The sequence below is a fragment of the Schistocerca gregaria genome, chromosome 4 (genome assembly GCF_023897955.1).
Source record: "Schistocerca gregaria isolate iqSchGreg1 chromosome 4, iqSchGreg1.2, whole genome shotgun sequence".
NCBI classification, from domain to species: domain Eukaryota; kingdom Metazoa; phylum Arthropoda; class Insecta; order Orthoptera; family Acrididae; genus Schistocerca; species Schistocerca gregaria.
In genome coordinates, this window is record NC_064923.1 from 78,035,396 (window position 1) to 78,323,753 (window position 288,358).

Below are 288,358 nucleotides of genomic sequence, written 5' to 3' on the forward strand. Positions count from 1 at the left end.
TTCCAACATTTCGACGGAATCCAAACTGATCCTCCCCGAGGTCTGCATCTACCAGTTTTTCCATTCGTCTGTAAATAATTCGCGTTAGTATTTTGCAGCCGTGGCTTATTAAACTGATAGTTCGGTAATTTTCACATCTGTCAGCACCTGCTTTCTTTGGGATTGGAATTATTATATTCTTCTTGAAGTCTGAGGGTATTTCGCCTGTCTCATACATCTTCCTTATGCATTATATTTTTTAAACCAATACCTGTTGGTGATTAATGTAGTGTCTTTATTTGGTTGTTTATTAGGGGGTATATTGTTTTCTGTCACCATGAAGACGGCATCATTGAATTTGGTGGCAAACGACTCAACCTGAGCTATCTCCTAGGAAGCTGGATTTCATTTGGATGACTAATGTTGTTTGTTTGATAATTTTCCAAATGGTTTTTGCTTGTTGTTTTGGAATGCTTTATTTTTTGAGCAAGTTACACCAGTTTTGCTTTTTTAATGACAGCTTAAATGTTTTCTCAATTATGGGCTACAGCTTGTTCTCTGAATTTGGTTGGCTCTCTTCCTATCACCAGATACTTCAATGCAAAGAATTACCCATCTCTTATCCTTTCTTCTGTTTGACTATGATCTTATTTGTTTTGGGGGAACACTTGACTCAAAGTGGTGTAGTAATGTGTTCAAGAAATAGAAATGTTCTTACATTAACACTGTCTGTTTGATAAATTTCTGTCCTTCATTCTTCACTTAATTTCTCCCTAAACACCGTAATGAAATCATTATTTATAATTCTGTGATATAATACTCCTGTTCTATTAGCTAAATCATTGGCTATTCATTTTACAGCTAAATCACTCCAGGCTGTTGGGTTTATAAACAAATTGTCAATAACTGTTGCATGATGTCCAACAATCCTTGCAGGGAAAAAATATGAATTTACCCTAAAGAAGGTCTAGTGATCACACTGGAAACCACTGGGATTAAACAGATACTGATGCATTCATAGAAAGTGCTTCTGGCATTTAGCTAAGTGAGTAGCCTATTATGAGTAGGATTCCGATGCAAACCAAGATGTGTATGAGACAAGAAGTTGGGCTGATTTATCAGCCACACTCACATGTGACCATCTTTCTCCCCTTACTGGTTTTCCAAGCTCTGAATTAATATGTCACACAGAATGCTTTGTCTAAGGTTTACTGTATCACTTAAAGAGTGACATGATCTTCACACTATTCTGAGGAGCATTCTAATCAATGTACCTGATGCCCTCCTCAGTTGTGTAACTTAGGTTACAGCCCAATCTGTTACCTGCAATTATTATATGATCATCCTTTCTAGGACATGTCCCCAAAAAGCTTAAATCACAGGTGACACCACCGAGCCCTGCACTTGGCTTAAAATAGTAGTTATCTGGTAATCACATTACAGAAATAAGGACCAGTTCTGAGATTCCTCTCCCATGACTACTACCAAGCAAAAATACCATTTTGGTCTTCTAATCTTTTCCTACACATAACTTGCCCTTGCACACAGCACTGCTTCCCAATTCTTTTGGTTGTCTGAATTCTTTTTGATCTCTGTATCCAGAGCATTTGAAGCTATTGGACATAACTAGACTGGAGCTATCAGACTTGCAATATCTTCTGGATCTTTTCACTGATTTGCAAAGTGTGACTGTAATCCAGTCTTCTGATATAGCCATACTACTAATGCAGCTGACAAAACTGCTAACTCTTCTTCCATTACAGCCAAATTGTCTTTAAGCTTAAAGATAAGCTGCTCCTGTTCCAGTATTGTATAGTGATAGTGACAATCATTGTATCTCTAGAAGTAAACAGCATCCTTTCCTCATGTAAGTCACATTACAGCATCCTAACTTCAATATAAGTGACATTTCTCACACTAATTCCTGATGATTTTGTAGCAATTTCACACTTGTCCATTACAATAATCGAAGTTTTCAGTTACAAAGGTTTTTCCAAAGACAGATAACATGTAAGTCATAAAATGGTTTGAAAAACAGTTTAAATGCAGCCTTTAAGCTACAGACTGTGTGTAATGAAAGAAACTTTACAACACTGAATTAAAATTGTTTATAAAAGGTTATTTGTTTTTTTTGTGTCAACGAATGAAATTTGTAACAATATTATGAGAAGGGAAGTTGCTACTCACCATATACCAAAGATGCTGAGTCGCAGATAGGCAAAACAAAAATATTTTCACACTTAAAGCTTTAGGCCAATGAGAGAGAGAGAGAGAGAGAGAGAGAGAGAGAGAGAGAGAGAGAGAGAGAGAGAGAGAGAGAGAGTGTGTGTGTGTGTGTGTGTGTGTGTGTGTGTGTGTGTGTGTGTGTGTGTGTGTGTGTCTATTTCATTGACAAAGGCCATTGGCCGAAAGATTTAAGTGTGAAAATCTTTTTGTTGTGCCTATCTGCGACTCGGCATGTCCGCTATATGGTGAGTAGCAACTTTCCTTCTCACAATATTGTTATATTCCACCCTGGAGTTTCCATTGTTTAATTAATGAAGATTGTATGATAGACATAAATGTTTACTGCTACAGACATGGAGGTTAGGTTTGTTCATAACAGTGGGACACCGGCCAAAATGAGCAGCAACACCACAGTATGAGAAACAGCAGTCTTCAGAGACCAAGATTCTCAACTGTTGAATTCCAACACATTCTGGTAGAATGCTGCTAGGTAGTTCTCATGATAGAGGTGTGGGCCAGCAGTGCAGGAAGTGTTAGGGAGTGAGTACCAGGTCACCAGCATTGTGAGGCCTAGTGGAGGGATGGATCAAGTGACTGACAGCATAAGGGAGTTAAGTAGGAATTTTACGAAGGAGGATCAGGTAGTGATAGTGGGTGGAGCAGGGAACAGTGTTGATAGGGATAGGGAATATGATGTAGGTGGTGACCTGGTAAAGATAGCTGCTGAAACTGGTGGCACTACTGTGCATTTCGTGCAACTGTTTCAGCGTCATGATCGGCCTCACCTTAATGCTGCTGTTAGGCGTGTTAACATGGGGTTGGGGAGGGCGCTGATGGTTGAGGGCACAGGTCACATCTCAGTGGTGCCAGTTCGGTCTATCAGTAGATCGGTATTCACTAGTATGGCCTGCACCTCAATAGGTATGGGAAGGGGAGGCTGGCAAAGCTTATAGGTGACAGTGTAGTGGGTGGTGGTGGGATCACTCATGGAAAAATTCCTGTAGTAGTTGCACCTTTTTTAGATTGAAATCAGTTGATAGGTATACCTGCTTAAAGGAAGTCCCTCTAAATAAGGGCTCACCTTCTGAGGATGTAATGTTTCCAAGTAGAGCATATTTCATCAGAATATAAGAGGTATTAGAGATAAAGTTTATGAACTGCTTATAAATGTTGACTCTAAAATTATTGGTATACCAGAGCACCACTTAAATAAGTTGACAGTTTAGAGTCTTCCTTTACCAGGATACAGATTAGCTGGCTGTTTTTCAAGTAGTTCCTCACGGGTTGGGGGAGTGGCTACATATGTAAAAAACAGTATTCCATTTGAGTCCATAGATGTCTCATGATACTGCACTGAGCAGATATTTGAATGTTGCGCAGGGGCTGTTAAATATAGTAAAACTAAACTTCTAATTGTTGTTGTCTATAGGCCCCCTAACTCGGACTTCAAAGCATTTCTTCTCAAGCTAGAGAGTGTTCTTGATTCACTTTGTAGGAAGTACCAGAAATTAGTTACATGTGGTGACTTCAATATTAATTTTGTATATGGTGGTGCAAGAAAAAGGACGTTGGTAGAACTCATAAATGCATACGATCTGATGCAGACTGTGTTTTTTTGCAACTAGGGTGCAGGGGAAAGTAGCACAGCCATAGACAATACTTTTATTCATTCTTCAGTACTAGATGGGCATTCTGTCAGTAAAAGGGTTGAATGGCCTTTCAGACCATGATGCACAAATCTTAACACTAAAAGGCTTTATTACTCAAACAAATGTCATATTTAATTACAAACTATGTAGGAAAATTAATTCAACAACAATAGAGAGATTTTTAAACCTTGTCAAAGAACAAGAGTGACAGGACGTTTATAGCATAGATGATAAATATAATGCTTTCCTTAACACATTTCTCATGCTCTTTGAGAGTTGCTTTCCATTAGAACATTCTAAACAGGGTACTAGCAGTTATAGGCAGCACAGGTGGCTGACTAGTGGGATAAGAGTATCTTGTAGAACAAAGCGGGAATTATATCAGAATGTTAGAAGTAGTCACAATCAAGCTACAGTAGCCCACTACAAACAGTATTGTAAGGTGCTTAAAATGTTATTAGGAAGGCAAAGAGTATGTAGTATGCAAATAGAATAGCTAATTCACAGGATAAAATTAAAACCATATGGTCAGTTGTGAAGGAAGTGTCTGGTCAGCATCACAAGGCCGACGATATAAAGTCAGTAAAAATATTTCTGTTACTGTTAAATCAGATATATGTTCAGTATTTAATAATCATTTTATGAGCATTGCCGGTGAATTAAATAAAAATTTGGTTTCTACAGGGAATCATATAACTTTCTTGGCAAATGCCTTTCCGAGATTGATGTCTGCAATATTGCTCTGTGATACAGACAAAAGGGAGATTGAGTCAATAATTAAATCACTGAAGAATAAGGACTCTCATGGTTATGAGAATATTAAAGTACTGTGCTGCACATGTTAGCCCTGTATTTAGCTATATTTGTAATTTTTCCTTTAGGAATGGTCAGTTTCGTGAATGATTAAAGAACTCAGTAGTAAAGCCACTTTATAAAAAGGGAGAAAGGGTTAATGTAGATAATTTTAGACCTATTTCTATGCCATCACTGTTTGCAAAAGTTATTGAAAAGGTTGTGTATGTAAGGATAATCGATAATTTTATATCACACAATTTGTTATCAAAGGTACTGTTCAGCTTTAGAAGTTGTTTAACAACTGAAAATAAAACGAAACTTCCTGGCAGATTAAAACTGTGTGCCAGACCGAGACTCGAACTTGGGACCTTTGCCTTTCACGGGCAAGTGCTCTACCAACTGAGCTACCCAAGAAGGACTCACGCCCCGCCCTCACAGCAAAGGTCTCGAGTTCGAGTCTCGGTCCGGCACACAGTTTTAATCTGCCAGGAAGTTTCATATCAGCACACACTCCGCTGCAGAGTGAAAATCTCATTCTGGAAACATCCCCCAGGCTGTGGCTAAGCCACGTCTCCGCAATATCCTTTCTTTCAGGAGTGCTGGTTCTGCAGGATTCGCAGGAGAGCTTCTGTAAAGTTTGGAAGGTAGGAGACGAGATACTGGCAGAAGTAAAGCTGTGAGGACAGGGCGTGAGTCATGCTTGGGTAGCTCAGTTGGTAGAGCACTTGCCCGCGAAAGTCAAAGGTCCCGAGTTCGAGTCTCGGTCCGGCACACAGTTTTAATCTGCCAGGAAGTTTCATATCAGCGCACACTCTGCTGCAGAGTGGAAATCTCATTCTGGGAACTGAAAATACTATATTCTCTGTGAGGTACTGGATGGGTTAAACAAAAGGTTTATAATGATTGGCATATTTTTTGATTTAACCAAGGCATTTGATTGTGTTGATCACAAAATATTGCTCCAGAAGTTGGACCATTACGGAATTCGGGGAGTAGCTCACAACTGGTTCACCTCTTACTTTAGCAACAGGCAGCAAAAGGTCATTATTCACAATGTTGATAATGGCTGTGATGTGGGGTCTGAGTGGGGTACAGTCAAGTGGGGGTGCCCCAGGGATCAGTGTTGGGGCCACTCCTGTTCCTTATTTATATAACTGATATGCCCTCTAGTATTACGGATAACTCCAAAATATTTCTCTTTGCTGATGACACTAGCTTGGTAGTAAAGGATGTTGTGTGCAACATTGGCTTGGTTTCAAATAGTACAGTACATGACCTAAGTTCATGGCTTGTAGAAAATAAACTAATGCTAAATCACAGTAAGGCTCAGTTTTTACAGTTTCTAACACACAACTCAATGAAACCTGACGTTTTGATTTCACAGAATGGGCATATGATTAGCGAAACTGAACAGTTCAAATTTCTAGGAGTCCTGATGGATAGTAAGCTGTTGTGGAAAGCCCACATTCAGGATCTTGTTCAAAGACTTAATACTGCTAGTTTTACTATTTGAATGGTATCTGGAGTGAGTGGTTGTTCAACACAAAAATTAGTCTTCTTTGTTTATTTTCATTCTTCTTAAGTGATATGGTGTTATATTTTGGGGTAACTCTTCCCATTCTAAAAGGATACCTCTGGCTCAGAAATGGGTGTTTCAGACAGTAAGACGTGCAAGTTCACAAACCTCTTGTTGACCCCTGTTCACGAGCCTGGGTATTTTGACAAAAGAAACATTCCACATGGGAAAAATATGTTAAAAACAAAGATTCCATGACTTACCAAGTGGGAAAGCGCTGGTAGATAGGCACAATAAAAAAACACACAGACACCCACACACAAAATTTCGAGCTTTCGCAACCCACGGTTGCTTTGTCAGGAAAGAGGGAAGGAGAGGAAAAGATGAAAGGATGTGGGTTTTAAGGGAGAGGGTAAGGAGTCATTCCAACGCACGCACGCACGCACACACACACACACACACACACAATGTCTGCTTTTGTGTGTGTGTGGGTTTTTTTTTTTTCGCCCCTAAGGTAAGTCTTTCCGCTCCCGGGATTGGAATGACTCCTTACCCTCCCTTTAAAACCCACATCCTTTCGTCTTTCCCTCTCCTTCCCTCTTTCCTGAAGAAGCAACTGTTGGTTGCGAAAGCTATAAAATTTGTGTGTGTATATATATATATACATACACACACACACACACACACACACACACACACACACAACACACACAACACACACACACACACACACACACACATATATATCGCTTACTGTCATTTCTTGTTAACAATATTAGCTTATTCCCAAGAATAAACAGCTTTCACTCGGTTAATACTCGGCAGAAATCAAACCTGCATTTGGATTGGACTTCCTTAACTCTTGTGCAGAAAGATGTGAAGTATTCTGCTACATCCATTTTCAATAAGCTACTACTCCAATTCAAAAATCTTAGCAGTAATCCAAGCGCTTTCAAATCAAAACCGAAGAGTTTCCTCATGGGGTCACTCCTATTCTGTAGAGGAGTTCCTTGAAAAATTAAGCTGATTCTTGTTGTATTGTTGATTGCATTTACTTAAAACTAATGGACTCACTTTTTTGGGGTTCATAAACATTTATTTTTATCTGTTATTAGTTTTATGTTGTAATTTCGTGTACTGACACATTCCATGACCTTGGGGATTTGCTCCTCAGTTTGGTCCTACTGAACTTGACGTGTAAATAAATAAATTTTTCTCAGTTCTCACATGAACTTCTCATTAACAACCAAAATCCAAGTAAGAAATGTAGATGGAGTTATTGTTACCTGTTTTGCGTGGTTGTGCTGAAATACCAACCGTTTGCATATCCAAGAGGAAGTACACTTTATGCCAGTTCCATGTTTTTCCCATACTGTCTTAATGGTATTGCTCTTTAAATGGCCAGCAGTGTGCAAATTCAATAAAACCCTTATCTGCTGAATCCCAGTTGCGCTACAGACCAGGATCTTCCTAAAAAAAAACAGGCCAGTAACAGAGTTATACTAGAAAAATTAAGTTACTGACAATAGTACTATGGCACAATGGTGATGCAGAAAGCTTAATCACCATGATTCAGTATCTGTTTGTTAATGCAGAAAATCAAGGAAGTGATAGAATGCTTTCTGTGCTCCAACAGTGATAATATTGTTCTGCTATTTAAATTCAAGTGATTTCTGTGCTGATCAAGCAAATGCCAAACCATATTTAATGAATGAAATGACAAGGAGTTTGTCTTTTAGGGGGAAGTATGGATTAGTCCACATTGTGTTCATTCACATGGGCCAAGGTAGGTATTGGTAAAATTAAGGACTTTCTTCTGAAATGAGGAGTATGTGCTACTGGTACCAAGCAGTTATGTAAATAATGCATTTGCAGTTCCCCAGTTCTACGTGGAGGATGTCTAATGCCTCAGCCATTCAACAAGTGCACATTGCCAATCCAAAATACAAATTACAGAAACAAATCAAATTTAATGTTCTTCCAGCAACATGTTTTGGACAATTATACCTCCATCATCAAGACTTATGTCAGTTGACAGACACACCATTTGAATGTCCAATTTTTCGCCGTCTTTCAATTGCCACAGACCATTTCTTCAGTTACATTCACATAACATATAATTTCTATAAGCTGAACAGCAGAAATCCAAGTACACTTTACTCTCCCTTAATTTTCATGAAACTGTTGGACACTAAGTCTTCATTGTTTTCTGCTTCTTGTGTCCTGCAATATTGTAGATATGTCAACATTTTGCACCTGAACTGCTTTAAATAGATTTGTTCACCATGACTGCTGATTCAGTCTATTATGTTACTTTCAAGTGACATCTCACTATTAAGTGTTTCAATTGATCCTTTTCAGAAGACACTGTCCTCATAATGGGTGAGGTAAATGACTTGCTTTCTGGAGCACAACGGAACCACATCTGGCCATCCAGATTTACGTCTTCCACAATTTCCATCAGTCACTTAAATGTCAGGATGGATCCTTTGAAAGGGCACAGCCGATTTCCTTTCCCAACCTTTCTTAATACAACTTTCTGCTCCATCTCTAATGACCTTTATGTTGAAAGGATGTTGAACACTAATCTTCTTCCTTTACTGTCCTCGTGTCAGCCGTGTTCAAATGTTCCATTGACATGAAGACAGTATCACCTTAAGAGGAACATCTGGCATTGTCACTTAAAAAATGACGCAATAGGCTGAAATAACAATCACAGTGAACTAAATGAAAGTCCAGGCAGAAAATGTCTTTTCTTAAATAAAGTCTCTACATGTGCATCTACCTACCATATCAACATAGAGACAGTTAATGCTAGAAAGAGTAAAAGGAACACTAATGCTTTAATTTTTTGATAAATAAAATAAATAACGGATGGCTGCTTATAAGAACAAATCACACTTGCACTACGTTTACAATACCTGTAGAAAAAATACATGCTAGGGAAATACGGAATCATTCAGTTACTTTCCCTACAGTAGAGCAATTTAGTGGAAAGATCAGAATACACGGAAAATATAATCCCCACTGCATATAAACCCTTCCAACAAAACTGAAGACTGCTACTGCTGTTGTGATCTTGTCTGAAGATGGGTTTGAGGCAAATCTTCACACTATCCAGTCCTCTCCAAGTTCCTTCATGTATGCGTAACTACTGAAATCAATATCCAGAGGAACTTTTTTTCTGTAGTCAAGCCTTGGTATGTTTCTGCAATTTTTACACTCACAATTAGCTACACGATCTATCCAAGGCAAGCTGTTACCGTTACCACTAAGTTATTTACATGTGTTGGTTTTTGTATTCATAACTTGTTTAAACTGATGGTTTGATGTTTCTTTCACTTGCCTGCTTTAGGATCGGTCTTACGGCATTAAATTTGTCACAAAGAGTAAGGATGTTTCACCCATCTCACGTATCTTGCCTACCAAGTACAACAGTTTTATCAAAATATCTTAATACTTCTGAGAGTTGTGGCCTAGTCCGAGAGCTTACAAGTTAGGTCTTTCAGTGCCTTGGCAAATTCTTCTCACAGGCACACATACACACAACAATAACAGACACAAACCTGTCTACTGTCTGGGCGATAAGCCACACTTCACAGGACCACAGCTTCATCTCATTTTCACAGCTTCCTCTTCCCTTTCCACAATATTGCCTTCAAGTTTCTTTACCTTCAGCTTCCCCCTCCCTCGCCCCTATTTATTTTGAGAAAAAAAGGGGGGGGGGGGGTAGAATATAGCCTGGCCACAGTTTGACTGAATTCCAAACAACAAATGACCATGATCTTTTCTTGGGACCTGAGTATGTCTGCTACAGAAGCAGTCAAAACCATGAACAAAAAAATTAACAAACCCCGCCCTTGTGATTCATCAAATACAGTGAGGAATTTTTTTTTTTTTTTTTTAGAAAAAATGGAAAACTACACTAACAACTTGGCTGCAAACTATGAAATCTAGTACATTCGTGGCTTATTTTCACATACCTTCCAGCATTCTCTTGACAATCAATTCAGACTGTTACTTCACAGTGGGTTCTTCCACCCTTGGATCACTTTCCTAGTTCTTTTGCTACGTCTGTCACCTTTTCATCCCAGTAGACAAAATGGTGCAATTATAAGAGTCAACCTCAGTCATGGTGGTGTTGTTTTTTTCAGTTATTTATAAGTGATAACATTATTGTGTGAAACAGTGTGACCATGTAAAGTAATAACAAAAGAGCATAACTTCTATATTCCACATTATTTTCTTAGCCAAGAGGGTATACAGAATAATTAGGAACAAAAGATGAACTTCACTTACCGCACCTGAAGTAGTTTCAGTAGCCACCACCCAAACACTTCCTGGGTGCATTACACAATAATTTGTCAGCTGATGTAATATCACTTGATTCAAAGACTACTTCATATTTACCCTAAACACTGTTACTATTTTTTTCAGAAATTGACAGTATGGTTTCCCATTATCACACTTTTTATAATGAAGTGCACTATCCTGACAAATCCCTAAATTTTCATTGGGAATTGGAGCTTACAATTTTACACACTTTTTATAATGAAATACTAAGTCACCAAGAAGTATGTTGAAGCAAACTAAGTACTGAATTCATTACCTTACCTCTTCACTCTAACAAATTTAAACGTTAATAGTTTTCAACTTGTCCTGTCTTCCTCAGTTGTGTGTAATATTATGGTATATTGATAATTTTTATTTATGGACCATAACAGCAACTGAATAAAACACAATTTTTTGTGTCATACACGTTTTGCCTTCATTTTCTGCAAGGCATCATCAGTGGCAGGTTGTGTGGACAATTTCTTACATATTACACTCCTGTTGCATTTCATAAGAAGACCACCACCAAAAATGCAATAGGAGCATATGTAAGAAATTGTCCATGCAACCTGCCACTGATAATGCCTTGCAGAAAATGAAGGAAGCGTGTATGGCACAAAAATTGAGTTTTTTCCAGTTGCTGTCAGACAGTCCATAAGTACAAATTATCAATATACTGTTAATAGTTTTCCTTCAGAGGTGGTCAGACTTCAGTGACATAACATTAAAGCAATACCATCTCTGTGAGGTACAGTATAGGGTAAGACGGGTCCAATTGCCTTTTTCAGATTATCAAAACACAAAGCTCTACAATGTACATGCTTATATCTAAACAATTCTTGGCATTCAATTGGATAGAATTAATAACTGAACTTTTCTCTTCATTGTTAAGAATTTGCCAGAAAGCACACAGGCAATATTTATCGTTGCATCTCCAGCTCAATAGTGCTTTGGACACCTATAGCCTACATTACTGTCAGCTCTAAACCACAAGAGCTTGTACACACCTTGTGAAAATACACAGTGCATTCTGTGAACTAAATACAATGTTTCTAAGCAATCTTTCTTACAAATTAATTTTTATTTGGAACCTCTGTACAAGCTATGAAACTACCACACAAACTTCCAGCTGAGGAACATTAATTATTCTGTATAACATGACTGCAGAAGCTGCTTTCACTCAAATTTGTATCACTGCATTCTGACCATGTTCATTTTATTCAACAGGGAAAGAAGTCATTGTATAAGATTTTAAGTGTCTGCATGTACCTACCATCTAGTACACATTTCAGTGGCTTTTTTACCTTGCTACTGTCAGTTATTTTAACACTATTGGTACAATCATACAATCACATTTGAAATAAAACTTATTCAGTTTATATTCCATAAATAACATGTACCAAGACCACCATCAACATCTGCAAACTAGCTCAATCATGCATCTCATCTTCCAACAATACTACATAATCAACATTTTCATGAACTACAAATACACTTTTGGGGCCTAACATTGAAGGTTTTATATTCAGTATCCTTGAGCATATGTCAATGGAACTATTTCTTAACAATAATGATACTTTTTTTTTCCAACAGCTAAACACAATGAAAAGTATACATTAATGTGTAATACCCCCCCACTGGACAGTGCTGAAACTTCTGACAATCCCACTGTAGTCAGTATTTCTAGTAACAAATTACACAGTAAGGTACAATTATGTCATTATTACACCAATCTTCACTTTGTGAGGCATGTGATGACAATAAAGCTGTAACACTACTTAAGCCATTATAGCATTCTAATTTAGTGGACACTTTTTCACTCTTCCATGTCTTTAAAATATTTACTACTTCTTGTAGTAGTAAATATTCAAATTACAGGTCCTTTTTGATAAGTGCATGTTTACACACTATGTTATTCAACATTTTGTAACAAATGCAAAGGAAAATGAGAACATACAAATGAAATTACTCCATTAATAAATTTATTGAAACAATTCAAATGTTACATACCATACTTATGGTCATTTTCTAATGCTTTAGATCATTAATTTTTAATGAAAAGTGGGGATACAATGTCAATATATTTTAAGTAATCTAAAGGCTCCCTTCACATTTGTTAATAAAAAGTGTACTATAAAAATTTGCAAGCTACAATTTCTGTATCGTATGATTGCCCCCACAAAAGGCACTGATGGAGTAAGAGGTTGCAATCACACATGCCATCTTGTGACAGTTAAAAAACAAATAAGGCATTCTGCACAAAGAAATGTTAAGCACAGTTAATTTTTCCTATACAAAAATACATATAATTGTTAAAGCAAAATTGCCCATTAGATTTTTCCATTCAATCACACACTCTTCCTAAACAGATGATACATTCTCGAAAGTCATCAATGGTGCCAAGATACATACTACCTCATAAAGGCAAAACACATTATTTCCTTTCCTTGAATGTTCAATATGAAAGATAATTTCCTATACAGAGGGAACCTTACCTAAAGAGCATAAGGAAAGAATTGAAGCTAAGAAAGTTAACGTCTGCTACAGGTTGATAAAGAGTAATGAAGTCGTGCCAAAATTAGCAACTACTGACTATGATTTCACAGGTGATCCCCACTCCTGAGATTCCCAAACCAATTAAAATTTTTATAGGAGGATCATTTGGATTACAGTTTTTAATTTCCTTTTGTTTAAAACCCGTGAACTTTAAGCTGCTCAGGCTTGGCAAGCCCTGCTTTTGTCAACCACTGGCAAATATTTTCTCGCTGGTCACCCTGAAGCTGAAGTACTTCGCCGTACTCCGGATGTTCAATTACTGTGCCATTACAGGCAAACTCCTGCAACAAGAATTATTGCTGTTAATTCAAAATCTCAATTGACAAGTTGGTAGGCAACAAAACACATCACAACTAGGTCACAGCATTGACCTACTTTCAAACAAGGACACGTGAAGCAATCTGTCAGTATTCCCTGCAGCTTTCATTATAAAATGAAAGTTTCGCAGGCATTACTTTTATTTTTGCACTGTTCCGACACCTGATAATACAAAATTCGTATAATCGGGCTCTAATGAGTGCATTTTCGTCGTTGTATTTTTAAGGTGCATACATGTGCTACCGACAATACCATTATTGAACAGCACAAAACACACTTTACAGAGCATTTAATAATGTTACTAACCTTTTTACATGCTCGGACAATCTTCTTCAAGTCATACTCCGATGAAAGTCCTTGGACAGTAGTTAACGTCTTACGACCATTCCTTTGCTGAATTCTTATATGCACGAGACCGTCTTGGACATCATCATCTGAACCCTTGATTGCATCAGCAAAGGGGTCTGAAAGGAATTTAAAAAAAATTCCATTTTTAACGATTATAATTATGCGTATATACTGCTGATAAAGGAGTGAAATCATCAAATAATGTTACACAACCATGCGACCTATAATACTGTTCAGTATCTCTTTTAGAATTTTATTATCTAAATACGAGCTTTACTTAAAAATCAACGCTAAAGTCAGCAGAATCTTCTCACGAATTTCGCTGCATTGCACAACTTAATAGCGATCTCACGATCTGCCATTTTGTTGTAGAAAATTCTATCATTTACACCACAATTAAAATTGAACGCTGGATTTATATACTTACCGAATGTGTTAAGATTCTGGATGGACATACGACAAACAAAGTATGCAACTGTGAAATATACACCTGCAAACTGCAAAATACTACGTCTGATATGCAAGCACGACAATTTCTACGACGCACAAAACCTTCTAAGCTCAATTCTTTACCGGAAACGTATATACGGATATGAATTGGTATGACGTCATGGTACGTCATCGCCTGTTCTGACATCAGCGCTCTCTCTGCAATGCAGGCAGAACTAGTCAGCCGCGGGCGTTTCGAAGCTTGAACATTTAAAGCAAATTAAAATACTTTCTGAATGACAACTACTTATACTCAATAGATGAATTTCTAGATATGAAGTAGTAACTGAAAAAACTGTATAATGAAAACTTACGTTAAACTGGCACTTCCATATAATTACGAAATGTCGTATTCGTGATCTATGGAACAAGTATTAGTGTAATGTACTGTAAAGTAATGATCCAAGATTCAAAGTGCTAAGAGATCTTGCACAATAACTTAGATAACTATTACAGACATTTTATGTCAAGTTTATTTTTATACCTCCCATCATGAAAATACCTCCTCTAAAAAATTAATGGAAGTAGTTACCGAGAAATCTTGCTGGCTCCTCTATGCTGTTTTGTTCCACATCATTATGATTTATCATGTGAATGAAAATGATCCATGGAACATGAAACTAATTAACTTCATATAAAACTACTTCAACACCATATACAATTTTAAGTATGTAACACAGTGCAATATAATACATTACAAGAAAAATACAATCTGATATACAGTACAATATATGACAAAATCAATTTTAGATACATGAAAAGAAAGTAGAAAATAATTTAATTTTAGCATATATTCGCATATTATATAGTTACATCTAACTTGAAAATCAATTTTCAGAACTATTTGTAATTTTTGTTACTTTTATGATCATGATGTGATAGGGAAGTTTATTGTACTGTTTATTCCCAAGTTGCAGTGGTCCATTTTGTGTGAAAAATGTATTTGTGTATTCACTGTAAAAATAAAATTTTTCCCATGTGTCATATACATGGACTGCTTGATTTGTATAAACTAAGTTGTTTAGTTTCTGAAATTTTTCTTTATGTAAGTAGCTACCACAAGTATGTACAGCTATGCCCATTGTAGTAACTGGGAAGTTTTAAATAGGGGTTTCCAAGAGTTTCTGGGTGGCTACATTGTCAATTGTCCTTGTGATCCTTTTTTGTGCTCTAAAGCAACTTTTGGTAATTGGCAAACTGTTACAAAAACTTATCCTCCATAGCAGCAGAGACTCTGCTTGGCCATAGTATACACATTCTAATTTTTTCCTTGTAGTACACATAGTGCATTATTAGGCCAAAGCATGTTTTGCTTAGCTTCTTGTTAATGTACTTGTAGCTGATGTATGTGTCCCATTTCAGGTTTTTCTGAACCAATATTCCATTAAATTTTGTGGAGTTTCCATTTTCTAATTTTCGGATCTCCGGGCGGGGACTACTCAAGAGGATGTCGTTATCAGGAGAAAGAAAACTGGCGTTCTACGGATCGGAGCGTGGAATGTCAGATCCCTTAATCGGGCAGGTAAGTTAGAAAATTTAAAAAGTGGAATGGATAGGGTAAAGTTAGATATAATGGGAATTAGTGAAGTTCGGTGGCAGGAGGAACAAGACTTCTGGTCAGATGACTACAGGGTTATAAACACAAAATCAAATAGGGGTAATGCAGGAGTAGGTTTAATAATGAATAGGAAAATAGGAATGCGGGTAAGCTACTACAAACAGCATAGTGAACGCATTATTGTGGCCAAGATAGATACAAAGCCCACACCTACTACAGTAGTACAAGTTTATATGCCAGCTAGCTCTGCAGATGATGAAGAAATTGAAGAAATGTATGATGAAATAAAAGAAATTATTCAGATAGTGAAGGGTGATGAAAATTTAATAGTCATGGGTGACTGGAATTCGGTAGTAGGAAAAGGGAGAGAAGGAAACATAGTAGGTGAATATGGATTGGAGATACGAAATGAAAGAGGAAGCCGCCTGGTAGAATTTTGCACAGAGCACAACTTAATCATAGCTAACACTTGGTTCAAGAATCATAAAAGAAGGATGTATACATGGAAGAAGCCTGGAGTCACTGACAGGTTTCAGATAGACTATATAATGGTAAGACAGAGATTTAGGAACCAGGTTTTAAATTGTAAGACATTTCCAGGGGCAGATGTGGACTCTGACCACAATCTATTGGTTATGACCTGTATATTAAATCTGAAGAAACTGCAAAAAGGTGGGAATTTAAGGAGATGGGACCTGGATAAACTAAAAGAATCAGAGGTTGTACAGAGTTTCAGGGAGAGCATATGGGAGCAATTAACAGGAATGGGGGAAAGAAATACAGTAGAAGAAGAATGGGTAGCTTTGAGGCATGAAGTAGTGAAGGCAGCAAAGGATCAAGTAGGTAAAAAAGACGAGTGCTGGTAGAAATCCTTGGGTAACAGAAGAAATATTGAATTAAATTGATGAAAGGAGAAAATATAAAAATGCAGTAAATGAAGCAGGCAAAAAGGAATACAGACGTCTCAAAAATGAGATCGACAGGAAGTGCAAAATGGCTAAGCAGGCATGGCTAGAGGACAAATGTAAGGATGTAGAGGCTTATCTCACTAGGGGTAAGATAGATACTGCCTACAGGAAAATTGAAGAGATCTTTGGAGATAAGAGAACCACTTGCATGAACATCAAGAGCTCAGATGGAAACCCAGTTCTAAGCAAAGAAGGGAAAGCAGAAAGGTGGAAGGAGTATATAGAGGGTCTATACAAGGGCGATGTACTTGTGGACAATATTATGGAAATGGAAGAGGATGTAGATGAAGATGAAATGGGAGATACGATACTGCGTGAAAAGTTTGACAGAGCACTGACAGACCTGTGTCGAAACAAGGCCCCTGGAGTAGACAACATTCCATTGGAACTACTGACGGCCTTGGGAGAGCCAGTCCTGACAAAACTCTGCCATCTGGTGAGCAAGATGTATGAGACAGGCGAAATACCCTCAGACTTCAAGAAGAATATAATAATTCCAATCCCAAAGAAAGCAGGTGTTGACAGATGTGAAAATTACCGAACTATCAGTTTAATAAGTCACAGCTGCAAAATACTAACACGAGTTAGTTACAGACGAATTGAGAAACTGGTAGAAGCCGACCTCGGGGAAGATTAGTTTGGATTCCGTAGAAATGTTGGAACACTTGAGGCAATACTGACCCTACGACTTAGAAGCTAGATTAAGGAAGGGCAAACCTACGTTATTAGCATTTGTAGACTTAGAGAAAGCTTTTGACAATGTTGACTGGAATACTCTCTTTCAAATTCTGAAGGTGGCAGGGGTAAAATACAGGGAGCGAAAGGCTATTTACAATTTGTATAGAAACCAGATGGCAGTTATTAGAATCGAGGGACATGAAAGGGAGGCAGTGCTTGGGAAGGGAGTGAGACAGGGTCGTAGTCTCTCCCCGATGTTATTCAATCTGTATATTGAGCAAGCAGTAAACGAAACAAAAGAAAAATTCGGAGTAGGTATTAAAATCCATGGAGAAGAAATAAAAACTTTGAGGTTCGCCGATGACATCGTAATTCTGTCAGAGACAGCAAAGGACTTGGAAGAGCAGTTGAATGGAATGGATAGTGTCTTGAAAGGAGGATATAAGATCAACATCAACAAAAGCAAAACGAGGATAATGGAATGTAGTCGAATTAAGTTGGGTGATGCTGAGGGAATTAGATTAGAAAATGAGACACTTAAAGTAGTAAAGGAGTTTTGCTATTTGGGGAGCAAAATAACTGATGATGGTCGAAGTAGAGAGGATATAAAATGTAGACTGGCAATGGCAAGGAAAGAATTTCTGAAGAAGAGAAATTTGTTAACATCGAGTATAGATTTAAGCGTCAGGAAGTCATTTCTGAAAGTATTTGTATGGAGTGTAGCCATGCATGGAAGCGAAACATGGACGATAAATAGTTTAGACAAGAAGAGAATAGAAGCTTTCAAAATGTGGTGCTACAGAAGAATGCTGAAGATTAGATGGGTAGATCACATAACTAACGAGGAAGTATTGAATCGGATTGGGGAGAAGAGAAGTTTGTGGCACAACTTGACCAGAAGAAGGGATCGGTTGGTAGGACATGTTCTGAGGCATCAAGGGATCACCAATTTAGTATTGGAGGGCAGCGTGGAGGGTAAAAATCGTAGAGGGAGACCAAGAGATGACTACACTAAGCAGCTTCAGAAGGATGTAGGTTGTAGTAGGTACTGGGAGATGAAGAAGCTTGCACAGGATAGAGTAGCATGGAGAGCTGCATCAAACCAGTCTCAGGGCTGAAGACCAAAACAAACAAAAATTAAATAAATCTATAGTGGGATTGATTGATGTTTGTTTTGTGTGGTTTGAAGATGTGTTGCAACAGTTTTCTCTGTTTTAAAAAGAAGGCTTTAGTGCTTAACAATTCTGTAATGTGTGAGGCACAATTTCATGTTTGATATTGTAGTTCTGCAGCAGTTTTGCCTTTATCTGAGCATTTGTGTCAAAATTTTATGTGTGTGTTGGAACTGCTAAATTACTCTAGATCATTAATAAATATGTAAAAAAAAGTATGCATAATGTTCTCTTCCTGGGGTTGGATTTCTATTAATTGTTCTCTCTCTCTCTCTCTCTCTCTCTCTCTCTCTCTTTTATTATTCTTTTGTCAGGTATGATTTCTCTGTTTATTTATCAACCCCCTCAATTCCTACATATTCCAATTTTACAAGCAATAAATTGTGATCCATCATATCAAAGGCTTTTGTGAGGGCCGAAAATATTGCGGATACATGTTCCTTGTGGTCTGCTGCAGTCAAGACTTCAATCCCAAAATCAAAATTTGCAGTTCTATTGACTTGTGTTTTCTGAACCCCGGTTGGACACTAGACAAAAAAAATATTTCTCTATGAATGTAATGCGTCTTCTGCAATAAAATACTTTTCCCAATACAGTGTTTTAATAAAACCTGACAGCAGAGCTATTGATCTGTACTTTTTCTCATTTGTCTTGTCTTCCCTACATTCACCATTTACAGTTTTTCTGGAAATACTCCACTATACAGTGAGGAGTTTCAAAGACGATTATGGGTCTTAAATAGTACTGCTGTTTATTTTCTTAATAACCATGAAGACTGTCTATGCAGTGGCATGGGATGTATATGACTTCTAAAGCCATTTTTTTTACTTTTCATAGCATTTTTTACATTTTTCTAGGTTCTAGAGGACAAACTGAGCCACAGCAACATTATTTGGAACAAGTCAGTAGATACATTTGAAGAGTTATTCATATCTTTAAAGTAGTAATGCAAATTGCAGGTGACTCATGTGTACATCAAGCTCATGCAGAATAGCATGTGGCAATCAAGAGATTTCCATGCAGAATAAACAAATGAACACAATATTACGTAATAAGGTTACATGTTACTTCGACAAACTCTAATTCCTACGAAAAATCTTTCTGTGAATAAAACACATAGCAAAAATTCCATACTCAGAAGATATAGTTTGTCAGTGAAGACATCAGCATAATGTTAAACATTTCTGGTTCAATGTAAACACTTTAGGAGTAAAGGAGACCACCCACCAGAAAGCAGAAGCATTGTGTTGTCAGAAGGTACACACACACACACACACACACACACACACACACACACACACACACACAAAAGAAAGAAAACTTGAATCCTTTCTCAAGCTAGAGTACAAATACACACAGAAAACATATATGTGCATAGACATGCCTATGCACCTGCATGGTGCTAGCTGGATGCACAATGTCATTTCTGCATTTCAGCAGGTGGACTATGTCAGAGTGAGGGTTGTGTTAGGTGGATAGAGAGGGAGGAAGGCAAGAGGCAGGAAGATGGATTGTGGGTGGGTGGCCAGCATCTCAGAGCGAGGCAGCGAGTTCACTTACTAGGAGTGCGGGATGGAGGACTGGCAGGTGCACGGGCTTGGCATGTGATGCTATGGTGTTGAAGCCAGGGAGGGACAATGCATGCTGAAAGTGATGTGGGGACATGAACCAGGCGGGGGTGATAGGATGGAGGAAATGGAAATTGTTGTGTGAAAGGCATGGGGACAGTGAGTAAGTGGAGATTGGGATTGAGATGGTTGCAACACTAAACCTGGCCTCTCCTGGTTCATAGCATCATTCAATTGTGACCTTCCCTCACCCCGCCTAACCACAGCCTGGTCACTTTCTGTGTATTCCTTACCTCCAACTCCTCCTCAGAATCCTTCCCAGAACATTAACAAGGAATGGCACCCATACACAACCTCAAAACAGATCAGATCCTGATGTAATCAACCTCCCTGCAAGCAAAGGATCCACCACTGTCATGATGTACACTCCTGGAAATTGAAATAAGAACACCGTGAATTCATTGTCCCAGGAAGGGGAAACTTTATTGACACATTCCTGGGGTCAGATACATCACATGATCACACTGACAGAACCACAGGCACATAGACACAGGCAACAGAGCATGCACAATGTCGGCACTAGTACAGTGTATATCCACCTTTCGCAGCAATGCAGGCTGCTATTCTCCCATGGAGACGATTGTAGAGATGCTGGATGTAGTCCTGTGGAATGGCTTGCCATGCCATTTCCACCTGGCACCTCAGTTGGACCAGCGTTCGTGCTGGATGTGCAGACCGCGTGAGATGACACTTCCTCCCATTCACTGCACCTAGTCCTTTTAAGACCAACGTGCCTCATTCCTGGATGTTAAGCTCCACCTCTCTGAAAGCTCCATCCACACCTCTGTCTACACTGAACCCACTAACAACAAAAAGTACCTGCGTTTTGACAGCTGCATCCCTTCCACACCAAAAAATCCCTCCTTCCCACAAATCTAGGCCAACCATGGATAACATATCTGCAGTGGTGAGAACTCCCTTGCCCAGTATGCTGAAGGTCTTATGAAGGCCTTCAATGACAAGCACTAGCCTTCAAACTAGTCTGCAAACACATTTCCCATACCATATCCTCACACAACCCCAGTCCTCCCACCAAGCCAAAGAAACAACTACAATGGAATGTCCCCCTCTTCACCATTATAGCTCCCAGACTGGAACAATAGAACCGCATCCGCTTTATCCAGTACTGTATCACAGTAATTATTTGTAATCAGTTTATTAATTTTGGTCAGTAATAACCATTTTCAGACCTAGAAAACATATGTACATACAGGTAGATCTGAAGATGGTCATTAACAACTGAAATGAATACCGTGATTACAAATAAACATTGTGATCGACAACTGGAATTATAATACAGCCAATATTTTCCTCCATCCATGGAAATTTTTCCGTAACTATGTCACAACTTGTGAACCATATTCTTTGTCATGGCCTTGCTTATATATCACCATGTCCTGAAACGAGGGACAATCCTACCTAAGGTCCTTCCCACCCCTCCTAAAGTGGTGTTCCATCACCCATCCCACCTATACAACATCCTAGTCCATCTCTATGCCAGCACTTTCTGTTCACACATATATGCAGCTTAACACAACATTCTCAGTCCACACACACACACACACACACACACACACACACACACACACATATATATGCAGCTTAACACAACATTCTCAGTTTCAATGACTGCTTCACAATGTAATGTACCCTCTTTCGTCCGGGGTGAAAATCTAATATCAAGCGACAAACTTTCAATTCATTTAAATGCTATTTCAAACCCTGAGATTATGATGATCAATTGACGACACCCTGCCAGCTTGGGTGGTCTGTATCTACAACAGACGATGTTAAGCTTAATATTTAGACAAAAGAATGATACATCACAGAATACTAAAACTAATTAAAATACCTTACCTTTAGATGCTGAATTTGGTCTCATTGTCTTGATTCTCGCCATGGTGCGTTCCATCCATCTAACATTGTTAATATTAGGTCCGGGTCTTTGTGTGCTAATGAAAAATGGTACTCGCTTTTTGTTTTACTATTGATTCTTCATTTTTATTAATTTAACTTTTTCACAATAATTTCCATCTTCATATCACAAACTATTTACAGATACTCTCTATATAAGACGACAGACTTCCTTCCGTACTCCCATCAACAGTAGACCTCACAAAAAAACATGCTCTCCCCACAACAGTCCAACTAACTTACTCCAACAGTCACCTTAACAATGTCCGACTCTCTACCTTTCACACACGAATGACTTTGGCTCACACTGGTGCCAACATATTCTCGAGAAATAAACAAATTAAGTTCACATTATAGAATAATATAATAAAAAAGATTTGGGCAAAATTAAATACTACATACAATAATATTAAATAAAAAAATCATAGAAATGAAATTGGAGCACTGACCCTGCAAGGGCAGATGCGACTATAAGGGTGGTATCGCACTCTTCAGTAGTCTGTTACATTACAACAACTAGGCTACATCAATCCTTTCCTCCACCATCAGCTTCTCTACACTATGCAGATGGGCACTATCTTTGCATCACATCCTTAACTCCCATAATCATTGTGGCCTCAATCTCCACTACTACAGTACCCCCACACTGTCCATCCAACAGTTTTCCATTCCTCCATCCTATCACCCTCTTCCAATTCATGGCACCATACCAACTTCATCATGTGTTGCTCTTCACAAGCTCTGATTCCCATGCCTGCAAACCCGCTGCCTCCCTCTGAGCAGTTAACCACTCACTCCCAACCCCTCTCCCTCTACTCAACCCACCCGACACAATCCCCACCCTGACCTAGTCCACCTTCCGAAATGCAACCTTTGCAAGTTTCAGACCCTGCAAAAAGTTAAATTTTTTTGAACAGTGTTTCTTCAGTTTATTAGCAAACAGTATATGTATGGATATTAAAGAATTTACCTGTGTTAATTGTGTGCACATTTGAAAGTACTTGTTAGATATTTATATTTTTATTCTACATTATCTGAAATATATATGGGGTACATGAGTATGTACTTTAGGTAATAGAATTCAAAAATTGAAAATTTAGCTGAAACTGAAATTAAGTTATTCATTTGTATTTATTCAAAAATCATTTGATGTATTACAATTAATACATCCTACATCATTACATAGAGCCCTTATCACTGTGACTGTATTATTTCATTTACTTAGAGTTTTGCAGCTTCATTAGTTTGTCTGTATCACAGAGCACAGCATAGTTTATTTTACTCTACAACTAATTCCCTTTTGTGTGAGTGTCATGCACTAAAACTGTTTTATGAAATTTAATGAAATAAATATTTCTTTATTTCTTTTCACATATATCGTGCGTGGAATATATCACTCAGGTTGCCATTTTATGGAATATGAATTTGATAAAGTAAACACTCTTGAATTTGGTACCCTAGAGTATAATAAAATGAAGATTAGTGAACTAAACATACATGTGTGTTTGGAATTCATTGTCATGTTGTGTTTCATGAATCCCATTATGAAGAAGAGACTTCAGGGTTATATTAACATTAAGACAAAGTCACTGTGGACACTTTCTCTGTACAGTGTATTAACATTATACCAAATAGCTATACTGATTAATGGTAGTAAAAAAATGACATCTAAGTTTAATAGAGTGAATCAGTAAAGAAGCTTCTACTCTGAAAAAAGCCTCCTCAGTTATACAATATACATGTTGTGTATCTGATATTAATTGATTAATATTTACTTGATTACAGTGCTTTATTTTAAATAAAACATGTACCTACTTATGTAGATATTAAGACTTATGTACAGTACATCACTACTTGTCGTGCATCATTACAATGAATGTGTGATGTGTAGCTATCACAACTTTTCACTGTTCTGCACTAGAGAGGGTGGTTAGTGAGGTACATTTTAAATTATATTTTGAACTGGAAGACATTCCAATTTTTCTCTCTGTTGAATAAATAATTTTTCCACCTTAGCTGCAATGCCCCACAACATTACTCCTACTTCTATGTCTATGCTCTGCAAACCACTGTGAAGTGCTTGACAGAGGATACATCCCATTATACCAATTATGAGGGCTTTCTCCCATTGCATTCACTTTTGAATTATGGGAAGAATGACTGCTTAAATGCCTCTGTGCATGGTGTAATTAGTCTATTCTTGTCTTCTTGGTCCCTACAGCAGTGACATGTAGGGTATTTTCATATATTCCTAGATTTGTTACTTAAAGTTTGCTGGAGAAACTTTCTAAGTAGATTTCACACGACAGTTGGCATTTTTCTTCAAGTGTCTCCCAGTTCTGTTCTTTGAGCAACTTCATGATACCCTCCCATTGGTCGAACAAGCTTGAGACAATTTGTACTGCCCATCTTTGTTTTCACTCAGTATCTCCTGTTAGTTCTGTTTGGTACAGGTCCCACACACTTGAGCAATTCCAATGTGAGTCATATGAGAATTTTGTGCGCTATCTCCTTTGTGGACTGAATGCATCCACTTAAAATCTACCACTGAATTGCTGTCTGCCACCTGCTAAATGTGTGACTGAAATCATTACACTCATGTATTTGTATGACTGAAAGTACCGAAATTATTCTAGCAATCCTGTCTGCAGGTCAATGCAATGAAAGGGATTTCAGAATGCAAAGCAACCAGAACTTAATTTGCCCACTTGCTGGTGTCACCTTATTTATTATCCGTTTTGGTGCCTACGAACATCTCACATGGAACCTCATCCTATCTATGCATCGACATTGTGCTGACTAGACACACACTGCAGTTCAGCAAGTGGACTGTGGTGCGGGTTGCATCAGGTGGGGTGGGTAGAAGTAAAAAGAGTTGAGAAGTAGGGGAAGGGGTTGGGGATGAGTAGCTAGAGGCCCAGAGGGAGGCAGCAGCTGTGCAGGATAGGAATTTTGGGAGAGAGGGGTGGCAAGTGCATGGTCTAGGCATCTGATGCACAGGTATCAGAGCCACTGAGGTGTGGCTCAGGATGAAGATGATGTGAAGATGTGGATTGGGATGGGGTGACAGGACAAAGGGAGGCGAAACTGTTGTGTAGAGGGACATGAGGAGAGTGGATTAGTGGAGATTGAGGCTAGGAGGTTTGTGGGATCATAGGATGTGCTACAAGGATACTTCCCACCTATATAGTTCAGAAACCTAGTGATGGAGGGAGAGACTTTGTTTCTGGCCACATTTTACTGGTGGTCTCTCATATAAAACACTGTGCAGAAATTGCAGCGGAGCTGGTATATAACACAGCTGCTTTCATAGGAGGACCAGCCTCTGTGTGTGTATTTGTAGTCTAGGTCATTAAAGGGTTTCTTCTGAAAGCTAGCAAAGATTTTGTTCTGTTTTGTGTGTGTCTGTCAGTACTCAATGCTTCCGCTATTTGGTGAGTGGTCTCCTCTACTCCTATAAGTAATTTTTATTTGTTTTGATTTGCATGATATGAGTTATTTATTTATCTTTAATCATCCAAGGATCATCTCATAATGGTAGAGGATTTGTCAGGTCAATACAGTGTCAATCAATAGGCCAAAATAAAACACACAGCATAAATAATATGTTTAACAGGATAGGACAGGTAGCCTGTGGGGATAGGAGAGATGGTCATCTGTGGCCTTGATTAAGAAACCATCCTGGAATTTGCTTTAATGATCCAGGAAAACCAAGGAAAACACAAATCAGAATGGCTGGACAGAGCAGCTCCATCCTTCCAAATATGAGGTCAGTGTCTTAACAGCTGCACTGCCTCTGTCGGTAAGTATCTATTGCATAAAGTTCCTTCATTTACATACAAAATATTTCAGGTAACTTGCAATACAAAACATAGTTTCCTTTTTCATTGCCCACACACTGAGGACACACTACTGATAATTCATGGACTGTTTCCTGTCACTTGCTATCATAGGTCTACTCTTCATTGCCATTCACACTAAGACACCCAGCAACAACTCCTAGACTGACAACATGCTGCTGTGCTTCTTGCTTCAATTCCAGACCCCATATTCAACAATGTGCTAGTGTCAACCTGAAAAACTAAGCCAACAGACATTACTATCATGCATTATACACCTTGACACACAATCCTTGTGAAAGAAGTAAACCATAATCAATTACTGAAATGTGATGAGGTGCTGATTGTAGTTATTTCCTTTCGTTACTATCCACTACTCTGAGTCCTCTAAGTAGTCTTTGACTGTGTAATATGCATTACTTGTGAATAAAACATTTAGTTGCTTTTTTTAATACTGATAATTTGTTGTATTTTTTATCCCCAATATGAAATGCTGTTTTGTTATTTAGTTTGTTTTTCCCCAGTAAATGTAGTTCCAAACTGGCTCTCATTCCAACATTATGTGTACAACTGTTAGTGCACACTTTAGTAATATTTTTCTGTGATATATATCACAGATATGTACTCATTCGGTACAATAATTATGCCCAATTTTATAAATAGTTCTTTACAATGAGCCCAACTAATACACACAGTTATTACTTTTATGGACCTTTTCTGCACTTGAAAAACTGAGTCCTTCAGTCCTCAGAAAAGAGCTATGAATCGGGAGTATGTAGGCATGGTATGTCACCACTAGATATTGGCTGTTACAGACTGGTGTAACATCCTGAGCACAGCATGCTGATGACATTAGTTTTGCTAGTATCTTTGTATATTCATTCCGCATTAGCTCACAATCACTGTTCAGCACTAAAAACTTTGTGTTTTCTACGCAACCTATAGAGTTAACATTTAGGCTTAAAGTGCAGAGTTGCTTCCTTCCCTTATGCTGAAGTGCATATTGCTTGTGTTCTTTATGTTCAACATTCATTTATTACATACTACCCAATCATAAACATCCTTGGGGGTTTCATTTGCTTTCTCTGTAATAGGAGTTGTGAAGTTTTATCAGTGACTATGATGTCATCGGCAAAGAGATTTTTTTCTCCATGTCTCTCACTGTCTGGGAAGTATCTGATATATATTAAGAACAGAACTGGACCCAATACACTACCCAGAAAAAATGCCTATGTTTATATATTTTTTGTCTGACAACTGTTTTAGTAAAAATTTATCATCAGTAAACATGAGACGAATATCCACCTTTTGCATACTTTTTCCAAGTAAGACTGAAATCACTCATTTGCTGTTTCTCTTGTACATAGCACTTGTAGCTTTCTCTCCCTTTCAAGAGCTTCAAGCACCACTTTTGTGAACTCTGCAGTGGCCAATATTGTATTTCTTCCACTTCTGAAACCAAATTGTGCTTAGTTAAAGCAGCTGAATTTACTTGTGTATCCACCAGTCTCTCCTTAATAATTGCTTCAATTATTTTTTAGAATGAAGACAGCAATGAAACTGATCTCTAGTTTTCAGTATTTCTGCATTGCCTTCCTTTAGTAAGGGCATTACTCATGCTTCAGAGGCCTGCCAAATCAACTTAATGCCTGTCACAAGAGACTGGCAAATCATGTCATTCGTGTGGACAAATACTCCACTTGGACATGCATATGCAGACGTTCTGAGAGTCTGTTGTTCATGCATTAAAATTAGGAGATGTTCCTCAGTGCCTCCAGTTTTGTCAGTGTCTGTTCACTGATATAATAGTGATTGCCTTGAACATGGATCTGTTCTTTATGTCTCATGAAGCCTTGTTTCAACTGAATGGTTACGTCAACTCACAAAATCACAGTTTCAGAGCAGTGGATTATTTGTGTAACTTCCACGATACACCACTGCATGTTCAGAAGGTTGGGGTTTGGTATGCAGCATCTGCACACTGCATTATTTGTCCCACTTCTTTCATCAGATGCTGACTTCTGTGTATTACATTGCCACCATTTTGATACCATTTGTGGCAGCATTAACAGAGGAGCAGAGGATCTACAGTTACTTTAAATATGATGGAGCAACTGCCCATACAGCCGGTCAAACCTTGGAACACGTTTATAAAATTTTCATACCCGACAGAGTTGGTAGTGGTGGTCAGTCTGGTCATGACCCTAGCTTGCTAACCAGGTCACTTGATCTGTGAGAATGCAATTACTTGGTGTGGGGAGCCCTCAGGTAGAGTATATGACAACAACCCTTGTATCTTCAAGACCTGGAGCAGAACATTTTGGATGACACTGCACTAATTTCAGCAGACCAGCTTTCATCTGCCTTCAGCAACTTGCTGACCAGGACCCAAAAGGAGTCACTTTCAGCATCTGCTATAGTCAGGTTAATACTGTTGGGATTCTTTGTATCCAGGAACTCTGTTCTCTGGGCCACTTTTATTTGCCCCACTCTCTATACCACCCCACACCACTTTGCTTTTATTTTCTGCACTATATATTGCCATTGAATGACTTTTTACCACAAGCTGTACCCTCCTGTATTTTGTTTATACCTGTGACAGTACTCAATAATCTGTGGATTAGTGCAGCACTTTTGCAAAGAACTGATGACTTTCTAATACCTGCAGTTATCCATCATTTTCCTTAGCTGCTGCTATAGAAATGGCTATTTTTGAAAATGTCACCTCAATAATTTATTTAAACAACGTGCAAAATTTAGAGAACTTAGCATCTAAATTGCTTTCCATACATACTTCATCCCAGAAAAGGTTTGTATCTTGTTGTTGTGGTGGTCTGCAGTCCAGAGACTGGTTTGATACAGCTCTCCAAACTACTCTATCCTGTGCAAGCTTCTTCATTCCCCAGTACCTACTGCAACCTGCATCCTTCTGATCTGTTTAGTGTATTCATCTTTTGGTCTCCCTTTACGATTTTTACCCCCCCCCCCCCCCCCCCCCCCGCCCCACACTGCCCTCCAGTACTACATTCGTGATCCCTTGATGCCTCAGAATATGTCCTACCAACCGATCCCTTCTTCTAGTCAAGTTGTGCCACAAACTCCTCTTCTCCCCAATTCTATCAAATACCTCCTCATTAGTTATGTGATCTACCCATCTAATCTTCAGCATTCTTCTGTAGCATCACATTTTCAAAGCTTCTATTCTCTTCTTGTCCAAACTATTTATCGTCCATGTTTCACTTCCATTTAAGTATCAGAAATGACTGCCTGACACTTAAATCTATACTCGATGTTAAGAAATTTCTCTTCTTCAGAAACACTTTCCTTGCCATTACCAGTCTACATTTTATATCCTCTCTACTTTGACCATCATCAGTTATTTTGTTCCCGAAATAGCAAAACTCATCTACTACTCTAATTGTCCCATTTCCTAATCTAATTCTCGCAGCATCACCCGACTTAATTTGACTACATTCCATTATCCTCATTATGCTTTTGTTGATGTTCATCTTATATCCTCCTTTCAAGACACTGTCCATTCCTTACAGCTGCTCTTCCAGGTCCTTTGCTGTCTCTGACAGAATTACAATGTCATCGGCGAACCTCAAAGTTCTTATTTCTTCTCCATGGATTTTAATTCCGACTCCAAATTTTTCTTTTGTTTCCTTTACTGCTAGCTCAATATACAGACTGAATAACATTGGGGATAGGCTACAACCCTCTCTCACTCCCTTCCCAACCACTGCTTCCCTTTCATGCCCCTCGACTCTTATAACTGCCATCTGGTTTCTGTACAAATTGTAAATAGCCTTTCACTCCCTGTATTTTACCCCTGCCACCTTCAGAATTTGAAAGAGAGTATTCCAGTCAACATTGTCAAAAGCTTTCTCTAAGTCTACTAATGCTAGAAACGTTGATTTTCCTTTCCTTAATCTATTTTCTAAGATATGTCGTAGGGTCAATATTGCCTCAGATGTTCCAACATTTCTATGGAATCCAAGCTGATCTTCCTGAGGTCGGCTTCTACCAGTTTTTCCATTCATATGTAAAGAATTCGTGTTAGTATTTTGCAGCTGTGTCTTATTAAACTGATAGTTTGGTAATTTTCATGTCTATCAACACCTGCTTTCTTTGGGATTGGAATTATTATATTCTTCTTGAAGGCTGAGGGTATTTTGCCTGTCTCATACATCTTCCTCACCATATGGTATAGTTTTGTCAGGGCTAGCTCTCCCAAGGCCATCAGTAGTTCTAATGGAAAGTTGTCCACCCACGCGGCCTTTTTTCAACTTAGGTCTTTCAGTGCTCTGTCAAACTCTTTATGCAGTATCATATCTCCCATTTCATCTTCATCTACATCCTCTTCCACTTCCATGATATTGTCCTCAAGAATATTGCCCTTGTATAGACCCTCTATATTCTCCTACCACCTTTCTTCTTTCCCTTCTTTGCTTAGAACTGGGTTTCCATCTGAGCTCTTGATATTCATGCAAGTGGTTCTCTTTTCTCCAAAGGTCTCTTTAATTTTCTTGTAGGCAGCATCTATCTTACCCCTAGTGATATACACCTCTACATCCTTACATTTGTCCTCTAGTCGTTTTGCACTTCCTGTCAATTTCATTTTTTGATACGTTTGTATTCCTTTTTGCCTGCTTCATTTACTGCATTTTTGTGTTTTCTTTTTTCATCAATTACATCCAGTATCTCTTCTGTTACCCAAGGATTTCTATTAGCCCTTCCTTGTCTTTTTACCTACTTGATCCTCTGCTGCCTTCACTATTTCATTCCTCAAAGCTACCCCCTGCTTAGCCATTTTGCACTTCCTGTCGATCTCATTTTTGAGACGTTAGTATTCCTATTGTCTGCTTCATTTACTGTATTTTTATATTTTCTCCTTTCATCAATTAAATTCTATATTTCTTCTGTTATCCAAGGATTTCTACCAGCACTCGTCTGTTTACCTACTTGATCCTCTGCTGCCTTCACTACTTCATCCCTCAGAGCTACCCATTCTTCTTCTACTGTATTTCTTTCCCCCATTCCTGTCAATTGTTCCCTTATGCTCTCCCTGAAACTCTGTACAACCTCTGGTTTAGTCAGTTTATCCAGGTCTCATCTCCTTAAATTCCCACCTTTTTGCAGTTTCTTCAGTTTTAATCTACACTTCATAACCAATAGATTGTGGTCTGAGTCCACATCTGCCCCTGGAAATGTCTTACAATTTAAAACATGGTTCCTAAATCTCTGTCTTACCTTTATATAATCTATCTCATACCTCTTAGTATCTCCAAGATTCTTCCATGTATACAGCCTTCTTTTATGATTCTTGAAACAAGTGTTAGCTATGATTAAGTTATGCTCTGTGCAAAATTCTACCAGGCTGCTTTCTCTTTCATTCCTTATCATCATTCCATATTCAGCTACTACGTTTCCTTCTCTTCCTTTTCCTACTATCAAATTCCAGTCACCCATGACTATTAAATTTTTGTCTCCCTTCACTATCGTAATAATTTCTTTTTTCTCATCATACATTTCATCAATCTCTTCGTCATCTGTGGAGCTAGTTGGCATATAAACTTGTACTACTGTAGTTTCTCCTTGCTTTCAGCTGTTCGCAGTACCAGCACAGCAAGGCCAGATCAGTCAATCATCCAGACTGTTGCCCCTGCAACTACTGAAAAGGCTGCTTCCCTTCTTCAGGAACCACACGTTTGTCTGCCCTCTCAACAGATACCCCTCCGTCATGGTTGCACCTATGGTACGGCTATCTGTATTGCTGAGGCACGCAAGCCTCCCCACCAACCGCAAGGTCCATGGTTCATGGGGTGGGTTTGTATCTTATGATCTGAGAAATTCCTGTTGTAGACATGCAGTTTTGCAGGTTTTAGTGACCTGTTTTTAGCTTTATTATCTGACAGCAATGTTCCAGAATACCAAGTTCCCCTACAAATACTTTACAATTTTCCCTGTCAATGTCTGTAGGTACATGATCTAAGGTTGAAGATGAACGTTTCAAAACTCTCATAGCAGTGTTTGCCATTTTTAATGCAAACTACTATGCTGCTCAAAGACTGTAATTCAGATCCAAGCTGGTGTACTTTATTTTTAATGGCTGGCATGTTCTGATTAATAATACATACTTGTGAGCAAATTTCCATGGTGCTGTATGCTCCAGTGTTGTACATTCTGTTTCCCAGATACATAGTGCAGAAGTCTTTAAGGTGGTTGAGACACTTTTAAGAGGCAGGAGCCTATTATCATGGTTTATCCTAAGAAAGGCCTAGTTCTCAACGAATCAACTCCTCCAACCTCCCTTTCCCAAACCAGCTGAGATACACACCATGCCTAGTGTAGCCCCATCTCCCAGTAGTCCCCAACAGCACCACCATTTATGTGCACCTGGTCAGCAGCCATCAGCACCACCTCCAGCTCTGTACTGACACACCTTGCAGTACTGCTAAGATGAGGCCAATCAAGCTTCTGGAACAGCCCTACAATGCTCCCACTGGTGCCACCAGCTGGGGAAGCTATACTATTCAGGTCACCACCTATTTTGTATGTCCTGTCCCTGTCCAGGCTGTTCCCTGCCCCATCCACTATCACCACCTGATCATCTTTCATGAAATCCTTACATGAAGGCCCTAAACCCTCAATCACCTGATCCAGCTCAGCATTCGGCCGGAAAATACTGGTGTCCTGACAATCCTCCCTTAACTTTTCCTGTAACAAAGGGCTACACCTCTGTCATGACTGCTACCTAGCAACAGTACTCTCTTCTTCCTAACATTAGTGTTATTCCTAACTTTCCTAATAACAGGTATGATCTTTTTCATATATTATGCTCCTACATCCTCTTGAGGCTCCTCTTCCCTCAAGTGTGGCAGCTGACAGCTGTTGCTGGTAGCCACAACAAAACTGTTGGATCGTGCCCTCCCATTAATAGCCCTCCTACAAACTGCCAGTTCCTTGCCATCCCCCTTAAGATAAGATTAAGGGTTGCACTGTTGGCAGGCATAAGGCTGTTCCATTATTCTCCATTGTATGACATGAGTATGTTTGGTCCCTTTATCAATACGCTTACATCATCAGCAAACATTAAGTTTCTGAAAATTCCTCCAGTGCCCTGGGTAAATCATTTATGCAGACAGAACAGGACTCCTACCAAGCAAGGAGAAAAACCTTTATGGTGAAGGATAGTTTATTATGCAGTTTCTGTGAAATATCTTGAAAATGAGTTTACCAAGAGACATTCCTGTTTGTCTTCAATTGTAGAAATTGTAAAGGTTTTGAACTCACCAGTCATCTGAACAATGCATTATAATAAAACACTGCCTTGACATGAACTGCATGAAATTGTTTGCACCGTATTTTGTCACAGTTAAGCGATGTGTCAGTGTTGTCCACAGAATACCATTCAATCCTTTCACTGGAGACAAGTTATGAAGAAAGTTTAACTCTGCTAGCCTTTCTTAAATTTTGTGTGGTAAGGTATGGCCTATGATATCTTCAGACAGGTTCTTGATGCTTTATCTTCCAGAAATTGGTGGAGTGAACAATAAATTCCTCTGTGAAATACCTTCATAGGGGTTTGAGAAGCTAAACTTACTTAGACAGCAACTAGATGTGAAAACAATGGTGACATATGAGATTAAGCACTGCCAAAATCATGATATGAACACATCAAAAGAATACCACCTGAGTGCCTACCTTAGCAAGCATTACATTTTAACCAAACTGGTAGACAGTACATAGGACAAGCAGTGAAGAGATAAAGGCAACAATTCTCTTAAATTCTTTTGGTTTCGGAATAGGCCAATACCATTCCTTGAAACCAAAAAAGAAGAAGAACTACATGATTGGATTTGTGGAAGATGATGTGTGAATGAATGAATGTTATAGAAGCCATCAATATATTTACTTGATATAGAGTGTAATAACATTAACAGAATTTCCCGTCAGCACTTGGCAAGAGCATGCTAACAATATAATAAAAAAAGTAATTCCTAATGCTCTGCAAAATTATATTTACTTGATCACAAACTGGCTTTTGGCTTCTTAGACTGATGATGGCTGAAGAAGCTTGAGGCACAGCAAGTTGGAATTACTTCATATGTTATGATTACAGCTCCTGATAATAACTATTTTTTCTGATCTTCATTTTACCTTCATAAAATTACCTATGTAATTTATATGTGGCATGTACATAAATATTTCAAAATGTCATCTAGAGTTAATTCATTGTTCCGTTTATAATTATTGGTGTGCTGATTCTTCTAGTGTATGTAGTTTTCTTTAAAGTTATTCTAATCAAAAGATATAGATAACTGAACTTCTTAATGCAACATACAAGAGTAAATTTATAGTGAGCTAATAAGAATATCTGATGATACTTGAAAACATCCATTAGAAGTACTGGATTCTAATTTTTCAGTAACATATTTCATTTTCTGAAAAACCAGTTAATTTACTGAGTGATTAAGAATAAAGTTCAGAAATAGCCACATTTTCCATTGCAAATTTTGCCTCTGTGCTTGTTAGATTCTGACCTTTGCCATTATACTTCTGTTGACCTGAATTTTATGCACAATGTGGCATATTTTACTGATTGATTAAGCCATTAATTAAGATTTTTGCAAAATTCATCATAATTGTCAATAAGGTTCTTGTATCTGTAAGTAAGGTACTCCCAAAACAGACGCATAAAATGGTTTCATAAACTTTTCTAATTTCTGTTAATTATTGTTCATACTTATACTCCATCTGGAGAAGCAAAAGCTAACCTGGCTGTTTTACAGAGGATTTATGTAGTTTCCAAAATAACAATTCTTTCATACGCCACTCTTTAAATAGTTGGACACACCTAACATCCTGAGTACATTCCCACTAATCACTCATGTAACATCTATGTGCAACCTAGCCGTAAAAGTCTGAGGGAGTAATTCAGTATGCTAACAGCTCTATGAAAGCATATTGACCAGCATCCACAAAAACTTTTTAGCAGTGCCTAGAACCCACTAGTGAAGTCTCTAATTCAAGTTTGCAAATGTTTTGATCAAATTGTACCTTAAAAAATTGGCTCAGAAAAATGGACCACCATTTTCATTGGAATGATTGATGGTTGTGCATTGTGACTGAACCAATTGAAATAGCTATGCGTAATTTTGTTGGATGAATTTCTACAAGATGCTGTGTTTACTGTGATGAATGTGAACTGTGTTCTGTGTCACACTCAATAATTTTATTCTGGTAACTTTTTCAGCAACTACTGATTCCTGTACAGTGTTTTTAAAAATTGTTTTTCAACTATAATTAATCTGATAAATCCTGCCTTTGGACTATTGTTGGGTGTAAGAGCTAACCTGATTCAAGCACTACTTGTGTTAAGAAAACTGGTCATCATCCCAACAACAAGACATAAAGTCTAATAAATATGTAAAAAAGTGAATCCAAAATTGTGATGTGATATACATTATTAAATAAATACCATCCACTATTCATTAGGTTCTCAGTTTTATGGTTACAGATTGAGGGGCTACTGAAGAGGCAAAGAAGCAGCATGACAAAAATCAGATTGGTTATCAAGCTGAAAGTCAGTTTGTGACAAAATAAATATAATTTTGAAGAGCATTAGGAAGCAATTCCTACTTAATATTCTAGTACAATAAAAAGTGCTCATAATTGGTTTGTATCGTGTTAATATGCTGCCATGGATAAGCAACACTGCCCAGTTCATATTCTGCTGCGGGCATGATCCGTAGCCTGGAGACCATGTGAAAAACTGTTGGGCCGTTTTTGTTGCATTCACCTTGTGCAGATAGTAATGTTAGAATTGAACCTGTTGTTATGTTTGGAGAATTCCAGAACCAAGCTCCATATTTATGTCTAATGGCCACAAACATGTCTTTAAAAAGCCTTTATGTTACTTTATAAAGAACTATCAGCTGTTCATATACTGGATCTGCCTAGTACAAATATCAGAGTTGTGTGGAATTGTGTTCGTGAGTACAAGTATTCTGATAAATTGTAGAAACCCCTACTTATCATGCAACTTTATTATGAACTTCATTAGCTATCATGCAGCTAAGAAGTTTTTGAAGTCTTTGAAACTTCATAATTTGTGGAAACAGTCACTAATGAGGCATGAATTCAGTTTTCTTGTGATTTTTTAGATGGGAGCTTGTTGAAGGTTTTCGCACAAGGTACATCAGGCCACTCTCTAAGGATGGAATTTACAGGACATGATGTGTGAATGAATGAACTCTAGACAAGGAGGCAATTTTTATTTCTTTTGTATGACCGTAGACTTCACAGAATGGCTGAAGATGCTTTTTATTATAGGCAACAAGTATCACTAAGAAGTATTTTTTGGGAAGTGGTTGTAAAAACTCCAAGACCCTTAAAGAGCAATCTGCTTTACGCAGTATTCCGACTGCTTGTTTCTGCTGCATAATACATAATTTACTTCGGGTACGCTGTCCCATAAAGTAGTGGTGAGAGAAAATAAGCAGAACAAGCCAACACACTTCAAACTACCAAAACAAAGTCAGTAAGTCCACTCATTGTTTAGGTGAAACACTGTGTTTTAATTAATCCTTTATATAATGTAAAATGGTAAATGTAATCAGTGCACGGATGTTACGTTTGTTTATCATCTACTGATAAAAGTGTATGAGAAATTCTTAGCAGGACTCCACTGGCAAAGAATAAATAAATAATACATGTAATAATGCCAAATTGAGTTTCTTGATTAGTTATTCTGTATGTTGACTCTATTTTAAGTTGTTATTCACATGTTTCATATTGTGTATGGCCATTGGTGTCTACTTCTGATACTAGCAAGTTATTTGTGTTTTGTTCGTGGGATTAGTTATGAAATTAACTTCAGTTAGGGTAGTGCACATATCATTTCAGTGGTGTTGAGTTTAGTTTAAAGTCTGTCAACCATCCTTGAAAGTCACTGGAAGATCATTGATCAAGGTTAAGAAAAGGAGTGGACTCAGTACGCATCCTTGTGGGATCCTAATATAATGTCACTTCCATTCTGAGTTTATATTAAAAACAAAGATTCCAAGACTTACCAAGCGGGAAAGCGCCGGCAGACAGGCACATGAACAAAACACACAAACACACACACAGAATTACTAGCTTTCGCAACCGATGGTTGCTTCTTCAGGAAGGAGAGGGAAAGACGAAAGGATGTGGGTTTTAAGGGAGAGGGTAAGGAGTCATTCCAATCCCGGGAGCGGAAAGACTTCCCTTAGGGGAAAAAAAGGACAAGTGTACACTCGCGCGCGCACACACACACACACACACACACACACACACACACACACACACACACACACATCCATCAGCACATACACAGACACTTTAAATATGTCTGCTTGTGTCTGTGTATGTGCAGATGGATGTGTGTGTGTGTGTGTGTGTGTGTGTGTGTGTGTGTGTGGTGTGTGTGTGTGTGTGTGTGTGTGCGCGCGCGAGTGTACACCTGTCCTTTTTTTCCCCTACGGGAAGTCTTTCTGCTCCCGGGATTGGAATGACTCCTTACCCTCTCCCTTAAAACCCACATCCTTTCGTCTTTCCCTCTCCTTCCTGAAGAAGCAACCATCGGTTGCGAAAGCTAGTAATTCTGTGTGTGTGTGTGTTTTGTTCATGTGCCTGTCTGCCGGCGCTTTCCCGCTTGGTAAGTCTTGGAATCTTTGTTTTTAATATATTTTTCCCATGTGGAAGTTTCTTTCTATTTTATTTACATCATCATTAATTTGAACCCATTCTGAGTTTAGTTATATTTCTCTGGCAAAGTCTCTGTTTTGTGTCCTGAAGGTCTGATGTCATGATATCTTAATTTGTCCAGCAGAATTTTGTGATCAATACAATCAAGGGCCTTGATTAAGTAACAGAATAATATACCAACAGGATACTTTTCCATTTATATAAGAAATTATCAGCCTCGATGGAGGTAATGAAACCAACCTTTACTTAGGTTTAGGCCCAAATAATTGAGCCTTCCTCAGAAGATATACCTGAATCTGTAATTTGTCTAAGAGGGTACAGTCTAGAAATAAAACTAGTACAGCCTGAAGAGTCATTGTTGTTGCTGTTGTGGTCTTCAGTCCTGAGACTGGTTTGATGCACCTCTCCATGCTACTCTATCCTGTGCAAGCTTCTTCATCTCCCAGTACCTACTGCAACCTACATCCTTCTGAATATGCTTAGTGTATTCATCTCTTGGTCTCCCTCTACTATTTTCACTCTCCACACTGCCCTCCAATGCAAAATTTGTGATCCCTTGATGCCTCAGAACATGTCCTACCAACTGGTCCCTTCTTCTTGTCAAGTTGTGCCACAAACTCCTCTTCTCCCCAATCCTGTTCAATACCAATATGTGATCAACCCATCTAATCTTCAGCATTCTTCTGTAGCACCACATTTCAAAAAGCTTCTATTCTCTTCTTGTCTAAACTATTTATTGTTTCACTTCCATACGTGGCTACACTCCATACAAATACTTTCAGAACCGACTTCCAGACACTTACATCTATACTCGATGTTAACAAATTTCTCTTCTTCAGAAATTCTTTCCTTGCCATTGTCAGTCTACATTTTATATCGTCTCTACTTTGACCATCATCAGTTATTTTGTTCCCCTAATAGCAAAACTCATTTCCTACTTTAAGTATCTCATTTCCTAATCTTATTCCCTCAGCATCACCCAATTTAATTCGACTACATTCCATTATCCTCGTTTTGCTTTTTTTTATGTTCATGTTATATCCTCCTTTCAAGACACTGTCCATTCCATTCAACTGCTCTTCCAGCTCCTTTGCTGTCTCTGACAGAATTACAATATCACTGGCGAACCTCAAAGTTTTTATTTCTTCTCCATGGACTTTAATACCTACTCCGAACTTTTCTTTTGTTTCCTTTATTGCTTGCTCAATATACAGATTGAATAACATTGGGCAAGAGGCTGCAACCCTGTCTCACTCCCTTTCCAACCACTGCTTCCCTTTCATGCCCTCGACTCTTATAACTGACATCTGGTTTCTGTACAAATTGTAAATTGCCTTTCGATCACTGTATTTTACCCCTGCCACCTTTAGAATTTGAAAAAGAGTATTCCAGTCAACATTGTCAAATGCCTTCTCTAAGTCCACAAATGCTAGAAACATAGGTTTGCCTCAAGTACATCGCCCTTGTATAGACCATCTATATACTCCTTCCACTTTTCTGCTTTCCCTTCTTTGCTTAGAACTGAGCTCTTGATATTCATACAAGTGGTTCTCTTTTCTCAAAAGGTCTCTTTAATTTTCTTGTAGACAGTATCTATCTTACTCCTCGTGAGATAAGCCTCTAAAGCCCTTACATTTGTCCTCTAGCCACCCCTGCTTAGCCATTTTGCACTTCCTCTCGATCGCATTTTTGAGACGTTCGTATTCCTATTGTCTGCTTCATTTACTGTATTTTTATATTTTCTCCTTTCATCAATTAAATTCTATATTTCTTCTGTTATCCAAGGATTTCTACCAGCACTCGTCTTTTTACCTACTTGATCCTCTGCTGCCTTCACTACTTCATCCCTCAGAGCTACCCATTCTTCTTCTACTGTATTTCTTTCCCCCATTCCTGTCAATTGTTCCCTTATGCTCTCCCTGAATCTCTGTACAACCTCTGGTTTAGTCAGTTTATCCAGGTCTCATCTCCTTAAATTCCCACCTTTTTGCAGTTTCTTCAGTTTTAATCTACACTTCATAACCAGTAGATTGTGGTCCGAGTCCACATCTGCCCCTGGAAATGTCTTACAATTTAAAACCTGGTTCCTAAATCTCTGTCTTACCATTATGTAATCTATCTGATACCTTTTAGCATCTCCAAGATTCTTCCGTGTATACAGCCTTCTTTTATGATTCTTGAACCAAGTGTCAGCTATGATTAAGTTATGCTCTGTGCAAAATTCTATCAGATGGCCAATCCATATCCACCTACTATGTTTCCTTCTCTCCCTTTTCCTGCTCTCGAATTCCAGTCACTCATGACTATTAAATTTTCGTCTCCCTTCACTACCTGAATAATTTCTTTTATCTCATCATCCATTTCATCAATTTCTTCATCATCTGCAGAGCTAGTTGGAATAGGCGTAGTCACATTTTAAAAATGCGGTACATACGTATTGAGTTAACACCAAGACTTGACTTAAGCTCTGGCATGCGCCTTGTCTCCATGGACGCCGTCCGGTGGGCTCGAGAGCTCATGTGAAACTAATTAGGACTAGATAACGTGCTGCAAATCAACATGGCGGGGAACATTGCGCATGTCTAACTGAGACCACGACTGCTGAAGATAAAAGACCAATGTAGTTTTATCTTAAAACAAGTAACTTGTAGAAAGGTTGAGAATCTTAAACATAAAGCCTCTGCACCAGGTTATGACTAAAATGTAACAAACTATGCATCTCTTTACATAAGTTCAAACACATTACCCCGACTTACACTATTAGAATGTATCGACCCTTTCACAAAGAATGCTGCACAGTGCACCCTTGGCATCAGTAAATAAAAGTCCTTATTTCATGATATGCCAGTTTCTCAAAAGCTTGTGTAAAGATAGGAAGGTATGAAATCTGTCTGCAATTAGAGGTGGTGTCATTATGTCCTGTTTTATAGATGGGTATCATAATGGGATATTTAATTGAGAATACATGTTCTGGGTCATTAATTGATTACAAAGATATCAAACTGTTTGATGTGTCAAGGTAGCACAAGATTAACACCACCTTAATCGGAAGAATTGCACTTTTTACTGACCTTCTGAATTTTGTGATCTCTGTAATGACTTGTTTTGAAATTAATATCTGCTCATGTTTCATGCAGTACTCGCCAAAGTAAATCCAAGAAGAAGTAATAATTTAATTTGGTTGTCAATAATTTTTGTGTGTTATCATTTCTGACAATGCTAATTTCAGGTTATTCAGTCACAGTTGTATAACTGGTTATATATTCTTTAATTATGTTCCAAATTATGCTCTATTGTGGAAGTGTTTTAATTTTTGTACATAGTAAATGGTATTACAGCACATAGCATGTGAGTAAATTTCAAATTTGTAATTTCATAGATGTGAAATGATCATTTTGCCTTAGGCACACATACAAATTTATTTTATTTTCTTTCTCTTTTTATTTTTTAAACACGAATCAATAAGCCTTTGTTATTATAACATACTTAAATATTTAATTCTGTTTAAGAAACAACGAGGTGCAGCTACTGCAGGCGATTAGGCTATGGGGGCAGAGTGTACCCTATTGCACTGTCAGTCACAATCCACTAGGGCACTGTGGCCTCGAAGAAAATGCTGCACACAAGTGTACTATGGCCCCGAAGAAAATGATGCAATTTAAAGGGATGTAAAACTCAAGATATTGTTGTCATTTTATGAAATAACTGTGTGATTTGTTTTAAACCTCAGTTTCAGTTTAGAATGTTCACAACCCTTGTAACTCAGACACTGTGTTTATGATGTGGATAAAAGTATCGGAAGTTTAACTAATTGGCTTCTTATTGAGAAAAAAGTTATTAGCAAATGTATGAACTTATATATTTTGGTGGTAATATGCCTACACACATAAAAAATAATATAGAAGTCATTCCTATAATTACCAGTGTGCTTTCATTAGCACTAATCGGAATTTGTTGGTAGTGTACTTTACAGAAGTTGCCCATAGTGGTTGCTTGTGCTTGTTAACATATAACTTGACTCGTCCATATCTCTGGAGGCTCATCTTCACCTTCACAATTAGATTTGAGGAGCAGAAAAGTCAGAAGTCGCCAGTGATAAGAAAACTAAAAGGCAAAAATGAAACAATGGAAAATCCAGGATGGAATGTAACAATATTATGAAAAGAATAGGTTTCTCACTATATAGCGTAGATGCTAAGTCACAGATACGCACAACAAAATGACTATCAGAAAGTGAGATTTCAGCTAACAAGGCCATTGTTGGAAATAGACAAACACACACACACACACACACACACACACACACACACACACACACACACACACACACACACTCGAGTAAATGCAACTCAGACACAAACACAAACACAACTTACACACGCATGAGCAAGACTGAAGATAGAATGCGAGCAGTAGCTTGTGATGGGAAAGGCAACTGTGTGGTGGGGGTAAGGATTAGGCTGGAGTAGGGAGGGGGAGGGTAAGAGGGTAGGGGTGGGGCATGGTAGTTCTGCTAGTTGGATTGAGCAAGGACGAGGTAGAGAGTGGGTAGGCGGCTAGGTGAAGTCGCAACGTTAGATGGAGGGCAGGGAAAGGGGGGGTAAAGAAATAGGAGAGAAGTAAAAAGACTGGGTGCATTCGCAGAATAGAAGGCTGTGTAATGCTGGACTAGGAACATGAAAGAGACTAGATGGGTAAGGCCGTTGGCTAACAAAGGTTGAGGCCAGAAGGGGGAAGGGGGGGAGAAATGTGAGATATATATCAGGGAGAGTTCACACCTGCACAATTCAGAAAAGCTGGTGTTGGTGGGAAGGATGCACATCGCACAGGCTGTGAAACTGTCATTGAAATGAGGAACATCTTGTTGGGTGGTGTGCTCAGTAATGGGGTGGTCCTGCTGTTTCTTGGCCAGTTTGTCAGTGGCCATTCATGTGGACAGATAGCTTGTTCACTGTCATGCCCACATAGAATGCGGCACTGTCATGGCAGCTTAGCTTGTATCACATGACTGGTTTCACAGGTAGCCCTGTCTTTGATGGGATAGGTTATGCTCGTAGCTGGATTGGAGGAGGGTGGATGTATGGGGCAGGTCTTGCACTTCATCTATTACAGGAATATGAGCCATGAGGCAAGGGGTTGGGACCAAGGGTTGTATAGGTATGAAAGAGGATATTGTATAGGTTCAGTGAGCAGCAGAATACCACTGTGAGAGGAGTGGGGGAGGATAGTAAGTAGGGCATTCCTCATTTCAGGGCACTATGAGTAGTCCAAACCCTGGTGGGAGCAGCAATATATCCTTTCCATTGTCTGATTTTACTTTTTAGTTAGATAATCACTGATCAGGGGGATTTGATTAATTTAATTTGAATATATGTAACAAAAAGTTTACATTTTAAGTGAGTCAAGTATTGTGCAAAAGACAACTACCTGAAATGTCATAAAAGAATTAGGATGCAGAAGGGATGTTGTAATTGGTACAACAACACTTGAAAAAAAGTTGGATGATGACTGCAGATTGGTGGAAAAAGTACCAAAAAGTGGCCAAAGGTGAGTCTGTACAGAATCTTGCTCCATCACAATATTATGTTTACTTACACGGTGACCTGGTCAGAATTTTTATGAAAGATTTTATGTTGTGGTTGGCAGGAGAGCCAACACCGTGTTACTAGAGGAGGCCGAAAGGCACGCATTTTAGCTCACGCAGGCTGGCGTGAGGTCTGGGACAGGACAAGGAAATTAGAATTTAGAAACAACGGACATAGCTGGTGGAATACTTAATGATGAACGTCACTCTTGACGGTACATAGTTCACAATATCAATAGTAACTGATAACGGAGCCTTGCTAGGTCGTAGTAAATGACATAGCTGAAGGCTATGCTAAAGTATCTTCTCGGTTATTGAGAACATAAGTAGGCAGTGAACCATCGCCAGCAAAGTCGGCTGTACAACTGGGGCGAGTGCTAGGAAGTCTCTCTAGACCTGCCGTATGGCAGCGCTCGGTCTGCAATCACTGATAGTGGCGACACGCGGGTCTGATGTATACTACCGGACCGAGGCTGATTTAAAGGCTACCACCTAGCAAATGTGGTGTCTGGCGGTGACACCACATTTTATGCTTACATACTTTTATGTTCAATGATATTCTGGTACCAACACATTTAACCGCAATTGTGAAACAATTTCAAATAAACTTAAGTTAAAGGACTGATCTTTATTTCCTTGGGCCAGCAGAAACTGCACCACATCTGGAATACACCAGTCAATAATTTGTATTGGTAACTAAAATACAGTTTATTGCTAAATTCCTTTTGCATATAGTTCATGCTGACACAGGGGAGCCATACACATCAGAAGTGATTACAGTTATATTTGGAGGTAGACTCTTTAGCGATCTCATTGTCTCTTCCACAAATATTTTTATCTTATAAAAGTGTAGAATACAACTCAACATGGCATGAAAGAAGAATACAGTTTGTTCAGGGAAATTACAGTGCTTAATTTATTGTCTCTTATTTATCCAAAATTCCAAGTGGAAAGTGAAAGGTAATAAAAGAAGTCATCTTAGAAAACATGTTGACTATCTCACATGTGAAACCTTATATTTCACCATTATGATGCATATACACTGGAAGAGGTCTAGTATGTTAGTTAGATAGGTACACGTTCCATGGATCATTTTGTACGATGGATCATAATGATGTTGAATGAGTCATTTTACATTCACATTACAAATTGATCTCCACATTTCTAAGCTTTTTAATTACAAAGATAAAAAAAAGATATAGAGAGTTAGTAATTCACTACCCAGTACTTTTACACATTAACAGAAATAATTTTGCAGAGCAGAGGAAGAAACTTCCTAGTTTGTTTTCAAATTTTACTTTGCTCTCTGTCAGACATTTTATCTCACTGACCAAAAATTTTTTCGCAGCATTGTGTACCTGTTTTTATGCTAAAGACAACCTTAATGTGTAGCAATGAATGTCATTTTTCCTTCTGGTGTCGTAATTATGAACATCATTTTTCCTTCTAAATTGTAGTGGATTATTTACAAGGCCAGTTCAAAAAATTCTGGAACATTCATAATTTCGTGCCAATGGTGTGTTAGAGCAAAGTACAGTTGGCATCCCTGTACATGCCTATGTTTAATCTGTAACTACTGGAAGTTTCACTGTTGTCTGTCTGTTAGTCATTTTTCAGTGTCGTATTGAGAGTAGAACGTTGTGTCGCACAATTTGCGTATTTTGAGATGGCATAGTCAGAGGAGCAATGCCTCTGCACAGAATTTTGTGTGAAATTCAAGCAAACCTTTACAGAGACCCACCAAATGATGCAGGAAGACTACGCTGATGAGTGCTTAAGCTGTGCTTGGTGTTACAAATGGTTCACACAGTTTAAACATGGCCACACAGAAGTTAAAGATGACACAACACCATTGACATCCACTGACAATGCACATGTCGTGAACATCAATGAAATTGTGCCTACCAATCGAAGACTGACTGACTGAGAGATTGCAGAAGACACAGCATCCTTGGAATGCACCGTGTTGTCACCAAGTTTGTCAAGACTAGAAAGACCTTGCGAGCAATGTGTGAAGAGCTTTTGGATTTTGCACATGAGAAGGACATGTTCCTTAAGAGAATCAAACTGGTGGTGGGATTGGGTCAATGGCTATGATCTTGAGACCAAGGTATAATTTTCACAGTGGGTTATGAAAAATTCTCCAAAACCAAAAAAAGCTCATCAGGTCCAGTCAAATGTCAAAGCTATGCTTTCTTTGACTTTGAAGGCTTAGTTCATCATGATTTCATGCCACAAGGACAAACTGGTAATCGATGGTACTATCAAGACATGTTGCGAAGCTAGCAAGAAAATCCGGGAGTGGAAACAGTGTTGGGAATGGTGTATCAATTGCGGAGGAAAATAGTTCGAAGGAGACCAAGCAAAATAAGTGAAAGGTAAGAGTAGAAAAATTTTGTGGACAAAGTTCTGGAATTTTTTGAACAGACCTAATACAACAAATTTCATGAGGGAATAAACATACTGTGAAGCAGTAGTCCGGGTACCAGGCAGAGAGTTCACCAAACCACCTTCACAATAATTCTACGTTATTCCATTCTTGAATAGCGTGCAGGAAAAAACAAACGAACACCTATATCTTTCCACGCGAGCTCTGATTTCCGTTATTTTATTATAGTGATCATTTCTCCCTAAGTAGGATTTCTACATCCAGAGGAAAAAGTTGTTGATTGAAATTTCATGAGAAGATCTAATCCCAACGCGAAACGCCTCTGTTTTAGAGATGTCCACTGCATATCCTGTATCATGTATGCGACACTCTCTCCCTATTTCCAGATAATACAAAACATGCTGTCCGTCTTAGAACTTTCTTAATGTACTCCGTTAATCCTATCTAGTAAGGATCTCACACCGTGCAGCAGTATTCCAAAGGAGGATGAACAAGTGTAGTGTAGGCAGTCTCATTAACAGACCTCTTGAATATTCTAACTGTTCTGCCAACAAATGCAGTCTTTGGTTCATCTATCCCTCAACATTTTTTTGTGTTCTTTCCAATTTAAGTTGTTTGTACTTTAATTCCTAAGCATTTAGGCGCATTTATGGTCTTTAGATTTGATTGATTTATCATATACCCACAGTTTAATTGATTCCTTTTAGCACTCGTATGGATGACATCACATTTTTCGTTATTTAGGATGAATTGCCAATTTTCGCATCATACAGATATCTTATCTAAGATGGTTGCTCAGATTGTTTCCTAAATTGTTTATGTAGATAAGGAAGAACCCTATGACTTTCCATCAATTACTGTGAACAGCGATCTCTTTCACAGGAAATCACGAATCCAGCCCCATAACTGAGATGATATTCCATAAGCATGCAATTTGATTACAAGCCACTTGTGAGGTATGGTGTCAAAAGCCTTATGGAAATCAACAAATATGGAATCCATTTGAAATCCCTTGTTGATAGCACTCAGCACTTTGTATGAGTAGAGAGCTAGTTGTGTTTCACAAGGATGATATTTTCTAAATCTATGTTGACTGTGTGTCATTTCACAACGTTCAAACACGATATATGTTCCAAAATCCAGTTGCATCTTGATGTTAATGAGATGGTTACGTAATTTAGTGGATTACTCCTATCACCCTTCTCGAATATTTGTGTGACTGGTGCAACTTTCCAGCCTGTGGGGTACAGATCTTTCATCAAGTGAGCAGTTGTATATGATAGTTAAGTATGGAACTATTGCATCAGCATACTCTGAGCACCACATATTATACAACACATTTATGAAGATATTCTTTCTTAAAGAACATTATTGACATTTTTGAATGAAAATGTGCAAAATATGCCAGCTTACTGATTTTTCTCTCCCAAATATTTGCAATGATTCTAAGTGCAAAATATGCTGAACTAAGCTTTTTTCAGAGTTCCAGACAATGCTTTTCCCAATTTAAATTCTCATCAATATGGACACCTAAGAATTTTGGAGTTTATACTCTATTTATTATTTCTTGAGCATCTGTTATACTCATCATTAATGTAGTAGCGCCAGATGTGCAGAATGAAATCTGTTGTGTCTTTTTAAATTTGAGGGCGAGACCATTTGTAAAAGATCAGTTAATTACACTTTTAAGAATTCTGTTTGCCATTTTTTATGTTTCTGTATGTATGCTCAGACTGATTACAATAGTACTGTTATCAGCAAAAAGAACTAATTCCACTTGTATTTTAGGAGAAAGATAGTTTACATACATTAGGAACAATTGTAGACCTAAGACTGAGCTTTAGGGAACTCCATACATGATTTCTCCCTAGTCAGGATATCCTTGGACTACATTGGTAGAAGTACTAACTACATCTTTCTGCTTTCTTTTGGTTAGATGTCGTATGAGAAAAACAAAAAATTACAACACACAAAATATTACATAACACTGACTAGCACCAAGCAGGTGAATGTTAAGTACATAGATATTACATAAACATATGATAATTAAAACAAACAGTTATAGAAATACAATATACTCAGTTATGACAATTAAAATGTACACATTTTGGTATGAAATATACCTAGTCTGAAAAAGTGCAGTAAGAAAACAAACATTAAAATAAGGTAAGCAAAAAACCTAAACAGTAATACCCAGATCAGAGAGCCAAGTGACTGCTGCTGGAGAGGCAGAATGCAGTTCCATGATGCCCCCTGGGAATGATCTGCCAGGGCACTCATTTAGGATGTGCCCCATGGTCTGATTCGGTGCTCTGCAATTGCTCTCTGGTGAGCTTTTCACCCCTTTTGAGCCATGGCCACATAATGGGATTGCCAGTATGGCCAACCAATGGATAATGTCAAATCTAACCAAATAGCACCTGAATATAATAGAGGGAAACATTCCACGTGGGAAAAATATATCTAAAAACAAAGATGTATTAAAAACTTACCAAGCGGGAAAGCGCCGGCAGACAGGCACATGAACAAAACACACAAACACACACACAGAATTACTAGCTTTCGCAACCGATGGTTGCTTCTTCAGGAAGGAGAGGGAAAGACGAAAGGATGTGGGTTTTAAGGGAGAGGGTAAGGAGTCATTCCAATCCCGGGAATGTCTGCTTGTGTCTGTGTATGTGCGGATGGATATGTGTGTGTGTGCGAGTGTACACCTGTCCTTTTTTTCCCCTAAGGGAAGTCTTTCCGCTCCCGGGATTGGAATGACTCCTTACCCTCTCCCTTAAAACCCACATCCTTTCGTCTTTCCCTCTCCTTCCTGAAGAAGCAACCATTGGTTGCGAAAGCTAGTAATTCTGTGTGTGTGTTTGTGTGTTTTGTTCATGTGCCTGTCTGCCGGCGCTTTCCCGCTTGGTAAGTCTTGGAATCTTTGTTTTAATATAAAAAATATATTTTTCCCATGTGGAAGTTTCTTTCTATTTTAAAAACAAAGATGATGTGACTTACCAAACAAAAGCGCTGGCAGGCGATAGTCCAAATACCAAATAGCACCTGAGATTGTGAAACACAATAACAGGCAGTATTTCGTTAAGTACGTCATTATCCATTGGGTGGCTATACTATCACTCCCATAAAACTTCAATTTATTTAGGAGAATACTGTGATCCACATAGTCAAGTGCCTTAGATAGGTCACAGAAAATACTAATTGGTGCTATTTCATTATTTAATACTTGTAAAATCTGGTGAGTTAACTTGTGAATGAATAAATGACAAAGGGAATATAATTTTTTTAATTATTATACATTTCAGTCTCAAATCTCACAACTGGGTATCACCACCAGTCTGGACTTCTTACCAAGTCACCATTAGACGTTTGGAAATGTTCTACATTAACTTGTTAACTGATAAGTTACCATGTAGTATTTTCAAAGATAATTCTGTAATAAGCTGAAACACACAATTATACCATATGTGCGAAAATATACCAAAATGAAAAGTTTCATGAAATGGTTACTGTGTTTCCCTGGGGCCAATGAATAAATTATATTAAAGTGATAGTTCATTTTTCCTTAATTATTGATAGATACACTTTAGAGCAGAAAACTGAATGAGGAGACTCAATTCAGTTACTCACCTCTGTTAGATAATGTTGTAACTTCTGCATAAAAGGCGAACCTTGGTGCCTTCATTCACAAACAGGTAATGACACAAATACCCATCTCTGTTCTCTTAGCTCCATTCCAGTGTATGTTTATTCACAGTTATATTAAATGCTGCCCTAATAAATGTCATAAGGTAGGACAATATAAATGTAACTACATCAAAATAGTCAACAGAGATAACTTTTACAGTTATGTTCAAAATTAATGACTTAAGAAGTTGACATGTTTTTATCTTTGCGTGGATGCCATCTTTGGAATCAGTCGCGTACCAGAAAATGGGCCAGCAACCCAAAACCTATGTCACACAAACTAAAAAAGTTTTCTAAAAGAAGACAAAAAAGTGTTTCATCTAGTTAAAAATGAAAGAAAATACTACATATAGCTTTTAGAAAAGGAAGTAAAAGGGATTAGTTGAAGAAGTAAGGTCAGTTCACTCAGACTCTACGTTGAGAGGGGTCCCACCTGCTGTGAGAATTAGGGGATACCTTTTCTTAATATACAATGTTATCTTGTGAATACCGACAAAAAATAGGTGAATATATTATCCATTGTATCATGAATGTGACGAAATTGGTACTAAATGAATAAATGAAATAAACAGTGTGTAGAGGTTTTTACAGTCCATTGTTTAAAATGACACAGATGTAACAAACATTAGGACAAAGGAAAACTGCATCTTCATCGCTGAAAATACATGTTTTTGTGTTACAAAATATTATTAGAAAATTTGTATTTACTCAGTCATCACCTCAAAGCTATACACATATTCCTAAAGTCACACATTTTTCTGTGTAGACATTAATAAAAAGACAGCAGCTTCTGTTCTTCATGGTTAACTCAGACTTCTATATCTATTTCTTGGCACACCCCTCTTCCTGTTGCCTAAAACAGAAAAAACAGAGTATAGAATAACATCTTTTTGGTGCATTATTGGCATAATTGAAAGACTTGAGTTACAGAGTCAGACTCACTACAGCTGTGTGTGTGTGTGTGTGTGTGTGTGTGTGTGTGTGTGTGTGTGTGTGTGTGTGTGTTTTGAATTCTACTAAAGAAAGATCAAGAGCTCGAAAGCTAATGTAAATTCTGTTTACTGTTGTTTGTTTTTGTGCACAACACATTAGTTAGCTATGGGTGAGTGGTTGCTTGTCCTTTATTATTTTATTTTATGTAAAATTTTCAGTCAACTTCATAAATGGATAGGCCATTGAAATGTGTCATTTGAGATTACTCTTCCATGCAGATGTCCCCTGAAAATGAATGTGAAAATTCTCTTGTTGCTCGACTGGGACTCAAATCTGGAAGTGTTGCTTCCAAGCGAAATGCCAAGGTACAACTGACCTCTCCAGCCACGGCCCACCTAATTTCTTGGTCTGTCAGAGATTTACCTCCTATTTTCCAGGCACCTGAAGCTCCTCTGCATACCTTGCTGCACAAGCACAAAGAAAGGATATTCCAGATAATGAGTTATAAGCCAGTATTTGCCCCATAAAATAATGCTATAACAACATACAAATAGGAACCAAAGAAACAGTTCCACTCACCATGTGGAAACAGAATAGGCACAAACATAAAGTTTTCTCTGGATAACTTTCTGGGTTCCTCCATTTGGCAGAATATGGGGAACAATTGAAAAAATAAGTGTAATTAGGGTCTTAATCAAGAAAGTCTGAGGAGTAATTAGGGTATTAATCAAGGAAGTCTGTTAAGAGAAAACACACTGAACTGATATTCTCAATCAGCTGCGTGGGCATTCCTGTGTTTTAAAGTGTTATCCAAATGTACTATACGAAATTTTATGTAGGGGGTTTTCATTTATTATGTGTCCACTAATGTCTAGTACTGGAGATGACACATCATTTTTGCTTGTTTGAAATCGCACAATAAAAGTCTTTGTGAGATAAAGACTTAAACTATTAGTTATTAACTACTGTACATCTTGGAGACATGCAGTACCCGATTGCTGAGGACACTCAACAGCATGACTGAAAAGACCAAAGTGCCTGTCATATCATAAGTACCATCTGAATTCTCCTACCCAGTACCAGTTTCCATTAACTCCAGAAATGGGAACGCACTCTCCAGCGCATTCCGTTATTCATTCTGCCGCCCTCTTGGGTAGAGCCTACATTAACTACCATGCACTCCCTCCCCCCCCCCCCCCCCCTCCTTTCTGGTGTGACAACTTCATATTTGGCTTACTCTCATCATCACTGCAGGTGTCCCTCTCTTGTCCTGGGGTCTGAGTGACTTGCTCTTCCTTTCTAACCTTCCCCAACCTATATGCCTTTCATTACTGAACTATTAATACCAAAAGGCAGTGTAGTGTGTAACTTTTTTATGTAAGTCTACTGGCAGTACTACATATTTTACCTCCTTATGATCAGTGCTGACCAGCAATTCTGTCTAATAATTTATTAGTTTTCTTGATTCAATTTTTCTTTGACACGACTGCATTATTTACTCAATTACTTCCTAATTTATGTTCTCATTTTCCCATCTAATTTTTTCTTCCTATTTATTAACTTCATTATTCTATCCACTTTTCATTTCTCTTTCTGTTGTAAACTATTTTCTTAATCTCACCTTTTTATTATCCCTTAAGTAAATCTGCCATTGTGTTGACTACTGTATTATCTTTGACCTTGTACTCTCTGAGATACCTTCACTTCCACCTTTGCCTACCTTTATTCTTACACCAGGTTCCCCCCTTCCACACCCTTTCCTATCCTTCCTGACTGACCCTGTCTCTTCCTTGAAGAAAGAACATACATTTCCGAAAACAGAGATTACTACATGTATACTTCTATATGCAGTAATACTAATTTCGTCTCCTTGGTGTTTCTAACAGCCAATCATTTTATTTCCCTGTAATTTTACAATTCTTATTAATAAAGTCAGAGAAGAATCACAGACAGATTCACAAACTGTCTAAATGACTCAGAAAAAATCTAGTACAGTGATAAAGTTGCTGATAAGAAGGAAGATGTGAGTTTTGTGGCCTGTTAACAAAAATATCATTAGAGACAAATCATGGGCATCATTTTCACAGAACCCAAGAATAAGTTTTGTTTTAAGCTGTTTTCAGGAACAAAATAAATCTGCATTTGGAAATCCAATCTTAAGCTTTGCTCCTCCATAAAATTTTACTAATGACATATTACAAGGCATTAAGATACCCTGCAATAAATTAAACCTTAATGAGGTAAACATATAACCAGGAACTCCAAAAACAATTGAAATAACTAGTTAAAAAAGAGGATAGAGGTATAATAACTTCAAAAAAGATTTTCAAAGTTAATAAAGATAACATATAACAATAATGGAGTGCAAATATTCCCAAAGTTTTCATTGTTTGTATAATGAAAAGCATTTATGAGGGTAAACATCTGTTTGGTACAAAATATTGTGAGATTGCAAGTACTTGTGGTTTTGTTTTTAGACTTAGGTGCTTGGCCTTAAGCATTTTTGGGGGCACCATTAGTATGAAACCAGCAAACCCCTGAATCTTTAAAGAATCTGAACTTCCGTGTATAATACACCTTGTCTGATTACTATGCCTTTATGCATATAATAGAGGACAAGTTTAGGAAAGATTTGAAATTCTGCTTAAAGTTTGTTGTAAGACACTGCCACTTCATTATGAAACACAGTTTGAATGTAGGCATGGAATGTGAGCCCCATTTCAAACAAAATTAGTTTTTCATACACTTGAATGTTTACATCATCATATCTTCTGAGCTGTGTGCCATTCAAAGATATAATTTGGTAGGTACTTTCAGTAATGTACATAGATGCTGTTTTTTAATTATTATTATTATTATTATTATTATTATTATAGTAAGTTCCTATGGGACCAAACTGCTGAGGTCATCGGTCTCTAGCACATTTTCTGCATGGCACTTCAAGCAAATCTAAATGTTTGCGGCATTGTATCTCCTGAAGTATGTGTCACACAATGTTATAATTTTGCTGATACATTCAATGGAATATGTGGATAATGTCTGAAAACTGTGCTGTGAATTAAGTTAGTAGCAGAGAAGTAATAAATTAAATTGTCATGCCTGATGATGCCATTTTACTGCATGACCAGTGAAAATGAAGTAAGCAATAATTTTTTTCCCATTTCATCATTTTGTGGGAGGTGTCACAGAGTAAATGTTTGAAATTATGGGTAAATTTTGTTGGAAGTCAGTAAGAGCTCCCATTCCAGATATTGAATGAATATCTGGGTGTTTGCATGTCATGTGTTACACTGCCTCAAGATGAACACACACAGTTTCTAACATTAGTACGTGTCTTATTGTGTTAAACTTTAAACATTAAAATTATAACTCTTAATGAGTCGATTATAGCAGTGCTTTAAATTTTTTACATTCCATTAATAACTACACGAAATATTGAAAATCGAATTTATGTTGTCCTTACACCACAACTGGTGCTGGGTTCCTGGATAGTGTTTTAGTAATACAGATTTAAACTTTTCTTTCAATCTTTGTTTACTGTTGTTTTGCTTTTTATGTGCACATGGCAAATAGCTCGTTTATGCAATGGATTTTTTTTCTCTGATGAGATGCAATTGGACAATTACATTCTCATCTTCAGGTGGTGAAATTTGATGTTTTCAGGCTAGCTAAATTGTCATGTAGCCATTGGTTTTGGTATGAGACGTAACAGCAATATTATTACAAAGAAGAAACAAACACCTACCAAGGAAAATTACTAAAAATTAAAATACCAAATTTAGAAGAAAAAGTATATTTACCACGTGGTAACACGAACAATTTTTTTTTACAAAATTGTAAATTTATGAACCAAATGTTCTGTAATCTACAACAAAACTATGAAAAGAAAGGATCTAATATTCCATACAGCAGAATCCCAAAGGATAGCCCAAAAATGACGTAGTTTTTTGACAAGCTAATCTATCAGAATATGTATGCTTGGAAACCAACAAAATATGCAGTGATGAACTATTGTACTGAGCCAAGCTGTCTCAGAGGAATTAAAGTGGAGTGTGGCTCCTACTTCAAAGGAAAAACATGGTGTTGAGTCTGCAATAGATTGAAAGAGCCCCACAGATCCTCAGAATTGTACAAAACTGAATCCAATGTAAAGAAGATATTAATTTTAACAGTTATTGCAGTCCTCTGTTTGGTTAGAATACATATACTTGGAGGTCTTGAACTAACTGATTATTTTTTAAAAAAAACCTTGAAGGACCATTCCCCCAACTCCTCTTGAATTGATTAAACCAAGTTTGTTCATTCCCTAGTACTCCCAAAATTATTAAAGAAAAAGCCGATTGATTTTCCATCCTCTCCATTTATTCAGTTACTACCCCCAAATCTCTTTTATACACTTAGTATAAATACTCATGAGCTGTGAATGATGCAAGAACAGTTGAAAAATGCTGTGCATTAATAAGATCTTTGCAACGGTGTAAAACTAGAAAATGGGCTTGGAACTTGAAACCTTGGTCAGGTGTAGTAGAAGTTCAAGATACATTAACAAAACACTGCTTCTTCTGAAATAATTATGATGTTTTATCAAGAATCCATGGACAAGTCACTTAAATTCATTTCAGACAATGGAATATACAGGCTCGAATAACAACAACAACAATGGGAGTGTGGTGTGACGAACAGACACAATGAAAAAGAATGCAGCTACTGGACTAAGTCCTTCATCAGACACAGAAAATTCACACGTATTTACACAATCACAATTCACACACTATTTGTGTGTAGGTTGTACTTTATGTGTGAGCTTTTTGTTGTCTACATCTTGTGAAGTACTTAGTCTGGCAGCTGAATATGTCTAACATTCTTTTTCATTGTGCCTGTTTGTGACTCCTCTATGTGGTGAGTAGCAACCTATCCTTTCTGACCGCTGTTAAATTGACTTCAATAACTCATGTTTAACATTACAAAACAGATGAACTGAATATCCCAAAAACAGTTGGAAGTGTCTATCTAAACCATAATGAGATCCGTATTAAAAATCTACAACTCAGTTAACCCATTTAGACCCTCTGGCTACAATTGTACACATTCATTTTTACTGTGTCTTAATGCAACAGAAGTATTTTTCCCAATGGAAACCTGATGAACACATTTCTGAATGTTCCACCTTCCCATCATGCACAAGTGCTGCCAACTCTTTGGCATTAGTACGAAAATATCAGCAAGTCAGTGTAGCAGTGCGTATCAGCTCGCGATCACCAGAATACACAGATGTGGTTGGTTCACTATATTCCACTATATAATCGAATATTGTTGATGTTGTTGTTGTTGTTTTTGCAGAGCAATTACTGAATGATCATTTTACTATTTACTGCCACAGAGAACATTTCATAATTAGTTATTTTAGTTCACAAAACAAAGCCACGTGTACAAAGTATGTTTTGAAAATGGGTGCATATTTTCCCATAAATCTTGCATATAAAATATTAAAAAATCATCTAGGAGTATGACTACATAAAGAATAATTTTTCTTGATCCAGAAAAAAATTCATATCTGAAAGGGTGAAGATAAGATCAATATTTGTTCTTTTCATTTATGCAGTGTGTACAGATTTCAATCAAATCGTTCGCTCAGAGTTCTAACAACTTTAGTTTACTGTTGTGGGTACAAAAATGTTGCTTTTTCTATTCAGCAATGTGACCTATTTCAAAAGGTCCTAATATTTGTTCTTTATTTTACTTGTTAGTTTCCAAGCATTTTTGTATTCATTTTCCACAGATGGTGTTTTTAGTTTCTCACAGATGTCAATGGTATTGTTACCTCAGTACATTCTAATTTGACATTTATTTATTTATTTGAGCTTATGATGATTTCGCATCAAAACGGAGGAGTGCAACCAAAGAAGATTGAAGGAAACAGCTCTAGCATATACAATAACAGTGACTGCCTCCAATTCTTTAAATGTTAAGAATATGCAGCATCAATGAAAAAAGTCCAAAGGCACTGATGATGGACTTATCTACTTGGTGCATTGCATATGGCCCCTTGTGCCTCCATCAAGACATTCAAAAGCAGCCCTTCTTCCACACAACAGCGTGTTAACAAACTCCCATTCCATTCTATCTCTTGCTGCCATCTTCAGTGTTGTTGTGGCACTTGACTCTCGAACTGCAACAGGAAGAACTGACATGGAGAGACATCTGCAGACAGTAACTCTTCCTCAGTCTCATTATCTTTTATCATCCACTGTCTCTGTCAGAAAAATCACCATCTGAACCCAATAAGTCTCTTTCTGATTCAATATTTGAAAAACCTCTTCATTAGTAAAACTGCTCTCCCGTCTTACCTGAAAAACCCCCTAACAGGAAAAAAGAAAATACAACACTAACTGATGGGGAGAGTAATAACACCAATACACGAAACACAACTGATAAGTTATGTGACAGAGACCGGCACATTGATCTTGTGCACAAAGCGCACATCATCAGGCTGTGTTCTGTTGAACAAAGCAAAATGCAATGCAAGAACTTTTATAATTATGAAAAAGAAATATTTTATAAATCATCACGATTAATTGACCCCCCTCCTGTTCTAAAATTTCCATGAAATCATGAAAACTGCTATACATCATTGTTAAAAGTAGAAGAAATAAAGAATTATGAGCCTTAGTGGAAAAAATGTTAATAACTGAATTTGTTAGTGTGAAAATAAAAGTTGAAAGGTGTCTTTTGATACATTTTGTTGTTGTCATATTAAGAGTTTCTTTAACTAATAAAAACTTATACTACAGCACCTGTTTCACTGTAGCTCATTACCTTTCCATCAGCAAATTATTTTGCTCTTGTAATTCTACACCATTGTCCATGTCAGTGGTTAGTATTATGAGGGATGTTTCATGGAAATCTGATTCATCAATGTATGTCACAGGTATCTGTGTTGAAACCTAAGAAAAGAAAAAAAGCATTTATTTGTAGCTCATGTACTAATTAATTAATAACTTAGAGGGAAAGAAATTTCCAACTGATTTTCAACCTAAGAACCAATATAATTTGGACTATGTTAACACTATGTCCACAGAAAAGGCAAGGATTCATTGATAAGATACATCCTGAAGCATCTTGGAATTGTCAGTTTAGTATTGGAGGTAAGTGTGTAGAGTTAAACACTGTAGAGGGAGAACAAGGAAGGAAGGAAGGAAGATTGTGTTTAATGTCACTTTGACATCAAGGTCATTTGCATTTAGCATAATTATAGAAAACCTGAATCTGTATGGCCGGATGCGTAAATCTGGATAGCCAGACATGGGTAGAGGATCAAGGTCTGACTACAGTAAGCACGTTAAAATGGGTGTAGGTTTCAGTAGTTATACAGTTATGAAGTGACCTGCAAGTGTGTGTGTGTGTGTGTGTGTGTGTGTGTGTGTGTGTGTGTGTGTGTGTAATTACACTGAAAAAGAATAGAGAGTTTAAAGTTAATTAGTTTTGTGTGATAAAGGTCATATGTCAATTATCAATAAGACAGGTGATGCCTTTCTTCATTTCTTTTTGTAGTTCTCGTCCTGGAATTATCATTGTTGTAAAATAGTGAACACCTTTGAAATGAGCCCAGTAATGTTTTCTACCATTTTACTTAATTTTTTAATACTTACTGCTACAAGGAATAAATATGTTGCAACAGAATACTAGTAACGTGAAATTTACTAAAGAAAATTATCTTAGACTGTGTCTCAGTGCCTACAGACTTTTTATCAGCTGATGTAAAACACATTATGAATTGTGTACGACTTGTGGGTTCACTTCTGCATAATTTAGAAGGCATAAGCCTGTAAGTAGATCAGAAGTACGATATATCTGCATTTCTGATTAAATTATCCATGATATTATATGAGAATTACCACCTTTGTGAAATAAAGTTATGTAATTGTTTGAAGGTATTTGTTTGCAGCCAAGGTAAGTGTTAAAATCCTTGTGCCACAGTACCTACACCGCTAGAGGCATGTAACAGGACCGCAGACACGTAACTGCAAATAAACTAAAATTTAAATAAATGATTTTATTTTTTGGAGGTGATAATTAAACCTTATTCATCATACATACAAATTATCTCCAAAATTAATGTGACCTACGTCATGAAAAGAAAATTCTGGTTGCTCTTGTATTGATTCCATCGCTGTGTTTACTCCAGTCTCAGCAGTTTGCTCATGGTTCTTTGATGGCATTTTCTGTGCTTCTTGCAACCTTCTCCAGATGGCAGTTTTCGGAACCTGAAAAACCAAAGAGCAATAGAATTAGCCCAGAGACCAACGCTCTGTTAACCTCTGGCCCTTGTGCAGGCAGTTATTCAACTTGGTACTGATTGACATAGTTATCGGATGTCCTCCTGAGGGATATCATGCCAAATTCTGTCCTTAGACTGTCAAAATCCTTAGCTGGTTGGAGATCCCTGTCCATAATGCTCCAAATGTTCTCGATTGGGGAGAGATCTGGCAACTTTGCTGGCCAAGGTAGAGTTTGGCAACCATGAAGACAAGCAGTAGAAATTCTCACCTTGTGTGAGCAGGCATTATCTTGCTGAAATGTAAGCTCAGGAGTGCTTTCCATGAAAGGCGACAAAACAAGGCATAGGATATGACAACCAAATGGATCTGCTATGAAAAGAAATGGCATCCCAGGCAATCAGTCCTTGTTGTTGTGCCATACATCTGGTGATAGCTTGGCACACCTCCAAAGTCCGGACCATCTCCATACACATTTTCGCTGGTAAACCAGGGTTCACTTTGAGACAGGGCTCACTATTGAAGACAATTCTGCTCTAGTCAGGATGAAGACATATTTGGAGAGCTCTGGACAGTGGTGGAACACCAAACTGATTTTCGTCTGGTGTAATGGCACTTGCTATATGCTTTCAAAGAGGTATATGTAAGATGATAAAAGAGGAAGCAATGTGCTGACAGGCATCTAGGGCTCGCCAGTATGGGGACACTCTATCACTGAGCAAACCAATAGATGTCTCTCCGGTCTCACTACTGTGATCCTTTGCGATGGACGGGGTGGGGGGACCCTGAGCTACCGAGCAACATGACAGATGTTTCTGTTGAGAAGTTGTCATGATCCAGTGCTCTCTTGGAAAGCTTGCAACTGTAAATGAATGCTGTCGCCAAAAGGAAGGTGTTGATTTAAACGAAACTGTAGCGAATTAAAAGGAGCTAGCGTATGATATTGAACCCCACCACACCCTGAATTCTTGATTGTTGTGACTGACCTATGGCATAGCCCAAGTTCTATGTTAGGTTTAAGGTGATACTGTGGTTGTGAGTTAAAAGTTGGGGCAATAGACTGACCTATGGCATTACCTAATGTTTACATTCACACTGCATTTTTTTTTTTTTTTTTTTTTTTTTTTTTTTTTTTTTTGTGACAAATCTTTCACCATAAAAACTGAAATGGCAAGGTAAAATCTGAGAATCTATATTAGATAACTGACATAGGCCAGTATTTTGATGCATATTATGTACATATATGTTACAAAATTTGCAGGGGGAGTCTACAACAAAGAGAGTGATAGTGACTGCCAACAGCTGCCTGCCCCCCCCCCCCCCCCCCCCCCCGCCCCCCACCACCACCAACCATGCAAGAATAAGAATGTAATGTAGATGAAATATTCATGTTTTTTTGCACTTTGTAATAGGTGCATGTTAGGAGGCTGTAGCTTTTGTTTCTTTCAAGATTGTTTATGCTGATTTGTAACTTAATTTGTCACTGAAAGTAATTCAAATTTCATTCTAATCCAAATGTTCGAATGATGATTTGTGTGCCTTCAAATATTTTAAAATACTGCAGTGTTGAATATTCTTCCTCCCAGGAATTTTATTTCAGTTATTTATGTTTTGTATTGATGCCTTGCACATGCAGCTTGAATAGATATAGCCTTGTAATTGTCACAGATTAAATGCTCTTCATTTTGCTATACTAACTGAAGCATTTAGAATGGTGGACATAAGTGACTCGCAAGATGAACCCCAAATATACTATTGATGCAAAACAAGTATCAGTATTTTGTTCCTTCTGTTTGTGAATGTATGTCATATGCCACTGCTTAATTATGTCATGGGATAAAGACTATGTCCATTGTGGGTAGTTTCAATTGCCCCACCTGGCATTTTTCCTTAGGTGTAATTCATACTCAACACAAAATATGTCATGAGGCACAAGGAATAAGCTTCCATCGAAGTGATACTGAAGTAGTCTTTTTCAAATGATTACTAAATAGCATTCCCTACTCACTGTAATCATCTCTGTGAGTTAAAATCCTGTGACACTCGGTCTTTCTGAAGCTCTGTATATGCTCATGAAATGCAGTGCAGATGTAGAGGAATATTTAATACAAGTCATTGACATTGACCAGCGACATCTGAAACATGCGACAAATGCAGTAAGCAATGTGCGACTGTAACATGATGACAATTATTATTATTATTATTATTATTTTTCAAGTTGGCTCAGCTACACATCAGTATGTGAGCACAAGATTTCTTTAATATCACATTTGTTGACATCAACATTCACAACCAATATCACTTTCCAATCTCATAGACCTAAGGTGAAGCTACAGATCAGTCTGTCACCGCAGTCTGGTCGTTTTTAACATTACATTCACTGGCTTCGCCAACTAACAATAATACTGTGAATATATGCAGCAAAATGTGACATGACATCAGCAATGAACATTACGTCACTGGCCGATGCCATGGTGTGTAGCGAACATTTCTCGTGATCTTGCACATTAAGATGGTGATTAATACTCAACTAATCTGTGAGAGGTGCAATCTATTACGTGCCAACAGCCTCATCATAATGGTAATATGAGTTCCTGTCAGATCGTCAAAGTGAAGTGCTGTCGGGCTTGGCTAGCAATGGGATGGGTGACTGTCCGGTCTGCCGAGTGCTGTTGGAAAGTGGAGTGCACTCAGCCGTTGTCAGGCCAATTGAGGAGATACTTGATGGGGAAGTAGGGGCTCCTGTCATGAAAACTGATAATGACCAGGAGGGGTGTACTGACCACATGCCCCTCCATATCTGCATCCAGTGACGCGTTGGGGCTGAGGATGATACGGCGGTCGGTCAGTACTGTTGGGCCTCCAAGGACTGTTCGGACAGTTTAGTTTAACAATGTATTACGTGAGAACTTGTAACTTAACATTTTATCCTTAGATACAGTTTCGCTGTCATCAGAAAATGTGTTGGATTTTATTACTGAGAAAGAGCATTATGCACCCATGTTTGACAGAAGGCAGATGTTTGTAAGAATTTATTGTGATGCACATAGGCTACTAATAAGTGTGACCTGATACAGTTGCAAGCATAGTGAGAGGACTTGAGGGTACCATATTGCTACTGACTCAAGTTGTGGATATTTACGAATCTACAACATGCTTCATTTGGAAAAAAAAAAAAAAAATAAATAAATAAATAAAAATAAAATAAATAAATAAATAAATAAATAAAAATCATTTCCATCTAGTTGGGTTCACTCAGGCAGTACACTGTACCTTATATAACTTCATAAAATATTAAGTTTCCTTCATATGTGCTACTCATGAGTCGATACTAACACAATCTTCATGGTGTAGCACACCGTTGTTGTTCAAATTATAAATCTGAATGATGATGGTGTTGGGCAGATCCTTTCTTGTCGTTAAGTCTCTCCTGTAAAACTAGTGATATGAAAGATCACTGATGACTGAAGCGTGAGCAGCAGAAATGGGCACTCTGAACATGCGAAGGATCATGGTAGCAAGGCCTTAAAGACTACTATCAGTCTGCTCGGTAATAGAGGGCCCCATGTCTGCAAGCCCTAGGTGCCTGTGATGTGCTGCAGCAGAATGATACTGTTGAATGAGATGTGGCTGTCACTTTTTTTTTTCTGGCGGCAAAGAGAGAAAGCTGTGGTGTGTCTTGATGAAGAGAATGCAAACATTTTTTATTGCTCTTCCTATTTTAACAGTTTTGTTAATAATAACTGGATTTTGGGCTAATACAAATAATGTTAAGTGAAGTACAGTGCCTGCCTATTTATTTGACAAACCATTCATCTCACCGCATTGAAATATAAGTTTTTCGTTAGGCAACACAGTCTACAATTACTACCTTCTATGGCGGCTGTATTCAAGATGATCTATTCAAGATGATCACCGCAGCAGAAAGATGAGGTAAAACCAATAACATGGTGTCTGTTTGGCAGCCGACCATAATAGGATTTCATTAACTACCATTTATCACTTCACAGTTGAAAGTTATACAACATTTCCAATTCAGAACCTGTAATTCATTATCCAGCCAATAGCCAAACAAATAAATTTAATAAAATACACTGGTGACCTAACAGAAACCAGATCATGCACCCTTGGATCGTAAGTAATGTTACTGCAACAGTGATTGTTGAAATACTAATTGTATTCTGTCTTCGTCCCATATGTTCAACAATGAGACTACAATGAGAAACAGAAAATGTTATCAGTATAAACCAAATAAAATTATGGACACTGAAGAAAATTTTCTCTGAGACAAGTAATTGAACTCTAGTGAATGTGAACAGAAGGATATTAACAAAGGGTAGGATGAAGAATATCCATTGATTATGGTATGCAACAGCAATTTTGCTACATTATCCTGTAGGACATGTCTGTTTTCAAAATAATTTGGATAGAAACAATGCAATAAATGTAGCAAATTTTCCGAGCTCGATATAGAGAAAAAGGCACAATGCAACAGACGTAGCAAATTTTCCGAGCTCAATACTGAGTGAATGGAACGGACACACACATACTCAGGCTATACGCACATTAGACAATCATCATTCGCAGGTATCAACCACAGAACAATACTTACATAAATTAATAAAATGAATGCTGAGTGGCGTACAGAGTTGAGTACAAAAATCGCAAACGTGTCTGTCCACTGGTCTAGGCAATTTAGATCAGAGTCTCAATATCTTAGACCAAAAAGTCACAACACTTTTGAACGTCTTCAAAAATTTGCATACTAGTTTGAAGAGAAAGTTGACAAATACAACCAATAAATTAGATATAAAATTTACTAATATGTACAATTAGTTATACAAAAACTTTCTACTATGAGTGAAGATCACGGTCAAAGTGCACGTTATGTATAGGAATTCCCAGCAGTGCACAGGAAAGCTTCGCTCAAGTGGTAACAACAATTCAAACACACTTGTCTGAAATGAAGTCTGTGTGCGACTTACTGGATGATGAGAGAGCTGAGGCAAGTGCCTTTGACAGCGATTCTGCCCTAGTTGAAAAGTGCGCCAGGGAACAAAAAAAAACTTATGTTGACGTGGTTAAAGATATCATAAACAAAAGAGAACATAAAGTCCTTGCTATAACACCTAGTGATATGAAAGCAATAGAAGGTAAGATTCGTTCCGAACTTAGGACAAATGCGAAGGAAGACAGTTTGCAAACAATAAAACATATGTGCCAGTTTCAGCATATGCAACACTGCCGCCTCCAAAAAGGCATAGGATGGCATCGCAATTGGTGATTAATGCCAGGCCTACAGTCAGTTATAATGGCTGTGGGTCTAAGAAAACAAAGACAATTCCCAGCCTTCTCACTGGACTTCAAGAACATACGACAAGTTGTCTTTGTAAGAGCTTTTATCTCAACACTGGTCTAAAATCCACAAGATTCAGTTCATTGTTGGTTTCACCCAAGGTGATGGGGGATTGTGGGCAGCTGAAGAGGCAGATCTTTGTCAAACATATGAAGAATTTGAACAATCTTTTCCAGGGAAATACTAGTCACAGGGAATTCAGAAAAGACTTAAGAATGGAAGTTTTTGACCCACAGCCATTTAACGTAAAACAAGGCAGACTGTGCCGGTATTTCGAATCAGCAACAAAGGCAGTAGTAACAGAAATCAGTATGCAACGCACAGTGCGGATGGCACCCATACGCGCCACCCCACGGATATAATGGTAACGCAGGATTCCGAAACTGTTGAACAGATGTTTTCCAGGAGAGAAATAATAATGAAAATCAACAAAATGCCACCCACGATTATATGCAGAATAGAACATGGCAAAATATTGATCACATTGTATATGCCTCTCCCGACAGTAAACGCGATCGGTCGGCCGAGACCCCTCACCACTGACCGAAAACGGGAGGGGGAATGACGCTTATAAATAATTATTTCTTAAGGTATGACAAAGAGATTGATACACGAGATGACCTATATACAGATAAGACAATAAACATAAAAGGAATAAATGATGAAGTACAGATGAAGATTGACACCAAAATAGGAACAACAGATATACATTTGATACTAGATACAAGAGCAGCTACAATTCTCATTTCGTACAGATTGTTCAATGAAATAAAAAGGAAATGAAACCTACCTATTTTACCTGCGCAGAACTGTCATGTTTTAACAGGTATGGGAAATGTCAAAAGGTATCAAGTTACAAACCTATATTCCAATAACTTTAGCTGGAACCACAATTACTTGTACATTCCTAGAGGTAGAAAAACTTGTAGGCTTGGAGAATGGGCAGGAGCACCTTCCATAACAAGCAAGGCATGGAGTGACAGATTCATCCCAAGCAAATATTTTTTCACCAAAGGACCAAACACTTCACTGATCCAGTCTCAAACAAGATCATGTGTCACCCAACTTCTTAAACAGAAGTTGCCTGATGTAATTCCTATGCTTTTCTTTCCTCATGTAGCAGTGAAATTGCTCTTGATTGTGTTGATGATAAGATCAGTTTTCATGTTGTTACAGGAGGTGTAAATATTTTTAGAAGTAAATTCTCCACTCACGGAAAGCAATAAAAATGAGAAAATTTTCTTAGAGCTAAAAATAAAGGTGTCAGCTAAAATTCATGATGAGGAACCTTGAATTAGAATATAGATACGATTTTCTTGTAATTGTACTTGTGTGACTTTTATTTGTTTTATATCTTTGTAAATATGATCATGTATAGTTTGTAAGCCTGTGAATCTGCAGTGCCGTGCTAAATAAGTGGTAGAGTGGCACATGTGTGCTAATGGAAAGGTGAAAAACTCACCAAAACATCAACGATGATTTCATCTAGATGGAACTGATCCAGCAGGGTCCTTCAGCCTCACGGCGCAGTGGAGACTCCTGTAGTTTATGGAATCCACAGGCAGGTGTAAACAATTACCTTAAGTGGACAATGTCAACTGTTCACACTCCATCACACAGGCAAATAATGCTCTGTGTAATGTGGAAAACAATAGCCGCGAGGAACTCCAAACAATGGAGCCAGCTTATGCCAACAACTCAACGATGATAGGAAAACAAAGGACAGAAAAAAATGCAAATTTTTATTGCAAACTAAAGGAGAGACATGGAATTGTCATACATATAAATAATAAAGATAAACATTTAATTGAATTTGTGTGATGATAAGAAACAAATTTGTAATATTTTCCTTATATGTGTGAAGTAATTGATTTATTTGTAATTTTAATATAGTGTAAGAAAATTTTTGGTAAAATATATGAAATATACAGAATTTGGTAAAAACTAGGTTTCAACATAGCTGATACATATTAGTCAAACAGTACATTAAAGAGTAACAGACAAATATACCAACAGTTGAACAGCCAAAATAAAGGTTTCTAACCTCTTCGGCCATGAAAGCAGATGACTGCACCTTGTCCCTCTGGGTAAAAAATGGAAAATGTATAAATTAATATGAAAAGGAAATTTTTTACTGTGTGCTATGTACATGAATCCACAGTCCACAGTAGGAGCAAGTGTAATGGCACTTGCCAGATGTTTCCAAAGAGGTATACATAAGATAAAAAAGGAAGTGATGCAGTGCAGCAGAGATGCTATTACAAGGGTTGTACCAAAAGTAAGGTTTCCACATTTTTTACAAATAGAAGACATTGCTTTTTGCTATTAATTTATACATAATTGAAAAGCTTACACTTTTGTCTATTTTTAAACATAGTCTCCATTTTTTCGACACACTTTTGAAGATGGTCCTAAGTTGAAGAAGTCTCCCGCCGACCAAAGAAGTGTGTGACCCCTGGCCGGACTTCATCATCGGACGAGCAACATAGGGTCAAGCGTTGTTGTGAAGAAGCATTACTCCTTCCGTCAGTCATTCTCTCCAGTGATTCTGGATTCTCGCTGGAGTTCGGTCAATGTTTCACAATACCTGTCAGAGTTTATTGTCATCCCATGTTGCATGAAATTGACGAGGAGTACCCCCTTCTGATCACAAAACATAGTTACCATAACCTTTCCTGCCAACTGCGTTTGAATTTCTTTGGTGGTGGCAAACCGGAGTAATGCCACTGACGAGGCTGTTTTGTTTCGGGGATGTAATGAAACACCCACGTTTCATCTCCTGTGAAGATAGAGTCCAACAACTTCTCCTTGTTGCCTCACCCCTCACATTGTTGAAGAAACTTGGGAGCACAGTCAAGGTGTTGCTCGTTGTGTCCGACAGTCAGCATCCGCCCAGTGAGCACACACCTTGTGATAACCCAACATTTCTGTTAAAGTTCTTTCAATTGTGCCATGGGAAGCTTCATGAATGTGTTCAACAAGTTCACGGACAGCGACCCTCCGATCTTTGAGTAGCTCACTGTTGATCTTCTGGACAATCGCATCTCGAACCAGCGGTCTTCCACTCCATTCCTCATCGTGAAATTCCATGCGACCCTCAGCAAAAACCCTACACCACTTGCAGATCTGCTGAACGGGCATGCACTCTTCACCATAAACCTCAGTCAGTTGCCGATGAATCTCCACGGGCGGTAACTTCCTTGTGTGGAGAAACCGGAGTACTGCTCGAACACTTGGTGGGAGCAGCAATCAACATTTCCATCTCTGATGGTTGCCAAGCCAACACTGAGCAATTTAGTGAGTCGCAGCCAGCGGGTTCGAGAGTGGGGGAATCACTACACACGGCACTATTGTCGGATTTAGCCTAGCACCTTCCCTCGAGCCTGTAGCTCACTGGGAACCTTATTTTTGGTACAACCCTCGTATAAGAGAGAGATGTGACTATCTTTTTTTTTTTTTAAGTTGGCAAAAAAGGAGAAGGCTGTGGTGTGTCTTGATGAAGAGAGGCTGTGAACATTTTATAACTATTCGTGTTGTAACAATTTTGTTGATAATATTGGATTTTGGGTCAATATAAATAAAGTGAAGTGAATTACAGTGCCTGTCTATTTATTTGGCACATTTTTCATCTCACCGCATTGAAATATGAGTTCCTTTCATTAGATGACACAGTCAACAATTAACAACTTCTACACTGGCTGTATTCAAGACAACCATCGCACCAGAAAGAAGAGGTAAAATTTCCCATTGAGAAGAAAATACAACCAAGAACATTTACTATTAAATTTCCTAGATAGTTTATTTACGGTCTGTCTTCTGCAATCAACCGTAAAAGTATTCATTAACTTTCATTCATGACTTTAACGAGTCAAAAGTCATAAAACATTTCTAATTCAAAACTCCAATTCATTATCCAGCTATTACACTACCATACGGCCCAACAATCAAGAGCTGTGGAATGGGTTGCCATTTCTTTTCATAGTAGGACCACTTAGTTGTCATTTGGGGCACTCTTACAGCACATCAGCGATATTTTAAGCCCCATTTTGTTGCCCTTAATGACAAGTAATCCTGGACTTCATTTCAGCAAGATAATGCCTGCCTGCACACGGCAAGAGTTTTTCCTGCTTGTGTTCATGCTTGCCAGTCCCTACCTTGGCCAACAAAGGTTGCCAGGTCTCTCTCCAGTTGAGAAAATTTTCAGAAGTATGGGTTGAATCCTCCAACCAGCTCAGAATTTTGATAATATAACATGCAAATTGGACAGAATTTGGCACAATATCCCTTAGGAGGACACCCAAAAACTCCATCAATCAATGCCAATCCAAATAACTGCTTGCATAAGATCCAGAGGTGAAGCAAAATGTTATTGTCTTGTTCAATTTGTGAAGCTTTTTCTGTTGAATAAAGCATCCAGTTCTTCTGAAATTATAATTGTTCATCTGTTCATGAACATCACATCCAACGATTTCCATCCCATTTGAATAATTCCTTCATGGTGCACACCTCTCTCTCTCTCTCTCTCTCTCTCTCTCTCTCTCTCTCTCTCTCTCTCTCTGTCTCCATCTTAGAGTGTATAATGATGAATAACGGATATTGTGCCAAATTCTGTCCAATTTGCATGTTATATTATCAAAATTCTTTGATAACAATAGGAATTTAAAAAAAGAGGGAGCTATATAAAATATGTGGGAGATTCAGAGATCTGCAACTACTTTCACATTATAAAAATTTCTGTTAGAGATGAATTTTTACTGGTATATATTGTATATAATTTTTATGTTATATTCAAAATTAATCATCCAAAGAATATTTAAAAAAAAAAAAACTATCTGAGATGGTAAAGGGGGAAACTGGGGTGTCTGTCCGGCCAAGGGTAATTTAATAACTAAAGGAAATGACCAAATAATACAAATGGAAAACACACATTAAATATTTTAAACTGTTGCCCCTTTTATGAAACAGAAAATCCAGATACATAGCCTTTCAGCAATATAGATCGTTTCTGCGGGTTGCCAAATTACGGGCCTGTTGACACCATTCCATTGCGGAAAAAAACAAACGTCTAGATGACAACAACCACAATCCAGGACTGGTGGCATTGTGTCATTGAGAACCAAACTCAACAGTTCAGAACAACAACACCAATGGGTTGTTGTCGTAGGAAACTATGGCTGCAGCAACAGTGAACAGCGACACCTGTTCCACCAATAGGTGTCATTCTCATTGCACGACAAATCATGGCACTACTTGCATTCTGCCAGGTCACGTGCCTGCAATTAGGCCATGTCAAATTGCTCTGCATCAACAGTATTTATGCAAATGGGCAGCCAGAGGTTCAGTTTCAGCCACCAAAAGCTGCCTGACTCAGTTCACCCCTCCATCGAACCGTGATCCACCCTCCCTGCCCTCAAACTGCCCCGTCAACATTCCAGAATTTCTTAACCTCAAACCTTGCCTCACCATCATTCCCCAAATATCTCACCATGGAAGCTAGTGTGATACCTGCGAAAGGACTGCAATTCACCACCTAAAAACTGATCCTGACCTTATAATCCTACTTGTCGACAAGGCTCCACCACTGTTGTTTTGAACAACAGGGATTACTTGGTGGAAGGACTATGCTAGCTATGAGATTTGTCCACTGACAAATCCTGCCACAGTGACCCCATTGCAGAAATCCAGCAGGATCTCCAGTCTCTCCGCAAATACTTAGGCACATCCCAGAATCTCTCCTCAGAGTCAGCCTCTCTGCTCACAGATAGCAATCCCCACACTCCTACCTTCTACATACTTCCTAAAGTCCAACTACCTAGGATACTCCATTGTGGCCAGTTAATGTGTTCCTGTTGAGAGAATCTCTCCTCTTGTTGATACTTTCAGCCTATCATCCGTAACCTACCCTTCTATATAAAAGACACTTACCATTTCCTCCTCGAACTCTCCACAGTTTCTTTTTCTTTACCACATGGTGCCCTGCTCATCACTGATGATGCCACCTCCATGTACACTAACATCCCCAATACCCATGCTTGGCCTTGCCCGACTGACGACAAATCTACAATCTCCTTCCTGGTCACCAAACACTGGAGGCATTACCTACAAATAAATCCGTGGTACAGCAATGGGCCCCCACATGGCACCATCCTATGCCAACTTAGTCATGAGCAATCTAGAGGAATCCTTTCTCACCAACCAGAATTCCAAACCCCACACCTGGGTCATATTTATTGATGACATATTAGTGATTCGGACAGATGGTGAGGACATCCTATCCGCGTTCTTCTCGAATCTCAACACCTTCTACCCCATTCGCTTCACCTGGTCCTTCTCAAACCAGCAAGCCACCTTCCTCAATACTGACCTCCACTTCAGAGATGGCTATTTACTACTTAGCCAAGCACAGCTGTCAAATCTGCAGTGACAAGCAGTCCCTCTCCAAATATACCAAGGGTCTCACTGAGGCCTTCACAGACCAAAATTACTCTCATAAACTTATACATGAGCAGATCTCCTGTGCCTTGTGTGTCTTGCCACCTACCACATTCCCATCATATGGCCGTAAAGGAGCACTCTCCTTGTGATTCAGTATTCCCCACTATTGCAACAACTGAATCACATTTTGCACGAGTGTTCCAATTAACCCTCATCGTTCCTGAAATGAGGAATATCCTACCCACTATTCTTTTCATCCTTCCCGCAGTGGTATTCTGCTGCCCGCTGAACCTTCATAATATCTTTTTCCATTGCTACTCACCCCCCCCCCCCCCTCCCCCGTTCCCAAACCATTCCCTTATGGCTCATTTCCTTGTAACAGATTTAGATGCAAGATTGTCCCATACATTCTCTCACTGCCATCTATCTCCATTTCAGTCGCAGGCATCACCTATCCCAACGATGACAAGGCAACCTGTGAAAGTAGTCATGTGACCTACAAACTAAGCTGCAACCACTGTCTTCTATGTGCATGTGATAACCAACAAGTTGTCTGTTAAAACTGTTTTAAACAGTAGTTTTACTGACATGACTCGTGCATGTGATGTGATTTATATGTATTTGACGATGCTGGTGCTGATTCCGCATTTAACAGTTGACTATGCCACTATGGCTGCAGTGCATTAGGACTTTGTTTTTATGAGACAGATCTGATGATGGTCATTAAAGACCAAAACCAGTAATCTGTTAAACTGAAAAGATTGTGGCCATAGACATAAATTAAAGGAAACTTATTACATATACGGGTCACTGTGTTTTTTCACAACGATGTCGCAGCTTGTGAAAATGATAACTCGTTTTGTAGTAACCAAGTAATACACAAAACTGAGCCAAATAACATTATTATAGCTTTATTCTTAAGCCTCTGAACAATAATGGAAATAAACCTCTCCTGACTCCACACACAACTACACAAAAGAATCATGCAAAAGGTACATCATAAGCGATACACAGAACAACTGATGCGAGCAGTACAAACAAAAAAGACCTAGTGAGAGTGAATCAGCACTCCTTTGTACATATAGGGAGTGAATCGCTGGTAGACAGTGCAGTGGAGACCATGCCATGTGCATGCTTTCTACAGTTGGGGGTTGATTTACGTACACACATGTGGCAACACTACATTAAGCACTCACACCAAAATGCACTAGTGGCAGACACAGCACACCTCTCCCTTGTGAGAAGAGAGTGCCCAGGCGATAGAAGAGACACCGGAGACCTGACAAGAGACATATCAGTTGGATCTAGAGCAGCAGCAGCTGGTGGTGCTGATGGTGATGGTGGAACAATGAGCACTGAAGCATAGGGCCAGAACTCTCAAGCATAGGGCCAGAACACACAGAGACATGGGCATGTCCAAGCGCAGTGGAACTGTGCAGCGACTTATGACAGCACCGCAGAGGAGGGTGCCACTATCATCTCTTTGTCACCATCAACAGGCAGGTCCCCAGTATAGAGAAGATGGGACTGCACCCACTGGCTGAGGTGATGATAGCGAGGGGGCCAGTGGAGGTGGCCCAACCGGAACAGCAGGCTGCGGCAACGGACCCAATGCTTGAGATGGACCAGCACCCGAAAGCTGGGACCTCAGGGTGCTGCACATGGAGGAGGCAGGGCAGCCAATGGAGTTGCCTCCAAAGTGGGTGACAATAGAGGCTGGTGGGACGGGCTGTGCAGACCGGGACTACCACACTCATGGACTGGCAGCTTCCAGCTGCAGGTGGCGGCGCAACTGATCTAAATAGTGCACCACCAGCCCGCTGGCCGTATGGACACCACAGAGATGGCATTCCCAGCAGCGGCCAACAGTGGTCAGTATCCACTTGGGCCAGCAACCAAAGCCTCATGCACACACTGGTGATTCCAGCGTGTAACAGTCAGACAAACCCGACTGCAGCAGTTGTAGTGCAGGTCAGAGAAGGCGGAGGAGCATGTGTGGCTGCTGGCTGTGAAGCAACTCAGCCAGGCTTTGCTCCCCCATAGGCGTGAAACGATAGGCACTCAAAAAATGGAGAAGGGCGTCAACTGGTGAAGAACCCACAACCAAGTTTTTCATTTGGGACTTGAACATACACACTTGTCATTCCACCTCACCATTTGAATGACTGTGGAATGGCGGAGCCATAATGTGACAAATGCCATGACAGGAATAAAACAATTGATAGGTGTGAGAAATGAACTGGGGCCCATTATTCAAAATTGGCATCTCTGCCAATAATGACTCACACCAGAGAAAGTAAGAAAACTGGGAAAACGCATGCACAACCAAGAGCCAACAGTAATTTAAGAAAGAACCTGCAAAGTCTACATGGATGGCTAACATGGAACAAAACAGACAATTTTGCCATCAATCCCTGGCCAGAAAGACATGTCCCCTAGCAAACAGTTGAGTGCTTGAAACTCCCGAATCGCCTGGTGGTGAGGACACAGAATCTTGTGCCATAACATGGTGGGAATAACTACTCTGGGAAAGAGATCTTCAATGGTCAACAGCAGAACACCATAAAAAACAGAGAGATGACACTGTAAGGAAAAATAGTTGCGCAAGGGGTCCGAAGCTGGGTCAGGTGGTTTATCTGGCCAGTCCTGTTGAACAAACCAAACCACCTGGTGGGGAACCAGATGTTTATATGTAGGCTGAAACAGATTTCGTAATTGTAGCGAGACAAGATCAGCGCCCTGCATTGTAGACGGTGAGCTGCCTTGTCAGACAAGGAAGTGTGACAGTTTATGGTCAGTAACAAGGTGAAATTTGGAGCTATAAAAAATAAATAAATAAAAATACATGAAATTTCTAAAGAGCATAACTATGGCAAGGGCCTCTTTTTACAGAGTAACACTACTGGGCCAGTGAGAGAGATTTAGAGGCAAAAGCAATAGGTCATTCTGAATCGTCGGCGTATCGGTGTGTGCCGAGGCCATACTGTGAGGGGTCATTCGCCAAAACTATATGTGGTCCAGAGAGAACGCACATAAATAAGTGGAAAGAGTAGTTTGGATTTCAACATTTGAAAAGCATATCCACAACCCAGGTTCCTGCAAAAAAGTACATTCTTGCATAAGAAGGCATGCAACGGGTATGCCAATGTGGCTGACCCCGACAGAAATTTATGGTAGTAGGCTACCTTCCCTAGGAAGGCATGAACCTCCTTCATGGAAAACAGGCAAAGCATATACATAACAGTGGAGACGTGGTCTGGCAGAGGCTGAAACCCATCCGGCGAGGCCTTCAATCTCAAATAAACAATAGAAGGTTGAAAAAACTGAGAATTCATAAGGTTACACTGTAAGCCTGCGGACTGTCAAATAGAAAAAAAGTGCATAAATTTTTCAAGTGATCAGCCATGGTGGAGCCCGGGAGAACAAGATCATCCAACTAATTAGTGCAGTCCAGGACAGACACAGTCAATGCTCTAAAAATTGCTGGATAATAGCAGGGGAGCTTGCCACACAAAAAGGAAGGCCCCGATATTGACAGAAACTAAAAGGAGTATTCAAAACCAGAACTTACAGAGACTCTTTGTCCACAGAAACCTGCAGATAGACTTCAGACAAATCAATTTTAGAAACGTATTGGCCACCCGATATTTTCATTAACAGTCCCTCCTAATGACGGGGAGGAACAACTGATTGCATGTTGACAGTAGTATTGATGTGGTCACAGAGGTAAAGTCTCCCAATGGCTTCTGAACTACAACCACCAAAGACGAACATTCACTATCCTTGGAGACTGAAGTCTGTCCAATTCTGCTTTCACTTGAACTTCCAGGCTGACAAAAATGCGATGTGCATGACAAAAATGAGACCGAGCCGTGGACTTCTAAGAAATATGAGCAGAAAAATTCGTCCACATCCTATACCTTACGAAAACATGTCCGAAAATTCCTTACACAGTGTTTCCAATTGAGACTAAAGCACCTGATTGGACATGAGGTGAACTGTATCTGTGATGGAAAATCCAGATGCCTGAAATGGGCCCACCTCGAACAAATTCTCAACACGGGCATCAGCAACCACCAAAAATGCAACGGAGTGAACTACTGACTTAAGAGGCAAATATTGTAAATTGTTCCAACAGCACAATTTTACATTTATTATAACTGACTAGCTCCTGTGGGACTGTTGTCAATGGAAGCAAGTGTAAACTCACATAGGTTTGAGAACTTAATAATGGTGAAAAACACTTAACTTGATAAACAAATTGGGAGAAGTCACAAGCACTGGTGTCACAAAGTTTATGTCCATGTCCATATCCTGAGCAACCTTTGGCTAATGACACACGGACGCGATGTGGACTTTCTTCTGACAAGCTTTACAAGTAGCTCAGTGTTTAGGGCACGGCGAACACTTTTGCTGGACAAAACAGAACGGAAAAAGACAGGAGCAGTGAATGCTAACACTGGTGTTGTGGTGGTTGCAGCTGCTTGGCGCAGCCTTGGTCAGCTTGGCACTGGGCCAGCAAGTTATCGCCGCCACTGCCGCTTCCTCTGGCAAGCTATGTGTCATCCTAGTACTTATATCTAGTGACACTACTGCCAAATTGCCTCACACTTCAATGTGGTCACCTGCTGCCCAAGAAACTTCAAAAGATTGTGCTATTTACATAACATATGCTAACGGGGGATTTTCATAGAGTAAAGTTTCTGGCACACTTCCCCATCCAAAGCTAAACAGATAAGAGCTTGATGGACCATAGAGGCTGCATAAGAGTCATTATGGGCATCAATAATGAACTGACAGTTATGGCTAAGGCTGTGAAATTTGGTTTCTTGCAGCAATGGTAGCATTCAGCTTGTTCCGCTATGGCATGCATTCATTTACGATGGTAGTTGGACAATAAACTGCACACATTATCGAAAGTAAGAGCTACTGGTTCTTGTAAAGGGGCAAGCTGACACAGTCATTGATACACCTTAGGTGGAATCCACGAGAGCAATAAAGCTTCATACAAATTCAAGTCTGTCACACTGAAAGCCGAAAAATTCTGTCAGAGTCATTTCTCATAAGCTTACTGACATGCCCCTACCATTTAATGAATTTACCAATATCTTAGTAATTAAACTAGAAACTTCAGTTCTTAAAACACAAGTGGCATGCCACCATGATTACATGGCCTTCCTAAGGTACACGAGGATGGATTTGTCTAAGACCTATTGTTAGTAATAAAGGTACACCTACATGCTAACTGGCAAAATACCTGAAACGCATCCTCACTGAATATGTGGGGAAGTGTGAACGCCACATTCACAACTCCACTGCTTTTGTACATCATCTCAGTCAGTTATGGCTTCAGGATATGGATATTATGGTCGGTCTTGATGCAGTCTCCCTCTTTCCGAGTTAAATTATCTGACTCTTTGGAATTAATCACAGAAAAGTTTGACAATTGTTTCCAGAAATTTTTTTAGGCATGTTCTGACATCTACTTCTTACCTGTTTGGCAGAAATTATTACGAACAAATGGTGTGGCAATGCATAGTCCATTAATGCCTGTCATGGTGAAACTATACATCAGGGCCAGCCAAGGCATGTCAAACTGCACACGAGCGGGATATGTGGGCTGAGGCAACTTTGCTTTGTCCTTCTTGGAAATACCTGACACACTGCAGCATTTAATTTAGTATTGTAGTGTGGCACTGTCAGTGTTGTTTACCTTTCGCATTCTGTTTGTGATATGAAGGGCATTTACAGGTCCAGTGCTGTTTGGAGAAAGTCTTTAAAAATGAAAGGGAATGACAGAAGGGAGGGATGAGAATTGTTAATATCTATCATGTAGTCGCATAAGTAATGGTTACTATGAATCTGCTCTGAAATGACATTACTGTACCATGCAAAAACTATTTAAAGATTTAGTTGATGATGGAAGAGCTAAAAATTTCATCAATGAGAGGCAGGATTCACTGTTCTGTACATCTACTGCTGAATTTGCAGGTGTGCAACAGTTTTCAATGGAATTTAACAAGGAGTGTGGAGCACATACTTTGGTCAAGTCAAAGGGCATACCTGTTATGAGTTTTCCATTTAAAACTCACTATTCTTGAATTTATGAAGAAGAAAGGGGTGCAGGAATGAAAGTTAGAACATTCATGATGTATTGTAGATCTCAAATTTTAATGAACTCCAAAAAATCATGAGGTTGAAGAATTTATGGTGGCTTTGAAAGAATTACAAGGATAGTTTACTACATGTTTTAAGGGCACTGTCAATCTTACAACTGTTTTCGAGATCTATTTGAGAACATTTGCTGTTTCAGCTGAAAGACTTCCTGAACAGGTGCAGATGTAACTGATTGATCTGCAACATAATTACCACTTTCAGGACAAATTCCTTTATGTTAATACTGTCCAGGATGTCTACAGGGTCACTCCATACCAACTGAACCATGGCATGTAACCCACCAACTCAGGTTTTTATGAAATTTGGTACACTTGGTTTATTTACATATGTAATGACTGGTTTAAGCTTTCAGAACTCTATCTTAAGCTGTTCCCAAATGAAAGAAACCTGATTTTCAGACTGCTGTTGTGGTCTTCAGTCCTGAGACTGGTTTGATGTAGCTCTCCATGCTACTTTATCCTATTAAAGCTTCATCATCTGCCAGTACTTACTGCAACCTACATCCTTCTGAATCTGCTTTATGTATTCATCTCTTGATCTCCCTCTATGATTTTTACCCTCCACGCTGCCCTCCAGTGCTAAATTTGTGATCCCTCGATGCCTCAGAACATATCCTACCAACCAGTCCCTTCTTTTTGTCAAATTGTGCCATAAACTCCTCTTCTCCCCAATTCTATTCAATACCTCCTCACTACTTATGTGATCTACCCATCTAATCTTCAGCATTCTTCTGTAGCACCACATTTCAAAAGCTTCTATTCTCTTCTTGTCCAAACTATTTATCGTCCATGTTTCACTTCCATACATGCCTACACTCCATACAAATACTTTCAGAAACGACTTCCTGACACTTTAATCTATACTCTATGTTAACAAATTTCTCTTCTTCACAAACGCTTTCCTTGCCATTGCCAGTTTATATTTTATATCCTCTCTACTTCGACCATCATCAGTTATTTTGCTCCCCATATAGCAAAATTCCTATCTAATTCCCTCAGCATCACCCGACTTAATTCGACTACATTCCATTATACTCGTTTTTTTTTATTTATTTATTTATTTATTTATTTATTTATTTATTTATTTTTTTTTTTGTTCAAGACACTGTCCACTCCATTAAACTGCTCTTCCAGCTCCTTTGCTGCCTCTGACAGAATTACAATATCACTGGTGAACCTCAAAGTTTTTATTTCTTCTCCATGGATTTTAACACCTACTCTGATTTTTTCTGTTGTTTCCTTCACTGCTTTCTCAATGTACAGATTGAATAACATTGGGGAGGGGCTACAACCCTGTCTCACTCCCTTCCCAACCACTGCTTCTCTTTTGTGCCCCTCAATTCTTATGACTGCCATATGGTTTCTGTACAAATTGTAAATAGCCTTTCGTTCCCTGTATTTTACCCCTGCCAGCTTTAGAATTTGGAAGAGAGTATTCCAGTCAACATTGACAAACGCTTTCTCTAAGTCTACAAATGCTAGAAACGTAGGTGCGCCTTTCCTTAATCTTTTGTAAATAAAATAGAAAGAAACTTCCACATGGGAAAAATATATTAAAAACGAAGATTCCAAGACTTACCAAGCGGGAAAGTGCCGGTAGATAGCCACAATGAATAAAACACACAAACACACACAGAATTTCGAGCTTTCTCAACTGGCGGCTGCTTCGTCAGGAAAGAGGGAAGGAAAAGGAAAGATGAAAGGATGTGGGTTTTAAGGGAGAGGGTAAGGAGTCATTCCAATCCCGGGAGTGGAAAGACTTACCTTAGGGGCGAAAACACACACACACACACACACACACACACACACACACACACACACACACACACACACACAAGCAGACATATTTAAAGGCAAAGAGTATGGGCAGAGATGTAAGTCAAGGCGGAAGTGTGGAGGCAAAGATGATGTTGAATGACAGGTGAGGTATGAGTGGCGGCAACTTGAAATTATCGGAGATTGAGGCCTAGTGGATAACGAGAAGAGAGGATATATTGAAGGGCACGTTCCCATCTCCGGAGTTCGGATAGGTTGGTGTTGGTGGGAAGTATCCAGATAACTCGGACGGTGTAACACTGTGCCAAGATGTGCTGGCCATGCACCAAGGCATGTTTAGCCACAGGGTGATCCTCGTTACCAACAAACACTGTCCGCCTGTGTCCATTCATGCGAATGGACTGTTTGTTGCTGGTCATTCCCACATAGAAAGTGTCACAGTGTAGGCAGGTCAGGGTGCTTTCACACGAGGCTCTGCCTTCTTGGTTACCCAAGCCTACCAACCCAAAGTTTGGTACAGATTTATTGATGACATCTTCATGATCTGGACTCACAGTGAAGAGCAACTCCACAATTTCCTCTCCAACCTCAACTCCTTTGGTTTGATCAGATTCACCTGGTCCTACTCCAAACTTTGGGTTGGCAGGCTTGGGTAACCAAGAAGGCTTCCTCTAAGCGCTCCCATAAATAGGTTGGCATACGAGGGGGCCATCCTGGTACTCATGGCTGTTCCCTTTAATTGTTGGTATGTCTGGCCTTCAAAAGTGAAGAAATTGTGGGTCAGGATGAAGCTCGCTAAGGTGACAAGGAAAGAGGTTTTAGGTAGGGTGTCAGGTGATCGGCGTGAAAGGAAGTACTCCATTGCAGCGTTGCCCTGGACGTGCGGGATATTTGTGTATAGGGAAGTAGCATCAATGATTACAAGGATGGTTTCCGGGGGTAACGTGGCTCTCCAGCAGGGATACGACTTCCTAAAATCCTGCCCCGAAATGAGATCCATCCTTCATGAAATCCTCCCCACTCCACCAAGAGTGTCTTTCCGCCGTCCACCTAACCTTCGTAACCTCTTGGTTCATCCCTATGAAATCCCCAAACCACCTTCCCTACCCTCTGGCTCCTACCCTTGTAACCGCCCCTGGTGTAAAATCTGTCCTATGCACCCTCCCACCACCACCTACTCCAGTCCTGTAACCCGGAAGGTGTACACAATCAAAGGCAGAGCCACGTGTGAAAGCACCCTGACCTGTCTACACTGTGACGCTTTCTATGTGGGAATGACCAGCAACAAACTGTCCATTCACATGAATGGACACAGGCAGACAGTGTTTGTTGGTAATGAGGATCACCCTGTGGCTAAACATGCCTTGGTGCACGGCCAGCACATCTTGGCACAGTGTTACACCGTCCGAGTTATCTGGATACTTCCCACCAACACCAACCTATCCGAACTCCGGAGATGGGAACTTGCCCTTCAATATATCCTCTCTTCTCGTTATCCACCAGGCCTCAATCTCCGATAATTTCAAGTTGCCGCCACTCATACCTCACCTGTCATTCAACATCATCTTTGCCTCCACACTTCCGCCTTGACTTACATCTCTGCCCATACTTTTTGCCTTTAAATATGTCTGCTTGTGTGTGTGTGTGTGTGTGTGTGGGTGTGTGTGTGTGTGTGTGTGGGGGCGCGAGCGCGCGCGCGAGAGTATATACCTATCCTTTTTTCCCCTAAGGTAAGTCTTTCCGCTCCTGGGATTGGAATGACTCCTTACCCTCTCCCTTAAAACCCACATCCTTTCATCTTTCCTTTTCCTTCCCTCTTTCCTGACGAAGCAGCCGCCGGTTGCGAAAGCTTGAAATTCTGTGTGTATGTTTGTGTGTTTTATTCATTGTGCCTATCTACCGGCGCTTTCCCGCTTGGTAAGTCTTGGAATCTTTGTTTTTAATATATTTTTCCTTAATCTTTCTTCTAAGATAAGTCGTAAGGTCAGTATTGCCTCACGTGTTCCAATATTTCTACGGAATCCAAATTGATCTTCCCCGACGTCGGCGTCTACCAGTTTTTCCATTCGTCTGTACAGATATCGCGTTAATATTTTGCAGCTGTGGCTTATTAAACTGATTGTTCGGCAATTTTCACATCTGTCAAGACCTGATTTCTTTGGGATTGGAATTATTATATTCTTCTTGAAGTCTGGGGGTATTTTGCATCTCTCATACATCTTGCTCACCAGATGGTAGAGTTTTGTCAGAACTGCCTCTCCCAAGGCCGTCAGTATTTCTAATGGAATGTTGTCTACTCCCGGGGCCTTGTTTCGACTCAGGCCTTTCAGTGCTCTGTCAAGCTCTTCAAGCAGTATTGTATCTCCCATTTCGTCTTCATCTACATTCTCTTCCATTTCCAGAATATTGTCCTCAAGTACATTGCCCTTGTATAGACCCTCTATATACTCTATCCACCTTTCTGCTTTCCCTTCTTTGTTTATAACTGGGTTTCCATCTGAGCTCTTGTTATTCATACAAGTGGTTCTCTTTTCTCCAAAGGTCTCTCTAATTTTCCTGTAGGCAGTATCTATCTTACCCCTAGTGAGATAAGCCTCTACATCCTAACATTTGTCCTCTAGCCATCCCTGCTTAGCCATTTTGCACTTCCTGTCGATCTCATTTTTGAGACGTTCGTATTCCTTTTTGTCTGCATCATTTACTGCATTTTTATATTTTCTCCCTTCATCAATTAAATTCTATATTTCTTCTGTTACCCAAGGATTTCTACCAGCTCTCGTCTTTTTACCTACTTGATCCTCAGCTGCCTTCACTACTTCATCCTTCTATTGTATTTCTTTCCCCCATTTGTAACAATTGTCCGCTTATGCTCTCCCTGAAACTCTGTACAACCTCTGGTTTAATCAGTTTGTCCAGGTCCCATCTCCTTAAATTCGCACCTTTCTGCAGTTTCTTCAGTTTTAATCTACAGTTCATAACCAATAGATTGTGGTCAGAGTCCACACCTGCCCCTGGAAATGTCTTACAATTTAATACCTGGTTCCTAAATCTCTGTCTTACCATTATATAATCTATCTGATACCTTCTAGTATTTCCAGGATTATGCCATGTGTACAACCTTCTTTTATGATTCTTGAACCAAGTGTTAGCTATGATTAAGTTATGCTCTGTGCAAAATTCTACCAAACAGCTTCCTCTTTCAATTCTTCTCCCCAATCCATATTCACTTACTATGTTTCCTTTTCTCCTTTTTCCTACTCTCAAATTCCAGTCACCAGTGACTATTAAATTTTTGTCTCCCTTCACTATCTCAATAATTTCTTTTATTTCATCATACATTTCTTCAATTTCTTTGTCATCTGCAGAGCTAGTTGGCATATAAACTTGTACTACTGTAGTAGGTGTGGGCTTTGTGTCTATCTTGGCCACAATAATGCGTTCACTATGCTGTTTGTAGTAGCTTACTCGCACTCCTATTTTTTTATTCATTATTAAACCGACTCCTGCATTACTCCTATTTGATTTTGTATTTATAACTATATATTCACCTGTCCAAAAGTCGTGTTCCTCCTGCCAGTGAACTTCACTAATTTCTACTATATCTAACTTTAACCTATCCATTTCCCTTTTTAAATTTTCTAACCTACCTGCCTGATTAAGGGATCTGACATTCCACACTCCGATCAGCAGAACGCCAGTTTTCTTTCTCCTGATAACGACGTCCTCCTGAGTAGTCTCCGCCCAGAGATCCCAATGGGGGACTATTTTACCTCTGGAATATTTTACCCACGAGGACGCCATCATCATTTAACCATACAGTAAAGCTGCATGCCCTCGGGAAAAATTACGGCTGTAGTTTCCCCTTGCTTTCAGCCGTTCGCAGTACCAGCACAGCAAGGCCATTTTGGTTAGTATTACAAGGCCAGATCAGTCAATCATCCGGACTGCTGCCCCTGAAACTACTGAAAAGGCTGCTGCCCCTCTTCAGGAACCACACCTTTGTCTGGCCTCTCAACAGATACCCCTCCGTTATGGTTGCACCTACACTTCGGCTATCTGTATCGCTGAGGCACGCAAAGCCTCCCACCAATGGCAAGGTCCATGGTTCATGGGGGATTTTCAGATTAAAATACAAAAAAAAAAACTCATCCATGGCTGTTGCAAATTCAATAACAAGTTTTAAATTTATTTAATTTATGCTAAAATAGAAGTGAGAAAGATTTGAAATTTGCCATACTTACATAAAATTTTCTGCAGGATTCAAATATTGTATCAGACTTGTAACTGTATTATGAAGGCTCATCTGAGCCTTGAAAATAGAAATATTACTTTCTTTTAAATGTCCACAACATATACTACAAATTTCTGTGTACAGACTGTTGTTACCTTGTCTCAGAATTATGGCTATTATCATTGGAAAGAGAAGAAAATTTCCTTTCAAACAGACTTGAAAAAATCTTTGGGGAAATGACAACTAGGCCCGCGATAGAACTAAACGCAGTAAATTAAAAAAAAAAAATATTACTGCATCTTAGAGAACTTTTCAAATTTACCTCCCACACCATGTGTCACAACTGATCACTCATCTTTCAAAGTGGCTGCCATGTGAAGTTGTAGCTGGTGTGGTTAGTGTACAATCTAAGAACATTATATTTTAATTGCAATGGTAAGTTACAAGTGAATACTTATAATGCAGCATGATTAATTTACTGTTGTTCATTTTACAGGAGAACTAACTCCTGTTGTAAAAACTTACATGGACAAGTATGGCACATAGACCTTTAGATTGCACAAGTTACCAATCATGCAGCAGTCGAACTTTCCTGCAAGCATAGTGCCATAAGAGTATCTATTCACCCATTGTGACCAACACTGCAGCTACTACATTCACTGATGTACAGAACAAACTGCTGCTTTTGCATACAGGAACTGAGCAACATGATGATTTAACTAATGTTAGCAATCACCAGGTAATTTAAGTAATGTTAGCAATCACCATAAAACTGAGTACCTGAATCAGTATGAAAGTTATGCTCATGTGGGTTGTTGTGATCCATTAAAAAACACAAAAAACCAAACAAACAATAAAGTGTGATTTGTGAGTTGTTCACTTGATTTTTCTAAGCAGTTCCGTGAGATATTACATGTTAGGACCCTTGTCATTCCAGGGCAGAAGTTGCGTTCAACATGCCATAAGCATGTGCTTAAGGGAAATTTCAAGTGCAGACCAAAAGAAGGCACACAAAGACAGCAGTCAAGAAAGTAACAGCGAAGTGAAGACTACATCTGATGAAGACTGAGTGGAAGGGCAAGCAGCAGAAGGTACAGAAGAACTGGATAAACTTAAGACAAGTTTAACAGGTATAGATGACTCATCAATGAAAATGCATTCTCTAGCTCCAACCCAAGACTACGTTATGGGAAATGTAAAATAAAGGCTTCTAGGCAAACTCTACAAAAGAAAGTGGCACATATGCTATGTTCGGGAAGAAGAATTATGCAAAGACAGTAGATCATTCTGAACATAGAGCAGCTAACCATGAGGAAAAACAAAACTCTAATGATTTAGAGAGTCTGATTAAATTAATGAAAGAAAAATTACCAACTGTAAATAGGCGGAAAAGATTCATATTCTTGCTTTTACTCCCTCATCATGGTGGAGAGCTTTTGGTGTATCACAAAGAGTGGTATGTGAAGCTAGGAACATTCATAATACAAAGGAATCTGTTTACTGCCAGAGCCAAAGCAAGGAAGAAAGCTATCTGATGAAACTGTATTACTTGTAAGGAATTCTTATGAAGATGATGAGTAAAGTCAACTGACGCCCAGTGCAAAACATTATGTCTGCATAAAAAAGAACAATCACGTTCAGAAACACATAATACTAAGTAATTTAGAGAATTTGTATGCAGCATTTAAGCAAATTTATCTTATCATTAAAATAGGATTTTTAAAATTTTGTCTAGTGTGTTCTAAATGGAGTGTACTTGCTAGTTCATCAGGAATGCGCCACAGTGTCAACTAGAGTCAAACAATGGAAAATCCAGGAGGGAATGTAACAATATGGTGAAAAGGGAAGTTGCTACTCACTATATAGCAGAGATGTTGAGTCACAGATAGGCACAATATAAAGATTGTCACAGTCTGACTGTGACAGTCTTTATGTTGTGCCTATCTGTGACTCAGCGTCTCCACTATATGGTGAGTGGCAACTTTCCTTTTCACAATATAAGTGTGGACTTGCTTTTATGTAGCCTAAATTTAAATCTCAAGGGTGATATAAATTCTTTCATAGATAAAATTGTTTGTAGTAAAGAAATCAGGGATAGCATGTTAAGAATTTGTGGTAAGTGTCCTCCCTCAACAAATTTAACAGAATACACTGAGACTAAATTTCAACTTAAGGAAGATGATGAAATAAATTTCCAGCAGTGGGTATCACTTGACAGAACCCAGCTTACTGACATGCCCTTACCATTTAATGAATTTACCAATATCTTAGTAATTAAACTAGAAACTTCAGTTCCAAACAATGGAAAACAATGGCAAAAATGCCTTAATGGCCGAAAGCTTTGATTGTGTGAATCTTTTTATTGTGCCTATCGCGACTCAGTATCTCTGCTATGAGAATTATGGTTTTGAGCTGCGAGATGCATCATTATCATTATATTTCTGATGATTTAAATCATTATTTTACTTTTGTCTTTAACTTTCAGTCACAAACTGTAGGGTTAATTAAGCATCACTATCCTGCTGTTAACAAAATAGATTATTTTACAGAGGGGTGCACTGCTCAGTACAAAAACTGCAAAAGTTTTTTTTGTGTCATCACGAGACTGATTTTGGAATCAGTGCCATATGGTTCTTCTTTACAACATGCCACAGAAAATCATTTTGTGATAGTACGGAGGCAGCATGAAACAGATAGTGACAAGGGGCAATTTACTGAGGCCAGGCCATGTAAGGAGCAAATCTCTGACCCTAAAAAAATGTTTGAGTTTTGAAGACAAAAATTTTCTAAAACCTGTTTTTTTTATTTATTTATTTAGAAGAAAGGAATTAAGTTCCACAAGAACTAATCTGCAACAGCAATTAACAAAATCAAAAATTGTGGCTGCCTTCAGAAGTTTCCACCAATTCATACATTTATAAGCTAATACACTGGCTGCAAAAAGAGTTAGCAGTGACAATAACTATGCTTTACAATGTAACTTTTCTGATGTGCGAACACGTGTTGCAGAATCCTTGAATATACATTCATATGTTTGCTGTAAAAACAATTCTAATTCATCTTTGCCAGCTGAAGGCTTCCGGCATAGGAAGTTACCCTCATCTGCCAACAGCCTAGTCAAGGAGGGCGGAGGAATGGACAGAGGTTCAGGGCACCACTCTCTTGTCCTTTGGGTGGGACACTGCCTCTAGAGGTGGAAGTATCAGCAATGATCAATGGTATGAGGATGCAGAAGGCAATGGAAACCACTTTATTAAAGACACATAACACGTATCCACAGGACACTTGGCTTGTAATTGAAAAAGTGTCATGATGATCTCTCCATTGGCAAAAAATTCTGCATTAGTCCCCCATTTGGATCTCCAGGAGGGGACTGCCAAGGGGAAGGTGACAATGAGAAAAAGATTGAATAACCAATGAAAGGGTGACATTCTATGAGTCACGGTATCGAATGTCAGAAGCTTGAATGCAGTAGGGACGCTAGAAAAGCTGAAAAGGGAAATGCAAAGGCTCAATCTAGATATAGTATGGGTCAGTGAAGTGAAATGGAAGAAGACAAGGATTTCTGGTCAGATGAGCATACGGTAATATCAACAGCAGAAGAAAATGGTATAACAGGAGTAGGATTCATTATGAATAGGAAGGTGGGGCAGAGAGTGTCTTACTGTGAACAGTTCAGTGATAGGGTTGTTGTTATCAGAATCGACAGCAACAACAATAGTTTAAGTATACAAGCTGACGTTGCAAGCTTAAGATAAGGAGATAGAGAAAGTATATGAAGGTATTGTAAGAGTGATACTATAGGTATGGGGAGATGAAAATCTAATAGTGACTGGGTCTGGAATGCAGTTGTAGGCGAAGGATCAGAAGAACTGGTTACAGAAAAATATGAGCATGGGACAAGGAATGAGAGAGGAGAAATACTAATTGAGTTCTGTAATAAATGTCAGCTAATAATAGCGAATACTCTGTTCAAGAACCACAAGACGAGGAGGAGGTGTACTTGGAAAAGGCAGTGTGATACAGGAAGATTTCAGTTACATTACATCTTGGTCAGACAGAGATTCCAAAATCAGCTACTGGATTGTAAGACATAGCCAGGGAGCAGATAAAGACTGAGATCACAATGTAGTAGTGATGAAGAGTAGGGTGAAGTTTCAGTTATTAGTCAGGAAGAATCAATATGCTAAGAAGTGGTATAAATAAGTAGTAAGGAATGACGAGATACACTTGAAGTTCTCTAAAGTTGTGGCTACAGCAATAAGGAAAAGCTCAGTAGGCAGTACAGTTGAAGAGGAAAGGACATCTCTAAAAAGGGCAGACACCAAATTTGGGAAGGAGGACAAAGGTGCAAAGAAGGTAACTGCTAAGAAACCATGGGTTAGAGAAGAAATACTTCAGTTGATCGATGAAAGGAGAAAGAACAAAAATGGTCCAGGAAACTCACGAACACAGAAATACAAGTCATCTACATCTACTGTTATACTCCGCAAGCCACCCAACGGTGTGTGGCGGAGGGCTACAAGTCACTGAGGAATGAAATAAACAGGAAGTGTAGGTGTGAAGAAGCTAGCTGGGATACTTTTAATTCCCCTCTGGTTTTGCCACCTGCCTCCTTAAATTTATTTTTCCATTTTTTATCTAATTAGCATTAACATACATGAGTGTAATCTGCATTTTCATGAAAGAGAAAGGGTGGCCCTCAGTTTTAAAGAATATAACACCAGATCTAATTTTGTGCTTAGTTTTACATATGAAATTGATTTTCTAATTTATTTTGACTATTACTAGTTAGTATCTTTCACTATACGGTAAGATCAGTAATTCTTTTGTAACTTAAATTCTATTGTTGACTTATAAACAAATAATAAATTCTATACTGATTATAAACATTTGGAAGATGAACTAATAGTATTCTTAGAGTATCTATTTAGCTCTATTTGAAAACATGTTAGCAAACCCAGCCCTTCATTGATTCCGAAGTAATTAACAGTTTTATCAAAAATATTGTTTGCGTAATGGTATCTGTTAATTCCACGATTTAAACAAATAATTTTGTCTAAACCTTTTAGTAGAAGAAACTGTTAAAAGGAACGAATTTTTCAATGTATTCAGTTAATTTAATTAGTTAAGTTTTAATTGTAATTTCTATAAATTTAACTTCGAACAATGTGTGTTTTCAGCACCTATTATTGTGAGAATATATAGGGCCCGATTTTTTTGGTCGCAAGACAGTCAGTCCATGGCTGAGTTTCAGACAAGGAACCTGTGTTAGTTAGAATGACAACAATGCATCAACTTAACAGTGAAATAAGTGTTACACCAATTGGTCATGTGTTAAAACAATGACAGTGATTGGTCAGTTTATTTGAAAGACTATGAACTGTGTGGTTAGGCTCTTACTGCTCGTAGGTGTTCAACAGTAAACTACTGTAGCAGTATGTGAAGGTTTGCCTGAAACCTATTAATGAGACAATGTATCGTAGGTTCATCAATAGTGCACTGGGCATATAACTGTGTAATATAAGGGGTTGTGAACAGTGAAAGTAAAACACTGTGAAACACAACTGTGCATCTGCCGGCTACATTATTTACAATAGTCACGAGTCCAAATTACAAACCTCATTTTCCAGATAGTGTAGCAACGCCGTACGTCGACATGAGGACAACACAGAGAAACAAAGTAGGCAAACCATCAGACAATGAAACTAAGACGAAACGGCTGCATGAAAAATATGAAGAAATCAAAAAAGAAATATTTCTCAGGAAGATTGCCTCAGCTTATAGGAAAGTCAAAACAACCTTCAGTGAAATTAAAAGCAAGGGTGGTAATAATTAAGAGTGCAATGGGAATTCTACTGTTAAATGCAGAGGAGAGAGCAGATGGGTGGTAACAGTACACTGAGGGCCTCCATGAGGGGGGCGATTTGTCTGATGTGATAGAAGAAGAAACAGGAGTCAATCTAGAAGTGATGGTGGGTTCTGTATTAGAATCAGGATTTAAAAGAGCTTTGGATGATTTAAGATCAAATAAGGCAAAAGGGATAGACAAATAGATAGATAACATTCCATCTGAATATCTAAAATCATTGGGGGAAATGGCAACAAAATGACTATTCACATTGGTGTGTAGGATGTATGAGTCTCGCAACATACCATCCAACTTTTGGAAAAATTATCATCTACACGATTCTGAAGGCTGGAAGAGCTGAGAAGTGTGAGAACTGTTGTACAATCCGCTTAACAGCTCATGGATTCAAGTTATTGACAAAGATAATATACACAACAATCAAGAGGAAAATTGAGGATGTGCTAGATGGTGATCAGCTTGGCTTTTTGGAAAGGTAAAGACATCAGAGAAGCAATTCTGACATTGTGGTTAATAATGGAAGCAAGACTAAAGAAAAATCAAGACACAGTCATAGGATCTGTGAATGTGTAAAAAGCATTTGACAATGTAAAATGGTGCAAGATGTTTGAAATTCTGAGAAAAACAGCAGTAAGCTAAAGGGAGTGATGGGTAATATACGATACGTACAAGAGCCAAGAGGGAATAATAAGAGCGGACGACCAAGAATGAGGTGCTCAGATTAAAAAGGGTGTAAGACAGAGATGTAATCTTTCACCCATACTGTTCAATCTGCATATCAAAGAGGCAGTGATGGAAATAAAAGAAAGGTTCAGAAGTGGGATTAAAATTCAAGCCATAAAGATATCAATGATACGATTCGCTGATGATATTGCTATCCTGACAGAAAGTGAAGAAGAATCACAGGATCTGCTGAAAGGAATGAACAGTCTAATGAGTACAGAATATGGACAGAGAGTAAATTGAAGAAAGACAAAAGTAATGAGAAGTAGTAGCAATGAGAACAGAGGGAAACTTAACATCAGGATTAATGGTCAGTAAGTAGATGAAGTTAAGGAATTCTACTACCTAGGCAGCAAAATAACCCATGATGGATGGAGCAAGGAGGACATCAAAAGCAGACTAGCACTGGTAAAAAGGGCATTCCTGGCCAAGAGAAGCCCCCCCATCCCGACTCATCAGTCTTCCGACTTGTTTGATACGGCCCCCCATGAATTCCTCTCCTGTGCCAACCTCTTCATTGCAGAGTAGCACTTGCAACCTACATCCTTAATTACTTGCTGAATGTACTCCAATCCCTGTCTCCCTTTACAGTTTTTGTCCACTACAGCTCCCACTAGAACCATGGAAGTCATTCCCCAATGCCTTAACAGATGTCCTATCATTCTATCCCTTCTCCTTATCAGTGTTGTCCACATATTCCTTTCCTCTCCAATTCTTCACAGAACCTTCATTCCTTATTTTATTAGTCCACCTAATTTTCAACATTCGCCTGTAGCATCTCAAACACTTCGATTCTCTTTTGTTAGAGTTTTCCGACTGTCCATGTTTCACTACCATGCAATACTGCACTCAAGGTGTACATTTTCAGAGATTAAGAGATTACTTCCTCAAATTAAGTCTACTAGTATCAAACATGGATCTTAATTTGATGATGAAATTTCTGAGAATGTAAATCTGGGGTGCAGCATTGCATGGTAGAAAAAGATGGACTGTTGGAAAAACAAAACAGAAGAGAATCAAAGCATTTGAGATGTGATGTTACAGACGATTGATGAAAATCGGTGCACTGATAATGTAAGGAATGAGGAGGTTCCGCACAGAAAGGAAGATGTGGTAAACACTGACAAGAAGAAGGGACAGGATGGTAGGACATCTGTTAAGAGATCAGGGAATGATTTCCATACTACTAGAGGGAGCTGCAGAGGGCAAAAACTGTAGAGTAAGATGGAGATTGGAATAAGAACACTTTGCCGTCTAAACTGTATTTTTGGATAATCAGTTGAATAAATTTTTGTTTGTGTGTAAAAAGAGGAATAATTTGTTAATAAGCCCCAATATTGTTTTTTATTACTACTAATGTAGCTGTCATTTCTCTGAAGATCATTTATGTCTGTGTCAAGGGAAATTTTCTTCTCTTTCCAATGATATCAACCAGAATATTGGGACACTGTAATTACAGTATGCACACAGTAACCTGTAAATTAAGTTGTGGACATATTTAAAAAAGTCGTATTTCTATTTTCAAGGCTCAATTGACCCTTTATAATGTGATTACAAAAAATCTGATACAATATTTGAATTCTCCAGAAAATTTTACACAAGTGCAGAAATTTTCAGATCTTTTCTACTTCAATTTTAGTATAAATTAAATAAATTAAAAACTACTAACTGAATTTGCAACAGCTGCGGATGAATTGTTTCAGTATTTTAGGCTAAAAAATCAGGCTTTTCTAGCTCTATATCAGCTTCAGATAGAGGTCTGAAATTTTAAACTAGTCATTATATATCTGAACAAACCATGTGTACCAAATTTCATGAAAATCCATGCTAGTAGGTTGCACTTTGCATTTTTCTGGTTCATTTGACATGGAATAACCCTACATTGTTTTACTCAGGTAGAGTTTCCACACCTCCATAATGATGTTGCAAAAGTGCTGAAACAATTCAATCAACATGTGTGTGGAAGACCATTTTTTGATTATGAAAGTAAATAAGTCATAATTATGTGGCAACATGAGTAAAAAATCTATGAAATTGTTTGCATCTGCCCGTATGCCGAAAATTAGCACCAGATAAAAGTTATATTATTCATTCAGCACACCAAAAATAATTAAATAATACTGAAAATTTGTTTTATTTAATTGGATAAATAACAAATTCACTCACCAAGCGGCGACAGAACACACACATAGAAGACTGTTGTGATTGGCAAGCTTTTGGAGCCAGTGACTCCTTCTTTAGGCAGAAAGGTTGAAGGGGAAGGAAGAAGGGTGAAGGAAAAGGACTGGAGAGGTCTAGGAAAAGGGGTAGATTTTTGGAAAGTCACCCAGGACCATGGGTTGGGGAGACTTACAGTACAGGATGAGAAGGAAAGATTGATTGTTGGGGGACTGCATCAGACGAGATTTGAAAACCTGAGAGCTTAAAGGTGAAAGACAGGGTAATATGAAAGACAGAGATTACTACTAAGACATCCTGTATCGGTTAATAAGCAGGAGAAGCCAAGTGCATTGTACATAACAGAGCTGGGAGAGGGCAGTGAAAAATAGACACGAAAGACAATGAAAGATGTAAGAAACTAAAACGGAGTGAAGCAAAGAGTAGTTACAGTGAAGAAAAGCTGAGACAGAAGAAATTAACGTAAATGGCAAAATTTCAGACAGAATGGATCTCATTTCCCCTGAACTGAGATCCATTCTGTCTGAAACTCTGCCCACCACACCTGGAATAGCTTTCTGTCACCCCCCAATCTCTGCAATATTTTTGTCAGACCCTACACTCCTTCCGCACCCATCTCCCTACCCTATGGGTCCTACCCCTCTGACTGTCCCCACTTCAAGACTTGCCCTATGCACCCTCCTACCACCACCTATAATAGCCCTGTGACTGGCAAAACATATACCATCAAAGGGAGAGTCACCTGTGAAATGACGCATTATATGCAAGCTGTTACGTAAACACTACTTGGCTTTTTACATTGGCATGACTACCACCAAATTATCAGTTCTGATGAATGGGCTTAGGCAGAGGGTATATACCGGCAACTCACAATATCCTGTTGCAGAACATGCTCTACAACATGACATTCATGATTTCAACACCCGTTTCAACCACACATGCCATCTGGATTCTTCCCCCAGGCACCAGTTTCTCAGAACTCCACAGGTGGTAACTAGCACCACAACATGTTATCAGTTCTCGCCACCCATCTGGCCTTAATATACGTTAATTTCTTCTATCTCAGATTTTCTTCAATGTAACTACTCTTTGCTTCTCTCCATTTTAGATTTCTACATATGTCATTGTCTTTTGTGTGTATTTTTCACCGCTCCCTCCAATCTCTGCTACATACAATGCGCTTGGCTTCTCACGCTTATTAACTCATACATGTTTTAGTAGCAATCTCTGTCTTGCATATTACCCTGTCTTCCACCTTTAAGCTCTCAGGTTTTCAAATCTCGTCTGATGCAGTCCCCAACAATCAGTCTTTCCTTCTCATCTCGTATGGTAAGTCTCCAGTGACTCACAGTTCCGGGTGACTTTCCCTAAATCTACCCCTTTTCCTAGACCTCTCCAGACCATTTCCTTCACCCTTCTTCCTTCCCCTGCAACCTTTCTGCCTGAAGGAGGAGCCACTGGTTCTGAAAGCTTGCTAATCACAACAGTCTTCTATGTTTATGTTTTGCTGTCGCTTGGTGAATAGATTTTTTTATCTATCCAATTAAATAATTTTATCAATAATTGATTGTTTTTGTTGAAAATTTATTTTGTTTGTGATCTATGTTGTTGATACATGTGAAATATGAAACCAAGCCATATGCAGTGTGACTAAATTGCCATCTAAATATGGCATGTCACAGTTCCCTCCTTTCTCCATTCACATAGTTTTGTGTGACTGGGGGAGGGGGGTGTGCACCTAAGTTGAGCATTTTTGCACATGAACCAGGGTTTGGCTCACGAGTTGAGTTCTTGCTCACCCCTGCTGTACATGAAACTCTTTCAAGAAAATGCACTAGAATCTGCCAAGTTGAAACAAACATATTTCTATTGGTAAGTGGACCTTATGTTTGGGGGGTGACAATGTGGAGCAGAAAATCTTCAAGAGTTCCTGGAACATTTAAACTCTACCATAACATACTGAACCCACAACCTCCACACAACAGTTTCAACCCCTCTGTCCTGTCATCTCACCTCCCACCCTGTTTATCCGCAACCTTTTTCCAACACATCTGCCTGTCTTTCCCCACTCCTCTCCTTTTTTACTCCTTTATCCCCCACCTCCTCTGCCCCACAACCTCATGATGCTCTACCTGTTGACAGTCTAGTCCCTGCACACTCAGCCAGACAGTGTTTGCCTTTCTCCCCACCCGTACACTACAATTCCTTCCCCTTGCCTGGCCCCTCCAAATTGCTGGTTGCATCCTACATGACAGTTGCATTCCAGACCAAAATACTGGAGTTGGCAGTTGGGTGGGGGGTGGGGGGGGCAACGCATGTGTGTCTCTTTTACTAACGAAGGCTGTGACCGAAAGCTTGTAAGTGTCTTTTAACTTTACCTGTCTGCAACTAGATGTGTCTTCTTTATGGTAAGTAGCAATCTGTCTTTTCTTACATTGCTGATATTCCTACCTGGAGTTTCCATTATTTGAGAGATTCAGAAAATGTAGTAAACAGGGATGGAGATTTCCATCTAAGCAATGCTTGGGCTTCACACTCAATTTATTAATATCTCACTGGCCCTCATATCCATTAGAGTTGGGAAAAACCCAGAGAGAATTTGTGTTTCATGGAATATCAGTATGAGCTCTGAGAAACAAAAGAGCACCAGAGAGTGTAGTGAGCATCAGGAACCAACCTTGACTATAAATAGCGGCGTGAGATCAGTTCATAGTCTAGTTGAAGTCCAGGCAGTGAGTACACGCAACAACAAAACTTCCAGCACGTGAAGAAGAAGGCTGGGTCAGTTGCTCAAAAATTGTGCAGAAAATGGGAACAACTCAACAGAACACCCAAAAGCACACTACTGATGAACACTATCTTCTGCTGCCATAAATTTCTGATCACTAGTGTAAACTGTTAAAGATCATTGGTAATTTTTTTTCTGAACAAAAATATTTTTCATAACAGGGGGCCTGTAACAGCAAAAACAGTACGGAAGAACCACTCAAGCCATAGGGCTGCCAGTTTATTGCCCCTGAGTGTGGTCACAATGAGGAAGAATTCACCAGCACTGTCAACATCTAGGTTAACAAGAGCCCATGGCACAGCATGGCCCATGGCATGGAAACCCCAAAAGCACGGTGGAGTGCAGTCAGCATTATTGTCTGCATTTGTTATATCAGTAGAGGGTTTGCACAGTTTTAGTGTTTGTTTCTGAAGTACACAGAATTACTTTTTATTTCTAAGTATAGGAATACACATTCGTAATTGACATAGGAAGACTCAACACTGAGAGTAACTTCAGATATAAACTTATTTACCAATGGTAATGCACACCACACTACAGCCTATTGCTGGATTTATTATTCCCACAACTACATATCTGCTGTTTACCTTCTATTAGGACCTTAATGCTGGGTGTTTCAAAATTAATATTGTGGTTTTAAGATTTTGTAGCATTTATTGAATTCAACTTATAATCATAAATAATACACTGAATGAAAGAGCAACTCGGACATTTCTGTTTGTATATGTATGCAGATGGATTGATTCCTGTCTCTTCTATTTCAAAACATTAGTAGCAAAGATGGCAATTAGTGAACAGAAGGCGTCCCGTGTTTTACAGTTTGCAGGGCCTGAATCTGTTGTTACAGGGCAATGTGCTATTCATATTAAGTTCCAAATATCATCAGTTTGAAGGTACCAGTTGTCTTCAATGCATGATGACCAATAGTGACGGAATAACATGCTGAACAAGTGAGAGAGTCTTTCATGAACATACATAAAAAATCAGTTTGGAAGACAAGTCACAAATTAGCAATCCCATTGATACCTGTGTGGAGCCTTTTAAGGAGACACAACTATGTCCTTATCGTTTGCAGTTGTTACAAGCTCTAAAGTCTCCAGACTATAGTGTATGTCCAACTTCGCAAAAAAATTGCTGTATGAAATTGAAAATTTTCTAAATCACATTGCCTTGAATGACAAATTGACATTTAACCTATGTGAAAATGATGTGAACACACACTATGTGCACATCTGCAGTTCGGTAAATCCCCACGACATGGTACAACTGCAATGAGACTCCCCTAAATTGAACGTTTTTTTGTGCCATATCCCATTGAAAAGCTTATGGGCCTTTTTCTTTGGTGACCCAACTATAACTGGTGTTCCTTATCTTCATGCCCTTGAACTATGGCTCTTTTCTCAATTCAAGGAATCTGAACCACATAACTTTATTTTGTAGCAAGATGGCACACAACCTTACTGGTGTAATTCTGTATGTGATTGGTTAAACTATGTTGTACTTGACTGCTTGATTGGCCGTAAGAGGCCGCATGACAAAGCTTGGCCTCCATGTTCACCCAATCTGACACCATGCAGTTTTTATAAGGATCATGTATACATTCTTCTGATACCAGTGGATATACCCGACTTAAGAAATAGGATTGAAGCAGTTGTTGCAACAATTACTCTAGACTCACTGATCGAGCTTTAGTAAGAACTCACCTATCAACTCAATGTATGATGAATGGTACTCGTGTTGAACACGTCTAAGAAAAACTGTCTAACTTATTCTTTCATTAGATGCATTACTTTTAGGTGTAAGCCGAATGTAGTAAATGCTACAAAGCTTTAAAACCTCGATACTCATTCTGAGACACCCGATATTTACTTGATTACAATGGTATTTTTCAGGTAAATATCTTTACATATATAAACACTTCCTCCTGCTTATTGAATATTATTACTTGTCATGCAGCTCTATAACAAAAGTTGCTATTTGCCATGTAGCTAACATAACCTTTGAATCCATGAATCTAGACGACTAGATTTTTGTGAATGAGTTGCTAATGAGGTATCTTTTCATTTTCTTTTGAATTGATAGGAATTCCCAATTCCCTGCTTTACATCTGGTGAGTGTTGAGTACCTTACCACCAGAGTGTGTAGCTCCATTCTGAACCCTGGACAAGGAAGCAAGTCTACATGGATTTTTTTTTTTTTTTTTTTGTCTGACATTGGTATACAGTTGAGTAGCTAACCAAATTTCAATGGACAAGGTGTGCCAATGTGCAGTTGGATTAAAGATCTCCTGCCATTTCAGATGCAAAGACAATGAGGATTTTATTGGTGAAAATGATGAGGAACTATGAAAGTAACATTTAACTAGAAGTCACATGTGGGATAAGCAAAAGTTCAGTTAACTTCATCAGGAAAACTGTGTTGTCATCGACATATCTCACAGTTGGCACTATCACCAACACCAGTAGTAGGAAAGTTACTGCCTGCCAGAGCAACCAACCAAGATGCGGTCTATGGTCACACCTTCAAGGAAGTTACTGCTGCAAAAGAATATTTACTTCCATCTGCAGAGTTGAACAGCCAGCCTGTATCTGGCCTCGAGTCTGATTACTATGGAGCATATTGAGTGTGGTACAGTGTCAACAAGCTGCAGTGAACACAGTGCCAGCCGACTATTCCACGCCGAAGGACTTTATATATTACTCAACAGTTATCAGTGACCTGGACACTGTATACCTTATACAGTGTACTGATGTAAGGACCCACTAACAGGTTTAGTCTCTTACAGAATAAACATGTTTTGGTTAAGATTGAATCAGGATTACTTACTGTTTTAGGACTGTCCATTTCTACCTCCGAGTAACGACAAAACATTGTCAACAAGAAAAGAGAACTTACCGTGTTGTGTTCTCCCACCATCAAAAGTGACATTTTTGGTTTATTGTGTTTGCTTTAGTGAATTATCATGTCTGTGCCACCACAAATGCTTTTTCTGATGGATGTGGTTCAGTTGAAAGGGCCATGGATTTGACAACTGGTGCAGAGTGTTACTCAAATGATGCAAGTACTTGCAACAGAAGCAGTACCTCAATGAACTACAGCGACAACCAAATTCCGAGAATTTTACAGCCAGCAAGAGGACTAGGCCAAATACCGTGCCCAACTTAAAGTGAATTTCTCTGTCTATGACATAACTGGAATACAGTGCAAGGCTTGTTTCCTTTCAAATGTGGGTGCCGAAGTGTTTCGGTAGTGCTTCAAACTGTCTCTGGACTCTCAACTGGAGGACGTTGGTTATCAGTCATTACTTCAGAAGTTAGATGAGTAAATAGACACTGAGGTGCATGTACCAGCTGCCAGATGAAAAAATTTTATGCTCTTGGTCAGTGGCACAATTACCCAAAATATAACGGACATGTCAATGCAGATTGTTATTTTGAAGACACCAAATTCTGATCTAGAAACTGCTTTTTCTATTAAAGAGACTCAGAACACTGTAGATATATCAGAGACAGATTTAGAGACTCGAGACATTTATATAGTTCAAAGGGCACAACACACTCAGTTATCTAATCAGAAGTCTAGTGGCATGCAAAGTCAAGTGTTAACAACAGTCAGTCACACTGTGTATATGCCACTTAGCGGTCTAATACAAGAACTTGTGCCTGCACTGCTACACAGCACATGACCATATATAGCACACATGCAGGAAAAGTGCTCTTCCTGTGGTATGCGCAGCCACATTGAAACTGTGTGTTTGCAAATCTATTGTGCCAAGTAACAGTAAGACTTTACTTCACAACGTTCCTCAGTAGAAGTAAATGTAGTATCAGCTGAGCTGTGCAAGAGGCACAATCAGAGGCTCCGCCTTCAAATAAACAGAAACATTCACAAGTGATCCAACACCAGAGAAATAAACTATGTATAAGTACATTTGTGTGTGGTGGAGCATTCTCTAAACGACAATTAGATAAAGGAGCTTCCATAACTTTGCTGCACAGAAGCACTTATAAACTGTTAGGCAGCCCACAACTGCTGCAGTCTAATTCCACTCTATCAGCATACAATGGTCACAATATTCCAGCATTGGTCATGTGCAGCCTACCAACAACAATTTGCAATGTTACTTAAACTGTTATTTCATGTCTTGTGTTCTAGCGACAGCCCAAACAATTTTAGTCTGGATTATTTGACTTGCTTGACCTAGACATTCAGTATAATATGCTGTAAATCCCCCCCAAGAACCATGGACCTTGCCGTTGGTGGGGAGGCTTGCGTGCCTCAGCAATACAGATAGCCGTACCGTAGGTGCAACCACAACGGAGGGGTATCTGTTGAGAGGCCAGACAAACGTGTGGTTTCTGAAGAGAGGCAGCATCCTTTTCAGTAGTTGCAGGGGCAACAGTCTGGATGATTGACTGATCTGGCCTTGTAACACTAACCAAAACGGCCTTGCTGTGATGCGAACGTCTGAAAGCAAGGGGAAACTACGGCCGTAATTTTTCCCGAGGGCATGCAGCTTTACTGTATGGTTAAATGATGATGGCGTCCTCTTGGGTAAAATACTCCGGAGGTAAATTAGTCCCCCATTCGGATCTAAGGGCAGGGACTACTCAGGAGGACGTCGTTATCAGGAGAAAGAAAACTGGCGTCCTACGGATCGGAGCATGGAATGTCAGATCCCTTAATCGAGCAGGTAGGTTAGAAAATTTAAAAAGGGAAATGGATAGGTTAAAGTTAGATATAGTAGGAATTAGTGAAGTTCGCTGGCAGGAGGAACACGACTTTTGGACAGGTGAATATATAGTTATAAATACAAAATCAAATAGGAGTAATGCAGGAGTCGGTTTAATAATGAATAAAAAAATAGGAGTGCGAGTAAGCTACTACAAACAGCATAGTGAACGCATTATTGTGGCCAAGATAGACACAAAACCCACACCTACTACAGAAGTACAAGTTTATATGCCAACTAGCTCTGCAGATGACAAAGAAATTGAAGAAATGTATGATGAAATAAAAGAAATTATTGAGATAGTGAAGGGAGACAAAAATTTAATAGTCATGGGTGACTGGAATTAAGTAGTAGGAAAAGGGAGTGAAGGAAACGTAGTAGGCGAATATGGATTGGGGCTAAGAAATGAAAGAGGAAGCTACCTGATAGAGTTCTACACAGAGCACAACTTAATCACAGCTATCACTTGGTTCAAGAATCATAAAAGATGGTTGTATACTTGGAAGAAGCCTGGAGATACTGACAAGTTTCAGATAGATTATATAATGGTAAGACAGAGATTTAGGAACCAGGTTTTAAATTGTAAGACATTTCCAGGGGCAGATGTGGACTCTGACCACAATATATTGGTTATGAGCTGTAGATTAAAACTGAAGAAACTGAAAAAAAAGTGGGAATTTGAGGAGATGGGACCTGGATAAACTGACTAAACCAGAGGTTGTACAGAGTATCGGGGAGAGCATAAGGGAACAATTGACAGGAATGGGGGAAAGAAATACAGCAGAAGAAGAATGAGCAGCTTTGAGAGATGAAGTAGTGAAGGCAGCAGAGGACCTAGTAGGTAAAAAGACGAGGGCTAGTAGAAATCCTTGGGTAACAGAAGAAATATTAAATTTAATTGAAGAAAGGATAAAATATAAAAATGCAGTAAATGAAGCAGTAGAAAAGGAATACTAACGTCTCAAAAATGAGATTGACAGTGCAAAACGGCTAAGCAGGGATGGCTAGAGGCCAAACGTAAGGATGTAGAGGTGTATATCACTAGGGGTAAGATAGATACTGCCTACAGGAAAATTAAAAAGACCTTTGGAGAAAAGAGAACCACTTGCATGAATATCAAGACCACAGATGGAAACCCAGTACTAAGCAAAGAAGGGAAAGCAGAAACGTGAAGGGAGTATATAGAGGCTCTATACAAGGGCAATATACTTGAGGACAATATTGTGGAAATGGAAGAGGATGTAGATGAAGATGAAATGGGAGATACAATACTACGTGAAGAGTTTGAAAGAGCACAGAAAGACCTGAGTCGAAACAAGGCCCCGGGAGTAGACAACATTCCATTAGAACTACTGACGGACTTGGGAGAGCCAGTCCTGACAAAACTCTACCATCTGGTGAGCAAGATGTATGAGACAGGCGAAATACCCTAATACTTCAAGAAGAATATAATCATTCCAATCCCAAAGAAGGGAGGTGCTGACAGATATGAAAATTACCGAACAATCAGTTTAATAAGTCACGGATGCAAAATACTAACGCGGATTCTCTACAGACGAATGGAAAAACTTGTAGAAGCTGACCTCGGGGAAGATCAGTTTGGACTCCATAGAAATATTGGAACACGTGAGGCAATACTGACCCTACGACTTATCTCAGAAGCTAGAGTAAGAAGAGGCAAACCTACATTTCTAGAATTTGTAGATTTAGAGAAAGCTTTTGACAATGTTAACTGGAATACTCCCTTTCAAATTCTAAAGGGTGCAGGGCTAAAGTACAGGGAGCGAAAGGCTATTTACAATTTGACAGAAACCATATGGCAGTTATAAGAATCGAGGGGCACGAAAGACAAGCAGTGGTTGGGAAGGGAGTGAGACAGGGTTGTGGCCCTCCCCGATGTTATTCAATCTGTACATTGAGCAAGCAGGGAAGGAAACAACATAAAAATTCGGAGTAGAAGAAATAAAAACTTTGAGGTTCGCCAGTGATATTGTAATTCTGTCAGAGACAGCAAAGGAGCTGGAAGAGCAGTTGAATGTTATGGACAGTGCCAAGGAAGGAGGATATAAGATGAACATCAACAAAAGCAAAACGAGGATAATGGAATGTAGTCGAATTAAGTCGGGTGATGCTGAGGGAATTAGATTAGGAAATTAGACACTTAAAGTAGTAAAGGAGTTTTGCTTTTTGGGGAACAAAATAACTGATGATGGTCGAAGTAGAGAGGATATAAAATGTAGACTGGCAATGGCAAGGAAAGCGTTTCTGAAGAAGAGAAATTTGTTAACATCGAATATAGATTTAAGTGTCAGGCAGTTGTTTCTTAAAGTATTTGTATGGAGTGTAGCCATGTATGGAAGTGAAACATAGACAATAACTATTTTGGACAAGAAGAGAATAGAAGATTTCAAAATGTAGTGCTACAGAAGAATGCTGAAGATTAGATGGGTAGATCACATAACTAATGAGGTGGTGTTGAATAGGATTGCGGAGAAGAAAAGTTTGTGGCACAACTTGACTAGAAGATGGGATCAGTTGGTAGGACATGTTCTGAGGCATCACGGGATCACCATTTAGTATTGGAGGGCAGTGTGGAGGGTAAAAATCGTAGAGGGAGACCAACAGATGAATACACTAAGCAGGTTCAGAAGGATGTAGGTTGCAGTAGGTACTGGGAGATGAAGAAGCTTGCACAGGATAGAGTAGCATGGAGAGCTGCATCAAACCAGTCTCAGGACTGAAGACCACCACAACAACAACAACAACAACAACAACAACATGTTGCAAATAAATACTGCTGTGCCTCAAGACTGTGTTAATGATTTATGTGCAAAGTATAGTGTTCTGCTTCATGAAGGTCTGGGAAAACTACAGGTTTTGAGGTGCACATGATTTTAAAAGATGACACACAGCCACATTTTCATTTTGAATGGCCTGTCCCTACGCCATTCATGATCAGGTCACTTAAGAACTGAAACAATGGCAAGACAGTAGCGTTATTGAACCGATTTCAGCAAGTAAGTGGGTATCTCCCCTAGTAGTTATTAAAAAGCCGTCAGGCTCTTTGCGGTTATAACAGGACATACACTGGTGAGCTCTATCCCCCTGTCTCAGCCCAACGAATCGATGGACAAATTTACCTGCAATAGATGTACTTGCAGTTATCCTTGAATGAGCAGTCTATATGGTTTTTTGTACTTATCATGCACTTGGATTTATATTAGTTTCATTGTCTCCCTCTCAGCAGTGTAACACCTCCTGCCATTTTCCAATGGTTTCTGGAGCAGTTAACAGTGAAAGTTTCTTTGTGTGTGAGCCGTGGTAAAATTTGCTGTTTTGAAGAGCGCACCACAGCGCGTAGGGTAAAGCAGTCGCCCTCCATTTCTGGCAGTGGCACCGCTGTGGCAATCTCAGTTTTGGTGTCTCCCTCTGGTGTGAAAGGGGAAAGGTAGCCTGTTCATGTGCATTTAAGGGGCACTATCAGCTCATAAGGGGGTCAGTCTGAGTCGGTGCAGTCTGGGGCGAGTCTGGTCAGTTGGTGAGCCGGCTCAGTGTGGGGCAGTCAGTGTGTCTGTCTGTCGTCTGGAGTGCTAGTTAGAGTAAACCCTCAACGTCAGTCTGGCCAGGGTGAGCTGCAACGCCATGAGACAGGAGATCACGTGCCTTCCTGCCTCCGTTGAAGAGGCTGGCAGCGGATGTTTCGGGAGAGCTTTTTTTGGGGGTGCTGTGCCAGGTCTTCACCAGAAATTGCAGTTATTAGAAGTTAAGTGATTCGTGATATGTTGTTTCAGTTACCTGTTAAATTCTACTTGTTTTCTTGGTCACTCTCTTGTCCCGAGCTTGGTCATTTGTCTCTCGTCTGCATTTGTTAGGCAGTTAGTGTCTGTCTGTCTGTCTACCACACGTTAATAGCTGCCTCTGTCATGTTTGTTGGATTCGGTGTTAACGAATTTATAGAATTAAGGTGTAAAGGCCAAATTCCTGAAATACGTTTTTATCTTGCCTATCATATTGCGATGCTGTATATGTCTGATGTAGAGCATGTTGTGCATTTTATGTAAGTCTGAATTTCATGGGTTTTATTTAAATAGTCATTTTTATAAAGTTACCACCCTTCCACCATAAGAGTACTTTTAAAAACAAATTGCACTTTCGGTGGCAAATAATTTCTTAGTGTGAGTGTTTGTATAATTTGCATCCCTCTTACGGGGTGCATAGTTGATGTGTTTGTATGAGTTGCTAAAATTTTTAGTTTAAAGTAATCTGGTGTGTTGCAGATTTGCACCAGTGTAGTCTTTCAGAAGTGGTTGTGAGCGGTCGTGACTACGGATGTGTTGAAAGGGAGCGGCAAGCTTCTCAGCTCGAAGGGTCATACTGTCAATATTGTTCATTCTGCCTCTAAATAAAATCGTGCTTTTCTGCTTATAAATTTTAAATCTGTTTTTGAAAAGGCTTTTATGAATAAAATTCCCATTTATCAAAGGTAATTTCATTTTCATCAGTTACTCCCTGGCAACTACTCCCATGCTCACCTAGTGTGATTAAATGTGTTAATGTTCTTGATGAATCGCTAGTAAATAAAGTAAATTCTTTAAGAAAAGATTTTGAAAGTAAATTCAAGATTCAGTGTGCAAACTATTAAGATGATATAATAGTGTCTAGTTAGACAACAGCAGAAAATTTACAAACTTAAGAGTGTTTGTTCCAAGTTCTTTCTGACATGGGACTAAAGTGCAATAAATCAAAGTGCTTGTTATTCCACATGCGAATTGAATACCTGGGTAATGTACAGGGCATCCATCTAGCACAATCACACTTGTCATTGAATAGGGATTTGTAGGCACTTTGTAACATTAACAAGTTACAGGCAGCAACAAGTAAACTGATGTACCATAAATTGCTGCTCCGAAAAGCCAGCTTTGCTGGAAAGATGTTCACTTCATGTGTCAAACACTGTCAGGATGCATTTCTGTGACTTAAGGATGGTCTCCTCAGTGATCATTCTTTGGCCCACTTTGACCCAGAGAAGTCAGTTGTCTTAACAGTTGATGTGTCATCCTATGGGACTGGATTGGTGCTCTCCAACAGGACTAGTTCCTCTGTCATGCTCAACGCATTGACTTCCAAAACTTTAAAAACGGCACAGAGTAATTACTGCCAGCTGAAAAAAGAGGCATTCACCATTATTTATGGAGTCACAAAATTTAACCAGTATTTGTACAATGTTCTATCTCCTCACAGATTACTCACAAATTTGTTCAGCCTCTCCAGGTCTGTCCCGCCACATACAGCACAAAAATTACAACTCAGGATCCTGTTGTTGGTGAACTACCAGTATAACTTGTTGCACAAGCCAATGGCTCACCACTCAAATACTGACTAGTTACCACAGTTACTAGTTGGTACTGATTCTCATTTGATTCATTTGAGGATTGGTGCTTCCAGATTGATTCAAAGGATCTTCATGGGTCTCCAGTGGAATACTGTCATACTGCACACAAATCCATTTCAGACTCAACTCTTCAAGTGATTTTGCAATATGTTTACAATGGGTGGTACTTCAGCTTTACAGAAATCCCTCACCCCTTGATAGACCACTACTTGGCACATCAGCAATCACTTTCTGTGCATTTGTATTCTTTTTCATACTGAGAATGATGATGCTGGTGATGTGATCTCAACAAGAAATGTTGAAACTGTTGCATCACGTTCATTGCAGAGTGGTACGCACTAAGCAGCTAGCTCAGCGTCATTGTATGTGACTGTCATGGATGCCCAAATTGAATGATCGACCACCCCATTGTCTGTGTGGAACACCAGTCTGCTCCACCACAACAGTTTCTGGATTGGCTATGTCCAACAGGACCATGGCAATGGTTACTTGTGGATTTCTTAGGACCCTATTGGAATGGTGGTAGATGTTTATACCAAGTTTCCCTTTGAAGTCCCAATATATTCCACCACAACTGTCAGCCCTCACCTCCATTTTTTGTACTGAAGCATTACCAGAGATCATCATTTCTGACAATGGACCTCAAATTATGTCAGATGACTTTTGACAATTTTTTCATGTTAATAGCACCCAGAATATCATAATAGCGCATTTCATCCACAGTCAAATGGTGAAGCCAAATGGTTCTTATGCACTTTCAAGATGCAAATGGAGATCCTGTGCTCATCCCACACACAGGACCAGGCCCTCATGAAATTTTTGTTCTCCTATCATTTTTTGTCTTGTGACAGTTGATGGCAAAACTCTTACACAGTCAATATCACTGTATTCTTCTCCATCTCTTGCAGTCACTGCAAGAAGCCATACGTCTTGCCCTACAAGGTTTTGGCCCCAGAGCACTTTCAGAGTGTTTGGCATGGGTAGGCTTTGAGAACAGGGTGTAATGATAGAAGTTTTTGGTAGATCATCACACACCATTCCCAGTCCAACAGAGCTGTGCTGGCAGCATCAGAACCAGCTGCTGTAGTCTTGAATTTGTGATTCCACCACACAGTTTTTATTCACAGACCCAGAACTCCACAGAGTTCTGTGGCAGCAGTCATCAACTCTGCCTCTTTGCCCTGTTCGGTCGTGGCAGCTCTTGTCTTGACACCAATGAAGACTGACGTGTAGCAGCCATCTCCAGTGTCACCACTGGTCCCACAGCCTGAGCTGATGCCCATGGAGGCACTGCCTCTGGGCATCCAACAGAATATCCCAGGGTATCCTGCAGCTGCAGATGATGTCCCATTCGTAGCATCAGCATCTCTGTATGTGGGCGTGGACCCTGTGGTTGGTTTTTTGGCCAGTGTTCTCTGCCACTCGCAGTAGTTTATACCGAAATGCAGACGAGGTCTGGCATCAGCAACAGATACAGACCCTGTTCCATTTGAGATGCGTGCATTCATACCTTCCCCACGGCGCTGGTCCAGGAACCAGCCATACATGACGATGGTGCAAAGGTTTGGAGGAGAGGAATGTTGCATCATTGGTATATTAAAGCACAAGTCTCACTATTGGCACCAACACTGACACAACAGTTGTCCTGCTGGAACAACCAACCATTACGCGCCCTATGGCTGTGCCTTGAAGAAAGTATCATTGCTCCGCTGCTGCTGGCAAATAGTTACTTCCATCCACAGAGCTGAGCAGCCAGTCCATGTTTGGCTTAGAGTCTGATTACTGCAGAGCATATTGAGTATGCTACAGTGTGTCAACAACGTACAGCGGACTCAGTGTTGGCCACCTACTCCACACAGGAGTCTTCATATTACTGAACAGTTATAAATGACTTGGACACTACATCCTTTGTACAGTGTATAGATGTAAAGGCCCACTCATGGGCTTTATCTTCCTTGCAAATTAAGCGTCTTACAGTATAAATATATTTCAGTTAGGACTTTGTCACCATTATTTATTGTACTAGGACTATCAGCTCCTATCTTCAAGCAGTGGCACAACACAAACATATAACTGGAATCAATTTAAAGTGCAACTTATGCAAAAATTCAGAATGAGATTTTCACTCTGCAGCGGAGTGTGCACTGATATGAAGCTTCTTGGCAGATTAAAACTGTGTGCCAGACCAAGACTTGAACCCGGGACCTGGGTCCTGAATTTGAGTCTCGGTCCGGCACACAGTTTCAATCTGTCAGGAAATTTTATGCAAAAATTGATTAAAGAGATGTTTGACAGAAAAATAGAATTTTATAAATGGGCTCAGTGATTATAAGGCAAATGATTGTATTCATGTATTTTTTGTGCTTGATAAATTGCTTTAACATAATCTGTGAGGTAAACCTTCAAAATATGCAGTGTCAAGTAGATGTAATCTCCACTGGTGTGAAGATTCAAAAATGCAACTTGCAGTTTGTGGGGAGACAGACTTATCTTCACTTGTGGTAAAAGTACGGCAACATGCCTCAGAAGATGTTGGACAAAATGGTCACAATAGCAATTTTCTCCAAGTGCTTACAATATGATGGATTGTATCAACCATGCCATTGTTGATACATAACTAGTTAAACGTACAAGTTGAATAACCAATGCACTAGGCAATACGAATTTATTGAATGGCCCTCATTACCCCAAACTTCACAACCCTTAACTTTCCCATCTGCAGTTAGCGGAAAGGTCATTGCATACCAAGCAGACAGTTAACTATACAAAGGTAAATCATATACATGAATTACTAAATCCACTTAGAAACAGATGATCTGGCCAGTTTCCTTCTTCAGGGCAGGGGATTGTGAAGGAGGGGGCAGGTGTGTGTGTGTGTGTGTGTGTGTGTGTGTGTGTGTGTGTGTGTGTGTGTGTGTGTGGAGGGGAATCACTTGATCACTTGCTACTCAGATTAAGCGGGATCTGTCATGTCTGAAGAGTAAGGCAGTCAGAGGTGAAGAAAAATGTTGTTCCCACTTTTTGCTCTGAAGGCATATACGATTCTGAAAGGAATGTGTACTGCCATGTTACATTTTCTGTCCCTGTACTGGCAGTTATGCCTCCTGAAGGTAAAAATTCTCCCCTGCTCCCACCTTTTTTGTGCCATTATCCTTTGGACTACACATTCTCCTTTTCACTTTCCCCCCCCTCCCCCCTTTCCTGCCAGTTTTGATTCTAGTGAGTAATGCAACTGTTTGCACTTTGCACAATGGAATTACATTTGGAAGGACAGTGCTTCAAATCCTTGTCCAGCCATACAGGTTTAGGTTTTCCATGATTTCCCTAAATTTCGGAAGGCAAATGCTGCAATGGTTCCCTTGAGGACTTAGCTGATTTTCTTTCCTCTCTTACACATAATCAGAGACTGCGCTCTCTCTCTCTCTCTCTCTCTCTCTCTCTCTCTCTCTCTCTCTCTCTCTCTCTCTCGCTCTAATCTTTTACTCATTTCCAGTTTCAACATTTTAACATTTTGAGTAACAATCCAGGCCTTCTTAAAAAAAAAAAAGTTTCAAGTACTCTCTGTTTCTGACATGTAACTTAATTTCAATCTTACCTTATATCACTGTGCCTCCTTTTACTTAGACCCTGGGTAACTTCCTTTCTAATACATGAAATGTTACCATTCCTTCTAGCCATTCCTCTGAAATCCCAATTTTAGAAGGATATCACAGATTATTCAAGAAATACCAGACAACAAGTCAGTAAAAAAAAAAGATTAGTAGAAAAATTGTTAATGAGTATGAGCCGTACCTGGTAAGCAACTGATGCTGCTGCCTGAGACATTTTCCCTTGTTGGCATGCTGCTACTGCTTCGTTTAACCTCAACTGCTTACATGCATCTGATGTCCCAGAGCGCTTGCGTATGCAATTTGATGGTAAGCGACCTGCTTCAACCAGGCGGGCCTTCTCACGATACAGCGTTTTCTTGGGTATCTGTTAGGTACAATCCAACTGCTCCACATTAAATATGCAAATGAACTCTATAGTGAGAAAGAACATGAAAAATACATTCCGCAATAAGTTCAGATACAAAAAAGCTCTGCATTGTCGAAATAGAACAGTGTCATGTTTCATAAAATAAACACATTGAATCTAATGTCACTCGAGCTCTAACTATACATTTCTTCTTCAAAAAGTTGAAAATAAAGAAGAAGATGGCTCCAACTTTTAAAAAGTGCATGGCAAGTCATTCAAAGCCTATGGTTTGTTTACATGCATATCACTTATCATATAATTTGTAAGTAACATAAAGCTCAATAAAGTTTCTTTTAACCAACAAAAATTCTCTTCAGTTTATCAGGGCTGATAGACATCCCTGCACAAGAAAAGATATCCTAAAACCATGTGGAGAGAAAAGAAAAAAAAATATTAATATTTTTATAAATATCTGCTATGACTGTATTTTTGTACTTACTTCAGAAAACAAAGTATTTTGTGTTATTTTAAAATGGAAATGTGCGGGCTTCATACATTTTAATTGGCAGCCAGTAATGTATTCTAAATAAAAATATATCACACAAGTGACATATTGTGCCATTTATGTAATGTAAAAAATACAATTAGTATACTTAACGGAAGTGTGCATTCTTTCACTGGTTTAATCTCTTAAGATGAGCTACAAGTCCCCGAGTTGAAGACTTTTGTAAGCTCTTGTGTTAGGTGCACAACTGAGCAACAGACCAGGCCTGAAATGTGCCAGGCACAAGAAGGAAACTGCCACAGCGAACTGATATGCACTCCAGTATTTGTGTATGAAACCATCATGAGTAAATTATACTCAAATACCTGTATAAAAGGTGCCTCTTATTTGTTTACACCATGAATTTTGCTAGGGGATTCTCAATTTGGCTTACCACTACTTCTACTTCGCATTTACTCTGTTTTCTGATTTCACCTTATGAATATTTCATTAGTCACTACCATTTGTGCCCTGTTCTCCATAGCTCTGCTGCTCAAAACCATACTCACAAAGCTCTGCTACAGCTTCAAGTTTTCACATTTGTATTCCATTTCACTGCCTTCACAGTTGCTGAACACGTGTGTGTAATACTTCGAGATGTGTTGCAGCATCAGGCTGCTGGCACCCTACACTTCAAACATTCCAGCAACTGCATTTGCAAGGGCCACCCAACAGAGGTTACCTGCAGTGGGGCACATGACTTCTACACATGGCATGGCATCTACCAGAGTCCTCCTCTTTATAAGCACAGTGCTGCAGGCACTCACCCTCACATTGTGTTCATACTATTTGTCAGCAACTGTTGTATCAGTACCTGGATTATTTCCATGTTCTCAACTGTTATTCTCTTTTATGTGGACAAAGAATTACCTGTGGCTCATTGTGGCTGCTGTGCTGTTGTTTGTGTCTTACACCACAATACAACTGGCAACAAGTGTGGTGCTCAGCTCCATGTTCTCAGTCTATTTGGTTGTTCCTACAGTTCTTCTGTACATGGAGGCAGTGCTTCAATCTCTCCTCGAGCAGCAGCAGCAGGACCTTAAAGTTCCTACCATGAACTTGTCAGTACACAGGTTTCCACGCAATTTGCATACCCACTGCCCTTTTCCCCTTATCGTGATGTTCTTTGCAAGAGGTCAATGTGGCATCCTTACAAACACAGCATCCATGCCATACTGGATAGCAGCTTGTCAAATAACAACCACACCAACCGCAGCACTCCATGCTCTCATGTAGCCCATACTGTTTCATGCAACATGGCCAGGCCACATCCCCTGTGCTCGGTGCCTTACAACAACTTTACGAAAAAACTACATATGGCATCTGTGTGTCATTCTCAGCTCAATCCTGCAGACATGAACATGAATGTTAATTGTCAGCCTCCAGTGCAATCTTTACTGAAATGTGAGCGAGCTCAGACTACAAGCAGACACAGGCGCAGAAATTACTTTACTGAACTCCCACACTTATGTGAATTTGGGATCTCTAGCATTGTCTCTGGTTACTTGATATCTGGTGAGATACAACAAGCACCATATTCCAATTTTGGTGCAGTTTACGTCTTCCACTAAGTATAAATCTTTGGTTCTTTCTCTGACTTTTTTGGTAGTGGATGATACAGGCACCACAAATTTGTTTGGTCTGGATACTTTCAATGCTTTTGGTTTCACCATTTCCGATATGATGTACCTCATTTTCAGGTCCCTTACCAGCAGTAAGATTCTCTGTCTTCTGAGTTCTCGTCTCTCTTCTCAGAAAGATTAGGCTCTGGCATTAATTTTGCAGCCCACATTACCCACAGCATTGCCACACTTTTTTTTAACAGAGTGATGTCATCTGGGGTTTCACAGCCTCTTACATCAGGTGACTGGTCTAACCTCCCCCCCCCCCCCCTTTTGCAGTGACTTTAAAGTTTCAGTTAATGCACAATCTATAACTGACATCTACCCTTTGCCCCATCTGGATGAGTTACTGGATGAATTTGTCAGGAGTCAGTTTGTCTCCAAAATTGATTTATCTGAAGCTGATTTACAGGTTCCATTGGATGAGGATTTTAAATGGCTCCTTGTCAGTAATATGCACTTTGGGTTGTTCCAATATCAGTGCCTCCCATTTGGTGTAGCTATAGGCCCTAATATTTTACATTTTTTGGAACAACTGACAATGTCTGTTCCCGGGTGCACCAACTATCTTGATGACATCAGTGTGAGAGATGCATTGAATGCAAGATCATTAACATAACATTTGCTCTTTGTTCCGTCTTACATATTGCAGTGCTGAAATGCAACTTGGCCAAGTCAAACTTTTTTCAATCAACCATGAAGTATTTGGGGTTTGTGGGTTTCTGAGATAGTGTGAATTCTTTACGTCATCATGTTGTCTTGGTAACAGCTCTGCCTCACCCTAGAAATGTCAAAGAACTCTAATCATTTCTAAGTAAAATTACTTACTATCACAAATTCATTCTGGATTCAGCCAGGTCATATCCCCCCTCACCAGCACGAGTTGCTCCACAAGAACGTTCCCTTTTAGGAAATGCCAGCCAACAAGCGCATTCATGTTTTTGAAGTCTAAATTACAGTTTGATCCCTGTTTGGCTACTTTCCATGCTGGCTACCACCTGGTTTTCACTATGGGCACCTCTCAGTATTGATTTAGGGTAGTTCTTGTATATTGATATGAGGGGGGTTGCAAATGTCTGATAACTTATATGTCAAAAACACTCAACTCTGCTCAGCAGCACTACTCCTAAGTCGAAAAGAAGTGTTAGCTTTGCCTATGCCCTCAAAAAGTTCCCCGCATTCTTATAGGGGCCTAAGTTACACTTCATAACTGACCACAAGCCCTTGGTTTCATTGTTTAATCCTTTTGCTTCACTGCTCAACAAAGCAGCACATTGCCTCCAGCAGTGGGCTGTTTCTGTCTTACTAGAAGGGTTTCCTATTATGGACCCCAGGATCACAGATGCTGTCACTGCCGATCCAGTCCCCCAGTTCCCCAGAACCTGTTGCCCGGCCTTCCCACGATGCTTCACTGCCACCATCAATTCCATCGCCAGCTGGACCAGTGCCTTCAGGTCGTTCAACATAGGCATTCTCAAATGGTTCTGAGCACTATGGGACTTAACTTCTGAGGTCATCAGTCCCCTAGAACATAGAACTACTTAAACCTAACAAACCTAAGGACATCACACACATACATGCCCGAGGGAGGATTCGAACCTGTGACCGTAGCAGTCACGCGGTTCCGGACTGAAGCACCTAGAACCAATCAGCCACCCCGGCCGGCAGGCATTCTCAAGCAAGCAGCTGGTACCTTCACTGTTGGCACAGTCCCACCATGTCAAGTAACAGGATACTTATATGCTACCAGTGCCCTTGTCACTGGTACTCTCTTATAGAATTTTGCAGAGGAGCAGACACCATGCATGACCAAGGCCACACCACTCTTACCCCTACTCATTGGTTTCAGCCTGGAGTCTCCTTCTGCCACTGTCATCACCGCCTGTGGTACACGCTGCAGAGGCCACTGATGTTTCAACAGTTGCCCTGACGCTCACATCAGCAGAGCATTGTTTCCCCAAGAAGGGAAGGAGCCTATAACCCTGTACGCAAAACTTGGATAGGTGCCACAGTACCAGGTTGCTGGCACACTACACTTGGAATGTTTCACCAATTGCATCTGTGTGGCCTAGCCACCAGAGGCTGCCTGTGGTGAGCTACACGACTTGTGCACAGGTCACGGCACCCGCCGCACCATTTACTGGAGCTCTGCTCTTTATAAGAACAGTGCAGCACGCATTCGCCCTCATATCATGTTCATATTATTTATCAGCAACTGCTGTATCTGTACCTGAATTGTTTCTAAGTTTGTGTCTATGTTCTTAACTGCTGTTCGCTTGTATGCAGAAGAAGAACAAACCTTGGTTCATTGTGGCCATGCTGTTGTTTGTGTCGTATGGTATGGTACAACAGTGTTCCTAACTTTCTTACCATTAAGTTTGATAGAAAAATAACAACAACCTACATTCCTACAATGCAGTGATTACTTCAATGTGGATCAACAAGTTCTGCATTTGTGGAAACAGTAGTTGAAACTGCAATAGTGACAGACACAGATGCTGCAGCTGCAATCAGCCAAACAGCAAGAACAATGTCAGCAGTAACTGCAGTTGAAGCAACAGCACATTGTCAACCAAAGAGCAGAATCAGGAGCTGCTGATACAACATGAGTGTCAGGAACAGCACCACCACAGCTAGTGCCTTTTGTCAGTTTCAATGAAGCAGAAAAAAAATGGATAATTTACTCCACAGATTCATTGAAAAGGAAGTAGTATTTCAAACTCGAATCATCTTAGTGCTATTTTTCTTTTTGACGTAGTAAGCTATATAAATTAATTCAAAAGTTATGGCTGACAGCTGACTGCAGTAGCTGAGACTTTTTTGAAGTTAGGGATTTGGTATCTGATCATTGTAGTCAGCAAACTTACATCATAGTCACAATGCTGAAATTTAATCAGTATACCAAACAACTAGCTCAATTTTAGGTGGCACAAGTCTCTCAACTTCAAGATCTGTCTACACAGTGCAACATTTCATGTGAATCATCCAACATGTAATATGCACAGTCTCTTATTCATTTTGCGATAGATAGATAATCCTCTAGTTGGTACTGATACACTGTCTTGTAGTTATGTTGCAGGTCAGCTGAGGGCATGTAACTTCTCTTCATTGTCAATACTGTCTACTGTCACAAGCCTACTGGTATGCAGCACCACACTGAGAAAGATTAAAGAGTAAATCATCACTTTCAAAAATTTGCCAGATCCTCAGGGACAAGAACATGTAGTGCATCATTTGTCTTCAGCTAAAGTGACTCATAAAAGCCATTCCCTCACAGTGTTAACCCATTAGAGTATTCATAAGTCATCAAAATCATATCCCAGGTGCTACAACAAACACAAGAGAACTGCAACGCAGCGTCTGTCAGCTGTCGTAAGTATGACAACTTAAAAACACATATTTTTCAATTTCAGCAAGGCTTGGTGGCATACCTCAGACCACTCATATTTGTCACTTTTAGTGTTGGAGGTTGGATTGTTTTTTGTGGAAGGAGACCAGACAGCGAGGTCATCGGTCTCATCGAATTAAGGAAGGACGGGGAAGGAAGTCGGCCGTGCCCTTTCAAATGAACCATCCCGGCATTTGCCTGGAGCAATTTAGGGAAATCACGGAAAACCTAAATCAGAATGGCCGGACGTAGGATTGAACCGTCATCCTCCCGAATGCGAGTCCAGTGTCTAACCACTGCGCCACCTCGCTCGGTTCACTTTTAGTGTGAAGCTACTTTAGTGGATAAGCATTGTGGACCACATGGGGTACAAATTCACCTAATACTTAACTTTACCCAGAAATGACTATTTTAAATTTTGTGTCAGTGGCAGTTTATCAATGGTGTTCACATATTACTCTTTTCATAATATGCCCTAGGTATTTATGCTCAGTACACAGAAGCTACATTTGCCATGTTGGCCATACAACTTGTTTTCTTGTAGGCAGACAAACAATGCTTCTAGACTAGCCATATGTTGTTTTTGAGTAGTTCTACTATAGTTACATATTAAAGGTAGGCAACACAGTTTGGAATGTTTGAGATTCCTCTGATAAATTGTGGAATACTGGCCATGCCAAACAGTGACCAATTGTAGTGATACATACTGAGAGGCATGTTTAACACCAGTATTTGCCTTGTTTTTCACCTATGGGAAGCTGCAAGTACACATTGGTGAAATTTGTTTACAGAAATCACTTTTGAGAGTAATGCTTCAGGTTAAGGAATCTGTTACCTGAACATTATGGTCATTAAAACTCTGCATATTGTAATCGATCCATTTCTTCAATTAAATTTGATATCTGTTGTGTTATCCTAGGATTTCTTTTTGGTCTTGTCCTTAGCCCTATTTGATTGTCTGTTGCCTCCTATACTACTTAATCTGTCACAGCTACCCACTCTTTTTCTATTGTATTATTTTCCCGCATTTGAGTTATTCACTGCCTTCGGCCCCCTTTGAAACTCTCAACAACCTCTGTTTCTTCCAATTTATCTGGCTCATATCTGCATAATTCCATACATTTCTGCCAGTTCTTCTGTAATAAACTGAAGTTCGTATCTAATAAATTATGGTCAGAGTCCACACCAGCCCCTGAAAACATTTTGCAGTTTAAAATCTGGCTCTGACATCTGTGTCCTACCACTGTGTAACATTCCTACAGCATTACAGTGCCTCCAGGTCTCTTCTACGTATACAACCTTCTTTTGTGATTCTTAAATGAAGTATAATACATGCCAGCTTCCCATTTCATTTTATATTAGTCCTTTACTATGATGAGTGAAATTTTCATCTCCCTAAACTACCTGAATAATATCTTTTCCCTCATTCACACATTCTTTCAACCTCTTCATCACCTCTGGAGCTAGAAGACATATACCTACTCCTGAATTGCCTATATTTAATTTGATGTTGATAACCCCAACAATTCTTTACAGAGTGAAAACATTTCATGTACACTTCTATGAAACCACTTTCATCAATCACAGGCCACAAACACCTGTTCTCTGGCACAGTAACTCCACTGTTGGGGGGCTACACTAGAGTGGTTACAATTAAAACGTACACCATTGGCTGATCATGCATGATGCAAATGGAGATTCCGTGCTGCAGGCACTTCTGAGGTCCAGTGCAGAAACTGATCAGAAGAAACCCTTCATTTCACCTTAAACAACAATGTACACAAGAACATAGACGACTTCCCAGTGTAATGTAACAGACTGAGATTTACCAAGTGAATAATACAATACAAAACTAACACACAGCATGATACACAATAATTTCACTGTGTAAAATTTCCCGAGGGCATGCAGCTTTACTGTATGGTTAAATCATGATGACGCCCTCTTGGGTAAAATATTCTGGAGGTACAATAGTCCCCCCTTCAGATCTCCAAGCGGGGACTACTCAAGAGGACGTCATTCTCAGGAGAAAGAAAACTGGTGTTCTACAGATCTGAGTGTGGAATGTCAGAGCCCTTAATCGGGCAGGTAGGTTAGAAAATTTAAAAAGGGGAATGGATAGGTTAAAGTTAGATATAGTAGGAATTAGTGAAGTTCGGTGGCAGGAGGAACAAGACTTTTGGTCAGGTGAATACAGGGTTATAAATACAAAATCAAATAGGGGTAATGCAGGAGTAGGTTTAATAATGAATAAAAATAATAGGATTGCGGATAAGCTACTACAAACAGCATAGTGAACGCATTATTGTGGCCAAGATAGACACGAAGCCCAAGCCTACTACAGTAGTACAAGTTTATATGCCAACTAGCTCTGCAGATGACGAAGAAATTGAAGAAATGTATGATGAAATACAAGAAATTATTCAGATAGTGAAGGGAGACGAAAGTTTACTAGTCATGGGTGACTGGAATTCGGTAGTAGGAAAAGGAAGAAAAGAAAACGTAGTAGGTGAATATGGATTGAGGGGGGGGGGGGGGGGGGGGGGGGGGAAGAAGCCTGGAGATACTGACAGGTTTCAGATAGATTATATAATGGTAAGACAGAGATTTAGGAACCAGGTTTTAAATTGTAATACATTTCCAAGGGCAGATGTGGACTGACCACGATCTATTGGTTATGAACTGTAGATTAAAACTGAAGAAACTGAAAAAAGGTGGGAATTTAAGGAGATGGGACATGGGTAAACTGACTAAACTAGAGGTTGTACAGAGTTTCAGGGAGAGCATGAGGGAACAACTGACACGAATGGGGAAGAGAAATACAGTAGAAGAAGAATGCATACCTTTGAGGGATGAAATAGTGAAGGCAGCAGATGATAAAGTAGGTAAAAAGACGAGGGCTACTAGAAATCCTTTGGTAACAGAAAAAATATTGAACTTAATTGATGAAAGGAGAAAATATAAAAATGCAGTAAATGAAGCAGGCAAAAAGGAATACAAATGTCTCAAAAATGAGACCGACAGGAAGCGCAAAATGGCTAAGCAGGGATGGCTAGAGGACAAATGTAAGGATGTAGAGGTTTATCTCACCAGGCGTAAAATAGATACTGCCTACAGGAAAATTAAAGAGACCTTTGGAGAAAAGCTCAGATGGAAACCCAGTTATAAGCAAAGAAGGGAAAGCAGAAATGTGGAAGGTGTATGTAGAGGGTCTATATAAGGGCGATGTTCTTGAGGACAATATTATGGAAGTGGAAGAGGATGTAGATGAAGATGAAATGGGAGATATGATACTGCATGAAGAGTTTGATAGAGCACTGAAAGACCTGAATCGAAACAAGGCCCCGGTAGTAGACAACATTCCATTAGAACTACTGACAGCCTTGGGAGAGCCAGTCCTGACAAAACTCTACCATCTGGTGAGCAAAATATATGAGACAGGCGAAATACTCTGAGACTTCAAGAAGAATGTAATAATTCCAATCCCAAAGAAAGTAGGTGTTGACAGATTCGAAAATTACTGAACTATCAGTTTAATAAGTCACAGCTGCAAAATACTAATGCGAATTCTTTGCAGACGAATAGAAAAATTAGTAGAAGCCGACCTTGGGGCAGATCAGTTTGGATTCCGTAGAAATATTGGAACACATGAGGCAATACTGACCCTACGACTTATCTTAAAGGCTAGATTAAGGAAAGGCAAACCTACGTTTCTAGCATTTGTAGACTTAGAGAAAGCTTTTGACATTGCTGACTGGAATACTCTCTTTCAAATTCTGAAGGTGGCAGGGGTAAACTATAGGGAGTGAAAGGCTATTTACAATTTGTACAGAAACCAGATGGCAGTTATTAGAATCGAGGGACATGAAAGGGAGGCAGTGGTTGGGAAGGGAGTGAGACAGGGTTGTAGTCTCTCCCCAATGTTATTCAATCTGTATATTGAGCAAGCAGTGATGGAAACAAAAGAAAAATTTGGAGTATGTATTAAAATCCATGGAGAAGAAATAAAAACTTTGAGGCTCGCCAATGACATTGTAATTCTGTGAGAGACAGCAAAGGAGTTGGAAGAGCAGTTGAACGGAATGGATAGTGTCTTGAAAGGAGGATATAAGATGAACATCAACAAAAGCAAAACGAGGATAATGGAATGTAGTCGAATTAAGTTGGGTGATGCTGAGGGAATTAGATTAGGAAATGAGACACTTAAGTAGTAAAGGAGTTTTGCTATCTGGGGAGCAAAATAACTGATGATGGTCAAAGTAGAGAGGATATAAAATGTAGACTGGCAATGGCAAGGAAAGCATTTGTGAAGAAGAGAAATTTGTTAACATCGAGTATAGATTTAAGTGTCAGGAAGTCGTTTCTGAAAGTATTTGTATGGAGTGTAGGCAAGTATGGAAGTGAAACATGGACGATAAATAGTTTTGACAAGAAGAGAATAGAAGCTTTCGAAATGTGGTGCTACAGAAGAATGCTGAAGATTAGATGGGTAGATCACATAACTAATGAGGAGGTATCGAATAGGATTGGGGAGAAGAGAAATTTGTGGCACAACTTGACTAGAAGAAGGGATTGGTTGGTAGGACATGTTCTGCGACATCAAGGGATCACTAATTTAGTATTGGAGGGCAGCGTGGAGGGTAAAAATTGTAGAGGGAGACCAAGAGATGAATACACTAAACAGATTCAGAAGGATGTACGTTGTGGTAGTTATTGGGAGGATAGAGTAGCATGGAGAGCTGCATCAGACCAGTCTCAGGACTGAAGACCACAAAACAACAAACATATACATATGATCATGCTGTAATTTTTCAACTAACACTGATCTTTGTGTATGACAATTAATTCATAAAAGAAAGAAACTAAATGGAATTCTATTTATTGACGAAACAAATTGATCACAGTGCAAATGGCTTTCGATTTATTAGCTTCCAGCATGAGCTGGGATAGTGTGTTTTGTATAAAAAAAAAAAAAACTGCAGCATTAGAGTCACCACTATTATAAGCAAGTAAAATATTAATTTATTTTTAATAAAAACTTGCATAACATAATATTAATTGTCAAAATTTTCAACCCACAAAATTTAGCACTGGAAAGCTCTGCTTGTTAAGAAACTATTTATGTGACATTTATCTAAGTTTTCTGCAGACCATGCTATCAGGAAAAAATGTCCAAGTTTCTGTTCATTGTAAACTACGCAAATTTTTATTGAAATAATGCTGAAAACATGACAAAGTGTCAAGATTCCGTATAAGGGCCAGTTTTAGGCCAATCAGGGGAATTGTTGAGTTTTTGTGGCGAGTGGTGGCTGTAAGAAGATGTAGTGAAAAAAAATTGTGTAAAACATTATGACACACATGTCGGACATTTTTTTTTATATCTCAAAGAGTAAAAACCTAAATTTTCATATGTGTCCAGTGGAAACAGAAAATATACAACTGTTGGACTACTTCTGTGAAGCAGAATAATACAATAATTTGATCAACAATCTTGGACACTCCAATAAATTAAGACAAGTATAAAACCAGATAAGGATCAAACCAACAGTGTATCATTTCCTACACAAAGAACTATTTCCCTATCATTTTCAGATAACATTTTTACATTCAGAACAGAACACACTGTTTAGGTCTTACATGTGAGCAGGAACATTGCACCAGTAACGGTTAATGAAGGAGTGTCAGCAACAAGGTTATGTCATCAGGTAAGCAGGAATGGACAGAGTACCTTCTGGAAGAACAGACTCAACAGTCAGAGCATTCATCGAGCAGCACAGGTGATGTTCTGTTATTCGCCAGAAAAGAAGAAGAAGAAGAAGAAGAAGAAGAAGAAGAAGAAGAAGAAGAAAAGGAAGACGAAGAAGGCTGTCTGGTTATTATGTCAGTAACATTCTGCTTCTGTATCCTCCATGCCTTGCACTGGAGGATGACCAGAATGAAGGCACACATTACATTTATCCAACTAGAATCAACACTGTGATTAAGCACATCACCACAGACTGTTGTGCCTGAGATCAAAGTCACAACTGGATATGATCAGCTGTCCATCACCGAAATCAATTTCAGCCGCAACAAACATCAGAAGATTCACTCCGCATCCCCACCCCTCATCCACACACGTCGAGAATGTACACACCTAGATTCAGGTTTACACTACAGATTTTGCATGCGGGCTGTCCACTAGGTTTACCATTACTTCAGGAGTACTAAGGTTAAGATTCAGTTCTCAATTCACTTGTTGGATACATCACCAGCAACTACCACACATATCAATAGTCCATTATTTGCAACTCTCCTATGAAAAAATCTTCTGCAGCACCACTGCCGCAACAATGCTTAGAAACAAATGCCAGTCTCAGCCTTTACAATATTCTTGTCTTTCTTACAATCAGTTCAAATGGAAAAGTTGGTACTACACTCATGAGCCAAAGAAACTGGTACACCTGCCTAACACCGTGTCAGGTTCTTGAGAGCATGCAGAAGTGCACAACACAATGTGGCATGGACTGAATTAATGTCTGAAGTAGTGCTGGAGGGAACTGACACCGTAAATCCTTCAGGGCTGTCCATAAATCCTAAGAGTACAAAGAGGTGGAGATCTCCTATGGACAGCATATTGAAAATCATTCCAGATATGCCCAATAATGTTCATGTCTGGGGAGTTTGGCGAAGAGCAGAAGTGTTTACACTCATAAGAGCAGTCCTGGAGCCACTCTGTAGCAATTCCGGACGTGATGGTTGTTGGAAGGAAAATCAGCATTGGCCGGTTTTTGTTGTTTTATTGTCAGCAAAATCGATTTTCGATCACTTAGTGACCATCCTCTGTGTTGTAATATACAATTAAAATCGATTTTGCTGACAATAAAACAACAAAATATGGCCAATGCTGATTTTCCTTCCAATTCTACCCACTATGTGGTCGTAGTGCACAGAACACTCCATGGAGTTGCCAATAAATGATGGATGTTGCATTGTCCTCCTGGAATTGTCCAAGTCTGTTGGTATGCATAACAGACATGAATCGATGCAATTAATCAGACAGGATGTTTACATACATGTTACCTGTCAGAGTTGTATCTAGATGTATCAGGGGTCCCGTGTCACTCCACCTGCACACGTCCCACACCATTACTGAGCCTCCACCAGCTTGAACAGTCCCCTGCTGACATACAGGGTCCATGGATTCATGAGATTGTTTCCATACCCTTACACATCCACCTGCTCGATACAATTTGACACGAGACTCATCTGACAAGGCAACATGTTTCCAGTCATCAACAGTCCAATGTTGGTGTTGACAGGCCCAGGCGAGGCGTAAAGCTTTGTGTCACACGGTCATCAAGGATACATGAGTGGGCCTTCAGCTCTGAAAGCCCATACCAATGATGTTTCGTTGAATGTTCGGCATGCTGACATTTGATGATGGCCCAGCACTGGAATCTGCAGCAATTTGCTGAAGGGTTACACTTCTGTCACGTTGTACGATTCTCTTCAGTCACTGTTGGTCCCATTCTTGCAGGATCTTTATCCAGCCACGGCAATGTGGGAGATTTGATGTTTTACTGGATTCCTGATACTACAGTACACTCGTGAAATGGTGATATGGAAAATCCCCACTTCATCACTATCTCTGAGATGCTGTTCCCACTGCTCGTACACCCACTGTAACACCACATTCAAACTCACTTAAATCTTGATAATATGCCATTGTAGCAGCAGTAACAGATTTGACAGCTGTGCCAGACAGTTGTTGTCTTACACAGGCGTTGCCGACTGCAGCGCCGTGTTCTGCCTTTTTACATATTTCTGTATTTGATTATGCATGCCTATACCAGTTTCTTTTGTGCTTCAGTGTATTAGTTTCTAATGACAACTGAATGCCTGCTCCACAAGGCAGAAATTGTGGGAAAATGCCATGTCATGTATCAAAATTCATTTTTATGTTTGCAAATTTTATTGATCAAAACTAACATTGGCATAAAATTGGGAAAGAAGCACAAAAATTATGGTATTTTTGCAATGGCAATTCAGAAACATTATGTGATTGTCTTTATATACTTTCAGGGCAAAATGGACTAGCCACATTCACAGGAAACTGTGGCCTGTCCCATGACTGAGCAGTGTTATCTCTGATGATCGCACAGAATCTGATGGGGAAATAACATTAACATTATAGCGTCACAGCCTGAGGCCTCACCTGCAAGTCAGAGGACACAGCATTGAGGTTCTCACCGCGCTCCAGGGCCTGTATGGCTGCCTGCCGCCTCTCCCGACTCAGGCCCTGGTGGAGCCTGGACCGCCTGCTCAGCACCACACCTGCACCTTCTTTATGGACACGCCGCCACAGCACTGTCTTTGGTATTTTGTACTGCTCAGCAGCCTGTTGCAGGCTTGCTCCACCTTATGCCAACACATTAGACAGTAAATTAGTAGCTGAACAGAACATGCTTCATCATGCCTTTTTTTCATTTGTTTTATGCATTGGAAAAAAAAAGAAAAGAAAAAATTAAAGATCAATTAACCATCTCATTTGTGTGTTGTGTGGCACCTAACTTATAAACTACATTTGGTGTTTTGCTTTCAGGTGCAAAAATGAAAAAGTTTTGTGGCTGTCTAACACGCGACCACACTGATTTGTTATCCACAAAAGAAACCAGGTTCTTTTAAATTCACTAAAACTTTGGAATGTTTGCCATTTTCATTTTCTGATAGTCATACTACACACAAATCTTACTGGAATTTGCAGCCTTGTACAGTTGAATGGTAAGATAGTTGAAATTAGTGGAATCTGTGGTATGAATATCAATTTAAATATAAGTCTTTACAGTTAATTTCCACTTCCGTGGGGTTGTTTAGAAGCTTTTTGCAAGAACATACCAGGAACATTGATGGATTTTAGGGCATGTGTTGGGTAGTTTTAAATTTATGTGTTGCTTCATCATTATATCAATGCATTTAAATATGGTTTCCTACCCTGGCATCATATTCACTGATTTGTTTGTTCAACTACATCAGTTTTGTTACTGAAATTGTTGGCTCACACAATCATTCTCTGTTTACACAGTTTCTCTCTACAGATAGATGCACTTTTTGGACAAGTTGTCACTCTGTTTTTTCTATGTTGTATGACTCATCGGTTTAGATGATCTAGTCTGAGTGCAGATCAGAGTAGTATGTGACATTTCCAAGTTGTATCCTAGAACATTCGGGAATATTTGTAAAAGCTCAAGAACATTATAGAACCATCTTGAATTTTTTATCCCTTGCAGGACACTCTGATGTGAAAGAGACAGAATTATCACCATGTTCCTGATGGCGACCATGTCAAACAATTATACCTCACAACCACAACACCTACCACCACACAACCACTATAGTGCACAATAGGGAACATGGGTAGCACCTGACAAAAAAACAGTAATTGGTGGTGGGTGCATTTCTGCATATTAAAAGGTTTGTACAGAATAATGGACAAAAATGTAATGTAATAAAATTAAATTAAAAGTAAAAGGAAAGAAAGCATGAGTAAATAGGAAATAAAAATGAATTTATTGACAACTATTTCATTTTTCGATTTTTTGTGGTTTATGACTGAACAAAATATATTTTGTCCAAACTAGTTCAAGCAATGTAAAGTTTTAAAGTATCAACATTTTTTTAAATTTTTATTCTGCTGGACTACTGTACCTAAAACACATATCCCAAAATGTGTCATAACATAACCAGAACTCTTTAAAAGAAAAACATCTAAATAATAAAATGTTTCAACCATTAATATGGAAGAGTAAGTTCTTCAAATAACTCAGAAAAAGTATGACTGAGAAACTCAACTACAATCACGCTATGAAAAATAGGAGCACCATATTGGTGAGGGAGAGAGCTTATCCTCTTTATAGTTACATTTACATATCTAAATCCCTTTCCCTTGACCTAAAACTCACACTTTTAGCTTATAGGAGACCACTCACTGAAAAGCAGTACCATTCAGTTTTCGATAGGCCCACACCCAAAGAAAGAAAACTTGCTAGCTTTCAGAGTAATCCTTTTCCAAGCTAGCTAGATGTAGACACACACACACACACACACACACACACACACACACACACACACACACACACACAATGCAGTAACCACCAGAAAGATCGCGGGAGGCGCACATTGGTACGACGCGTCACGGACAGTAGTTGCCGCAAGTAAAGTCCCATCCACCAGAGGGCACGCGAGAATTCGGCCGAGCCCTCTGCCAGCGGAACAACAACTACTCAGGCAGCACAGGCCATGCCCAGTCAGTTTTACATCGGGCATGCCTAGCAGACAGTTCCCGGTCTACACTATGTGAAGTGCGACGGACAACGTGAATCGTGTTAATACACACACACAGAAACATGCGCGCACACTCATAAGCAAACACACGCACACCTATGCCCTTACATGGTGCTGGGTGGACATACAGTGATGGAGCAGTATTTTGGCAGGTGGACAGGGTTTTATTCAGGGTTGTGTCAGGTGGGATGGGTAGAGGGATAGAGAAGCAGGTTGAGGGATTGGGAATGGTTTCCTAGCAGCTCAGAGAGAAGCAACTGCTTTGCTGTCTAGCAGTTCGGAGATGCAGTGGTGGCAAGCAAACAGGCTCAGCACGTGAAGCATGGTTGTCGGAGCCAGTGAGGAGTGGCACAAGCTGAAGGTCATATAGGGACGTGAACTTGGAGAGAGTGACTATTGGAGGAATGAGAAATGGTTGAGTGATGGGTATGGAGACAGTGAAGAATGTGTTGTAAGGCTAATTTTTATCTGTGAAGTTCAGAGAAGCTGGTGGTAAAGGAAAGGATTCAGATGGCCCAGGTTGTGAAACAGCCACTGAAATCTAGCATTTGTGCTCAAATGCACATTGTGCCAAAAGATGGTCAACTTTGTTCTTGGCAACAGTTTGACAATGTCAATTAATCCTGATGGACAGTTGGTCGATAGCAATACGAACATAAAAAGCTGTGTTTGTAGCGAGTTGGTATATGGCATGGATGCTTTCACAGATGGCCTGCCATCTGAAGAGGTAGGACTGGAGTAGGAAGTGCAGGGTGAGGGGTTAGGAGCGGGAGTGGCACTGGGATGGACTAGAATATTGCTTATGTTGGGTTGGCAATGAAACACCAATTTAGGAAGGTTGGGAAGGAACTTGGCTAGGATGCCCCTTAATTTTAGGGCTTGATAAGAGAGAATCAAAACGCTGATGAAGGATATGGAATATTTGTTTCAGTATGGAATAGCTGTTTCAGTCCAGTATTATACTGAAGACTGGGCCTGAAAGCAAATATGTCATATACCAATTCTGCTGCAAGCAGCGCACAGCTTTTTACGCTGGTGTGGCTACCAACCAGCTGTCTCGCATGAGGAATGGCCACAGCAAAACTGTTGTCAAGAACAGAATTGACAACACACTGCTTGTTCCATTTCATAGCCCTACAAATTATAACACCAGAGTATTTGTATGACTTGACTGATTTAAATTGTAGCTCACATGATATTGTGAAGCACACTGTTTTTCATTTCTGATCATTTAAAGGAAGTTGCCACCTTTGCTTCAGTTTGAAATCCTATGAAGACCTGAATGAAAATTTGTGCTTTGTTAATGACGATTTCACTCCAAGAAAGAGGCTGCTTATAAATACCGGCAATGAAAAATTTGGAGATATTCTTCAGCATCCTATATATTCCTCCCAGATGGGCTGTTAAGTTAAGATTAAACTGTCTGCAGTGTCCATGGAGGCATTTAAGTAGTCATTCTTCACACACTCCATGTGTGATTGGAACAGGATGAAATCTTAACATGTTGTACAATCCTCAGTACCCTCTGCCATGCACTTCGCAGACATCTGTGGAATATATATGTAGATATAAATTATAATGTGCACAAAAGAAATCAATATTACAAGTCTTTTATTATTTTTTAAATAGTAGTACCAAGCCGTAAGATGTTTTTGTGTTGGGACACACAACTGGCTTCCTCCCGAGAGACTCAGCCATACCAAAGGCACATTCAGTGCCAGGCAGGATGGTTTTCTCGCTCCAATGAAATCAAAGGCTATACTGAAAGTAGCATAGCTAAGCTACTGGTAGGGTCATCTGAGACGGATAAATCTCAACAGCCAGAGGAACAGTATCTCACATGGTGGAGGGGGCAGATTGGGGGGGGGGGGGGGGGCTGTAGGCACAGGGAAGCCATATCTCTCAAGGGAGTAAACCCCAAGGGAATATCCTGGTCCTCTAGACGGGGGGTTGAGCCTGAGGGTAAAAACCCCAACCCATACAATGGAATTTTTGCAGATACCATATATTGGCCTTGATAGGATACTGATTATAGGACGTCAATCCAGCAAGGAAAATGGATATTATGATAGCCACCTGGAATGTGAAGACACTTAGGAGACTTGGCAAACTGCAAGAAATGGATAAGTATACAGTAAAAATAACAGCACTACAAGAAATTTGTTGAAAAGGATGGGGAACAATAGTACCAGGGTAACATATGTTGATCTATAATAGAGGGGATATATGCCATCACGGTACCGGATTCCTAATACACTGGTCAATGAGGGTAAATGTAGTTTCACAGCAATTAGTGATACTTTTTTTTTTCTTTGAGATTTAGGGCAAAATTTTTAGTGTTATGATGATGTGTGCCTACACCCCCACAAAGGATGCAGATGATGACGAAAAAGATGCATTTTACTCCAAACTGGAAGAGTATATCAGTGAAGTCCAAAGGAATGATGGGGAAAAGAGGCCTTACAGTCTCAATGCAAAAATGGGGAAGACAAAGTGTACAGAAACATACCAGGGAAAGAGTGCCTGCACGAAGTCAGTAATGATAATGAACTATGGTTGATACACACTGCCACTGGGATGGCATCCAAGGAAAGAGGGTAAGAAGTGCATTTGGGAATTGCCAAACAGAGTTACAAGAAATGAATTACACCAGGTAATTATAGTGAAATAGCATGCAACAGTCATTATGGAAATTAGTAGCTGAAGAAGGGAACATGGAGACACAGACCATCAACTAGTGTGAGTCAGATATAGACAGAAGATACACCTGGTAAGAAAAAGGGTAGGAGAAAAGTGGAACACAATATGCAAGGACTCCAAATTAAAGAAATGCAAGACGAATAAAAAAAGATATTAAAAGAGATTTTTAAGCAAGAAGCAACACAGGGAAAGAAGCGGATGTGGAAACTAAATGGGAAATACTGACAACAAGCATCAATGTAGCAGCAGAGGAAATACTGGGGAGGGTAGAACATAAAAGAACATTTAAATGATTTAGTGGGAGTGCTTACTGGTATCCAAAAGAGAAGTGAAGTGAGGCAAAGAATGCTGCAACAGAAAGCAAGACTAGCAATGGGAAAGTATAGAGAGAAGAGGGAAAGTGCAGATAAGTTATGCAAAGGCAAAGAAAAGGAGGTATGAAAGAAGAAAACAGTGCAGTTGCATCAAATGAAGAATGATAATGAGATACGAAAGTTCTATGAAAGACCCAGTGAAGTGAGAACAGCATTCCAGCCAAGAGCTGTCTTCTATAAGGATAAAGATGGAAATATAACTGGAGATAAAAGCAAAACATTTGGAAGATGGCGAGAGTATTTTACTGAGTTACTCAATGGAAAGGGAGGAGGTAACAGAGAAGAAGTCTTGAATGAGGAGGAGTCGCAACCAGATTTGGAATTGAATATAGAATTACAAGCAGAGGAGCAGAAAGACAAACCACTAGACTTAGAAGAAGTGAAGAATGCAATTAAAAACTCAATGGATAATAAGGCAACAGGAGAAGATGGCACACATTAAAATTTAAGGGAAAGAAAATGGGACTGGTGGTAATGAAATGTTAATGAATCTAACAAAATATGCATGAAAGAAAAAATGCCTAAGAATTGGCTCATGGGAATGATCTGCCCTTTATATAAGAAAGTTGTTAAGTTAGAGTGCAGCAGTTACCACAAGTTCAGTCTCTTAAGTACAACATATAAGGTGTTCAGAAAGATTTTAACCTCTGGATTAGAATGCCATGTGGAAAGGATGCCTAGTGATTATAAGGCTGGATTTAGGAGCAATAGATCCCCAATGGACCAGATGCTTTTCTTGAAGAAAGTGCTAAAGAAATTTTATGAATATGACAAAAAACTTCATCGGCTGCACATTGATTTTAAATAAATATATGGTGATCTAGATGTGAATAAGGTTCTCCAAATTATTAAAGATTTTAGAATTAAGTTGGCAGAAATGGCAATGGAACAAATGGCTTGCGAGGTCAGAATAGGAAAAGAGTTGTCAGAAGAGATTCATATAGAGAGGTGGGTGTGGCAGGGAGATGTGATCTCTGGTTCACTCTTCTACTTAGCGATAGAGAAGGCACTGTGGTAAATGCCAATAAACCCACAAGGGAACAATTTTTAACCAGCAGGTCTAGGTGATGGCATACACTGATGAAGTAGCATTAATTGCAAAGGAATATCAGAGATTTGAAGGATAATTAAGCTGTGTTGAAGGAGCAGCGTGGAAGGAAGAGAATAAAAACAAAACAAAGTACATGGTGATGGGAGATTTTGGTAAGGATAGAGGAGAGACTTCAACAGAAATAAATGGGAAAGAATATCAAAGAGTGGAAGAGTTTATCTAAGTTTGATAACAATAAGACAGCAGCAGAAATTTGAAAAGGGATAGCAAGTGGAAACTGATGCTATTATTCCTTGCAAAATATCTCTAACTCTAGAAATTTTTGTAGGAATACAAAAAACATAATATATTTCACTGTATGAAGATCTATAGTAGTGTGTGGAATAGAATGCTGGGTGATGACTACAAAGGAAAAAAGGCTGGTTGTAAAGATGCAAAAGGATGATACTGATAAAGATATTTGGGGCAGAACTGTAGACACTTTTTGGTCAGATGAATATTGTAATGAAACTAAAGCAAGGATGGATAACATGGGTTGGTCATGTACAGAGAATGAAAATCAGTGTGTTAAGAAAGCGACTATAGGAAAGCTCAAGGTGACAAGGAGAAAAGGAAGAACCAGGTAAAGGTGACTTGAAGATACAGAAAAGGAGCTCAAAGCTGTGAATTTGATAAGAAAAGCAATGGACAGAGAGAAATGGAGGCAGGTAACAAAAGGGGCTGACCAATAAGTGAGTGACTAAATCAATACGTAACTGGAAACAGTTGTGCATATGTAACAAACAACAAAGTAACTAACGTCATTTTCAATTCTAAATTTGACCAATGTTAACTGAGAAAACTTAGTCTTTCAGGGAAAGATAGTAGTTAGGATCTTGCACCAGAAATTGAAATCTTTATTTTTGGTCAGTATGCAAGTTGGAAGTGCTCAGCATGTACGTTTCATTTCTTTTTCAAATGGAGAGAAAGGTTTATTGAGACAGGAGAAAGGTCAATTTGGCTAAAAGCTCAGTTTCACATGTCCTGTATATTTTATTGAAATAAACTTACACTGTGTCAATGAAATGAACTTGTCTCTATGTGCCCCACTACTGTTGTTTTGAACCGAAAGGATTACCAGTCAGATTCATCCACTTACAAACCCTGCCACAGTGTCCCCATTCCAGAAATCTAGTATGATCTCCAGTCTATCCCAGAGCCTCTCGCTGAAGCCCATCTCTCTCCTCTACCCTACATTCCCCACAATCCTACATTATACATGCTTCCTAAAGTCCATAAATCCAACCATCTAGGACACCCCATTGTGGCCGGTCACTGTGCCCCCCACAGAAAGAATCTCAGCTCTTGTAGAACAACACCTTCAGCCTATTACCCAAAATATATCCTACTATGTAAAAGACAGCAACCATTTTCTTCATCTACTCTCCAGAGTTCCTATTCCTTTAACACATGGTGCCCTACTCGTCACTATTTATGCCACCTCCCTTTACACTAACATCCCTAATGCCCATGGCCTAATTATTATCGAACACAACCCTTCCCATTGCATGACAGATTCCAAACCAACCGCCTCCTTCCTAGTCGCCAAGACCAACTATATTCTCACCCACAATTACTTCTCCTTTGAAGTCATTGCCTACAAACAAATCTGGGATACAGCTATGGGCGCCCACATGCCAACTTATTCATGGAGCAGCTAGAGGAATCCTTCCTAAACACTCAGAATATAAAACCCCTCACCTGGTTCAGGTTCAGTGATGACATCTTCGTGATTTGGATCAACGGTGAGGACACCCTATCCAAATTCCTCCTCAAAACCTTTTCCATCCATAGCCATCACATCTATATTGACAAGTGGTAACTCTCAAATTATACTGTGGGTCTCACTGAGGGCTTTACAGATTGTAGTTACCTTCCCACCCTTGTACAAAACCAGATCTCCCGTGCCTTACCTTTTAAGTCACCCACCACCTCCCAAAGCACCACAGACCACTGCCCGGCCACAGAGGAGCATTCCCCCTCATGACTGAGTACTACCCAGGACTGGAGCAACTGAATTACATTCTCTGCCAGGGTTTCGACTACCTCTTGTCATGCCCTGAATTGAGACATGTCCTATCCAGTATCCTTCCCACTCCTCCCACAGCGTACTCCATCATCCACCGAACCTACATAATATCCATGTCCATTCCTACACAAGCCCTGCTCCCAACCCCTTACCTCATGGTTCATATCCCTGTAACAGACCTGTCCCATACATCATCCCACCACCACCTACTCCAGTCTAATTATAAGCATCATCTATCCCATCACAGGCAGATCTACTTGTGAAACTAGTCACATGATCTACAAGCTAAGCTGCATCCACCGTGCTGCTTCTACATAGGCATGACAACCAACAAGATGCCTGTCTGCAAGAATGGCCACTGACAAACTGTGGCCAAGAAACAACTGGACCACCCTGTTTCTGAGCACTCCGTCCAACACAACATCCTTCATTTCAGTGATTGCTTCACAGTCTGTGCCATCTGGATCCTTCCTGCCAACACCAGCTTTTCTGAAATGTGCAGGTTGGATTTCTCCCTGCACTACATCCTATGTTCCCATAAATTTTATGGCCTCAACCCATCGTTGGTCATTGTCCTAACCCATCTAGCCCCTTACTTGCTTCCTTGTTGCCATTCCAGAACTACACAGCCCTCTGTTCCACCAGCACACCCAGTCTTTTTACTTCCCTCCTTTTCCACTAACATCCACCTCTCTCCCCCGCCTCCATGTAACCTCCCGACTGCACCTAGCTGGAGCACTCTCCACCTTATCCCTCCACACTCTCAAGAGCACTTTACATCTCCCACCCCAACATCCTCCTTACCTTCACACAGTTGCCTCTCCCATAATGCCCTGCTGCTCACAGTCTGGCTCAGCTGCCAGAGACTGTGGTCATGCGTGTGAGTTGTGTTTAAGTGGGTGCATGTTGTCTATTTTCGACAAAGGCCTTTTTGGCTGAAAGCTAACATTCTGACAGTTTTTTGTAGTGCCTTTAGTGCCTTCCTGCAACTCAGCATCTCCACTATATGGTGAGTAGAAACTATGCTTGTTATTATATTGTTACATTCTACCATGGATTTTCCATTGTTTATCTTAAGATTTAGTATATCTCAAGAATATTCGACTTCATTACTTGCTCTGTTGTGTTAAAAAGACAATAAAATAAAAGAAAGCACATATGTTTTTACATTTGTAAGACTGGATTAATGTACTTAAACAAAAAGAAAATGTTCATACAATTACTTTTAGCAATAATGGTACAATCAGAAATAGCAATTCCAAACAAGCTTCACCATGCACTTAGAAGGAAAGCTACATCCCTGATTAATAATATACAATAGTTCTAAAACAAACTAGTGAACTATAAAAATCAGTTACTCTACCATGAAACTTTTAATGGGAAGACATCAAAGGAAGCTTATTTTTCTATGTGACATAATTAAATTCTGTGAGTACAAATTTGCTGCCAAAAAAATTTAGCCAGCAATCACTGCCAACAATCTCTTTCACACCTACCAGTATCATCCATTTCCGTCGATTTCGTGTTGCTGGTGATATTTTTGTGCCATTGGCTATCTTTCTCTGCCACAGGAAACATTTTTTGGGACATTTCTGCGCCACCCGCGAACTTTTTTGCGCCACGTGCGAACTTTTTTGCAGCACGAGCGAACCTTTTTGCGCACATGCGATCTTTTTTGCGGCACGCGCGATCTTTTTTTCGCTACTCGCTATCTCTGTTTTTGAGCAACGTGTGTTCTTTTCCCCTGATCTGGACATACTTGCTTCGCCTGGTCAACTTTTTCCGTATTTTTCTTATTTAGTGGTCTTCCTTTGGTATTGAACGTTACCAACACAGTTTCTTTCTTTCTAGTCCTTCCTTCCGTGTTTTATTCCTTCTTATGATTACTATTTTAACTTTAGTTATTTAATTTCCCTACCCACTATGTACCCTAATCCTATACCACATTATTTACATTCATTCCGGAAACACGCATTTACCATAGCCAAACTGCAATCCCACATACTTTTCCTCTGTTCCTGCTTAACCTTTGGAATTGCCCCTAAAGGACTTACCTTAAAAGTTCCCATCTCTGGGTGCAATTCCTCCTTACACCAATCTCTCCTGGACTTCCAGAACCTTCAATCCTTAGCCCTTACCCAACTTGTCCTGAATCTCAACACTACTTCATGTAACCACCATTCCCAACAGCTCCTATCTCTTTTCAAAGTCATCCACCTCTCAAACACTTGCTTGGAGAACACACTCAGGAACATCATCCTAGAAGCCAGCTGCAAACTTGAGTCCCATGCCACACACCACCTGAAAAAACTATCCACAGTGCTAGTGCAACACCTAAGAAGTGGGGTCCCTCTCCCTATCCCTCACAAAAACCAACCACAACAGAACTGTCAACAAACTCCCCTCATCGCCAACAAACCTAGCCTAGCCACCCTACTCAGTCTCCCCATCCCAGCACATACCCCACACAGACCAAATCTTAACTATAACCACAGTCAAATGCCACATATCACCAACCCCAATTCAGTTCTAAACCTCTCATCCAGATCCCTCTCTCCTCCAGAGACATCTGTTCTATCAAAAGGCTTAACTTTTAGCCCCACACCTAAATTCAACCACACTGCCCGGTTAAAGATCTCCTCTCATTCACCCGGAACCTCAACTGGAAATATCACTTCACTACCCAAACACAGCCCCCAAATACTAGACCCAATGTTGAACCTTGTCTAGAACAGTTCCGACCGCCTTCTCAAAGGGATCCTCCTCCCCTCCCCCAAAACCATCCCTTGCAGACATTTCAGGAATTCCTCACATCCAGTGTTGCCTCCCAGTCCTTCTTGAAGAACATCCCGACAACACCCAACATCACCCCAGCTGAATCCCGTGCCATTAAGGAGCTGAAAACAGACCGCTCTATTGTAATCCTCCCGGCGGATAAAGGCTCCACAACTGTGGTACTTGACCGTGTGGAGTATGTGGCAGAAGGACTGCGTCAACTCTCCAACACCTCAACCTACAAACCTGTTACCCAGGATCCCAATCCATCCATTCAGACTGAGCTGCAGAAAATCCTAAAAATCCAAGGTCCCTCACAAGGCCTCACAACGGCTTCCATAGACTTACTCACTACACATGAGCCACGTACCCCTACCTTCTACCTATAACCCAAAATCCACAAAGAGAACCATCTTGGCCGTCCCATTGTAGCAGGCTTCAAAGCCCCAACAGAACGTATCTCAGCTCTGGTAGACCAACACCTCCAACCTATCACCCGCAGACTCCCATCCTGCATCAAGGACACAAACCACTTCCTAGAACGCCTCAAATCCATTCCCACTCCTCTCCCACCTGAAACCTTTCTTGTCACCATAGATGCTACATCCCTTTACACAAACATCCCACACACCCATGGTCTCTCTGCCCTTGAGCACTACCTCTCCCAACGCCCACCCGAAGTTCTTCCAAAAACCTCGTTCCTTATCACACTTACCTACTTCATTCTCACCCATAATTACTTCACTTTTGAAGGCCACACCTACAAACAAATCAGGGGAACGGCCATGGGAACCAGGATGGCTCCGTCCTATGCCAACCTCTTCATGGGCCGCATGGAGGAGGCTTTCCTGAAGATCCAACAGCTGCTTCCCCTGGCCTGGTATAGGTTTATAGATGACATCTTTGTGGTCTGAACTCATGGTGAAGAAATACTCCTTAATTTCCTCCATAACCTCAACTCCTTTTCGAATCTGAATTTCACCTGGTCCTTCTCTAAAACCCAAGCCACCTTCCTGGATGTTGACCTTCATCTTGTTGAAGCTCACCTCCACACATCTGTCCATATCAAACCCACAAACAAACAACAGTACCTTCACTTTGATAGCTGCCATCCATTCCACATCAAACACTCCCTTCCCTACAGCCTAGGTATTCGTGGCAAACGTTTCTGCTCCAGTGACGAATCCCTCAACAATTACACCAATAACCTGACCAGTGCTTTCCTCTCCTGCAACTATCCTGCAGACCCTGTCCACAAACAGATCTCCCGAGCAATACATTCCTCCCTGTCCAACAACAATGTTCCTACCCTCAGACCACACAGAAGCATCCCCCTTGTCACCCAATATTATCCTGGCCTCGAATACATCAATAAATTACTCCGCCAGGGATATGACTTTCTCAAGTCAATCCCTGAAATGAGATCATCCCTTGACAAAATTCTCCCCACACCACCCAGAGTTGCCTTTCGTCGTCCCCCTAACCTCCGTAACATCCTTGTTAAACCCTACAATGTTCCCAGACTACCTTCTCTACCCAGCAGTTCCTACCTCTGTAACCGACCCCACTGCAAAAGCTGCCCCATGCATCCCCCCACAACCACCTACTCCAGCCCCGCTACTGGTAAAACACACACAATTCAAGGCAGGGCCACGTGTGAAACTACACGTCATTTATCAGCTGACATGCCTGCACTGCACAGCCTTTTACATTGGTATGACAACAACTAAACTGGCTGAGCGCATGAACGGACACAGACGAACTGTCCGCCTAGGAGATGTCCAACACCCAGCAGCAGAGCATGCCCCCAGCATAATTCTAGGGACCTAGGAACCTGCTACACCGTATGTGCCATTTGGCTTCTCCCACCCAACACCAGTCCCTCTGAACTGCGGAGATGGGAACTTGCACTCCAACACATCATTTCATCCTGCCATCCCCCTGGACTGAACCTACATTAAACAACCTCACTCCCATTTACTCTTCAGCCTTCTCCTCTTTAGCCATTAATGCATCTTTTCATCCTAAATCTTTATACTATATACCTCTTTACTTCTGTATGCATCCTCTTTGGTTTGAAGCTGGCACAGTACTTACAGTAGAATATCTTTGGCTTCCCTCTGACAACCATGCCTCCATCCTTGCTACCCTCCCTGTTTTCCTTTCCCTGTTGCTTCATAACCTGGGTTGTAAGTAACTAAATCCACTTTCCCTTCTTCCCTTTCTTTCCCCTCTCTCCTCCCTGATGAAGGAACATTTATTCCGAAAGCTAGGAACGTAAATTTTCGGTTGTTTTTTGTGTATCTATCGGCTGTACTGAGCTGAGGTAAGTACTGGCCAGCCCCTCTCTCTCTTTGTTAGTATTTGTTTCACATCTTTATATGAGATTTTCCATTAATTATTAAAAAATTTATAAAGCCATTTAATTTATATTTGAAGTGAAAAATTTCAGCGTGACACATACAATATTGGAGTCCTTAAAACACCTAAAAGAATTTCTACTACTGCTTGTCAACTGTCCTACGACTTATTTGATTTTAGAATTAATACCATACCTGATCACAGACACATCTTTTAAGAAAAAAGTATCATAAAATAGTGTCTGAACCATATTAATTGTTTTGCTTTAAAATCACCAGATAATGAGGATAAGCCATGATAACTCACTTTAATATATAATGAAGCATATTGATCACAGGAGTACAATTCGTATGTGTACTTATTGTCATTATAAGGCAAAATGCAAAGGGAAACAGCAAAAGGTTACAATGTTATACCCATGATCAGTAATAATGGCCATCTGCAATAATATCATATTTAATTAAGAAATTGTAATTACGAGTGCTTCCCCAGTTTCTGGGCTATTCCAGAGTGAAAAATTAATGATGAGAAATACTCTTACAGAATCTGGTTTGTGTTGCAAGCCTTGAACGTAAAAAAAAAAATGTATTACTGTTACAAAACAAACCTGTAACAGCTCGAACAGCAGCCTGTACATTTTCTCCGGAATGTTCACGCCTTGTCATGGTAGGAACTATTCCTTTGGCGCATGCTCGTACATACAGAGTTGAGCGTGGTATGCGGTGTGCAGCGGCGGTCTCAACAAGAGGACGCCCATCTCGAATTTCTGCCAATGCTGCCTCCATGCTTTCATCACTGGTTAAGAAATTGTAAAATAGAAAAAAAAAAACTTAAGTGAAGAAGAAGAGAATGATACACAGAAGTAATGGTACACAGTTTGTTCAATTCTATCTGTATACTTTTCAACAAGAATGTATTCAAACTTCATGTCCCTCCCTCCCTCCCGCCCTTGTTGCTATACAAGCAGTACATGTTGGAAGACAATGGTGCAGACCAACTTCTATTTACTTTATGACCTTCTATTTTCTATACATAACAAACACATTGTAATGCCCCAACTATATTGAAACTATTGGGCAATAACTTTGCATTGGGTCCTTCACTCGTATGTCAACCCTCACCCACCTCCCCGCCCCTTTCAATCAAACCATGGATCTTTCCAAGATGGGGTGGTCTGCATCCATCAGTGATACAGATAACAGCACCGTAGGTGGAACCACAGCAGAGAGGTATCTGTGCAGGCACCAGAGAAGGACGTGGTTCATTAAGAGAGGCAGTGGTCTTTTCAGTAGCTGCAGGGCCAACAGTCTGAATGACTGACTGGCCTGGCCTTTTAACATCAGCCAATATGGACTTACTGTGCTGGTATGCAAACAGCTGGAAGCAAGGCTAAACTATAGCCATCACTTTTCCCAAGGGCACACAGCTCTATGGTATGGTTAAATGACGACGGCACCATCTGGGGTGAAATATTCCAAAGGTAAATTTAGTCCTCCATTTGGAGGACTAAATTTCTATCATCAGGAAAAATGAAACTGGCTTTATACAGATCAAAGCATCTAATTTTAGATCCCTTCACTGGGAAGTTAAGTAAGAAAATGGGTAGGTCAAACTAAGATACAGTGGGAATTACTGAAGTGTAGCAGCAGGACAAACATGACTTCCTGCTAAGTGAGTACAGGACATAAATACAAAACCAAATGGGGTCATACTGGAGTAAGTAGGTCTAATAATGAATAAGAAAAGAGGAATGTTATTTAATAACTATGAACAATATAATGAAGGCAATACTTAGTCAAGATGGATACGAGTCCAACACCCACACCAGTACTGCAAGTTTAAATGTCAACTAATTCTGCAGATGATGAAGGAAGCAGAAGAAACTATTATGAGATAAAATAAATTACTCAGGTTGTTAAGGCAGAAGAGAACTTAGTTGTGATTAGGGACTGGAATTCAATAGCAGGAAAAAGAAGAGAAGCAAAAATAGAGGGAGAACATGGACTGGTGGAAAGGAATGAAATACGAAGGTACTTGGTAGGATTTTGTACGTAGCACAATTTAATCTTCGCTAATATTTGTTTTAACAATTACAAAAAAAAGATGTATATGTGGAAGAGACCTGGAAACACTGAAAGGTTTCAGACTGATCATATAATACCAGTAGTAAGACAAAGATTTTGGAACAAGATTTTAAATTGTAAGACATTTCTACAGGAAGATGTGGAGTCTGGCCATAGTTTATTGGTAATGAACTATAGATTGAAAATGGAAATCTTCAGAAAGGTAGGAAATTAAGGACATGTGACCTACATAAGTTAAAAGAACTATAGGTTGTTGAGAATTCCAAAGGGAACATTGGGTGCCGATTGACTGAAACTGGGGAAAAGAATACAACAGAAGACAAATGGGTAGGTTTGAGGGATGAAATATTGAAGGCAGCAGAGTATCAAATATGTTAAAAGATATAGCCCAGTAGCAATGCTTAGATATCACAAGAGATATTGAGATTGATAAATGAAAAGGGAAAATATAAAAACGTAGCGAATGAGGAAACAAATATCCAAAAAATGAGATTTAAAAAAAGTGCAAAAAAGCTAAGCATCAATGGATGGAGGACAAATGTAAGGATTTAAAATCATACATCACGGGGGGAAGATAGATATACTGCCTACAGGAAAATTAAAGAGGCCTTTGGAGAAAAGAGAAGCAGCTGTGTGAATATCAAGAGCTCAGATGAGAAATCAGGCTGGAAGGAATATATAGAGGGGCTAAATGAGAGAAATGAACTTGAAGGCAATATTATAGAAAGGGAAGAGAAGTAGATGAAGGTGAGACAGAAGACATGAACTTGTTATTAGAATTTCACAGAGCACTGCGAGACGTAAATCGAAACAAGTCCCTCAAGTAGACCATATGTCCTCAGGGTTACTGATGACCTTGGAAGAATGTAATAATTTGCAATCTAATTACTGATGGGTGTAAATATTACCAAATTTTCAGTTTAACACTAGACTGCCTAGAGGAGGTCAATTGACCATTTATTTTAAGACAGGTACAAGGGTAATTCCAAAAGTAAGGTCTCCTACTTTTTTGTAAGTACAGAACTCACTCTGTGTGGCAGTTGGTCACACTGTTATGAAGAGTGCTTCACGTGCTGTGTGTGAATATGCGCACGCCGCACTGAGGCTTTCAGTCTTGGCTTGGCAGTCGTTGAGAATAGAGCTCCCGTTGGATGTTACCGCCAAGTGCGAATTACGTGCAGTTATTCGGTTTTTGAATGCAAAGGGCACTGCACCGATTGAAATCCATCGCCAGTTGATGGAAGTGTACAGTAAGTTGTGCATGGATGTCAAAAATGTTCGTAAATGGTGTAGAGAGTTTGCAGCTAGTCGGACCGAAATTCATGACAAACAAAGGAGCGGGAGACTGTCAATTTCTGAGGAGACAATGTTGAAGGTTGAACAAAGCATGCATGAAGATCGGCAGATCACCCTGGGTGATCTCTGCATGTTGGTTCCTGAGGTTTCCCAAAGCACCGCTCAAAGAACTTTAAGAGAAACATTGAACTACTGGAAGGTGTGCGCAAGATGGGTGCCATGCATGCTGACTAAGGACCACAAGCACCAAGGAGTTGATGCTTCCCCCGCATGTCTTCACTGCCTTGCAGCCAAACAGGACAACTTTCTGGACTCAATTGTCATGGGTGACGAAATCTGAGCAAACCACTTTACACCTGAGACCAAGCAACGATCATACCAGTGATCCTTCTTCGCCAAAGCCACGGAAATTCAAACAAACACAGTCTGTCGGTAAAGTCATGACAACCATTTTTTGGGATCGGAAAGAGGTATTGTTGGTCGTCTTTATGCCCACAATTACCACTGACAGATACTGTAAGACTCTGAAAAAACTCAAACAGGCAATTCAGAACCGGAGAAAAGGAAAGTTGAGCAAGGGCGTACACATTCGCCATGACAACGCTCGCCCACACATCACTCGGCAAACAGTTGCTCTCCTGCAACACTTTCAGTGGAATACAATCACCCAACCATCCTATAGTCCCAACTTGGCACCCAGTGCCTATCACCTGTTCCCTAAGTTAAAACAACATTTGGCTGGCAAGCAATTCAGCTCCGATGACAAGGTGAAAGAAGAGGTTTATAACTTTCTGAACAGCATGGCGGCGAGCTGGTATGACATGGGCATACAAAAACTGCCACAGCCTCTACAAAATGCATAGACAGAAATGGTGATTATATCGAAAAATAGCTAAATGTTCAAGCTTTAAACTGATGTAAATCAATGTAGATAAACAGGTCTATGTACTTATAAAAACATAGGAGACCTTACTTTAGGGATTACCCTCGTATTTCTTCAGTGTGTAAAATAGCCTGTTCCTGTTATTTGACTTAAAATTGTTGTAAAGAGAGTTCAATTTGCCTTAATTAGTCTGCCTTGGAACAACAAAATTCAAGGTAATCACACATTTATCACTGGTTCTCAATGATGGCCAACTGACTGCTTCTCTCAGATATGCATTTGTTAGCCAACAATGATGAACTTCATACAATGTTACACAGAACTGTTTTTGTGCATCTGTTTGCTGTTACTAATAGTTTGACTGGTAAATATAATGGATCATTATCACAGTCATGACGTTTCTGAATCTTAAATTACAGAAGCTCTTCAGATATCTCCAACTCAACCTGAAGTAGAGGAGTTTCAGAGAATGCACAAGGAAAGTCACCCATCAAGCAATGAAAATAATCCGACAGAGCATTCAAGTAGTGATTCACCAGAAAGCAGTGATGAGAATGATCAACCAAGATGTTTGTTTCTAAGCCCAATGATGGTGTAACTTTTGTAGATAGATCTGTTACAGGTTTGTGAACTTCAAGTATTGGTATTCGTCACAGAAGGGGAGGAAGAGGTATATTAAATATTGAAATTAGTACAATTGTAAAGTATAAGATTTATATTATTTACATTGATTTTTCTCATAATATCTAAATTTTGCAGTTGCTACAGTACAAAATGCTGAAAGGAGAGCATATATTGGCACCAATAGCTTAGGATTGATGGAACAGCATGGACACACAGTGCACTTAGCAAGAAGAGAGCCTCAGCAAACGTTTATTTGAGAGACTGCTGGATCTACGGGGCATGCAAAGTGTACTATTACATCAGAATCCCCAGCTAGTGCCTTTCACTTATTCATTAGTGAAAACATGTTGCACTTGGTGGGGAAAAAATGCACTGAAACAGAAGCATGCATTATACTCAATGATAATGATATTGATATCGTGAATCATGTACCGTCAAGACCGGCGTTAATCATTAATGGATTAAAGTTAAGTATTCCACCAGCTACGTCCGTTTTTCTGAAGTCTAATTTCCTTGTCCTGTTCCAGACCTCACGCCAGCCTGCGTGAGATAAAACACGTGCCTTTGGGCATTCTCTAGTAACACGGTGTTGGCTCTCCTGCTAACCACAACACATATTACATGGAATCTGTGTATGAGACATCTGTGGAGTCGTTAGTGTGGTCCTGACTTTTCCTCTCAAACAATGGCAAGAAACATATTTTTAGAAATCATGTGATTTCTTTGCTTTGACATCAGAGCTACCTGTCAGCAAGGTAAAGGAGCAGAGAATGTTTTGTTTGCCATCTGAAACCTGATACATGTTTATAGATAACTGGAGTGCATGTTACAAATCATATGAATTCCTAACTGCTAAAAAGCAGTTATATCTGACAATATGCCAATGCCCTTATACTCAGCATGAGTTTCAAACCTGATAAAGGTGGAATAAAGTACTGGCTACTCAAGGTGCTAAATTTAGATACGTTCTGTAGCCTGGGAGAACTATTATGCTGTAAGATTCTAAATCGGGCTATGATAAATGCCCACACCTTGTACAAGTTGATAATTGGCTCTATCATCTCTCAATGTAATTTTATAATAAAAGCTATAGAAGGATTAGTGGTACCAACTATGAATTCTCATCCTCAGCAACTCCAGACTCAGTCAATTTTGACTGCCAACAGAGAAGAAAGAGTATCTACAGGAGATAAATGAAAAATTTACCAAGTTGGATTGTGTAAAAAAAACAAAACTAGAGATTATTATTTAACATGTAAAAAAAATTGCATGCAGTTCACGTTTAAGAAAAAGGATACGTAAAATGTGCAATTGAGATACTCTGAATCACAGAGTTCTCCATATAGATAAGTCAAGTAAAATGTTACTTCTTTGTTACAGCATAAAAATATAATTAGGGGCCACCTAAGCAAATCTATGATATTAACACTTGTCTCCTACTGTTGCATGATGTCAACCTCAAACACTGAAAATTTATGCAATTTTATGTACCTTCAATACAGTGTCATTTATTTTTGTATTATGTAACGTAAAAATCAAATTTGACAGGTTCAAATAAAAATGTGCTCATGGAATTATTATACATGAAAAACTAGCAAAAGCAGTATTAAAGACAATAAGCATGAAATATAGTTACATTTAACAAAAAAATAAAGTTTAAAATGTAATAAACACCTTATAGGTCAACTGACCTCCAATGGGCTTTGTAGCAGATAGTTTGAAGTAGGGCATTCTAGTATTAATAAGTCATGATTGCAAAATGTGTGGAAACATTCATGTTTCAATACTCTTAACGAAATACTCTCCGAAGAGACAATTCATTGAAACTTCCATAATTCCAATCGTATCCAATAACTGATTTTGCGTAATACATTATATCTCATAAAATTTGTGTGTAATGTTTGTCAAATATATGTTTGCAATATTTTGCTTTCAGTAATGAAGCCATAATTAAGAAAAATTAGGTTAGCATTGTTATTTTTCAGGATTTTATAAAATATGATGTGTATCATACGTAAAAATCTTTTTTATTGTATTCATCAGTTTCAGCATGAAATAAGCAAGGTTTTGTGGATAGTTAGTCATATTAATGTTAAACTTTTAATTGTTAATTTTATAAACTTTGACTGCAGTTTTGTTGTCTTCATTGTTAAAAATGTATAAATAGGAGGAGCTCAAGGCTCAGAAGCGATCAGTTGGTGACAGTTTTGAGACATAACCACTGTATCGGGACGTCTGTGCAATAATTTAATTGTTGTAATATAGTATTGTGACTATGTTGCCTGTTATGTTGAGTGGGCTCACACTAAGAAGAAGTGGCGCATGTCATAAATAAACCACTATCAAACAACTTGGTACCTGGATTATTTCACGGAATTCACATAACTTGATCCAGTTAGCAGATGAAATGGACCTGGACAATGACGGCTCCAGCAACACCAGCAGCAGCAGCAGCAGCAGCAGAAGAAGAAGAAGAAGAAGAAGAAGAAGCAGCACCAGCAAACAGATTACTCCAAGTTACACCGAACTAAGATATGTGTGAACAATGAACTGAACTATATATGTGCCACTGCAGAAGTAATTACTAACGTGTAATGTTTGGAAACTGTTGTAGTAGTAAACATTGCTATTTGTCTCAACGTTATCTTTGAGTGGTGGAGGCCAAAGTGATCAAAAGATACTCCCATGATCAAGCATTCTTGATGTCTATGGAAGACAATTGTAACGAAAAACTTTTGATATTTCTTGTCTAAACCAAACAATCTCTTTTAATGTCGCATTTTTTGCAACAATCTCAGTATCTACCCCACAAGTAAAAAGGATAGTTTTGTTACAATGGGGAATTTTCATTTATAGGTAAGTCATTTACATAGAATAGGAACAGGATTGGCCCCAAAATGGAGCCTTGAGGTATACCTTCTGTCACTGTACTCTGTTTAGAATAATAATTCACTGTTTATGAAGTGATAGTTATCCTTTGTTTTCTGTTGTGTAAGTATGATGTGAGCCAATTTAGAGCATTGTCCTTCATTCTGTATTTGTCTAATTTGAAGATAAGCAAGTCATAGTGCACTGTGTTAAATGCTTTTATAAGATCACTCATTAACAAATTTTATTTCAGTTTCTTTAAAAGCTGCTAATCACAGTTTCCTTAAAATTTCATTTAGAGTATCCTTGACTGTGAGCAGATCATTAATAGAATTGTAGTACGGATTCCATCGGGCTGGACATAGATAAGTAGGAGATTCTCCAGTGGATTCTAAATGGGTTCCACAAGTTTTCAAGTGCAAAATAAAAATACATATTTTGCATTTTCTATTTGCACTGCAAATGCATGTATTTCATATAACTCACGTCTCTGCTGTAGAATCAGAGAAAGCTCTTGACAATATTGGCTGGCATACACTCTTTAAAATTGTGAAGGTAGTAGGAGTAAAATACAGGGAGTGAAAGGCTATTTACGACTTGTACAGAAACCGGAGTCATAAGGCATGAAAGGCCTGAGAAGCGGGTGAGTAAGGATTGTAGTCTATTCCCAATGTCATTCAATCTGTACACGAGCAAGCTGTAAACAAAACCAAAGAAAAATTTGGAGAAAGAATTAAAATTCAGGAAGGCGAATTAAAAACTTTGAGACCTACCAATGATGTCATAATTCTGTCAGAGATACCTCTGGATGTGGGAGAGCGGTAAAACAAAATAGACAATGTCTTGGAAGGTTGAAAGGAGAATATAAAGGGGGGGGGGGTGTTAATGGAATGCCATCAAATTAAATCAGGCTACGCTGAGGGAATTAGATTACGAAATGAGGCACTAAATGTAGTATGTGAATTTTTAAAATAACTGATTATGGCTGAAGTAGAGAGGATGTGGTATATAGATGGACAATGGCAAGAAAAGCGTTTCTGAAGAAGAGCAATTTGTTAACATCAAATGTAACTAAGTGTTAGGAAGTCTTTTCTGGATATATTTGCCTGGAGCGCAGCCTTGTATAAATCTGAAGTATGGATGATGAAGAGTTCAGAAAAGAGAATAGTACCCTTTGAAATGTGGTGCTACAGAGTAGATGCCAAAGAGTAGATGAGTAAATGCGTAACTAATGAGGAAGCACTAAATAGAATATTTGGGAGAAAAGAAATTTGTGGCATAACTTGACTGGCAGATAGGACACATTCCGAGATACCAATGAAGCATCTATTTAGTACTGGAGGGTGGTGAGAGGGGAGAAAAAGATGAATACAGTACACTAGTTCACATGAATGTAGGACACAGTAGTTATTTGGAGATGAAGAGGTTTGCACAGGATAGAGTGACATGGAGAGCCGCATCAAAACAGTCTCCAGACTGAATACTGCATCAACAACAAGTCTTTTCAATAAGTATGTCTTGCATGAAGTCTCATTTCTTTCACTCTTGCATCTCTTTTTCTTGTATATTTATTCTTAAGCAGGTAACATTTATAAGACAGTAACTTGTAGCACACCATCATTGGGTTATTGTCCCTGTTCCCACAAGTATAGTTTGTATAACAGAAAAAAAAATTAATTTACAAATACAACACCAGAAAACAAACAGCACAAAATGAAGTTTCAGAAAAATGAAAACTGAAGAAAAGGATAAAAAAACTGTGGGGGGAAGTGACAGTGAATAAGTCTGGTGTTCTATGCTTCCTGTTTTTTCTTTTATGTAAACAAGAGAAGACAACAGATGTACAAGATGTCACAGTAGAGAAAGGTTTATTCATAAACCACAGTTAGAAGAGATATATGAGTTATGTAAGGAAAAATTGTCATAGTATGGCAGCAACAACATTTTAAGGTCTGATAATTCAATAAAACACTTCTGAGGACAGGGTAACTGATAAGTTGGAGATATGATGAGATGGAAAAGTTACTAAGAACATTGGTATACAAACTTATAGAGAAAGAGAGAGAGAGAGAGAGAGAGAGAGAGAGAGGATTAGTGGTGTCTGGGGAGAAGAAACTATCCTTCAGTGTTAATGGAGAAATCTTTACTGTATCATGTCATAGTATGTATTTGCAAAAGCCAAAATCACAATGATAAATAAAACTGGACGCTTTGCTGGAGCTATGTAAAAGGGCATCCATTCATTCTTTTGCTATGTTATGTTGAGTACATCATGAAGGAAACCTCCAAGGGCATAAAGTGAATCAAAGTATTTGTTAAGAGAGAAATTGAAAACTCATTCTGTAGTAATAGAGTAATGAGATTAATTAAGCAAAGTGCTAAGATATTTTAGAAACAATTATGCAGAAGAGTGCTAGATCATAGAGTACCAATACTTCACAGTATAAGTCCTGACTAATACAGATTTATGAGGAGCAAACCAACAGAGATTGCAATAAGCATGGTGATTTCTGTTCCAACAATATTATGAAAAGGGTAGATCGTGCTCCTCACCATATAAAGGAGCCACTGAATTGCACACTGGCAAAACAAAAAGACTGCTACCCATTTAAGCTTTCTACTTCAGAAGAAGGCCTTTTGGTCAAAAACTTAAATGTACAACAGTCTTTTCATTGTGTATGTCTGCAACTCAGTGTCTCCTCTACATTTTGAGTAGCCATCTACTCTCTTCATAATACTGTTGTTATTCCATCCTGGACTTTCCACTGTGCAGCCTCTGTTCCGATAGAAATCAAACGATGTATGCTATAACAGAGATATTAGATAATGTAGATGCTTTTGACGAAGTACAGAGGCCAAGCTTTCTTTGGTTCTCTCATGAAGTAGGAGCTTTCACTGCACAGTTGTTTTAGAAACTACTGTCAGACTAAATAGGAATCTTTAATTGGGCAGGGATAAGAAAAAAGACAATCACCTAGAAAATCTGTCGCTAGATGTCAGTATGTTTTTCAGAGTTTGAGGTTTAGCCCCAGAGCCCTTACTACAGAAGCTGTATGACAGCAAAAATGTAAGTCAACTTGTGACATTGAAAGGTGATGTAATGCACATCATAACTGAAATTCTACAAGAAGTTTAGAAAATAAACAGTGTCAAACCATTAAACTGTCACTAGTGCCTCAAAAGGTTTACACGTGCATTCAAATAAAGATATACCATTCAATATGGACTCAACACTTCATGCAGAGGCATATATTTACCTGGTGTTTGTTATTTATTTATCAGGCTGCTGGAGCCCAAGCTACTTGGTCATGGAACAAGTCACCATGTAGTTTACAGAATACTGATTGAAAAATGTATAAACAAAATAACTAAACAATTCGTTAAAAACTGTGAGACAGTATAAGAATGAATAACAGAATACAGAGATTAGTTCTCAACTATTGTAAGGACTCCTGTACCATAAGGAAACCTTCCAACTTCCAATATTAATGACAAAAAATCCAATGAAGGGGTATATGTACAGGGATGGCAGAACTGATGCCACAAGTGTGTGACTGCTCTTTTCTACTATACGAATGTTCTTGGAGAGAGCACAGAGTTGCTCCAACATATGTCTGTTTGGGAGGTAATAGAATGACTCATTCTGACACAAAAGACGCATAATATGTTGGACGCCCACACTTTACCGAAATAGCTCTTACACAACTGAAAATAAAGTTTTGGTTTTGTTCTGAGAGCTTTCCGTTCTCTTAGTGTAACGTGTTATGTTAGCCTGTCTGATGATATTCTTCAGCACTTTGCAGTCTGTCTGTAGTGCATTTCTGCAACCAGGCTTCAACTATCCTTCATACTATGATGAAGTTTCGGTTTCCTCCGTCATGATATTCTAAAGCCACTAGTTAACCATACTGGTTCCTTACTATTACTGCATACCTACCTGAAATTTTTAAGCGTAAAGATCTACTGACGATGGTATTTGTAGTATTGTATTGTTCTAATGCTGAATTGTATTTTTCACTGAAGTAGTCTGGATTGTAGACTTTGTCGTAAACCAGATGCAACTGCATCGGCCATTATAAGAAAACCCGCTGGGCAGAGGCGCAGCTCTCTGCTGCAGAACAATCTTTGCCAAGTAGTGAGCTGCAGTTTTATTCACAAGTGTTCTTAAGTGTTGGCACCAAGAAATAAAGTGTACATACTCTGTATTTGTGGTTACAGTCATTATATTGTTGGCATCCTCACCTGGCTCATCTCCACATTGGTGACATCACGAGCACCATCAGCATCTATATGCCACAACACTGGAACCATCCCACAACTATAATGCCAGAAAAGTACGAATATGAGACAGTGACTTTTACTGTGTTGAGTTTAGTGTTTCATTTCAAACAACAAACATATCTAAACAATGTGCACCAACTACTGATCTATTGGATGGTGTCGAATACAACTCATTTGCATGACACTGTTCAACAAATTGTCACACACAGAGTGGAATGTTGCTCAGTTATGTCATGCCTTCCGCGTCGCACACAGTTCTGCTGAACCTGTCAAGTCCCCATGTAGAGACCATCTAGCCAGGTCACACACAAACACTTACAAGGGATTTGCTTCTGCACTGCAACTGATCTACAAGAGCTCATCCATAGTTGCTCCTTAACCATCTGTGGTGCCACATGCTTTTTAAAATTTCAGTGACAGTTCTTTTCGACCCAATCACAATCCAAGCTACCATCCTTCCGCCTGGAACAACAAATACGTGGTTTGCTATCGCCGAGTGCATTCTCAATAACCATGACATTTCTGATGACAGCTCCCATTTCAACACATTACTATAACTTTTTTTGTGGTTTTAGGGTGCAAAACATCTAAGGTCATAAGCGCCCAGTAGAGAACCATAGAATGCTGGCACCGCGAAGGTAAAAAACCGTTGTGAGGTCCAATACAAAATGCAAGAAAAAACAAATCTAAAACATCAAGACATAACGGACGAGTATCTAAAAGATGTCGACAAGACACCAGAGGCACCAGGTAGAAATCAAATCTCTTTTATCATATTACTGCTTTTTAAAAAAAACTTAAAATGTGACCTACAGCTCACACGTCATCTGCTAAAATGTCTGGCGAAGCGGGCAGCAGCCCGACCCTGAGACGTAAGTGGCTAAAATAGGGGCAGAGGATCATGAAATGTCTGACCATTAATGGCTGGCTATAGAAAGGACAGCTGGGTGCAGGGGCGCCATGCAACAAGTGGTGGCGACTAAAGCAGCAGTGCCCTACTCGCAACTGAGCTAACATTACGTCTTCATGGCGAGACTGCCGGGAGGAAGACGATCAGGCTGTTGGGAGAGGTTTCACTTCTCTGAGATTGTTCGCATGAAGGGAGCACCAATGTCATGCCAAAGTGACGTAATACGCTGATAGAGGAAAGTACAAATATCTTGCGAGGGAACAGAGTAGGAGGTGGGCAGACCGCGATGGACGTTGGCCTTGGCTGCAGCATCAGTATTGACCACATGACTAAAATATCTATGTGAGTGCGCCAACATTATTAGTGACAAATACAGCTTGGCAAAGAGTGTGCTCCTCCAGCACCTTGCTAAGATGTCAGCACAGAAATTGAGCCACGTTATTTACAATGAACCTTTAGACACCAAGACACCTTCTCTCCTTTGAAGACACCTTCAGATATTAATCAACGCCACATCACACACTATGGACACCATGGATTGTAAAGTTGCCTCCTTAGGTACAACTAGTAATGATCTCTCATGAGAGTGTGTCATGAGAAAAGAAACCAATTTCGGCAGATAGACTTCTCACCATGTTACATCAACAATGTATTACTTTACCAGACAAAAGTGACCAGCTCCGTCTGAGTCAGGAAACGTGCCACAACACACCGCAGCAGGCAACCAAGAGGAGTCGAGCATGCCCGGACACTGCTGAAGACAATGTCACTCGAACTCACTGGGGCAGCAACCTCCAGCCACTCAAAACAGGCAGTCAGATGACTACAACACTCAACACTTGGACAAGTAGATACTGCCACATCTTTGTTGATTTCATGCATGTTTCACTAATAAAGCACATAACTGTGTGACATCTTGTGATCACCCAAACAGAACGAACAATCTAGATTATTCATCAATACAAGTTACCTGCCTACTCAGCACACGAGTCAATCAAGTTGCACACTGCCCCTAAATGAGAGTGGTACTATTATATGCCCTGGATCCTACTCGCAACCAATATTTTCTTGTTGACACTGGATATGAGGTGAGTTACATGCCCCGTGAGCTACCACACCCAGAGGAAACTTTATCCACCTTCTGATTATGGGCAGCGAACAATTCACACATTGCGGTATATGGAACGACCTCGTCAACCTCGGCTTGGGTTAATATGAGATGCTTCCACAGCAGTTCTTCATCGCCATTTTCAAGGAGCCCGTGCTGGGCACGGATTTTCTGATGTTTTTGTCTCACTCTCTATGTGACACTTAAAACTCTTCTACATCACAGGATCATTGGTGCTCATTGGCATCCACGCAGCAACCTTCCACAAATGGCAGCTCAAAAACCTTTCATGCTTTCAACACATACAAACATAATCAACAGATACTTCATCTATGTGAAGAGAAGCATACTATATGTGATAAAAGTTGCACAGCTACAGAAAAGCTTACCAGTGCACATTCGTATTTGGGGTAACTCAATCGAGAACAGCTGCCTCATTCCGACATTGTCATCATGGGCAAGTCAGCAGACATGGAGTACCTGGCAACAGGCACACACACTTCTTAACCAGTACCAACATAACTCAGTCCACAGGATTCTTCTTCCAATGTCCATGACACTACTGTGAGTGTTTCCCTCGTTCCACTACATTCAAGCATGCATTTCAGACAAACTGCTATCCACAACATACCAATGATGGCTATTATCACCCCTTTTGGACTTTATGAATTCTTCACATGCCACGCAGACTCAAAAATGCACTGCAAACTTGGTAGAGGTTCAGTGAGAATCTTCTCTTCAAATATTCATTTTGATTCACCTATTTAAATATTGCAGCTTTCTCTAGTTCTCAAAACAGACACAAATGGCATCTCAAACTATTTTGTGATGTATTGCAAACACTCTGCATCAACTGCTACAATCACAGGTTACCTTCCTTGGCCATTCAGTTAGCAACCATAGTCTACAGTGTACGATACATTGGAATGATCTCATTAGTCAACTACCATAGGAACAGAACTTTCAACAATTATAGCAGTTACTTGGCATGGTGAATTTTTATCACAGACACTTACGTCATGCAGATGCCATCGAGGCACCACTGATGAATGTGTTAGCATGCAAGCACATGAGAGGTGAAAGAGATAGTCAATGGACCCTGCAGATGTGACAGTTATTTGGGAAATTAAAAACTGCGTTTTTGAGGCTACGACATTGGCACACCCACTAACTGCTGCACACGAATACAAAAATCATTATGCTTCTTTTCCAAAAATTTGACTGACTCGCAGCATAAGTGGTCAGCTTATGATAGGGAATTGTTCTTGAAACATGAAGCAGTATGGCATATTAAAGATGATGTGGAGGGCAGGCTTTTAAATGTCTACAACAATCATTGACCTCTGGCAGATTTGATTTGAAATCAAGCAGAAGATTGTTGCCTAAGGCGTTTTCGCCATAGACATTGTCATGGTAGATTACCTCTCTAGGATCAATACACTATCAGCGCAGAATGACTATAACAAACTAGCAGAAGTGCAAGTACAGAACATGCAATCATGGTAAATCAGTTTGTGCATAGAAGATTCCACTGTTCTTGGCTCTTCAACACAAGTACTGTGATATGATTCAAAGAATCGTCTTCAAGGACTCTTACCTCTCAGCATGAGGACAGTCATATTCAATAAACATGAGCTGTCCCAACTAGGGATCCTTTCAACAGCAAAACACATTACAGAGTGCTTTGTATGGCCAAATGTCAAAAAGAGACTGTAAAACTTGGATGCAAGCATGTGCTGCCTGCCAACGCTCTAAGACAGGATGGCACACACAACCACAACATGGTTGTTATTCAACCCCCAGGGCCTGATTTCAGTGTGTCCACCCAGGCCTTGTCAGGCCCCTCGCCAACTCAGGCTGTTTCTGTTATATCCTTTCAGCGATCGACAGGGTAACTCACGATTTCAAGTCTATATGGACATCTGACATCACTGCAGAAATAATGGCAAAAGCATTTTTCAATTTATAGATTTCTCAATTTGGCTGTCCCACCTCAATAATGACAGATGGAACCATACAATTTGAATCTGCACTTTTTACTAGTCACTCATGCAGTGTTTAGCGCTTCCAAACCATATCTTACCACCCTCAAAGTCTTTCTTTATTCGTGTCAGAGGTACACTAAAATGAACACATATGCAATACATACAAAGAAAACTATACAGTATTCACCCAGAATTGGGCAACTTTGATAGCATTGGGTGCTGCAGATCTAAAGTCCTTCATGCCACAGCTGGTTGGGCGTGAATTACAGTAGAAGAGATGCCAGGTTGTTTGCAATTCACCGCATTCACAGTGTTGTGTTGGCATTTGGCAGTTGAAAGTTCCATTTAAGGAGATTGTCCCTCAATCTCACGACTTTGGTCCGTAGTCTATTCAAGGACTTCCAGATGATCCACTTCTCTGTGCGTCCTGGTGGCACAGATTTTTTTAGAGTCATCCAGTTTGACAGGTGTTGTCATCTTTCTTGCCCTTTGGTGAGTCCGGTAGCTGCAGCTGGTCCTTCTAAGGGCTGTGAAATGGTTAGGAAACTCTTCCTGGACTTCAGTCTTGGCTTGGCAGGTTGATGTCCAAAGAGTGGATGTGAGGTCACTGTATTTGATTTATACCTCTCGATGTTGAGGCAACCTCTCTTCTTATGTCACGTGGAGCAATCCCAGCGAGACATTGAACTTTGTCCATGGGGCCATGGGGGATGGCCTTAGGCAGCCTGTAACAATCCTACAGCTGTCATTTAAGGCTACATCAACCTGCTTTTCATGTACTGAATTGTACCACACTGGGCTAGCATACTCTCCTGCAGAATAGCGTAAGGCAAGAGCTGTAGTTCTTAATGTTTGTGGATGTGTAGCCCAGTTCGGTCCTGCCAGTTCCCAAAGAAGGCAGTTTCTGGAGGATACTTTCTACTTCCACTTCAATGTTCCTTGTAGGTCAGTGTATGGTCGAGAGTGCACCCAGATACCTGGGGTGAGAACAATATTCTAGTGCAACTCCGTTCCAGAATATTTCAAGTTTCCTGTCAGCTTGTTTATGTTTCAGATGGAATGAACAAAATGGTTCAAATGGCTCTGAGCACTGTGGGACTTAAACTTCTAAGGTCATCAGTCCCTAGAACTTCGAATTACTTTTACCTAACTAACCTAAGGACATCACACACATCCATGCCCGAGGCAGGATTCGAACCTGCGTCCATAGCGGTGGCGCGATTCCAGACTGGAGTGCCTAGATCCGCTCAGCTGGAATGAACACACTTGCGCTTTCTTAGGATTGGGTGCGAGTTTATTCTTTTCATAGTAAATACCATGTGTAAGCATTATCTCTACATCTTCAAACCGACTGCACTGGGCAGCAAGAGCAAGGTCATCAGCATATATGAAACGTTTGCATCCTTGAGGCTGTGGTTGATCGTTAGTGTATACATTAAATAAAATAGGTGACAGTACACTTCCTCAAAGTAATGGACTAGTGGAACGCTACCACAACACACTCAAAACAGCGCTCATATGTGATGAAGGATGGAACACCTGAATGGATGCTTTTAGTGTGTAGTTGGTCTTTATGGAAGACCTCTGTCCATCTCTGGTGGAAATCCTTTATCGGGAACCATTCTCTCTACAGACTTCGCAGGGACATCTGAACCACCAACAGACAAAGAAAAAGAACTATTCCTTTTCACTTGCAAGGTGTAACAGCACACTGCTTATCTCAAGATACCAACCCCAATATGCACACAGTTCACACAAAATCTTCACCCATCCAGCTCTAAAGGGCTTATGACTATTTAATGCATCAGATGATCAAAACAACTTGCAAAATGATTTAGATAAGATATCAGTGTGGTGCGAAAAGTGGCAATTGACCCTGAATAAGGAAAAGTGTGAAGTTATTCACATGAGTACCAAAAGAAATCAGCTAAATGTCAATTACGCGATAAGTCACACAAATCTGAAGGCTGTAAATTCAACAAAATACTTAGGGATTACAATTACAAATAACCTAAACACGAATGATCACATAGGTAATATTGTGGGTAGAGCAAACCAAAGACTGTGATTCATTGGCAGAACACTTAGAAGGTGCAACAAGTCTACTAAAGGGACTGCTTACATCACGCTTGTTCGCCCTATTCTGGAGTATTGCCGTGCGGTGTGGGATCTGCAACAGATGGGACTGATGGAGGACATCGAAAAAGTACAAAGAAGGGCAGCTCGTTTTGTATTATCGCGAAATAGGGGAGATAGTGTCACAGACATGATATGTGAATTGGAGTGGCAATCATTAAAACAAAGGCGTTTTCCGTTGGGATGGGATCTTCTCATGAAATTTCAATCAACAGTTTTCTCCTCCAATTGAGAAAACATTCTGTTGGCCCACCTACATAGGAAGAAATGATCATCAAGATAAAATAAGAGAAATTAGGGCTCGCACAGAAAAATTTAAGTGCTCGTTTTTCCTGCATGCCATTGGAGAGTGGAACAGTAGAGAGACAGCTTGAAGGTGGTACAATGAACCCTCCACCAGGCACTTTATTGTGAACAGCAGGGTAATCGCGTAGATGTAGATGAAAGACGACATTGTCCACTTGCCATTGCTACCATCGTACTCAGGCCCACACAGACTGATTATATGAGGTGATAACACATTTGACATCTTACTTCATGGGAAACTGACAACTATCATGTCAACATACTCAAGCCTGCTTGGATCCTACAGAATACATCTCACGTGACAGCAAATTGCACTGACCGCATGGATGACAGTACTTGTTTCAATCTGGACAATGATGTACTTGTAGTGGAAGTAGCACACAAAAATTTCAATCTGAAGAGATCTCAGTTTAACTCATTGACAACCTTCTTCTACTGGAAGGACAGCTCAGTGAAGGCAGGGCAAAAAAGGGGCACCTCCCAAAATATTCTCTCATCACTAGACTTCCATGGCGTATCAACCCAGACACTATTACTTCTCGCTTGTCAGTGGATGGAACCGTCACTATCACAGCCCTGAGAAACAACCACAGCACCTGCACTCGCAAACGTAAAAGGATAAACCCATAGCCACAGTTTCACTGCCTCCATTATTTAAGGCTCCACCACATTCCAATGCTGATCAGCAATTTCATTGTGAATAACCACACCAACTTCCCCCTCACCTCACACAGTACCATCTCTACTGAACAGCAGGAATCAAGTTTCCCTCCATCCTCCTGAGCATCAACCAACAGTCCAAACATGCCCTACTTAGGCAGCCAACCACAGTGTGGTTGGTCACATGTGCCTGCATGAAGAGCAGTGATCCTTTCCCGTGCTCTGCATTCCTTGGAGGGGGTGGGGGGAGACCACATGGCAACACATCAGAGATAGCATTGGTGAATATAAGAAAACTCTCTGCCAGCAGTGGAGCTCTCTGCAGCAGCACTATCTTTACAAACAGTTCATGCTGATGTTTTGTTGTATTCACATGCATCCTTATGTATTGCTACCAAGGAATATAATGTACGTAGTCTGTATTTGTTGTTACAATAATTATATCATCAGCATCCTCAACTGGGTCTTCTCCACAACTTTTTGTCAAGTTTGCACTTCAAGACTGTCTTCAAATATCTTCGCTGCAAGTGGAATTGTAGCTCTAAATCTTTCGTTTACTGCTTTGGGATACAACTTTGCCTTAATTGCTTTCAGTATTATTACATGGGGACTTCAAAAAGCAAGTTACATGTTATTGTGGCAAGGTAAGTAACTTTAATTGAATGCTGCACTACATTTCAAAGCTACACAGGTATGCAAGACTATTTTTCAACACAGTCACCAAGTTTCTGTAGATTGCAGTCAGAATGTTCTACCAATTGTTCAATTCCTTGATGACAGAAATCACATTCTTGGTTATGGAGCCATCTGAGAAATGCTGTGTGAATTTTCTTATCATTGGAAAATCTGTTTCCCCTTCAGCTGCTGCGAATCAGTTCATTGATTAATAAACATAAACATGGTCCGTAGTAGGCAGCAATGTGATGTTTATTTAATCATGTGATTAACTAATCTTGACTGTGTGTCACTGTCAAGCCCTATTTGTAACACCTGTATTTCATGTCATTTTCAAATCACTCTTAACTACAAGTAAAAAGTAACCATATTCTGTCATTTTGTGAAAGGATCCACACAACAGAGACGCCTTTCAAGATCATATTCTGAACTCCGCTCTACGTACAACAACGTGGTAAACATGTTGTTGTACACCCAGGGAAGTTCAGAATATGATCTTCAAAGATGTCACTGTAGTGTGGATCCTGTTGTGAAATGATGGAATACGGGCACTTTTTACTAGTAATTAGAGTGATTTGAAAATTACATGAAATGCAGATGTTTCAACTGGTTTGACAATGACACTTAGTCAAAATTAGCTAATCGCAAGATTAAATAAACATCACATTCCTGCCTACTATGGACCATGTTTACATTTATTAAGTATCTGGAGGCTGTGGATCCCCACAAATACAAAATTTTTAGTTGCTTGATTGTCTGGGCACTGTCATCTATAGTCTATGTTAATGGCCTTCCATAACAATTGGCATCAGTGTAGCCTTGGTCATATTGTTGGCACAATTTTACCATGGATATACACGACACTGCATTTGGTCCATATACTGCCAGAATTTCATGGTGAACCTGTGTGCAGTTTAGACATTTTGGCCACAACAATCATACTGTTCTACATACTTCAGTTTTGGAGTACATTTCAAGTTCTATATCATTTCATTCATGCACTGTGGTGCACAAACCTGGAACATGAATTCTCTTCTGATAATGTGCCACTCTTGTTTTGCAATGGTCTTTGCATGGAAGAACATATGTAAATTACTTTCCGAAGTCCTTATCTATCTGTGCATCATTAATAATTTTTTTTACGCTGTGCCCATCAACTGGGAATAGTCCTTATCTATTTGTGCATCATGATCTGACAGGTCATTAATAACTTTTCTTACACTGTGCCCATCAACTGGGAACAATCTTCAAAGATATTGTCTATGATTGTGGTGCTGTGTCCCTGAACTCTAGCTGGAAAGTACACTGTTTATACCACATTGTAAGAATCAAGTAAATCCATTAACATTCTTTTCTCTGGAGAATGAGTCAGAAAACTTGCATTGAAATCCACATACCAAATTAACTTCATGTCTTTTGGGAGGACAGAGTGTAGCACTGTTTCATATATAGAGAGGATAACCTTGGAGCCTGAATGGTGGGGTATGTATAGACGTGTGATTAAAGGTCTTCCCTTGAAATTTTAAATTCTCTTGTACAAACTTCAAATATTTTGGTATGCTAACTCTTTTGATTCGAGCATTAAATTTGTTATAAATGGCCACATGTCTCATCTGCAATGAACTCCTTGGATAGAAATCAGGTAAGATGTATAGCACAAAATGAATCATTTATACTTCTTCAATGTGAAAATAATGCTCTGGGATAATATCAGAGTCATGAACTACTGGCAGTTCATCTGTTGCATTCCTAATGTCCCTAATACTTTGATTAAATAAGCTTACTGAGTCTTCTGGTTCGCATTTCCCTTTTGTAGAACTAACTTCCAGACTTAAAGGGATCTTTCTCAAGAAATAATACCTCCCAGTTGACTGAAAAAGGTGTAGCTCTTCTACACACGTAATGAATGACGATGGACTGACTTGCAAAACTGCAATATCACTCACTTATGAATTTAGATTACAATTACTTGTTCTACATATTTTGATTAGGCACTGCAGTGACAAGTTCCCTAGTGGATTACTTCACTTTTCAAGACTGATGTACTTAACAAACTTGTCAGCTAAGTCAATGGTACCTGTAGTCTTTCTTGCTGCTCTCTTTTCTCCGTTTTCTTTTCCTACATTCTTCCTCTTGTTTTTTCTCTGTTGAAGTATTTTGCTGTGAACTTTCTTCGGCAGGCTGAAAAAAGACCAAACTTGTTATTTTAATTTCATTAGACTGTTTTCCATTCAAATATGGAGAACATGTTCATTCATGATAAAGTTAAGTTTAGGAGAGAGAAATGGGGTAGGTTAATACCTACACACTTCTTTTAAAACAATGGATGGAGCAAAATCACATAAAAGACAAGAACTCTTTATGTTTTATTGTGCAAGAGTTGTCCACATAAATAGTAGTAAGAAGGCTTTAGTAACACTCCTGGACATAAAAATGGAAGATACAGACATATTAATATTCATAACACTGCCCCTGAAAGACGAAGGTGATTCTGGTGTGGACATCTCCAGTACTGTAGATTGGCCATGTGAAATTTATAGTGGGACAATATAAAGTCACCTGGCTGTTGCTTCACTAGTTACCACTGTCCTTCACTAGCTACTACTGTAACATTGTAACCACACTCAGTTCCAAATCTGAAAGTAAGATCATTAATGAATTACAACACTTACCACTGAAGGCAAGTCTTTTATGTCAAGGTTGCCCCAAGTTTCCCCAAGTGAAATTCCCTGATATTTCACTGATTTCCAGAAAGTTTTAGCATTTTTCCCTGACAAATTTTGAAAACTCAAGAAAAGTTCAGATGTAAGTTGACAACCTGTCTTCACAGCTATGGTACAAGAAACAATAGTGCAAATGAGAAAATATCTAAAATAAACTTGCAAGTAGATGGCATTTCCTGATATGAGCAAAAATCTTTAGTACTAACATTAATATCTTTTGTGACGAACTCTTTTTATGTGGAGAAAGCAAGCCAAATGGCTAGGGTGTTTCATCAAGACCACTGAAGTTGCTTTATTTTAATAAAATTAAACACATTTGGTGACAAAAGTACGCATTTCCTTGGAGTTGCAAGACATATTTGAAATACCTTCACTGATTTTAAAAATAGCCTCAGAAAAAAGTAGGTCTTTTAAAAGAAGTGCATAAAGCGGGCAAGAATTGTGTGAACCAACACTGTAGGTGACCAGCAATAAAATGTTGGTTCTACTATGTTTGTTACTGTCAGTTATTACCCACTGTGTTATATCTATTATTTTACACGTATTATATGATTTTTCTTTTGAGAAATATATGAGGTCTTAGTGTACAAACCACCAGCGACTGACACAATTTTCTTTGTCTTATCGTCCATGCTTTTTAACATATCAACTACTTTTAAATAAAATGTCTATAAAACATCACACTGTATAGCGTGGTTGCAGCGAGATAGTCGCAATCCCTGAAATCCGTTGCCCATGGTCTCTGGCATGCTGAGGAGGACCGCAGTTCTTGGTTCATGGGTAAACCTTGAAAATCCACTGCATTACGCCACACACAAAAACACCCGGCCTGCACGCAAAATTGATGAGACCAGATCTCACAGGCAGAGCCTGCACATAAGTGGGAACCAAATAACTTCAGATCAGCAGGCCCGATCCATTACAGATACCCGCAGAAACGGCCCGTTGCGGAAATCCACTCGTGTGGCCTGCTATTCATGAGCTACAAACAGCGTGTTGATGAAATGATACCACAGTGATCAATCCATACAAGATAACTTGTTCAAACACTCTGAAAATCAATAATAATGAGGATAGGTAGCAACTCGCTGTAAAGATGATTGTCAAGCTGCAGACAGAAATGTAGAAATGACAATCACACTCACAACTAAATTTTCAGCCGTAGCTTTTGTCAGCAAATGGGAGCACACACACATTCACACACTCAGACATAACTCATGCACACACGACTGCTGTCTCTGGCCACTGCGTCTACAGTCTCCGAGAATCAGATCCAAACAAATAAGCTCCTCATGCTTCATTGCCTCCTGTCGGCAGCTCGTTAGAAGTGGTGGCAGCACTGACTGCAAGCTGAGGAGAGTGGTAGGAAGGAGAGAAGCAGTAGGAATGAGGGAGCAGGGAGGTGGCACATACACTAAGCTGCACCCACACAGCAACCACGCATGACACCGCAGTAAACAGACCATTTCACCTACTGAGACAAAAATGAGATTTTTCCAGTGCCTTTTTTTCCCGAAATTTTCTGATATGTTCCTGATTTCCCTGACATGATTGAATTTCCCTGATATTCCCCAATTTCCAGGACCTGTGTCAATCCTGTATGAACACCAATGTACAGATGTAACAGAACTGACTTCCTGGACAGAGAGCGCAGCTATTTACACAAACATCAAACATTCCAGGATATACAAACATCGAAAACATAAGATATTTCAAGAACTTTTCTGAAATGTTAAATACTATATATAAAATAACTGGTGCTGATCAGGTTTGAAAAGGCAACCTGCAGCATGCCATCCAGCAATGCTAACCACTTACCATGCCACATACACCACAGCTCACAGCATTGCTTTCTCTCCTCGAGAAACAGCGACCAACTGTTTCAGAAGTTCTCACTGGGTCCATTACAGAAGCCCAGAGATGTTTGCAGTATGTGATTCCATCATTGGAATTCCTTACAATGGCTGACCTAGTGTCCAATGGAATGGTAGAGTCATGGTAAGTGTTACCTGCCTCCGATACTGTCCGGCATCTTCAAGAATCCCAGATGAGCAGATGTTGGAATGTCAAGCAAATACTTCATAACAGCTGGCCGTGGATGAGCTGGCATAACGAGCAACCATTTCTGCCCTGTTGGATCACAGTTTCCTTACACAGTGCTATATTTATTTATTGAAATTCTCCTTTGGTCAGTTCCTCATCCTTGAGGTCCTTTATAATTTTCAGCAGCGCTGGATCTTCCATCTGTTCAACATTAATGTTACTTAATGCACCAATGACTGAGATGTCATCCACAGATTCATAGAACGGCAGCTGGTGTCCTTGTGTTTGCGTTCACTTTTGTATACCAGAGTGACACCGCACTCCTGAAGCCTCACTGCCCATTTTACCAGTTGGATCCTTCAAGTCAGTAAGCCAGTATAAAGAATGTTGGCCGAAGTGTAGTTTATCTCAGATTTGGAGAGTACTTTGGAAGTGTAAGCTATCACTTTTTCAGCAACTTCCTGAATTTGTACTAGAACTGCCCCTACTCTAAAGTCACTAGTGTCGGTGTGAAGTTCTGTTCCGCAGTCTCAACATACAATTCCAAAACTGGAGAAGACGTAGCACCCACATAAATATAAAGAAAAATTTTCTCACACCTCATTCCAGGAAAATTTGGCATCTCCCTGGAGTAGTACTTACAAGGGACATGCCCTCATACAGTAGGCGTTTATGAATCGCTGGAAATACAAGCACATTCCAAGAAAATCCTTTCATCACAACTGTACCACAAAGTTGGAAAATTATGACTCCTGTTACGTTTTATGGATCAGAACAGACTCCATCACCATTCACTAGGAGCTCCAAAATTTTTATTTATTACTGGGTGTTAAAGAGTCAGTTTTTTAAACAGGCTGAGACCTGCAGTCTGAACATGCTTCCAAATGGTTGTCAGCAGCTTACATGTTTTCCAAAGGTGTTCAAAACTCAACAATGTTGTCCGGTTGGCAAAGGTACATCATCCATTTAATGTGTTGAAGCAGGCTGACCATCACATGTTCGAAGGTCACTTGAACATTACACTGTCCAAGTGCCATAACTTTCAACTCATACAGGCCATCAGGAGTTATGAATACAGTCTTTACCCAGTTAGCCTTGTCAGCCTTGATTCGCCAGTATCCCATCTACATTTCCATAGTTAAGACACACTTTGCTCCTTTCAAGCAGTCTACGGTGTCATTTATGTGTGGTAATGGATAAACATCTTTCTATATGAATTTTTGCAGTCATTAGTTGTTGATGCACAAATTCCATGTGCCATGTCACCTTTCTGCTTCAAAAGGGCAAGAAGAAAGAGCTGAAGACTATCCACTTTCTCCTGGACAATCCATTATTCAGCCAGTGAAATTCTATATGATCACTTGCTAACTGGTGGACGATCAACAGTGTTGGCATGGTGTTTTACAATGAGCCCTCTGTCTGCCTTTTCTCCATTCCAGATTTGAAAGCATCCAAAAACTGAAGCAGAATGGGTGTCACTTGCTGACATTATTTCTCAGCCAAGCCAGACCCTACTGGAAGTTTGATAGTATCTTCCTTCCTTGCATTGTCTGTAGTGGTAGTAGAGCACGGTTCGTCATCAATTGCATTATTCTGCCCTTCCTGGACTGGTTCAGATTTCCCTATGTATATAAGCTTTCCCTATGTATATATGTTTAGGGTTGAGTTGTGCTTGCTCATGACAATTGGCGATCCAAAGTTCTCCTTGACCACCTAAAGTACTTATGATTGTCACTAATAGGCAGACTTCTTTTGTAAGCCTGAGTAGCTTTTTCCTGTCAACAAAAGCTTCATATTTTAACTTTGCATCTACAGTGATGACTGGAACTCCTCTTGTTGGTGAAGGAAGGACAATGACGTCTACAATGGCAAACAAAACTCCCAGAGTAATCTTTATTATGTGCGTTTGTTGCAATAGCTTCATCTGTCTCAAGCTATGATCTTCCACCGTCAATGACTTCTTGTGATGCCTGCAAGAAGTCTCACCTGAGAATACCATTATGACTAAATTTGTTAAAATTTGTGTTCTTTCACTAATAGTAATTCTTGCAATACATGTTCCTGTCAGCTGGATATATTTCCCATTTGTGACCTTCAGTACAATTGCTTGCATATCATGGAAATAGTCTTCTTTGGCTGACAAAAATAAGCATTCGACACTAAAAACAGGAAAGAGTCAACTAATGCCTGGACAGGTTGGCCACTGATTTACAGTCACCTTGGTGACTACTGCCCATGGAAGATTTGTATCTGTGGCAGCCTCACCTCCAGTTTTCTGAAGTGTACAGCTAGAAGAGTGTCTGGCACCTCTGTACAGCTACCAATTAACAGCTACAGCAAATTGGGGATCGACCTCGTCCAGAATATAACAACGGACTTCATCCCACAGGTTGACAATAATTACCTGCAGCTGACTGGCATCAATATGATTGTTGTAATGCTAGAGATCTTGTGGCATAATAATGCCAGACAATATGTCCACGACTTCCACATTGAAAGCATACTGGTGTGTTGTTTCCCATCCTATGAATGTCTGCTCCTCTGCAGGGCACTGTACTTTACAGAGGGGTCAGTTTTATCTGCATTGGTTGGATGCTGGGCTGTCACTTGATGATTGCAAACATGACCGGGCTGGCCAGTCCATTCTTTATGGTATGTTTGGCTGGTTGCAGAGATTGATGTTAAAGATCAATACAACTTTTCTTCAACATTCTCTATTACATCCTGACATAGGATTGACATTCATGGCTGCTATCTCTTGTCTACTCAGTACAACGTTTCTGGCTGCCAAACACTGCAGTATCTGTATTCTGTATGTAACACTGTGATCTTGGGCTTTGTTCTTCAGCTTTTCTTCCACTAAACAGACTTGCTGCAGATTTTTGACAAACTTCTGTTTTCTTTCCGTTCAGCTCAGGATATGTCCTAGCTGTTGAGTTCCTCTTTGTTGTTCTCAAACCACTGCTGGGCTGTGATGTACAAGAAAAAGTTAACAGTTGCCATGCCATCCTACTTGTATTTGGAGACTTGGTCAAATACTTTTAGCCATTTTGTCAGGTCCTGACCAGCATCTCTGGAAAATATTGATACATACCCTAATACACAGCTGACACTCTACTGTTTTGTATACCAACTGTTTCCTGAATATACAGGTCTCAGTAACTATGTTCTGCTTATATTGTGGTTCCTGTCCAAGTATGCTCTAGCTTTTACATTGCCTACATGGATCCAAGGGAATGTAGATATTTTGAAGTATCCAGCACCTCCACACACTAATCCAAATCTGAAAGCCAGTTGTTAGTGAAATAAATAGTGTGCAGCTATTTATACAAACAATGAATATTCCAGAATGCTGCTATTTACATGAATACTAAATATATCACAATATACAAACATTACACATGTACGATATTTCAAGAACTTTTCAGAAATGATACTACATAACAAATAATTCCTGCCCATAAGGGTTGAACTGGCAACCTGCAGCAAATCATGCAGTGACAAAACACTATGCTACACTGCATACAGCACAGCTCACAGCACTACTGTCTGACTCTGTCTCTCTGAAGTGAGCATGAGTGCTGCTGCTCTTCACATGGTCTAGAGTGGACTTGTGTTTGGATAGTGACTGTCATGCTTTCAAATTTACTGCATTATTAATGTGGTGGTGGTTAGTGTTTAACGTCCCGTCGACAACGAGGTCATTAGAGACGGAGCGCAAGCTCGGGTTAGGGAAGGATTGGGAAGGAAATCGGCCGTGTCCTTTCAAAGGAACCATCCTGGCATTTACCTGAAGCGATTTAGAGAAATCACGGAAAACCTAAATCAGGATGGCCGGAGACGGGATTGAAACGTCATCCTCCCGAATGCGAGTCCAGTGTGCTAACTACTGCGTCACCTCGCTAGGTCATGATTAATGTGACGGGCCTTTTAGCTGCACTCCACAAGCTGGTGTGTTTCTTTATAGTGCTTCTGTTTGATGAGTGTGTGATTTCAACTAACCTAAGACCTATTTGGAACTGTGCTTAACCAACCATTGTGTTACACTTGTAAAATGTAGTAGTCACACTTCAACTTAATTTCAATCAGGTACTATTGTTCATTAGTAAGGACAATTTAATCTCTTGTTACAGAATGCTAACACTTGTTCAACAAATGTTGACTGAACTTAAAATGAAGTTACAATACGAGCAATGTGCTTTTAAGAGCAATGCCATTTTCAACTACAACGGTATCAAAATATACTCCATACACAGATATCCTTACGTAATCACAGCCGAGCATCAAAACGAATACAGTGTGCATTCCTATACTTCATGCTTAACAATCCTTTAGTTTTTGCATTATCAAAGAACCTTTGAAGGCAGGTGCACTGTCCCAATTAAAGATGGATTTCATTTTTCTTTTGTAATCCAACCTTCTTGCCACAGTTTTCCACAGCTTTTAATTGGGTTTGTCATAGAATTCTTCTAGAGAAACTGTGCCGCTATGATATAAGAGGAAAAGCTGTGTATATTATACAACCTTTGTTGAAAACAGGCAACAGTGTGTTGAAATAAAACATAAATCCGGTAATATAGAGAAAAATGTCTATTCAGATTTTCTGCAGAAAATGTGAAGTAGCTCAGAGTTCAGTACTAGGATGTCTGCTCTTTATCTTGTATGTAAATGACATTCCCATTGCACCTAATGAGGAAGTTGTTATGTACGCCGACTCAGTAAAGGATTTAGGAAAATGAGACCCAAAGAGAAAATGCTAATGGCAGGACGATATTTTAGAGAAAATAATCTACTGATTATCTAATAAAATCTACAAAATTTCAAACAATCCGAACTTAAAACTCAAATGATTTTATTCTGGGTGTTGGAGATGAAGACCTAGAAGAATTGGACAGTAATAAGTTTCTGGGAATATAAGTGGAGAAATTAGTGACATTGGAAGACTACCTCAATAAGATCTGTTTAAAAAGAAGTAGAAATATATTTATAGTAAGAAAATCTCCTGTACAGTGGGTACAGAAACCCTACTAAAAATGTGCTATGGACTTATCTTTCCCCATATGAGATCTGTTCAAAAAATTCCCGAACATTCATAATTTGGCACCAACGGTGTGTTGGAGTGAAATGAAGTTGGCATCCTTGCACATGCCTATGTTTAATGTGTAACTGCTGCAAGTTTTATTGTTTTATGTCTGTTAGTTATTGTTCAGTGTTATATTGAGTAGAATGTAGTGTCACACAGTTTGCGAATTTCGAGCTAGCAGAGTTACAGGAGCAACGCATTGCATTGAGTTTTGGGTAAAACTCAAGAAAACCTTTACAGAAACACATCAACTGATGCTGGAAGCCTACGGTGATGAGCGCATAAGCTGCACTCAGTGCTACGAAGGGTTCACTCAAGATAACCCTCATTCAAACAAAATTGTGCATGCCAAACCGAAGACTGCTGTCCCAGAGATTGAAGAAATATGTAACATTTGAGTTGGACCATGTCATGAAATCCTGACACAACATCTTGGAATACATCAAGTTGCTGCCAAGTTTGTCCTACTGTTCATGAGTCAAGACCAGAAAGACCATCATCTCACAATCTGTGAAGAGCTTTTGGATCACCAAATGAGAATGAGATATTCCTTGAGAGAACCATTACTGGCGATCAATCTTCACAATGGGTTGGGGAAGGTTCTTCAAGACCAAAAGAAGCTCGACAGGTCAGTTCAAATGTCAAAGCCATGTTGATAGTTTTCTCTGACTTTGAAGGATTAGTTCATGATGAATTCGTGCCACAGAAACAAACTATTAATTGATGGTATTATCAGGACGTGTTGCGACACCTGCGAGAAATGCGAGAAAATGTGATTAGGAAACAGCTTGGAATGTGGTAAGACAATTAATGGCTCTTGCATCATGATAATGCACCTGCACATTCATTCCTGTTGGTGCGTGAGTAGAGCACAAGAAACAAAATCTCTGTGCTCCCTCATCCTCTGTACTCTCCAGACTTACTTTTTATTTTCAAAGTTGAAAACCCTGTTGAAAGGATGAAGATTAGCAATGACAGACAAGTTAAAACAAAATTTGAAGACAGTACTTAGCATGATCCAGCAGGAGGAGTACCAAGAATCCTTCCAAAAGCCGAAAATGGAGTTGGGAGCAGTGTATCAATTGTGGAGGAGAGTATTTCAAGGAAATCATGCACAACAAGTAAAAGACAAGCATAAAAATTTCATGGACAAAGTTTCGGAATTTTTTGGACATATGTCGTATATTGTACTGTATACCAACACGTGGAGGTGCAGCAGATGTTCATATTCAGAGAATTTCAAATCTTCAAAAGAAAGTTATCATATACATAGCAAAACTAACACTACTGGAATCCTGGAAAAACAAATCTAATGAATTTCAAATATTAACAGTGCCAAATTTGTACACCTATGAGACAAAACTTCTTTTAAAGGTAAATTGTACTGCTCTTCTAAACAGAGATTTTCATGACTATAAAACAGTAACTAGAGAAAATTATCATATCTGCACCAAAATGCTGGAAATGAGAGATAGAGACTATAGTAAGGCTGTGAGCTTATTTTAGAACATACTGCCAGTTAGCATAAAGGAACTGAGCACCTTCAAAAGAAAAATGACAGAACATATCATCTCTGGATGTCGGTACAAGATGTAGAAATACTTGCAGGCAAATTCATAGAAAAAAAGCAAATTTTAAATTGGGGAGTGTTAAGCACTTCTTCTTCATGTGGTTATCAACTTCCTGGGGAAGAAACGAAGGAAAACCACCAGGTGTAATGCAGAAAACACAGAGGAAGAGAATTTATAAACTAAGAGGGAAACAGTGTTAGCAAATGTGTTTATTAGTGCAAATATGATTTAAAACATATTTTCATCAGTTAGTATAAACATCTTAGCATTTTTCTGCAGTATGACATATGTACATAAATTGCCTTCTTTCCTTGTGCCTTCAAGACTGTGTATAAATGAATGCATACTGTCAGCAACATATCACTGAAACAATTTTGTTTCTCTGTGTTTTGGCTGCATCTACAATATCTTTAATTATCTGTTATCATTATTATTACTGAAAAATGTTGTTTTTCTGTGTCAAAGATAAATTGGTGCACAATTTTGTTTATTCTGTAAAAAAACTTGTAATATATATGATATATCTAATATCACTCTAAAATCTTATATATGGACAAAATAAACAAAACACTACTTTTTTTTATATTCTGTTGGAACAGAAGATTCACACCATATTGTTTTACTTGTTACAGCATAAACAGCACTGAGAAATCTACCTGCTTTCCAAACAATAATGACAAGTGAAACTGACCTAATAACTTCTTCTGGTACACAGCCTCCATCTACAGTACAATTTATATCAACACTTTTTTTGATACACAGAGGTGAACTCAAGTGTCACCCACAGTAACAAATTAGTGCACAAAATCAGCTGGATGCTTCTTGAAATGACTGTTCTATGTTATTTAGATGATAGGCAGTAATCAAGAGATGAAAGTAAGCTACCACCTTTAAAATTATCCCGTATGCCAATGGAGAAAAATTACTTCATACAAAAAATAAAATGATGGACAATTAAAGTAAAACACAACAGCAAAACATTAAACACTAAGTCAATGAAATCAGTGAGCAAATGAAACTGAATTGCCAGGTGATCACCATGAAACAAAATGATAACATGTTAAATCCATTTGCCATCAAATTCAATAGTTTCTCCCTCAGAGTGGCAGAAATCATTGTACTGTTAGCAACATATCAAGAACTAATGCACTGAATTTTCTTGGCTACAAACAGCATATTACTTTGACAGAAAGGAAACTACAGTGAAAAGACGAATAAAGAACCATGAGACCTATTAGAGTATGACTGTTTTCTGGTGTATCTATTTTCTTGAATTGAAACACAGATATCATCAGAGTTTATAAACTAAATGAGTGTACAAACAGTTTACCACAGATGTGTACTTTCTCTCTATTAGAAGATAAAAATGGCAGTGTTCATGTGTAGCCTCTTGAGGAGTGTACTCTCTGAGGTGTAGAATTTATTTTTATCATTTGTTGTAAATTCAGTGTTTATAGCTGAATTGGATGAGCTCTCATTGTCTTCCTGCTTGGTAGGTATGCAACAGAGAGGGCAACACAGATGAGGACCAATTATTACATTTACGTGTACTTGCATGCACTGTGGAGAAGTATATGTTGCTCAGTCAGGCGGAGCTATGTCAGACAAGTTATCAGAATATGAAAGAAGCTGGAAACTAGGAAAGACAGAGTCAACAATGTGGAAGCTGTTTCAACAGATAAACAACCATGCAATGTAGACTGTTTTACATACTGATAAGAAAGGCAGAAATACGACACTACTGGAAATACTTGGACCCAATACACATGTGACACAGAATGCCTGTCTAATTTTAAATGACCAAACACAATTCTCTTCTCTTAAATTATGCAAATGTTAGATTACAACAGCAAACTCAACTTTATTTTTCATCTTTTGTTAAATGTAATGATTACCACACAATACAAGAACTTGACTTATCATTAATTTGTTGAATTTATGAGTAGCATTAAAAAAGTAATATTTAGGTTTATAAACACACTTTGTCCCATAATTTTAGGTATCTTTTGTATGTAATGCTTGTGTAAGCAACAAATCATTTACCTGTGGTTACAACATACAGCTGTCACCTTACATGGGCTTAAGAAGCAAAATGCTGGTTTATGATCAAATAAATAACATTTTACGGAACATCAGGTAAGTGTTTCCTTTTTAAAGTCATTGCCATATGACAAGCGCAACCATAACATCCAGTTTATTGTTGCTTAAACATATATTTCGGTTAAAATAGTGTGTTGTTGTTAACAGTAGCCAGGAGCCAAGGTTACATACAAGAGCCTCACTCCCCATTGAAATGGAACAGACTGATACATATTATAGTACATAACACATTGTCATCACCTTCCATGCAGGCAGTAACAGTTCAGAGTACACCGTTCCACTTGCAAGTTGTAACGGACTTCTACTAACAATAAGCAAATTACAGTTTTATTTACTGTGTGCATTTCGGATTAAAATCTTAAAATTGCTTGGGTGCTTTGTCTTTGCTAGCCACAGTTTTGCATTTAACTACTGAGTATCATATATTTATGCCATCTGTTTTGCATCAGTCATTGGTTTTCACGTGAGTAGTTACTTACAACAACTGTGGAGCTCATTAATCGGTCAGCAGCTCTCATACAGGCAGCAGTCCTTCAGAGCACAGTGTTTCACTTCTGAGTTCCAAGTTTTAAATCACAGTTTATTCTATTGTTTCTGTGACTTTAGTATGGATAGCGATTGTGATTGCATGTTCAGATGCAAGCTGAGTTGGTGACCCTTTGGCCGCAGCTCTAGGCGGTGCTGATTTCGCTCATGCCACTTGAGGGTGTTACCAATAGGCATTGCTGTGGGGGTGGGGTGGGGGTGGGGGGGGCATGGAGATGCCAAGTATGTCCAGCACGTCCCTCATGTCCCCAAACCGGTCCACTAGTGTGACTACCCTGAGTACTGCTCGCATTGAGGATAATCCTTCACCTGTAGTCAAGTGAGAGGCTGTTTCAAGGTGTAGCAGGCAGTGAAAGATATTGCGGGAAGCTGATCGAAGGGGCTCCAGGTTTATCCAGCAAGCAAGTTTCAGGCACCATCTCTGGCTGACAGACCCTGAGCCACATGCAGTCGCTCACCCGTTCAAGAGGAAACCTCTCCATTCACAAGATCTCGGCATTCACAGTGGGTGGGTTTACTGGTACTTCGGAGCTCCGATGTCAGGCACATAATGTGTGCTCTTAAGAATATGGCTGTCAAGGAGGGAAAGAAGTTCAGTGTGCAATCTGTGTGTACACTGGTAGGAGTAATTCCAGAAGTAGGATGAGTCCTTCCAGATGCCATGAAGTCCACAGGGTACAGCCAATGGCAGGTGGTGGCACATGTTAGTACTAACAAAGGGTGTTACTTTGGATCAGATGAGATTTTCTCTAGTTTTGGGTGGCTAGCTGAAGTGGTACAGACTGTCAGACGAAAGCTGAGCACACTGATCGACTGTGGACCTTTGGTACAAAGTCGAATGGAGGGTCTGAATCGTAGGCTTACATGGTTCTGCCACTGTGTAGGTTGCAGATTTCTCAATTTGCACCATAGGGTGATGGAGTTTCATGTTCCGCTTAACAGGGCAGGGGTCATGTGGAATGGGATGCATAGGTTTTTTAGATTACAGGGTCTCGGGAAAGTGCAGAAAGGGGTTCAGTTTTGAAGGGTGCAGGATGAATACATGAAGAGGGCACACATAGTAACAATCAGTATCATAGCAGTTCACTGTTGTAGCTGTGTTGCAAGAGAACCTGAGCTCCAAGTGCTAACAGAAAGCACTGACGTTCAGATCGTTATATGTTTCAAAACTGTCAAAAGGCGGACATTAGGTTAAGCCAAAATTTTTACAAAGGGCCTAACAGTGTTGTGGCGGATCTTTGTTGCTGTTAGAAGTCGATTATCTGGTAGTGAAATTGATGTATAGGTTAGTGTGGGCAGAGGCTATACTTGACAACCGGAATAATCTATGATTGGTTCCCTTTATCAACCCCCCCCCCCCCCCCCCCCCCAGACTCAGATGACACAGCTGCTGAACAGTTCAAAGACAACTTGAGTCTCGTCACAAACTGGTACCCCCACTCATATGAATATAGCTGGTGACCTCAATATATCCTTGAGTTGCTGGTGAAAATACACATTCAAAGCCTGTTGTAGGTAAAAACAACATCAGAAATTGTACTAAATACTTTCTGCAAAAACTTTTGAGCCCACTTGAAGTGTAAATGGCTGTGAAAACATACTTGACCTCTTAGCAACAAATAATCCTGATCAAATAGGGAGTATTATGACAGATGAAGGGGTTAGTGACCACAAGGTCACTGTAGCAAGACTTAATACTGCAGCATCCAAATCCACCAAAAGTGAATGCAAAATATCTGTTTAATAACATGAGTAACTAAGAAGTAGGTATCTTAGGTGTAGCAAAGCAGCCTAAAGCACTTAATAAAAGCAAGTCTTCCCATCCAGATTAAATACCAACAAGGTTCCTTTCAGGGTTTGTTGATACAATTAGCAAATATACAGGGGTGTTACAAAAAGATGCGGCCAAACTTTCAGGAAACATTCCTCACACACAAATAAAGAAAAGATGTTATGTGGACATGAGTCCGGAAACGCTTAATTTCCATGTTAGAGCTCATTTTAGTTTCGTCAGTATGTGCTGTACTTCCTCGATTCACCGCCAGTTGGCCCAATTGAAGGAATGTAATGTTGACTTTGGTGCTTGTGTTGACATGCGACTCATTGCTCTACAGTACTAGCATCAAGCACATCAGCACGTAGCATCAACAGGTTAGTGTTCATCACGAACGTGGTTTTGCAGTCAGTGCAATGTTTACAAATGCGGAGTTGGCAGATGCCCATTTGATGTATGGATTAGCACGGGGCAATAGCCATGACGCGGTACATTTGTATCGAGACAGACACCAGCAATAGACGAGGCAATTCTTCGTGCAGTTGACGATAACCCCAATGTCAGCATCAGAGAAGTTGCTGCTGTACAAGGTAAAGTTGACCACGTCACTGTATGGAGAGTGCTACGGGAAAACCAGTTGTTTCCATACCATGTACAGCGTGTGCAGGCACTATCAGCAGTTGATTGGCCTCCACGGGTACAGTTCTGCGAATGGTTCATCCAACAATGTGTCAATCCTCATTTCAGTGCAAATGTTCGCTTTACGGATGAGGCTTCATTCCAACGTGATCAAATTGTAAATTTTCACAATCAACATGTGTGGGCTGACGAGAATCCGCATGCAATTGTGCAATCACGTCATCAACACAGATTTTCTGTGAACGTTTGGGTAGGCATTGTTGGTGATGTCTTGACTGGGCCCCATGTTCTTCCACCTAAGCTCAATGGATCACGTTCTCATGATTTCATACGGGATACTCTACCTGTGCTGCTAGAACATGTGCCTTTACAAGTACGACATAACATGCGGTTCATGCACGATGGTGCTCCAGCAAATTTCAGTCGAAATGTTTGTACGCTTCTCAACAACAAATTCGGTGAGCAATAGATTGGTAGAGGCGGACCAATTCCATGGCCTCCACGCTCTCCTGACCTCAACCCTCTTGACTTTCATTTATGGGGGCATTTGAAAGCTTTTGTCTACGCAACCCTGGTACCAAATGTAGAGACTCTTCGTGCTCGTATTGTGGTCGGCTGTGATACAATACGCCATTCTCCAGGGCTGCATCAGCGCATCAGGGATTCCATGCGACGGAGGGTGGATGCATGTATCCTCGCTAATGGAGGACATTTTGAACATTTCCTGAAACAACGTGTTTGAAGTCATGCTGATACGTTCTGTTGCTGTGTGTTTCCATTCCATGATTAATGTGATTTGAAGAGAAGTAATAAAATGAGCTCTAACATGGAAAGTAAGTGTTTCCGGACACATGTCTACATAAGATATTTTCTTTCTTTGTGTGTGAGGAATGTTTCCTGAAAGTTTGGTCGTACCTTTTTGTAACACCCTGTATATAACCACTCATTTCATGAAAGATCCATACCAAAATACTGGAAAGTCACACAGCTCATACCAGTACCCAAGCAAGGTGAGAAATCTGCTGAATTGCAGACCCATAGCACTAACATTCATTTGCATTAGGATTTTGGAACATATACTGAGTCTGAACATTATGAAATATCTCAAAGGTAACAGTCTATTGGCACACAGACAGCACAGATTCATAAAGTGTCATTCTTGTGAGAGACAACTAGTTCGTTAATTGGACAAAGTAATGAGTGTTATTGACAGGGTATCTCAAATTGACGGCATATTTCTAGATATCCAAAAGACTTTTGAAACCATTTCTCACTAGAGATTTCTAATCAAATTGCGTGCCTATAGAGTATTACTTCAGCTATGCGATTGGATCTGAGATTTTCTCTCAGAAAGGTCATAGTAATCAATGGAAAATCGAGTAAAACAGAAGTGATATCCAATGTTCCCCAAGTGACTGTTTAGGCCCTCTGCTGTTACTAATCTTCATAAATGATTTAGGAGATAATCTGAACAGTCCTCTTACATTGGCATGCAACGCAACGGTCACTGACACTATAAATGCACATTTACCACTGATGGAGATAGTAAAGAACTAGGAAGACTGTAAACATAGTACAAAATTCGTAAGTCCTATACATTAGACTAAATATATTTCTTGTTTCATACAACCACAGATCCACCAACAACACAGCCAAAGGTGAAAGAGTAAATAGTTACAGAAGTGCAAATTTGTAATCTAACATTTACACACTTGGACATTAATTCTTTCATGCAATACCTAAAACTATTCAGGTGACACATAAAAATCCTAGGACCAGCGCAAGATTGAAACAGAGCCCTTTGGAAACATAGGCTGGCACTTTGCCACTGATCACCTGTTATGTCATGACATCTTAATTAATGTAAAAGGTATTGTAATTTTGACAGTTTACAGAATATACCAATAGCCTGTAATTTACCGTATTACTGTATTAGAAACATTTAAACTTCCAAACTGTAGTTTTACAAAATATTATTTGTAGTGAGAAGGTTAAGAAGTAACCTGCACATTACCTTTTCTAAAATTTTCAAGGAGTCTGGCAAAGGCGAAACTGAATGGAAGTTTGATGGTTTTTATTTATTTTGATACCTTTCTTTTACAGCGATTTAACCTCAGCATATTTCAGCCAGCAGTGAAATTTTCCAGTGATAGAAAGATATGTAATGATGCGGGCCCAGGCCAGGCCCTGTTGCTGTATTCCAGGTGCTTGCTGTCATGCATTGGCTCAATGTTATACTGTGTAAACAGTTTTGAAGCCACAGGCTACCATTGGGCTGGAGGTCAGCTGACTCTGCTCACATTTATGAGAGCTGAGGGGCCATCGCCTGACACAGTGTTGTGAGGCAGTTGGAATGTCCAACTAAACAAGGTTAATCCCTGCAGAGCCACGTGGGTGAGAGATTGCTCCCTGCACAGCCATGTGGGCCAGAAGTGCTGACACCGGCACAGCTACACGAGTTCGCCCCACACAGATGTTCATTGCTCCCCGTCTGATGCCCGTCTCCTGTGGGTGCACATTCACTACGCGTGTCTAACAAGAAAGTCAAAAAACTGTATCAAACACCACTGTCTGCCTGCCTTTTCTACACCTGCGTCCCAAATCTACCAGAGAACCCCATGCTCACACTGACCGACATCCTTTAGAACTGGTTAGTCACACAGATCGGTATGTTGATAAAAACAGGAGAATACTCATCAATTAGCTTTGTTGAAATTTTATCACAGAAATTATAACCTTTGATTTAAAAGATTTTATGGTACACTTTATGCTTCTCATGATGTACTGAATGAGAGAGAGAGAGAGAGAGAGAGAGAGAGAGAGAGAGAGAGAGAGAGAGAGAGAGAGAGAGAGAGAGAGAGAGAGAGGTCCAGGAACACATTATTCATCAACAGCATAAATGGCAAACAGCTAGCTAAAGTTTGCAGACTAAATGAGGAGAAATTTTATTTTGACTGCTTACCACTGACTGAACTGCTGCCTCACTTGAATCTGGTGCACAAGCTTCCCCTGTGTCACATACAATAACTTCCTGTTCATTTTCTGGGCACGTATCATCAAACTGGGGCAAATGGTTGCTCACCTACAGACATTGGATAGGATATTATTTATTTATTAAAGTTCAAATTTAAATAGTTTAAAGAGAAATTCAAACAACTAATGTTACCTGGATATGGCTGACGCTGATGGGCGACTCTGATACTTTGCTCCATTTATAAAAATAGATTAAACTTAGTTCACTAATTTAAATAAGGATACAATTTTTTTGTGAAAAACTAAACTTATCTGCTTGGAATACACTGATTGGGATAGTAATTGACAAGCAGCAATTAATGCAAAATGCAGATGTCATACAATATTCACGACCACAATATCACTCTTTAAACTCATGAAAAAACAAGAACAACACATGAATTATTTAACTACAGCAATATAATGAAACTAATGGGACAAATTAGATGACAATAAGAGTAACAACACTGCTCCAAAATAAACATTAATATAAAACCTAAGCACATGAAGTTCTTCACATTCAAGACAACCAAAAAATATAAAAATGAAAACCATTGGTTTTGTAAATTTTGCTTGACCTAAACAGCTCAAACTGAGACCATGATACCAGTAACCCACACACAACTTGAAAAGCCAGATCGGTACAGCAAATTTTCCTTTATACCTAAATAGCTAAAATAAGTTCTTCAATACCAGGAATCCACACACAGCTTGAAAACTCTGCATTACAAATTTACTTTGACATATATAGCGTAATATGAAGCTTTTGATACAAGGAACCCACATACAAATTGAAAATACCAGTACCGCAAATTTCTTTATCTATGTAACTCCTACTACGCCTCCAATATCACAAACTAATACACAACTCCAAAATCCAAAATCACAACTTTTTGCTCAATCTATACAGCAGCTACAATGATACTAGCTTACCAAAAATCAACACACTCAAACAGTCAAATCCATAGTCCAAACCTTCAGTTACCCTCTACGTCTAAACCAAAGTGTACAGTTCAACAAATCAAAACTCGCTCATGTAACTAACATCAGAAATGTAACCTACCCAATGATGGTAAACAAATATCTGTGACAGCTACCAACCACAATCTAACACATCTACCAGACACTAACAAGAAAACCCCAAGACCCATGAAAATTTGCATAATCAATTCCAATATTCACCAACAACTATAGCCTAACCATAAACACACATATCACATATGCTACTATAAAAACAAATAAAACCACAAAAAAAAAACCACTTCCCAACAAAAGCCACATAAATTTAGACTGATCAACCACACACACACTACCACACACAACCTCAAAAACAATGTACTCCACTATCAGTCCAAGCAGCTGTAGAAGCTTGATCATAGAAAATGTGTTTGCCTGTTGTAACGTGCAACAACCTATTTATAAATTTCTGTCACATCAAAAACAGACAAAAAAAATGCATAATCAAAGTAACTCACTAACAGACCACCACAAACTCTTACAATAATACCCTGACACAGTCACCGCACAATGTAACATGACTCTTAATATAGGCTACACTGGACTCATACTCGGAAGAATGACAGTTCAAACCCATTTCTGACCATCCTGATTTTGGTTTCCCATGATTTCTCTAAATCACTTCAGCTTCTCTGTGATGGTTTCTTTGAAAGGGCATGGCAGACTTACTTCCTTAATGCGATGGGACCAATGACCTCACTCTTGGGTCCCCTCTCTCCAAATCAACCAACCAACTCACTCTTAATTTACCTTACAAAGAATTTCAAACATAAATATCCACAACTTGAATGCATCACATTACAAGACACCATCTACAAATACAACCCGACTCAGAAACACTTTGTCACCATGACTTCACACAACACAACACACTGAATCATGGGTCAAAGCAGATGGATAGAATCAAAACTTTCGCTTGAGTCCTTTTAACGTAGAGTCTACTCCAATTTTATGTTTGGCTGACGCTACAAAACCCTACGAGACAACTGATTTGTTGCTCACTTGTATCGCTGCGTATCCATCAGTTTATGAAATAGAACCATGTGGTCGTTTTATACAAAAATTAAACATTGTAGTCATAATCGTTTTTATTTTTCACAGTGCAGTTCAAAGGAAGGTTTTATCTTCAGGGCACACACTTTCTATTGCTTCATGTTGTTAAAAATGAATGGTGGCCAAATCTATGAACATTATCCTGTGATCATTCATGTAGTGGGCCACCATTTTTTGTACGAATATGAAGCATGTTTTGCCACATATGAACATACAACTGTTTGTAGCATGTCTTAAAGACTACACATATGATATAACAATATTTACAGTGTGCCACTGAAGACTTAGCCTGATACTGGTTCAGCATAGGCCTTTTTAAAAAACAGGCAAAACTCATGAAACAAGTTTCATTACTAATTTTAAAATAAAGTAAAATAAAACAACACAGTATACACAGCCATCCCAAAGGCCACTACAGTGCTGCTATATCCACTGTGATTTTGCAGTTTCGAGTTGTCAGTGACTAAAAAGAAGTCCATGCTGCCCACAAGTCACCTAACTTTCAACAATTTCTTTATTTCCTGCAGCACCCAGTGAAAGTGCTACAGTGCAGTGGACTCATCAGCAGAAATAGTGCTGTTTTTGGTAAAGTGAAGTGCTACTACCATCCAAGGATGTGTTTAAATGATTTTCATGAGTTAACAAGTACAGAGGAACCACTCTGCCTAAAGCAATTCACCCCTGGAATTATCTGAAAATTAACCTCATAAACGGAAATAAACATGTTGTTCAAAAATGGTTCAAATGGCTCTGAGCACTATAGGACTCAACATCTTAGGTCAACAGTCCCCTAGAACTTATAACTACTTAAATCTAACTAACCTAAGGACGTCACACACATCCATGCCCACGTCAGGATTCGAACCTGCGACTGTAGCAAAACATGTTGTTATGATGTACAGTATAGTAAATAAAACAAGTTACAATGAGCGTAAATTTAAACAGATCTTATAATAAATAACAGGATACAGAATAAAATAAACATACTTACTTCCATAAGCCCTCTTATTCTTAATTCTTCTGCTACTTTCAAAACTGAACTGAAGCGCTCAGCAGTCACACTTAATTCTCCTCTGTAAACGAATTCTATGACTGACTGTATGTCTTCCACACACATTTCGCTGAGGATTATGATAGGATGGGCATCTTCCACTCCTGAGAGAAGCTCCTAATAAACAACAGTACAATTCAGTGAGTTTTCACGGTCAACGAACTTATATGTGGACCTAATGTAGGGACTAATATCTTACATGGAAATATGGGCTGCAGGCCGAAAGAACAATCCTGTGCGCATATATCTTCTGCCCTTCAGCACACAATGTGACATCAACCAGTGATTGAGCTTGCAGTAAATGTAAGAACACTTCTGCCAGATGATCTTGATAATTGTTCCACTTTAGGCAATAATGTTCTGGTTTCGCGCACATTTTCGAAATTATTGTGGCATTCGCTGCATTGTAAACACCATTGCATCTAAATTGACATTCACCAAGTCACGTTTCTCAAACATTGATCTTAAGATGTGCTATTAAGTGGTGTTGGTAATATTTTCTTTGAGAAAAAAAACATATTTTGGTAAATCTGTCGCTATGTGACAAACAAGCAGGCCCCGGTATATAAGCCGGTTTAACTCTTGTCACTGTGTGGAAAGACAAGAGTGGGAAGGGAGTTGAATTAAGGTAGTTGGCTCATATTACGCCTTTATGAACTTAGCCGACAATCACAGATCCGGAATGTATTCAAATGTGAAGAGTGATAGGAAATATACACTGACAATAAACATTTTCCAAATAACTCAGACCACCCTTTGGCAAAAGCTTGTAATTCGGAGCTTAAACTCATGTGTCTTCAGTTGCTCGTCCATTTTACAACACTTTTTTTATTTTCCAGAAGCGATGTAGCCGTATGTTTATTTACTTATCGATTCAAAAAGCGAATACACATATCTCACGTCCCTAAACACAAATATTTATTTATAAATCGCGCTGAAACTCAATAAACTATAGGAACGATGGTTAAAATAATTACTTCAAAGATGGTCGACACGTTTTGCAAGAAGGAACGACCATGATTTGAACCGTCTGTGGAAGTAAGTTCCGTTGTTTCACAATTGTAATTTGAAAGAATAAAGACGTGATTGCAGTGACATAAGCATGTTTGATCACACTGCTCGACAAAACGAGACTGGCACATAACGACAGAAATTTTGTGTTATGATACTGTGTTAGTTTCTTAAAATGTGGTGTAAGGACTCTGGAATTGAGGAGAAACCGTTTCTTTGTTTTACATTGGATTTCTGTAAAGGACGCTTATCGTGCTACTGAGAGATTAGTTAATGTACCACGTATATACAAAAAAAATTAAAAAATACTCTCGAAGTCCTTGTCATGCATTATCGAATGCTATGGCGGTGGTGTATGTGTGTGACTGAAGCATTATCAAACTGTTTCATGCGGTTGGTTACATTACTCGCCCAATTCTTGTTATTATTCTGGTACTATTTTTCCCTTTGGTATTGGGTCACCGTTACACTGCTATACTATTTCTCATTTCTTATTAAAGGTCAGTAAGAGCTTCTCATAACCAGTCTCCGCGCTCTGATTCGTTCAGTTAGACACACACGAGATAATCAGCCGAGAAATGTAGAACAGCACGAATGGTTGTTTCCCCTTTGAGTGCTTTATTCAGACTTGTCGTTCTGCATTATAATGTATATGGTGTTAACATTTATTGGCAAACATTTGCAGTAAAGTTTTGGTCAACTACAGCTTATCTTCGTCTGCTAAAGAGATGCAATGTAGTCAAGCAATAACTTTTTATTTTTTCTCAAACTCCAACACCAATCAACTCAAAACGCAAGTCAATTCAAAGAATACTAATAAAAATCAAAGAGTAAAGCAGATCGCCTGTGCGCTCGTCGCCGCAGAATAATGTTGTTTTTCTTGTGCATTCATAGGTGTTCTTCCGGCGACTCCCACAAAGTTACTGTAATGTTCGGTTCAAGAGTAATTGTTAAACATGTGAACAGGCCGTAATTATAGCTAACACTGAAAAAGTGTTCAAGCACTTTCTGTAATTTTATTTCGCGGGGCGGTGGAGGGTGGGGGGTCGAAAGTTGCTTCTGGTTTCGTATGTGTTGAGTTGCGCGAAAAGGGAACGGAACGAAGACATAAAGATGGTCCAGCAATTTCAGTAACCATTAACTCCATTATCAAAGAGAGATTTGAAAGTGCAGGTATTTCTCTAGGCTGTCAAATAACCAGGCTTCTAGATCTACATACATACTCCGCAATCCACTATACGGTGCGTGGCAGAGGGTACCTTGTACCACAACTAGCATCTTCTCTCCCTGTTCCACTCCCATACAGAACGAGGGAAAAATGACTGCCTATATGCCTCTGTACGAGCCCTAATCTCTCTTCTCTTATCTTTGTGGTCTTTCTGTAAGTTGGCGGCTGTAAAATTGTACTGCAGTCAGCCTCAAATGCTGGTTCTCTAAATTTCCTCAGCAGCGATTCACGAAAACAATGCCTCCTTTCCTCCAGAGACTCCCACCCGAGTTCTTGAAGCATTTCCTAACACTTGCGTGATGATCAAACCTACCAGTAACAAATCTAGCAGCCCGCCTCTGAATTGCTTCTATGTCCTCGCTCAATCCAACCTGATAGGGGTCCCAAACGCTTGAGCAGTACTCAAGAATAGGTTGTATTAGTGTTTTGTAAGCGTTCTCCTTTACAGATGAACCACATCATCCCAAAATTCTACCAATGAACCGAAGATGACTATCCGCCTCCCCCACAATTGCCATTACATGCTTGCCCCACTTCACATCGCTATGCAATGTTATGCCCAAATATTTAATCGACGTGACTGTGTCAAGTGTTACACTACTAATGGAGTATTCAAACATTACAGGATTCTTTTTCCTATTCACCTGTTTAATTTACATTTATCTATATTTAGAGTTAGCTGCCATTCTTTACACCAATCACAAATTCTGTCCAAGTCATCTTGTATCCTCCTACAGTCACTTCTACCATGTAGTTACAAATGAAGCAGTAGTATCTTTACCACTCTATATATGTTTTAGGAAATCGTTTTTACTTGCCCTGTAAAATTAAACAGAATGGAATTTTGAGTTTTTCATTGCCTACCATTGATTATAAAAATCACTGACAGGAGTCTCGAAGGCTTCCAACCAGAGACTCTGAAGAATGATTGTATGAAATCTTTGGCTGCCTTCCCACCCAAGGCTTATCAGTTTGGATGGCCTACAATAATCCGAGATACTTGCTACATAAGCGTATGGCCAAATTGCCCTACCTGCTTAGGTAGTCTTGTGTGAGGAGGCGACCCTGGCAGTTTTTAGATTCAAGTTGTACAGGTGAAAATAAATTATGTCTGTACTGAGATACCTGATCTGAATTAGTCAGTATATTTGCTTGAATATTTTTATTAGTGTTTATTTGTTAGGGCATCAGTGTGAAAAAATGGCTTAAATTTAGGAAATAAAGATAACAGGGTCCGATTAGTTGAGATGCTGACTCATCAATACACACACACAAACAAGTCTGAGAATGTTGCTTGTTTTCAGAACAGTCCTCCTTCAGAGTATGGAGCGGTACAGCTACATTCTCCCATCCTGCTGATTCGACTACATTGTGCTGCCACTGCAGCTTGGTTTCAATGAAAGAATCAAACTGATTCGGTCTTTTATAGTGAATGTGACTATATTGTGACATTTATCTGACATCACTGTGTGATGCATGCATTAGTTACTTTATATGGCCGTCATTAAGATCAGGGACTTTCAGTGCAGTCTCAGTAGGTCAGGCTTGAGAATGAACCAGTTGGTGCAAAACTATTTGCCGAAATATATTCACTGCAACTTTGACAGATTGGTAATAAATGCATCATGTAATTGTTTCAGTTTATTGAACTCTAGGCTCAGATGAGATAGTATTTATGGGAAAAATTAATACTTTAAAATTGCAGTTCTCCAAATATAGCCAGCATAAAATTTAATTTTAGATATAAGAGCAAAGAGAAAAAAACATGATTCATATGGTTAATACTCTGAAACCATTGAACTATTACTGTCTCAAAAAAAGGCTACCAGACTGAATACATGTCTTGATAACATAACTAGTGATGTGCACAGAGACTGATGTTACAGAATTAGGAATACTAGATGATGCAGGAATGTGGCTTAAAATGGAAAGTTCAGCTCTCAAAACTACAGAAAGACAAGTGACACATAGACTTCTACAATAAAACAATGTAAACAATATTATAGACCAGTTAAAGGAAATGAATTGTTCTCATATGGTGGGTAGTAATAAAATGATTGGTAAATGCTTTTCTGTTTTCCTAACAGAGTTTAATTACAGAGTAGAAAAGATGTGCCATGCTGTAACCAAAAAACATAGTGCTAATGAAGCAGATATGCATCATCATATCAACAACTGCTACACTCCACAACTTAAGAAACTCAGGATACTAGGCATATTTCTCAGTCCAAAAGGGCAAGTATCATAAATTTGATTGGAACATGGAAAGCTATGTAAATATGAGAAACTCTACAGATCCAAAATTTAAAAAAATGCCAAGTGGAATAGAAATGATGAGATTATTTTAAATTCAAAAAATAAATTTAAATCAGCCTGGAGTGTCATTAAAAGTGAAATTAATGTCAGTAAAGAAAACAGTATAACTGTTGACTGTGATATGCTCAATGAATATTTTGATAATAGTGTCAGCATCAAAACTCCACTCAGTAATTCCATCTTCAACACAGAAACCCTGCTCAGTCATGCAAAACAAGTAAGAAATTTGCTTGTACCCTAATCACTTTTAAATGACATTCACAATCGATATATAAACTAAGCAATTCCAAAACAGAAGACTGTTTTCGACTTGGTAATTTCATCATAAAGTGTATAGCAAAATATATCTAAACGCCAGTTCTCTCACAGTCTGAAGCAATTTTCACAGAATATCCTAAGTTCAGGTTCATTACCTGTGTATAGAGAGGCGATCAAAATCTCCCAAATAACTACAGACCTATTTCAGTAGTACAAATCATATCCAGAGTAACAGAATATTGTATGCACCAACAGATATACAGGTTTTTTGAAGCTACAAAATTTTAAATTAACAGTAATTGAGCTTCAGATCTGACCTATCAACTGTAAAGGCAATTGAACTTTTGATGAATAATATTTATGAAGAGTATGAAAGAAGGCTATCTATGTCTGGAATGCTCATTGATTTAAGCAAAGCATTTGATTCAGTGTTGCATGACATAATCATCAATGGAAACTCCCATGTATACAACATAAGGGAAAGATAGATGGCTACTTACTGTAAAGATGACACATTAAATTGCAGCAGGCGTAGTTAAAAGACACTTGCAGATTAGCTTTCGGCCACAACCTTCACTAGAAAAAGACAGAGAAACACATGCCATTCATTCGAACAAGCAAGCACACCACCCACCACACACACACACACACACACACACACACACACACACACACACACACACACACACACACACACACACATTACTACCAACTCCTGCAGTTCTGACTAGAGTGACAGTCTGGTCAAAGCTGCCGGAGTATGTGTGAGGCATACTTGCTTGTGTGAATGAATAGTGTGTGTTTCTCTTTCTTTTTCTGATGAAGGCTGTGTCCAAAAGATAATGTGTGTGTGTCTTTTTAACTGTGCCTTTTTGCATTTTAATGCGTGTCTTTATGTTAAATAGTAATCCATCCCTTCCTCACATTTTTATAGTAATCAAAGAGCTATAATACTATGGGATTGAAGATAAAACACCCAGTCTATTCAAATCTTATTTAAGTAATAGGTTACACCTTGCATATGCAAATAAGCAGAGATAAGCAATACTCCTAATACAAAGGGGAATACCACGAGGTTTTGTTGTTGGGCCTTTCCTGTTTTTTGTTCACATTAATGACTTTCCAACTTGTGTACGATGTAAAAATATACTATATCCTGATGACATGACACTAATCACCACAATTGAGAAATTACAGAATTTTTTAGCTAGCAATAGAGAAATTATGCAAATGACTAGTCACTGGTATTAGCCCAATCAGCTGAGCGTAAATCATACAAAAACAAATTAAATAATTTTTAATGTAAAGATAACTAAAAATGAAAATAAAACAGTAAAACTACTTTGGACTGTTCATTGAACCAACACTTGTCTTTGGGAAGGAATTCCTAAGTATCTGTGCAGCAAACTGGATAAATTAAGGAACTAGAATACTGCTCTGGGGCAGTTCCCCAGGAGTTAAATATTTTTTCAGATGGCAGAAGATGAAAGATGTTGGATTACCATTCAGAGAGTCATGCAGAAACCACTTTAAATGTCCCAGAGAGAGAGAGAGAGAGAGAGAGAGAGAGAGAGTGTGTGTGTGTGTGTGTGTGTGTGTGTGTGTGTTTTCTAGAGAAAATCTGGAAAAATTCAATATGAGATGTAATGTGCATGTACACAGTACCAGAAACAGTCACCTGTTCGTTATGCCTTCCTCAAGACTTACTACTGTCCATAATAACTGTAAACACTTGAACATAAAATTTTTCAGTAAGCTTGTACAGTATCATTACATAAATATTAAAACATTTTACAAACTTGGCTAAAGAATTCGTAGAAACTAATGATTATGATTTATGTTTTTCCTAAGTGGTGAAGAAAATCTTTTAGTTCTTAAGTAAGCTAGTTATTTTCAGTGTATAACTGATCATTGTATAAAACTTGACCTCATTGCAAACTTTAGTGAAGCCAATTTTATGAAAGAAATACTAAAAGTTGAATAATATATTATATCGTATTGAGAGTGATTAAGATGATGGCATCCAGTCAAGTATTGAAGATACTCATCCAGTAACTGTTGAAATCCTCAAAGTCCTTCCCTATAGTAAATGTGCTATGTCAAGCCATGACATTCTAAAGAAAATGCAGAAGGGCATCGGGAAGAATAGTAGCATGTAGCAACCAACAAAATGTTCAATGTGGCAGAGGCTGTACCCTTTAAGCATTTTGGATGGAGAAGCCAGCCTGTGTGATATGCAGTCTTGTGGTCTTGCTTGGAGGAACAGGAAACTGTACAGCTATCAGAGCTTATGGAATTCTTATTGTTTTCTGTAATGAACCCAGTTTTCATATCGGTCCAATCAATACAGGTGTCCACAGGGAATACTTCTGCACGGGCAGTGTTTTCTGTGAACTGTAGTGGCAGATAATGAGACTTGAATAAAAACTCGTGAGTCCAAGTTAATATTCTGACTCATCACAATAAGGTATCTTCACTCACATTCTCAGCATCTTCCTATCATAATAGAGAAATCTGTGAACACAACACAAAAAAAGAATTGTATGAATTCATAAGTCAGTGACTGCCAAGTTCCTTTGAAGCCAGATAGAGAAGATTCTGCCACAGAGAATGTAGTATTGTTAGAAGGCCTATGTAGTCCCTCTCCCTTTGCTGATCTGCTTTCTCCTATCAAACAAAATGAAAAGTTAACGGAAATACCCCATTATTAGCAAGGCTCCCATTTCTCAGTACAGTCAGAATGGATTAAAATTATACAAAGACTTATTAATTTTTTTAGTGGAAGGAAGGCTCAGATGTACATGTATCTAGGATACTTAGTTCAGAAATACTGATACCTCTGTTGCTGATATTATATGCACAGAAATACATTGACAGAAGGAAATTGCAACACCAAAAAGTAATGAATGTGGAGTAATGCAATTTTTGAATACATTTGTTTAGGTAAAATCAAACAATGGAAAATCCAGGATCGAGGATGGAATAATGGCAATATTATGAACAGGATAGGTGGCGATGTTGAGTCGCGGATGGGCACAACAAACATAATTTTAAACAAGTAAGCTTTCTGCCAAAAGGCCTTCCAAATTAGATAACATACACATACCCATTCATGCAAACACAACTCTCTCTCTTTCTCTCTCACTCACTCACATGACCACTGCTCTGGCTGCTGAGACAATTGCAAAAGTGAAATGCTCGTAAATTGGTAACTAGTGTAACTGCCAGAATGTTGAACGCAAACATGCGTGAATTGTGTCATAGACATGCCAGATGTCAGTTTGTGTAATGGAGTTCCATGCCAGTTGCACTTGGTACGTCAATATAGGGATGGTAATGCTGTTTGTGGATGTTCGATGATGTCCCATATGTCCTCAATTGGAGAAAGATCTGATAATCGAGCTGGGCAAGGGACATGTCAGTACTTTGTAGAGCATGATGGGTTACAACAGCAGTATGGGAGTGAGCATTAACCTGTTGGAAAATACCTGCTGGAATGCTGTTCACAAATGGCACACAACTGGTCAAATCATCAGGTTAACATACAAATTTGCCATCAGTGTGTGTGGAATAACCACAAGAGTGCTCCTACTGTCACAAAAAATTATGACTCAGACCATAACTCCGAAGGTAGGTCCAGTGTGTCCAGCACAATCAACTGGTACTATGGCAGAACCAGCTTTCATGAGAAAACACAACAGACCAGCACACTACCCTTCACTGAGTTCTTGCTTGATACCATTGATGTCACAGATTGCGGTGGCTTGAGTTCAGTGGAAACCACGCTACAGAGTGTCTGACTCAGAGCTGTCCTTGAAGTAACTGAATTGTAACATGCTCAGAAAGGAGAAAGGCAGCAGGATCAAACACAAAAATATGTCCAACAGAACAGACACCAGTTACATAGTTCATTTTGTTGCTGTGGTGTCAAGTGCTCCTCAAATTACTGCTGCAGATGCAGACGATGCATCAGAGCCATACACTAAACACGATGGTTTTCTGTCTCGGTAGTGACACATGGCCATCCGGAGCCCTATCTTCTTGCAATCATACATTCTTGTGGCCACTGCCACCAGCAGCCATCTACAGTGGCTGCATTTGTGTGAAGTCTTTCTACAATGTCACAGAGGGAACATCCAGCTTCTCATAGCCCTATTACACGAAATTGTCCAAATTTACTGACAATGGCATCTTTGTTACCTCAAAGGCATTGTTGACTAACATCAACTCACCACATCCAATCTCAAAGGTAACCAATACTGACAACTGTTACAGTGTTCATTTAAAGCCCACTCTTATGAAACTGGTGCGGAATTTGAATTGACACAATCTTTCAGAGCTAGAAACATTCGTACTAACTTTTGTTTATGTCACACAACTCCCTCTTGGTGTCACAATTTCTTTTTCCATCAGTGTACCTACCCCATTGATGAGTATGCAAAGGATGGAATGACTAGGTGAGCAAGTGAATTTATAACTGTGCCAGTACTGTGGTTGGTGCTGTAGTGTAAGTATCATTTTCAATATCAATATCCTCTGCATGTTGTTTATTGTGATCTTCAGTCCATAAATTGGTTTGAGCTGCCCATACTACTCTATCCTGTGCAAGCCTCTTCATCTCTGAATAACTACTGCAACTTACATCTGTCTGAATCTGCTTAGCATATTCATCTCTTGGTCTCCCTCTATGATTTTTACCCTCCATGCTTCCCTCCAGTACTAAATTGGTGATCCCTTGGTGCCTAAGAACGTGTCCTACCAACCGACCCCTTCTTGTCAGGTTGTGCCACAAATTCCTCTTCTCCCCAGTTCTTTTCAGTACCTCCTCATTAGTTACATGATCTCATCTAATCTTGAGCATTCTTCTGTAGCACCACATTTTAAAAGCTTTTAATCTCTTCTTGTCTAAAGTGTTTATCATTCATGTTTCACTTCCATACATGGCTACATTCCATACAAATTCTTTCAGAAAAGACTTCTTGACACTTAAATCTATACTTGATGTTAACAAATTTCTCTTTGTCAGAAACGCTTTCTTTGCCATTGCCAGTCTACATTTTATATCCTCTGTACTAGGACCATCATCATTTATTTTACTCCCCAAATAACAAAACTCATTTACTACTTTAAGTGTCTCATTTCCTAACCTAATACCCTCAGCATTTGACTATGTCCCACTATCCTCATTTTACTTTTGTTGGTGTTCATCTTATTTCCTCCTTTCAAGACATGGTCCATTCTGATCAGCTGGTCTTCCAGCTCATCTGCTGTCTCTGACAGAATTACAATGTCGTCGGCAAACCTCAAAGTTTTTGTTTCTTCACCTATGGATTTTAATACCTACTCCAAATTTTTCTTTTGTTTCCTTTACTACTTGCTCAATATACAGATTGAATAACATCAGGGATAGGCTACAACCCTGTCTCACTCCCTTCCGAATCATTGCATCCCTTTCATGCCCCTTGTCTCTTATGACTGCCATCTGGTTTCTGTACAGAAGGTAAATAGCCTTACACCCCATCTATTTTACCCCAGTCACCTTCAGAATCTGAAAGAGAGTATTCCAGTGAACATTTCCAAAATCTTTCTCTAAGTCTACAGGTGCTAGAAAGTAGCTTTGCCTTTCCTTAACCTATCTTCTAAGATAAGTCATGGTCAGCTTCTACCAGTTTATCCATTCATCTGTATTTTGCAAACGTGACTTATTAAACTGATAGTTCAGAAATTTTCACACCTGTCAACATCTACTCTCTTTGGGATTGAAATCTTGAGGTCAGGGTATTTTGCCTGTCTCATACATCTTGCTTACCAGATGGAAGAGTTTTGTCATGACTGGCTCTCCCAAGACTATCAGTAGTTCTAAAGGAATGTTGGGAATGTTGTCTAGTCCTTGGCCCTTGTTTCGACTTAGGTCTTTCAGTTCTCTGTCAAATTCTTCATGCAGTATCATATCTCCCATTTCATCTTCATCTATGTCCTCTTCCATTTCCATAATATTGCCCTCAAGTACATTGTCCTTGTATTGACCCTTAATATACTGCTTCTACCTTTCTGTTTTCCCTTCTTTGCTTACGATGGGTTTCCCATCTGAGCTCTTGATATTCAGACAGATTGCACAGATCGTTCTCTTTTCTCCAAAGGTCTGTTTAATTTTCCTTTAGTCAGTATCTATCGTACCCCTATTGATACATGCTTCTACATCCTTACATTTGTCTTCTAGCCATCTCTGCATAGCGACTTTGCACTTCCTGTCAATCTAATTTTTGAGTCGTTTGTAATTTCACTTGCTTCATGTATTGCATTTTTATATTTTCACCTTTTATGAATTAAATTCAATATCTCTTCTGTTACCCAAAGATTCCCATTAGCCCTCTTCTTTTTAGCTACTTGATCTTCTGCTGCCTTCACTATTTCATCTCTCAAAGCTACCCATTCTTCTTCTGCTGCATGTTATTCACCTCAGAATCATCTTACTGATTCTCAAGATAATTCCACATGCTTTTGTTTTACTCAGAGAGATAAATTTGTACAGTGGTCTGTGGGGGCCCCCTTACCATCTGCATTCTGAGTCAAATGAGTCATTGGCAGCCATCCACTGTCAGAAAACATTTTCATTCTAAAAATGGGAGAAATAATAGACTTCAGCATGGCTTGCAGGGCCAATTTCTGTCATAAATCTCTCTCTATGTTTGCCAGCTCTAGATACTGTACACCATAAAATCAATTATGTACATTCCACTGACCACTTTTCCACTTGGTTCCATGTACTGGAGGGAATTATACTCAGTAGAAGTCCACATAGGTGGTTAATGAGCAATGAAAACTTGTACAAATTTTCATGTGTCATTAATAGGTAACATCTTCATATCTAATAACTACTACCTAATATCTACATACTTAATTCCAGTAATGTCAGAAAGATTCAGCAGTTATTAATAAATTTCATTAAAGTTTTTTTCTGTACAAATGGCATTTTATGGATGTTTCCAGTAGAGGTAGTATATGACACTATTGGGAGCCGAAATATCTGTCAACAGCCTGAATGGAGATTTTGCAGCCCTTCCTCATGGAACAATTCTTCAAGCATCAACTTGTATCCAGTATCATATTCAGACTATATTCCGCAACAGACTGGTGCTGAGCATGATTGTTTTGTAGCTTCACAACCACTGATCACGATTTGTAGTTGACATTTGGGAGACTGGACGATGGTGCTGATAAAGTAGGCTTAAAGAAAGCCCCATTCATCCATACATTCATTGAGGTCTGTAGCTCGCATCAAGAAGCAGAACCTGCTGGTATGTGAAACATGTCGTGGTGGTGGTGGTGGTGGTGGTGGTGGTGGTGGTCATCGTTGCCTTCTTCTTCAGTCTAAAGACTGGTTCCATGCAAATCTCCATGCTAATGTGTCCTGTGTAAGTCTCTTCATCTCTGAATAACTATTGCAACCTACATACATTTGAACCTGGTTTCCATTATTCATGACTATGTCTCTGTCTACAGTTTTTAACATCACACTTCCCTTCAGTACAAAATTAACTAATTTTTGGTGCCTATGGTGTGTACCATGAGCTGATCCCTTCTTTTAGTCAAGTTGTGCCGTAAATTTATTTCATTCCAAATTTGATTTAGTACCCCTTTATTAGTTATCCATTCTTCTCATCTAACCTTCAGCATTCTTCTACAGCACCACATTTCAAAAGCTCTTATTCTCTTCTTTCTGCACCATTTATAATTCTTTTTTGTCTTATACACAAGGCTTCACATCCAACCAATAAATTCGGAAAAGAGTTCCTAACAAATTTATATTGGAATTTAGCAAATTCCTCTTTTGCAGAAATGTTTTTCTTGTTATTGCTAGTCTGCTTTTTATATCCTGTCTACTTCAGCCATCATCAGTTATTTTACTGCCATAGTAGGAAAACTGATTTACTTCTTTTAGTGTCTAATTTCTTAGTCCAATTCCTCCATCTCACCTGATTTAATTTTAGGACATTACATTACATTACCCTTGTTTTGCTTTTGTTGATGTTCATTATATAGTCTATTTTCGAGATAAATCAAGGATGAGAAAATCATAAAAATGTGATCTGTATACTGAATGAACAATAAAATATCACTATACTGGTTTGTGCTATTCACACTTGTGCAATCTAAAGTAAAATGAATGAATTAGGAAGAAAATTGCTGCTACTTTGAAATGAGCTGCAGTGTCCTCAGTTATACTGAAGATCTGCTGTTTACCTTCTATAACTATCTGCTGTACAACTTTGCGTCCGCCATTTTTTCCTTGACATTTGAGGCTTTAGTGAAACAAATTGGTTACACATGTATCATTCAAAGTATTTTCCATCATTGTCCACTACTTTCTCCCATCTTTCGAGCAGTGTACAAATCCCACATCGAAAAAATTGTTCACCTTTGAAAGCGATCCATGAATCAGTCCAATTTGTGACTTCTTCATGAGATCGAAAGTGTTGGTCAGCCAGGCCATGTGTCGTTCATCTAAACAGGTGATAATCAGAGGGAGCAGAGTCTGAAGAATACAGCGGGTGGGGTAGGACGTCCCATTTTAACGTTTCCAAGTACGTTTTGACCTATTTTGCAACATGGGGTTGAGCGTTGTTGTGCTGAAAAATCACTTAATCGTGACTCTCACTGTATTGCAGCCGTTTGACTTTTAATGCTCTGTTCAAACACATTAACTGTGTTTGCTAATGAGTACCTGTGATTGTTGCACTTGGTATTAACACTGCATAGTACATGACGCCTAGCAGGTCCCACCAAATGCAGAGCATGATCTTTGAGCCGTGAATATTTGGTTTAGCTGTCGACGTGGATGCATGGCGAGTATATCCCCATGATTTTTCCATTTAGGGTTATCATAATGAACCCATTTTATGTCCCCGGTCACAGTGTGATGCAGAAATCCCTTCCGTTTTTGCCTCTGAAGCAATCGTTCATAAACGCCGTTAAACGTCTCTTGGTTTCAGCTCACACAGGACCCAAATTCCTTCTTTCTGAATCATGCCCATAGCCTTGAGATGTTTTGAAATGGCTTGGTGTGTTACTCCCACTAATCATACGAATTCTGCTTGAGACTGATGCTATTCTTCACTCAGCAGTGTCTCCGATTCTGCATCTTTGAAAATATTCTCTCTTCCACCACTATGCCGGTCTGTGACGTTAAAATCACCTTTCTTGAAGTGTTGAAACCACGCATGACACGTTCTTTTACTAATAGCATCCTTACCATATGTACTTGAGAGCATTCGATGAGACTCAGCCGCTGTTTCCTTCATATTGAAACAAAACAGTAACACTTCCTGAAAATGATGAGAATTAGGCTCGTAAACTGACATTTTCAATCAAAATCATCTTTATGTTGCAGACACAAATCAACTAATGTTTGAATGAGGCTATGTTGAACGAGGTCCAAGCTAACTGCCTGACGTCTGCAATCTGTTTCTTTCGACTGCTACTTACTGCTGTCGCCACCTATCGGCAAACGGCAGAAGCAAAGTTGTACACCTTGTAACTTAATATTTACTTGATTACAGTGGGATTTTTCAATGAAAATAAGTACCTAAATCAGTAAATATTGAGTTGTGTTTACAGTATGTTACTACTTGTCATGCAGTGAACACTGCTATTTTTCATGTAGCTAACAGAATTTTTCAGTCCCTTAATCCAGATATTCAGATAAATTCTAGAAAAAGTGTCTTCATCTTTCTTCAACTTTGGCCATCTACAGACCACGTGAAGTAAATTATTCATGTTTTTGTCTTCTTTCCTGATTTTCCATCTTTCCAGTATTTAATCATTCATTCAATGTGTTCTCTTTGTCTTTCATCTGTACATGCTGTGGCGTGCTTTCTGACCTTTTTCTGAAAACCCCCAAACTTCCTAACCTTGTTTCAAAAAGTTGGCCTGCCTAGAATTTCTGCTTTTTTGTGTCAATTTCTGCTAGGCAAATGAAATGACACAATTTCAGAGACTTTAGTGGTCTCAAACAGGTATTATTTTATGTATAGAGACTGAAGCAGCGAGTAAAGAAGTGTACCAAGCCTGGGAATTGAAACCGGGTCTCCTTTATACTAGCAGGTGCATTAGCCAATAATCCACCTTGGCACAGCAGCCCACACAAGTGCACTGCTGGTAATCCATGCAGTTGTGTGTACCTCTGACCCAAGGTGGCGTAGCGACTAACACACCTGCTTAGTAAGCAAGAGACCCAGATTCAATTCCCGGCCTTGGTAAAAATTTTCACCCGCCGCTTCAGTCTGTATAAATAAAATTTCTGCTGGCTCCTTTGTCATTTTCCTGAGCCAATTGATTTGGATTTTGAGAATTTTGTCGAAATGGTCAAATATTTTTTAGGACAATGGTCAAATGTTTTTTCGTCAATCTTTCTGAGTTCATTCGAACTAAGTGACCATAAAATAAAATTCTGCTTTCTCTTAGAGCATCAGACAGTTTCTCATCCACATATTCTCAACTGTGTGGACTATACATTCTAGTGCACAAAGGCATTCCAGTTTAATGACAGTGTTTGTAGTGTTGCATTTCGGTTTTTACTGAGACCAATTTTTTTTATTGTAAATATCGTTCATTAATTGATAATCCATTTCTATTTTCTGGGCTATGTTTTTATTTGCTTCTTTATCTAGACCGTTTGGCTGTATTATTTCCCCTAAATTTTTAAATTTATTCATACTGTTGGGTCTACCACATCTGGTACTTAGAAATTTTGGAGCATTTTTTACATTCATTATGAATTGTCGTCTCGAAAGAAATTTGTAATCCAGGCTTTTCTACGATCTCTTGCAACAGGCTGATTTGCTCAGTTGCTGTATCGATGTTTTCAGAAAATGCTGCTGAATCATCTTCAAAGGCTAGATAATTGGGTTTGACATTTGAGTTTTTATATCACAATATGGATTCCTTTTTCTTGAAGTCTAAGATTTCATTCCCTTATTACCTTTTCCAAAATGCAATTGAAGAGTAGTGGCAAAATGGCATCTCCTTGACTTACACAAGTTTTTTTTTAATTTCAAATGGTCCTGAAATTTCTTGACAGCATTTTGTTTTTTGCATTGTTCCAATCAGTGTTTCTTTAAGTATTGCTAAATTTCTTTCTTTCTGTACTAAGTTTGTATAGTGTATTGAAGAGAGTTTCTCTGTCTGTGGAATCATAGGCTGTCTTGAAGCTTACAAAGATTACAATAAGATTTTTGCGTTTTCGGCAATAGTCCATCGCAATCAGTTTCAAATTAATAATCTATTCTACGCAGGCCCCTTACTAAATCCCCCATGGTATTCACTGAGCTGATGATCTATCACTCTTTGAAGGATCTTGAACGCGACTTTGTGTGTAAAAGCCACTAAAGAGATTCATCTTAGTTGTTGACATCTACCTTTTTTCTTTTCGTGGATAAATGGTGTATGAGACACATTTTCATTCTGCTGAAATTTTCTGTTTCCCAAATTCTTAAATCATGTAATCACTGGCATCTTTCCATATTTCCACCACAATTGAATCTATTCCAAAAGCCTCATTATTTTTGGGTGTGCCTGATGAAGCATATTTTAAATTTTCTTTTGAATTGATAGGGACTGATAATTCCTTGCATTGTGTTTGAAGGAAACTTGTTGAAGGCCTTCGCACCAGGTACAGGACTCAAATTTGAGCTCTAAAAAGGAGACAAAGTCTACATGAAAATTATTTTTGCATCTTGTATAATGACTGTGTCACCTGAAACTGATTCTTATTATTATTAAAACAAAAGAAAACAAAAAACTACATCTACATTAATCTATGTACCACTGTGAAATGCTTGGGAGAGGATACACCCTACTGAACCAGTTATTAAGGCTTCGTCCCATTCCAATCAAGTATGGAGCATGGGATGTTTGCTTAAAGTCTCTATGTGTGATGTAATAAATCTAACATTGTCTTTGTGCTCCCCATGGGTGTGATACATTGGAGGGTTATAATATATTCCTAGATTCATCATTTAAAGCAGGTTCATGAAACTTTTGAAAGTAGGCAGTCACAAGATAGTCTGTGGCCATCTTCAAGTGTTTGCCTATTCAGTTTATTCAGCATCTCTATGGTGCTTTGTTTTTGGAATCCATGATGGCTAGCATTGAGGAGGACATTCTGTTCGAAATGCCTCATTACTGTTGAGCTTAGAATATGCTGTAAGATCTTACAATGAAGGGATGCCAAGGATACTGTATGGTAGTTTTATGGATCACTTCTAATGCTCTTCTTGTAGTCAAGACCCGTGCTTTACTCTAACCATTGTGCATTTGCCCCCCTCCCCCTGAGAGATCTGTGGTGTAATATGGTTAAAGGAGGGAATAATTCAACTGCAGATTCAGGTAAAATCTGGTAAGGATTCCAGCAAGCCTTGGAGGTTTATTCAGATTAAATGATATCTACTGTTTCTCAATGCCACTGATATTAATATACACTGATGTCTAAAATTAAAGCAACAAACCACTATTTCCCCATCCTGTGTATAATTCATGATATAATCATGCAATCTGTCAACCAGATGTCTGCACAGTTGTATTGTGAAAGGAAGATGGGATTCCAGTCAACAGACTATGCTTATGATGACATCAGGGCAACTATGAAACGAGATAATCAAAATATCCACGGGTGTACTGCCGGTCTATAGTGTCCAACGGGCACAATATTTCGGCGATCAAACATGTCGCCATCATCAGGTGAACAGACGAACTGAGCTCCTGTGAACGTGCCGGCACGGAGATCCGTACGAGATAGTGTTTGCCAGGTAGCCCCAGATCCACCATTGCTCTGTGCACAGGCACAGATGGTGCAGTATAGTACAGAGAAGATGCCTACCAGAATGTCTGCGGTAGATGGCCATAGAAAGAAAGGAAGCAAACTGATTTGGCTCAATGGCATAATATGAATTGTTCTGTTGTTTCTCACATGTAGTGACAGTTTATAGAGATCGAAACTCTATCCTGAAGACCAGGGCAGAACTAACCATGTGTAATTTCAGAAGACCATGTGTAATTTCAGAAGAGAAGACTGTTATTTGGCTGTAAGGTCACGACTTTACTGCCTTAGTACCACACGGCAGCTGGCATTTGAGCTCTCAGCATCCAGTGGATGTGTTGTATTGAGGCAAACGGTGTACAGAAGGCTTCGACAGAGTGGCCTTTATTGTCAGAGACCTGCTGTATGTGCACATCTGATGTGTCTTCACAGAAGGGAATGTCTTAGAGTGGAGTCATCAACATGCCATCTGGATGGTCGAACAGTGGACCAATATTGTTTTTGTACATGAGTCCTGATTTAGTCTGGAGAGTGATTCTCAATGGATTTGCATCTGGAGGGAGGGGACGTGAAAGATGATTTCATAACCCAAACATTGTGAAAAGAGACCGAGATTGAGGAGGACCCTAATGGTGTGAGCAGGGATTATGTTTACCACTTGAATCCCTCTTCATGAAATTGTATGGGCGAATTGTAAATGTTTAGCTGATGTCAGATATTGTGACAAGATCTTCGGATTTTGTCTACAGTTGTTGCAAGGTGCTGTGGGCCCAGATGTCATATTGATGGACGATAGTACTTGATCTCATAGAGCACGGTGGTTGATGATTTCTTGGAAATGGAAGATATTGCACACATGGCATGGCCTGCTTGCTCTCCTGATTTGAATCCCATAGAGCATGTCTGGGATGCACGAGGGAGATGGCTTGCATCATGTCAACATCCACTAACCACTATCCAAGACTACAAGCAGCTCTGAAAGAAGAATGTGCATTACTGCTTTGACATTAGACTGATGACATCATTCACTGCATACCCCGTCATTGTCTGACCTGTATTACTGCCAGAGGTGGTCACACCCCATACTGAGCACATTAACCAGTTGTCAGAATGTGTGTGCAAATCTGTTAAGTTGGTAAAAATGAAGAACATTTTTGTCTATCACAACGCACATTGCAGTTGTTTGCATTCTGTATTATTTACATTGTTTTTACCTTACTTTCACCTGTTTATACTGTGTTGTGGTGAAATAAATGCAGCCTTGCAAAACTTTCTTGTGTTGCTTTAATTTTGGACACCAGTGTATATTTCACTCATCTGTTAAGTGGTATGAATATTAACTTGGAGCAATACTGAATTTTACTTTTTTCCGTTGTAAAGGAACATTTGTAAACTGACTTCGGCCTCTACCCTTTTGCTTTTTTATCCTCAATTTCAATTCATGTCTCGTTTGTGAGTGTCTGCACCCTAAATTTGGTGCCACTAATAGAGTTTATGTATGACCAGAATTTATTTGGATTTTGTAAGGTCTGTAGGGTCATAACTCCGTGGAGTCACCCAGAACAATATCACTGCCCTGAGGTAGTTCAACTAACCTCTCTGGACCTGCAGTTAGTTCACTCTGGTCGATGTTTGTGACAACATTCTTTCCACCTTGTAGGACAATAAAATATATTTGTAAGGAATCGTACAACCTGTCAGTTGTTATTATATGTATCCTGAGAGCCATACTCCCTACATTGGTGTTCCCGAAATTTCATCCATGCTGCATTTAAAACGTAAAACCTCCTGTACCAGTCCATTGTCCTATGGTGCCACAGCTATCTCCAGCATCCCTTGGAGCACCCACCAGAGTGCCACAGTAGTTGGTCAAGAATGGCCCACGCCAAATGATCCTCAAACCATTTTCAACTATTTACCACTTCCCAGACAGAACAACAGGATTCTAGTGATCTTCCTGGACATAAAATCGAACTACCTGACATGGATTATGTCATCATCCACCCGTGTCATCCACATCATGACTGCCGCCAAGTCAGGTGAGCAACTTCACATCTCCACCACCTGTCCCACATTTGCTTGCAGTTGCCACCACTATGCATGACGCACACACACTGCATCTCTTCCATGCATGTGTAATGCCGATTCAGCACAACTGCCTTACCAGATTCATTACCTTGTGAGCACACCATGTACTCACAGCATCCGGCAGCTCCCATGGACCGGCACTATGCATGACATACTGCCGGTCACGGCCAGCTTCATGCTTGGCTTGTGTCTAATGTGCCACATATACCTTTCGTCTCATCATGACACACTCCATCCTGACACTTCTGCACCTTCTGTGTCGCATGTCTCATCACCGCTTTACGACTCGCTGCTCCCCGACACTACCGCACCTGCCACACCTACTGTGCCACATCTCTCTTCACCATTTTACAATGTGCCGCTCTGTGACGCCCCCACTTGTGACACATCTACTGTGCCGGGCAACACCCATCTCATGATGGTGCCAGCCTCACTTAACCATGGCCCTTTCCATTCTGCATGTCCTGTGCTGAAACTCCCTCTATTGAACATTGGCTCACCTGCACTGTGGTTCGTGCTTAGTGAGTGCATAATGCAGTCTGCAGGTGTCATTGAGGATAATAAAAAATTTGCAGTACTTCTCACCCACCTCGCTGATAATGCTGATCGTATTAGCGGCTCTCTGCTCAATGTGTACACACAAACAAACAAGTATGAGATTGCCAAGATACTTTTGCTTCAACGCCATACCACATACAGAGCAACTACTTCATTTATTGTGAAGTGAAACTTCACTTGGTCGTAATATGCCTTACGCGCAATGGCACAAGCTTTACCTGCAAATTGATACGAGCCTACTTCTGGATCATGACCTGTCGACTTTGTGGCTATTAAAACTGCTGGAGAGCATTCAAACAGAGATGCTTGCATACGAGGACGTTCCACTAGATTTCAAACTATGCTTGGCTGACAGATTTCTAGTGCTCACACAGCATCACTTATTGATTAATTATCATCGTGACTGCTTTACAACTGACACCATTCCCACCTACATTGCCAACAACACACAACCCTGGCCGAGTCTAGCCGACATCCCACCCACACTCCTGGCCACTACTGCATGCCTCCTAGCTTGCAGATGCCAACTACCCGTCGTCCACTGTTTCATGTAGTCTCCCAGATAATGAACATAAACAAATGCCTACAGTGTAGACTACCACCGGTGCACCTCTGCCCAGTCAAGCCTGCCATTGAAAACAACGTGACTCAAGCAGGCACTATAACAGCCTGTGTGCACCGCATCTGCTGGTTCCAAACTCACTTCGGCTCTGATGTGCTACGTTGCAAACAGCCTTGCTCATACACAAACTGATCTGGTGGCCTAATACCAGCACACCCGGTCACTCATATTCTTCGAGTCACCACAAATCACCACTTTGTGATAGTGCTCACAGACCTCATCTACAACCCTATGGCTCTCACCTCTTGTTTATAATGCACAGCTCAAATCTTAACTTCTAGTCAACACTGGAGGTGACGTCAGCATGATTCCACCGTCTCTAATTCCAACTACACTTTCATTTTCACGCATGGAATTGTGTACAGGTAATGACTCCGTGATACCAGTGGTTGTCACTACCTGCATCACTCTCGACGTCGGCAACCATGCACCTATGCCCTGGATGTTCTTCTTGGCTGGAATGGTGGAACCCTTCTTAAGAACTGACTTCCTCAGGCACTACCGTTTACTGCCAGACCTGAGCTGTGCTCTGCCCCTGCACCATGATAGTCAGTGACCGATCAGTAAAAAGATCTGGTTCTCCCTTCCTGCCAATGATACGTCACCATCTTCTACTTTGCAGCCACAGATGCATCTTGATCTTATCTTTAAATGTCAAACCCTTCTGGATGATTTCTGCATGACATCTGCTGCACGCTCCGAACTCCGGCTTTCCAACTGTGTTATGTGAGCAGCCAACGACTTCCGCTCATGCATCGCTGAGACGTCTAGTGAGCTTCATATGGCTCAACAGCAACTCACCATCCTGGAACATCATGCCATTACCCAATTGTGCTCACCTGGCCCCACTCAGTGTTATTGACAGTGCCTCCGCGATCAGGTTGTTCATTGACAATGGTATTACATTAACACCTACTGCTATGCCTCTGACACCGACTTCATGTCAGCCCATCTGGCCACAGACTTGCTGTACCATCCATGATGGGATAGTTCATTGTATCAGCACCATCCCTGACTCGCTGGTCTGCCGTCACCCCTGCACAAACTCTTAAGCGACAAAAGCCACCATGGACAAACTCTTGTGTGCCAATATTGTAAGGCCATGCATCAGTGCCTGGACTTCTTCTATCAACCTTGTCCTCAAAAAAGGATAATACTTAGCGATTGTGTGGCAATTATTTGTATCTCAATGTCCATACTGTAACAGACAAAACCTCGCACATGAACTTGCTGGTGCCACTACATTCAGTGTTGTTGACTGTAAAAGGGCCTATTTACAGATATGTATGGCTGATGAGGATGTACCAAAAATGGCAATAATCATGCCATTCGGTCTGTTCAAGATTTTATTTATTCCGTATGGGTTAAAAAACATGGACCAGGCTTGGCAGAGGTTTATTGATGGCCTCCTGTTTAACATGTCCTTCTGCTATGCTTACCTTGATGACACGATAAGTTTCTCATACAGATTCATTTATGCACCCTGTTGGACATGTTAGCGGCACACGGCAACATAATTAATAACAGCAAATCTCAACTATGCCAGTCACGTGTCATTTTCTTTCGACATTTGGTTGATGCATCAGGGGTACGCCCTATGTCGGAGAAAAGGGAACAAATGTGCCTCCTCCCTCACCCTCGGACTGTCAAGAACTGTGATGTTTCCTTGGAGTAATCAGTTTTTACGGGCATCATCTCCCACACGCTGCTGAAACACTCTTGGCTCTGAATAAGCCACTGTGTGGCAAGAATATCATCAGCAGATGACACCTAACGTGGATGCCTGAAATGCAAACTGCCTTCAACAAGATTAAATCCAACCTCACACAGGCTGTCACCCTTGCCCTTCCATCACCAGATGCGGTATGCACCACCACAGATGCCAGCAACCATGCAATTGGCGTGGTACTGTACTGCAAAAAGAGATTGCAGGCGCAACATATCCCCTGCATTTTTTCTGTCAAAAGTCGGCCGATACTCAGAAGAAATGTTCGACTTTATATAGAGAGCTCTTAGCCATCTATGAGGCAGTCCACTATTTCCAGAATGATATTGAAGGATGCCCTCTAACCATTTACACCAACCACAAGCCTCTTGCAGATGTGATCAAAAAGTCTTCTGTTAAAACTACACCAGTGCACTTTCGACACATTAGTCTGGCCTCGTGATTTACCACCACTGTCAGACACAACCAAGGTGTGAGAAATATAATCATAGACTACATGTCTTGCATGGCAGCTGCATCTACTCAGCTGGACCTTGATCTACTTGCTGACGTGCAAGAAGGCAGGATCACAGTTGTAGGTTTGATGGCCGCTTTCTGAGATGGAAATCACTATTGTTGCATCTGAAGTTTGTGGTAATGTTTTTATTGGTTCCTCCACTATTTGGACAGATATGGTTACGCTCTCTTCAGTTAAATGGGTCAATATTCTTCCACAGGCTACTTTCTCAAATATTTTTGAAAAGACTGAAGACATAAAATAGATCTGTTATTAGAGGTGGTTTGATTATCTCCAGTTTGAAAGACAGTATATTTAAGCCTGTCAGGAAACTAACCTAGGGATACTGATTCTACATCTACATCCATACTCCGCAAGCCACCTGACGGTGTGTGGCAGATTAGAAAGATAGCTGAAGAGTAATCCTATCAAGTCAGCACATGATTTTAATATTCTATGAAAAACATCTAGTGATTTTGTGTGACCTGTGCAAAAGCAAGTAGTGTAGTGAATTTGCATATCAGCACAATATATATCTCACTGCTTCATAGTTTTAAAAAACATACACATTCTGCAGCATTTGCTGAATATATGTAATCTAGTAAAATTACTAATCATTCATTGAATAAAAGAGCATAACCTACTGTTGCGTATATTTGGAAACAGCTTTAAAGTTGAAATACTACAAATTCCGTCATAATGTGTAGAATTGTTACATTTTAGTGACATGATGAATTTTCTAATCTTCTTAGGGGTTATATTTTTTTAAATTAACATCTGTTGGTGTTGCATTCACAAAGAATTCTAATGCATCTATATTTGGATGTTTATTACTGTGTGCTATGTTTTCTGCCAGTGTGATGAAATAGTTGTTGAATATGGTGGACAATGATTTGAAAGTGTCACCATTTCTGCCTAGCTATTATCTGTGAGCTCCATTTTATTTCAGTCTCAATTTTTTTTGTTTATTATTTAATAATGTTCTAAACAGTTTTTTCCACATTCTTGATTTTTTATTTTTGAGCATAGTACATGCAGTTTCCTTTTTAATGACAGACTTGATTGCCTTATCTTCTGAATTAGAGCCTTCTTTTTGTAGGACAGAATACTGTAATCCCAGGAGCTGTGAACCATTTATACTTGCTGTGTTCAATTTTGTCCATATTGGCTTTAGGGGGAAACAAGACTCAAAGTGCTGTTTGAATACATTTAAGAAATAATTAAATTTTCCAGCAACACCGACTGCTTTATAAATTTCTCTCTAAAGCACACATGATCGAGTCTTTGTTTATGATTCTGTGATACAATACTTTTGTAAAATAATTCAAAGCTGGACATATTAATTTTAGGTATCCTAGAAAGTACTATCTGACAGAAAATCAACATTAAAATCTTCACAAACAATGATTCCTCCGGTGTTACTGCATAACTTTATTAAAACTGTTTCTAGCTGCTTTATAAAGCTTAAGGTATTTCCCAAATGGGTTATTTGATCATGCTGGTCAAATAGCAGCAATAAAGCATCCCCATCAATAACTTTTAACTAAGAAGAAAAAAGTAAAATTTAAGAGAAATGAAATTACTCAGTTAACTATACAGGGAGAATTTACAGGATGAAAAATACGAAGAAATTTACCAAGGATTGACAGTAGATGAAAAACTTAATTCTTTCTTAAAATATTCTGACAACACTATGTATCCAGTTTTCCTATATAATGGATGCAGGACAATTACAGTGTAAGTAAAGAGAAAGAATGGCTAATATCTGGTATCAAAGTATCTTCCTAGGAAGAGCAAGATTTATTTAATGGAGAGAACTAGCTCTAATCAAGAGTTAAAAAGCAGTACAAGCAGTGCATCAAAGTTCTTCTCTATGTCATCAAAAAGGCAAAAGGCATTTATCATGCGCAAATAATTCCTACGGCAAGCAATGACAGTATGGCGATTAGTTGGTATGAAACAAATAAACATGGTAAGACAAATAATATTCAACTCCCCGACGACAGTAACAGCAAAACAGTATCTCAAGCACAAAAACACCTTCAGAATGGGTGAACATAACACGTGTTGTGTCACAAGGATTAGTGCTGGTCCCTCTCCTGTCTTTGCTCTAGATAAATGATTTCCCAATGATTTCAAAAGAAAGTTCAAAAATTGTAATGTTTAGTGACGACACATGCCTGAACAGGCATACAAGTGGTTCACCACTATCGGTTTTAAGTCTTAACCACACAAGGAATCATGTTATGGAAACTGAAACAAGCCATAAAAATATTTTAGCACCATAAGTAGACATTAATGCTCATACACTGAATGAATTTACTGAGGTAACAAGTCAAAATGTAATCAACACCTGGATAAATTAATGAAGCAGCTCAGTTCAGTGTGTAGACTTAAATAGGAGAGTTTTGGTTTATTTTGCATATTTTACTTCCTTTTTCTTTTCTTTTCTTTTCTTTCTGCAACAGTACAGAAACAAGTATTTTTTCAGCAGAACAATACTGTGTAAAGTAGATAACCTTACATCTTGCAGAAGCTTTTTTAAGGCTCTTAGAATATGTATACTTACTTCCCAGTACATTTATTTGTTAATGGTTTTTGTTGCCATTCATAAAAATCAATTTCACCTGAACTGTGATGTTCACATTCACTATACTAGATGTAAAAATTATTTTCATGTAGTCTTTGCCTCTATATCCAGGGTCCACAGGAGAGTTATGTTCTCTTCTGGTAAGGTATTTAACAAGATCCCATCTAATGTAAAGCAAGGAATTGGGAATCCCTAACATTGTGCTGCTTGTACACACAATACCGGAATTGCAGATAGGCAGTGGGACAGGGGTCAGGTATTGTGTCGGGTGGGGCTGTGGCACGGGTACCACAGCTGGTGAGTTGCTGCACACAATGAATAAGAGATGAGGGTGTTGATTGGGATGGGGTGATAGGACACAGGGAGGGGAAACTGTAGGGTAGAGGGTGTTGGAGACAGTGGGTTAGTGAACATTGAGGCCAGGAGCATTATGGGAACAAAGGATGTGCTGCAAAGATAACTCCCATCTTTGTAGTTCAGAAAACCTGGCGCTGGAGGGAAGGGCTCAGATAGCCTGGGTTGTGAAGCAGCCATTGAACTTGAGTGTGTTGTGCTCTGCTGCATCTTGTGTCACTGGGTGGTCAACTCTGTTCTTGGTCGCTGTTTATCAGTGGTCATTCAGTCTGGTGGCCAGCTGGTTGGTGTCAAGCCAACCTAAAACTCTGTGCAGAAATTGTAAGAGAACTGGTATGTCACAGGTGGCCCAGCCTCTGACTGGATGGGATAAGCCTGTGACAGGATTGGAGTATGATGTGCTGGATGGGTGAACTGGGCAGGTCTTGCATGTGGATCTTCCACTGGGATATAACCCCTATGGCAAGGGGTTGGGAGTGGGAACAGCATAGGGATAAAACATACAGTTGTATAGACTGAGTGAACAATGGAACACCACTTTATGAGGGTATACATTGGTTCCCCTTTACTCGATTTAATTCGTAGGGCAAAGGTGGAAGTAGCTTTAAGCCGTGTAGTGATATTTTATTGTTAATTTAGTATGCAGATTCTGTTTTTATAATTTCCTTGCTTCTTTTTAAAGGCAAGAAACTTGTTCCATATACTGGCAGATTCTGCCCCGTGGTAGGATGGTTGGTTGGTTGATTGGGAGGGGGAGAGGGGGGGGGGGGGTAGGATGCCATCTTAGATCTCATGATCTAAGATGGCAGAAATCATGGGAGGAACAACACGAAGAGTACAATCCAGTCAAGGGGAAGGTGTAACAGGCAAACAAAGAGGGAAAATGGGTGTCAGGGTAGCAGAAAGGAAAGAATGGGAGTGGGATAGGTGGAAACAGAGAGAACAGGGGCACCCCAGAAATATTGCAGTGGGGCACCAGCACAGTCACCGATCCGTTCCAACACCCACTCCATACCATCTTCATGATATAATGGGGACAATGCCAGGGGAAGAAGACACAAGAAGAGGGAAAACAAAATTGCACAACATAGCAGACAAAATAAAGGGAAAAGGCTGGCAGAACCTGGCTGATGTGTAGGTAATATCAAGGCCTTCGTAACCAACACCTACACTAACTGAGGGACCCAAATTCTAGAGGAAAATTCAAGCACTTAAACCTAAGAAGACAAACCATGTTCGTGAAGAAAACAGAGAACAGATGTAACCATGTGAGGGTTGTCTGCTAACATCCAAGACGAGGAAGGTGGAAGAGCATAATTAGTTGAAAGGGCCAAAAGGCAGGGGCAGTCCAGTAAAATATGGATCACCATGAGGGGAGCTCCACAACTACAAAGGAAGGGGCATATTGCAAAGTAAAAAAAAACCATGGGTCAACCTAGTGTGGCCAGTAATAAGACAGTAGACCCCTGTTGGGAGAGGCAGAGGGAAGGACACCACATAGTGGGAGTCTCTTTGATTGTGCAAAGTTCATTAGACAGGGGTAGCCTTGCAAAAGTCAGCCCATGACTGAGCAGGAAGGGATCTGATGTAAAGCTGCAAATGCCCCCCCCCCCCTCCTCCCCTGGAGAGGGAGAATGGGTGCGTAGAGGGCGGCACCCCCTCCCCTCCCCCAAACCAGACAGTCAGCAAGTTCATTGTTTGGGATAGCAACATGGACTGGAACCCAAAGGAAATCAACCAAACAAGCAGAAGCACCAAGATTAGCGAGAAGGTTGTGGATGGCAGAGACAAAGGGTGTAGGGAAAATATCCAAGTGATAGCCTGAAAGCCATTCATTGAGGCTCAGTGGCTGGGGACTGCTTAATGAAGCAGAGGGCCCGATAGATGGCACCAGTTCTGCAGTAAGTGTCCCACACATGGCAGGCAAGAGACAGTGTTCTGTGCCAACAGAAGACACGAAGCCTTATCTCACATGATCGGAAGATGTAGAGCCATCAGTATAAAAAACAATGGAATTCCAAAACTCTCATAACAGTGTTCAGAACAGGAAACAGAACACCAGTGGAGCAATGGAGGCTATTGAATCCCAGAAATATCCATCAGAATCTGAGTCTGAGGAACTAAATAAGATGGAGAGGGGGGAGGGTTGTTGGGAGAGAACATGGGGAAGAGAAAAAGGAGGGGAAATTTAAGCCATGGCAGAGAGAAGCGAGGCGGAGCCCAATCGATAAACCCACTGGAGGGTGGGCATTGGGCGGGCGACAGTCTGAAGACACGAAAAGAATAGAATAGATAGAATAGGAGGGGTGAGCATGGGAACAGTGGGTAGATACAGCATAGAAAACAAAGTGCTGGGGCCACAAAATCAAATGGGGAGGGCTCCTACCATGAATCAGAAAACTATCGACAGGGCTAGTGCTGAAGGCACCAGTGGCTTAACTGATACCATAATGGTGAACCAGGTCCAAGAGGAGCTGTGTGGAAGGTCAGCTGATCCATAAACTTGACAACCATATTCCAGGTGAGACAGAACCAATGCCCGGTAAAGGTGGAGAAGGGTTGAATGATCTGTGTCTCAAGAGGTGTGGGCAAGAAAGTGAAGGACATTGAGTTTACAAAAAAAGCCACCCTTCAGGTGATGGATATGGCGCAACCAAGTAAGTTTGTTGTCACAAAGAAGACCCAAGAAATGGAACTGAGGGACCACAGTCAGGTATTGGACATTGAGGTAGATCTCTGGGCCAGGATGGATTGTAGTATGACAACAGAAGTGCACCAACGTCAACTTATGGTGAAAGAATTGAGAACTGTGCGAGAGTGTCCACATGGAAGAGCATCGCATGGCACCCTAAAGCTGTTGTTCCACAGAGGCCACCGAGTGGGAGCTAGCATAAGCAAAAAATCATTCATGTGCAGAACAGGGGCTCTCAAAGGTCTGGCCGAAGCTACAAGTCTCTTAATAGTGATGAGAAAAAGGAATAAAGGACACTTAATAAGGAACCCTGTGAAATGCCATTCTCCTAGATTCACAGAGAGCTGAGAACAGTGCCAACCTTGACTCTGAATGACTAGTGGGACAGGAACTGGTGAAAAAAAAGAAATCAGGAGAAGGCCCTGAAGACCATAAGGGCCCTGAAGAGTGTAAGGAGGAGGAGTATGTAATGCCACTAAGCTGTGTCGTAGGCCTTACAAAAATCAAAGAAAACTGTGAAAAGATGGTGGCACTGAGAAAAGGTCTGCTGAACTGTGGTTTCCAATTAAAGCAGATGATTGATCAGAGACCATCCCTCCCAAAAGCCACACTGGTAAGGAGATAAAAGGTCCCGAGGTTCAAGGCCCCCATTTGAGCCGATGAGCCACCGTCTGTTCTAGTAACTTGCAGGTGATATTGGTCAGGCTGGTTGGCTGGTAACTGTCAAAGGACAACAGATTCTTGTCAGGCTTAAGGACAGTAACAACAATACTGTCTCTCTGCTGAGAAGGGAAGCTGCCTTGGAGAAAAATACAGGTAAACATCTGGAGGAGATATTGTCGTTGTGGAGGATTGGAGAGTTGAAGAAATTGGTTATCAATGGAATCAGGACAGAAGCCGAATCATGAGAAGAGAGGACCAGAAGCAGCTCCCATTCAGTAGAATGTTCATTGTAGGATTCCACCTGGAAAGGAGAAAAACATAAGCAGGAAGCTTCAGCCCACTGTTTCTGGAGGAGGAAGGTAGCTTAAGAGGAAGCTGATGCCAATGCTGTTACAAAATGGGTCACAAGGTGTTCCATGAGAACTGAGGAATCTGTACAAAGGTCACCTGGAAGGACAAGGTGTGGAACGGATGACTGCAGCTGAAAAACTTGGAGAGTGCAGAGTGTAGCACACACCCATGATGAGGGGACAGAAGAACTATAGAGGAGACAAAGCATTCCCAACACATCCATTTGCCCTGTTCAATTAAGTAATGGGCTGTGGCATGAACACGTTTAAAGCTAATAAGACTGGTGGAGGGTGGGTGCAGCTCAAGATGTTGCAAGGCACGATGCCGTGTTCCACCATTGGGGAATGGCAATGCAGGCAGCATGGATTATTGTATCAGACGGATCATGGACAACTTCATCAATGCAACCTCACAAAGAGGGTGGAAATACCACCTGGGAGTCATGTAGAGGAAAATCAGCACGATGGAAAGCCCAGCGGGGTAACCTGGCCATTGAGAGGTGGGAAGGGAATGCGAGAATCAGTGAGGAGTGGTCACTATCACAGTGGTCATCGTGTAGTGACCATTCTAAGGAAGGGAGAAAGGGAGGGGAAGAGAGCGGAAGGTCAGTGGCAGAGAAGGTGCCGTATGCGGCACTAAAATGAGTAGGGGAGTCATCATTGAGAAGGCACAGACCATAGTCCGCAAGAAATTGTTCAATGAGGAGCCCCTGACTAGATGAAAAAGGACTGCTCCATAAGGGTGATAGGTATTAAAATCCCCAACGAGGAGGTGATGAAGGAGGGCAGTTAGGGAAGCAGATGTAGATGATCTATCAGGAGGGAGATAGAGATTGCAAACCATGACCACAGAGTCCAAGTGGACCCGGACGGCAACTGCTTCCAGTGTGGTGCAAAGCGGGATCCATGTACTAACAATGTGTGGACCAATGTGCAGATGCCACTGGAAGCCCTCAAAGAGCCAACCCAGTTCCAACAGAAAGCACAGAACCCACAAAAGGTTGGTGAGCGAGCTTCAGAAAAATGAGATTCCTTGAGAATGACACAAAATGCTGAGTAAAAGGCAATAAGGGATTGCAACTCTGTGAGGCGATGGTAGTATCCATTACATTTCCACTGAATAAGCATGGAATGGGTATCCAAGTGGGAGTCGAATGGGTTGGAGACAGTCGTGCCACCAGGGGTTTCATAAGAGGTAAGACTCAGGTTGCAAGGGGCAAGGTGGCACATCCAGGGGCACATGGAGGGGGAGCCCCATCACTGGTTGGTGCCAAAGAAGGGGGAACTTCTGTGGATGGGAAGGGGTAGCGGCAACTGGAAGGGAGGGCATGGGAACTGCAGGGCAGAGGGAGAGGATAGTGCAACGGGACTGGGATAAGCAAGAAGGATGAGGGGGAAAGGATATAACACGGGCAAAAGTAGAAGTCATTGACACAGGATAAAGTCAGTCATATTCCTGATGAGCCCCAGTTGTAAGACAAACGATCAAGGGACTTACACTCTTGTATCTTCTTTTCTTTTTCATAAGCGGGGCAGCCTGCTAAGCATGAAGAGTGACAGTCATGACAATTAACACACACAAGTGGCAGAACACAAGGGCTCCCTTGTGTAGCAGGTGTCCACATTCACCACATAGAGGGTCTGCCATACATCGGGAAGACACGGGCCTGAAACGCAAGCATCAAAAGCACCGCATATGTGGCGAGATGTACGGCTTCATTACACACCAATAATACATAACCTTGACCTTCTCTGCAAGGGTATCTCACTCAAAAGCCGGAATAAAGGCACTGGTATCAGAGGGATTGTCCTTGTTACCTTTCTGCAATGCTGAACAAAATGAACATCCCAACATTCCAGTTTGGCCGGAAGTTCCACATCCGTTTGATGGATGAGGTCCCTATGAAAATTACTCCCTCAACTATATTCAAAGATTGATGACGTATAATTGACACTGGAACATTGCTAAGATGATAGCAAACACACAGCAGATAGGGGAGTAATAGTAGTTTTGATCAACAGGGAACACAACCACATCTTACTGAGAGACTCCACCAAACTTGTCTTTACTTTCCACAAAAAATAAAAGCTTTTTGATTGTGAACATATCCCCATCCATCCTAGTACAGACCAGGTAGTCGGGAAAGTGTTTCACACCAAACCAGAGAGCCTGACCCTCTTGCCAGGCTAGGGAAGGCTGTAGGGTCATGAGAAGCAGCATTCAATAATCCGTTACCAACCAAAGAAATGGCCATAGGAGAATGGCCAGATTTTTGGTGCTTGATACATTTCATACGCAAAGCATCCTCCCTGATACTACCCATCCAAACAGGAGCTCTCCCCGTGGGCAACACCCAGCGACAGCAAGGACCATTTGGCACAGTGGCCATTGCTGGGAGTTCTGATGCTCCAAAATGACAAGCAAGTACTCGTAGGCATACATGGGGAGACAGCTGCTCAGGTATCAGAAGTGTATCCCATGTGTTGTCCGTTCTTCCCAAAATGGCTCACACTACAGAGAGAAAATTTAGAAGTGGAGATCCAATCCCAAAGGGGGACTAAAAATGCAAAAAAGGAAGGATGAAAAAGAAAAGGCGAAGGGAACAAACCCACAAGGAATATAGGAAACCAGGTGAATAACCAGGTCAACTTAAGTGAGAACACTGAGAGAGGGGAATGAGCAGGGATGGGAAAGGAGGCGCACAGGGAAGGAAATGCAGCCCGGGAAGAAAGGATGGGCTGCAATAGCTTGGGGCCCCATAGGTGGCATGCACAAATCACAAAAGAACTGTGAGCACCCTGAGGGATCCTTGATAGGAGCTATAAACCATGATGAATGAATGTTTGACTGCATGGGTTTTCTTTAAACCTGTTCTACCAGCAATGTCATCCAGCCTTCCAAACGTCAACTATAGCTGATGATCGCTGGTTGCGAAGTATAATCCCCTTTATTACTTTACTATGCAGTCTGGCAAAATACATTTCACAGTATTAATACATTTAGAATTAAAAAAATATCAGCAAGGATTATTTTCATCATAAAAGTCTTTTAACCCTCACTTCAGCGAGGCTGATGTTCCATGTGCATTTATCCATGAAACTATTTTGTACAATAGGAACATAAGACTAGTACAGTAATGCAGAACAAAGGTATGTGTATGTGCTATACTGGAGGCAAGTTAAATATTTACCTAACAATTTCCAGAACATCAATGCACTAGAAAAATCATATTTCAGTTTGGCGAGGTATTATTTTGTAAGATACCGAAATAAATAATATTTGCTCCAGATGCAATATTTAAAATTAAATTAAAGACATTTATAACAAAACACTGTTTATATACTCTACAAGAATTTCAGTCCCTTAAATGTAAACACATAAATTAAATATAGATTTAAGGAAATGTACATATTTTTGCTCTTTGTTAGTGCTGTATGCTCATTTGACATGTTCAGTGACTTGTATAATTTTTGCTGTGTGGTAAATCTGGATCAATACATTTAAAATTGTAATACAGTCACATAAGTAAACAGTGCTCATGCTTAGAATATGTTAAGTGAAAACAAATTTCTGTAAGATATATAATTATGGTGTTACAATTTGTTTGATGGTATTTCAGTGAATTTACATAAGGGTAAGTTGTTGTTAATACAACATAGAGAATGACAAAAACGTTGTGCCAGCACAGTTTTCACAACATTATCACTAACCACAATTTAAAAAACAAATTTAATACATCGGGAAGTTTCAAAACAGTGCTCATTCATTCTGGTGTGGTAATGGTGACTGTTATATGTTAACATACAATAAGGAATAGCCATTTAACGCTGTTCCTTGCTCTGGATAATCTATCTGTTGTTTTTTATTACAGTTGCCAGTACAGTGTGGAAGAAGATCATAATGCTGTCACATTTAGGCACAAGGCTTTCTAGATTACAGTTAAAAACACTATGTATCAGACATTGCATCACAGTAAGAACCAGCTGGAAAAGTACTGGAAAACTGCAAACTGAATATATATGTGCTGAACCACTTTTGGAACATGCAGTATATCGTGTTGACCAACGCCTGGGTATGAAAACATGGGCATCACCTCACCTCGAAGAAAAGATTCGAAAACAAGACAAGTTATCAAGTGATTACACTTTAATATATCGTGCTCCAATGATCAACTATGTTAAAGTAGCTCAGGGACTTTGCACAGGTCCTCCGTTAGTTTTTTGTGGGCTTCTTACTGCTAACTATTTCTCAGACTTCTTGTTTGCTGAAGTTAAGGATAGCTATTTTGGACTGACCCTTGACCAAAGTGATATGATGATCTTCTTGGTGTCATATTTTCTTTTTAATGTAGTTCTTTATTCGTTTATATCAAGATATGCACTAAGGATATACAGTAATAAGGACCATGTGTATAAAACAATATTTCAGGGTTTGTTGCCCTGGAATACAAAAGAACTGAGTTTTAAGAAAGGAGATATAGTGAGAAAACCATCATTATATTTCCTCCCTTGGAAAGATTCCCAATACAGCATAGGGAAGAAAAAAGTTATTCTGTTAGAACAGTATTTTAGAAGGCCAGTTGACCTGCATGACATGTTTAAAAATTAACTTATATATATTTTTTTTTTTTTTTAAAAAAAGAAAGCCTTCCACATGGCAGGTGTATGGTACACAGGCACACTTGAAGATCAGATAATTTCATTAGCTATCACTCTGCTTTAAGCTTTAGCAAGCATGTGCATGCTGCCCCTCCCCCCTCTCCTCTCCCCCCACCCCCACCCCCTCCACACACATATTACAAGTTTCTTAATTGCTCATAATCTGTATATAGTAACTATTTTAGTAATATTTGCATTTGTAAATATTTATTATACGTACCATAGATCTGAGCCAAAATAAATTAAATTTTGATTGTTGTCATGAAATAGCATACTGTAATAAAACTTTCACTCTAACAAAGATGACTTGACATTGCTTGTGGAATTGGTTGGATTGTAGGTAGTAAGTAACAAATTAAGTGAATAACAAAAAGAAGATATATTTCATGTAGGTGAGAAAATGTCAGATTATTTCAAATTCAAACTGGACATTTCTACTGTGGAGAGGAGAAAAGCCACCAGCTAAGTTTCACATTAAGATGTAGAGGAGTGTGTAAGAAGATGGAACTGTTGCACCATCTTTCATTAGTTGTAATGATAAGCAAGCAGAAATTGGATCTCTCTATTGTGAACAGCACTTTTTTCTTCTTCCCATAAAGGAAGAGATCAAAAACCACATAGATTTGAGCTGTGCTCCAAACAATGGCTGTTCATAGGAATTTTTAAGGATGTGGGCAAGATTCAAAATTGTTGTTTTTGATACAACTAACTTGGTGAATTTGGTAATGTGTGACACTTCAAGAACTAAATTTGAGAAGATGTGCACAAAACTTATCGTATCTCAAAATGTTAATAGTTATCTACTTAGCATTTTTGAAGTAGATTGCTTTGGTACCAGAAATTTCAACAGGACATGCAAAGTACATCTTTAACATGAATGTGGATGCCAGCTTTTTGATTCAGTGACCTTAAATTACACCCTGCTTTGATTAAGTCCAGGCCATCCAATGAGTTATGAATTAAAGCTAGAAAATACAAAAATAATTTCTTAATACTCCCCTAATGTTAAGCTGAAACTGAAATAAAAAATCTGAAATAGGGAAAAAATAATCAGATAATTCAAACAGATATCAACAAAAATGACAATTTAATACCTTTTGAAATAGAGAAACAGAGAAAAAAACTTGAAAGGAGCTTATTCAAGTTCGATGCCATCAATAAACACTTTGTTTTCTTATAAAACATCACATCTATTCACATTACTAGATTTGTTGTGTTACTTTCATGATTTCTATTAATGTCAACTGGCTTAAATGAAACTGAATAAAATGTGTTTTGAAAGCTACTTTTCTTTAAGTAGGTTACGTTAATTGTAGCCCAGGACCACTATAGAGCTATATGCATGTGGGAAATCTCCCTATACCATTCTCGAAGTGGTTGTGCTAGATTCAACTTTCAGCATCCTAGTACTGCACCAAGGTAATCCTCATCTTCCCAGTGGCACATCACTTTGCACTGGACTGTAGAATTCATAGCTATGTGACTGCATGTGATGCTGTGCAGAGCTCATAGGTCACAGTCCTGGAGAGCATATTGCAGACCCTTATGCTCCAAACACAGTTTGCAGATGTTGTTGTGGTGGTTTAAAGGTGAGATTGGCTTGAGTTTCTATGCTCTGTGCATTGCTTGTGTAAAATATACTTTACAAAGTCCACCTTACAGTGAAAGATGACCCATACTTAACAACAGTCAAGATCTCATAGGAGGTGGGCTTAAATTTCGAGTATTCGCACCAAGAACACAGCATGAGGTAAATTAAGTAAGTTTTTTGCTTCCTCAGTGAGAGACAAAGAAATATTCCTCTGACTAAAAAAAATACAGAATATAGTTTAAGAAAAGAAGTGTACCCAGCAAACAGGCCAGAGAATATGGACTGGAAGAAAAGGAGAAAGAGGTTTTCAGTTATGGTATTAGCTCATCTGTTAGCCATTACAGCAATAGTGACTGGCTTTGGTGATGTGAAAGGTCTACTCCTCAGTAATTTTATTCTAGACTAAAGGATGATGAATGCTACCAGCTATTTCATGCCATTGGTTAATGCAAAAGTTGCCTGTCACATGGTACTATCACCTCTCCAAGCCAGGGTGTACAATGATTAAGGCATTGCACTTGGATTGAGGAATAGTGGGGTTCAGATTTCATGTGGCCATTCTGATTGAGGTTTTCTATGCTGTATCTAAAATCAGTTAAGGGGAATCAAGTGATATTTCCTTCCCCGTCATTGTCCAGTCCAAGTTCGTAGTATATCACTAACAACTTTTTAGTCAATAAGATGTTATCGCATTATCTTCATTCTTTTATTGCTGACATTTTTCTTCAACATAACAATGTATGGTTGTATACAGCAAGTTTAACCAGCTCCAGGGATTTCAACAAGTCCCTCTTGAACCGTCTCTTTACAATCCTCACTTATCCTTATAATGTTTCAACATGTTTTCAGCCTTTGAATGAAGCATTAGGTGCACAAAAATTCAGACAATACAGTATTGAGCAATACATTTGCAACTGACTTGATGATAAGATTGTGAAGCTAGCTATCCACTAGAAATAAATGCGTTTCTATCGAAGAAAAATAACAGACCTTTTTCTAATTTTACCAACACCAATAAACTTGTACAAAATCCTACGTAAATTTGAGTGATACCTGTAAAAGGAGGACAGATAAAGAACATGTTGTAGAATAGATAACAGCCACAGAAAAGCTTAGGAAACAAAGTTGAAAACAAATGAATGGACAACCAGAGAGCATATGAAACAGAGAAGAAGGGGAACAGAGATATAATACCAAAGAAAATATATATTTTTGTGTGTTTTTATAAATCTCCATGATCTATGGAGGTCTTGTTTGTTTGTTAATAGTACAAAATTCATGTAGTAGTTTCAAGCAGTAATTGTGCATTTCGTTTGATAGTGTTTCTTCCTGTTTTCATCCCAATCAGTAGAGAAAAAAATAGTGAGATTACATTGCTTATTCTGAACTGCATATACTGAATGTACTTTTGAATATATAACATGGTTGTGATATTCAGTTTATAGCATATACAGAAAGTGACTTTAGAGTACATTTTTATGAATGTTAATACACCATCAAAAGATGGGTAGCTTAATCAATATCATAACTAAATTAATAACAACTGTATTACTAATTCATTAACTTCAGTGACACCAAAATTATGAGAGATTTTCAAGCTCCAATAATGCTGTAAGTTGAAAGAAAATATATCTGAAATGATTCTGTACAGATACAATGTACATTAAATTCAGCATAGACACCACTGTTGATTTAAGGAGTGATCATAATGTTATACCAGTTTTCCTATTCCCTTCCCTATATGTCTGTCGGGTAATGCTGTAATGATGCTGTGACCTTCTTAATGTGACATACTGCATAATTTTGGCTGAGTATCTAGTAATCTGTGAGAGTGGCCACTTGTATGTGAGGTGTGATTTTGTGTGTTTTCTACTGCAGAAGGACTTTGTTCAAAAAATTTAATATTTCAGCAATCTTTTTCTTATGTCTTTCTGATATGATGAGTAGCAATCTATCCTTTCCATGATGTTGTTACTGCATTATTTTAGTTAAATAGAATGCAAAACCAGTTAACAGCAAAATCCATTGTATCATAGTATATATTTGAGCCTCTGTAGAAGAATATTGTAAACTGCACAGTCAAATGCTTTGACAAGTCACAGAAAATAGTGAATGGCAATGTTTCAGTTTTAAATTTTATATAATCTGATTTGTGATCTGAAAAATTGTGTGTTTTTTTTTAAGAGATTCGTTTGGAACCCAAGCTGAGGCTGAATAAGTATTAATTATTAATATCTGTTACAAGAAATGTGGTAAAAGGGGTCCATCTCTACATTTACATCTACATTAATAATATGAATATAATAGAGGGAAACATTCCACGTGGGAAAAATATATCTTTCCCTCTTCTTCCCTCTTTCCTGACGAAGCAACCGCCGGTTGCGAAAGCTCAAATTTTGTGTGTATGTTTGTGTTTGTTTTTGTGTCTATCGACCTGCCAGCGCTTTGGTTTGGTAAGTCACATCATCTTTGTTTTTAGATATATTTTTCCCACGTGGAATGTTTCCCTCTATTATATTCATATCATCTTTGTTTTTAGATATATTTACATCTACATTTTCATATATAACAATGAAAACAATCAATTATTGATAAAATTATTTAACTGAACAGTGGAAAATCCAGGATGGAAGGTAACAATATTATCCTCCCAACCTTTTACAAAAACAATTCTCCCATGCCTTATCCTTCCAGTCTCCCACTACCTCCCACCATGTGGTCACAGAGGAGCGTTCTCCTCGTAACTCAGTACCACCCCAGACTGGAGCAACTGAATTACATTCTCCACCAGGGTTACAATTACCTCTCATCGTGCCCTGAAATGAGAAATGTCCTGCCTTCTATCCTTCCCACCCCTCCCACAGTGGTATTCCACTGTCCACCAAATCTACACAATATACTTGTCCATCCTTACACAACCCCTGCTCCCAATCCCGTACCTCATGGCTCATACCCCTGTAATAGACCTAGATGCAAGACCTGTCCCATCCTGCCACCATCACCTACTCCAGTCCGGTCACTAACATCAAAAGCAGGGCTATCTGTGAAACCAGTCATGTAATCTACAAGCTAAGCTGCAACCACTGTGCTGCATTCTATGTAGGCATGACAACCAACAAGTTGCCTGTCCGCATGAATGGCCACCAACAAACTATCACCAAGAAACAAGTGGATCGTCCTGTTGCTGAATACGTTGCCAAATATGATATCCTTCATTTCAGTGACTGCTTCACAGCCTGTGCCATATGGATCCTTCCCACCAACACCAGCGTTTCTGAACTGTGCAGATGGGAACTTTCCCTGCAATACATCCTATGTTCCCGTAACCCCCCTGGCCTCAGCCTTCGTTATTCACTGTCTTCACCCATCCAGCCCCTTCCCTGCTCCCATTCCAGCACTACACAGCCGTCATTCCACCATCACACCCAGTCTTTTTATTTCTCTTCATTTCTGCTACTTAACCCCCCCCCTCCTCCTCCCCATCTCTCCCCTGTCATCCATCTAACTTGCAGCACTTCACTGTCCGCCTCCCCCCCCATACATCCCTCCCCCTCCCCATCCCAGCCTCCTCCTTACCCTCACCCAGTCACCACTCCTATCATGTACTGGTGCTGCTGTTCGCAGTGTGGCTTCAGCTGCCTGAGACTTCAGTTGTGTGTGCAAGTTGTGTTCGCATGTTCGCATGTGCGCATGTGTGTGTGTGTGTGTGTGTGTGTGTGTGTGTGAGAGAGAGAGAGAGAGAGAGAGAGAGAGAGAGAGAGAGAGAGAGAGGCCTTAATGGCCAAAAGCTTTAATTGTGAGTCTTTCTGTTGTGCCTATCTGTGACTCAGCATCTCCACTAAATTATTTAATTGAATAGATAAAAAATCTACACATCAAGCAGTGTCAGAACACACATAAAACACTATTGTGGTTGTAAGCTGTCGGAGCCAGTGGCTCCTTTTTCAGGCAGAAAGGTTGAAGGGGAAGGAAGAAGAGTGAAGGAAAAGGGCTGGAGAGGTCTAGGAAAAGGGGTAGATTTCGGGAAACTCTATGGGTTGCAGGTGTTGATCAACTAAGGCAGATATGTGTTCCTTGGGTGCTTTGAAGCCAGCAACAATAGAGTGGCCAGGAGGATTGGGTTTGTGGATCTTAGGAAGGACGTAAAAGATGGGGTTGCATGGTTAGGGTGGGGTGAGAAGTTCTATGGATTCAGGTGTTAGTCCTTGTGAGGGGCCTGAGGTTTTAAGGAGGGACTGCAGGTCAGTTTGAATCACAGGGGTGGGATCTTGATGGTAGATGCTGTATATAGAGGTGTGGGACAGCTGGTGTAGACCTTCACTAACGTACTCCTTTCGGTCAAGTACTACAGTGGTAGATCCTTTGTCTGCTGGGAGGATAATGATGGAGTCGTCGGCTTTCAGGGAACGTAGAGCATGGTGTTCTGCAGAGGACAGGTTAAGGTCATGCTGTAAGGAACTGAGGAAGGGTTTTGAAGCGATGCTGGATGTGAGGAATTATTTGGAAGGCTTGTAAGGGATGATCTTGAGGAAATGGTGGTGAATCAACATGGGATAGAGGTCTGAACTGTTCCGGGCAATGTTCAATGTCAGGTTTGCTGTTGGAAATGTTTTGGGTTTGGGTTGCAACGTGATATTTCCAATGGGAGTCCTTCACCAAAGCAGCAAGATCAAATGCAGGTTTAGGGCTGAAAGTGAGGCCCTTAGATAATACAAATAATTCAGAGGTTAAGGACATTGAGAGGTTAATTCAGGGGTTAAGGACACTGTACTGTTGTGACTGGTTCTTGGGATTATGGGTTATTCTTGACCTGGGAGGCAATGGTGTAGGCTGTGGGATGTTAGGAAGGTTGGCCAATCTTGGTTTGTAGGAGAGGAGTGGTGGCTGATGGTGTGGCTGTTTAGGGAGCTGCAGAGGGACAGGAAGGGAAATACCACTATTCAGAAAGTTTAGGAGAAGGTGGGATAGCTTTTTGAGGTGAAGTCTGGCATGTTGTTGCAGTTTGAAGTTGGCTTGGCAGATGCTACCATTCAAGGAAACATGAAGGGAAGATAACTGCAGGATTTTGTAGAAGGAGAGAAGTCTGGTAGAGTGGAAATTTGCTGATGAGACATATAAATCACAGAGCAGGCGGCTGAGAGCAAGAAATTACTGTATTTGAAACTGTAAAAAAGCATGGTGTAGGCTAGGATTGCATCCAGAAATGAGGATTCTATACCAACATCCCCCACATACAAGGTCTATCTGCCGTTGAACATTTCACCAGTTAGTGCCCACCTGATTCCAAACCTATGACATCCTTCCTGCTCACCTTAATCAATTTTATATTTACCAATACCTACTTCATCTTTGAGGGGCAGACATACAAACTGACCAGGATTCTGCCATGGGAACCAGGATGGCTCCTTCCTATGCCAACCTTTTCATGGTTCACTTGGAGGGGGCTTTCCTGGGATCAATAAGTCTTCAGCCCCTTGTTTGGTTTCGATACATTGATGACATCTTTACCATATGGACTCATGGTGTGGCTGACCTGCCAAAATTCCTGGAATCTCTGAATACCTTCTCCCAGTTAAATTTCCCACGGTCCTATACCGAATCCCATGCCACTTTGCTTAATTTCTCGACCTCCGCTATCGGGTGGAGAAATGTAGGGTCCCCCTGAATAGGTCAGGCGTGCACTACACGCCGGAAGCGGCTACGAGGGTAGCGGAGTACGTGTGGAGTGCACATGGGGTTTTTTTAGGTTAGAGAATTCCCTCCCTAGGCCCGACAAGACGCCTCCTGAGACGCGGCAAGGCAGGAGTAGGCAAAATGCAACAAGGAATAACAATATTAATGTGCTAATAGTAAACTGCAGGAGCGTCTATAGAAAGGTCCCAGAACTGCTCTCATTAATAAACGGTCACAACGCCCATATAGTACTAGGAACAGAAAGTTGGCTGAAACCAGACGTAAACAGTAATGAAATCCTAAACTGGATTGGAATGTATACCGCAGAGATAGGCTGGACAGTGAAGGGGGTGGCGTGTTTATAGCGATAAGAAGTGCAATAGTATCGAAGGAAATTGACGGAGATTCGAATTGTGAAATGATTTGGGTGAAGGTCACAGTTAAAGCAGGCTCAGACATGGTAATTGGATGTCTCTATAGGCCCCCGGGCTCAGCAGCTGTTGTGGCTCAGCACATGAAGGATAATTTGGAAAATATTTCGAGTAGATTTCCCCGCCATGTTATAGTTCTGGGTGGAGATTTTAATTTGCCGGATATAGACTGGGAGACTCAAACGTTCATAACGGGTGGCAGGGACAAAGAATCCAGTGAAATGTTTTTAAGTGCTTTATCTGAAAACTACCTTGAGCAGTTAAACAGAAAACCGACTCGTGGCGATAACATATTAGACCTTCTGGTGACAAACAGACCCGAACTATTTGAATCAGTTAATGCAGAACAGGGAATCAGCGATCATAAAGCAGTTACTGCATCAATGATTTCAGCCGTAAATAGAAATATTAAAAAAGGTAGGAAGATTTTTCTGTTTAGCAAAAGTGACAAAAAGCAGATTACAGAGTACCTGACGGCTCAACACAAAAGTTTTGTCTCAAGAGCAGGAGGATCAGTGGACAAAGTTCAAAACCATGGTACAATATGCGTTAGATGAGTATGTGCCAAGCAAGATCGTAAGAGATGGGAAAGAGCCACCGTGGTACAACAACCGAGTTAGAAAACTGCTGCGGAAGCAAAGGGAACTTCACAGCAAACATAAACATAGCCAAAGCCTTGCAGACAAACAAAAATTACGCGAAGCGAAATGCAGTGTGAGGAGGGCTATGCGAGAGGCTTTCAATGAAATCAAAAGTAAAGTTCTATGTACTGACTTGGCAGAAAATCATAAGAAATTTTGGTCCTATGTCAAAGCGGTAGGTGGATCAAAACAAAATGTCCAGACACTCTGTGACCAAAATGGTACTGAAACAGAGGATGACAGACTAAAGGCCGAAATACTAAATGTCTTCTTCCAAAGCTGTTTCACAGAGGAAGACTGCACTGTGCTTCCTTCTCTAGATTGCCGCACAGTTGACAAAATGGTAGATATCGAAGTAGACGACAGGGGGATAGAGAAACAATTAAAATCGCTCAAAAGAGGAAAGGCCGCTGGTCCTGATGGGATACCAGTTCGATTTTACACAGAGTACGCGAAGGAACTTGCCCCCCTTCTTGCAGCGGTGTACCGTAGGTCTCTAGAAGAGCGAAGCATTCCAAAGGATTGGAAAAGGGCACAGGTCATCCCTGTTTTCAAGAAGGGACGTCGAACAGATGTGCAGAACTATAGACCTATATCTCTAACGTCGATCAGTTGTAGAATTTTGGAACACGTATTATGTTCGAGTATAATGTCTTTTCTGGAGACTAGAAATCTACTCTGTAGGAATCAGCATGGGTTTCGAAAAAGACGGTCGTGTGAAACTCAGCTCGCGCTATTCGTCCACGAGACTCAGAGGGCCTTAGACACGGGTTCACAGGTAGATGCCGTGTTTCTTGACTTCTGCAAGGCGTTTGACACAGTTCCCCCCAGTCGTTTAATGAACAAAGTAAGAGCATACGGACTACCAGATCAATTGTGTGATTGGATTGAGGAGTTCCTAGATAACAGAACGCAGCATGTCATTCTCAATGGAGAGAAGTCTTCCGAAGTAAGAGTGATTTCAGGTGTGCCACAGGGGAGTGTCATAGGTCCGTTGCTATTCACAATATACATAAATGACCTGGTGGATGACATCGGAAGTTCACTGAGGCTTTTTGCAGATGATGCTGTGGTGTATCGAGAGGTTGCAACAATGGAAAATTGTACTGAAATGCAGGAGGATCTGCAGCGAATTGACGCATGGTGCACGGAATGGCAATTGAATCTCAATGTAGACAAGTGTAATGTGATGCGAATACATAGAAAGATAGGTTCCTTATCATTTAGCTACAAAATAGCAGGTCAGCAACTGGAAGCAGTTGATTCCATAAATTATTTGGGAGTACGCATTAGGAGTGATTTAAAATGGAATGATCATATAAAGTTGATCGTCGGTAAAGCAGATTTCAGACTGAGATTCATTGGAAGAATCCTAAGGAAATGCAATCCGACAACAAAGGAAGTAGGTTACAGTACGCTAGTTCGCCCAATGCTTGAATACTGCTCAGCAGTGTGGGATCCACACCAGGTAGGGTTGATAGAAGAGATAGAGAAGATCCAACGGAGAGCAGCGCGCTTCGTTACAGGATCATTTAGTAATTGCGAAAGCGTTACGGAGATGATAGATAAACTCCAGTGGAAGACTCTGCAGGAGAGACGCTCAGTAGCTCGGTACGGGCTTTTGTTAAAGTTTCGAGAACATACCTTCACCGAAGAGTCAAGCAGTATATTGCTCCCTCCTATGTATATCTCGCGAAGAGACCATGAGGATAAAATCAGAGAGATTAGAGCCCACACAGAATCATACCGACAATCCTTCTTTCCACGCACAATACGAGACTGGAATAGAGGGGAGAACCGATAGAGGTACTCAGGGTACCCTCCGCCACACACCGTCAGGTGGCTTGCGGAGTATGGATGTAGATGTGGATGTAGATGTTGATCTCATCCTAACTGAAGACCAGCTACACACTTCTGTCCACATTAAACCTACCAAGAAACAACAGTACTTACATTTTGACAGTTGCCATCCTTTCCATGTCAAACGTTCCCTCCCATACAGCCTTAGCATCCGAGGCAAACGAATTTGTTCGGTTGCAGACTCTTTACAGCAATACACCATCTCTCTCACTTCAGCCTTCACTGCACGTAATTACCCCACCAGCCAAGTTAAAAAGCTGATTTCCCAGGCCATCACATCCAATCCTGGTACTGCTGATCCCTCCACAAAACAGCTTCAGAGCACCCCATTGGTGACTCAGTATTATCCTGGTCTGGAATGTGTCAATCAGCTACTTCAAAAGGGCCATGACTTCCTAAAATCATGCTCTGAAATGAGATCCATTCTGTCTGAAATTTTGCTCATCACACCTAGAATAGCTTTCCGTCACCCTCCCAATCTCTGCATTATTCTTGTCAGACCCTATGCTCCTTCTTAACTCATCTCCCTGCCCTATGGCTCCTACCCCTGTGACCGTCCTCACTGCAAGATTTGCCCCTATGCACCCTCCTACCCCCACCTGTAATAGCCCTGTAACTGGCAAAACATTTACTATCAATGAGAGAGCCACCTGCAAAATGACACACCATATACCACTTGTTATGTAAACACTGTTCAGACTTCTACATCAGCATGACTACTACCAAATTATCAATTAGGATGCATGGGGGCATAGGCAGAGGGTGTATACTGGCAACTCACAGTATCCTGTAGCAGAACATGCTCTACAATATGACATTCGCAACCTCGTCACGTGTTTTACCACACGCGCCATCTGGATTCTTCCTCCAGACACCAGTTTCTTATAACTCTGCAGGTGGGAACTAGCACTACAACATGTTGTTGGTTCTCACCACCCACCTGGCCTGCATGTATGTTAATTTCTTCCATCTCAGCTTCCCTTCACTCCATTTTAGTTTTCTACATCTTTCATTGTCTTTCCAGTCTATTTTTCACCTCCCCCCCCCCCCCTTCCACCTCTGTTACAAACAATGCACTTAGCTTTTCAGTCTTATTAACCCGTGCACAATGTTTTAGTAGTAATCTCTGTCTTGCATATTACCCTGTCTTCCTCTTCCACCTTCAAACTCTCAGGCTTTCAAATCTCGTCCAATGCAGTCTTTCCTTCTCACCCCGTGCGGTAAGTCTCCCCTGACCCGCGGTTCTGGGTGACTTTCCTGAAATCTACCCCTCTCCTTTTTCTTCACCCTTCTTCCTTTCCCTTGAAGCCTTCTGCCTGAAGAAGGAGCCACTGGCTCTTAAGGCTTGCCAATCCCAACAGTCTTTTGTATGCGTGTTCTGCCGCTTCTTGGTGAGTAGATATTTGATCTATCCAATTAAATACATTTTCGTATAGTTTCAATGAGTTACAGATGGAATGAGACAGCCCAAGCCAATACACTGTTGAGCCAAAACATTTTGACCTCTGCCCACCACTAGATTAAATGCTGCTTGGTGGTGTTTTGGGCATGTAGTACAATAAGGAAAATTCGTAAGTAGAGCAGAGACAAGTGGTAAATCCATAGAAGTGAGTGAGTTTGACAAAGGGCAGGTTGTTATGGTCTGATACCTGGGAAGGGAGCACCTCAGGAGTGGACAAGCTAGTCACGCCTTCGAATTTTACTGTTATAAACATCTATGGAATTTGCTGCTTGAAACACAGTGAAACTATTAGTACCTGACAAGGTGTTGGGTGTTCATGCCTCATTATGGAACCCGGAGGTCAGAGGCTTCCTATCTCTGTAAAGCAGGATATGTTGAGCTCTGCGGCAGATCTGCTGACAGGGTACAGTGGCAGCGCAGCCACATGTGTTTCATAATATACCATTCAGGGCATGTATTTGAATGTGTGGCTCCACAGCAGATGGTCCCTCTGTGTTCACCTGTTAACTCAATGGCATTGCTATATACAATTGCAGTGGGCATAGGATCACTGAGATTGAACTGTGGATTAATGGAAATTTGTCACCTGGTCGGATGAGTCAAATTTTTCTCATACCAGGTTGCCACTCATGTCAGAGAACAGAATAATCCAGCCAAGAAGTTGCTTAAAACATGCACTGCGCCCTGTACGCAGGGCAGTGGGGGTAGTATAATGCTATCATGAACATTCACATGGCCTGCTTGGATCCTGTGATTGTAATCAAAGGCACCATAACATGCTCGATGTCTTTCCTGATGGTGCTGGCATCTTCCACTAGCATAACTGTATGTGTCACAAGGCCAGAATCGTGCTGCAGTAGTTTGAGGGGCATGATAGTTAAGTCACTTTTGACAACTCGACCACCAATTCCACATGATCTGAACCTGGGACACTATCAGGCAACTGTGATTTATGGGAACTGGCATGACTTGTACCCAGAGGTCAGATGCGACATGCTTCCGGAAACCGACGAAGGACTTGTCAAATCCATGCCACACAGAATTGCTGCTGAATTACAGTCCAAAGGTGGACCAGCATACTATGAAGCCAGTAGTCATAATGTCTTGGATGCTCAGTATACCTGGGTTTAACATTTTGTTGGGATATGAACCTGTACGATCGCAGATGCAGTTAGTCTATAAAGGAGGAAAGTTACAAAACACTTACATGACATGTACTAGAACAGTTTGCAGGATCCATACCAAAGCCGTCTAACAGTGGTTATTGAAGATATACAAAGAAGGCACTCCAAATGCTGACACAGTTGTTTGACTTATGTGATAGCTTCATAGGAATGCTGAAAAATATGAACTGGTAGACATTTGAAGATACATGCCAGCTAGCTCTCGAGAGCCCACTCAAGAACCATTATTAAGCGAGTAATTATGGAAGAGGAAAAACCTCTACACATAATAAAAGAGAAGTATGTTCTGCTATGTACTTCACTATGGTATGCAGTGCATTGGCGTAGATGTGATTAATTACCTTATAAATTTCTTTGGTAGGATCTGGAGTAATTGAAATTACTGTTTGTATGAATGTGCCATTAGCATTGCTTCTTAAGTGTATTCTGCTACTTTATTCCTTGAACTGTCAACCTTCAGAGTTATTTCCAGGAAGTGGCAATTAAATATGTTGGCTGGCTAATTGATAAAATTTATAATTTGGTGGTTTTCTTTAATAACTAAATCTTAGCAATCCTTAGCCAATCTTCAGGTTTCATGTTTAAATATCATCTAAATAAATTTAATTTTATTGTCTGTAATGATAAAGGAAATTATTGGATTGAACAATACATACAGTAAGGTAAAAGGTACAGGGTGAGGCAGCGAAACAGCTCAGTTTTGAAAAATCACCAATAATATATTTACCAAAAAAGAGTATAATTATTTCAACATGAATCTTAAGTACATGAGTGGAAATTAATGTTTTACCTTAAAAACAAACATTTTTTGAATATGGTGTCAGTAAGGTGGCATCCTCGGTTTTGCGTACATTGTCAGAGGCTGATATGAAATCCACCCAATGTTCAGCAGCATCTGAAGTGGAATGTTGTTAATTTCCTGCTGGATTCGCTCCTTCAGATCTTCTTTTGTTCTCGGTGGATCTTCCTCGAAGACTTTGCACTTAAGATAGTCCCAAAGAAAGAAGCGTGGGTGGCCAAAACTGGTGAATGGGCGGGCCAAGGGATATCACCATTGTTGCTGATTAGCCGTCCTGGAAATGCGAGTTTAAGCAAATCCATTGAGACATTAGTGGTACAGCTTGTTGCACCATGTTGCTGGGAGAGTATTTCTTCGTCGGAATCGTACTGATTGTTTCAGGCAGACCGAAAGTTGCCAACATGTCAGCATAAAGTTGAGAGTTCACTGTTATGGTGTTACCATGTTCATCTCCAAAAAAATAGGGTCCCTTGATTCCGCAAGAAGATATTGAACACCAAACTGTTACTTTTTCAGAATGAAGAGGGTTTGCATGCAGATCATGTGGGTTATTTGTGGAACAATATTGGAAGTTCTGCTTGTAGACGTAGCCACTAAGGTGCGAGTGGGCTTCATCATAAGTTATGCACTCTTTCTCCATTTCTTCTGATAATATTAAGCATCACTTGGGAAAAGTGTACACAATGATTGTAATCGTTAGGTGGTAGGGCTTGCACTATCTGTATTTTGTGCGGATCGTGGACTTCGCACTAATGCATCGCACACACAATCAATGTCCTCTGGGGTGTGGATTGTTTTTACCCTACCACCTATGTTTTTCATCGTGCTTGCACTGGCTTCAAAGTTTTTCACCCACAGGAGGATAGCTTCTCTTGATGGCACGGGATCCCGTAGTGCTAGATTAAACTCACAACCGAAAGCGTATTGGACACCAATATAATATGCTTTTACAGTAAATGCAAGCTGCGTGCTTGAGCAATGCTCCATGGCTTCTGAAATTTTCACCTGTCTAGACGATCAAGGACATTTCCCCCACTCCCAACCCCCCTCCCCCCCCCCCTCCCTGTCCCCCTGTGCTCCTCAGGTGGAGTCAAATCGTGCTGTTTCACTGCCTCACCCTGTACCAATCACCTATAGCAGACTGACGTTCAGAGGTTAGAAACAAATAACAGAAAACAATAGTCACACCAGCTTTTGAGGTCTTGTTATTTTTCTAGTAAAAGTCCACACAATCATATACACAAACACACAGTTTGAATGTGTACGCCTTTTCTAGAAAATGAGCTAGTGCTCAAAAGTTAGTGTGACTACTGTTTTTTGTTATTTGTTTCTATGCTCCCCACATCAGTCCACTGTACGTAAGTGGTTGCCTTTCCTTTATTTTATGTATTGCTCCATCCAGGAATTTCCATTATTGTTATTCATTACCAGTTCAGTTCTCTTCCTTTCCACACCCTTTCATTGTTGTTACTGTCTTTCTCTGCTTATCTGCAACTCACTGTCCATTCTTTATTCTTTGATATATCTATACTATCTTTAATTGTGCCTTGCAGTTGTGTGCACCTGTGTGTGTACTTTTACTGGGAAAAGAGCAAGAGCTTGAAATCTAGCATAAACAGTGTTTTTCATTACATGTTTTTATGCTCCACACATCAGTCTGCTCTATAAATGGGTGGTTGGCTTTCTCTTGTTTTATGCAATTTTACTCTCTGAATGTTAAATTTCAGATATTGTAGAGAGGTATTTTGATTTTTTAAAATCACGTTCTCTTTTGACAACTGGTGGCACAATAGTGGTTCAACTTTTTTAGGAGGCTCTGAAAATGTATATAATAGTTATAAATGAGTTTTCAGGTGGCAGCAAAATTCACAAGCACACATTTTCCAATCAGCTATCTAAACAGTAACTATCGGTTTCCAGTGATTTGAACTTGATGTTATCTGTAACATAATAAAAAAGTCAGAGTTGTCCCGTACTAAGGAAGTGAGTATAGAGGGGCAGAGGGAGGAGTCCTGCATAGCAGATTGTGACGAAGCCCTAGTGGAGGTGCTTACCATTGCCTTTCTCTGAGATACTGTGAAGTGTCAAGTGTGTATCTGTGTTGTGTGGGTGATTGTGATGAATGCTCGCACAGTGTAGTGTTGGGTTTGTGTTGCTCTGGATGAAGGGATGGGAGAGGGTGAAACCTGGAGCTGGAACATGGCTTCTCATCTTGAGCAGCACCAAAGGATAATGCCCCATCCAACAGATGAATTACCACCAAAAAGTGTCACATGCCCTCACTTCATGAGACACTGTAGTTGAATTTGGGCTTTAATCCAGGGGCATTGGCACAAAAATTGGTGATTGTGAACTTTGCACCAGCCAAATACTGGCAGTAAAAATTTTCCACTACCAGGATTCGAATTGGCATACCTATAAGTCTAATGCCACTGCACAGGCATGTGTTAGCTATTTGAGCTGTGGAGATGGGCAAATACTTTAATTAATTGCTTCAGCTTCTATCTTTATCAGAGATAAAGTTGAGACCCATATGTCTCCAGGAAAATCAGACAGTTGAGAGTCTTGTCCTCTACACACATACACACAAAGTTTCAGTTTGTGTTAGTCCTGATTCTGGTTCAAGCTTACATAGGAATTCCACTTTCCTGAATATGACATACTTAGAAGCAAAGGGAATGACTGTTGTGGAGGGATAGCTGTTCTTTTGAAACAGACTGTTTTTTCCGTGTCATTACAACAGGTTGGTCACCATCATCCTGGGATCTGAGTAACCTATAGCTTGTTCCTTGTATTCTTTCTTCAAAAAGGAAGAAGCTAAACATTAGAGTTTCTATTTTAAACTAGTCTGTTGGCAGTATTGGGACATTGCCTCCTGAAGGAAAGTTCTTGCTAGCCATTTTCTCTCTTTGAAATTTTAGTCTTATAATATTCTTGAACATAATTGCCAAAACCCATTAGTACAAGCCATAACAATACTCACCAGCTCCCTAGCCATGTATACCAAGACCATTAAGTTTGCAGAATGAGATTTTCACTCTTCAGCGGAGTGTGCACTGATATGAAACTTCCTGGCAGATTAAAACTGTGTGCCGGACTGAGACTCGAACTCGGGACCTTTTCCTTTCGCGGGCAAGTGCTCTACCATTGGAGCTACCCCAGCACGACTCACGCCCCGTCCTCACAGCTTTACTTCTGCCAGTACCTCGTCTCTTACCTTCCAAACTTTACAGTTGCTCTCCTGCGAACCTTGCAGAACTAGCACTCCTGAAAGAAAGGATATTGCGGAGACACGACTTAGCCACAGCCTGGGGGCTGTTCCCAGAATGAGATTTTCACTCTGCAGTGGAGTGTGCACTGATATGAAACTTCCTGATAGATTAAAACTGTGTGTCTGAGCAAGACTTGAACTCGGGACCTTTGCCTTTCGCGGGCAAGTGCTCTACCATCTAAGCTTCCCAAGCACAACTCACTCCCAGTCCTCACAGCTTTACTTCTGCCAGTACCTTGTCTCCTACCTTCCAAACTTTACAGAAGTTTTCCTGCGGACCTTGCAGAGCTAGCACTCCTGAAAGAAAGGATATTGTAGAGACATGGCTTAGCCTGGGGGATGTTTCCAGAATGAGATTTTCACTCTTCAGCGGAGTGTGCACTGATATGAAACTTCTTGGCAGATTAAAACTGTGTGCCGGACTGAGACTCGAACTCGGGACCTTTGCCTTTCGTGGGCAAGTGCTCTGCCGTCTAAGCTACCCAAGCACGACTCATGCCCCGTCCTCACAGCTTTACTTCTGCCATTCTGGATACATCCCCCAGGCTGTGGCTAAGCCATGTCTCTGCAATATCCTTTCTTTCAGGAGTGCTAGTTCTGCAAGGTTCACAGGATAGCTTCTGTAAAGTTTGGAAGATAGGAGATGTGGTACAGGCAGAAGTAAAGCTGTGAAGATGGGGTGTGAGTTGTGCTTGTGTAGCTCAGATGGCAGAGCACTTGCCCACAAAAGGCAAAGGTCCCGTGTTTGAGTCTCAGTCCGGCACACAGTTTTAATCTGCCAGGAAGTTTCATATCAGTGCACACTCCGCTGCAGAGTGAATATCTCATTTTGGAAACATCCCCAGGCTGTGGCTAAGGCATGTCTCTGCATCATTCTTTCTTTCAGGAGTGCTAGTTCTGCTAGGTTCCCAGATCTTCTGCAAAGTCTGGATGGTAGGAGATGAGGTACTGGCAGAAGTAAAGCTGTGAGGACGGGGCATGAGTCATGCTTGGGTAACTTAGATGGTAGAGCACTTGCCCGGAAGGCAAAGGTCCGAGTTCAAGTCTCAGTCCGACACACAGTTTTAATCTGCCAGGAAGTTTCACCATTAAATTTGGCCTATAAATAATGTATCTCTGTAGGGCACCTAATTCTCCTCTACAAATTGCAGACAGGAAAGGATGGCCATTCACCATTTGTAGTGGGAGACTTCAATATGCACCATACATCCTGGAGATATGATCATGATGATGACAATAGGTAACCTAAGCTCATCAGACAAAATATTAGGAGACGTGAAACTTCCTGGCAGATTAAAACTGTGTGCCCAACCGAGATTTGAACTCGGGACCTTTGCCTTTCGCGGGCAAGTGCTCTACCATCTGAGCTACTGAAGCACGACTCACGCACAGTCCACACAGGTTCACTTCTGCCAGTATCTTGTCTCCTACCTTGCAAACTTTACAGAAGCTCTCCTGCGAACCATGCAGAACTAGCACTCCTGAAAGAAAGGCTACTGCGGAGACATGGCTTAGCCACAGCCTGGGGGATGTTTCTAGAATGAGATTTTCACTCTGCAGCGGAGTGTGCGCTGATATGAAACTTCCTGGCAGATTAAAACTGTGTTTGTCTCGGTTGGGCACACAGTTTTAATCTGCCAGGAAGTTTCATATCAGTGCACACTCTGCTGCAGAGTGAAAATCTCATTCCGGAAACATCCTCCAGGCTGTGGCTAAGCCATGTCTCCGCTGTATCCTTTCTTTCAGGAGTGCTAGTTCTGCATGGTTCGCGGGAGAGCTTCTGTAAAGTTTCAAAGGTAGGAGACGAGATACTGGCAGAAGTGAAGCTGTGTGGAACAGGCGTGAGTCGTGCTTCGGTAGCTCAGATGGTAGAGCACTTGCCCGCGAAAGGCAAAGGTCCCGAGTTCGAGTCTCGGTTGGGCACACAGTTTTAATCTGCCAGGAAGTTTCATATCAGCGCACACTCCACTGCAGAGTGAAAATCCCATTATTAGGAGGTGTGTTTGCAGCAGGATTGGCATCAGGCAGTCAAATGACCCTCTACTGCTGACTCAGATTACGGTTGTGAAGTAATGTTTATGTGCCAGTCTGTCACAGGGAATCAGCATAAACTGGTCAATATGGAGATGTGGGAGAATGGCAGAAAAGATCTATCATTCTTGGATGTGTGCATTACTACACCATGAATGAAGGGCCCCTCTTTGTTGGTGTATCAACATGGACTGTCCAACATTATACTCCTGGCAATGTAATACACAGTAATAACAATGGTCACTACATGATCCTGACAGGCGGAGACTGGTGTTTGTTAGTTCCATCTTCCATGTGGACCACTTAGCATGATTCCTTCCCACCACCTTTTCCACGTACAATAATAGAAACCCTTCCACAGAATAGAAAGAGTTCTCAAGGAGCAAACTTCTTGAATTATTTTCATATTTCACTTTGCTGACTGTGAGACATTTATATCACTGGGAAAGAAACCAAAAATTTTTGTTGCATGGTTGTGCTGTCCTTCTGGTGTTAAAGACAATTTTAATGTGGAGTGATGAATGTTACTTTTCCTTCTGGTGTTGTAATTATGTACCTCTCTTTTGAACTGTAGTGGACTACTCACAACAACTGTCATGAAGGAATAAATGTACTGTGATGCAGTAGTCAGGATGCTCAACTCCTGAAACAGATGTCTACAAGATGATCATGGGTGAGCACCATATATTATCCTTACAGCACAGTTTTGAGCAATGAAGATTTTCTTTCTTAAAGTCATATTACCCCAGAACATTATTCCCTATGACATTATTAAATGAAAATATGTCAACTCCCCGAGATTTGCTATGATTCTAAGTGCAAATGTAACTGAACTAAATTGTTTTAGGAGTCAAAAAATGTGCTTTTTCCAATTTAAATTCTCATAAATATGGATACCTAAGAATTTTGAAGTTTCCACCCTGTTTATTATTTCCTCATCACATGTTATGCATATCAATGATGTAGCACCCTCTAGACAAGCAGAACTGAATATGTTGTGTCTTTTTAAAACTGAGGGTGAGACCGTTCGCAGAAAACCAGTCAGTGATTCTTTTAAGAACTTCGTTTACCATTTCTCCTGTTTCTCTGTGTTACTTGGTTGATTACAGTGCTAGCGTCATCCTCAAAAGGAACCAATTCTACTTGTTGTATATTCGACAGAAGATCGTGTACGTATATGAGGAACACTAGTAGTCCTAAGACTGAGCCTGGAGGAATTCCATTTGTGGTTTCTCTCCAGTCGGAAATTACATCTTCAGACTATATTGGTTGAATTACTTAGCAAACTTTCTGCATACTTTTGGGTAGATATGACATTATCCATTGGTTGGCTCTACTACCAATCCCATAAAACGACTGTCAACCCTCACCAACAACAGTTGGTTTCAAACCCAACAGGAATTGATACTGTCAGTGATTGCATGTCCAATTTAACCAGTTTATGAACAAATACTGTGAAGGAAACTGCATGAAATAGACATATGGAGTTGGGTATCTCTCAGAAGGCCATTGCTCACAGCTACATGTCAAGCTGCACATCTTCAGAGGGCCAAAATGCGAAGAAATTGGACAGTAGCAAACAGGAGGCATGTAATGTGCTACGGTGAGTCAGAATTTTGCAGCGATGCAAGGTGTTGAGTGTATTAGCAGCCCAGTGAGGCATTTTAGCAGGCCGTATGTGCCGAGAGTAGTTCAGGTGGGGGTAGTTCGTTGGTGCTTTGAGGGTGTTTTTTGTATTATGACTTGAGCCCACTCATTCAGGTTGCTGTGAACATGAACCAGGAGGTTTATTTCAACATTATCAGTGACCAAATGGAGGCGGCCTTTCTTCTATGTGATAATGATGAGTATGCTGTGGGCCCTCTTGACTTCCAAGGTGACAACAACCGTATTCACAGGGCTGTACACATATGTTCACAGTTTGATGAACAATCAGACACCTTGAATAGCCCACAAATCACCCAGTCTTAAAGTGTGAATAATATCCAAGACCATTTAGAACAGTGGCTGAAATATAGCAGCCAACATACCATTAATTTGCTAGCTCTGTGAGATATAGTCATAAATTAGTGGCTTCAGCTGCATGCTGTATTCCTGGAGAAACACGGGGATGCTCTTTCTCATTGAACTGAGGCTGTTAATGGGGCTAGAGACAACGTTACATGGTATTTAGTGTGATATCCCCTGGGTGAGACTAACTTTTTTTCCAGTGTGCTTATTAACAGCAAACTTGGAAAGTGGAAACATTGTTCTGCTGAATGGCAGCCCTCCTGCAGGGATAGCTCCACAGCAACAACAACAATGTTTGCATTGCCACAGTTATCACAAGTAATCAACTGGGAAGTAAAATTAAAGCCTTCTGTTACTGTTTTCATTTTCCTGGTTTAGTGGAAGAATAATTCTGGATCTTTCCAGTGCTCAAACGGTAAATTAAGAAAGGTAACTATAGCAAGTACTTTGACAGTTTAAAAGTGAGTGTCCCTTCATAAAAGAAATTGGATGATCTGGTAACCAATTGGTCCAAATTAATTCAGTGCAGTACTGAAGACACTGTAGAGGCAGTTCTTGAACAGAGATATTGTGCATTACAAATAAATGTCCCATGTGGTGGGATAGTGAATACCACAGAACCCTCAAAGACTCTAAGGATACACTGAGTTGACAAAAGACATGGGATACCTCAAAGATTCTAGGGATACACTGAGATGACAAAAGTCATGGGATCATGTCAGACCTCCTTTTGCTTGGCACAGTGCATCAGCTCGACAAGACTGTGATTCAAGTTTTTGGAAATCCCCTGCACAAATATGGAGGCATGCTGCCACTCTAGTCATCCCTAATTGTGAAAGTATTGCTGATGCAGGATTTTGTCTGAACTCTCAATTATGTCCCATAAATGTTTGATGGGATCCATGTCATGCGATGTGGGTGGCCAGACTGCAAATAGTCTCCAAGTAGCTGAACATTACCATTTCCCATCAATGATCAGTTCAGTTGGACCAGAGGACCCCGTCCATTCCATGTAGACACAACCGACACCATCATGGAGCCACCACCAGCCTTCACATTGCCTTGTTGGCAGCTTGCGTCTACGGCTTTGTGGGGTCTGCAACACACTCGAATCCTACCACCAGCACTTACCAAATGAAACTGAGCCTCTCTGACCAGGCCATGGTTTTCCAGTCATCTAGTTTCCAACTGCTATGGTCACGAGCTAAGGAGAAGCACTGCAGGTGATGTACCGTTAACAAAGACACTTCTGTTGGTCATCTGCTGCCATAGCCCACAAATTTTGCTGAACTGTCCTAATGGATACATTCATCATATGTCCCACATTGATTTATGTGGATATTTCAAGCAGTTTTGCTTGTCTGTTAACACTGACAACTCTACACAAATGCTGCTGCTCTCCGACATTATGCGGAGGCCATCAACAACTGCATTGTCAGTGTTGGGAGGTAGTGTATGAAATTTGGTATTCTCAGCAGACTCTTGACGCTGTGAATCTCATAATGTTGTATTCCCTAATGATTTCCAAAATGGAATTCCTATGTGTCTAGCTCCAATTACCATTCTGTGTTCACAGTCTGTCAATTCCTGTTATGTGACCATAATCACATTGGAAACCTTCGCACATGAATCTCTCAAGCACAAATGACAGCCCCATCAATACACTGTCCTTTTATACATTGTGTATGCAATACTACTGCCACCAGTGTATGTTCGTCTCACTATTCTGTGACTTTTGTCACTTCAGTGTATAATCAACATATCACCCTACAAAACTACAGCAACTTACAAAACATACAAACGGATAGTAAGAGGAGCAAGGTAAGTTAAGTAGGGAGAACTTCCGAAATTGCTTATCCAAGGACACTACAGTGTCTAATGCCTGGAAGAAAGTGAAAAGATCAAGGAGACCTTGACGTCTCACTGCTGCAGCAGCAACTACTACTACTAGTACTACTTAATACTATTACACACTGCCTACAGTTTTCATTATATAACACATGCTAGAAAGCAGACACCACCCATAGTCACCATCCAAACACAGGAAAGACACATCCTGACAGTAGTCACCCACTTTTACAGCCATCCACAATGTTCATCATACAGACAGGTTTCAATTTTAGTAAAAGTGCAGCTTTTACTACAATGTCTACAACAACATAATTTAACTTCTTCCAGATGAAGGACAACTATAACATAATAATACTAAACACAGGCTTAAACCTAAACTTAGAACAGGATAGAAAACTGATACAGTGGTATTACATCAATGAATAACAATACTACAAGTTGATCACACACCAGTTAACACCAGTTTGAATTTTTCCCCAGTATTCAAATAATTTTTTGGAAAAGGACTTATACTGGAGATGTCTTGACCACCCGATCAGCGACTAAAACTGTTCCAGCAGAAATTCCTACATTCTAGCAGTGTGTCTTGGGCTAACCACTACAATAAAGAACAAAATATACCCCATAATTTTTGCAGAAAGTCTGTTATCTTTTCTCTCTGACTGGCTGCTTCTAGTAATAATTTAGAACTTACAATAACAACAAGTAATGGGTAGCCACAGAGCACTGTTTCACTGCTCCTCTTGTTTAACATTTAAAGTGCAGATTTACAATATATTTTATATTCCTGAAAAAGATGAAAGTTCTAAAACAGGCAATTATTTGCCTATGTGGAAAGTCTGCCTTTATAAGAATAAAATTTAAAAATGACTACAGTAATGTTCATACTTAAACAATGGATTACAAAAAGCTAAACATACCCACAGTAAAACCAACTACAGTAATGTTTCCTGAGCAAGTGGCTCTACCTGAGATTATTGTGTTTCTACATCTACATCTACATGACTACTCTGCAATTCACATTTAAGTGCTTGGCAGACGGTTCATCGAACCACAATCATACTATCTCTCTACTATTCCACTCCCGAACAGCGAGCGGGAAAAACGAACACCTAAACCTTTCTGTTCGAGCTCTGATTTCTCTCATTTTATTTTGATGATCATTCCTACCTATGTAGGTTGGGCTCAACAAAATATTTTCGCATTCGGAAGAGAAAGTAGGTGACTGAAATTTCGTAAAAAGGTCTCGCCGCGACGAAAAACGTCTATGCTGTAATGACTTCCATCCCAACTCGTGTATCATATCTGCCACACTCTCTCCCCTATAACGCGATAATACAAAACGAGCTGCCCTTTTTTGCACCCTTTCGATGTCCTCCGTCAATCCCACCTGGTAAGGATCCCACACCGCGCAGCAATATTCTAACAGAGGACGAACGAGTGTAGTGTAAGCTGTCTCTTTAGTGGACTTGTTGCATCTTCTAAGTGTCCTGCCAATGAAACGCAACCTTTGGCTCACCTTCCCGACAATATTATCTATGTGGTCCTTCCAACTGAAGTTGTTCGTAATTTTAACACCCAGGTACTTAGTTGAATTGACAGCCTTGAGAATTGTACTATATATCGAGTAATCGAATTCCAACGGATTTCTTTTGGAACTCATGTGGATCATCTCACACTTTTCGTTATTTAGCGTCAACTGCCACCTGACACACCATACAGCAATCTTTTCTAAATCGCTTTGCAGCTGATACTGGTCTTCGGATGACCTTACTAGACGGTAAATTACAGCATCATCTGCGAACAGTCTAAGAGAACTGCTCAGATTGTCACCCAGGTCATTTATATAGATCAGGAACAGTAGAGGTCCCAGGACGCTTCCCTGGGGAACACCTGATATCACTTCAGTTTAACTCGATGATTTGCCGTCTATTACTACGAACTGCGACCTTCCTGACAGGAAATCACGAATCCAGTCGCACAACTGAGACGATACCCCATAGCTCCGCAGCTTGATTAGAAGTCGCTTGTGAGGAACGGTGTCAAAAGCTTTCCGGAAATCTAGAAATACGGAATCAACTTGAGATCCCCTGTCGATAGCGGCCATTACTTCGTGCGAATAAAGAGCTAGCTGCTTTGCACAAGAGCGATGTTTTCTGAAGCCATGCTGATTACGTGTCAATAGATCGTTCCCTTCGAGGTGATTCATAATGTTTGAATACAGTATATGCTCCAAAACCCTACTGCAAGCCGACGTCAATGATATAGGTCTGTAGTTAAATGGATTACTCCTACTACCCTTCTTGAACACTGGTGCGACCTGCGCAATTTTCCAATCTGTAGGTACAGATCTATCGGTGAGCGAGCGGTTCTATATGAGTGCTAAGTAGGGAGCTATAGTATCAGCGTAATCTGAAAGGAACCTAATCGGTATACAATCTGGACCTGAAGACTTGCCCGTATCAAGCGATTTGAGTTGCTTCGCAACCCCTAAGGTATCTACTTCTAAGAAACTCATGGTCTGTGTCACTTCTGTATAAAAACAGTTGTCAAATATCTGGGACTTTTCATCAGACAAAAATTAACATGGAAGGTGCTTATGTGCTCCAGTCCAACCAAATACTCTGTTGGTTGGCACACTTGAGCCTCCAATTCATGAATGCCAACATAATCGCTTTTGAAAACAGCTCAAACCAAATCAAAGAATCTCTTTAACTGTCTTTCTTCTGTCTATACTGTAGCTTGATGAGTCCGGACAGGAACATTTATTAAAAACAATAAAGTGAAATTGGCAGGTTTTAGTGAAATACCAAGAAATTGGTGATTTTTATGAAATGGCATGAAATTTGTCATATTTGTATATAAAAGTTTTATAAATCTGATTGTGACATTTTACCAGCATTCATAATTGGCAATTATTGAATACTGAAATCGTATTTTGCCTTCTTTTTTTTCCTGAAAGCTGAGGTTCATGCATAATCTTAAAATGACTGATGAACTACAATGTAATGTCGTTAATAGCACAAAAAAACCTGAGGAAGAAATCACTGAATCTGATAAAAACTAACACCAAGCATGGCAAAAAATAATGCCAAATTTGGAAGAAAGAATAGCACCAAGCTTGGAAAAAAATAACACAGAACTTGGAAAAAAAGTTGAATTTTGGCAAAAAAGCACTAAAATTGTAAAAATAAAGACTGAAAAGAAATAGAAATAACTCCAGAACTGACAAAAAAAAATTGTCAAAGCCTGAAGCCAACTCCCCAACTGCAGAATGATTTTGCTGGCGCCAACCAACATTTATTGCAAGGATCATGAAGATGATATAAGATGAGATAAGATAACAGAAATTAAGGCTCGATGGAGGCTTATAGAAAGTCTATTTGCGATTGGAACAGGAAAGGAAATGAACGGTAGTGGTATGTGGTACCCTCCACCATGCACTGTACGGTGGCTTGCAGAGTACATATGTAGATGTAGAATTAAACAGACAGATATAAAAGCATATGAAACTATTCTAGCTTTCAGAACTATTAGTTCCTTCTTTAGCAAGGAAAGATAGATCAGTTGGAAAATGTCACATAGGATGAAAGGACCCATCTTTTCTGAGAATGGGGAGACAAAGATGAAAGAAGAGACATCACAGAGTAAGTAGTCAAAGACATTTCATTGGTAAGCATTGTGCCAGCTTCCATCCAGTGATAATGAGGACAGAGTGAGAAGTAAAACTAGATCAAAGTGAAGAGAAACAAAATGAATAGTGCACTTAAGAACTAGGAGGAAAAGGAAATGGGATAAAAACAATGGGCGGGGAGGGGGCGGGGGAGAAAATGAAAAAGCTGCAATCCCCCTGAGTAGTGTAACAGGTGCTTGGGTCCCATGAGTCATGCTGTAGAGCACGTTCACAAACTGGGTACTGGGTGCCTCCAATGTAGACAATTCTCCTACGCCATTCATGCACTAAGTTTGTTTAATGGTGGTCATTCCTATATTACATGTTCTGCAGGAACTCATTTTAGATGGTGAACAAGATTGAAGTTTTGCTAGTTTCTCTGCCTCTGATATGATAGTGATGGGTACATGGGGCAGCTCTTTCGGCAATAACAATTTCAGGAGTAGGGTCCTTGGAGTAGTGAAATTGTCTAGGAATATTTAATGATTTGATGAGGATGTTAGAGGTTGGGAGAGCAACAGTGGGATGTGTGGGGAGTACATCAGGCAGAGATGGATCTCAATTCAGAGCTTTAGTTGAGAAGGTCATACCCTGGTGAAGCATTCAAGGCAGGGGTGATAGTGGGTGACAAATGGACGCATAGGTTTGTTTTGGAAGTGAGAGCTGTATTAGACAGAAGCTGAAGGAGGAGACTGTGGGAGATTTGTTTGTGAATAAGATATGTTGGAGTAGTTGTGGAGGAGGAGAGCCTGGGAGAGCTTCGTGGTGTTGGTGGAGTCCTGGAAATTAACTGAGTAGAAAATACACTGTGTGTGTGTGTGTGTGTGAGTGTGAGTGTGTGTGTGAGAGAGAGAGAGAGAGAGAGAGAGAGAGAGAGAGAGAGAGAGAGAGAGAGAGAGAGAAGAGACAGAAGAATGACACTCCTAACACCACATACCTCGCATGGACTGGAGCTGAAACATCTATCACTAAGTGCACATCTGTCAACATGTTAAGAACTGGGTCAGGGATGCGGTTTAAAATAATTCTAAATGGCTAGTAGCAGAACTGAAGTCATAATTTTTCACATTTATAGACTTAATGATGATAGTTTCAATGACATTTGAATTCAAATTTTGTCAGGTACAATAGACAGAACTTCATAGGACATTCTGAAAATTTTTTAAATGGTTGTCCCATGTCTCTACATTCTGAGAGTTTTCACTTGTGTTTATATTTAACACTTTCTGCCTTCTAAACTGAATTTCATATGTGTTTGCCGTGTTACAGTGGATTCACAGATGAAAGGTGTTTTGTTAGCTTTGCTAACACTTGGTAGTGTGATATGAATCCTGTAGTCAGTCCTATCCTCAAACACCATGGATTCTTCTTTTACGGTTATCATACCTGAGCCAAAATGCTCCTGGGTCTCATCTCTTCCTTAATGTAATTGGGTAGATGCATTCAGGTTACATCATCCATGGGAAATGCAGCTTTCACTTTCCAACATGTGGGATTTGCAGTTGCTGACAGAACTGAATAATAAACTGGGTTCCCTTTCCTCCTCTTCTGTGATCAATTCCATGTACATTATCTCACTTATACTTTCAGCTCCATATAACATCATCATGGTCATCAAACCTGGTAGCTGAATGGTCAGCACGACAGACTGTCAATCCTAAGGGCCTGGGTTCGATTCCCAGCTGCGACAGAGATTTTCTCTGCTCAGGGACTGGGTGTTGTGTTGTCTTAAACATCATCATTTCATCCCCATTGACACAAAAGTCGCAGAAGTGGCATCAAATCGAAAGACTTACACCAGGCAAATGGTCTATCTGACAGGAGGCCCTTGCCACACGACATTATGGTCATCAAAGACAGTGTTTATGGTCAGGCCCAGAAATATCAGGGGAGCAATGGAGAAAATCTGGCAAGAATGAACCATTCTGGCATTAACAAAGTAATCAATAGAAACCAAAAACCCAAAATTTGTAACCTTCTGTTCCTGAGTATAAAACGCGAGTGTTAACAACTACTGCAATTTGCTAACTTCAGTTTATGAAGTCTGCATTTTCTAAACAGTCCCCAGTTGCCAGCTGAACAACAGAAAAATATGTGGAGCTTCAAAATTTGCAGGTGCTGTGAATACAATTTTTATTCTCTGGATTTAGCTCTGCCTGCCTTCAAAGTACTATAAGATGTTTTGAGAGGCTGTACAAGAAGTTAAAAGTAACAGAATGTGTTTAGAGATTACACAGAGATTTTTTTAATAGAAACACAATAATTTTCATTATTCTCTCAAATCATTCTCAAGCACCACCACACATGCCCCTACTAACATAATTTCAATGTTTTACCTCGTTAAGCCGCAGTTGTGCGTCTTTTGCTAGCGAGTTTAGGCATTTTCCATTATGCCCTACATTATTGACACAATGAAGCAACACCCTTGAATTCAATGTATTTGTGAGAACAGTTAACTGACAACTATTCAGTAGTGAAAAATTACAGAACTATGAAAACTATTCAGTCCAAGAGTAAGCAATATATGCTAATTTGTGTGTGCTGTCCATAGCACAACCAAATACACATTGCACATTATTCTAGATCCTCTTACTGCTGTTGTGACATTTTAAGCAAGCTTGAGTGGCTCAGTGTGCATGTGGATGAGTTGGTGTTGATTACTGGACCAATTTTGAACATGGTCTCCTGCTGAACTTTGTTTCAATGACTTAACTTTTTCAGACCTTGTGTTGCTTTCTTCTTTCTGAATTTGGCACTTTTGCAGAGTTTTGTGGCTTGCTGCACCTATTGCTGGCCACTGACACCATTTTGGTACATGAATGGAAATGTGCACCTTGTGGTCTGCTCACCAAGACGTCTGTGGTACAAACATGAAGTATTTTGTCAACTCTCTTGGCTCATTTGCTCACCTACTTGATTTTTCTGAAACAGTCTCTTCCTATATTCTTCATTCCTTCTGGGTGGGGTCCACTGTCAATGTTGAAACTTGCTTTTACAGTGTGCCTGTTTAGCTTTTCAGACAGCTAAACCATCATCAAAGAAACTACTTACTCAACTATCAACTTTTGAGTGCTTGTTGCCACTAACTGCTCAAGCTATTTATCAATAATAATTATCTTAAGAATAAATGAACTCCCTATGAAGCCCCAAAGGATGTCTATTGGCTGCCATGTCATCATCTGCCTCGAGGCATCATGTAGATGCAATAAGGGCCTTGTGGTCAGCACACTGCTGTCCTGGCTGTTTTGATGACTTTCCAGACCATGGAACCATTAGTCCTTAATTACTCCGTAATTGGCATCATGAGGCTGAGTGCAACCCATAACAGTGATCCCAAAGGAAAAATCCTTGGCAGTACTGGAAATTGAACTCAGGACCTCGACATGGTAGCCATCTATGCTGACCATTCAATTACGAAGATGCACTATCTCAGTAATGGAGTTCGACTTCAGTTAAGTAAATACTGTATTTTCCCTCTTCAGAAACTTTTATAAACATACACAAAATGCCCAAAAGCTAGAGATAATCAAGAAGTGATAGCATATTTTCTGAGCAGGTTATGGAATAATCAAAATCTTAATAACATCACATTTAACATACATCAGTTTCAAACAGAGCAATAAAGTTCTGAAGCAAAAAATACAAATTTTGGAATACACAAAGACCAGAAAGTCTTTTGCTCAATAACAAAGAAATTAGTCGCGTACAGTTACCACTAAGTGCCAAACAGTATTGACAATCATGTTATCTGTTTCCTATGAGGTGGTTCAAGAGCTCTATTGGCAACAGATTCCATTCCTGGTGGGTTTGTGCAGAGATGTGTAAGAGTCCTTAACTGTCTCTGATAACCTGTAATTCATATTCCCAATTAGTCCATACACTTCCTCATAACATGCATCCAAAATATCTTGGAATCATGATGGATAGGACTTTTTGTATTAAAGAGCACTTGACATAAATATCTGCTATGATCAAAAGCAGAAATAACTGAAGATTTTCTGACAGTAATGAGTAGTGTGATAACTACATAAGAGACCTTGATATTTCCCTATAGCTATTGTCATTTGTGTTATATTATGCTGGAGAGCTGTGTTGATATGTTATAGTTAGGTAATTTCTGTGTAAGCATAGCTGTTTTTGTGATTCAAAAACTCTTAATATATGCCATACGATAAGTAGCAGTAGTAGTAGTAGTAGTAGTAGTAGTAGTAATAACAACAATCTAACCACTCAATGGAAGTTATAAATAGAGACTTCATTGGTCGATCCTTGCAGTGAATAACTTAGTTTCCCTAGTGTTTATCCTGTCTAGTACAGAGTCCATTTTTCCAGAATTTGACAAATTTTGTTTTTATTGAAGTTCCTGATGACACAGTCTCCAAGCTAGGAGGGAAATCATGAGCATCATCTCTCTGTGAAGCATGTAAACTTTGTTCTGAAAGCCATTGTGTTTTAACTGCGTGTGTACTCTATTCCCTAAGGTGGAATTTGAGACCAGACCAGCACTTTTGAAGTCAGTGCCCTGACCTGTGATAAATTCATCCACTGTAGCAACCTGGCAGATGTTGCATTATGGTTCATGAGAAACAAGTATAAACCGACTGCATTTTGAAAGAATATCTAATGTGCTCGCAGTTGCTCATCTTGAACCTCTGGGGATTAACAGTATTGCTCCAATCACCAACAGAGGGATGAAGCCTTGTAGGCATATCCAATATTGTGCCTTCTCACACCTGAATCCCACCACAGGTCTTCCTGTGATATTCTTAGTGATTTTACTGGCTACCACTTTCAAGTAGAACTATTTTGAAAACTGAAGTAGGGGCCACCCATGCAGAACACAATCCATCAATTCTTTGTGATCCAGTTTTGATGTTGCCGTCTCTACAACAACTGCATTATACTATGCACTCTCATAGCCAGATGCACACTTTCAGATACCAGACAGGAAGACTAAAAGCTGTGAGGCTCCAATAAATATATTGACAGAAAAAAAATCACAATATGAAGGAGGAGTTGTGGCAAATGAACAAAAATTGGTAGCCATGTTCCTACATCTGAAAAATGATATCTATCCAAATTTCTTACTGTTGGCCGACTGTGTCAGTCAGTTGCACCACTATGAGGATGCAAATCAGGTTTGCTTTAAATACACACTGTAATGGTTGTGAGTGTTAGTTACCTTTCAGATTGGATGCAGTGACTGATGTTAGTCAAGAATGCCTTAGAGGCAGGAATGTAACCAATGTACATGACTGCTGCCATTGGTGATCACAACAGCGTATGTTCGCAAGAAGACCGGGCTCCAGATGGTCATGTGACACTATCGAGAAGGAAGACCATCGTGTTCAGGGTATGGCTCTGGCACATCATACTGCATCTCCAGCAGCAATTTGAGCAGCAGCTGGCACCACAGTCACACAACAAAATGTTAAAAATCGGTTACTTCAAGGACAGCTCTGAACAAGATGCCCTGTAGCATGCACACCATCACCAATTGTGAGTTCAGTGGTATCAAGTGATAACTGATTGGAGAGCAGGTCTGTTGTGTTTTCTAATGAAAGCTGGCTCTGATTTGCTGCCAGTGATGGTTGTGTGTTGCTTAGGAGGCGGCCAGCTGAGGGCCTACAAACAATCTGTCTGCTTGCTACACACACTGGACCTACACCTGGAGTTATGGTCTGGGGTGGGATTTCTTTTGACAGCAGGAACACTCTCATGGTTATCCCATGCATCCTGACTGCAAATCTGTATGTCTGTCTGGTAATTCGATCTGTTGTGCTACCATTTATGAACAATATTTCAGAGGATGTTTTCCAACAGGATAATGCTCACCCACATACTGCTGTTGTCGCCCAACATGCTCCACAGTGTGGACATGTTGCATTAGCCTGCTTGATCACCAGATCTGTATCCATTCAAGCACACAGGAGACACCAATGGACGACATCTCATGTCATCCACAACCAGCATTAAGTACTCTGTATTGCCCGACCAAGTGGAACAGGCATGGAACTCCAGCTTACAAACTGACAACCAACACGTGTGCAATACAATATATGCACATTTGAATGCTTGCATTCAACATTCTGATGTTTACACTAGTTATTAATGTACCAAAATTTCAAATTTTGAATGGCTTATCTCGCACTCACATTAACCTGTGATCCTGCAATGTTAATCACTTATATATGTTACCTAGACAAATGTATTACCTAAATTTCATTACTCTACATTAATTATGTTTTGGTGTCACAATTTTTTTCTGTGAGTGTAGTTTGTGGAAAAAATGTAACTCCCTTGGCAACAGTAAACTCTGCAAACTTTAGTTTGTAATCATTGTCGAATTTTGTTGTGCAATCACGACTCTATATTGGTTCTTTTATTTAGTGATTGCTCTTGGTTGATTTTGTAATCACCTCCAACAATTCCTGTGTCTTACAATCTTTGCCAAAGTCTAGAAACCCCATTTTGTGTCACATTTAACATTATCGAGACTGCATTCTGTGTATGACTTATTTTAAGCCCTCTGAAGATTCTATCCAATAAAACAAGACCCATTTGGCATTGCCATAAAATTTAGGCAGAGAACACACTATTTTTACAATGAAAGCATCAATATGTAGGTCTAATGCATTGTTTTTCATTATTACAATTATGTGTATTCAAAGCAGAAACAACAACTTTCATATACATATTGTGAAATTCTGGTTTTTGGATAAGTTTGCAAACTCATTTAGAATTATTGGTCACATTTTGATTTTTTTCTTCATTATTTTGTAACTACTGGACACCAGTGCGATATGCTGCACTAGGAACAGATTATTGAAGGAGACCTTGAATCCTCTTAACTGATCTAATACTGCTGCAAGATGCTGCCATTCAATGATGATAACGTCTTGAAAGGAGGAATTAACACCAGGTTACACCATCAAATTATTTTAGGATAATCTTATTCATTTTTTTTCCAGGCATAGCCTAGGTACAAAAGAAACTGGTTTCTTGATAAAGTGGTTGCAAATTCAGCTATCCAAGGCAGAAGCAGCAGAGAGGTAGCAATTGATGCTCAGTATTATTGTGGAAAGTACCGGTGACAGAATAATGTGCAAAGTCTATTTGGTTGTGCTTTGGACAACAGATGCATAGCGTATATTGTTTACTCATAGACTGAGTAGTTTTGACAGTTCTATGAATTTTTACTACTGAGTGTTTGCCAGTTAATTGTGCTTGGTAAAAATGTGGTGAATTCAAAGGTGTTGCTTCATTGCATCAGTAATGTAGGGCATAATGGCAAATACCTAAAAATTGGCAACCAAGAATACTAAAGAATGCAAAAAACCTAAGAGACTGTGCAAGGAAATACAGTGACTTCACATCAAGTTGTCAGAAGAAACTGCAACTGATGCAACTGTTACAGCTGTAAGAAGATTTTTCAGAAACATATCGACAAAGTCCAACCTAAAATTGAAACACAGATATGGAATTATCATTGTGAGTGAAAAAATACTCTGCAAATTCGGCAAACAATTTGTCTGAAGACGACAAGATAAATTTTAGTGCATGAATTCTGAAGTTCCTTCTGGGGTAGCCAGAGTTGTGTGTTGAATTTGGCATTTACACAGAACAATGTTACCAATGAATGCTCTAAGTCTGCAATAACAGTGAACAGTTTAGATGCTAGAACAACTGCAATAGCCTCAAATATTACATTGAAGCCACCTGAAGAATGACAATATCTACACTTGAGAGAATTGCTAATCAGCTGTCTGTGCAAATCATTGAAATAACACATACAACATGTATTGCATAGCAAAAATTTTGGGGATAGAATGACTTCAAATCTCTGATGACACTTAAGAGGCATCATTGAGATGTCTGACGCGACGTTACAGCAAGTGTGGTTAGCACAACTCCCAGTAGCAGTGATGATAGCTGTAGTGATGTGCGAGAGCACTGACAATTATGTAATCACAGTAGCAGACAATGTGTATGCAACAATTGACAAAGAAAGCTCATTGATGGTGATGAAAGTAGCCGATGAAATCAACTGCTGAGAATTAGCTGCTATTCAGAAGGAGCCCAGATTGGGGAGATATGGACAGACTTGTTTGCTCCTTTGCCTATCAGACCCGTTAATGTGAAATCATAGACAAGATAGAATATAATAAATGTATGAGGATAGTTCACTACTCTCTACTTCTAAATTTGTCTTACAGCTGTCTCTCTTGCACTTTGCTCTTTCCTTCTTGTTCGTGCATTTCATCCTCCCTTTCACATCCCACATCCAGTCCCATAAGCTTAACTTACCCCCTCATTCTTATGCACCCGAAGACAGTTATTTTGTGTGCGTGTGTGTTTGTTTGGGGGATAGACTTTGAAAGCTTAGGTGTATGCTATAAGCCTTTTAGTGCTCAGTGGCAATGCTATCTGATAAAAGGTAATATGTTACTCAATTTTACATTATGTTTTTTGGTCAATTACACAGCGATCACTGAAAGCCTCAGAGGCGGTTTCAGGAGTCCATCATTTTTCTTCAAGCTTGCTTTTCTTCTGCATTTCTTCTCCTCTGAAGTGAACAAAGAGGTGGTTTTAATAATAACAAATGTTTTAACAATTATTGCAAACATATGTTCATGCATCAGTACTTACGCTGCTTGGTTTTGTGTATGGACACTGAGCTCTGTACACATGATGTGCTATACAATGTTTCAAAAACATAAATTTGAAGGTATACCTTTCCCTAGTTTTTATGCACTTTCTGCCTTTATTTATACATGAACCTAGTTTAATAATAACGGTTCTGTTCCACAAGAGTTGCATTAGTTGATAAAGGTGGGCAAATTAAGCTAGAGGAAATTAAAAACACAAAATGTTGGCATTAAGTGAGAATTTTCATTAAAAGAAATTCCAGACTTTTTACTCACAATGAGATGGTTTATCTCTCTTGTAGCAGTCAAAGTCCAACACAGTTTGAATAATGAGACTTCTTAAGAGTAATTAGTGTCAAGAATTCTTTTCAAATGCCATAATGAGGAACAGTAGTCAGCTTTAAATTCACAACATCTTTGGCGCATTTAACATTCTGGCTAAAAATTATCAGCAACTCTTGTCTTATTCATGATGGACACAAAATTAGCCTTGAAACATGTAATAATTAGCATTTTTGCACTGTAAACGGAGTGGTTGAGCCCACATTTCAACTTTCAAACTGGTAAAAATTCTAGTTGTGTTCATATCAAGCTCTACACTGCCTCACTCAAAGAATCTTAATGGAAGAGTAGTACATTTCTATGAAAGTTTCTTATACTGAAATGGTACCCTCTTTTAACATGTGAATCTGAGAGACAGAAGGATATGAAATATGAAAATATAAAGACAACAACACGAAAAAATAATCTGCAGTTACGCACCTCCTAAATAAATGTAATGAAGAAACAATTTATAAACCATTTACTTTCTATTGTATAAAACACACCTGTATTTGACTGCAACATATACAAATTTAACTTACAAAACATATGTCTGGATACACAGATTGCATGAAGTCACAAGTAAAACACAATAACATGGAGAATATGGCTGACATAATGAAGATGAATAACACAGATCATAATTTTATTGTAATGCAAATCAAGAATGCCTTGACATTCAGGCAAGAACACCAATAGCGTCTACGCTGACATGACAATAAAAATATATTTGAAGATTAAAAGTGTGTGTGTTTCAATAAAGATCTTACACAATAACAATCTTTGCACATTATATCACATAATGCAATGTTATAATTTAGATATTATTTCACAACAGTCTTCATAGTGTACATTCCATAAATACATAAATAAAAATGAAAATAATAAATTCAAAAACAAAATCTATATTATGAATGAAAGATAGATAGAAAGGGTAACATTCAACATTAGTGAAAATCTATGCCAATCAATGTGATCAGCATTGTGTTTAGAAACTAGACACTGTTCCACATTTCTATAGATTACAAACCCTACACTTGATGCTACAGCAGAGTTGAATAAATTTATGCAGAAGATATGGAAAGCTAACAAGATAAATGAGAAGTTTATCAGGGTTTAGTTTATTATTTTTGCACTACAGCTGCTGGGCTGCTGCTGTCACTAACTTAATACAGTTTTCTCAATGAATAACCCCATCTCATTATTCCTTGATGACGTTTTCCTTTATTCTTATTTCATAAAAACAAACAGTTGTGGGGTGGTGGAGTGATAAACATCAGAATTATGTCCACACACGAAATGCAAGGAAAAGAAATATTATGTCGACTACTTATAAAAAAGTAAGTTTGCAGTTATAAATAAAATAGAAGGAAACTTCCACATGGGAAAAATATATTAAAAACAAAGATTCCAAGACTTACCAAGCGGGAAAGTGCCGGCAGACAGGCACATGAACAAAACACACAAACACACACACAGAATTACTAGCTTTCGCAACCGATGGTTGCTTCTTCAGGAAGGAGAGGGAAAGACGAAAGGATGTGGGTTTTAAGGTAGAGGGTAAGAAGTCATTCCAATCCCGGGAGCGGAAAGACTTCCCTTAGGGGAAAAAAAGGACAGGTGTACACTCGCGCGCACACACACACACACACACACACACACACACACACACACACACACATCCATCCGCACATACACAGACTGTGTATGTTCGGATGGATATATGTGTATATGTGTGTGTGTGTGTGTGTGTGTGTGTGTGTGTGTGTGTGTGTGTGTGTGTGTGTGTGTGCGCACGCGAGTGTACACCTGTCCTTTTTTTCCCCTAAGGGAAGTCTTTCCGCTCCCGGGATTGGAATGACTTCTTACCCTCTCCCTTAAAACCCACATCCTTTCGTCTTTCCCTCTCCTTCCTGAAGAAGCAACCATCGGTTGCGAAAGCTAGTAATTCTGTGTGTGTGTTTGTGTGTTTTGTTCATGTGCCTGTCTGCCGGCGCTTTCCCGCTTGGTAAGTCTTGGAATCTTTGTTTTTAATATATAAGTTTGCAGTTAGGTGCAGAGTATTATTTTTTATGTTTTGTGTTTACTGCTGTGTTTCTATTGATCAAGATTCTTTTGATGTAATATGGCAGTTTGTCCGTAGCAGTGCCTGAGATGCTGACAGCAACCGGTAGCTAACCATAGCTGCCAACTGCTGTAAGCCAAGTGTCAGTGGTCTTTTGAAGTATCATCAAGCAGTCATTCTAGGATAATGAAGACATGGAGTTTAAAATTCTCATGTTACAGTGAAATACCTCTTATACTGTAAGAATGAAAGGCAGCTAGCAAAAATTATTTTGAGTCTTGTTGTAGGCTTGAGAACAGCTCTAAATTTTGCTACTCATACCCTTCTATTCATCTTTATTCATTTATAAAAAAAAGAAAAAGATGGACGACTGGGAATGCCGACTTGAGTATCAAAATCCTATAAAACTGAACCCTCAAATAGTGGCATATGTATATAATACACAATAAAATTGTAAATTACAACTTAAAACATAGCAATACACTGAACACTATGATTAAATGCAACTGTACAATAGTTCATTGTTCGGTTTTCTCAGCAATAAAATTTGTAAAAGTGAAAACTTCAACAGTTAAAATGCATAGATATATCACATTCATGACTTATTACTGTGATTTATTCGTTTCCACTATAGAACATTTTGGCTAACATTATTATGACTCTGGGTCATCTTATACAGCATGAATGACATGAAAACATTTGAAGGATGTTTCAGAAAGTGACTGCAGCTTCCCAGTTGTTCACAAAACAAATATTCTGGACTGATGAACTGCTTTGTCAGTAAAAAATCTATTCTTAAGGAAAGCAGATGCACAGTTCCATATTAAGACAACCTATGCGTTCAGGAGGGCACCAAATATAAAATTTATGCAGACATAAATATTTCTGCTTTAAAAGGTCACAATTCATACAAGGATGCTGAAGTTACGCAAATATTGTACAGGCTGAAAAGTATGGGAGAATGCTACAAGCCAATGGGGGGCTTACAATATGTAAATGTCAACAGATGAAATAATTTTCTGTCAGTGTTCAAGTACCAGCAATGATGTGCCATTATTCATGAAAATGGATGAAGCTTTGTACTAAATGCAGTCTCACACCCACAGATGCAAATTTCATAAAGGCTGCCAAACATCACAGGCTGTCTTCACAACAAATTTGTAGGATTCTGATTATATAAATATAACTTATATGCCAATTTAACCTTGTTTTAGCAATATCTTGTTATGTTTTGATAAACAAAGTGTTATCATGAAGAGCCTAGCAATAGAACTGTAGGAATTGTGACATATTACTGCTAGAGTCAAATATTTTCTTATAATCATCTTTCTCTTTTGAGCAGGGGTGGATCACTTTAGAAGCATTATAAAAATGAGAAGAACCAACATGCAGCACTTGACAGTGTATGTTGCTGAAGAAGCAGTAAATAAAATAGTGAAAGGCTGTGATCAGGGCTTCACACTGATGATCTAAATAGTATGAAAAACAGTGTATGATGAACACATCAGGAGCAGCAGCACATAACTACATAGATTTTCTTTCTTTTTTTTTTTCATTATGAAATCAAAATGTTGACCAACAAGATGGAAAGTGTGCTGATCAAGAAAGCAGGATGTGAAATGAGAGCCTAAGAAGTGAAAGATTATTTTTTGTATTCGTGGTTGAGTAGCATATTTTAATTACTTTACTGAGGTTACTTTCTGAAACACCATTGTACTGTATTTTTTTAAAATGTATATTTTACAGTAATTTAATTTTACATTTTTCCTGCTTACAAAAATAGCAAAGAAAATATTTTCCAATTTCTGGAGCTATATTGAGTATATTCTTGACCACATTAAAAAACTGTTGTCATTTAACTCTTTACATATACAAGTACATAATTTATCTCCAAAGAATGGCAGGGAAATACAACATAATATTTGAAATAAAAGTCTAACAAGTCAAAAGATAAAGATATACCTAAAGGTTGAGAAAATTAAGGTATGACATGAGAAAGTAGTAACAAAAGAAAGAGTACATAAATTAACTTGTACATAATCAAATGGAATAACTGAACAAGGCTGCAGCTTTATCCATTATATGCAGAGACATTAAAATATAAATTTGGATAACTTAGCCTCCCTCTGAAAAATGAATACTAGAGACTGAAACTTTGTCTCAAATCACCAAAGACTGAGATAATTCTCTTTAAGGCACTATTAGAAAAATCACTTTATATTATTTGGAGAAAGACATCAGAACAATCCACTTTACATCATTTAGAGAGAGAGACAATGTAAAATGAGACAGTCAGGTAGGAAATTAAAGAGAGTCTACATTCTGAATTGTTGCACTGTTAAACTTGGTGAGCACTTTGACTAGCAACAGTGGTTGATATGCCAAGAAGAAAATTCTTTCACAATGGCAGATTTAACAGGTCTCCAAAACTCTACTTCGTCATCATTATGTTACATTTTTAGGCACGCTGAATAAATAAAAACAGTGAACAACATACAACATGCTTATTTTATAGCACTGGTTCTCCAAGACTTCATACAAATCACACTTCAATTCTATAGTCTGTCTTAACTCACTGGTCATAAAAATATGAAATTTCCCTTGACTACATCTGTGGCACTCCATATTACTATTCTGAATGGCATGGATTTCAACATACAATGAATCAGCTTTAAAATAAAATACAAGAGGCAGAGTTTTAAGTTCTCTGTTGTTTATGACTATAATTCATGCTGCACTGCCAATGATACTTTGCTCATTTGATGTATTATTTTTGCATACAACTTCTTAATCAAAATACTCACATAATGGAATTATGAGCTGCCTCCTCCACAACTAAAAACTAACAAAAATAAATACAAAGTTTTTTTTCCATGCTCAGTATGTACATAAATACAATATTATTTCTTTCAAACAGTTTCATTTCCTTTTTCAACTTTGGGATTTTGGTATAACTGCTATGAATGGAGAATGTGTGTGGTTAGATAGATAGATAGATAGATAGATAGATAGATAGAGAGAGAGAGAGAGAGAGAGAGAGATAGATATGTGAAATGTTGGCATATCTACAACCTAGCATACTCATACCTAATGCCTTGCTGCTATCGCATTGAACGTTGCGAAACATGGCTGTAGTAAAATCACAAGGCTTGTAATTTAAGCAGCAACCAGTCACAAATATAGTTTAAAATAGTTCATTTAACACTATTACTGGTTTCTGATTGATTACAAATCTATCTTCAGATGGGTTTTTACAGCTTTCTTTGCTTTCTTGCCAGGGCCTTGTCATGCATTTGTTACTGGTGTGGTGCGCTACAATCAACAGAGTTTTTTGTTCACAACTGTAAGCTTATGAGAGGATTTTTCATTTTGACTTTCACAGAACCATCAAGAAACGATTTTTAAGGTAATAAAACATGACATTTGTGGCAAAGAAACATCCACTGTGCAAGTCTTTGCTCAGTTTCATGTCTTATTGACTTAAAAAAATCATTTCATCAATGTTTCTGTGAAGGTCAAAATGAAAGAACCTCTTGTAAATTTACCAAATGTGAATGGAAATCTATTTATCTTAGTGCACCACACCTGAAAGTGGCTTTATATAAGGGGCATTCAAAAAGAAACAAGCTGGAGTCTGGAATGCATAAACTGATAATATCGTGGTGTGTGTAATGAGGTGTGGTTCTGACCAGAGCGTGAAAGTTCACAGCCCTTCGCTAGAGGGCACGCATGTACGTCACATGACTATATAGAGCTAGCAGCAGCATACATCAATCATCCACACCAGTGCAGAAAAGGTTAGGCTGATGATGTTCTTTCACCAAGATGACCCCTTCTGATTCACTTCCTGCAGCACAGGACAACAGTGAATTCCCAGCAGTACTAGCAAACCTTGACCACCCTTCAAAAAGCGATCAAATCAAAACAACCAGGCAACCTCACCTGTGGGGTCATTCTACTCCACGACAATGCAAAGACTGATACGACCAACACAGTCACAGCACTCCTGCAGTCCGGATCTCTTTCCCTGTGATTATACCATTTTTGGTTCCCTTAAAAAGGTTCTGAGAGGCAAACGATTCACGTTGGATGACAACATATAGCGAACTGGTTAACATTGCAGCCCCAGAAATTTTATGAGACAGCCATTCACTGCCTTGTGGCACAGTGGGACAAGTGTGTCAACAGCCAGGGTCATTACTTGTAACACACAGGCACTGGTTTCTGTAATTATGCTTCTGGCTTGTTTCTTTTTGAACACCCCTTATAATATATCCACAACGGTAATCGGTCAAGTTAAATTTTGTAAACCATACTTGTGACTCGTTGCAGCTTTAATAATAAATGTTATAACTAACGCCTTGCTTCACACACACCAATAGAACAGGTAACTACGCCAACCAAAGAGGAGGAAGTGTAAACATCAGCAATTCACATGATACTCATAAGTTACTAATCATAGGCATGTACATTTCTTAACATCAAAGTTTCAGCAAACTGTAATGACACATTATCAGAATCATGTACTGTTCACAATTATGTTCCAATTGAAAGCCTGGTAGTCTTTAGTTCTATTAAAAGTAGTCCAGTCTCCACATTTATTATACCATGCTTCGATTGTCTTTGATACATTTTGTGATCAGGCAGTGTCATTTTCATAACAAGCAGAACGACATATAATTAAATTAACAATGTCCGCTGCTTCACAGATAATTTTTGGTGTTATTGTTCTCCCCTACAAATAAATAGCATTGCCCTGTCGTACTGTTGATATTTAAGTCAAGATATAATTATACATTTTTTGCAGTTGCAATTCACATTACAATAATTTATTCAAATTTAATCAATTAACATAAATAAATTTATTTATACTGTAAGCCAACAATAATGTAATTGAACAATGGAAAACCAGGACAGATTCCATTCATGTGTGTTGAACAGCCTCCTCTACATGGCGAGTATCAGTCAATCCTCAATCATATAAATAGTGTAACTGACAAAGAAGTAATAGTCTGGAACACAAACAACTATCTTCTAGCATGAAGACAACAGAAATTGCCTCATAACAATGCTTCTGAACCATAAAGATTTAATGGTCCACCATACACACTGCTTCACCCCCCCCCCCCCTCTCTCTCTCTCTCTCTCTCTCTCACTTACACACACACACACACACACACACACACACACACACACACACACACACACACACAGTGAATTCAAGCACTTCTCACTAACAAAAAACAAGTCTAATCATGTAATGCACGAAGAGAAACACATAATATTTCAATTAAGCACTTTTTCTTAGGAAAAATGGCATCAACTCTTACAGAATAAAATATGATCAAATAATAACTGCACACATTAAGTATGGCAAATGCACACTTAGAAATAAAAAACAGCATGAGAAGAAACATTGTTACTAACTTCATTATAATGAAATACATATTATGAATCAGGAAGAGATTCTCATCTAACAAACTAGACCATGAACCTAAAGCACTTTATCAGTTAATATTTCCATGAACATGTTATTCCCCTGCCTTCTTTCACATTAATAATCACCTTACAGTTCGTATCATTACTTGGCACATCTTGTGCACACAAACACTCTAGTGCTTCAACCATTAGATCATGCATTTTTTAAACAGCATATAACATAACTGTCATATTCTTCCTCCTCTAGGGTTTTCCCTCTATGTTTATTCCATTACTATAATAATCAGATCATTTAAAAATTAAGCCACTCATTAGTGAATGCAATTTATTATAAGTTATTGGCCTGACAAAAAATACTGTTGCGTGTATGATACAGACACATATTATTTAAAACTAACTATTGACATGTGGCTCTTCTAAAAGCTTAAGGAACCAGTTACATTTTGCACACAAGCACACATTATTGTACAATAAAGATAAAAACATATCCTGCATTTGAAAAATATTAAACAAGCACATACCTTTATGATTAAAAAGAAGGCTCTCCATTGAACCTTAGTGGCATTTAGTATCATCCTTTTTGTAACAGAATCTTCCATATTCCGTATCATATAAAATGAACTAGTCAGGTACAGATACAATGAAACACCTTTCAGCAGGTTGTTTGTGAAAAAACTTTGGAAGAATATTGTAAACTGTATCATTCATAAATACATGAGCAAATACACCTATACACTAAACCATCAATAAGGCCACAACTACTACCTTTTTCTAAAACAGCAAACTTCTGAATACAGTTGCCTGAACTTTTGTGTATGGTATTACATTTCTTAAAAAGCAGACCTACAAGTAGGTGCAATACTGACATACAACAATGACAAAAATGAACACCGAAGTTAACAAAGAGTAGATCTGCAAATATTCAACATTATAAGAGTTCAGTTATGCACAATCCTTTTGTTCATTAAATGCACCTTGGTTTTCAAACCAAGTATTTCACACTCAAGTTGTAAAAAGTCACATTTGTTCACCTTCTCATTGCAGAAAATCCACATCAACTTGGCATTTCAGTCTTCACTGTCTCCTCCGGCAGTTACACAAGAAAAGGCAGTACTTTGAAGCACTTCCCTGCTTTCCTGAAAGATGAAACAATAAAACATACTGCAACGAACTTAGAGAACCATCATTGTAACATAAACTTGACTACCACCATATTTTTATAAAATTGGTTTATCAACATTAGTTAGCTGGTTGTTTTCTGAAAAGCAGGAAAACTGGCAAGAAATTTAACCATAAATAGTAATCTGACTACAAATGTGATTACTATTTTAAGGCACCCCACATCTCTCCCACAAAACTACACATTATCTATTTATCACCTTTAATTATTAAAAATAATCTGTATAATGCAGGCAAAATAATTGCCTACAGGCAACATACATGGCCTCTTGTAAAGTTAATGTAAATAATAGTAGCAAAAACCTGCATAAGCTTAATAAACAAGATAAAATATGATATTTTGCATACAATATGAAGACAACACTACAATTAATTTCCTAGAACTGAAATTTAGCAAAAGAAACAACAAGAACATCTTAAACTCTACAGGAAAGCAATAAGAGATACTACCATACACTGTTTGTCTTGCTACCTAACAACACACAAGCATGATCCATATAGAGAACTAAACAGAACCACTTAGTAGAAATGAGAACCAAACAGAACACAACATAATCAAACAAATAATGGCTGGCAATTTACACAGAGACACATTTGGAAACCCTCATACAGGAAGAAATCAATAAAAATCTACTTGCAATAAAAAACACAGAAAATAAATGCAATGTCTGCATATAGTTTTTTGAAAGCTCTCTAACTGCAGTTATGCTCAGGTCACACAGCATCAACATTGCTTTCAGAATATAAAACAATGACAAGACAAATAATTAAGTGTATATAAAACTGTTTGTGCTACAGGAGGCCAAACAGGGATAGATATTTCTTGAACACTATAGTGAGCACAGCAATGCTTATCACAAAATTAATCAAAATGAGAAACAGTGGTCAACTTTAAAGGCTATGGACATAAAGTGAAGATCACAAAATGGATTTATATAAACAATTTTAAATCTATGTCAATGACATAAGAGACATAATAGGTGGAAACAAGTTGGTGAGTAAAGCATCTTGGTAGATTAAGATTGTGTGCCAGACTGGGACTCAAACAGGGAACATAATCTTTTATAGGCAATGCTCTTATCAACTGAGTTAGCCAGGCACGATTCACAACTTCTATGTACTTTTCAAAGTTCACAGATACTCTTCTGCAGTTATAACTGAGGGAGTTATGGCTTATTGACAATCAGCATAAAACAAACTCTTTCTAAAACCACACAAGAAAATCTCCTCCATGTCATTATTAGGATTTCAGGCTTAGAAAAATCACATGAAGTTGTGACACTGAGTAAGAAATACCCGAGTATCACTGTTCTTAGTACACTGACTTCATAGTTCAATAGCATAGTTGACCGACTGCTAAGCATTAGAATGAAGTAGGATTTTTATCCAACCCCCACTTTCACCAATGATTTTTCATTTTACTGCATTAATTTCTTTAATGTATGGGAAAAACAAAATTAACAGAATGAACAGTTCATGTAGTTGTGGTCTTCAGTCTGAAGACTGGATTGATGCAGCTCTCCATGCTATTCTATCCTGTGCAAACCTCTTCATCTCTGAATAACTATTGCAACATACATCCTTTTGAATCTGCTTACTGTATTCATATCTTGGTCTCCCTCTATGATTTTTATCCCCCACACTTCCCTCAAAACTGATGATCCCTTGATGTCCAAGCATATATCCTATCAACCGGGCCCTTCTTTTGGTCAAGTTTTGCCACAAATTTCTCGTCTCCACAGTTCTATTCAGTACCTAATCATTAGTTACATGATCCACCCATCTAATCTTCAACATTCTTCTGTAGCACCACATTTCGAAAGCCTTTATTCTCTTTTGTATAAAACTGTTTATCATCTGTTTCACTTCCATACATGACCACACACCAAACAAATACTTTCTGAAAAGACTTCCTAACACTTAAATCTATGTTCGTTGTAAACAAATTTCTCTTCTTCAGAAATGCTTTTCTTGCCATTGCTAGTCTACATTTTATATCCCCTCTACTTTGGCCATCATCAATTATTTTGCTGCCCAAATAGCAAAACTCATCTACTAATTTAAGTGTCTCATTTCCTAGTCTAATTCCATTAGCATCACCTGATTTAATTCCACAAAATGCCATTATCCTTGTTTTGATTTTGTCGATGTTCATCTTGCACCCTCCTTTTAAGACAATGTCCATTCCATTCAACTGCTCTTCCAAGTCCTTTGCTGCCTCTGCACTTACAATATCATCAAGAAACCTCAAAGTTTTTATTTCTTTTCCCTGAACTTTAACTCCTACTACAAATTTTTCTTTGGTTTCTTTTACTGCTTGATCAGTGTACAGATTGAATAACATTGGGGATAAGCCACAACTCCATCTCACTTCCTTATCAACCATTGCTTCCCTTACATGTCCCGCAACTCTTATTACTGCCATCTGGTTTTTGTACACGTTGCAAATAGCCTTTTGCTCTATGTTTTTTTACCTCCGCTAGAGTCAGAATTTCAAACAGAGTATTCCAGCTTGTCAAAAGTCTTCTCTAAGTATACAAATGCTATAAACATAGCTTTGTCTTTCCTTAATCTATCTTCTAAGATAAGTCTGAGGGTGAGTATTGCCTCAACTGTTCCTTTGTTTCTCCAGAATCCAAACTGATCTTCCCCAAGGTCGGTTTCTATCAGTTTTTCCTTTCTTCTGTACAGAATTTGTGTTAGAACATTGGTGTCCAAAATTAGAGCAACAAATGGAAATTTTGCAAGGTTGCATTTATACTGCCACAAAACAGTACACACAGTTGATAGTAAAGTAGAAACAATGCGAAGAATACAGAATGTAAAAAACTGCAACATACATAATGGTAAAAAAAAGTTATTTGTTTTTCCCAACTTTAAGGATTTGCCCACGCTTTCCAACAACTGGTTAATGTGGTCGGTACAGAGTGTGACCACCTCTTGCATCAATACAGGCCTAACAACGGTGGGTCATTCTGTGAATGATGTCATCAATATAATGTTGAGGCAATAATGCCCATTCTTCCTGCAGATGTGTCCGCAAGTCTTGGAGAGTGTTTGGTGGATGTTGACATGATGCAGCCCATCTCCCTAGTGAATCACAGACATGTTCTGTGGGATTCAAATCAGAAGAGTGAGCAGAGCACACCATGCGTGCAATACCTTTCCATTTGCAAAAAAAAAACATGAACCAACCTTGTTCTACAAGGTCGAGCATTATCATCCATCAGTACAAAGTCTGGGCACACAGCACCAGCAACAACCACACACGAGATGCCAAGATCTTGTTACAATACCTGACAGCAGTTAAACCATGCCAATTCACCCGTACAATTTCATGTAGAAAAGTTCGAGTGCTTACCATAATTCCTGCCCACACCATTAGGGATCCTCCTCAATTTCAGTCTCTTTCCACAATGTTTAGGTTGCAAAACTGTGTTCCACATTCCCTCCAGATGTGAATCCATTGAGAATCACTCTCCAGACCAAATCAGATCTCGTCTGTGAAAAAGAACATTGGTTCACCATTCGATCGTCCAGATGGCATGTTGACAAGTCTACCCTAGATGTTCGTTTCAGTTAAGATGCATCAGAATTACACTTACAGCAGGTCTTCAACAACAAAGGCCACTCTGCCAAAGCCTTCTGTACACCGTTTGCCTCGATAAAACACATCCAATGGATGCTGATAAGCCATATATCAGTTGCCATGCAGTACTAAAGCAGTACTATCATGCCCTGACAGCCAAAAAACGATCCTCTCTTTCTGATCTCACACATGGTCAGCCCTGCTCCTATCTTCAGGATAGAGTTTTGGTCTCTCTAAACTAACGCCACTTCTGAGAGACATTACGCAATCGAGCCACATGTGTTTGTGACTGTCCTACTTCCATTCTTTCTATGGCCCCACCCACCAGAGAATCTGGTATGCGTCTGCCCTGTGCCATACTGCACCATCAGTGACTGTTTGATTGAGGATGTAGGACTACCCGGAAAACACTAACCCCTTCGATAGGTGACCTGATGTCATCACTGGATTGGAGTTGTTGCCCATTGATCGTATGCCATCTTCTGTGCAGAACACGCTTGTATGGACATCTGTTGACGGTTTGTGTAATTATACCATACATCAGACACAGGACTGGGAAACAGTGGTTTTGCTGCTTTAATTTTAGACACCTGTGTATTTTGCAATCATTACTTATTATATTGATAGTTCAGTAATTTTCACCTGTCAGCAGTTGGAATTGCGATTAGTACATTTTTCTTGAGGTCTGAAGCTATTTTGCCTGACTCATACATCTTGCATATCAGATGGAAGATTTTTGTTATGGCTGACTCTCCCAAGGCTATCTGTAGTTCTGATGGAATATCGTCTACTCCCAGTGCCTTGTTTCGACTTAGGTCTTTCAGAGCTCTGTCAAATTTTTCTCGCAGTATCATATGTCCCGTCTCATCTTCATCTCTGTTCACTTCCCTTTCTATATTATTGCCTCCATGTTTTATCTCCCTTGTATATATGCCCTATATACTCTTTCTGCCTTTCAGCTTTTCCTTCTTTGCTCAGGACTAGTTTCCCATCTCAGCTCTTGATATTCATACAGCTGCTTCTCCTTTCTGAAAAGGCCTCTTAAATGTTCCTGTAGGCGGTGTCTATCTTTCCCAGAATGAAATATGCCTCTAAATCCTTGCATTTGTCCTTTAGCCATTTCTGCTTCGCTATTTTGCACTTCCTGTCAATCTCATTTTTTTTAAACTTCTGTATTCACTTTCACCTGCTTCATTTGCTGCAATTTCATATTTTCTCCATTCATTAATTAAATTCAATATCTCTTGTGTTATCCATGGATTCCTACTAGACCTCACCTTTTTACCTATTTGATCCTCTGCTGCCTTCACTATTTCATCTCTTGCAGCTAACCATTCATTTTCTGCTATATTCCTTTCCCCTGTTCTAGTCAACCATTGCCTAATGCCCTCTCAAACTCTCAGAAATCTCTGGTTCTTTCAGCTTATACAGGTCCCATCTCCTTAATTTCCTACCTTTTTTTTCAATTTCTTCAGTTTTAATCTACAGTTCATGACCAATAAATTATGGTCAGAGGCCACATCTGCTCCTGGAAATGTTTTAAAATTGAAAACCTGGTTTCTAAATCTCTGTCTTAACATCATACAATAAATCTGAAACCACCTGATGTCTCTAGGTCTCTTCCACATACACAACAGTTCATATTGCTAAAAAAAAATTTTTTTTTCTGCCCCGAAACGGGAACAGCATGTAATTTTTTTATCACTCAGTATTCTGCCCACCCTGTGAACTAATTAAGACATCTCCTATTTTCTGTCACCTCCTCCTAGGCATCTACGGCAATATTCCATAGGTCAACGCATGTTCCTATCATGTGGTCAGGTCGTTTTTTGTATGGCCCATTTCATCTGTACCCACATGTTTTCAACAGGATTGAGGTCAGGTGCAGGAGAAGGCTAGCTGAGAAGAGAAATCTCATTCTGTTTTGCACACCTCTCCTGCAGCATAGCTGACGATGTATTGGATACTGATATTGTTGGAAACAGCTTAATCCCTAGTTGTCACACTGATGGGAACATAACATTACCCCTAATTTGGGTATATTAGGCAGCACAAAGTCAACCATCTATCCTTTGAAGCATCAACAGTCCATGGGAAAACGTCCAGCCCCAAACTGCCACAGGTACACAGCCACGAAGAGGTAACTTGAAGATACGTTAGAGGTCAAAACAGACACCATAGGGCCTATATATTCATACTGGACAATAATCTGCAGTGAAAAATATGTTCCACCAGTCATCGTAACTATTTCCCCCACAAACTGCAATTGGTAGAATCAGTGATCGTCACAAGGCTTCCTCTTGATGGCCACACTTTTGCTTTATAGACCAATCTTCTGAAGCTGGTGCCGAGACTTGTCAACTGAAGTGGGCAACATATCAGTATGTTTCAAATGCACAGTGTATAAAAAAGGATTTTACCTTGATGTGTTTACAAGCTCATTAAACAGGAATGGTGGTGTTCCAAGCCAACACCAAGTTGTCACGTGCCTACTGGATTCTACAACATCTTGATATTGCTTTATACATTGTTGTGCAGCATGCTCAGAAATGCCATATTGTGTCCCAACCTCCAACACAGCCAAACTCACTTCCTCTACAAGAGCAACAACACTGTTGTGAATAGCCTGTTGACGATGAGGCATTGCTAGCGGATAAAGTGGATGGACTTTAACTGGTGCAGGTGAGGTATCTAACCTCAAATCGTGCACTGTTATTGGATGTAATAGAAGAAATGGGGTGATGACACACACAACTCTTCATGTTAGACTGTCAGTCAATGCAGCAGAATACTGCCACCAAATGCAGGGCAATGGCTCTGAGCACTATTGGACTTAACATCTATGGTCATCAGTCCCCTAGAACTTAGAACTACTTAAACCTAACTAACCTAAGGACATCACACAACACCCAGCCATGTCCAACATGATAACTTACTGCAGAATGGTGTTCCCATTTGAGTAAGATGATCCCAAAAGGAAGTAGGGAAGTCCAGTCTCTCTACGTCTGTCCATAATGGTTACACATCACTATGTCTTAATCAAAAAAAGTGAAAGCAGCTGTCATGATGGTTGAGCACTTTACTACTTTCGTAAAGAGAGTGGATGGAGTGATAATGACCAGTATGTCATGGGTTCAAATCCCCATCTTATGTTTATTTTTTAGGTGGTAAAAGTACTGAATAGAGTGTAGATTAGTTTTACTTCATGCAATAATTACAGGATAATACATTTAACTAACAACAATGCAATATGCTATTCTTTCAATATGGTTGGTGATGAAGATTGTATGTTTCAAATGCTTTTACAGCATTGCAATGCACTGTCAAGATGAAGTTAAGGAAGCGATGGCCTAAACATTAATACAAAATGACAGACATTATGATTAACTATTTTTTTCAAAAACTGAAGTCTTCTGATATCAATCCTTCTACAAGAGTTACTTTTGAGTAGTCCTTCATCACTGTATCAGAGCACAATGAAATCTGTTACCATTCAGCAATATAATCAAAAGAAACCTCAATGTTTGTGCTGCTGCAGTGCTGGATAATGAGCTTTTGATCATATTTATCCCCCTACTATACTGGCATCAAAGTTACTCATCATTTTGCAGAAGTCAGACACATTTTCTGTGGGCAGGGTAACAGAATATGTTACTGACAATTTTATCGTATCTCGCCTCCACAAGTGATCCTTGTTGGTATTCATCTTGAACTGTTGCAACCTGACATGAAATCAAATCTCTGGCCTTTTATACAGAAAGCCTACAGATTGAGCATTCAGTTACATTGATGACTAGCAAAAATATACCTGTTAAAAATCCACGTAATTTAGTAGCTAGACCAGGGTATTTTATTTGGAAAAAAGCTTTCATGTCTTCTTCAGATGTGTGTACAATAATGGCAAGATTTTTTTCCAGATTAAAACTGAAGAAACTGCAAAAAGGTGGGAATTTAAGGAGATAGGACCTGGATAAACTAAAAGAACCAGAGGTTGTACAGAGTTTCAAGGAGAGCATAAGGGAGCAATTGACAGGAATGGGGGAAAGAAATACAATAGAAGAAGAATGGGTAGCTTTGAGGAATGAAGTAGTGAAGGCAGCAGAGGATCAAGTAGGTAAAAAGACGAGGGCTAGTAGAAATCCTTGGGTAACAGAAGAGATACTGAATTTAACTGATGAAAGGAGAAAATATAAAAAAGCAGTAAATGAAGCAGGCAAAAAGGAATACAAACGTCTCAAAAAATGACATCGACAGGAAATGCAAAATGGCTAAGCAGGGATGGCTAGAGGACAAATGTAAGGATGTAGAGGCTTATCTCACTAGGGGTAAGATAGATACTGCCTACAGGAAAATTAAAGAGACCTTTGGAGAAAAGAGGACCACTTGTATGAATATTAAGAGCTCAGATGGAAACCCAGTTCTAACCAAAGAAGGGAAAGCAGAAAGGTGGAAGGAGTATATAGAGGGTCTATACAAGAGCAATGTACTTGAGGACAATATTATGGAAATGGAAGAGGATGTAGATGAAGATGAAATGGGAGATAGGATACTGCCTGAAGAGTTTGACAGAGCACTGAAAGACCTGAGTCTTAACAAGGTCCCTGGAGTAGACAACATTCCATTAGAACTACTGACAGTCTTGGGAGAGCCAGTCCTGACAAAACTCTACCATCTGGTGAGCAAGATGTATGAGACAGGCGAAATACCCTCAGACTTCAAGAAGAATATAATAATTCCAATCCCAAAGAAAGCAGGTGTTGACAGATGTGAAAATTACCGAACTATCAGTTTAATAAGTCACAGCTGCAAAATACTAACGCGAATTCTTTACAGACGAATGGAAAAACTAGTAGAAGACGACCTCGGGGAAGATCAGTTTGGATTCCGTAGAAATGTTGGAACACGTGAGGCAATACTGACCCTACGACTTATCTTAGAAGCTAGATTAAGGAAGGGCAAACCTACGTTTCTAGCTTTTGTAGACTTAGAGAAAGCTTTTGACAATGTTGACTGGAATACTCTCTTTCAAATTCTGAAGGTGGCAGGGGTAAAATACAGGGAGCGAAAGGCTATTTACAATTTGTACAGAAACCAGATGGCAGTTATTAGAATCGAGGGGCATGAAAGGGAGGCAGTGGTTGGGAAGGGAGTGAGACAGAGTTGTAGTCTCTCCCTGATGTTATTCAGTTTGTATATTGAGCATGCAGTGAAGGAAACAAAAGAAAAATTCGGAGTAGGTATTAAAGTCCATGGAGAAGAAATAAAAACTTTGAGGTTCGCCGATGACATCGTAATTCTGTCAGAGACAGCAAAGGACTTGGAAGAGCAGTTGAACGGAATGGATAGTGTCTTGAAAGGAGGATATAAGATGACCATCAACAAAAGCAAAACGAGGATAATGGAATGTAGTCGAATTAAGTCGGGTGATGCTGAGGGAATTAGATTAGGAAGTGAGACACTTAAAGTAGTAAAGGAGTTTTGCTATTTGGGGAGCAAAATAACTGATGATGGTCGAAGTAGAGAGGATATAAAATGTAGACTGGCAATGGCAAGAAAAGCGTTTCTGAAGAAGAGAAGTTTGTTAACATCGAGTATAGATTTAAGTGTCAGGAAGTCATTTTTGAAAGTATTTGTATGGAGTGTAGCCATGTATGGAAGTGAATCATGGACGATAAATAGTTTGGACAAGAAGAGAATAGAAGCTTTCGAAATGTGGTGCTGCAGAGGAATGCTGAAGATTAGATGGGCAGATCACATAACTAATGAGGAAGTAAAGAACAAACCGCCTTCAGTCACAAGTTGCATTTATTTATTGCACTATGCATTTCGAGCCCTGGAGGCTCATCTTCAGGTGCTTTTTAGTGATTTACTTCATGTGTTTTAGTTGTTTGCAGTTAACATTGTATACTGTCTGCTTCTGTTGTTCAGTTGGTATACACAATACACATCTTTAATTTTACGGTACATACTGGTATATATAGATAGTCACACACTTTTTTGCACATTGTGTTAGCAGAACGTAAACATGCCATGTTTACATGCCATGTTTACGTTCTGCTAACACAATGTGCAAAAAAGTGTGTGACTATCTATATATACCAGTATGTACCGTAAAATTAAAGATGTGTATTGTGTATACCAACTGGACAACAGAAGCAGACAGTGTACAATGTTAACTGCAAACAACTAAAACACATGAAGTAAATCACTAAAAAGCACCTGAAGATGAGCCTCCAGGGCTCGAAATGCATAGTGCAATAAATAAATGCAACTTGTGACTGAAGGCGGTTTGTTCTTTATTTTACGAAAGTAAAACAGTCGCGGACGAAACACTGGTAAACAATGGATAAAATTAAATGAGGAAGTATTGAATTGGATTGGGGAGAAGAGAAGTTTGTGGCACAACTTGACCAGAAGAAGGGATCGGTTGGTAGGACATGTTCTGAGGCATTAAGGGATCACCAATTTAGTATTGGAGGGCAGCGTGGAGGGTAAAAATCGTAGAGGGAGACCAAGAGATGACTATACTAAGCAGATTCAGAAGGATGTAGGTTGCAGTAGGTACTGGGAGATGAAGAAGCTTGCACAGGATAGAGTAGCATTGAGATCTGCATCAAACCAGTTTCAGGACTGAAGACCACAACAACAACAACAATATTCTCAATATAACTGGGTAAAATAGCATGTTGCATTTCGTTCGTATCAGTGCCGAAGCTGACTTTTTTTGCAATTTTCTGCCGCCAATGTTCACACTGTCAAGTTTACAACTATCTTTCAGAGTGCTAAACACCCATTGTCATGCTACAAACAATGATGAAAGTCTACTAATAGATTGAAACAAGATTTAATTTACATGCCTATAAAAGCTTATGGTAAAGAGCACTGGTTAATTTTCAAAATTTTAACTTTCATGGCTGGAAAAGCCACACTTACTAAAATATTTGAAGCTATTATGCCATGGATGAATGACCTTGGAGAAACACATCATAATGTACCCATCTGTGGTGAACAGTGTCAAGATGTTTGTAGCTCCTATGAATGTCCCGTTCACACCCTTTCTCACATAGATGGATAACTGCACCATCAAAAGCCCAAATGTGACTTCAGACCTCTGTATGGGACCACACGGAAATGAATTTTTAGAACAGTCAGTGGTGAGTCCTAGGGTGTGAATCAAACATTCGCAGAAGCTATAACCACCTTGAAGATGTTTCCTGAGATGGAGTCATTAGTTGAATTTTTCCAAGAAATTCTTCTAACCATGGCATAACAGCCCAGATCATGATTAAAAATTCAAGGATTTTTTTCCTATCCTAAACAAACAATCAAACAACAGCCTGTCTTTACTTTTTAAACTTCACTTTTTCCTTTTTGTCAGTAAATCCTCCCCAGCAAAAATCTCGGAACAGATGCGAGTTTTACAAATTAATCTACTGACAAAAGTGTTACTTCCTTCACACTCAGATTGAAAGGATACACTGTGTTTATGTTCTAATTTCATCATCACAAAGATACGAAATGTGCTGTCAAATACATTCAAAAAATCAGTACTAATTTTCTGTAATCACTTTTGACTGAAAAGTAGAAACTTTTATAAATGTAGGTGCAATGTGAATTTTTTCTGTCACCTATTGGCTCACTCTATTTAAATTATGGGTGGCTTTCCACTGCTGCCTTGTTTGTTTTTGCCAATATAGTTTTCAAATTTATGTTCACTTATCTGAGGTCTTGAAGAAATGATATTGATTGTGGAATTTTCAACAGCAATAATAATGCACATCAATTAAGAACTTAAGAAATTGAATTATCATGATTTCTCCACTGCTTAGTTAAGAAATTTATGTGGTTTCTGCTCTCTGCAAGCTGGAAACTTCTGAAAATGTATTGTATATATTCTTGCAAGCAGTAAAACATTTCAAGCTTGCAAATTGATGAAAGTACTGTGTCACTGGTAAAACAGCTGCTAGTACTGACATTCAAAAACATACCTGAAGTGCTTACAGTATTAGGAAAGAGGATTGCTGGTCATGAGAAACACTTTTACAATAGCCCTCTTCCTGTTCTTTTATTTCAATGTATTGTAGTCAAAGTATTGGTGACTGACTATCTAGAAAACTGGTGTTTGGAAATACAGTACTCGTGGTCTCACTATGGACAGTATCAATATTTACAGATGCTACTATCATGGAAATTTAATTAGTACCTGAATCAAGTTATTTGTCAAACAGTGGAAAGTCCTGGTTGGAATCTGATTCCATCCACATCCCTGCCCACGTTAAACACATCAACCACCAACAGCATCCAAATTTCAACAGGTGCCATCCCTACCACACCAAAAAATTCCTCCAATACAACCTGACTATCGAGGGATGGCATATTCGCAGTGACAAGAACTTCCTTGCCAAGTATGCTGAAGCTCTCACCAACACCTTCAAAGACGGGCACTATCCGCCAGATGTAGTCGACAAACAGATTTCCCATGCCATTTCCCTTCTCACCCCTAATCCTTCCACCACAACCAAGAACTAGCTCCAAATGAGGATCTCCTTTGTCATCCAGTATTACTGCAGACTGGAACAACTGAACCACATTCTCTGCCAGGGCTTTGATTACCTACCATCATGCCCTGATAGGATGGAAATCCTACCAAAGATCCTTCACACACCTCCCAAAGTGGTGTTCTGTTGCCCACCCAACCTCCACAACATCCTAGTCCATCCCTATGCCACTTCCAAACACTTCCCCTTGCCACAGGGTTCATACTTCTGTATAAGACCTAGATGCAAGACTTGCCCAATTCATTCCACCCAGCACTCCTTTTTCCAGCCTTGTCACAGACTTGTCCTACTCCATCAGAGGACACACCACCTGTGAAAGCACCTAAGTCATACAGTAGCTCTACTGCAATCATTTCACTGATATGAATACCAACAGGTTGACCACAAGGATGAGTAGCAGCCATCAGACTATGGCCACAAGCAAAGTATGAGGGTAATCCCAAAAGTAAGGTCTCTCGTTTTTTTATAAGTACAGAACTCTGTTTGTGTGGCAGTTGGTCACACTGTTATGAAGAGTGCTTCACGTGCTGTGTGTAAACATGCGCACACCACAGTGAGGCACTTATTCTTGGCTTTGCAGCCGTTGAGAATGGATGTTACTGCCAAGTGCGAACTGCGCACAGTTATTCAATTTTTGAACGCAAAGGGAACTGCGCCAATTGAAATCCATTGCCAATTGACAGAAATGTATGATGAGTCGTGCATTGATGTCAAAAATGTTCATAAGTGGTGTAGAGAGTTTGCAGCTGTTTGGACCGAAATTTACGCTGAACAAAGGAGCGGGAGATCATCAGTTTCTGAGGAGACAGTATTGAAGGTTGAGCAAAGCATGCGTGAAGATCAGCAGATCACCCTGCATGATCTCTGCACGTTGATTCCTGAGGTTTCCTGAAGCACTGCTCACAGAATTTTAACGGAAATATTGAAGTACCGGAAGGTGTGCGCAAGATGGGTGCCATGCATGCTGACTGAGGACCTCATGCGGCAATGAGTTGATGCTTCCCGGGGATTTCTTCGCTGCCTTGCAGCCGAAAAGGACAACTTTCTGGACTCAATTGTCATAGGTCATAAAACCTGGTCATACCACTTTGCACCTGAGACCAAGCAACAATCACACCATTGGCGGCACCCTTCTTCGGCATCCTATGGCAGCGAGCTGGTATGACGTGAGAATACAAAAGCTGCCACAATGTCTATGAAAATACATAGGCAGAAATGGTGATTATGTTGAAAAATAGCTAAATGTTCAAGTTGTAAACCATTGTAATAATAAACAGGTCTATGTACTTATAAAAAATAGGAGACCTTACTTTTGGGATTACCTTCATAGATCACCCTTTGGAACAATCTGCAGCTGAGCATACTGTATTTACTCTAATCTAAGCCGCACTTTTTTTCTGGTTTTTGTAATCCAAAAACCCGCCTGCTGCTTAGAATAGAGTGCAAAGTAAGTGGAAGTTCTGAAAAATGTTGGTAGGTGCCGCCATGACTAACTTCTGCAGTTGAATATATGAAATGCTACACAAGCATGCTTTGCAGGCACAAAGATAAATACTGGCGCCAAAACCTCTGTGTAAGTAAGTAAATTTAAGACGAGTTTTGTTTTTTCGCCGCCCCAAGTTTGGCCCACTACATTTTCATACATTATCAAACGAAGTAAATACAAATTAAGTATTGTTCATCTTCAAATTTAGCAGCATTTCAATGTACTACGAAAATCCGACTGGCAAGACTGTTTGGGATGTTTGTCAATATGGCCAACTCTATGTTATGAATTGTGAATCACATGCAACATTCTCTTCACCGTGAGAATAATACAAATATAAACATTTTGCCATGTATTTCTTCGTGTTTGCTACTATCTCATTTAAAACCTGTCTGCCTAATAAGCTACGAAACTAGAGTGAGACAACAGCAAATGTGAAAGAATATACATATCATGTCATGTTTATATTCGTATTATTCTTATGCCTAATAGTGATACAGTCAGAAACGAAGCACTGCAATTGACTACATTTTTAAATCTAAGATGACTAATTTCTGTGCAGAATGTAATGTACTAAAGAGGCATCTGCAAAGATTTACAAACGGAGAAAATTTTTCGCTAAACTCTCGTTCAGAACATCTTCTATCATACGCATTCTATTATTTGCCTCTTGTTGATCATTATCAAAGAAAGCAGCAGTGTATGTAACAACAAATAGCAGTCTCTTGCCATTGTTTCACTAATAAGACGATTCCTCTCTCTCTCTCTCTCTCTCTCTCTCTCTCTCTCTCTCTCTCTCTCTCTCTCTCTCCCCCCCCCCCCCTTTTTTTTGTAAGCAGCAGTAGCATGCGCAAAAGCAAGCCATGCCACGAGCGGCGACAGGCCGTAAACACAGAATGCAACAAACAATGCATGACACAGTATAGTAACACATTTTTAGCTTAGAGTGACGTGAACACCTATAACAAAGAGAATAGCACTTATCATATCAAAGAAAAATAAACAATCAATTCAAACCAGACGAAGCACCTGAAAAAGGAAAGGTACCCATATAAATATGGATGGAGTACCTGACGCACAGCAATGGCTACTTGGTATAGCTTAACAGATAAGCTTACGACTCGAACCAAAATTTGTCTCATATAACAATGGACCAACATTGTTTTGATTTGGAGGTGCAGACTAAAACTTTTCTCTCCCCTTTAATTTCGAGTCTCAAATTTCAGGTGCGGCTTATATTCGGGAATTTTTTTTTTTCCTTGATTTCGAGTCTGTGGCTTAGATTCGAGTGTGGCTTACATTCGAGTAAATATGGTAATATGTTTGCTTTCAATGGCACTTCACAACTGAGGCCATCAGGAGCCACCCCTCTACCACCAGTTTTTCTGACCAGTGCAGATGGGAGCTATGCTTACAACACATTGTCTGCTCCCTAAATTATCAGCCTCAACGTATGGAAATCTACTGTCCCCTGTCCCACATCCTCCAAACAACACTTTCTGCCCCATCTGCCCTATCACCTCCACCCTTTTCACACGACCCCTCACTTCTCATTGTGGGCCAACCTCAACCAGCGCACCCACCTGTCTTTTTTCCCTTCTCAGCTCCTCTCCATTTCTGCCCCCTGCTACCTGGCTGCCTTACAGCCTCCAGACACTGCACATGACGGCCCTTTCATGCTTCCACCTAATCCCTACATGCTCCGCCACGGAGTGCACTTCACTTCCCCTTCCTTGTCCCACTCCAGGTTGCTGCTTTCAGTCAATGTCACGGTTGCATTTCGGTGAGAGTTGTCGGAGATAGGAGTCATGTGTGCATGATGTGTGCTTGGTTGAGTGAATGTGTATGTGTATGTGTATGTGTTTCTTTTCTGAGGAACTACATTAGAAAAAAGACAGTTTCTTAAAACTTACATATTGTTTTCACATTTATGCATCTGTGTGGACCATGTGATGTTTGGCATGTAGACAGTTATTCAAGGAAAGAAAGATGTTGATCATGAATTAACTGATATTATGGTTACAGGTTTTCACCCATTATCTGTTGATCAAAATGAAAGGTTTTGCAAGATAGGTTAGGCAGTTTTATTTGCAGTTCAGTTGAGGAACTAAGTGTTGTTAGCCTGCAGTACATAACAACCTAACGAATGCTATAGGAGAAAGGAACAGACACCAAAATCAACACACTTAGAATAGCCTACTAACAAATCATTTAATTTTTAATGTTTCCTAAAAGATAGTCAAGTGACTTGCAAAAATTTGTATATGAAATAACTTGTTTATGAAATCAGTATGCAGTTACATAAATCGAAACTCTGTTTTTGAGCAAATGTGTTGCCCTCACCTTTATAATTTCATATTCCCCTTAGCCAATTTATAAACTTTAATGATCATCAAAAGTTCTGTATTTGTGTGCACAATTATGTCTAATTTACAATAAGCAATCCAATGGCTTTATAATATTTCTTAAAATTACTGCAAAGACAGCAAAAAAGAAAAAATGGATGGAAATAAACTGTCCAACAGTTAACCAGAAAAGTCGGCAATTGAACACTGCCTGAATACAGGACATCATATGATTTATGAAAAGACTGAAGTTTTATCCCCAGCATCATCTTCCTGGGACTGCGTCATTAAGGAAGCAATACATATCCATGCAGCCGATAATCTCATCAAAAAGGATACGGGATTTCAACTGAGCACAGCCTGGAAACCTGCATTCGCTGCTATTAAATCATGACCAGAAAAATCAAGATTCTTCAATAACAGGCCCGTCATAACACTGGCCTAGTATGGCCGTTGGTGAGTAACGTCTGGCCACACCGTTGACAAACGCAGCGCACAGCGCACGTGCGGGTGAGGCGCTCTGCGATTATTTTTGGCAGAGGGAGTTTGAATAGAGCAAATCACTACGCATGCACCATTTCCGCGGCTGCACACGTGTTCCAAAAATGGGGCATCAGTGTGTGGATACCATCAGTCGAACCTAGCCATGAGTAAGGTTGAACCACCTGAAGATGTCAGACAGTTTATCCAAGGAAATATTGTGGAATTTGCAAACCCATGAAGACTATTTACAGCAAAAGTGGTGCAGATGGCAGTGAGTTCATGTGGTTCGAGTCACCTACACCTTTGTATAATGCAATTCTTCCCACGCAGGCCAAAAATCTATTACTATGCATGGATCAAGAAGTATCCATCAAACTGTATTTTGTGGAAACAGTCACTCTAAATGGGCCAAAGAGGTGCATGTGGGTTGTGAACCAAGGTTTGCCACCCACTGGTATATCTTTGAAAACCATACAGGACACATATTTATCCATTCCAAGATCACTGGAAGCTGTTTTGAGTGGTAACAGTTACCTATTGGGTGTTTAAATATTTTTGTCCACCACCTGCATGTACCTGTATACAACTATTTCTTCATATATCTACATAAATGAAGGCACATCAGAAAGTTTTTATTAATGAAACAAAATATAACATGGTTCTAAATATTCAAATATTCTTGAACACTGCAGGAGCAGTTGACATGACGCTGACAAAAAGTGCCAATGTAGTTGCAAATGTTAGCCATCTGAAAATAGGCATGGTAGCTGAAAATCAATTATGGCACTGAAATAAACCATTTTAAATGCCTTTGTGATCAGTTGTGTTATTCATAAACAATTTGCAAAAATGTCATCATCCATTTTAGCACACACACTTATTCCCTTGATCAATGTGGAAGAACCGAATGTGGGTTTCCTTTTTATCCCCCTCCCCCTACTCTCCAGTGTCCTGCAAAAACGTCAAGCCACGTTAGCACATTTCAATGTAAGTTCACTAGAAAAAACAGAAGAGCAACTGAAACTATGCAGTCTTGCACAAAAAATTTGTTGTATTAGGGAGGGGTAGAGGGGGGCCAAGGAGGGATAGAGGGGGGGGCAGAGAGGAGGGAGGGGATGGGGGGAGGGGGCAGGGGGAGAGAAGGGACCAGGTGAGACACGGGGTCAGGCAAGCTGGCAGAGAGGGATGGGAGAGAAGGGGGAGGGAGAGAAGGGGGAGGTAGGGAGGGAGGGGGGGAGTAGGGTGGGGGAGGGGGAGGGGGAGAAGGGAGAGAGGTAGAAGGGGGAAGGGTAGAATGGGGAGAGCGGGGGAGGGCGAGGCAGGGGTGGTGAGGGGGAGAGCGGGGGAGGGATGGGGAGGGGGAGAGCGGAGGAGGGGAAGAGGACAGAAGGGGGGAGAGGCTGCCGAAGGGGGGCGGGGGGGAGACGGCCGAAGGGGGGCGGTGGGAGACGGCCGAAGGGGCGGGGGGGGGAGACGGCCGAAGGGGCGGGGGGGGGAGACGGCCGAAGGAGGGCGGGGGGGGGAGACGGCCGAAGGAGGGCGGGGGGAGACGGCCGAAGGGGGGCGGGGGGGAGACGCCAGACGGGGGGCGGGGGGAGACGCCAGACGGGGGGCGGGGGGGGGAGACGGCCGGAGGGAGGACAAGGTAGAAGGGGGACAAGGTAGAAGGGGGACAAGGTGGAAGGGGGGGAGAGGGGGAAGGGGGAGAGGGGGAAGGGGGGAGAGGGGGAGCGGAGAAGGGGGGAGGGGGTAGAGCGGGGGGAGGGGTAGAGCGGGGGAGGAGTAGGGGGGGCGTAGAGCGGGGGGGAGGGGGGGTAGAGCGGGGAAGGGGGGTAGAGCGGGGAAGGGGGGTAGAGCGGGGAAGGGGGGTAGAGCGGGGAAGGGGGGTAGAGCGGGGAAGGGGGGTAGAGCGGGGAAGGGGGGGTAGAGCGGGGAAGGGGGGGGTAGAGCGGGGAAGGGGGGGTAGAGCGGGGAAGGGGGGGGTAGAGCGGGGAAGGGGGGGGTAGAGCGGGGAAGGGGGGGGTAGAGCGGGGAAGGGGGGGTAGAGCGGGGAAGGGGGGGGTAGAGCGGGGAAGGGGGGGGTAGAGCGGGGAAGGGGGGGTAGAGCGGGGAAGGGGGGGGTAGAGCGGGGAAGGGGGGGTAGAGCGGGGAAGGGGGGGTAGAGCGGGGAAGGGGGGGTAGAGCGGGGAAGGGGGGGTAGAGCGGGGAAGGGGGGGTAGAGCGGGGAAGGGGGGGTAGAGCGGGGAAGGGGGGGTAGAGCGGGGAAGGGGGGGGTAGAGCGGGGAAGGGGGGGTAGAGCGGGGAAGGGGGGGTAGAGCGGGGAAGGGGGGGTAGAGCGGGGAAGGGGGGGGTAGAGCGGGGAAGGGGGGGTAGAGCGGGGAAGGGGGGGTAGAGCGGGGAAGGGGGGGGTAGAGCGGGGAAGGGGGGTGTAGAGCGGGGAAGGGGGTGTAGAGCGGGGAAGGGGGTGTAGAGCGGGGAAGGGGGTGTAGAGCGGGGAAGGGGGGGTAGAGCGGGGAAGGGGGGGGTAGAGCGGGGAAGGGGGGGTAGAGCGGGGAAGGGGGGGTAGAGCGGGGAAGGGGGGGGTAGAGCGGGGAAGGGGGGGTAGAGCGGGGAAGGGGGGGTAGAGCGGGGAAGGGGGGTAGAGCGGGGAAGGGGGGGGTTAGAGCGGGGAAGGGGGGGGTAGAGCGGGGAAGGGGGGGGTAGAGCGGGGAAGGGGGGGTAGAGCGGGGAAGGGGGGTAGAGCGGGGAAGGGGGGGTAGAGCGGGGAAGGGGGGTAGAGCGGGGAAAGGGGGGGGTAGAGCGGGAAAGGGGGGGTAGAGCGGGAAAGGGGGGGTAGAGCGGGGAAAGGGGGGGTAGAGCGGGGGAAGGGGGGGTAGAGCGGGGAAGGGGGGGTAGAGCGGGGAAGGGGGCGTAGAGCGGGGAAGGGGGGGTAGAGCGGGGAAGGCGGGGGTAGACCGGGGGAAGGGGGGGGTAGAGCGGGGAAGGGGGGGTAGAGCGGGGAAGGGGGGGGTAGAGCGGGGAAGGGGGGGTAGAGCGGGGAAGGGGGGGTAGAGCGGGGAAGGGGGGGTAGAGCGGGTAAGGGGGGGGTAGAGCGGGGAAGGGGGGGTAGAGCGGGTAAGGGGGGGTAGAGCGGGTAAGGGGGGGTAGAGCGGGTAAGGGGGGGCAGAGCGGGTAAGGGGGGGCAGAGCGGGTAAGGGGGGCAGAGCGGGTAAGGGGGGCAGAGCGGGGAAGGGGGGCAGAGCGGGGAAGGGGGGCAGAGCGGGGAAGGGGGGCAGAGCGGGGAAGGGGGGCAGAGCGGGGAAGGGGGGCAGAGCGGGGAAGGGGGGGCAGAGCGGGGAAGGGGGGCAGAGCGGGGAAGGGGGGCAGAGCGGGGAAGGGGGGCAGAGCGGGGAAGGGGGGCAGAGCGGGGAAGGGGGGCAGAGCGGGGAAGGGGGGCAGAGCGGGGAAGGGGGGGGAGAGCGGGGAAGGGGGGGAGAGCGGGGAAGGGGGGGAGAGCGGGGAAGGGGGGAGAGCGGGGAAGGGGGGAGAGCGGGGAAGGGGGAGAGCGGGGAAGGGGGGGAGAGCGGGGAAGGGTGAGAGGGGTAGATTGGGAGATATGGAACACGTAATGCAGCCAGGAACATTGTCCAACATGATCAATTTGCTACTCCAGGTATTTTGTGTTGGAAAGCATAATGTTGACATGAGTGTACTGACCTCAAAAGATTTGAAAATGTTGCAGTCGCCAGTCAACATTACTGTACTTCTTTCCCATGTAAAGACATTGCACAACCACGTCGAACAGTACAGGTGGAGGAGCTCTTGGATAACAGGGTATTTGGTGAATGGACTGGCCAGCCTCTTCCCCAACTTAAATTCCACTAAGTTCTTGTGTGATGTCTTCGGGAGACATACTGTAGCACATCTACATGCACCAATGACTGTCCAGCAGTTTCCAACCGTGTTGGTGGAGGAATAGAATGTCACACCACAGAAACTGCTTACCAACGTTGGGGGCCAGCAAGGGAGCACATTGCAGAGCTTGCACTCTTGTCCATGGTTCATTAGTTTCAGGTTTCATGGACCATTTGCACAATAAATCACAGTGATGCAAATGAGTCATTTTACATTCACATCACAAATTTGCACCTATGCCTACAATTCCAATCTCTCAACTCTTACCTACTATAATAATACAAATTCGTCTACAGAATAAAAGGAGTTGTTAAGGAGAAACCTCATCAGTTTATTCAAATTTACCGATATGTGTATTAGACATTTTAGAGCGCTGGGTAAGTGTTAAAAAATTTCAGTTGCAGTACTATGGGCCAAACTTTATGTTAAAGACAACTTTAATGTGGAGTAGTGAGTGCCATTCTTCCTTCTGGTATCTTAATTATGTACATCATTGTTTCTTTTGAAAAGCAGTGGATTATTTACGACAAACTTCATGAGAGAATAAGTACATTGTGAAGCAGTAGTCAGAATGCCCAACTTCTTAAACAAATGTATACAAGGTGATTGTGGATGCACATCACATATCGTTATAGCAGATTTTCGAACAGTGGAGAATTACTTTCTTAAAGATGAGTTACCTCAAAATATTATTCCATAAAATATTACTGAATGAAAATTTGCAAAATATGTCAGCTTACTGATTTGTCTCTGCTCAAGATTTGAAGTGCAAATGTGGCTGAACTAAGTTGTTTTAGGAGTTCCAAACCATGCTTTTTCCAGTTTAAAATCTCATCAGTATTGACATATGCCCTATTATGAACTATGTCCCATGTTTTTGATGGCCATGGGGCCAGTACAAATCACAGCGACTTCAGTGTAATAATTGTCTTTGAATTTCTGTTTGTCTCAGTGTTTATTTCTTTCAGCTACTTTGCGTACTTGAGCACAGCAGTTCTTCCTATGTATAGTCAAAGATTCGTGGAGCTATGTTATTTGAGAGTTATATTTCAATGTAAGTTATTTTCATTTTTAAGTTTTGCACACCAATGTACATTAAAGTTGAATTTTACTTAATCCAGTTATGGAAATATGATGGAATGCTGAATCCTTCATACATATATACAGTTAATACAGGATGGGGGAAATAAAAGTGTCCTGAATGAGTGGATACAGTTGGATGTGAATGTATGCATATAACCACACCACATGATGTGCACACAGCAATTGTACACCAACCACGTGATTCACACCAGTTCAGAGCGTAGTGTGGGCTGTGTTAATGTGAGTGGAGTAGTGCAAAAAGGACAATGGTAGTCACGGTGGAGCAGTTTGTGTTCATTGTGGAAAGTTGCGTGACAACAAAAGCAATGCTTAGTCTAAAAACTGTGTCAGATAGGATCTGTTTTGAACAAGTCAAAAAACATTCTGAAATGTGCCTGCATGCCAGAAAAAAAGGCTGCAGTTCACCAGAAAATGCTTCGAAGTCCTACCAAATCAACCCGACTCCTGTCACAAGAGACTCGCATATCACGTTGATCATACAGATGAACACTCCACCTGGACCTGCACAGGCATCTGTACTGAGCATCTGTTGTTCATGCATTAAAACCAGCAGATTCTCTTCAGTGAATCCAGTTTTGCTAGTGACTGTTCGCTGAGATAAAAATGAATGATTTGTACATGGATCTGTTCTTTTATTCTGACGAAACCTGGTTTCACTTGAATGGTCAAGTAAACTCACAGAATCAAAGGTTCTGGGCAGCAGAGAATCCATATCACTATTGTGAAAAATCACTGCATGATTAGTAGGTCAGGGTTTGGTGTGTAGTGTCTGCATGTTGCATTACATTTCCATTGTCTTTCCATTAGGTCCTGACTTTGGTGCATTACATTGCCAATATTTTGAAACCATTTGTGGCAGTATTAATGAAGGAGGTAGAGCTACAGTTACTTACAACAGGGTGAGGCAAACTGCCATATAGCCGGCAAACCTCGGAGCACATTTACACAATCTTCTCACCTGACAAGAGTTGTCAGCAGAGGTCAGTCTGGATGTGGTCCTAGATGGCCACCAAGGTCCCCTGATCTGTCAATGTTTCATTACTTTGTGTGGGGAGCCCACAAGTCTAAGGCGTATCACAACAACAGTCATAGTCTTCAAGAACTGCAGAAGAACATTTCAGATGGGTTTCTAGCAATTACAGCAGTTCAGCTTCAATCTGCCTTCAGTAACTTGCTGATCAGAGCCCAAAATTGCCAAGAAATGAACGGTGGTTACTTTCAACATCTGCTATAGTCTGGTTAGTACTGTATTTCCTTCCCTTTACTGTGTTTCTTTGTAACCAGGAACTCTGTTCTCCGGGTTACTTTTATCTGCCCCACCTTGTATGAATAAAGCATTGTGCAGTGCAAACCAATCCCACTCTCCTAATGTACCCCACTATCAATTCTGACCACACCATTGAACAGAACAAAAGAAGCACTCAATATATTTAAAAATTTATTGTAAAAGTGATGAGCATGTGTGTTCAAAATATATTTTTTATTGTTTGTTAATGAACCAGCAGACTTTGAATGATGTGTGAGATTATAAAATCACCAGCAAAGAGACATGTTCCTTTCAATACATTAACAGTAGGCATAATTAATTGTAAATTTGTATTGTGGGATATTTTCTTAGATTTTGATGTTTACAATGGGGTCTGGTGTAATGCGAGAGTATGTAAGGCCGAGTGACAGCACACTTGTTGTATGTCATACTTTCTCCCTTGGCTACGTAGGATCTGGGTAAGTTCTGTTAACATTCAGGTGACACATTTTCCGTGGTGAGTGGACCAAACTGGTTTCACACTCTTAATATTATTTTGATTCACAGTCTAGGTATAAGTTCAATACTCGGAAGTATTCAGCTCTTGTTAGGTGACGAATTTGGTTATGAGCTGATACTTAAGTTTTTTGCAAGTGATAGTCACTGAACATCCGCCAGAACATAGAAATGTGTATGGGCTTTTGGTCATAGGCAATGGCATAGTTTAATAGCTTTCAAATATCATACGCAGAAAGTAGGGAAATGCCATGACACTTTGAACTGTATTTTGATGTATGAACTGTTGACTTAAGTGAAAGTTCAGCCATGTCAGAACTTTCTATTTATGTGTCATTAACATAGGTAGATAGATAGTAGTTTTAAGGAATTGTCTAGCACATATATTCAAGTCTGCTGCACTTGCGGTGTTTGCTAGTAATCCACTTGACCCACATCCGTTATTTGGAACAGTGTGATGCATTGAATTGTAAGTTTCAATAAAAATTATATGTATAAATAATTACTTTTAATTTCAATCACACATTTTCAATGATCACTGGAAACCACAACTTTCAAAATCATTGGTATGAGTGTCAATCAGCTGTAGTGCTCAATACATTTTTTTGTTGGCCACCATCACTGATTTTACTGGATCACAGGCATATATTAATTGTAAATGTTGCTGATTTAACACTTATTCAACCTTATGATCATGCATAAAACCTGTTTTATTTTCAGCTTGAAAAGATGTAGGGCACATATGTAAGAACTTGCAACACAACAGTACAATGTAGCAAACAAGCTACTGTACTTCAGGGTCATGCATTTGCCCAGTTCACCTTAACTGACTGCTGGTTGCTCTTGTTGGCAAGAGGCAGCCAAATTCAAACCTTACAAGTTTTCTACTTGTTTTGAAGTTTAGAAATTGCTTTAGCCATAACATCTACTAGATTGATCTGCAGTTGCTTTGTCTTTAAGGAAGGCTCTATTACAGAGCTGCTTCACTGAATTAGAAGGTCCCTTCAATCATCTTTACTCCACTGTGTGCACAGAATGTGGTATCTTTCTAACTATTCCCTATTTTCATTTCACAATAAGACATTGTTAAGCATGTTCATCCCATTACTTGATTTTAGTTTTGTTGATATCTCCTCAGAAGGGGTAGCCTTGCTCATTTTATGTGTTGGTCCCCCCCCCCCCCCCCCCCCCCCCCCCTTGATGCTTCTCCCAGAGCACTAAAGGCTTTTGGTTTTTGTTTGACAGGAACCACATTGCTACCATCAGCAGTAAGGCATCTAAAAACATCACTGGCACTGAACAGGGCAATTTCCCTACTACTTGCCTTCCATCAACTGTTTTTGCTTTGACAATTGTACACTAAAGCTCTGTGTCATTCTTGTACCCCAGTTAGTTTATCTATGATCTCTACACACTCAAATACATATGATGTTCCACCATCTAGCCTACTAGCAGTTAATCAATTGTGAATTTAGTTTTTGCCAACTGAGTTTCTCAAGGTTCTTGCCATTTATCGCAACCTCAGTGGATGTAAAAACTTAAGGGAACACTGTGGGGAGCAGTGAACATCAACCCCTCTGCAGTCACCCCTACAATTAGGTTTCTGAAACTCTGTAGCTTACATTTTCTTTCTCCTGTTTCCTATCTTCCCCAATCCCCTGAAGAAAAAATAAAAATATATGCATGTTAAAGTTTCAACAATTATCATGATGTATGCCTGAAACGCTAAGAAGGAGAAATTAATGTGTTAGCACATAAAACTGCTTTCGACTTACCATTGGATTTGTTATACTGATATGAACCAGCAATGATGCTAGCTCAAGATCTTCACTATAGCCATTTTTCAGTGGAACACTTCTGTATCCTGTTCGAAGGCAGAGCACCTACAAATATGAATTATTTTTATTTAAAAAAATTGAATTTGTGCATAATTAATTGCAGGCTAAAATTGCTAATGACATTTTTACTCACCAACAGTAATAACTAATATCTAATTTACAATTACATAAAAGATAAAAGATTATCTTAGGGATTTTGTAAATATGAAGGAAGATTAAGGTTGAACACAGCATTGCCAACAAGATCAGTGGAGATGAATTACAAACTTTGAATTGTTACAAACAGTGAAGAAAATCAGATGTGTCCTATTTCAAGGTTCACCCAGCAATTATGGAAACCTTGGAAAACCTTAACTTGTAAAGACATATGGTAATTAGAATTATTCTCTTGCAATTGAGTCCACTACCATCTCACATGACAAAAATCACCAAGTTTTCAATGCGTCTTGTGGTTTTCAACACTTTACATGAACAACACTTCTGACAGCATACAGTAATTCAGAAATACGTTTGATTTTACTCCTCAGGAAAACTATAACTTATGAAATCTGATGTATGTGGTACCCATTTCAGCAAAGTGGATAAAAAGACAGCAACACAGTATTAACTGTCAAGGCAGACTTCAAATACCATTCACATAAGACAGTTATGATGAACCATTCGCTCTACTGAAACATGTTGAAAGTAAACATCCCTTTACAGAGTTATGCATAGTATCCAGACAATTTACCTGCAGTTTAACTCCCTGTCTCTCTTTTAATGGACTGAATACACACAGATAAATAAAACTCCTGTGTAGCTGTCGACACTTAACAAACTGTATCCACTAATATTTGGTTTTGTTTGTTTACTTTGTTGTTGTTGTTGTTGTTGTCACCGCCATTGTTGTCATCGTCGTCTTCTGTCCAAAGACTGGCTTGAAGCACCTCTTGTAATGTAACAGACTGAGATTCACTTATCCAACATTGTGATACCCGCAACTAAGATACATCACAGTATACGTGCATATTTCTTTTTCCATAGTTAATCTTTGAATTTCTGATAGCATTTCATAGTTGACATCAGTAAAATGCCAACCATAATTCTTTAAGGAGTCGAACTTCCATATATAAAACAGTTTCAAACATCTGAATACTTTACAAATGAATTAATGTGTTAAATTTTCAATGTTAAGCATGTAAAACCATTATCACTGATGATGCAAAACCCTCATTATGATTGTTTTATTAGTTTCAGACTCTCCCCCCTAGTTCACTGAAAAGTACGATCATAGTTAAAGTTTGTTGGAAGTCACTAAGTGTTCTCATTATCAAAAAATAGATAATTTGCAATTTCTTCCAAGAAAAAAGTAGTTTTTGATGTACCTAATGATTATGATATCATACCTCAAGAAATATGTGTTGTAAAAGGATATAATTTCATAGGTACATTCAGTGGGTTATGTGCATACTGTCAGCAAAACGTGTCGTGAATACAATTGGTAGTAAAGAATTAATAAATTAAAACATTACACCTGATGCTGAAGTTTTACTGCACAAACAGGAGGAAATGTAATAAGTGATAAACTTTTTTTCTTTTTCTTTCCAACATTTTGTTCGTCAGTGAGAAAAAAAGGTTTGAAGTTATGAGTAAAACTTGTTATAAGTCACTAAGTCGTCTTATTCTTAAGTAATGGATGGATATGATCTGGGCAATTTGTGCACTGTGAGGTACACTACTTACGTGTATATGTCTTACACAGTTTATAACAATGTAAAAAGTTTAACAGAAAAAAATAACAACAGTTTAAATTTGGTCGATAATTATATGAACTACTGAAAACCAAATTTTTTTGCACCTGGTAGCCATTAGATAGGAAAATGCAACTGACTGTGTGCTCCACATTAGCCATTTGGTAACATAGTTTGCTACGATTCAGAATAAGCTCCGTCTATAAGTTTTCTTTTACTTATATTCAGTTTTAAATGAAATAACAGACCAAATCAAATAACAATAGATATACATAACATGTTGTATTCTCAAAATTACATAATTCACATAACGACTTAAGATACTGAAGAATTATACTTACTGGAAAGACAATCATACTAATTAACATTTTATATATTAAAAACAAAGATTCCAAGACTTACCAAGTGGGAAAACGCCGGTAGATAGGCACAATAAATAAAACACACAAACACACACACAGAATTTCTAGCTTTCACAACCGACGGTTGCTTCTTCAGGAAAGAGGGAAGGAGAGGGAAAGACGAAAGGATGTGGGTTTTAAGGGAGAAGGTAAGGAGTCATTCCAATCCACATACACAGCCGTGTATGTGCGGATGGATATGTGTGTGTGCACGCGCGCGCGAGCAAGCAAGTGTACACCTGTCCTTTTTTCCCCCTAAGGGAAGTCTTTCCGCTCCCGGGATTGGAATGACTCCTTACCCTCTCCCATAAAACCCACATCCTTTCGTCTTTCCCTCTCCTTCCCTCTTTCCTGAAGAAGCAACTGTTGGTTGCGAAAGCTAGAAATTCTGCGTGTGTGTTTTATTTATTGTGCCTATCTTCTGGCGCTTTCCCGCTTGGTAAAGTCTTGGAATCTTTGCTTTTAATATATTTTTCCCATGTGGAAGTTTCTTTCTATTTTATTTACATCATAATTAACATTTTAATTCTTCTGGCCAAATCTGACCACCAAAGTGAAATAGGAAAAATACTGAAATAAGTTAAATATGATAATTCTGGAAATTTCATCAGAAAAGAAATTGTTGATAAAAATAATCAATGCGATTGGTTTAGTCTAAATTGCCAAGCAAATTATAACGTGATTCCTGTAAGGAGATGATTTGGATTATACTGTTAGTCTTAACAAATAAGTAGACACTACTCTGATTATTACAAGATTATGAAAGTAAATGCAGCTGCGGCCACATGGGAGAGTTTTAGAATGTTTTTGCTCAGTCTGACACAGTGTGTCTGTGCTCAAAAGCTTTGCAGTGGAGAAGCAGAAGTGAAGAATCATTCAACAAATGAGGAATTCTGTAAAATTTTGATTGTGAGAACATTATTTCTAATTATGTAGGAATGCAACATCTTCCAAGAGAGTCACCCAATACTTTCTGCATCTGTACCAAATCAAAAGGATGTGATAACATGGTAGTCCATCAGACATCTCCAATTCATCAAGATCAGTATCGACTGTTATAAAATTCTTTCTTGCTCCAAAACATTTCTTTTGCAACTATATGCATAAATTAATGAAAATATTGCAATTTTTGAACTTAAATTTATAAGCAGTTTATGTCCTAGTCATAATGAGAAATGTTCAATTATACATGTCTGCCTATCCTATGCAAGTCTTTTCATCTCTCCATAACTAATGTAACTTGCAATTCATACATTTGAACCTGCTTATTGTGTTCAATCCTTGGCCTCCCTCTGCAATTTTTATCCCACAATTCCCTCCATGACCAAACTGACAAATCTTTTATGCCTCAGGGTGTGTCCAATCAACCGTTCCCTTCTTCTAGCCAAATTTTAGGGTAAAGTGTTTTCCAATTTCTTTTAGTACCACCGCATCACTTATCCAAACTACCCACTTAATTTTCAACTTCCTTCTGCCATACCACATTTCAAAAGAATCTATTCTCTTCTTATCTAAACTGTTCATTATTCACATTTCACTTGTGTGCAAGGTTACATTCCAGTCAAGTCCTTATATTAGTAAACAGCTAACCTTGGGCACAATCCCACTGCCAGGTTGCCTACCTATTGGATTCCATAGATAATAAAGATTTTATTTTCTTTTTCACACAGTTAGTGAGTGAATCAAAAAATTTAAAATGCCAGCATAATCCACTCATTATGAGTCAAAATCTTATGTTAAAGCTTTAATTCTATGAGCCAAGTTTACAGTTAGAAACTGTGTATGTGTCTTGAGGGAATGTAACTATCTGTACAGAAATTACCCAGACTATATTTATTCTGTATTTGAGAATGAGAGCATTAAGCACCATCCAACAAACTTTATACATAATTTCACACTGTCTTGAATCTTGTTCTCAATTCCACAAAATGATGGAAGGGTAAAAGTTTAGCATTTGCTATATTTTCACTGTTCATGCAGTAAAACTGCAGCATCAGCCACAATGTTCTAAATTATTATTTCTCTACTATTACATTACTTGCCATTAAAATTGCTACACCAAGAAGAAATGCAGATGATAAATGGGTTATCTTTGGACAAATATATTATACTAGAACTGACAGGTGATTACATTTTCATTCAATTTGGGTGCATAGATCCTGAGAAATCAGTACTCAGAACAACCACCTCTGGGCGTAATAACGGCTTTGATATGCCTGGGCACTGAGTCAAACAGCGCCTGGATGGCGTGTACAGGTACATCTGCCCATGCACCTTCAACCCGATACCACAGTTCATCAAGAGTATGTTGTTGTTGTTGTTGTTGTTGTTGTTGTTGTGGTCTTCAGTCCTGAGACTGGTTTGATGCAGCTCTCCATGCTACTCTATCCTGTTCAAGCTTCTTCATCTCCCAGTACCTACTGCAACCTACATCCTTCTGAATCTGCTTAGTATAGTCATCTCTTGGTCTCCCTCTACGATTTTTACCCTCCACGCTGCCCTCCAATACTAAATTGGTGATCCCTTGATGCCTCAAAACATGTCCTACCAACCGATCCCTTCTTCTGGTCACATTGTGCCACAAACTTCTCATCTCCCCAATCCTATTCAATACTTCCTCATTAGTTATGTGATCTACCCATTTAATCTTCAGCATTCTTCTGTAGCACCACATTTCGAAAGCTTCTATTATCTTCTTGTCAAAATATTTATCGTCCATGTTTCACTTCCATACATGGCTACACTCCATACAAGTACTTTCAGAAATGACTTCCTGACACTTAAATCTATACTCGATGTTAACAAATTTCTCTTCTTCAGAAACGCTTTCCTTGCCATTGCCAGTCTACATTTTATATCCTCTCTACTTTGACCATCATCAGTTATGTTGCTCCCCAAATAGCAAAACTCCTTTACTATTTTAAGTGTCTCATTTCCTAATCTACTTCCCTCAGCATTACCTGATTTAATTCGACTACATTCCATTATTCTCATTTTGCTTTTGTTTATGTTCATCTTATAACCTCCATTCAAGAAACTGTTCATTCTGTTCAATTGCTCTTCCACATCCTTTGCTGTCTTTGACAGAATTACAATGTTATTGGTAAACCTCAAAGTTTTTATTTCTTCTCCATAGATTTTAATTGCTACCCCAATTTTTTGTTTCCTTTACTGCTTACTCAATATACAGATTGAATGACATCAGGGATAGGCTACAACCCTGTCTCACTCATTTCCCAACCATTGCTTGCCTTTCACACCCCTCGACTCTTATAACTGCCATCTGGTTTATGTACAAATTGTAAATAGCCTTTCACTCCCTATATTTTACTCCTGCCACCTTCAGAATTTGAAAGAGAGTATTCCAGTCAACATTGTCAAAAGCTTTCTCTAAGTCTACAAAAGCTAGAAACGTAGGTTTGCCCTTCCTTAATCTAGCTTCTAAGATAAGTCGTAGGGTCAGTATTGCCTCACGTGTTCCAACATTTCTACGGAAGCCAAACTGATCTTCTCCGAGGTCGGCTTCTACTAGTTTTTCCATTCGTCTGTAAAGAATTCGTGTTAGTATTTTGTAGCTGTGACTTATTAAACTAATAGTTCGGTAATTTTCACATCTGTCAACACCTGCTTTCTTTGGGATTGGAATTATTATATTCTTCTTGAAGACTGATGGTATTTTGCCTGTCTCATACATCTTGCTCACCAGATGGTAGAGTTTTGTCAGGACTGGCTCTCCTGAGGCCGTCAGTAGTTCCAATGGAATGTTGTCTACTCTGGGGGCCTTGTTTCAACTCAGGTCTTTCAGTGCTCTGTCGAACTCTACACACAGTATCTTATCTCCCACTTCATCTTCATCTACATCCTCTTCCAATTCCATAACATTGTCCTCAAGTACATCGGCCTTGTATAGACCCTCTATATACTCTTTCCACCTTTCTGCTTTCCCTTCTTTGCTTATAACTGGGTTTCCATCTGAGCTCTTGTTATTCCTACAAGTGGTTCTCTTTTCTCCAAAGGTCTCTTTAATTTTTCTGTAAGCAGTGAGATAAGCCTCTACATCCTTACATTTGTCCTCTAGCCATCCCTACTTAGCCATTTTGCACTTCCTGTCGATCTCATTTTTGAGACGTCTGTATTCCTTTTTGCCTGCTTCATTTACTGCATTTTTATATTTTCTCCTTTCATCAATTAAATTCAATGTTTCTTCTGTTACCCAAGGATTTCTACTAGCCCTTGTCTTTTTACCTACTTGATCCTCTGCTGCCTTCACTACTTCATCCCTCAAAGCTACCCATTCTTCTTCTACTGTATTTCTTTCCCTTATTCCTGTCAATTGCTCCCTTATGCTCTCCCTCAAACTCTGTACAACCTCTGGTTCTTTTAGTTTATCCATGTCTCATCTCCTTAAATTTCCACCTTTTTGCAGTTTCTTAAGTTTTAATCTACAGGTCATAACCAATAGATTGTGGTCAGAGTCCACATCTGCCCCTGGAAATGTCTTACAATTTAAAACCTGGTTCCTAAATCTCTGTCTTACCATTATATAATCTATTTGATATCTTTTAGTATCTCCAGGCTTCTTCCATGTATACAGCCTTCTTTTATGATTCTTGAACGAAGTATTACCTATGATTAAGTTGTGATCTGTGCAAAATTCTACCAGGCGGCTTCCTCTTTCATTTCTTTGCCCCAGTCCATATTCACCTACTACGTTTCCTTCTCTCCCTTTTCCTACTACCGAATTCCAGTCACCCATGACTATTAAATTTTCATCTCCCTTCGCTATCT

The 288,358-nt window shown here is 39.8% G+C and overlaps 4 protein-coding genes across 8 annotated transcripts in view; 1 reads left to right on the plus strand and 3 right to left on the minus strand.

The window, feature by feature from the left end:
* Positions 1-12,457: 12,457 nt before the first annotated feature.
* Positions 12,458-14,349, minus strand: LOC126266797 (eukaryotic translation initiation factor eIF1). Its single transcript, XM_049971340.1, has 3 exons — positions 14,147-14,349; positions 13,678-13,835; positions 12,458-13,334 (listed from the first exon to the last, which is right to left on the minus strand). Exons 1-3 carry the CDS (start codon positions 14,172-14,174, stop codon positions 13,188-13,190), a joined length of 333 nt encoding a protein of 110 aa, XP_049827297.1. The 5' UTR covers positions 14,175-14,349; the 3' UTR covers positions 12,458-13,187.
* A 35,594-nt stretch (positions 14,350-49,943) lies between these two features.
* On the minus strand, positions 49,944-178,960 carry LOC126268134 (protein bric-a-brac 2-like). 3 transcript variants are annotated; one of them, XM_049973665.1, is made up of 10 exons: positions 178,023-178,960; positions 177,764-177,940; positions 174,653-174,772; positions 157,289-157,392; positions 136,003-136,190; positions 121,941-122,143; positions 108,025-108,207; positions 58,427-58,564; positions 57,117-57,244; positions 49,944-50,220 (listed from the first exon to the last, which is right to left on the minus strand). In XM_049973665.1, the coding sequence occupies exons 1-10, from the start codon at positions 178,197-178,199 to the stop codon at positions 50,190-50,192; spliced, it is 1,449 nt and encodes a 482-aa protein (XP_049829622.1). In that variant the 5' UTR covers positions 178,200-178,960; the 3' UTR covers positions 49,944-50,189. The 3 variants fall into 3 exon arrangements, 2 of the variants coding, with proteins under 2 accessions (XP_049829622.1, XP_049829623.1); XM_049973666.1 differs by lacking the exon at positions 108,025-108,207 and having other exon boundaries at positions 178,023-178,199; XR_007549096.1 differs by lacking the exons at positions 49,944-50,220; positions 57,117-57,244 and adding an exon at positions 107,828-107,914 and having other exon boundaries at positions 58,480-58,564; positions 178,023-178,199.
* Positions 178,808-213,331, plus strand: LOC126268137 (uncharacterized). 3 transcript variants are annotated; one of them, XR_007549097.1, is made up of 2 exons: positions 178,808-178,861; positions 211,465-213,331. XR_007549097.1 is itself a non-coding variant. In XM_049973668.1 (2 exons), the coding sequence occupies exons 1-2, from the start codon at positions 179,160-179,162 to the stop codon at positions 212,199-212,201; spliced, it is 912 nt and encodes a 303-aa protein (XP_049829625.1). In that variant the 3' UTR covers positions 212,202-213,331. The 3 variants fall into 3 exon arrangements, 1 of the variants encoding a protein (XP_049829625.1); XM_049973668.1 differs by lacking the exon at positions 178,808-178,861 and adding an exon at positions 179,160-179,334; XR_007549098.1 differs by lacking the exon at positions 178,808-178,861 and adding an exon at positions 179,164-179,227.
* Positions 213,332-250,030: 36,699 nt separating this feature from the next.
* The window catches only part of LOC126268133 (1-phosphatidylinositol 4,5-bisphosphate phosphodiesterase gamma-1), a 255,096-nt gene continuing 216,768 nt past the window's right edge, over positions 250,031-288,358 (minus strand). Inside the window, exons 21-22 of the mRNA XM_049973664.1 lie at positions 281,377-281,484; positions 250,031-256,337 (exon numbers count right to left, since the gene is read on the minus strand). Coding sequence (XP_049829621.1) covers positions 256,269-256,337; positions 281,377-281,484 — 177 coding nt within the window. The 3' untranslated portion in view covers positions 250,031-256,268. The remainder of the gene's footprint in view (positions 256,338-281,376; positions 281,485-288,358) is intronic.

Bases quoted from the DNA above. Each gene is read 5' to 3' on its own strand.
- LOC126268134 (XM_049973665.1), bottom strand. From the start codon at position 178,199: ATGTGCGCGAAACCAGAACATTATTGCCTAAAGTGGAACAATTATCAA. The intron at 177,941-178,022 runs GTAAGATATTAG...GTTGTTTATTAG, and splicing joins CCTGCAGCCCATATTTCCAT to GAGCTTCTCTCAGGAGTGGA. The intron at 122,144-136,002 runs GTTTGTTTTGTA...TGTTGGCATAAG, and splicing joins TGCTGTTCGAGCTGTTACAG to GTGGAGCAAGCCTGCAACAG.
- LOC126266797 (XM_049971340.1), bottom strand. From the start codon at position 14,174: ATGTCCATCCAGAATCTTAACACATTCG. The intron at 13,836-14,146 runs GTAAGTATATAA...AATTCCTTTCAG, and splicing joins CCAGAATCTTAACACATTCG to ACCCCTTTGCTGATGCAATC. The intron at 13,335-13,677 runs GTTAGTAACATT...TTCTTGTTGCAG, and splicing joins TTGTCCGAGCATGTAAAAAG to GAGTTTGCCTGTAATGGCAC.
- LOC126268137 (XM_049973668.1), top strand. From the start codon at position 179,160: ATGCATTATCGAATGCTATGGCGGTGGTGTATGTGTGTGACTGAAGCA. The intron at 179,335-211,464 runs GTCAGTAAGAGC...TTTTTATTACAG, and splicing joins TTTCTCATTTCTTATTAAAG to TTGCCAGTACAGTGTGGAAG.